The following is a 242,094-nucleotide window of genomic DNA, read 5'->3' as shown; positions in this document are numbered from 1 at the left end:
AATGTGGGATCACACCGGATACAATGTGGGATCACACCATATACAACAGGGTATCGCACAGTATACAATGTGGGATCACACCGGATACAATGTGGGATCACACCATATACAACAGGGTATCGCACAGTATACAATGTGGGATCACACCGGATACAGTGTAGGATCACACTGTATACAATGTGGGATCACACCATATACAATGTGGGATCACACCATATGCAATATGGGGTCACATTGTGTACAATGTGGGGTCACAGCTGCCTCATGTTCACTATACCTACAAATGTTCAGTTGGGTTCAGTGTGTTATTGATTCAATCAAGATCTGACAGTACTGAATCACACCAAATACAATGTGGGATCACACTGTATATAATGATCACACCATATACAATGTGGATCACACCGTATACAATGTGGGATCACACCGGATACAGTGTAGGATCACACTGTATATAATGTGGGATCACTCCATATGCAATATGGGGTCACATTGTGTACAATGTGGGATCACACTGTATATAATGTGGGGTCACATTGTGTACAATGTGGGATCACACTGTATATAATGTAGGATCACACTGTATATAATGTGGGATCATACTGTATATAATGTGGGGTCACATTGTATATAATGTGGGGTCACATTGTATATAATGTGGGGTCACACTATATAATGTGGGATCACACTGTATATAATGTGGGATCACACTGTATATAATGTGGGATCACACTGTATATAATGTGGGGTCACATTGTATATAATGTGGGGTCACATTGTATATAATGTGGGGTCACACTATATAATGTGGGATCACACTGTATATAATGTGGGATCACACTGTATATAATGTGGGATCACACTGTATATAATGTGGGATCACACTGTATATAATGTGGCATCACACTGTATATAATGTGGGATCACACTATATAATGTGGGGTCACACTGTATATAATGTGGGGTCACACTGTATATAATGTGGGATCACACTGTATATAATGTGGGATCACACTGTATATAATGTGGGGTCACACTGTATATAATGTAGGATCGCACTGTATATAATGTGGGATCACACTGTATAATGTGGGGTCACACTATATAATGTGGGATCACACTGTATATAATGTAGGATCACACTGTATATAATGTGGGATCATACTGTATATAATGTGGGATCACACTGTATATAATGTGGGGTCACATTGTATATAATGTGGGGTCACACTATATAATGTGGGATCACACTGTATATAATGTGGGGTCACACTGTATATAATGTGGGATCACACTGTATATAATGTGGGGTCACATTGTATATAATGTGGGGTCACACTGTATATAGTGTGGGGTCACACTGTATATAATGTGGGATCACACTATATAATGTGGGATCACACTGTATATAATGTGGGATCACACTGTATATAATGTGGGATCATACTGTATATAATGTGGGATCACACTGTATATAATGTGGGGTCACATTGTATATAATGTGGGGTCACACTATATAATGTGGGATCACACTGTATATAATGTGAGGTCACACTGTATATAATGTGGGATCACACTGTATATAATGTGGGATCATACTGTATATAATGTGGGATCACACTGTATATAATGTGGGGTCACATTGTATATGATGTAGGATCACACTGTATATAATGTGGGGTCACACTGTATATAATGTGGGATCACACTGTATATAATGTGGGATCACACTGTATATAATGTGGGATCACACTGTATATAATGTAGGATCACACTGTATATAATGTGGGATCACACTGTATATAATGTGGGGTCACACTATATAATGTGGGATCACACTGTATATAATGTGGGATCACACTGTATATAATGTGGGGTCACACTGTATATAATGTGGGGTCACACTGTATATAATGTGGGGTCACACTGTATATAATGTGGGATCACACTGTATATAATGTGGGGTCACACTGTGTATAATGTGGGGTCACACTGTGTATAATGTGGGATCACACTGTATATAATGTGGGGTCACACTGTATATAATGTGGGGTCACACTGTATATAATGTGGGATCACACTGTATATGATGTGGGATCACACTGTATGTAATGTGGGATCACACTGTATATAATGTAGGATCACACTGTATATAATGTGGGGTCACACTGTATATAATGTGGGGTCATACTGTATATAATGTGGGGTCACACTGTATATAATGTAGGATCACACTGTATATAATGTGGGATCACACTGTATATAATGTGGGATCACAATGCCCTGAAGACACTTGATTTATAACCTGTCCAGTGCTTTCCACGTGTAGTCTGCTCCCTCCTCCCAATGACTCTGTAGTGTATTGATCCATTCCATCCTTTGTATCTGACTCTTGTTGTAGTACATTGATCCATCCCATGCTTTGTATCTGACTCTTGTAGTAGTAGATTGATCCATTCCATCCTTTGTATCTGACTCTTGTTGTAGTAGATTGATCCATTCCATCCTTTGTATCTGACTCTTGTTGTAGTACATTGATCCATTCCATGCTTTGTACCTGACTTGTTGTAGTATATTGATCCACTCCATCCTTTGTATCTGATTCTTGATGTAGTATATTGATCCATTCCATGCCTTGTACCACACTCTTGTTGTAGTATATTGATCCATTCCATGCTTTGTATCTGACTCTTGTTGTACTATTTTGAGCTAATCCATTCTTTCTATCCAAAACTTATGTACTGTAGAGATCGAGTCCATGTTTGGATCTGACACTAGAACTATCTGATCATCAGAATAGAAATGAGAGAGTGACCAATAGGTTTCAGTTTGCACAAGCTGGGCTGCAAAGACTATTTGAGCTGTTTTCAATATTATATTTATATTTATATTATATTTGAACTCTTCTGCAGTACACTGGGGATGAGTATCATAGACTGAATGCCTAAAATTACTTTGTGTCAAACTTTGCTGAACAAAAAGGAAATGCCTATTGAAAGATCCCACTCACTCCCTGAACTCAGTTGCCAACTCTGGTTGGACGTATTCCAGGAGGTTTCATCACATGACCCCCCGCTCCAACTGCAACCCCACCCCCACGTTCCCGCCATTGGTCACCCGACATGTCCATCCTCACGCTGCCCCACCTTCCAACGGCCAATTGGAAAGCAAACAGGCTCTTTATTACCCGATTGGATGATGCTCGACTGTCCGTCAAGCCGCCTTTTTAGCCCGTCTCCAATATTTTTATAACTAATAAATGTTCAAGGAAAAGGAAAAAAAAATCACCATTTTTTTAAAGTCCCTATGATTTTTCTCCTGTGTGTTGCTCGCAGCAGTGTCCTGGGATTAATCTTCAATTCCTGGAGACTCCAGGGCAATCCTGGAGGGTTGGCAACCCCTAACTGCTACCCGATAGCAAAGGTATACCCACCAAGTTTGCAAATTTTTGAAGTGCCTTTGGTAAAAGAGACAATGCGGGAAACAGGGTGTGTTTTTACATTAGACAGCGGACGGCGTCCATGAAAATATTTGAAGCACTGCGGGAAATCGAAGAACTCAGTGACTTAGATGTATCTGTACAAAAGCCAATAAATATTTTAATGGGAGCACTGATGTGATCCAGCAAGCAAAAACAAAAAATCTGCTGAGACGTTAACTATATCCCAGATATGTGAGCTTGGCTCAGCTGGTAGCTCTGTTATTGCTGAGTCTTGAATTTGTGGGTTCACAGACCCACTCTGGGAGTTGAGCACACAATCTCAGACAGTGTTATCCACTGCATTAGTCACACGTGGCTCATGAGTAACAGACACTGTCATTGGGCATGTCATCTCAATAATCGTATTTGCATGGCGGGTGCATGTGAACTTTAACCTTCTTGTGCGTTTGTTGGTGAAATGGTAAAATGAAAAGCAGAGAGGGCGTGTGTTTTTTGATCGTTGAGAGTGATTTATTTCCTTTGTTACCGAATGGTGATAAAAAGAAAGACTTGCATTTATAGAGAGCCTTTCACGACCTCAGGATGTCCCAAAGCACTTGACAGCCAATGAAGTGCTTTTTTGAAGTGTAGTCACTGTTGTAATGCAGGAAACGCAGCAGCCAATTTGCGCACAGCAAGCTCCCACAAACAGCAATGTGATAATGACCAGATCATCTGTTTAAGTGAATGTTAGTTGAGGGATAAATATTGGCCAGGACACCGGGGAGAGCTCCCCTGCTCTTCTTCGAAATAGCGCCATGGGATCTTTTACATCCACCTGAGAGGTGCAGACGGGGCCTCGGTTTAACGTCTCAACCAAAAGGCAGCACCTCCGACAGTGCAGCACTCCCTCAGTACTGGCACTGCAGTGTCAGCCCAGATTTTGTGCTCAAGATGTTCGTTAAGTAAATATGAACATGTGACATACATTTCCCCTGTATTGTGTGAATGTACATATGGTGTTTTTAATTGAAATGATTGCACTGTGGCCACAGCTGTGGCTAGTCAGCAATTTCTAGAATGATGATTGAGTGCAGTACCGAGAACATGTTGAAATATCAGCGATTTCTTCCTTTGGATGAGACATTAAACCAATACCTACACTTCTCAAGAGTAACTACACTTCAAAGGTCCTTTATTGGCTGTAAAGTGCTTTGAGATATCTTGAGAATGTGAAAGATGCTATATAAATGCAATGTTTTTTAAAAATGTCTTTAGGAGGAGGAAGGATGATTCAATAACATCAGAAAACAACATTAAACTGAATTCTGATGATGGGTCTTAACGAACTGGCTCCTTTTGTCGGTGCTGATTAACCTATCATGTATTTCAAACACATTCTGTTTCATAAACCTTAAAGCATGCATTGGCCCAGCTAAAATAAAACTGTACCGGAAATAAAGATCATTAGGAACATAGAAAGGAACAGGGACAGGAGTAGGCCATTCAGCCCCTCAAGCCTGTTCCATCATTCAATTAGATCATGGCTGATCTGTGTCTTAACTCCGTCCACCCGTCTTGGTTCCGTAACCCTTAATACCCTTGACTAACAAAAATCCATCAATCTCAGTTTTGAAATTTTCAATTGACCCCCAGCCTCAACAGCTTTTTGTGGGAGAGAGTTCCAGATTTCCACTGCATTTCAGTCTGCAACCATTTAAAAAAACGAAAGGAACAGTGGCAAGAGGCTGAGTTTTGCACTGTAGGATACACCAGGCTGGTCATTTCCAGATGTGTAGTGTAATCCCATTCTTACTATTTTGGATTTCCCTGCTGCTGTTTGTGGCTCTGACACGAATGGTGTAGCTTCTCGCCATGCTTTCACTGCACGCTAACAGCAACCTCTGCCACAACCTGAACACAGTTTTCAGTTTCAAGGAATGTGGCTGAGTGCAGTGACCCACGCGACAGCCAGCATCACTGGGGTACACAGGAGGGCAATCTGAAATATGGGCATCTCAGGGCTATTGAAGTACAAAAACAAAGTAAACCTCAGCCCAACTCACCATCTTGTTTCCAAATCTTGGCAACCCCTTACCTACAATTACAGTGAAGCTCAAATAATAGTTAAAGAATTCACACCCCCTTATCTCAGAAAAGCAGCTGCAACTAGTCTTGAACTAGTCTTCACAGCTGTGCTGTAGCGAGACAATAATAATACCAATCCACGTTGGAGTCATATGCTTCTGCTGGCACCTCTCCCCCCCTGCTGGCCTGGTGGCTGCTGCCTTGGCTCAGTGGGTAGCACTCTCGCCTCTGATACAGAAGGTTGTGGGTCCTACTCCCGCTCCTAGGACTTGAGCTCGTAATCTCGGCTGACCCTCCCAGTGCAGCACAGAGGGACTGCAGCACTGCCGGAGGTGCCGTCTTTCAGATGGGACATTAAACCGAGGCCCCATCTGCCCTCTCAGCTGGATATAAATGATCCCATGGTACTATCCAAAGTAAGTGCATGTGATTTCTCCCCAGTGTCCAGGTGGATATTTATCCTTCAACCAACACCACTAAAAAAACAGATTATCTGTTTGGGACACATGGTTTTGACCGTTATCGACTGGTAGGCATCGCTGGACTTCATTGATGACCAAGATGGAATAAAATTTTAATTATGCCTGCATTTTGGTGATGAGGGATGTCTTGAGAATGTGAAAGGTGCTATATAAATGCAATGTTAGCGTTTCCCCCTTGTAGAAGGGGGTACTTGTCAGGTGCTGATGGTTATTTTGTGGCATTGGGGGAGCCCGATGCCACTTTATTGGTACAAACAAAATTGAACAAATTGGCTGCTGCATTTCCTACATTCCAACAGTGACTACACTTCAAAAGTACTTCATTGGTTGTAAAACACTTTAGGACACCCTGAAGTCATGAAAGACGCGATATAAATGCAAGTCTTTTTTTTCTAATAACCCTCTGCATAAAAAAATTCCTCTAGCCTCTCTCTTCGTAGAATCATACAGCACAGAAGGAGGCCATTCAGCCCATCGTGCCTGTGCTGGCTCTTTGAAAGAGCTGTTCAATTAGTCCCACTCCCCTGCTCTTTCCCCAGAGCCCTGCAAATATCTCCCTTTTAAGCATATATCCAAGTATCGTTCTTAAATTTATGCCCTCTAGTTACTGACTCCTTGACCAGTGAAAATAGGTCTTCCCATTTACTTTATCAAAACCCCTCATAATTTTGAACACATCTATCAGGCCAGATCAGGTTTGTTGATAAATGTAGGCACAGAGTTAAAGGGTCTGTGCCAGCTCTTCGAAAGAGCTTTCAAATTAGTCCCTCACCCCTGTTCTTCACCCATAGCCCTGAAATGTTTTTCCTTTTCAAGTATGTATCGAAATTCCTTTTGAAATTTACTATTGAATCTGCTTCTACCTTTCAGACGGTGCATTCCAGATCATAATAACTCGCTGCGTTAAAAAAAATCTTCTCATCTCCCCTCTGGTTCTTTTGCCAATTATCACTCACCTGACGAAGGAGATAATCTCCGAAAGCTTGTGATTTTAAAATAAAACTGTTGGACTATAACCTGGTGTTATAAGATTCCTTATAATTATCTTAAAGTAGTGAAACCTTAGTACCTGGATTTGAACCAGGGAACCTCCTGATCTGTAGTCAAATGCTCTACCACTGAGCTATACCCCCACACTTACACATCTGCCCTTCTCAACATTTGTAGGACCCTCCAAAACAAACAGCCACTGCTCCCAGCTGGAGTAGCATGACTATCACATGTGGCATGAACGTAGTTTGCACCGCATTTGGCTGCAGAATAGAACTAACAACTAAACAACAATCCTGCAGCTGCAGGGAAAGCAGACTTACTGTATGACGCCCAACAGGAAGCACTTAAAAAAGGAGAGGGGACGCCTCGATTTAGAACCAGAGAGTTTTTGATCTGCATTGAACTGCTCTACACTCAACACAGTCTTAAGACAGTCAGGAGCAACTTTTAGAACCAGAAGCTTAAAGCAACTGTTCTCCTGATGTTTCTGTGCTATCTTATAAATGGGAGCCTGGGGGCCTATGTTCCACACTGCTTACTGAAGCAATTCTGTAATGTTAAATATAACATGAGTGAGACTGTTAATTAGTGTCAAATGATAGCCAGTTTTATTCTCTGTCCTGACCTACTAGGAACAGATTAATGCTGTCCCAGTCTCATTTCATTTAGGACCATTACAGCCAGCAGTGACAGGAGTCATTCATCCCATTATTAAAGGATGGATTCAAATCCCAGGCCCAAAACCCTGCGTTCTATTCACTGCAACATCCTTGTACTGATTCAGTTTTCCCAAATGAATAAAAAAGAAAGAAAGAGCTTGCAGTTATATAGTGCCTTTAACGCCCTCAGGCTTTACAGCCTTTTGAAGTGTAGTCACTGTTATAATGTAGGAAAAGCGGCAGCCAATTTGCGCACAGCAAGATCCCACAAACAGCACACTGTGAGAATGACCAGATAATCTGTTTTAGTGATGTTGGTTGAGGGATAAATATTGGCCAGGACACTGGGGAGAACTCCCCTGCTCTTCTTCGAATAATGCCATGGGATCTTTTACGTCCACCTGAGAGGACAGACAGGGTCTAGGTTTAATGCCTTATCTGAGAAAAGCAGCATCGACAGTGCAGCACTCCCTCAGTACTGCACTGAAGTGACAGCCTAGATTATGCGCTCAAGTCTCTGGACTGGGACTTGAATCCATGACTTTTTGACTCATTAATAACAGAATGCAACCACTGAGGAACAGAGAAAGGCTATTAGGACCAAAAAGTCTGTCCTTTTTTTGACTGATCTCAACTCCACCTACCTGATTTCTAACCATATCCCTCAATCCCTTCTCCCCCTAGAAGTGTACCTAATTGACCCTTGCACCCATTTATGTGGTCTGCTTCTGTGGCTTTATTTGGCAACTTAAAGCACAATCTCTGTCATCCTTTGGGTCCCATTCTTGACGTGCGTGAGCAGAAAATCATTCCTTTTTTCTAAATTACAGTTTTATATTCACAACCAGACATTTCAAATAATTTAGAGATAAGACACTTAACACTGACTACACTCTAGTAATTAGCATAAAATGTGGTGTTAAACTATCCATTTACAGAAACAATTAGCAAATTAGCTCTTGCAGAAGTGGGTCTAGGAGTCATTAAATTGCCTTGTGCGTAAACGTACACTTAATAAAATTCTTGGAAACTTTGCCAAAAAATATTTTGCTTGTATCAGCATTTCCCTCGTCTTCTCCTTATTCTTTTTTTTAAATGCGAAGTTTCTAAAATCTACCTCAGTCCATTTTAATCAGCCGTGCTACAACTAGATTTAAATGAAAATGCTTTCTTGTTCATAGAATCTTGCAGCACGGTAGGAGGCCATTTGGCCCATCGTGCCTGTGCCAGCTCTTTGAAAGAGCTATCCATTTAGTCCCACTCCCCTGCTCTTTCCCTATAGCCCTACATTTTTTTTTCCTTTTCAAGTATAAATCCAATTCCCTTTTGAAAGTTACTATTGAATCTGCTTCCACCGCCCTTTCAGGCAGTGAATTCCAGATCAAAACAACTCGCTGCGTAAAAAAAATTCTCCTCATCTCACCCAACCCCAGTTCTTTTGCCAATTACCTTAAATCTGTGTGCTTTGGTTACCGACCCTCCTGCCAGTAGAAACAGTTTCTCCTTATTAATCTATCAAAATACCTCATGATTGGATTGCTCCAGCGGCAATTAGGTGGCACAAGTTAATTAACTGCCAGAAAGTGGCCAAGCCATTCAATTCAAATACAAATATCTTTTATATATTTTAAAATATACATTTGATTGGCAGCTGTATTACCATTTGAGAGATTTTTTTTTGATTGCCTTTGTATATCTTCAAAGGATTTTGAAACTATATCTGCAGTTGACTTCCTCCAAGTCAGCAGTCATTCTGAAACCATCAGCGCTAGTGGTAGGCCGGAGACTCCATGGAAGGTCAACAGTGAACTTCCAGGTAAGACTGATCAGAGAACATGCTTCAAGGTTCAGTTTTCTAGAAATGAAAGAAAGACTTGCATTTATATAGTGCCTTTCACGACCCCAGGACGTCCCAAAGTGCTTTACAGCCAATGAAATACTTTTTGAAGTGTAGTCACTGTTGTACTGTAGGGAATGCGGCAGCTAATTTGTGCACTGCAAGATCCCACAAACAGCAATGTGATAATGGCCAGATAATCTGTTTTAGAGATGTTGGTTAAGGGATAAATATTGGCCAGGACACCGAGGAGAACTCCCCTGCTCTTTTTCGAAATAGTGCCGTGGGATCTTTTACGTCCACCTGAGAGGGCAGACGGGGCCTCAGTTTAACGTCTCATCCGAAAGACGGCACCTCCAGACGGTGCAGCACTCCCTCAGTACAGCATTGGAGTGTCAGTAGTGCAAGAGGAGTGATTTTGTTGCTTGCTATGTCCCAAAGAAGTCGAAGGAAAAAACAGGACGAACTTCCATTTATCTAGCGCTTGCTTTCATTTTAGATTTCCAGCATTCGTTCTTTCTTTTTATCTCTTTTACAAATTTGGAGCTCATCTCCTCTCAACCTGTTTAATGAGTTCAGTTCTGCAGGCTTCTCCTCAAAAAGTAAAACAGATCTCAGAATCATGCTCATCACTGTTCCCCGAACCCTGCATCAAGATTGCTTTGAAGGTCGGGCTCACCAAACTGCTCACAGTATTCCAACGGTGACCTCTCCAACGATCTATACCATGTACACTTACTGATGCCTTTCCATCATTCCTTATTACATGTGCTTTATGCTTTAAAATTGCTGGCTAGAGGTAGCTTGGGAGCAGATATTATGAAGTTCTGTTCCACTGATAAGAAGTGAGGCTCTGAACAGATTTGAAACATAAAACACAGTAACAAGGAGCGCTGAGGGTTGCTGAGATCAGCAACACGTTTCTCTCTTTATAACATTTTTGGATCATTTGTTTAACTTAGCAGAATTCACTTCCCCTTAAGCAATGCCAACGCAAACTTCAGATTCAGTAGATGATGTTGTAACTTTGAAGTTCTCATTGTGGTTTAGCAGCCCGCGAGGGAGTTTCAAAGCTACAGTCTGGAGAAGCATTCAAATCCCTCAACAACCATTATAAAGATATAATGCACTACAGACTTTATGATGTATTCCTTCATCTGCCGGTGGCACTTATTGAGAAAATACCGTTACCTCTCATGCTAGGCTGCATGAAAGATTATTACCTCAACCAACCTTCTTGCTGCTCAACCACAGTGACAACGTTGACCAGATAGATGTAATCACTGAGGTTATTTGAAATAAAATGAAAAAAAAAATACTTGGAGGTCAAAATAATGGAGGACTAAAAGGGTTTAGCTTAAGTTAAACCAATATTCACAGAGTGGTAGAATATCACTGAGTCCTTCGGCAGATAGTCTGTGCATTTATAGATATTCCCTTCAGCAGGTGTCCTGTTTTGTTCCAAGCCAGTAAGTTGGCATTGGGCAAATCCCATTGCCACCCGCACAACCATAAGTGACTCCCTTGAAGGAGCGCATCGCTAATTAAAAAGGAAACGATGGCCTTTTCAAATTAAAAATGCATGTAATTTAAATGGTAATTTCACAAATTTAAACCAATGAAACTTTCAATGTCCTTTCAATGTCAGTGTTTCCTATCTGTTTCAGTATATCGGTTTCTAGACTCGACTATTCCAATGCTCTCCTGGCCGGCTTCCAACCTTGCACCCTTTGTAAACATAAACTCATCCAAAACTCTGCTGCCCGTATCCTAACTCGCACCAACTCCCGTTCACCCATCACCCCTGTGCTCGCTGACCTACATTGACTCCCGGTCTGGCAACGCCTCGATTTTAAAACTCTCATGCTTGTTTTCAAATCCCTCCAAAGGCCTTGTCCCTCCCTAGCTCTGTAACCTCCTCCAGCCCTACAACCCTCCGAGATCTCGGCACTCCTCCAGTTCTGGCCTCTTGCACATCCGCGATTTTAATCACTCCACTATTGGCGGCCGTGCCTTCAGCTGCCTTGGTCCTAAGCTCTAGAATTCCCCCCCAAACCTTTCCATCTCTCTCTCTTCCTTTAAGAAGCTCCTTAAAACCTACCTCTTTGACCAAGCTTTTGTTTCATCTGTGTTAATATCTCCTTATGTGGCTCGGTATTAAATCTTGTTTCATAATCGCTCCTGTAAATCACCTTGGGATGTTTTATTACATAAAAGGCACTATATAAATGCAAGTTATTGTATGTAATTTAGATATATTTCCTTAGTTAGTATCTAACAATGTATCAAGTAGGCAACTGGTTTAATGCAGTCTACCCTGGGCAGGAGTCTGTAAGATAGAGTTTGTAAGTAGAGGCTGAGCTTCTATGGATAACATTGTTTTAAAGCTTGAATGAATGACTGCTGAAAAAAATTCAAGACAAGAACATTATGGGCAGGCTGCAGGGAAATTCCATCTTTTATTCCTGGACATAGGAGTTGCCACAATTATGCAATGAGGTCAGGATAAGGATGGTCTGCAATTGCAAAATACTGCGGATGCTGGAAATCTGAAATAAAAACAGAAATTGCTGGAAACACTCAGCAGCTCAAGCAGCATCTGTGGAGAGAGAAACGGGGTTAAAACGATTACGGTCGATGACCTTTCATCAGAATCAGAATAAGGATGGTCTACTCTGCACCAGAGTTCACCCTGAGAGAGGCGTGGGCAGGATGTCAGTCTAGTCGTGGAGCAGCAGTATTACCGTAGCTAGCACGTAAGGCAGGCTTCCACTTAAGACAGAGATCTACCATAGATACGTTTCGACATCAATCCAGACAATTCACACTGAATCACTACAGTTAAGCTTCACACGTCACTCCTCCTGACTCCCAGAGACTGTTGTCAACTGGAACGCTGGCCTTTGTACACATCGGGTCAAAGGCAAATCACTGAATCCTAGCTATTTCAGCATAGGAGGCGGCCACTCGGCCTATCATAACTGTGCTGGTGCTAGCTCCCCCCTTGGAGATGTTTACTTGAATCCCATTTCCCTGTGTTTTCCCTGTACCCTTTAATATCTTTCTTCTTCAAGTATTTATCTAATTCCCCTTTATCTGATTATCACTTCCTGAATCTGGGAAGTTGCCTCACATATTAGACCACAAGAAACCTGTAACGATGGCACTATTTTGAAGAAGAGCAGGGAGCTCTCCCCGGTGTCCTGGCCAACATTTATCCCTCAACCAACACCACCAAAACAGATCAACTGGTCATTTGTCTCATTATTGTTTGTGAGACCTTGCAGTGTACAAACAATCACTAATTGGCTTTGAAGCACTTTGGGACATCCCGAAGACGTGAAAGGCACCATATAAATGCAAGGTCTTTCTCCATTAGTCACACAGGCTTCGTAGCTCGAGCTGTAGTCTACCCAACATAGCTTCACAATTGAGAGTGGGGGCAAATGAAAACCTGAAGGGGGAAATCCAAAAATCGAAGGCAAAAGGTTGATGGCACATTTCTCCTCCCCTCAATTCACCCTGGCACTCTTCTTTCCCTCTACCCAGTTCAGGTTGGCACTACTGTACCCCCTCTTCCCTGCACTCTTCCCTCTCCCTCCATTTAAGGCTGGCACTCTTTCTCCTGCACCACAAAGCACTGCTCCCGGTTTCTACCCTCTTCCCTCTCCCCTTCATTTCTCCTCCTTTCCCCCAATCCCTTCATTTTCTCCTTTTCCGTCCCTTCTCCCAACTCTTCTCCTCCCTTTCCTCCCTTACTTCTCCCCCGAGTGCTGCCTCCACTCAGTGATTCAGACACCACGTATCGTCGATAGAAATTCTTGTTCCCGTAGCTCCGATCTTAGCGCGGAGCGGTATTCGTGCGGGACCTCTCCCGCTAGGCTGGCCTGGCGGGGAAAGCCACAGCTGTCCCCGCGCAGCCCTCTGGTTAAAATAGCAGTCGGGCCACAGTGACATCATCAGAGGGCCTTTCTGCAAATTTAACAAAGGACGCCTCTGGTTTCCAGTGGGTGTCCCTCCCGCCTGCTCAGAAGAGCAGGTTAAAATTAGAAACTGCGGGAAGAGACCGGGACCTCGGCGGGTGCATCCCAGGAGCGATTTTAACTGCCTACCTGCCCGCAGGGTTAGAATGGCCCCTCATGAGAATTCTTACCGACAGTAGGGAGTGGCTGGAATCACTTCAAAGAGCAGGAGGTACTCGGGTCGGAAGTGTTGAGGGGAGGGAGACGCAGTACATGCTGATTATTGTCAACAAATAAGGACACGCAAGCAAGTCTCCCAAAACGTTGACTGTCGACGTCTAACGCAGATGGTTGGCACTTACACGTGATCCGTTTTCCCCACGACTGGATTCACTGCTCCAACTTCCAACACTTCCAGCTCAAAGGCAGCACCTTGTGGATCAGTCAGGAACAGCAAGGGCAAAACCATAGAAGGTAAAGAAAGAAATAACTTGCATTCATAGAGCATCTTTCACAACCTCAGGATGTCCCAAAGCGCTTTACAGCCAATGAAACGCTTTTGAAGTGCAGTCACTGTTTTAATGTAGGAAACGCAGCAGCCAATTTGTGCACAGCAAGATCCCACAAACAGCACTGTGATAAAAGGCAGATAATCTGTTTTAGTGATGTTGGTTGAGGGATAAATATTGACCAGGACAACGAGGAGAACTCCCCTGCTCTTCTTCGAAATAATGCCGTGGGATCTTTTACGCCCACCTGAGAGGGCAGACTGGACCTCGGTTTAACATCTCATCTGAAAGACGGCACCTCCAACAGTGCAGCACTCCCTCAGTACTGCACTGAAGTGTCAGCCTAGATTATGTGCTCAAGTATCTGGAGTGGGACGTGAACCCACAATCTTCTAACTCAGAGGCTCAAGACAGTCATTAACTCTTGGGAGCTTGCACCATATGTGATAACATGTAGTCAATAACCCAATGGTTTCCTTGATACCTCCATTGGGACTGATTTGCTTTACAAGGTGCATAGTCTAGATTGCAAAGTCATTCTTTACCTTTCTCAATAACAAACTTGTGTGTTGAGAATTAAAAAGAACTCTTTTGGTTTCCACAGTTTTCTCCCCTCAGAAGGAAGTGGACTCAAGACATATTCCTGAGACTTGAGCACAAAATCTAGGCTGGCACTCTAGTGTAGTACTTGAGGGAGCACTGCACTGCCGGAGGTGCCATCTTTCAGATGAGATGTTAAACCGAGGACCCGCTTGCCCTCTCAGGTGGACATAAAAGATCCCATGGCACTATTCGAAGAAGGGTAATGGGGTTTTCCCCCGTGTCCTGTACAATATTTATCTCTCAACCGACATCACTAAAACAGATTATTTGATATAAGGAGATACTAAGACAGGCTAGGTCAAATATGTAGGTTTTAAGGAGCGTCTTAACGGAGGAGAGAGAGGTAGAGAGGCAGAGAGATTTAGGGAAGGAACTCCAGAGATTAGGGCCTAGGCGTCTGAAGGCACGGCCGCCAATGGTGGGGCGAAGATAATTGGGGGTGCACACGAGGCCAGAATTGGAGGAGCGCGGAGATCTCGGGGGTGGGGGGGGGTTGTAGGACTGGAGGAGCTTACAGAGGTAGGGAGGGGCGAGGCCATGGAGGAATTTGAACACGAGGATGAGACTTTTAGAATCGAGGCATTGTTGGATCGAGAGCCAATCACTGAGCACAAGGGTGATGGGTGAACGGGCCTTGGTGCGAGTGAGGATACGGGCAGCAGAGTTTTTTATGAGTTCCGTAAAGTGTCAATACCTTTGGGAAAGAAGGGGAGAAAGTCGAGGTGGGTGCAGAGGAAGCTTGAAAAATTTAAATGCTAGATTTTTTAAAATTCCTTTCTGAAAACCCCACAAAGGTATCCCCAGACATCTCTAAGTGATGGTTAACCTTTCTTCCATTTCCAGTGGTGTGCCTCAGGGCTCAGTGTTGGGTCCCTTGCTGTTTGTGGTATATATTAATGATTCGGACTTGAATGTAGGGGGCATGATTGGCAAATTTGCAGATGACACAAAAATTGGCCGTGTAGTTGACAGTGAAGAGGATAGCTGTAGACCCCAAGAAGATATCAATGGGTTGGTGGAGTGGGCGGAAAAGTGGCAAATGGAGTTCAACCCAGAGAAGTGTGAGGTAATGCACCTAGGGAGGGTAAACAGTAAAAGGGAATACGCAGTAAACGGGAATATATTGAGAGGGGTAGAGGAAGTGAGAGACCTTGGAGTGCATGTGCACAGATCCCTGAAGGTGGCAGTACAGGTAGATAAGGTTGTGAAGAAGGCATACGGAATGCTCTCCGTTATTAGCCGAGATATAGAATACAAAAGCAGGGATATAATGATGGAACTGTATAAAACGCTGGTAAGGCCACAGCTGGAGTATTGTGCACAGTTCTGGTCACCACATTACAGGAAGGACGTAAATGCTCTGGAGCGAGTGCAGAGAAGATTTACAAGAATGTTGCCAGGGCTTGAAAATTGCAGCTACGAGGAGAGATTGGAGAGGCTGGGGTTGTTTTCCTTGGAGCAGAGGAGGCTGAGGGGGACTTGATTGAGGTGTACAAAATTAGATGGGACTCAGATAGAGTAGACAGGAAGTATCTGTTTCCCCTAGCGGAGAGGTCAAGAACTAGAGGACGTAGATTTAAGCTGATTGGCGGAAGGATTAGAGGGGACTTGTGGAAAAACTTTTTTACCCAGAGGGTGGTGGGTGTATAGAATTCGCTGCCCGAATTGGTGGTAGAGGCAGGGACCCTCAACTCTTTTAAAAAGTACCTGGACCTGCACCTAAAGTGCTGTAAGCTGCAGGGCTACGGACCGGCTGCTGGAAGGTGGGATTAGAATGGGCACCTGGTTGTTCTTCGAGCTGGCGCGGGCATGATGGGCCGAATGGCCCCCTTCTGTGCTGTATCTTTTCTACGGTCCTATGGTGCTATATTAGCCTAGAAATTGCTAGACATTGCTATTGAACGGACGCTTAACGCAATCTTATCAAATCCCTCTGCTAAACGGGCTATTGCGTTTATTAAAATCAGCAATGTGAACGTATGAAGTAATAATATCACAGTCTAATTTCCAGGCCGTGTTTCTTTGATTATCCCGCAGTGTGATGCATTTCACAGTCCGATTCCTTTCAGTGTTCGTGTTAATCAGCAGTGGTAGGGGAGTTGGATATTTCTGATTCCTTCATTAGGATCTCAAGCCACCAGAGTTAATGAAACCATTTAAATAAACTCCGCCACAGGGAACCCAATTAAATGGAATAATTTCAGACTTTGTGTTGTTCCACTTTTATATATTAAAAGAAAAGCAAAGGGTGTTTTCACTCCTAAGAAATTTCAGGTACCAGAAAAGAACATTTATCCCTAATAAGACCCACCCACTAGCCTTCTCTCATGCCTCAATCCCTTCCCTCTCTCTCTCTCTCGAAATTCTAATTATCTTCACACCTCACTCGTGCTGTCCATTTCATTCTCTTTCTCTGGTAACTGACTCAACAGATCCATTGGGTGAAGAAGGTCCTCCTGGTTTCCCTTCTCCTCCTGGGATTTGAATTATATCACATAGAATTACGCGTAATTTACAGCAAAGAAACAGGCCATTGGGTCCAAATGATCCGCGATGGTGTTTATGCTCCAGATGTTGGGATCTTTTACGTCCACCTGAGAGGGCAGATGGGGCCTTGGTTTAACGTCCCATCCGAAAGACGGCACCTCCAACAGTGCAGCACTCCCTCAGTACTGCACTGGGAATGGCCTAGATTTTGTGCTCAAGTCTCGGGAGGCCCCCCCCCCCAGCGAATTACCTGAGCGCCATGGACCGTTCCTTCAGACTCCTGCCGCCCGTTATCCCAGCTGCGCCTCCTTCCGGTTTCGGGAGGGAAGCTGACTGGGCTTATGACGGTGTGGTTGAAATCTCCGCAGGCTTCGCGCAGCTGAGGTCGGGGGGGGGGGGGGCGGGGGGAAGGATTTGTCACTCGCCCTGGCCCCTTGCCCACATGACTGCAACCCCCCACATCCCCCCACCCCACCCCCACCCCCGGCGTTAAAATCAGGGCCTGTTCCTTTTCAAATTTCTTACTGAATAACTCTTGAGCCAGCAAGACATTTTAAAAGGATAGAGTGTGAGGGGAGCCATGCGTCAGTGGCAACAGCTGGAGGGACATGACAGGACACTGGATTAGCAAGGGCATTAAGATAATTGGCAAATAATCCAGCAGGGAAATGAGGAGAAATTGATGTACGCAGCGAGTTGTTATGATCTGGAATGCACTGGGAGCAGATTCAATAGTAACTTTCAAAAGGGAATTGGATAAATACTTGAAAAGGAAAAATTTGCAGGACTATGGGGTAAGAGCAGGGGAGTGGGACTAATTGGATAGCTCTTTCAAAGAGCCTGCACAGGCACGATGGGCCGAATGACCTCCTTCTGTGCTGTATCATTCTATGATTCTAAGAGCAACTGTTCAGAGGAAGCAAAGCAGCTTCTATGTGGCTCTCCTTACATTCTGCTTCCAGTAAGCAAATTGGCTGCTGTGTTTTCTACATTACAACAGTGACTATATTTAATTGGCTGGGGATATCCTGAGGTTGTGAAAAACGTTAAGTAAATGCAAGTCTTTCTTTTCTTTCTCAGCAAAGCCTCACAAATATCAATGAGAAAAGTGACCAGATAATCTTTTTTGGTGATGTTGGTTGAGGGATAAATATTGGCCAGGACACCGGGGAGAACTCCCCTGCTCTTCTTCAAAATAGTGCCATGGGATCTTTTACATCCACTGAGGAGGCGGTTTAACATCTTCTCTGAAAGACGGCACCGCTGACAGTGCAGCACTCCCTCAGTACTGCACTGGAGTGTCAGCCTAGATTATGTGCTTAAGTCTCTGGAGTAGGGCTTAGAACCCACAACCTTCTGACTCAGACACAAGGGCGCCAAGGCTGGCACCCTAATATAATAATTATAATATAATAGTAAGTAACAGATAAAATAATCTAGATAACAATCAATATAAAATTTTGGGTTGTTTATTAGTTATCAACAAAAAAGCAGATATTGATCACAATATGGAAAGTGAAAATCTCGCAGCTTACATTTGTACTATTCTTTTGTACACCAGTACAAAAGAATAGTACAAATTTAGCTCTAACTCTAAAATTAATGCGTAGGGATCTTCCAGTGGGAAATCACAAGTTTGGCTTATCCAAGCCCGATGCGCTGCCTGGTCTTTTAGGTAGTCAAAAAGTTCCTGCTGTGTGAAACGTTGTATCTCTTTTCATACCATTTTCATTCATTGTCTGGCTTCCTGATGGATTCAAACTCTATCGGGTGTTTTATGAGCCTGAGATCAGCCGGTGGTGGACACGTGGCATCTGCTCGCTGGATTAAGTGAGTTGTCTTCTGATGGTTGGTTAGCGGGTGTCTGGCTGTTGTTGATGGTGTGTCAAGCCTTCCTGGTCCAGGCAGCCCAACTCCCCGATGTATAAACTCAGAGTTATCGATTAAGTTCAATTCGAGAACTTTTGTATCTTATTACCACACCATCAATCTTCAAATTAGACATCATTCTAAACAAAAGCAAAATACCGCGGATGCTGGAAAACTGAAATAAAAACAGAAAATGCTGGGAACACTCAGCAGGTCAGGCAGCCTCTGTGGCGAGAGAAACCGAGTTAACATTTCAGTTGGATGATCTTTTATCAGAACATTTCATTATAAACATTCAACCACACATTGGTCTTAAATATCAGCTGCAGTTTTAAAATACTCACTCTGTTACATCCTCCACATTTCAGCAGTCAAACGTCAAACATTTGCACAACAGGAACTGATTTTCTTTTGAGATCGGCACATCGAGAGTTAATATAATGGAATTTTTTTTATTGCTAAAGAAAAGTTTTGTTCGGTTGACGGATCACGATCGGTGCTAGTCTCCATTTATTTCCAAACTGCGTCTTCGATAGTTTCTGCGTTTTTTGTTGATATCGGAAAACACTTCCATTTCGTTGATTTTTTTTTAATATTGATACACTTGCTTTTAATCGCGATTTAAACTATTAGCACAATCAATTATGCAGAAATAAGTATTGTTAGTAACAGGACCATAATAAGTCCCTACATTATTACTATTTAAAATAGTCATATTAGAGCCAATATTACTAATGTTACTAGGCTCTTCCGATATCGGCTTATATCTTTTAAAGAATGAAGATAGATGTTTAAAGAACCAAGTAACTAATGATGTAATATAACTTGCCATTCTTAAGTTGTTTTCAGCCGCTACTGTTCAATTAATGGAATAAGATCCTCTCCTGCGTTCGGACAAGTCACACTACATAAAGTTACTACAGACACTACCTATGGCTACAGATATCCTTAACTGCGCATGCCTAACTTGGATATAACCTTCTGGAAGAGTAACTCATCAGAAGTGTCATTGATAGAAATAAGATACCTGCCTGTAGGTTTTTATTTTGTATATTATTAAGACATACACATACGTTTAAAATATTGCCTTTCTGTAACTGTTGGAACATGAAAGTTGGCATTAAGAATTTGCAATACTGCCGATCAACAAAGATTACTTGTATAAACTTGTATAAACTCGCAATTATGTTAGCGCCTTTCATGTAAAGAAATGTCCCAGGGAACTTTACAAGGAGATCAGAGCATATCGAGCCAGAAATTCGGGAGAACTTAGGCAGGTTTTGCAGACTTGTTATTGTACGCTCATCACTAATAAATAACAAAAACTTCTGAGCTAACTTAATGTGATTTTTCTTACTCTGCAGCCATCCTGCAAAGGGAACAACCAGTCAGAAAGTGACGCGGCACAGGGGAGGCAGCTGATTGGTGAGTAGGTTCAGGTGAGTATTTCTACCATTTTACTGTAAGTAAAGTAATAAGAAAGGGAAGATCTGCAGGTTTTATAGCAGGTTTTATAGCAGATAGTGTTTTTTTTTTTAGTGAACCTAGGTCCCTAGTATAGTTAACATTTTCTAATTTCAACGTAATTTAAAAGGGGTAACTCAGCTAAGGCAAGTCATGGCAGCAGACCTCGCACCCGTGATATGCTCCTCCTGCAAGATGTGGGAAGTCATGGACACTACCAGTGTCCCTGCCGACCATGTGTGCGGGAAGTGTGTCCACCTGCAGCTACTGACCGATCGTATCTCGGAGCTGGAGCTGCGGGTGGACTCACTGTGGAGCATCCGCGATGCAGACAAACTCGTGGATAGCACGTTTAGCGAGTTGGTCACACCGCAGGTAAAGGGTATACAGGCAGGAAGTGAATGGGTGACCACCAGGAAGAGTAAGAGATGCAGGCAGGTAGTGCAGGGGTCCCCTGTGTCCATCCCCCTCTCAAACAGATATGCCACTTTGGATGCTGTTGGGGGGGATGACTTATCAGGGGAAGGCAGCAGCAGCCAACTTCCTGGCACCACGGGTAGCTCTGCTGCACAGGCTGGGAGGAAAAAGAGTGGCAGAGCTATAGTGATAGGGGACTCAATTGTAAGGGGAATAGACAGGCGTTTCTGCGGCCGCAACCGAGACTCCAGGATGGTGTGTTGCCTCCCTGGTGCAAGGATCAAGGATGTCTCGGAGCGGCTACATAACATTTTGGAGGGGGAGGGCGAACAGCCAGCTGTCGTGGTGCACATAGGCACCAACGATATAGGTAAAAAAGGGGATGAGGTCCTAAAAGCAGAATATAGGGAGTTAGGAGGTAAATTAAAAAATAGGACCTCAAAGGTAGTAATCTCAGGATTGCTGCCAGTGCCACGTGCTAGTCAGAGTAGAAATAGGAGGATATTTCAAATGAATACGTGGCTAGAGGAATGGTGCAAGGGGGAGGGATTCAAATTCCTGGGACACTGGAAACGGTTCTGGGGGAGGTGGGACCAGTACAAACCGGACGGTCTGCACCTGGGCAGGGCCGGGACCGCTGTCCTAGGAGGAGTGTTTGCTAGTGCTGTTGGGGAGGGTTTAAACTAAAGTGGCAGGGGGTTGGGAACCTGAGCAGGGAGAGAGAGGAAAGCGTAACAGGAAGGGACAGAAGGTATGGAGTAATAGGTAAAGTGTTAAAAAAGGAAAAAGCAGGAACTAAGCGTCACAAAACAGATTTGAAAGTTCTTTATCTGAATGCACGTAGCATTCGTAATAAAATGGACGAGTTAACGGCACAAATAACTACGTATGGGTATGATCTTGTGGCCATTACAGAAACATGGCTGCAGGGTGACAACGACTGGGAATTAAATATGCCAGGGTATTTAACAATCAGGAAGGACAGGCAGGAAGGAAGGGGAGGTGGGGTGGCTATGTTAATAAAGGAAGGAATCACTGTAATACAGAGAAATGATATTGGGACAAAGCATCAAGATAATGAAACAGTTTGGGTGGAGATAAGGAATAATAAGGGAAAAAAAACATTAGTGGGCGTAGTATATAGGCCTCCTAATAGTTGCAACTCTGCTGGAAGAAGTATTAATCAGGAGATAGTCGGGGCATGTAATAAGGGAACAGCCATAATTATGGGGGATTTTAATTATCATATTAACTGGACAAATCAAATTGGGCAGAGCAGCCTTGAGGACGAGTTCATTGAGTGCATCAGGGATGGATTTCTTGAGCAGTATGTAACTGATCCTACAAGGGGGCAGGCAACCTTGGACCTGGTCCTGTGTAATGAGTCAGGATTAATTAATAATGTCCTAGTTAAGGATCCCCTTGGAACGAGCGACCACAACATGGTTGAATTCCATATCCAATTAGAGGGTGAAAAGGTTGATTCTCAAACAAGCGTACTGAGCTTGAATAAAGGAGACTATGATGGTATGAGAGCGGAATTGATCAAAGTGGACTGGGAAAATAGATTAAAGGGTAAGACGGTACATGAGCAGTGGTGTTCATTTAGGGAGTTATTTTACAACTTTCAAAATAAATATATTCCACTGAGGAAAAAAGGGTGTAAAAGAAATGACAGCCACCCGTGGCTAAGTAAAGAAATCAAGGATAGTATCCGACTAAAAACAAGGACATATAAGGTAGCCAAACTTAGTGGGAGGATAGAAGATTGGGAATTCTTCAAAAGACAGCAAAAAGTAACTAAAGGATTGATTAAGAAAGGGAAGTTAGATTATGAAAAGAAATTAGCAAAAAATATAAAAACAGATAGCAAGAGTTTCTATAGTTATATAAAAAGAAAAAGGGTGGCTAAGGCAAACATAGGTCCCTTAGAGGATGAGACCGGGAAATTAATGGTGGGAAACATGGAGATGGCAAAAATGCTGAACAAATATTTTGTTTCAGTCTTTACAGTAGAGGACACTAAGAATATCCCAACACTGGACAAACAGGGGACTCTCGGGGGGGAGGAGCTAAATACGATTAAAATCACTCAAGAGATGGTACTCAGTAAAATAATGGGACTCAAGGCGGATAAATCCCCTGGACCTGATGGCTTCCATCCTAGGGTCTTGAGGGAAGTGGCAGTAGGGATTGTGGATGCTTTGGTGATAGTTTTCCAAAATTCCCTGGACTCAGGAGAGGTCCCGGCAGATTGGAAAACTGCTAATGTAACACCGTTATTTAAAAAGGGTAGTAGGCAGAAGGCTGGAAATTATAGGCCAGTTAGCTTAACATCTGTGGTGGGTAAAATTTTGGAGTCTATTATTAAGGAGACAGTAACGGAACATTTAGATAAGCATAATTTAATAGGACAAAGTCAGCATGGCTTTATGAAGGGGAAGTCATGTCTGACAAATTTGCTTGAGTTCTTCGAGGATATAACGTATAGGGTGGATAAAGGGGAACCAGTGGACGTAGTGTATTTAGACTTCCAGAAGGCATTCGACAAGGTGCCACATAAAAGATTATTACTTAAGATAAAAAATCACGGGATTGGGGGTAATATTCTGGCATGGGTGGAGGATTGGTTATCGAACAGGAAGCAGAGAGTTGGGATAAATGGTTCATTTTCGGACTGGCAACCAGTAACCAGTGGTGTTCCACAGGGGTCGGTGCTGGGTCCCCAACTCTTTACAATCTATATTAACGATTTGGAGGAGGGGACCGAGTGCAACATATCAAAATTTGCAGATGATACAAAGATGGGAGGGAAAGTAGAGAGTGAGGAGGACATAAAAAACCTGCAAGGGGATATAGACAGGCTGGGTGAGTGGGCGGAGATTTGGCAGATGCAATATAATATTGGAAAATGTGAGGTTATGCACTTTGGCAGGAAAAATCAGAGAGCAAGTTATTTTCTTAATGGCGAGAGACTGGAAAGTACTGCAGTACAAAGGGATCTGGGGGTCCTAGTGCAAGAAAATCAAAAAGTTGGTATGCAGGTGCAGCAGGTGATCAAGAAAGCCAACGGAATGTTGGCTTTTATTGCTAGGGGGATAGAATATAAAAACAAGGAGGTATTGCTGCAGTTATATAAGGTATTGGTGAGACCGCACCTGGAATACTGCATACAGTTTTGGTCTCCATACTTAAGAAAAGACATACTTGCTCTCGAGGCAGTACAAAGAAGGTGCACTCGGTTAATCCCGGGGATGAGGGGGCGGACATATGAGGAGAGGTTGAGTAGATTGGGACTCTACTCATTGGAGTTCAGAAGAATGAGAGGCGATCTTATTGAAACATATAAGATTGTGAAGGGTCTTGATCGGGTGGATGCAGTAAGGATGTTCCCAAAGATGGGTGAAACTAGAACTAGGGGGCATAATCTTAGAATAAGGGGCTGCTCTTTCAAAACTGAGATGAGGAGAAACTTCTTCACTCAGAGGGTGGTAGGTCTGTGGAATTTGCTGCCCCAGGAAGCTGTGGAAGCTACATCATTAGATAAATTTAAAACAGAAATAGACAGTTTCCTAGAAGTAAAGGGAATTAGGGGTTATGGGGAGCGGGCAGGAAATTGGACATGAAGCTGAGTTCGGATCGGTCAATGCCCTGTGGGTGGCGGAGAGGGCCCAGGGGCTATGTGGCCGGGTCCTGCTCCGACTTCTTGTGTTCTTTAGATTTGTGGTTGGGATCAGATCAGCCATGATCTTATTGAATGGCGGAGCAGGCTCGAGGGGCCGATTGGCCTACTCCTGCTCCAATTTCTTATGTTCTTATGTTCTTATGTTCTTATGTGGTTTCGAATGCAGGAAAACGCAGCAGCCAATTTACATAGAACAAGGTCTCACAAACAGCAATGAGATAAATGACTAGTTAAACTTTTTATAAGTGAGGGAGTCTTTCGGATGAGACAGCAAGACCCCATCTGCCCTCTCAGATCCCATAGCACTATTTCGAAGAAGACCTGGGGAGTTCTCCCAGTGTCCTGGCCAATATTTAGAACTAAAAAACAGATTATCTGGCCATTATCACGTTGCTGTTTGTGGGACCTTACTGTGCGCAAAATTGGCTGCCGTGTCTCCTACATTACAACAGTAACTACACTTTGACACCAGGCCACATAAAGAGATATTTGGACAGGTGACCAAAAGCTTGGTCAAAGAGGTAGGTTTTAATGAGCTACTTAAAGGAGGAGAGAGAAGTTGAGAGGCGGAGAGGTTTAGGGAAGGAATTCCAGCGCTTAGGGTCTAGGCAGCTGAAGGCACGGCCGCCAATGGTGGAGCGATGAAAATCGGGGGTGCGCAAGAGGCCAGAATTGGAGGAGCGCAGAGATCTCGGAGGTTGTAGGGCTGGAGGAGGTTACAGAGATAGGGAGGGGCGAGGCCATTGAAAACAGGGGATTTTAAAACAAGGATGAGAATTTTAAAGTCGAGGTGTTGCTGGAAAGAGAGCCAATGTGGGTCAGCGAGCACAGTGGGTGATGGGTGAATGGGTCTTGGATATGGACAGCAGAGTTTTGGATGAGCTCAAATTTACAGAGGGTGGAAGGTGGGAGGCCAGCCAGGTGACCATTGGAATAGTCGAGTCTGGAGATAACAAAGGCATGGATGAGGGTTTCAGCTAGTCAGGGAAAGTCGGAATGTATCCTAGTTTTTAGTATCCCTGACAATCTGGAGAGCCACAGGGTGGAAATAGGATCCTCATTATCTTTGGTGTCCTCATTTCTTGCAGAGCCCAGAACTGTTAGTACTAAAATATGGCAATTTCTGCCAATAGATTCACTAGAGACCAGTAATTGCATTGAAGGACTCCGTACCTTGTTCTCACTGCGGGATTCTCTGACAGCTTCCCAAACAAACGTGAAAAGACATTTATCTAAATTTGTTATAAAAACAGAAAATGCTGGAAACACTCAGCGGGTCAGGCAGCATCTGTAGCAAGAGGCAGAGCTATCTCATTAATCCCACTCACCCTGCTCTTTCCCCATAGCCCTGCAAATTTTCTCCCCTTCAAGTATTTATCCAATTCACTTTTGAAAGTTACTACTGAATCTGCTTCCGCCACCCTTTCAGGCAGTGCATTCCAGATCATAATATATGCCCTTGACATCAAGGCAGCATTTGACCGAGTGTGGCATCAAGGAGCCCTAGTAAAATTGAAGTCAGTGGGAATCGGGGAAAACTCTCCAGTGGCTGGAGTCATCCCTAGCACAAAGGAAGATGGTAGCGGTTGTTGAAGGCCAATCATCTCAGCCCCAGGACTTCGCTGCAGGAGTTCCTCAGGGCAGTGTCCTAGGCCCAACCATCTTCAGCTGCTTCATCAATGTCCTTCCCTCCATCATAAGGTCAGAAGTGGGGATGTTTGCTGATGATTACACAGTGTTCAGTTCCATTCACAACCCCTCAGATAATGAAACAGTCCGTGCCTGCATGCAGCAAGACCTGGACAACATCCAGACTTGGGCTGATAAGCGGCAAGTAACATTCGTGCCAGACAAGTGCCAGGCAATGACCATCCCTAACAAGAGAAAGTCTAACCACCACATTCAACGGCATTTCCATTGCCAAATCCCCCACCATCAACATCCTGGGGGTCACCATTGACTAGAAACTAAACTGGACCAGCCATATAAATACAGTGGCTACAAGAGCAGGTCAGAGGCTGGGTATTCTGCGACAAGTGACTCACCTCCTGACTCCCCAAAGCCTTTCCACCATCTACAAGGCACAAGTCAGGAGTGTGATGGAATACTCTCCACTTGCCTGGATGAGTGCAGCTCCAATAACACTCAAGAAGCTCGACACCATCCAAGAAAAAGCAGCCCGCTTGACTGGCACCCCATCCACCACCCTAAACATTCACTCCCTTCACCACCGGTGCACTGTGGCTGCAGTGTGTACCATCCTCAGCAACTTGCCAAGGCTTCTTCGACAGCACCTCCCAAACCCATGACCTCTACCACCTAGAAGGACAAGGGCAGCAGGGACATGGGAACAACGCCATCTGCATGTTCCCCTCCGAGTCACACACCATCCCGACTTGGAAATATATCGCTGTTCCTTTATCGTCACTGGGTCAAAATCCTGGAACTCCCTTCCTAACAGCACTGTGGGAGAACCTTCACCACAGTTCAAGACTGCAGCAGTTCAAGAAGGCGGCTCACCAACACCTTCTCAAGGGCAATTAGGGATGGGCAATAAATGCTGGCCTCGCCATGAATGAATAAAAAAAAACAATAACTCCCTGTGTAAAACAATTTCTCCTCATCTCACCTCTGGCTCTTATGCCAATTATCTTGAATCTGTGTCCTCTACCAAATACAATTTATCTCTTTCCCTCTCCACACACAAAAAAAAACCTTTTCCTTCAGGGTTACTTTACCCAATTAGGACGGGGAAATCATTCTCCCTTCGAGACTGAGGTAGATGTTTATAAACCTGGATCGTTGTCCCCAAGACGTCATTGGCCAGCGTTCCTGTAGTTATAAAACAAACTGCTGATGGGAGAAATCTGAAATTTAAAAAAAATACAGAAAATGCAGGAAACACTTCCAGTTCTGACAAAAGGCCATTGACCTGAAATGCTAGCTCTGTTTCTCTCTCCACAGATGCCACCTGAACTGCTGAGCGTTTCCAGCATTTTCTGTTTTTATTTCAGACTTCCAGCGTCTGTAGTATTTTTTGTTTTATCTAAATTCTCTGAAATCTAGGCGGTTTGCAACATAGGCTCCTTGTACTTCTAATGAGAAAGTGTAATTTAGTTGTACTGAGCTTTTGTTACTGATTTAGCAGGTTCAGAAGCCGTTTGCAGTATTCTGCAGTGATTTATTTTCAATCACCCAAATGCCGAAAAGAATGCTTATACTTTTATACCTTTCCGTGGAGATTCATTTCTATTCACTCAGGCATTGCATCTTGAACAGTGCAAGGTCAGATTGTGTTAAACAACAAAATGGCTAGGGGTGTAGCTCCAGGGGAGTGACTGATTTACAACATTGTGTCCCAAACTCCCTCAGCCTCACTGGAACACCACCGACCTTCTTACACTCTCTGTCTCGTGTACTTTCTCCAACAAAACTAAGTGACTGACCGCAGCAAGATATTAGAAAACGTTCATTCAAATTGCCTTAAACAACTGATATAGGACTAAGTGATGCAAGTCTAAACACACCCCACGTCTGACAGCCTACATTACAACAGTGACTACACTTCAAAAGTACTTAATTGGCTGTAAAGCGCTTGGGGGCGTCCTGAGGTCATGCAGGTCTTTCTTTCTTTACTAGTCTCTGCTGAGGAACACAGGAACAGGAGCAGGCCATTCAGCCCCTCGAGTCTGTTCTGCCATTCAATTTGATCATGGCTGATCTGTACCTCAATTCCATTTACTTGCCTTTGCTCAATATCCCTTGATACCCTTCCTTAACAAAAATCTATCGATCTCAGTTCTGAAAATTTCAATTGTCCCCCCACAGTCTTTTGGGGGAGAGATTTCCACTAACCTGTGTGTGAAGAAGTGCTTCCTGATTTCACTTCTAAATGGCTTAGCTGTAATTTTAAGATTGTGCTCATTTTAAGTTGGTTGATCTTATAGTGTGGCCACTGGGCCATGACACTGGGGCTCAGCACCCGCTGAACTAGGGAGAGTAAGAAATGAGCCTGGTAGCCCCTCCTGATCATCATCCCATCACCCCCACTCAAAAGTGTTTGTGTATAGCCAGCATGCAAGGGAAAATGCGATGGCTTCCATGGTTAAATAGCTCATTGATGCCCACTGACTGGGTGAAGTAGAGGAGAGCTGCCATAGGCTGAGGAACGGCAATGCAGCCCGAGTCACCTTCAGGAGAGGTGGGGGGAGATCATTTTTAAAAATAAAAGGAGTCCTGGTGGAAAAACCACCTCTTGAAATGAAAGTGATAGAAACAATATGTCTCTGAGCATATACCCGCTACTCCACAGTGTCAGAACAACAGGTGCCCTGATGATACGCGTGTACAAACATACGAACATACGAATTAAGAGCAGGAGTAGGCCATTCGGCCCCTCGAGCCTGCTCTGCCATTTGATAAGGTCATGGCTGATCTGATTGTGACCTCAACCCTACTTTCCCATCTACCTACTATAACCTTTGACTCCTTTGTTAATCAGGAATCTATCTAACTCAGCCTTAAAAATATTCAATGACCCTGCCTCCACCGCTCTCTGGGAAAGGGAGTTTCACATGAGAGACCCCTTATTTTTAAACTGTGGCCCCTAGTTCTAGTCTTTCCCACAAGGGGAAACACCCTCTCAGCATTTACCCCTTCTAGTCCCCTCAGGATCTTATATGTTTCAATAAGATCACCTCTCATTCTTCTAAACCCCAATGTATACAGGCCCAACTTGTCCAACCTTTCCTCATAAGATAATCCGCTCATCCCAGGAATCAGGCGAGTGAACCTTCTCTGAACTGCCTCTAAAACAATTATGTCCTTTCTTAAATAAGGAGACCAAAACTGCACACAGTATTCTAGATGTGGTCCCACCAATGCCCTGTACAACTGTAGCAAAACATCTCTACTTTTATATTCCATTCCCCTTGCAATAAATTACAACATTCCATTTGCCTTCCTAATCACTTGCTGTACCTGCATACTTTTTGTGATCCATGTACTAGGACACCCAGATCTCTCTGTACCTCAGAGTTCTGCAATCTCTCTCCATTTAAATAATATACTGCTTTTCTATTCCTCCTGCCAAAGTGGACAAGTTCACATTTTCCCACATTATACTCCATCTGCCAAATTTTTGCCCATTCACTTAGCCTATCTAAATCCCTTTGCAGACTCCTTATGTCCTCTTCACAACTTACTTTCCTACCTACCTTTGTGTCATCAGCAAATTTAGCAACCAGACATTCGGTCCCTTCATCCAAGTCATTGTTATAAATTGTAAATAGTTGAGGCCCAAGCACTGATCCCTGTGGCACTCCACTCATTACATCTTGCCAACCTGAAAATGACCCATTTATGCCTACTCTCTGTTTCCTGTTAGCTAACCAATCCTTTATCCATCTAATATGTTACCCCCTACACCATGAGCTCTTATTTTGTATAGTTGCCTTTGACGTGGCACCTTGTCAAAAGCCTTCTGGAAATCCAAGCACACCACATCCACAGGATCCCCTTTATCCACCTCCTCGCATTGCAAGGTTTTCTGGAACAGTCTGGAGGGCATTACTCTACTTGTCAAGAGGAGTTAAGAAATTAAATTGATTTTCAGACAAAGCATCTTTGGAGAGTCATTATCTTAATTATCCTTAATTAGACTAGTGTACGAGCCCAGGCCCCCAAGGACTGCTTTTAGTTCTCAATTAGCCTTTCTGTTGAACTTTGTCATCCTTATTAATGCGTGTAAAATTAGAACAAGAAGATAGATTTAAAGGCAAAAACAAATGACAGTGATCCTTTAATATAATGATTGTTTTAGGAATGTGCAGTAAAACAATGTGATATTGGGAGCACATTCTGGGTATGTGGGTGTTGCAAGCAAGGCCAGAATTTATTGCCCATTCCTAGTTGCCCCTTGAGAAGGTGGTGATGAGCCTTCTTCTTGAACCATTCAGTCCGTCTGGTGAAGGTTCTCCCACTGTGCTGTTAGGTACAGAGTGCCAGGATTTTAACCCAGCGACGATGAAGGAACGGGCGACATATGTCCAAGTCGGGATGGTGTGTGATTTGGAGGGGAACTTGGAAGTGATGGTGTTCCCATGCGCTAGCCCTTGTCCTTCTAGGTCACAGGTTTAGGAGGTGCTGTCGAAGAAGTCTTGGCGAGTTGCCTCAGTGCTTCCTGCAGATAGTATTCATTGAGAATCATGGATAGCGGTATTCATTGCAACACAGCTGCAGTATTCTTGTTCATGGTAGCATAGTATCATGGTAGGTACAGCACAGGAGGAGGCTATTTGGCCCATCGTGCCTGTGCTGGCCCTTCGAAAGAGCTCTCCAATTAGTCCCATTCCCCCGTTCTTTCCCCATAGCCCTGTAATTTTTTTCCCTTCAAGTATTTATCTAATTCCTTTGTGAAAGTTACTATTGAATCTGCTTCTACCAACCTTTCAGGCAGCAAATTCCAGATCATAATAACTCGCTGCGTAAAAAAATGTTTCCTCATATCGCCTCTGGCTCTTTTGCCGATCACCTTAAATCTGTATCCTCTGGTTACCAACCCTTCTGCCATTGGAAATAGTTTCTCCTTATTTACTCTATCAAAACCGTTCATGATTTTGAACACCTCTATCAAATCTCCCCTTAACCTTCTCTGCTCTAAGGAGAACAACCTCAGCTTCTCCAGTCTCTCCACGTAACTGAAGTCCCTCATCCCTGGAACCATTCTAGTAAATCTCCTCTGCACCCTCTCCAAGGCCTTGACATCCTTCCTAAAGTGTGGTGCCCAGAATTGAACACTATTCTCCAGCTGAGGCCTAACCATTGATATATAAAGGTTTAGCATAACTTCCTTGCTTTTGTACTCTATGCCTCTATTAATAAATGTAAACAATTTTACAACACCAAGTTATAGTCCAGCAATTTTATTTTAAATTCACAAGCTTTCGGAGGCTTCCCCCTTCGTCAGGTGAACGATGTGAGGAATTAGATAAATACTTGAAGGGAAAAAAATTACAGGGCTATGGGGAAAGAACGGGGGAATGGGACTAATTGGAGAGCTCTTTCGAAGGGCCAGCACAGGCACGATGGGCCAAATAGCCTCCTCCTGTGCTGTACCTACCATGATACTATGCTACCATGAACAAGAATACTGCAGCTGTGTTGCAATGAATACCGCTATCCATGATTCTCATCGTTCACCTGACGAAGGGGGAAGCCTCCGAAAGCTTGTGAATTTAAAATAAAATTGCTGGACTATAACTTGGTGTTGTAAAATTGTTTACAATTGTCAACCCCAGTCCATCACCGGCATCTCCACATCATGTCTATTAATAAAGCCCAGGAACCCATATGCTTTTTTAACAGCCTTCTCAACATGTCCTACCACCTTCAAGGATTTGTGTATGTGTACCCCCAGGTCTCTCTGTTCTTGCACCCCCTTCAAAATTGTACCATTTTGTCTATATTGCCTCTCCTCATTCTTCCTACCAAAATGTATCACTGTGTCAATGAAATGTACTGAGAGTATTTCACGATACTATGGACATGAGAGTGAAGGTCAGGCAGATAATGAACCTCTTGACTGTGTTTTTGACCCATTCTCTTAATCTTCTGGAGGAAAGTTCTGAAAGGTAATCAGGTGAAACTCCAGAATATTCTATCATCCTCAGATCTCCATCCACAGGATGCACTGCAGCTACTCGCCAAGGCTTCTTCGACAGCACCTCCCAAACCCGCGACCTCTACCACCTAGAAGGACAAGGGCAGCAGGCACATGGGAACAACACCACCTGCACGTTCCCCTCCAAGTCACACACCATCCCGACTTGGAAATATATCGCCGTTCCTTCATCGTCGCTGGGTCAAAATCCTGGAACTCCCTACCTAACAGCATCGTGGGAGAACCATCACCACATGGACTGCAGCGGTTCAAGAAGAAGGCTCACCACCACCTTCTCAAGGGCAATTGGGAACGGGCAATAAATGCCGGCCTCGCCAGCGACGCCCTCATCCCATGAACGAATAAAAAATACAATACCACCCTGATCTGTTGCCCCAATGGGCAACAGTCTCTCCCACAGCACAGAAGCCATTGTGCCAAGTGAAGTATTGATCATCTCCCTCTGAACGTAACCTTATAACCTCCATCCCATTCCCAATCAGATATTTATCCAGCTACTTTTTGAAGGAGTTAATGTTTCAGAGTCTACACTGCTGGCTCCTCTACACAGGTGTAAGTGAGACAGATAAACATTTCTCCACTGTAGAACCCACCACTCGATCTACCGAAGTATTTACGTACAGGGTATAGCTCCCGGAATGACACAAAATAACACTTCCAGTCGTTAGAAAGGATAGGTGCGTTCTTACTTAGAATTTACTGCTCGAATCAATAGGGTTCATACACATTGAATGTCAGATGTCACAGATTTTTTTTTTTATTCGTTCACGGGATGTGGGCGTCGCTGGCGAGGCCGGCATTTATTCTCCATCCCTAATTGCCCTCGAGAAGGTGGTGGTGAGCCGCCTTCTTGAACCGCTGCAGTCCGTGTGGTGACGGTTCTCCCACAGTGCTGTTAGGAAGGGAGTTCCAGGATATTGACCCAGCGACAATGAAGGAACGGCGATATATTTCCAAGTCGGGATGGTTATGACTCTGAGGGGAACATGCAGGTGGTGTTGTTCCCATGTGCCTGCTGCTCTTGTCCTTCTAGGTGGTAGAGGTCGCGGGTTTGGGAGGTGCTGTCGAAGAAGCCTTGGCGAGTTGCTGCAGTGCATCCTGTGGATGGTACACACTGCAGCCACAGTGCACCGGTGGTGAAGGGAGTGAATGTTTAGGGTGGTGGATGGGGTGCCAATCAAGTGGGCTGCTTTATCTTGGATGGTGTCGAGCTTCTTGAGTGTTGTTGGAGCTGCACTCATCCAAGCAAGTGGAGAGTGTTCCATCACACTCCTGACTTGTGCCTTGTAGATGGTGGAAAGGCTTTGGGGAGTCAGGAGGTGAGTCACTCGCCGCAGAATACCCAGCCTCTGACCTGCTCTCGTAGCCACAGTATTTATATGGCTGGTCCAGTTAAGTTTCTGGTCAATGGTGACCCCCAGGATGTTGATGGTGGGGGATTCAGCGATGGTAATGCCGTTGAATATCAAGGGGAGGTGGTTACACGCTCTCTTGCTGGAGATGGTCATTGCCTGGCACTTATCTGGCGCGAATGTTACTTGCCACTTATGAGCCCAAGCCTGGATGTTGTCCAGGTCTTGCTGCATGCGGGCTCGGACTGCTTCATTATTTGAGGGGTTGCGAATGGAGCTGAACACTGTGCAGTCATCAGCGAACATCCCCATTTCTGACCTTATGATGGAGGGAAGGTCATTGATGAAGCAGCTGAAGATGGTTGGGCCTAGGACACTGCCCTGAGGAATTCCTGCAGCAATGCCCTGGGGCTGAGATGATTGGCCTCCAACAACCACTACCATCTTCCTTTGTGCTAGGTATGACTCCAGCCACTGGAGAGTTTTCCCCCTGATTCCCATTGACTTCAATTTTACTAGGGCTCCTTGGTGCCACACTCGGTCAAATGCTGCCTTGATGTCAAGGGCAGTCACTCTCACCTCACCTCTGGAATTCAGCTCTTTTCTCCATGTTTGGACCAAGGCTGTAATGAGGTCTGGAGCCGAGTGGTCTTGGCGGAACTGAGCATCGGTGAGCAGGTTATTGCTGAGTAAGTGCCGCTTGATCGCACTGTCGACGACACCTTCCATCACTTTACTGATGATTGAGAGTAGACTGATGGGGCGGTAATTGGCCGGATTGGATTTGTCCTGCTTTTTGTGGACAGGACATACCTGGGCAATTTTCCACATTGTCGGGTAGATGCCAGTGTTGTAGCTCTACTGGAACAGTCTTGGCTAGAGGCACAGCTAGTTCTGGAGCACAAGTCTTCAGCACTACAGTTGGGATGTTGTCAGGGCCCATAGCCTTTGCTGTATCCAGTGCACTTAGCCGTTTCTTGATATCACGTGGAGTGAATCGAATTGGCCGAAGACTGGCTTCCATGATGGTGGGGATATCGGGAGGAGGCCGAGATGGATCATCCACTCGGCACTTCTGGCTGCGAACGCTTCAGCCTTGTCTTTTGCACTCACGTGCTGGACTCCACCATCATTGAGGATGGGGATGTTTGCAGAGCCTCCTCCTCCAGTTAGTTGTTTAATTGTCCACCACCATTCACGACTGGTTGTGGAATCGCTTAGCTCTGTCTATAGCATGTTGCTTCTGCTGTTTAGCATGCATGTAGTCCTGAGTTGTAGCTTCACCAGGTTGGCACCTCATTTTTAGGTACGCCTGGTATGCTCTTACTACACTCCTCATTGAACCAGGGTTGATCCCCTGGCTTGTTGGTAATGGTAGAGTGAGGAATATGCCAGGCCATGAGGTTACAGATTGTGCTGGAATACAATTCTGCTGCTGATGGCCCACAGTGCCTTGTGGATGCCCAGTTTTGAGCTGCTCGATCTGTTCTGAATCTATCCCATTTAGCACTGTGGTGGTGCCACACAACACGTTGGATGGTGTCCTCAGTGCGAAGACGGGACTTCATCTCCACGAGGACTGTGCGGTGGTCACTCCTACCAATACTGTCATGGACAGATGCATTTGCGACAGGTAGATTGGTGAGGACGAGGTCAAGTAAGTTTTTCCCTCATGTTGGTTCGCTCACCACCTGCCGCAGGCCCAGTCTAGCAGCTATGTCCTTCAGGACTCGGCCAGACGTGGTGCTACCGAGCCACCCTTGGTGATGGACATTGAAGTCCCCCACCCAGAGTACATTTTGTGCCCTTGCTACCCTCAGTGCTTCTCAACATGGAGGAGGACTGATTCATCAGCTGAGGGAGGACGGTAGGTGGTAATCAGCAGGAGGTTTCCTTGCCCGTGTTTGACCTGATGCCAAGGGGTCCAGAATCAATGTTGAGGACTCCCAGGGCCACTCCCTCCTGACTGTATATCACTGTACCGCCACTTCTGGTGGGTCTGTCCTGCCGGTGGGACAGGACATACCCAGGGATGGTGATGGAAGAGTCTGGGACGTTGGCTGAAAGGTATGATTCTGTGAGTATGGCTATGTCAGGCTGTTGCTTGACTGGTCTGTGGGACAGCTCTCCCAATTTTGGCACAAGTCCCCAGATGTTCGTAAGGAGGACCTTGCAGGGTCGACTGGGCTTGGTTTGCCGTTGTCGTGTCCAGTTTTATTCTTATGACTTTTCGTAGTGAGATTTTACAACTGAGTGGCTTGCTCAGCCATTTCAGAGGGCAATTAAGAATAAACCACATTGCTGTCGGTCTGGAGTCACATATAGGGTAAGGACGGCAGGTTTCCTTCCCTAAAGGGCATTAGTGAACCAGATGGGTTTTTACGACAATCCGGTAGTTTCATGGCCATCATTACTGATACTGGTATTTTAATTCCAGATTTTTATTTAATTAATTGAATTTAAATTCGCCAGCTGCCATGGCGGGATTTGAACTCATGCCTCTGGATTTTAGTCCAGGCCTCTAGATTACTAGTCCAGTAACATAACCACTATGCTACCGTACCCGATATTTATTAAGTACACCATAATTAAATATACACTTAAAAAGCAGGACTTAAGATAAAATCTTATGGGTTTAGTCAGAGAACTCAAACGTATTACAGTTCTGAGCTCAGTATCTCAGGCCTTTACAAATCCTAAGTATCTGTTCCAATACCCACCTTTAAAACCTTTTCCTCACCATTTTCTATGTGACAATCCACACGTTTCTGCATTACATAATACAACTCCTTATAAGGTGAATTCTAATGACCTTGTCCCTTATCGATAACTTTAGTTTTAACAAGTTCTTTTTCCCTAGACCGGTATAACTTCCCAACTTTGTTATCTTATCGCTCTTGTTTTACTCTACCAAGTGCAACTTCTAATTATAAGTCTGTACCATTCCATACCAATCAACTGCTTCTAAAAAGGATGATGTATTTACAGATGTTTCCTTCTGTAGAACTTATCAACTAATGAAAGTTTTCTGAAATATATGCATCAGTATGCACTGAAATGCCTTTTAATTAGGTACTAAATTGACCATTGCTTCAAGATCAATCTTAATTCAGTGATCACTGCAACTAAATTGACTTCTATGTCCTCACTTAACAGGAAAAAGCTAAAGGTTTACTATTACTACAATATAAAGGGAAATCAATAGCAGTATAACATTAGCAGACTTCAGGACAGTCTGATTAACCCTTTCCTTACACCGTCACAGGCTCAAAGAGATCAACATCTTTTACATTAGTACATGGAAACAAAAGAAGCTAGTCAGGGAGTGGGTTACTGCGTTGCCATTTCGACCCTTGGATTTGAATTAGGATGTCCACCCAACTGGTTTTGTACTGGACAGTCCTGCTTTTGATCATGGTTCCTATTCATGATTATGCCTGGTGGAAAATGTTTGTGTGTGTGTGCAGATATTGGGTGAGTACAGGACCTGGCTCGGGTTAGATGTCCCTACATCCTGTCTGGGCTTACAGAATGAGGAATAGTCACTTGAGCCGAGTATTGGAGGGCGGGCTACTCCTGTGGAATGACCAGGTTCAGGAAAGGAAAAAAATCAGGGGGAGGGAACAGTGAGATGTCAGCCTTGGCTCAGTGGTGGAACTCTCGCCTCTGAGTCAGAAGGTCAGGGGTTGAAGCTCCACTGGAGGACTTGAACTGATCCACCAGTGCATGCCATGTCCTTCGGATGAGATTTAAACCAAGGCCCCATCCGCCTCCTCAGGTGGATATAAAAGATGCCATCGCATTATTTGAAGAAGAGCAGTGATGTACTCCCAGTGTCCTGCCCAATATTTATTGCTCAACCAACACCACTAGAAAGTACGGTTTAATTGGTCATCTATCTCATTGCTACTTATGGGATCTTGCTGTGCGCAAATTGTCATTTCACTACATTGCAACAGTGACTATATTTCAAAAGTAACCCATTGACTGTGAAGTGCTTTGGGGCGTTGTGTAAGGCACTATATAAATGCAAGCTTTTTCTTTTCCTGTTATAGTTTGATAATCGTGAAGGACTGTTCAGCCAATATTGTATTTAAGGAAAATAAAAAAAAAATTTGTAACGTAACACAGCTGTTAAAACTTGCAATCCTGTGAACATTCAGCATCTGCCCTCCCAAAGGATTAACTCCAAAGCACTTCAAAGCTGATATTTATCCTGTTCTTAATAAAATTCTGGCAAATGAGCTACTGCAGTGCCAACATATAACGTTTTGAAATGATTTATAACACCATTCTCAGTAAAATACAGTACATCCATTAATCATTCAAACATTAATATCTTGCAGCAATTGGATCAGCTGTTCAGTCCATCAGAAGTCACTGCACTGTCCTCCGTGTTAATTATTGACACAATGGGTAGGTGCGATGCCCAGTGTGGTATTGAGCCATACAGGACAGGAAGATCCCAGGTTGCATCCCTGGTCTGCGCTAAGTTAGCTGATCTCAACTGAGTTGCTAGTGGTAGGGGTGCCACAATTGACCTCAGTGCCCTTGGGTCAGGGAAGGGTTGGGGGGGGGGTGGTGTTGAAGTGGTAAGTGTCAAATTGGGCTCCTCATCTAATCACTATTCAGGGACCACTGCTGGGAAATGAGTGAGAGTGGACGCCAGATGAGGCCAGAGATGGTGCTATACCGTGATGGCCCTCTCCCCTCATTGTCTGGACTCACACATGAGTGAGATACTGGAGGGTCATTGGGAGCCCCTCGACTATACGAACCAATATTGATAGGCTGCAGTGTGTACTTTCTACAAGATGCACTGCAGCAACTCGCCAAGGCTTCTTCAACAGCACCTCCCAAACCCACGACCTCTACCACCTAGAAGGACAAGGACAGCAGGCGCATGGGAACAACACCACCTGCACGTTCCCCTCCAAGTCATACACCATCTTCACTTGGAAATATATCGCCGTTCCTTCATCGTCGCTGGGTCAAAATCCTGGAACTCCCTTCCTAACAGCACTGAGGGAGAACCTTCACCACATGGACTGCAGCGGTTCAAGGAGGCGGCTCACCACCACCTTCTCAAGGCCAATTATGGATGGGCAATAAATGCTGGCCTTGCCGGCGACGCCCACATCCCATGAATGAATAAAAAAAAACAAGTTTATGCAACCTGTCCTCATAATTTAACCCTTTAAGGACCACTCGACCATAAAGGTAGAAAAGTTGAGGGATTGAGATGAGAGAGGGATCTCCAAACAAGTGACAAGCATTTTGTTGCATCTTGTCCGGGAGTGTGCGCAAGGTATTGAAAGATCCTGACCAGATATGGGAACAATATTTACATTTGCCCAGTCCCACAACTCTCGATTTGTTTTAAACAAGACTACAAAAACACACAAGGGGAAGAATCTTTCACTGTGGGGTCTTTTCCCACATTAAAGTTCCAATTTGAATGATGACCTTATGTTTTCCCTCAGTGATCTTGGTTTTCAGTGTGAGGTCTATTTTCCCTTGGCCGACTGTCAGCTGAATCATATCTGAGTGCAATCAGGTTTTTTTTTGAGTCAAGTTAACTTGGGCTCGGTGCCAGATTGGAGTAGGTCTGGGTGAGATTAAAAACAAAAACAAAATATTGGAAACCGGGAATAAAAACAGAAACTGCTGGAAATGCACAGCAGGTTGGTGAGCACCTGTAAAGAGGAAAAGACGGGTGATCGTTTCAGGTGTTGACTCTTCGTTGGACTAAAAGCGGGAAGGTGGGACCAATTATAGCAAAGAGGGGGAAACAAGAGGTAAGAGGCAGGAGTCAGGCATGCTATCTCCAGTCACAGCGAGGCAGTTAATCAGCGTAAGACCCTGTAAGCTTTGTGGTCGGCCTGTGCCTGCTCCTCTGATCATATGAACGTACAAACAATGACCCTCGAGTCCGTCCAGCCCATCCCACACGATGGTGACATCTTGTGCATCACAATACATACACTCCCCACCCCACCCGAATCCAAGTGATCTCCTGGGAAAAGCAAAAAAAAATTAAAAACCCAGGCCAATTTGGGAAAAATAAAATCTGGGAAATTCCTCACTGAAACCCCCCACCCCTCCCTCCCTTAGGCAATTAAAAGTAGTCCAGCAGATCACTCTGGCCCTGATAATTCTATGCAGCACCTACATTTTGTACGAGGTGAGCTCCGCCCCAGCCAGAAACAGGTCCGGCTCTCGCTTGAAGGAATTCAGTGAATCGGCGTCCACCGCACGAGCCGGCAGCCTGTTCCAGACTCTGGGAAAAGAACCGCCTCCTGACATCTAACCCGGATCTGGCCTTACACAACTTAAAATTGTGACCCCTGGCCCTCCCTGAACTATTCAATTGGAACAAACTGTCAGCTCGAACACAATCTATTCCCTTCATCGTCTTATAAACCTCGATCACATCACCCCTAAGTCTACGTTTCCTTAAAGTGTAGAGTCCCAGCTCTTTTAGACTATCTTGATAACTAAGATGCTTCAAACTGGGAATTGGTCTAGTGGCCCTCCTCTGCACCTTTTCCAAATATCACCCACCATGTGAGGAGATCAAAACTGGACACAATATTCTAACTGAGGTCTAACCAAAGCCTTGTACAATGAAAAATAGTGTGCTTTGTCTTATAATCATTTGTCCTATAAATGCACTCCATCTGAGATACGGGGACAGATTTTCGCTTCAAAAAGGCCGGCCATTTTTGCAGGTTGGTCCTCTTTTGGTTACGGCCAAGCCAGAAGTTATGTCTCAAAGTTGGGGGGTGGGGGGGTGGGTGGGAAGAAGAGGGGGTGCAGATTAGCCAGAAGGTTTGTGTGGGGCCAGAAGCGTACATGGCCACATAAAAATATTTTTAATAAAAACTTACCTGCGCTGTTTTCTGAGCGACCTGGAGTGGTCCCTTTAAGACTGTCGGTTAAGCCACTCAGCTCCTGGTACCAATAGGCGGAGCACGCTCTTCCCATTGGTCCCACAAAATTACGTCGAGGTCCTACGTAGCTCCTTACATATCTCTCTATAAGATACATTCTGGGATGTCTCTTTGCACTTGGCTCCAATTGTCTTTAATAGGAGAGACGTTAACGGATTTGTAACAAATCCCAATCGACGACAAGGATTTGCTTTCAAGCAAAAAGCAAGCATACTTCTTGTGGTCCTGCGCTCTATGGACCAGGAGGCTCCCAGGTCCGACTCCTGCTCGGGGCAGCAGATGAGGTGCTACATGCGTAAATTCAGCGATGAGAAAAAGTTATCTGCCAAAATCAAAGCTCATCCCTCTAGTACCCGAACCCTCTCGTAACAGCATCAGTTGTATTTACAACCCCCATGTCTTGCTCCCTGTTATTCTGCCTTGGTAGATTATTTCAAACAATTCTCACTCTTTGCATAAATCAGTGTTTCCTGATATCTGGTCTACATTGGTCACCTGGACTGGTTTTGATCGCCTGAGAGGGTCAGAGAGGAATTTTCCAGATTTTCTTTTTCCCTTTTTGGCCATGGATTTCTTTTTATGTGTTTTTTTTTGCCTCTCCCAGGAGATTACATGTCTGCGGGGAGGGGGTAGGAAGTGTCTGGCCATGACACCCTTGGCATTATGTGTGGGGCAGGCTTGATGGACCATCTGGTCTTTTCCTGCCCGTCATTTTCGTGTGGTCATAATTGACTTCTAACTAATTTCCATTTCTGTCTCCTGGTCTACTTTCCTGGTTTACTTTAAAGTAACTTTTGACCTTAGTGACACTGTTTAATGCTTTATACACTGCGGTGAGGCATCCCTTTATCTTTCTCTATAAACTAGGGCCTCCAATCTTTCCTCACAGCTCATCCTCCCTATACTCAAGATCAATCTTGTTGCTCTCTGTACTTTTAAAGTGAAGTATATATACTAAAGCCATGCCCAGATGCGCACTGTGTAGCCTGTTGTAAAACCATAGCATACCTTCTGTAGACCCTCACTCAACTCTTAAGACCATGTTTCTCAACATTGTAGTAGCGTTTTTCTAATTATTTTGCTCCCTTGTGTACATCTTGAAAGCAATTTGCCTAATATTACTTCTGGGTCCCTTGTTAGGTCTCCCCGTGTGTTCATTCAGTTCCATCTACTACATATTCATCATTTGAACTTTGTGTAGTTCATCAGGGTGCAATTTAATTTGCTATTTGTTGGTCTAATTACAAGACTGACTAAACACTTTGCAAATATTAAGTAGCATTCTTTGTCTCTACTGCTCTCCATTCCGCTCAACATCTCCCCCAGTCTGACAGTGTAGCTCTCATGAGTAATTTCTGTATCCTGGTTTTCAACCAGCTTCTTATTCAGTCGCATGTTCTACCCTAGATTCCTGCGGCACTTAGTTTTATTACAACAACAACGCGATATTTATACAGTGCCTTTAACGTAGTAAAACGTCCCAAGGTGCTTCACAGGAGCGTAATCAAACAAAACACGGACACCGAGCCAAAGAAGGAGATATTAGAACAAGTGACCAAAAGCTTGGTCAAAGACATAGGTTTTAAGGAGGGTCTTAGAAACATAGAAACATAGAAAATAGGAGCAGGAGTAGGCCATTCGGCCCTTCGAGCATGTTCCGCCATTCAATATGATCATGGCTGATCCTCTATCTCAATACCATATTCCCGCTCTCTCCCCACACCCCTTGATGCCTTGAAGGAGGACAAAGAGAGGTGGGGAGGAGGAGAGGTTTAGGGAGGGAATTCCAGAGCCTAGGGCCTAGATTGCTGAAGGCATGGCCATCAATGGTGGAGCGAAGGAAATCGGGGATGTGCAAGAGGCCAGAGTTGGAGGAGCGCAGAGATCTCGGAGGGTTGTAGGGCTGGAGGAGGTTACAGAGATAGGGAGGGGCCGAGGCCATGGAGGGATCTGAATACAAGAATGAGAATTTTAAAATCGAGGCGTTGCCAGACCAGGAGCCAATGTAGGACAGCGAGCACAGGGGTGATGGGGGAACGGGATTTGGTGCGAGTTAGGATACAGGCACATGACAGATGAGGAAAGCACGTAGGTCCATCATTGCTCGTCCATGCAGTAAATCCCTCCAGACCCCCTGTCAATGCATCCAAGTGTTTCTCAATGATTCCAAGATCTTTGACTCTTGTTACAATTTAAGCCATTTCCTGACACTTTCTACTCATGCTGTTTACAAAATCCTGCAAACACGAGCACCGTCTGAACCAAAGCTTGACCTTATGTGCAAAGTATATCGGATATAGCAAACACAGGGTAAACAATGAAGACTTTTTTTTACCATTGATGTGTACACTGGGCCCACTGTAGCTCTTGATCTCTCGAAAATCAGCAGAAAGTTAACATACTTACAGACCACGAGATTCAGGCTGAGAAACCACTAAATAAATTTTCAAAGTTTAAAAATAACATAGAAGCAGAATCAAACGGTCAGCTGGACTACGGTAATAAAATAAAAACAGAAAATGCTGGAAATGCTCAGCAAGTCGGGCAGCATCTGTGGAGAAAGAAACAGAGTTAACATTCCAGGTCGAAGACCTTTCATCAGAACTGGAAGAAGTTGAAGATTAAACAGTTTTTAAGCAAGAACAGAGCCAGGGAAAGAGGTAATTCTATAGTAACAGAATGCTTGATTTCTCACCAGTACTTTAAAACAGTTTCAAAACTATAAAATTCCCAAGATTTAGCAGTTCTCTGCAATAACTTTTGTCCTTTGGACCACACATCCGTGAGGAAAAGATTTTACATGAGAAATACAGTAAATATGGTGTAGCCTTCAGTCTGCACAGCACTACAGCAAGAGGTGAATTGAACATAAGCTACCACTCCCAGTTATATCTCTCCTTCCTTTTGATCCAAGCCGGTACAACAGAAGATAGATAGATAGATAGATAGATTGATAGATAGATAGATAGATAGATAGACAGATAGATTGATAGATAGATTGATAGATAGACAGATAGATAGACAGATAGATTGATAGATAGACAGATAGATAGACAGATAGATTGATAGACAGATAGATAGACAGATAGATATATAGACAGATAGATAGACAGATAGATTGATAGATAGACAGATAGATAGACAGATAGATTGATAGATAGATTGATAGATAGACAGACAGATAGATAGACAGATAGATTGATAGATAGATTGATAGATAGACAGACAGATAGATAGACAGATAGATTGATAGATAGATTGATAGATAGACAGACAGATAGATAGACAGATAGGCAGACAGACAGATAGACAGACAGATAGATAGACAGATAGACAGACAGATAGATAGACAGATAGACAGACAGATAGATAGACAGATAGACAGACAGATAGATAGATAGACAGATCGATAGATAGATAGATAGATTGATAGATAGACAGATAGATAGACAGATAGTTAGATAGACAGATAGTTAGATAGATAGATAGACAGACAGATAGATAGATAGACAGACAGACAGATAGATAGATAGACAGACAGACAGATAGATAAACAGATAGTTAGATAGATAGATAGATAGATAGACAGATAGTTAGATAGATAGATAGAAAGATAGACAGATAGTTAGATAGATAGATAGACAGTTAGATAGACAGATAGATAGACAGATAGACAGGTTGATAGACAGATAGACAGGTTGATAGACAGATAGACAGATAGATAGATAGATAGATAGATAGATAGATAGACAGTTAGATAGACAGATAGATAGATAGACAGATAGATAGATAGTTAGATAGATAGATAGACAGACGGACGGACGGACAGCTGGCTAATTGGCCAAAGCTCTTAATCAAAATAGATTTCAATGTCTGGAAGACCTATACTGTAAGAATAGGCCATTAACTGCCCAGCATCATCATTCTGGAGAGAAAGAGCACAAACAGCTCAATGTTTGTCCGCTATCCCTTCTTATTTATTACCAGATCAAACAACCTGCCTGCTTGATGTCTCTGCCACCTTCTCGTAAACAGTAGGTTGGAAAAAAGCTTCCATTTCCCATCGTTGGTCCACAGATACACCTTTCCCCAGTTGTAATCAGATACTGGAGGAGAAGCCCAAAGTTGTACAATTTAAGCCATGATGCTCACACGCAGGTTAACATAATGTTATTGTTTAAATCCTCATTACTACAGGGATCCAGGGTAGAACACGGGGCTGCGTAAAAAGCTGGTTGAAAAATAGGATACAGAAATTTCTCATAAGAGGTGCAGTGTCAAAGTGGTGGAGATGTTGAGTCTGCATATATACACACACACATGCAAACACACACACGCACCAGCAAACACACGCACACGCAAAGCACACGCACACGCAAAGCACACACACATGCAAACACACACCAGCAAACACACGCACACGCAAAGCACACACACATGCAAACACACACACACCAGCAAACACACGCACACGCAAAGCACACACACATGCAAACACACGCACCCGCAAACACGTGCACACATGCACACGCAAACACGCACATGCTCATGCCGCACGTATGCACACTCACAAGCAAACGCAAACACATGCGCGCATGCACATGCATACATGCACAGATGCACAAACGCACACACACATAGATACACACAAGTGCACATACTTAGACGCACAGACACAAATATACATATATACATGCACATACATGCATGCACAACACACAACACACTACACAGATTGCAGTAATGCTTTTAACTTCACAGAAGCAGCTGTGTAGTGAGTGGCTTTGAGGCTGTACGGCGTGGTGGGGGCAGCTTTCTTCTGTTTATTATTTGTTGTGAGCGTGTTCTTTATATTCAACTTTATGATATTCACTGTAAATACAGGCGGCTGTTCAGTCTTCGTCCCATGTTTCTTGGGGTTTTAACAGAAGCTCTCATTCAGTCAGAAAACCTCTTTACCTCCATACTCAATTTTAAATGAAGGACTTTTTTTCTTCAATCATGGGATGTGGGCGTCACTGGCGAGGCCGGCATTTATTGCCCATCCCTAATTGCCCTTGAGAAGGTGGTGGTGAGCCGCCTTCTTGAACCGCTGCAGTCTGTGTGGTGAAGGTTCCCCCACAGTGCTGTTAATAAGGGAGTTCCAGGATTTTGACCCAGTGACAAGAATATCAAAAGCCGTTTGTATCTTGGCACCGTTTTAACTCAGATTCCAGTAAACTGGTGTTTCTGACTGACATCCAGCACTTGTGCTGCTAAATCCAGCTCAAATTATTAAGCCAAGGCCCCATTTGCCAGTTAAAGATCCCCAGGCACCATTTCAAAGAGCAACAAGGAGTTCTCTCAGTGACCTGGTCAACATTTATTCCTCAACCAACTCAACTAAAAACAGACCAATTGGTCCTTTGTCTCATTGCTGTTTGTGGGACCTTGTTTGCAAATTGGCTGCCACGTTTCCTTACATTACAACAGTGACTGCACTTCAAAAGCAACTCATTGGCTGCAAAGTGTCTGAGAGCGATGGAAGTTGCTGTATAAATATGTCGCCTCTTACTTTCAATACAAAAAAAAAACAGCTGGAGAGAATTGAGCAAATCCCACATTTCCGCAGTGGGGGTTTCCCCTGAGGGAAAAGGAGAATTCACAGCATGGAAAGGGAAACATTGGAACAAAACAAACCACGGTGGACAATTCCTCCGGTTTTATTTCTATAGAAATGATCAAAGCATTCTAAAGAGAGCACATGGTTCCAATTTTATTGGAAAAAGCAATCAACAGATGTCTTTCCCCGTGTTAGTAAACATCTGTGAAAGAACGTTATCAGCTTTGAAGCTTTTGTGCTTGGATCTGTTGTCGAACCTGCAATGTGAAATGTACTGTCGGTATACAAAGTTCATCGTGTCTTGAGTTGGAGCATTCGCCTTGCAGGCGTGGAAGTCAATACATCAATAAAATGTCATCAGTGGGGTTCAAATGGGTAGCACTGTGTGGCGATACACTGATAGGCCATACCGGGGTGTTAAGGGTTAAATTATGAGGCTAGGTTGCAGAAACCTGGCTTGTATTCCCTTGAGTTTAGGGAGACTGAGGGGTGATCTGATCGAGGTGGTATAAAATGTTAAAGGGATTCTATAGAGTACATACAAAGAAACTATTTCCTCTGCTGAGGGAATCAAGAACAAGAAGAAAGAACTTGCATTTATATAGAACATTTCACAACCTCAAGACCTCCCAAAGCATTTTACAGCCAATTAAGTACTTTCTTTGAAGTGCAGTCACTGTTGTGATGTAGGAAACGTGGCAACCAATTTGCACACAGCAAGATCCCACAAACAGCAAATGCCCAGATAATCTATTTTTTTTAAGCAATGTTGGTTGAGGGATAAATATTGTCCAGCACATCAATGAGAACTGACCTGCTCATCTTCAAATAGTGCCATGGGATCTTTTATATCCACCTAAGAGGACAGGGCCTCGGTTTAACTGTCTCATCCACGAGACGGCACCTCTGACAGTGCAGCACTCCCTCGGTACTGCACTGGGAGTGTCAACCTAGAGTACGTACTACAAGTGGGACTTGAACTCACAACCTTCTAACTCAGAGGCAAGAGTGCTACCACTGAGCCACAGCTGACGAGGACAAGTTGCATAAACTTGGCTTGTATTCCCCTACGTTTAGGAGAGTGCAGCGTGATCTGATTGAGGTGTTTAAAATGTTAAAGGGTTTTGAAAGGGTAGATACGGAGAAACTATTTCCCCTGGTGGGGGAATCAAGAACAAGTGGACATGATCTTAAAATTCGTGCTAGTCCATTTTGGAGCGAATTCAGGAGGCACTTCTTCACACAAAAGGGTAGTGGAAATCTGGAACTCTCTCCTCCAAATGGCTGTTGACACTGGGGATTAACGGGCACTCCCAAGACTGAGATCGATAAATTCTTGTTAGGTATCAGGGGATGTGGAGCGAAGGCGGGTAGATAGAGTTCAGGGTCAGATCTAATCGAATGGTGGTACAGGCTCGAGGGGCTGAATGGCCTGCTCCTATAGGGACTAGGCCTTTCCTCGTAGGGAGAGAGGGAGAGAAAATTGGAGGGAGAGTCAAGCTAGGACAAGTCGCCACACACAGCCCAGCAGCAGCGTAAAGAGTGGTACATGCAGGGGCTTAGGCGTTTACCGCCTGCCCTGTAGTCCAGGGGATGGTGGGTGACATAGAATCATACAGCACAGAAGGAGGCCATTCAGCCCATCGTGCCTGTGCCGGCTCTTTGAAAGAGCTATCCAATTAGTCCCACTCTCCTGCTCTTTCCCCATAGCCCTGCAAATTTTTCCTTTTCAAGTATATATCAAATTCGCTTTTGAAAGTTCTTATTGAATCTGCTTCCACCATCCAGGCAGTGCATTCCAGACCATAACAACTCGCTGTGTAAAAAACTTCCTCATCGCCCCTCTGGTTCTTTTGCCAATGACCTTGAATCTGTGTCCTCTGGTTACTGACCCACCTGCCAGTGGAAACAGTTTCTCCCCATCTACACTATCAAAACCCTTCATAATTTTGAACGCCTCTATTAAATCTCCCCTTAACCTTTTCTGTTCCAAGGAGAACAACCCCAGCTTCTCCAGTCTCTTCACATAACTGAAGTCCCTCATCCCTGGCACAATTCTAGTAAATCTCCTCCGCACCCTCTCCAAGGCCTTGACGTCCTTCCTAAAGTGCGGTGCCCAGAAATGGACGCAATACTCCAGCTGAGGCCCAACCAGTGATTTATAAAGGTTTAGCATAACGTCCTTGCTTTTATACTCTATGCTTCTGTTTATAAAGCCAAGGATCTCATATGCTTTTTTAACAGACTTCTCAACTTGTCCTGCCACCTTCAAAGATTTGTGTACGACATGAAGAGATCTTAGTAAAAAAGTGGGATAAATATTTCAGATAACTTTTAAGTATAAAAACGTACCACAGGGGAGAAGAAACATGGGATCTGATGCCCTCTTGTGATCAAACAAGGCAAAGCCCCAGTTTGTACTGAATGTTAAAAGAAAATCCAAAAAGCACAATTAGACTTTTCCAAAAACACCTGGAGGTTTCATCTATGGGTTTTCCTAGGACAGAAGTAAATTGTCTTTGAAGCCTGCTCACTCGATCTGCAAACTCTTATCCTCACATCAGGCCCCTGGTAACTTTCATAAGAACATAAGAAATTGGAGCAGGAGTAGGCCATAAGGCCCCTCGAGCCTGCTCCGCCATTCAGTGAGATCATAGCTTTCACTGGGCAAATCACTTTACCAAACATGCTGCCACCCCCCCCCACCGAAAAAAAAACCCCGGAAATTCCTGGGCCTGGGGAAGGCAGAGAGCCCAAATTCCAACGGGGTGGGAGGACCTGGGGCAGAATCTGGTTGTCCCAGGATTCCAGCTCTAAGTCAGGGTCGTCTGGGAATTCCATCCTCTAAGCCCCCTGCAGATCTCCATGGAACTCAAGCCACCTGAGAGCAGGCGTGAGTCCAATGGAGGCCTGTAAAAAGGCACCAAAACCTTTACCAAAGGAGAGGTAACTGATTCCGAAGGAAGCCTGTTTGCTCCATTGGCGATCCCAGATGGAGAATGTTGTTCAGACCTTTGCTGGGGCTGCTCTCTGCCACTCTGACATGCCAGCTGGATGCCGGAGGCAGGCATCACTGGTGTAGCCGCACCAGCCATGAAATCACCGCATGCCAGGGATTTAGAACAGGGTCTCCACGGTCACGGATCAGCCGCCCGTTATACACCTCACCCGAAAATCAGGCGAGGCATATAATAGGTGGCCGATGGACTACCTACCGCCCGATTCCCGCCAACGCCAAACATTAAAGTCCGCCCTTTAGTCTCAATATATTAAAATGTTTCTATCTGTATTAACGCAGTATTTCAACCTGGTTTCGGATTAATTTGTGATGTCTGCCTCTGTATCAGACCCTGACGTAGCGTTGCCAACTCTGGTTGGAAGTATTCCTGGAGGTGTCATCACATGACCTCCTGCCTCCAACCACCCCGCCCCCACAATCCCGCCATTGGTTGCCCAACATGTCCATCCTCGCGGTGCCCCGCCCTCCCACATCCAATCGGAAAGTGAACAGAGTCCTCATTACCTGATTGGATGATTCTCGACTGTCAGTCAAACAGCCCTTTTTCCCATCTCCAATATTTTTATAACGAGTGAACAAAAGTGTTCAAAGAATTTTTTTTTTAAAAACACAATTTTTTTAATGCCCCTATAATTTTGCTCCCTGGTGTTGCACGCAGCAATGTCCTGGAGATTAGTCTTTAATTCGTGGAGACTCCAAGGTAACCCTGGCGGATTGGTAACCCCTTAGCTCAGTGGTCGCACTCTTATCTCTGTGAATCATGAAAGTTGTGGTTTCAAGTCCCACTCACAGAGACACTGAGTACATATTGCCAGGCAATGACCATCTCCAACAAGAGAGAGTTTAACCACCTCCCCTTGACATTCAACTGCATTACCATCACTGAATCCCCCACCATCAACATCCTGGGGGTCACCATTGACCAGAATCTTAACCGGATCAGCCATATAAATACTGTGGCTACAAGAGCAGGTCAGAGGCTGGGTATTCTGCGGTGAGTGACTCACCTCCTGACGCCCCAAAGCCTTTCCACCATCTACAAGGCACAAGTCAGGAGTGTGATGGAATACTCTCCACTTGCCTGGATGAGTGCAGCTCCAACAACACTCAAAGAAGCTCGACACCATCCAGGACAAAGCAGCCCGCTTGATTGGCACCCCATCCACCACCCTAAACATTCACTCCCTTCACCACTGGCGCACTGTGGCTGCAGTGTGTACCATCCACAGGATGCACTGCAGCAACTCGCCAAGGCTTCTTCGACAGCACCTCCCAAACCTGCGACCTCTACCACCTAGAAGGACAAGAGCAGCAGGCACATGGGAACAACACCACCTGCGCGTTCCCCTCCAAGTCACACGCCATCCCGACTTGGAAATATATCGCTGTTCCTTCATCGTCGCTGGGTCAAAATCCTGGAACTCCCTTCCTAACAGCACTGTGGGAGAACCTTCACCACACGGACTGCAGCGGTTCAAGGCGGCGGCTCACCACCACCTTCTCAAGGGCAATTAGGGATGGGCAATAAATGCCGGCCTCGCCAGCGACGCCCACATCCCATGAACGAATTTTTTTAAATCTAGGATGACACTGCCGTTAAATACTGAGGGAGTGCTGCACTGTCGGAAGTGCTGTCTTTTGGATGAGACATTAAACCGAGGACCCGTCTGTCCTCTCAGGTGGACGTAAAAGATCCCACAGCACTATTTTGAAGAAGAGCAGGGAAGTTCTCCCCAGTCTCCTGGGGCCAATATTTATCCCTCCCTCCACCAACAACGCTAAAGAACAGATTATCTGGTCATTATCACATTGCTGTTTGTGGGATCTTGCTGTGCTCAAATTAGCTGCCGCGTTTCCTACATTACAACAGTGACTACGCTTCAAAAAAAAGTTCTTCACTCTCTCTGAAGCACTTTGGGATGTCCTGAGGCTGTGAAAGGTGCTTTAAAAATGCAAGTTCTCTCTTTGCTACCCACATGGAGTTTTGTGACAAATGCTTAGCGAGGACCAGTGAGATCCACGAGTCTCATTTCACAACAAACTCAGAAGGCAGCCATTACACTTCCGCACCGACTGAGTAACAGGACAGTTGAAATAATTATAAACGTTTACAAATTCAAACTGAAGTTTTAATTAAGTTAAGGCCTGGATAACCATGGGGCCCAATTTACGAGCAAGCCCAATCAAAGGTGTCAGAGGCCAACTAGTCACGGGAGGTCAGCTACTATAGAGATAGGCAGATATTTTCACCTTGCCCTCCTGTTGGTCTCCACTGTGCCCAATCCCACCGGAAAGGGAAGAGTGAGATAGTGATTAATTCCTGTTCCTCTGCCAATGAGATGGTTGGTTTTACCAAACCGCCAATCAAAACAATACAATTTGTACAAAAATCACTTTTTAAAGAAAACAAAGTAGAATTGATGTTGAAGAATTCCCATTATCCCACCAGACGTGCCATTTTCCTTTCGCCCTCCTCTCCCGAAGGTGCCGATTCTCGTTGATGTGCAGTTCCACGGCTCTTTGTTCCTCCAATGTGGTCCTATTCCATGAGCCTGGACGGTGAGCGCTTTAAATATCAGGGCCCAGAGGCGTCCTTCTCAGAGTGCCCATGAGCAGCCCATGTAACACGTTCCATGAGACTCACAGACACAGACCAGAAACGGCTGGGATTTTCCAGTCCTTTATTAATAATAATTGGCAGAAACACCTCAGAGATACATCACACTGCCACAGAGCAAGACTCGTGTCATTTTTAGTCAGCAATTTGGAGACTCAGAACGGCCAGAACAGCTCAGCGACATGACGACGTCATCTTGACGTCATCTTGACGTACTCAAATGTTGACGATGCGTTATGTCATGGTACCCGTCCGAAACTCCAGTGGGTAAGGGCACTGCCACTGTAGCCCTGAATTAGCTGATCCATATAGCTACGCCTCAATTTTAAAATTCTCATCCTTGTCTTCGAATCCTTTCATGGCCTCGCCCCCCCCTCCCTATCTCTGCAACCTCCTCCAGCCCTACAACCCTCCGAGATCTCTGCGCTCCTCCGATTCTGGCCTCTTGAGCATCCCCAAATTTCATCGCTCCACCATTGGCGGCCGTGCCTTCAGCTGCCTAGGCTCTAAGCTCTGGAATTCCCTCCCTAAACCTCTCCGCCTCTCTCTCCTGTCAAATTTTGTTCGCTAACACTCCTGTGAAGCACCTTGGGACATTTTACTATGTTAAAGGCGCTATATAAATGCAAGTTGTTGTTGTTGTTGTTGTTGTTTGCCTACACGGCAACAGTGGCTGCACTTCAGACGTAATCTATTGGATGTGAAGCACAATGGGACGCCCTGAGAAATGTGATCGGGGCTCTGTATAAATGCCAGGGCATCAGCTGTGGAACTATAATTGGTCTCAGTAGCTTAGAGAGGTTAAAACAAAAATCCAGTCAGGTCCTTAACACTGATCGCCACTTAGTGACTCCTGCAGAAAGTGTAACTGGGCCAGTCCCAGGTAAGGACAGCATCGAGATTGGCCAAGATGCATTCCAAGGTAAAACCTCCAGCTGCTTTCTAGGCTCGCCTGTGAAGAGTGGTCACAGGAGCATTAGGAACAGGAGTGGGCCATTCAGCCCCTCGAGCCTGCTCCGCCATTCCATTAAGATCATGGCTGAACGGCACCTCAACTCCATTTACCAGCCTTAGCCCCGTATCCCTTGGTGCCCTTACCCGACAGAGCGGGCACGGTGCACAGACAGCCCCCCTACCCGTACCACAGAAAGGAGTCAGGACTTTGGTGAGGAAATTGGGGGAAAGAATGATATCATGTTGTGCTTTTAAAATGCTCTAAACAGAGGTTAGCCACAAGCTCACCTCCTTATTGGGTTGTGTCTCCAATTTGCCTGTCCCTTTTATATTAAATGTTACATTTATAAAGACTGAGATTCTGATTATTGTTAATGATTATAAATCAATGACGGAATGGTTCAGATCTGGACTACGGTTCTCATCAAACAACTGGCCAAAAACGCAGAACCCTCACTTCCAATAACCTACCGGCTTTTAAAACCAAACCTTGATCTCACCTCACCACTTCGCCATCTACCTCGCTAGGAGTTCCCTTCTCAACCCTGGCTACTCTCTGCGCTGTGGACACCTGACCCTCCACTGAGGGGATGGAGGTTGTGCGGGTAAATATTCTGAATGCAAAGTGCCCTCCCGTTCCATTTTAGCAGCAACTTCTTTGAGTCAACTGCCTTCAAAGGGATCTTGGTCAAAAGCCATTAGACTTCCACTTACTGTACATGGACAACTGAGGTTCCTTGGAGGCGCACTGTGTTACCTGAGGCATGGCGGGATGGGACTTCCAGTCTGCCCCGGCCGTGGCCCTGTCCCAAATCCCGGGGATGGGGCATTTGCACAAAGTGGGTGAGCACCCTCACCATTTATGGTGGTCCCCTAGGCGTCCACTCTTTTGGGGTTTGGGAAGGGGGGAGGTGGTGTCAGGTGTCAGCCGCGGCTCAGTGGGTAGCACTCTCGCCCCTGAAATCAGAAGGATGTGGGCTCGAGCCCCACTCCAGAGACTCGAGCACAAAAGCTAGGCTGGCACTCCCAGTGCCAGTACTGAGGGAGCGCTGCACTGATGGAGGTGCCGTCTTTCAGATGAGACGTTAAACCGAGGCCCCGTCTGCCCTCTCAGGTGGACGTAAACGGACCCATGGCGCTATTTTGAAGAAGAGCAGGGGAGTTCTCCCCGGTGTCCTGGGTCAATATTTATCCCTCAACCAACATGGGATCCAAGAGCATGTGGTCTGGAAATGTCAGCTCCCGGGGTCCTTGCGGAGCGTGGGGCTATTACACTGGATTCCCCTCAGAGCCTTCGTTCTGTCTTCAGCCCAGCCCGTTAAATTGTTCCTGAGCTCCTTTTCCAATTTCTTTGACTCTTCTCCGCTCCCGAAGGAGCTGATTCGTGGCAGAGATTGGTCCCATGCCACCGATACCCAAGAGACTGCCTACGGGATTCTAAATCTCAGTCTCCCCTGACTGCCACTTGACTTACTGCATCTCTTTTTGAACCTTGATGGTGTCCTGCACCATGAGCCATGGACCATCTCCTGGGTCAGTGGTTTTCTGTATTAGGTGTCCCCACCAATACTAACACTTCCAGGGACCGTTTACAGATCCTGACACACTCTGGAGACCCCTGCAAATACACACTCCTAGGGACCCAACACCCCCCCCCCAATTCCCACTCCTACCCCCCCCCCCCCATTCCCACCCCTACCCCCCTCCCACCCCCATCCCACCTTTCGAAAGACCCAGTCAACTACCAAAAAGAAAACAATGTACAGTAACAGAAATAGAATGATACTGTACAGTAAAGAGGCCATTCGGTCCATCTTGCCCGTGCCGGCTCTCTGAAAGAGCTGACCAATTAGCGCCACGTCCCTGCTCCCTCTCCAAAGCCCTGAAAATGTTTCCTTTTCAAGCATATACTCAATTCGCTTTGGAAAGTTACAATTGAATCTGCTTCCACCGCCCTTTCAGGCAGTGCATTCATCATAACTCGCTGTGTAAAAAAATTCTCCTCATCTCCCCTCTGTTTTTTTGCCAATTATTTTAAATCTGCGTCCTCTGGTTCCCGACCCCCTGCCGGAGGAAACGGTTTCTCTTTATTTACCGTATCAAAATACTGTGCTAGCAGGATCATAATGCAGAAAAGTACAGAGATCTGATTCCTTAGAAGCCCAGTTTGAAAACCTACGACACAGGCCTCCCAGTGATTTGTAAAACAGTTCTACAACATTCATTTATCGGGGAATCAAAATCAGGGTCTGTGGGGTGGGTGAGGTGGTTCATGTTTAATGTACCGTGACCTATTATTTTACAGCAGTTCCGATACAAAACAGTTGCTCCTTTACAATATTACTTGTGAAGAATGGTTTCAAAAACATTTACATTCACTCAGTCCCAAAAACATACAAGGGGGTACAGTGTGGTGCAGAGAGTTAGCTACGAGCCTTTCACTATCGGGAGCAGGGTTCAAATATCGTCAGGCAGGTGGGGTGAGAAACAATGGGGCAGAAATTGCTCCTCGCGGTCCCATAGATTCACACTAACCCACTAACTTTCCGTCGGGCCCTTCCTCGAACAGGAAGCGGGGAAAGAGCCCGGCGTCAGCTCAGGTGAAGCTAGGACCCATGGGAGAAGCGAGAGGTGCGATCTCTCCCCTCGACCAATCAGATCACAGCATTTTTGACACGCTGCGTTCACTGTCTCTGCAGGCTTGGAGCGTTAAACCAGGAAGTGAAAGGTACAACATTAAAATCAATGTAAAAACAGTTATAGACAGCAAAAAAAAGAGAGGGTAAGAAATAATCAAATTAAATAAAAGAGACAGAAGGGAAAAGCTACCAAAAAAAATTAATTTTAAATTTTTTTTTTAAATGACCAGAAACCATTAAAATAACAAGACACCACATATTTAAAAGTTAATTTTTAATTGTTTGGCAGTCATTAAGACTTTTCGCGCTGTTGAAACTTAGTTTAGACCTGGTATTTTTAAGCGTACCTGTTTTGTTGCGTAATTAATTACTTGCCAGCTGGGCAGATAAGCAAGTTTGCACTTTTTCAATGATTCCTCTGACTGCAGCGGGCGATATTCCTTCAATTCGAAGCTGTCATATCGCCGGCAAACCAGTAGGAGCAAGTTCCGGATTTCCGCGTTTCACTGCGCGTGTGCGAACACCGGAACTTGCTCCTCCATTTCACCACTAACAACGGAAAGCGCTGTTGAGCTCCCCGTTACTTAGCGAGGGATTTCTGCCCCAATATGTCGGGAGAAGGGCCCTACATAAAATGTGTCTTACACCTCATCTGGACCCATCTTTTGCTTCCTGTTCCCATTACCACCCCACTTTGCCTTTGCACCATCATCCCTTTTTGTCATTTAATCACTCCTGCCCTCCGCCCTATCACAGGCCTCTCCCTTTGTTCTTTCCTCCCCCCTCCCTTTCCTTGGCTCTGTACTTGCTTATAAACTGTCAAATCTCTAACTTCTTCCAGTTCTGATGAAAAGTCATTGCCCTGAAACAGTAACCCTGTTTCTCTCTCTCCGCAGATGCTGCCTGACCTGCTGAGTGTTTCCAGCATTTTCTGGGGGGTTTTCCAGCATCCACTGTATTTTGCTTTTTGATAAAACTGTGGCTCGTCGGTCTTGATTCTGAACCATTGGGTAAGTAGATATAGAGACTGATAGAAGCTCTGTGGTTCTGGTGGATTTTTAATCGAATTTCCCTTTCACTAATATTCAGACCACTGCAATATGTCTACCTTACAATACTTGTGTGATTTGTCATTGATTTTTTAAAGTGGGGCCATCGCGACAGCTGTGTTGATGGGAGGAGTAGTTAAGACACATCAAGGGCAGCAATGTGGAAGCCACGACAACTTGAATGGGATGAGACGCCACTTTTTGATCGACTGACCGAGTTCACGGTGGACCAATCCAGGAGATGAGCAGGTGTTTCCGTAACCTAACAGCTTAGACGTCTCCTCCGAAGACACAGTCTATCCCAGCGGCCAGGAGTTCTCGTGCCAACATCTCAGGATCTTCTGGGAAACTTGGGAGGATATGAGAATTATTATTTTTTTGGAAGACTCTGGGTGTCCGTTGATCTTCTTGACAATCGGAGTTCAACAGCTGCCAACGCTCAAGACAAATTTCTGCTCAACTCCACTGAGGAGACAAGAGTCCCAGAAGGATGTTCTCAATAGTCCAACATGGAGGCCTTCCATCTATGTCAGAAGCCAGCTGCAGAAAAAGTACAGTTTAACTTTAGTGACAAAGGATACAAAGGTCATTGTATACGGAATATGAAACCGTTCCTGGAAATATTCCATTAAAGTCCTCAAAGAAACAGCCGGCAGATGAATTTTTACAGTTCAACAATCAGATTTGCCTTGAGGATAAGCAACATTCAGTTACACGGGAGCTAAGTAATCCATAATCTTAAGCAAAATACTGCGGATGCTGCTGGAAATCTGAAATGGGTTTTTATAATCCATTATCTTAGATCTCTTAAAGCGAAATACCCAACCAAGCAGCAACTACTTGCATTTATATAGCGCCTTTAACGTAGTAAAACATCCCAAGGCGCTTCACAGAAGCGATATCAAACAAAATTTGACACCAAGCTACAAAGCAGATATTAGGACAGGTGACCAAAAGCTTGGTTAAAGAGGTCGGTTTTACGGACCGTCTTAAAGGAGGAACGAGAGGCGGAGAGGTTTAGGGAGGGAATTCCAGAGCTTAGGACCAATGCAGCTGAAGGCACGGCCGCCAATGGTGGAGCGATTAAAAATCAGGGATGCGCAAGAGGCCAGAATTGGAGGAGCGCAGAGATCGCAAAGGGTTGTAGAGCTGGAGGAGGTTACAGAGATAGGGAGGGGCGAGGCCACGGAGGGATTTGAAAACAAGGATGAGAATATTAATATAGAGCGCTCGGGGACTCGATTTAATGTTTCAGCTGAAAGACGGCACTTCTGACAGTGCAGCACTCCCTCAGTGCTGCACTCGGAATGTCAGCCTAGATTAGGGGCCTCAGTTTAACGTCTCATCTGAAAGACAGCTCCTCTTGACAGAGCAGCACTCCCTCAGTACTGCACCGAAGTGTTGGCCTAGATTATGTACTCAAGTCTCTGGAGTGGGACTTGAAACCACAACCTTCTGACTCAGAACCGTTCCCCTCCCCTCTTATGATTTCTCTGCTCTCCTAAAGGAGCTGACAGCTGCTGATTCCATCACTCTCAGGCCCCTCACCCAATTGGTGATTCCCCACCTGTGAGCCCAAACACTGACTGTTGACTATTTGACCATGAAGGACACCATGGACAGACCTCATCTGTCTTCACCAGATATCTGCATGCACAGATTTTCCATCACTACTTTGGTAGCGACCAGGAGCCAGAATCTTGGCTGATTTCCCCTCTCATGCTCTTCATGGCTTCGCCCCCTCCCTAGCTCTGTAACCTCCTGCAGCCCGACGACCCTCCCTGAACCTCTTGTTGCGCGGGGTCTTAGCTCTTGTGCATCCTCCCATCCCTTCGCCCATTGGCAGCTGCGCCGTCATCCGCCTAGGCCCCACACTCTGGAATCCCCTCCTTAAACCCCTTTCCACCTCCTTTAAGGCCCACCTCTTTGATCAAGCTTTAGATCACCCCTCCTAATATTCCTTACACTGGCTAAAAGTCCATTTCCTTGGTTGCACCTCTGGGACTTTTTTTCTGTGTTAAAGGCACTATATAAATACAAGCTGATGTTGAGTTTGGACTCCAAATTTTGGCACCAAAAGCATTTCATAGGGAACATAGGAAGAGGAACATGCCATTCAGCCCCTCGAACCTGTTCCGCCATTCAATTAGATCATGGCTGATCTGTATCTTAACCCCATTTACCTGCTTTGGTTCTGTAACCCTTGCCTAATAAAATTCTATCGACCTCAGTTTCCTTGGCTGATGTTCAGCTAACCATCATAGAGTGGGCAAAGAGGAATTTTAACCAGTTAGGCATTAGTCTATCTATTCAAGGGAGCGTGCCTACACCTTTAAGACCCAGTCACAAGATCTCATCCGCCAGATTGACTGGAGGTCTCGCTTCTGCTGACAGCTTATTGGATCTGACGGCACCCAGCGTCTTTTTAATTGGCTCTCCCAACTGTCAATCACCGTTTCCCGGGCCAAATCCTATTCACCTCCCAATGAAATAAACAAAGTCGACTATTCAACCCGGTGACATCACTGTTTCTAATGAAACCTTTAAGGCAAAATCCGTCGTTGCACCAAAAATAAAACCCAACTGAAAAGGGACAAAAATCCCAAGGATATTGCAATCTGCATTTAAAGCGTAGTCTTTTTTTTGTGCAATTAGACGAGATTTTGCAGATGGGAATGCAATTTGCAATTGCAGGATGTTCATTTACACTGAGGTAAGCAGTTTAAAAATCTGCAAAAATGATTTGTTATTAAATAATATTTTATACCGACCTATCGGAAAGGCAATGACAACCATCTCTCATGGATCCAGCAGGCACCGCCTTCCAGCTGGCTGAGATCCCCCCTGGCTCTTGCTGTTCCTCCTTCTCTTACAGGACATAGATGATGTAGGAGAGAATCACCAGGCTCACAATGGCAAAAAACATCAGCAGGAAAATGTCCAGCATTGCGAAAAGATTGAAAAAGACCATAGAGTGAGAGGAACTGATACACTGACCCGTACTTAGGTAACAGCAAAGTCAGAGGAGGGAGGGAGAGGGAGAGTGAGACACCAAGAGCATATTGAGAGAAGTGCATATTAAGACAGAGCTTGGTGACAAATCTCAAATAGAGAGAGAGAAACGGTCTCAATGAGGAAATCAGCCAGGGTTCCTACTCTTGATCACTGTCCAGGATCCCTACTAGAGTGTGCGAGTATGGATGTAATGGGGTGGGGTGGGAACAGGACTGGACAGGGCTGTGGTCTGCGTTCCTCCAACCCTGCCCTTTTGTGCATCCCCCACTCTCTTCGCCCCACCGGTGGCGGCCGTGCCTTCAGCCGCCTAGGCCCTAAGCTCTGGAATTCCCTCCCTAAACCTCTCCTCCTTTAAGACGTTCCTGAAAACCTACCTCTTTGAGCAATCTTTCGGTCACCTGTCTTAACGTCTCCTTCCTTGGCTCAGTGTCAGTTTTTGTCTGATTACGCTCCTGTGAAGCGCCTTGGGACATTTTACTACGGTAACGGCACTATATAAATGCAAACTGTCGTACTTGGTGGTGGCCCCACCATCAATCAGCCTCTGATACTCTGTCTGGGCACTCAAATCAATAAGGCTGCAGTACTGGAGGGGTGCTGGCACCTGAGGGACCGAACCTCAGAGGGAGTCAGAAGTTTCAGGAGAGACCGGGAGAAGGTTTAGATAAAAAAGGGAAGAAGTCATAGACATACAAAAACAGAAAGAAGCAAATGATACACAGTCACCCAATATGGTCATTTATTCAGTGTGATTACTTTCCAAAGAAATTGTATTTTATTTGTATAAGTCCCATAAAATCACAGGATAATTACAGGTGGGGAAGACCATTTGGCCCATCTTAATTCATCCATCCAGAAAGATCCTAATCCTGTCCACCCTCATTTCAGCATTCAGTTGGTTCCTAAAACATTCCAGTGATTTCCCCTCTACTGTTCTATCTGGGATGTTCCCTATATCAGTCGCTCTTTGTCTGAAGGTGAATTTCCTGATATCAGTCCTCAACTTACCTTTTATTAGTTTCAATCTGTGACCCTTGTCCGACTTGTCAATGTAATTTAGGCCGCATTTGCCGACCACGATGTTTCACCTTTTGACGAAATATACTGACATGCCGAGAAGTGGGGAGTGTAATCGGACAGATAACGCACAGCACCAACACTCCCGTGTTCAGATAACACACAGCGCAAACACTCCCGTGTTCAGATAACACACAGCACCAACACTCCCGTGTTCAGATAACACACAGCACCAACACTCCCGTGTTCAGATAACGCACAGCACCAACACTCCCGTGTTCAGATAACACACAGCACCAACACTCCCGTGTTCAGATAACACACAGCACCAACACTCCCGTGTTCAGATAACGCACACCGCTAACAACTTGCATTTATATAGTGCCTTTAACATAGTAAAACATCCCAAAGCGCTTTACACGAGGGTTAGCAAACAGAATTTGACATTGAGCCGCATAAGGCGATATTGGGACAGTTCAGACAAAGCACAGCGCTAACACTCCCAACTTCAGATAACGCACAGCACTATCACTCGTGACTTCAGACGAAGCACAATGCTAACACTCGTGACTTCAGACAAAGCACAGCGCTAACACTCGTGACTTCAGACAAAGCACAGCGCTAACACTCGTGACTTCAGACAAAGCACAGCGCTAACACTCGTGACTTCAGACAAAGCACAGCGCTATCACTCGTGACTTCAGTCAAAGCACAGCGCTAACACTCGTGACTTCAGTCGAAGTACAGCGCTAACACTCGTGACTTCAGACGAAGCACAGCGCTATCACTCGTGACTTCAGTCGAAGCACAGCGCTAACACTCATGACTTCAGTCGAAGTACAGCGCTAACACTCGTGACTTCAGTCGAAGCACAGCGCTAACACTCGTGACTTCAGACGAAGTACAGCGCTGACACTCGTGACAGACGGACGGATGGATTCCAGAGGGCGCACAATTATTCCACTAAAGTCTGCAAGTTCTACTGGAGCTTAAATAAGTGTTAGTTTCATTCCATTCCATTGCTTACCATAAGATGGCATCGGAAGCTCACCTGATGGATCCTCGCCGTACATCCACTCAAGCCACTTTCCAACAGGTATCACTGAATCGTGACCAGGACCAAGAGCTGAGGATGATTCCTCCCCGCCACCCCCCCACTTCTATAACCTGGGGTACTGAGCCCAACAGTAACTTCCCACCACCCCAGTGACCTCACTTACAGAGGACGGTGCCACAATGTCATCGCATTGACTGATCTACTGTTGAATTAAGCTTGTGCTGTAGCACATACATTACCCAGTTACCAACATGGCAATTTTTGGAACAGATCATTTCAGCACCCAGGCCCACTGAACAGCTCCCTCTCCCGACCGTATTGATGCCTGTCTGAATGTAGTGAATTGATTCATGGAGAATTGTGGATTTTGTTTAATTACATCAATTACCTGCTTCATTTCAGGGGTTTTTGCTGACACAGAAAATGTTTCACACACAGACTCGCAGCAACACATTCATAGAAAAGGAGTTGCCGAATCTTTCTTTACGTTATGAGCGCACGCGAGCACAAAATCCAGGCTGACACTCCCAGTGCAGTACTGAGGGGGTGCTGCACTGCCGGAGGTGCAATCTTTCAGATGTTAAACCGACGCCCCATCTGCCCTCTCAGGTGGGTGTAAAAGATCCCATGGCACTATTCGAAGAAGAGCAGGGGCGTTCACCCCAGTGTCCTGGCCAGTATTTATCCCTCAACCAACATGACTTAAAAAAAATTATCACATTGCTGTTTGTGGGATCTTGCTGTGCGCAATTTGGCTGTCACGTTTTTTACATTACAACAGTGACTACACCTCAAAAGCACTTTGGGACCTCCTGAGGTCGTGAAAGGCGCTATATAAATGCAAGTTCTTTATTTTCTTTTTAAACCAGTGCTGCACTAGGAATATTTAATGAATGGGCACCAATAAATAAAAAGGTTAAAAAACTGGAAAGGACTTTTCAGCCTTAAAAGGTGACAATGGGAAGACCTCATAGGTGCGTCTATACCTTGTTAAATGATCCATGACAGGGAAATTTGGGTCAGTTCAAGTTGACTCATAATGTAGGACACTCTGGGCACAGGTTCAAATTGGCAAAAGGCAAGTTTGGATGGATATCGGCAAGTTCTTCACATAAAAAAGTGCTCAACGTGTAGAATTGGGCTGTGAAAAATCCTGGAACCAGTTAAGGGGCAATCGGATGTTGTGATCCAGGTGTGTAGGATGGATCTGATGGATGAGATAAGCTGGAGGTCAAAAGACCTTCCTCGTGTGTCTTGTGAAGACAATAAACGTCCTGTGTGATATTCTTAATTCATCACTTCAAATTGTCCCCAGTTCTACTATCATCACCAGTGACAGATCGTAGGGCAGTGTTACACAATTTAGAATACTCTCCTTTCAGACGCAGCCTAAGTTTGGAAAAACTAAAATCTATAATTGTACTGCTGGGTGTTTTCTACAGTTCAAGGGGATACAGTTCAATCATTTCACGGGTTCACCATTATCCTATTGAAATCCTTCAAACCACATAAATTGTATATAAACTCATCCTGATTCATCAATTGTAACATTTCTCCGTCTTTCGGATGTGACGTTAACCGATGTGACGTCCGCCCTCTCAGGTGGATGTAAAAGATCCCACGACACAATTCCAAGAGAAAGGAAACTTTCCCCGGTGTCCTGGCCAATATTTATCCCTCAACCTACATCACAAATAATCTAAAACAGATTATCTGGTCATTTATCTCATTGCTGTTCGTGGGAACTTGCTGTGCGCAAATTGGCTGCCGTGTTTCGTACATTACAACAGTGAGTACACTTCAAAAAAAGTCATTCATTGACTGTAAAGTGCTTTGGAACGGCCCAAGGTTGTGAAAGGCACGATATAAATCAAGTTCATTCTTTCTTGCTTGCTGAGGAAAATAGGTTTGTCAGACATTTTTGCATAAGCACATGTTATTCGATCCTGCTCCAGATTTTTTTTCCCCCAACGAAACATGAACCCTTTAGAAATAAATAAATTCCACACTCTTCTCCCACATTATTTCCCATCATTTAGTTTATTGATAATCTGTCATGTAAGAATCATGCCAAAAATACATTTTTTCCTAAAAATTGCAAGCATGGTAATGAAGAATTCAGAAACGCCAAGACATGCTCCATCGGATTCACAGATATCCAGTATTTTATGCAATTACATACATATATATATATAACTTTAATACCCCCCCTTTTAATATTTTTCCGCCTCTTAAATTTCCATACTAACCAAATTCTTGCAACTCCATTTTAAACGTACTGGAAGTTGTGTGGTCGTTAATTCAGAATGTCACACCAATCAAAGGCGGTTTCTGAGCCCAAGTGATTTAAGACAGGGTAGAGGTCATTTATTCCCTTTGCTGAGGGAATCCCACTGGCTGCAAGCTGCTATGTGGGGGAGGGTGGGGGGCGGGGGAGGGGTTGACATAGAAGCCCATCCCTGCTGCTGGGGAAGGTCCAGAGTACTTCCCAGGAAAATCACTATTTTTTTCTCCCCACCTCCTCAAGACTCATTTGCCCGACAAAGCAGCCTGTGTTGTTGGAAATGCGGCTTAAGCATTATTGCTCCCGTTACACTTAGCCTCATCTTGAATAAACCACCCAGAGACCAAAGCTAAGTTCAGGTGCTTCTTTTTTGCAGGTAACTCAATATCGTCTTTAGCAAAAGCTCTAAGCGGAACATGATAAGCATGACATAAAAAAAAACAATTTTTCTACCAATTAATTAGCGATAATAACTGCAGATTTCAAATTAATAGCGATAAGACTAAACAGTTAATGTATTGTTTCCATGGAATGTTGAAAGTCATTAATATTGGCACGCAGTGTCTACATGTGTGTTTATGTACATATCTTCTGTGGTCCTCTAGCTTAGGTTTTTGATCTTCACCAGTATCATATCAGTTAACCATTTATGTAAAGCCTAGGCCATTTCACATGGGAAGTCAATTGTTTTTCCCTTTTCTAGAGAATTGGAAATACGAGGTCCCCCTCCAGTGACCCAATCCCTACAAAGTATGTCTGTACTCGGACCAGATTAGAGGCTGGTACTTAACAGAAGGCTGTTCCGATTTTAGTGAATGCAATATTCTAATGAGTAAAGCACAGCCTTTTCACATTTATTCCATTGTAAACTGTCATAATGCACCAGTTGCCACCTTAATTTGCTACGGGCATTTGCAATACTTTCAAAATAATGTGGGCAGTTTTATGTAGACTAGAATAGCTGAAAGCTGCTAAACCCAGCCTTGGATGTTACAATACAGGGTCTGAGGGATTCAATCAATTCCATCAACACCATGTCAACTACCAATTAATTTGTACAACTCCAGTTACAACAGCCAACTTTCAAATCTTGACTTGTCAGCTCCTTTTAAGAAATATATTGCTGTAGCACAGAGGGAAGCTGGTACATTTCTGGTACCTGAACTTCTAAATGGGCATTTACACAGGCTGGGAACAACTCTTTTCACCGTCGTTCAATGAGAGAGAGAAAAAAAAAGAGATCCCAGACTAGTTCCCAGTGGGCACTCGTTACCCGGGCAGTGGAGAGAGTTAATTGGAGAGGGCTCTCCATTTGTCGTCATGACGTGACTTTAGAGAAGTGGCCAAAAATTGTTTATGAATCTCTTCCCTCGTCATGCTGGTTCAAAGTGGATTCAGTCTCAACAAAGCCCTATTGGAAGTAAGCGTAGTAACGACACTGAAAAACGTGCTTTAATCCCAGTAAAAGTCCCTTTTCTCATCCTATTTCCCCTCAAATTGAACATTTGTTACCATCTTGACCATCTCTCAGCTTCAATGGCACAAAATGCTTCAAAATCTGCCCCTCAAAATAAGACCGAAACACAACAGTCAAGTCGCGTTTGCAGATGTCACTGACGGGAATCTCTGGCGTAGCTTTGAAATGAACGGCAGATGCTGACTGCACAGGCACCAGTTGGGTAACTGTACTTGCCAATGCATTGACTGGGTTAAATATCCTTCTTCCTGCACAGATTTGATTGGAACACCAATGTTGTAAATACTAAATGTTAAGTCAATTGAGTGTAATGTTGATTAAAAAAAGGGGGCATTTTTTCCCCCATCGTAACAATTTTTCAAACTGAAATTAATTCTCAGTCTGCCTCCCTTCAATTTTAAAACTCACCACATATGACCAACATGTCTACCCGTGTAGCAAAGCCTCACCATCGGGGCATGACGGGTGTATTGGCTCTTATCACCAAGACTGATATTCTAGTTCATATGGGGGCAGGAGAAGAATTGGTAGCGGGCAGGATTCAACCACTGCTTCAATTCCAGTGAGCGACTTAATTTCTGACGCCACTCTCTGAGTCTATCGTCCCCACTGCCTTTTATAAGGAAAAGGAAGGTTACGGGAACTTTTTATCTCTGACCCCCCCCCCCATTCGCCCTTCCCCCTAAAAAAAATTACAAGACAGCAAAACGATCCACTATCTTTATTGGGGACAATGCATTGAGATTCCTGGTTTTACGAGAATTATGTACCAGTTTTATTGGATTATTTGGCCGTGAATCACCCCCACTTGCCTGCACTCACGAGGCTAACCAATTAAGAATGGTCACTGGAATGAGGTAATTAAAAATGGCATTTAGAACACTAGAAATCCAGTCTTCCACATGTGTGTATTGAAGAACGGAGCAGCATTTTGCCAAACTGCGTTCAAACTCTCCCTCCAGCTGATAGAACGATCCTGTATTTTGGTCTTGCTGTGCTTTTAATAAACGAGTTATTGCAACAATTTACAGAGGGGAAAAAAAAAATTCACCAGCATAACTGGTGTCCGTCTCTCTTGACTAAAAGAGGCTTAACCTGAGATTGTCCAGCACAATAATCAGGTGCAGTAACCCAGAGACAAGAATTTCAATTAAGGATCTACAAGGGGAAGGGTCATTTAAAAAAGGGGTCGGGGGGGGTGAGGGGGGGGGGGGAAACAATGCAGAGAAGTGAGTGGCTTTGAAGAAAGACTACCGTTCCTTCTCCAAGGTAGTTAAGCCAAAGAAAACTTTGCCTGTATTCCAGTAGATCACAGAAATGGAAACAGCTATGTTATGTAATTGGAACCACAATTTTTAATACATTATTTTTTAATCTAATTTGTTTTTTGTCAAATTACTGTTGGGATTCATACTGTAATTTCTTTTATTTATAATATATATATATAATCAAAGCATAAGCAGGCGTCGATCTGGGCTCAGTTACACTGCTTCCACGTAGTTAGCTGGGAGCATGCCCGTATCCCCCGTTCTCTCCACAGTGCCATACATCCATCCCTCGTCGATCTGTTGTACATCAACGATTAAGTCGCCATCTTGGAATGAGACCTCATCATCGTCAGCTGCTGCATAGTCGTACACAGCTCTAAATCGCTTCTACAAAAACAACGAAACAGAGCAAGAGAGAAAAAAAGAGAGATTACCAAGATGCCTTAGTTAGAGGATCAGCCATGATCGTACTGAATGGCGGAGCAGGCTCGAAGGGCTGAATGGCCTACTCCTGCTCCAATTTTCTATGTTTCTACGTTTCCCCCGTTTCCCACCCTGGTTCCACGAACACAGTCAACCTTCTGGCACCTCACTAATTAACCATTTTTCATGTGGCGGCCGTGGCTCAGCGGGTAGCAATCTCGCCTGTGAGTCAGAAGGTTGTGGGTTCAAGTCCCACTCCAGAGACCTGAGCACATAATCCAGGTTAACACTCCAGTGCCAGTACTGAAGGAGCACTGCACTGTTGAAGGTGCCCGTCTTTCGGATGAGACATTAAACCGTCTGCCCTCTCAGGTGGACGTAAAAGATCCCATGGCACGATCATGGAGAAGAGCGGAGGAATTCTCCCTGGTGTCCTAGCCAACTAAAATCAGGTTATCTAGTCAATTATTTCATTGCTGTTTGTGGGATCTTGCTGTGCGCAAATTGGCCGCGACATTACAACAGTGACTACACTTCAGAAACTTCTTCATTGGCTGTGAAGAGCTTTTGGACGTCCTATGGTCATGAAAGGCGCTATATAAATGCAAGTCCCTTCTTTCTTTCATCAGTCTTCCCACAGCAGGACAGAGAGAACATTTAGAACATGAAGTAACAACTTACCCCGGATGAGGGAGGTGGGGCAGACGGTGTAGAGGGAGGCGGAGTGTAGACTTGAGGTTGTGGCTCCTGCTGAGAAGGTGCCTGAGGCTGGAAGCCTGAAGAAGGGTGAAGAGAATTAAAAGGCAAGTTGGGAACGATTCCCATCATTGTAGCAAAAGCTTCAAATCGAAATATTTAAAACATGCATTGTGTCTAAATTTTAACGGGAACACTCATCATGAAAAAGTGTTCCAGAAACCTTTTTTTCTCCTCCCTGTTTGGAAGAAGTTTTCTTGCATTACGGATAAGTGACCAGATGAATCACTTTTAGGTCATGGGATTTTATGTTTGCAAGAGGGAAAAAAAATTGTCACAAACACTTTTTCATGAAGATTCCTTTTAACATGCAGCCCCTGGTCGATGCATGTTCTGCTGATATGGCTTTGTCTTGTTTTCCCTTGAATGGAAGTGGAGACACACACACTCACTCCCACACTCACTCCCAGTGGCCAATGCTGGAAATGAGAAGATTGGAGAAAACCAACAATATTCACACTCAGAACACTGGACAATTACAACGGGAAAAACAGTTTGGGAATGGTGGAGAATTGGGGGAGCTGTGCAAGTTCAGCAGTTTGGGGTGAAGAAAAATTGTGTTATGAATCCTAGTTGTTTTCAATAGATCAGGGTGCACGCGTTGGAGCTGCACATGAACGGACCTGTAGAGCCAACAAGTCATAGTCAAGCAGTCAGGGGTTGTAGGGTGGGGGGGAAAGAGAGATTACAAGAAAGTAGAAGAGCTAGAATTTCATTCTGAAAAGTCAGCAATCTGTTTGCGTACATTTTTAAACTACGAAACTATGGCTGACCACCGTTGTACAGTGTCAGTTCTCAGGACCTACCGAGATATAATAATCAGCCAGTGGCCCTGCTTGGAGAGGCACAAGAAAATTGTTGTTCCATCCCTGTCAGTTAGTTCGTTCATTATTTATTTTTAAGAACTTTAGGAACAGATGTCAAGGCCTTGAAGAGGGCACAGAGGAGATTAACCAGAATGATACCAAGGATGAGTTACGTGGAGAGACTGGAGAAGCTGGGATTGTTCTTACAGCAGAGAAGGTTAAGGGGAGATTTAATAGGCGTTCAAAATCATGAAGGGTTTCGCTAGAGTAAATAAGGAGAAACTATTTCCACTGGCAGAAGGGTCGGTAACCAGAGGACACAGATTTTAAGGTAATTGGCAGAGGGGAGATGAGGAGAAATGTTTTTACGCAGCGAGCTATTATGATCTGGAATGCACTGCCTGAAAGGGTGGTGGAAGTAGATTCAGTAATAATTTTCAAAAGGGAATTGGATAAATTCCCTTGAAGGGGAGAAAATTTGCAGAGCTATGGGGAAAGAGCAGGGGAGTGGGATTAATTGGATGGCTCTTTCAAAGAGCCAGCACAGGCATGATGGGCCAAATGGTCTCCTTCTGTGCTGTAAGATTCTACGATTCTATGAAAAGTGAATGTCCTCTAAGCCACATTGAGACATGTGCCTGGCGATGTCCTAAATCCACATTCTTGGTCTCCATCTTCTTCTACCAGCTCTCTCCCCTCCCCTCCACACATTGACCCATTGGATGCAGAGTCAAAAACGAGTACAGGCATCACCACCCACCTCGATAGCCATTTTCAAGCGTGAGCCTAGACAGCAAGTATCAGCTGGCTATTGGTGGGGGGCCAAAGTCCACCCTCCTGGACCCTCGTCAACAGGTGCGCACTTCCAGCGGGAATCGCTCAATGGCGACCATCAGTGGGAACGCCGACCGATTTTCCCCATCTCAAGTAAGTGGTGCCGAGACCAACTGTAGCATCGCCCACCATCGCCCGGCTAACTCAGCACGGACCAGGGATCGAGCCGGGACCTTCCTGATCTGTGTGGCTCACTGCCGGTAAACACATTAGGGCAGCCCATGTTCATCTAACTTTGCCTGAGGTTCGGTAGGTGTTGCTCAATTTTCAGGGCAGGTTGGTGTCTCAGCATTCGCCAGGGTCAGTGAACGACACCTGCATCGCAAGGTAGCACTGATTTAAGTCAGCTTCAGCTACTCATACCGTTTAAAGGCAGCAGTCCGCCCTTATTGCAGCCTGCACCAGTAAAACAAACAGAAAACAAATCACGTCACTGGACTTGGACATCTAGAGCAGCAGTATGCAAACTTTTTGTCTGCACTGGCTGTTATGTGTGTTATGGAGCTGTGGGGACCATGTATAAAGGTTATGCCTGTTCCCATTCATTTTCAGCTCTTAAGTTGCTGACACTAACTGATCTTAGTTTCCAAAGACTGAACAGGCTGGGGTTCTTTTCTCTAGAAGAGAGAAGGCTGAGGGACGACCTAGTGGAGGTCTTTAAAATTATGAAGGGGTTCGATAGGGTGGAGGTAGAGAAGATGTTTCCACTTGTGGGGGAGACCAAAACTAGGGGTCATAAATATAAGATAGTCACTAATAAATCCAATAAGGAACGCAGGAGAAATTTCTTTACTCAGAGAGTGTTAGAATGTGGAACTCGCTACCACAAGGTGTAGTTGAGGCAAATAGCAGAGATGCATTTAAGGAGAAACTAGATAACTACATGAGAGAGAAAGGAATAGAAGGGTAGGCTGATAGGGTGAGATGAAATAGGATGGGAGGAGGCTCGTGTGGAGTATAAAGATTGGCCTAGGCCAGTTGAGCCAAATGGCCTGATTCTGTGCTGTAATTCTATGCAACAGCATTAAAAATAATAATTTACAAACTTCCAGACCCATGAAATTCAAACATGACTAGGCAGCAAGAAATAGAAACACAAATAGGACCGAGGAAAGAGTGAAAAAACTTGAGGTATTCAGACCTGGTGACTTAAGCGGGGACCCCAGTGAGGTATATAATGTTGTAAAGAGAAGGGAAAAGGTACATTTGGAGCACTATTTCAAGTCATACTATAACAATCGGACAAGGGAACATGGTTACAAACTAGTGAAAGGCAAATATAGGACTGACGTCGGGAAGTTCTTCAAACAAGGAGTGGTCCAGGCATGGACATCTGGGGAGGGTAGTGGAGGAAAATATCCAGGAATAATTTAAGAAGCAGTTGGATGTTTTAATGACTGGAGGGGGGAGGTGGGCTGGTGTTTGGTACTTGGAAGTGAAGATTCACCCGGAGCGAGTTGGCAATTGTGTGACATTTGCCTCTCACCACGATGCATCTCTGGCTCCGGCCTGTACTTCGGGGTATCGTGCGAGTTCCTTCGCTCACCACCCGCCGCAGAAGTTCCTTTGCTTTTCTCAAACTCTTCATGATATTTAATCTATTGAAAGATCGCAAAAAAAAAATACACACACATTAATTGTGATTGCAATTCATCTGACCAGCACAGTGGATCTTCAAACAGTCACTTCATCAACCCTGCTTTAAATACCATGCCTTTCCCGATTTCCCCCAGTGGTGGCCTCTACTTAGTGTCATGGGAACCAAATGTCCATTAATGGCTACAAATGGGTGCCATGTAACTATCAGGAAAGACTGAACAGGCTGGGGCTCTTTTCTCTAGAAGAGAGAAGGCTGAGGGGCAGTTCTTTAAAATTTTGAAGGGGTTTGATAGGGTAGACATAGTGAAAATGTTTCTGCTTGTGGGGGAGACCAAAACTAGGGGCCATAAATATTGGATTTATTAGGGATTGTGTTATAAGGAATTCAGGAGAAACTTCTTTACCCAGAGAGTGGTTAGAATGTGGGACTTGCTACTATAAGGAGTAGTTGAGGCGAATAGCAGAGATGCATTTAAGGGGATGCTAGATAAGTACATGAGGGAGAAAGGATATGCCGATAAGGCTAGATGAAGAGGGTTGGGAGGAGGCTCGTGTGCAGCATAAACACCAGCACAGACCAATTGGGCCGAATGGCCTGTCTCTGTGCTGTACATTCTATGTAATACAATGTAAACCTACCTTTCTACTTCCATTAGTCATTGTAAATGTAGGACTCGGGAAAGGCTGAAGATAGAAACCTCACTTTTTTTTTCTTTTAAAGTGCTTTGTTCCCCCGTTCCACAAGGTGGTGCCCTCACATGGAATAAATTAATGGTGCATCTCTGCTGGGCCAAACTCTCAGGACATCAACGGTTTCCACAAAAACACTTCAAAAGCACATGCACATCCCTACAATTAACTGCAGTGTGTGTATAACCAGGTTTTAACACGCATGCTCAGACAACACACACTGTGCGGTACTGCACACAGGTTGACCTTTCATTCTCTCAAAGACACACACAGTGAGTGTGCATAACCGACACACCTTGCTACATGCATTTGTAGATGGGCTGGCTGGGGAGGTATGCAGTTCCGACTGTATCCCTACCGGGTTTTTAGGTTAGGTTAGGCAACAAAGACCAAGTATTTGTAGAGCTGTATTGTGATCCGTCTTGTGATGTTATCAGTTAACATAGGAACAGGAGGAGGCCATTCAGCCCCTCGAGCCTGTTCCGCCATTCAATTAGAACATGGCTGATCTGTATCTTAACTCCATCTCCCCGCTTTGTTTCCATAACCCTTAATACCCCTGGCCTAACAAAAGTCCAACAATCTCAGTTTTGAAATTTTCAATTGACCCCCCAGCCTCAACAGCTTTTTGGGGGGAGAGTTTTCCAGATTTCCACTACCCTTTGTGTGAAGAAGTGCTTTCTGCCATCACCCCTGAACGGCCTAGCTCTAATTTTACAGTCATACCCTCTTGTTTGGGACTTCCCCATCAGAGGAAATAGTTTCTCTCTATCGACCCTATCAAATCCCTTAATCATCTTAAACAAACACCCCTTAATCTTCTATATTCAAGGGAATACAAGCCCAATCTATACAACTTGTCTTCATAATTTAACCCTTTTAGCCCCAGTATCATTCTAGTGAATCTGCACTGCACCCCGTCCAAGGCCAATACATCCTTCCTGAGGTGCGCTGCCCAGTACTGAATGCAGTACTCCAGATAAGGTCTAACCAGAGCTCTGTACAGCTGTAACATAACTTCCAACCTTTTGTATTCCAGCCCTCTTGAGACAAAGGCCAACATTCTGCTGAAATAAGTGATCGAGAAGTGACTACTCCATCCATTTCTGAGTTGGATTCACATCACAGCAGGAAGTTACAGTGGCACTCAGGGGTCAAAGTTCAAGAGGAAATGAGGAGTTCAAACCTATGAAACCTTTAAGCCAGACAAGCCAAATGCCATAATGGATGAAAGAATTAATAGTGGTAATCTTGATTGTATCTCTCCAACACAGGTGTTGGGAGAACTGACCTCTTAGCCAGGCGGTCACCAGTGGTCAAGAATGGAATACACCCAATGTAGCACGTAGTCAGTGGGTTTCTAGGTGAAGCACTTTGTGAAAGTCTATTTATTACACACACGCTGATGAGTACAACACTGGAGAGTCATCATTAGTCTCCCTCCCTCTCCCAACTTATCCAGTGTAAATGCAAGAAGCATTTTAAAAGTGAGCCACTCTGCATTTTGCCAATAAAAAGCTAAGCTGAAACGAGGTGAAGTGGCCATTTAACTTTTCAGCGCATGTTATTTCCAACATTCCATGCGTGGATTTTAGTACAAAGTGCTTCCTCAAAACACACGTGCACACCACACTCCATCGCACCCTTGAAAGGTCATAGGTCAATCGCGAACGGCAAAATCTTTGGCCGAGACTTTATTTCTGCCGCGCGGAAATTGAAATTGCAGAGTTGCATCCAAAATGCTGCCACTTCAACCTAGAGAAAAAAAAAAACAAGGAGAAAGCATTTCAGTCTTAAAAGGAGGGGAGAGAAGTAGAGAGGCGGACAGGTCAAGGGAGGGAATTCCAGAGCTTAGGGCCCGGGCAGCTGACGGCACGGCCGCCAACGGTGGAGCGATTAGAATCGGAGACGCGCAAGAGGCCAGAATTGGAGGAGCGCAGAGATCTGATGGCTGTAGGAGGTTACAGAGATAGGGAGGGGACGAGGCCATGGAGGGATTTGAAAATAAAAGATGTGAATTTTAAAATAAAACAATACAAATAACCTCAATTTATAGACTGCAACTTGCTCCCAGTGTCTTCTCCCTCACCACCATACAGTTGAATGGAACCTGCAGACCTGCCAGTCTTGCTGTGCCCCTCAGTTCCATTCCATCATTTAACCAGCAGGTGGGGCCAGCGCATCAATACCATATAAGGAAAACCCACAGAACGCTACATTTTCTCTGGTCAGGTGTGAGAGTGATAAATCACATGACTTCCCTTTTCCTGCTTCCTGCCGCCACCCCCAGGCAAGCAACGGCCCACGTATGAGGAATTCAAATCATTCCTAACAAGCCCAGACTGTGTGTCATAGCCCGAGTTACAGACTAGGCCTTGTAAGAAGACAAATTTAGATAGAAACAAAACCATACTAAGCCGTTACTGCTTCACGTACATTCCAGACACTCTTTTTAAAAAAAAAACGCAATTCCTCCCTTTTTTTTCCATCTGTGTCACTTCACAAAGAGAGCTCGAGTACAGCGGCTGCTCTCCAGAATCTCAGACAGCCATTCTTCACCCATGAGCCTAGGCAATGTCGGCAAGCTATTTGCCCTGGATGGCATCACAATAAGTGGGACTGGGGCAATCAGTATTGGCTCCTATCCGTCTGTGATTGCACGAGTCTGGTCATATCGTATCCCCACTCAGCATCAGGGACTTGTGGGAAACATATCTGATCTTTTCTCCCCCTCCTTAGCACCACAGCATTGAGTTCCGTTTTACCAACCCCTCCCTCCCCTCCACAAAGACCCCTCAACCTGCATATCCCACTCTCCCCCACCCCCTCTCACTCCCCCACCCACTCTTCCTCCCCTCTTCATATCCCCCTTGCCGCCCCTCCAAATCAGTCCCTTCCAACCATTGTCGGAGATTAAGCAACTCAGCACAGACTGGGAATTGAACCCGGGTCCTTCCTCGCCTGTATGACTCAGGAACACACTAGGTGTGGCGTTTACCCATTAAGGTGGAAAATGCCAGGTATTCTCCATAATTAACAACTTGCTAACAAAATCATGGAATGCGAGGCTTTGAAACACATGATTGGAGAATGCGATTTTGCTAGCAGATCACGAAAAACTAGCAACCTCCCTTCTTTTCATTGGAAGAGGGATTGTCACCGAGTGACCGGGGAGAGCTGGTGGTGCAGATTTAAAGATTCAAGTCATAATTCAGCACAAAATATTTCCATTTTTAGTTCAGCACACATTCCCCGCCCCCCCCCATTATAGACATATACATTCTAGACTGCAAACTCAACATGACTCAAGAATTTTTTTTTTAAAAAACACACCACAAACGGCGTGGGCTAACAGACAACATACACTGAAAGCTGTTAGAATTGTATTCTTCCATTTTTAGAAATTAGTCACTGCGTCAACAAAAAAAACCCATAAAAGGTAGTCGAATGTGCACCACTTTTTATTTTTGAATCACAGGAAGCCACATGATAGCAAAGGTTCTCTTGGCTTCAATGCACTGTCCATGATTCAGAGAAGGTCCATTTAACCACTGGCCATGTCCTGTACTCAACAACTGTTCAAAAAATTTAAAAAAGAGTCACTTTCCACAGGATAACTTGCACTTTAACACCACAATAACCCAGGGGTGGGGGTTTGGGACCACGACTAAGAGGGGACAGAGAGAGAGCGCACGAGATGAATATATATCAGGGGAGATGGCCCAAAGCTCGGTCAACAAGGTAGGTTCTCAGGACACTGATAGATTTGTATTAGGCAAGGGTATTAAGGGTTACGGAACCAAGGCAGGTCGATGGAGTTGAAACACAGATCAGCCGCGTTCTAATTGAATGGCGGAACAAGTTCGAGGGGCTGAATGGCCAACACCTGTTCCAATGCTCCTATGTCGAGGGTGGGGGGACTGGGGAGGTCGTGTCCTTACGTTCTTTACTGAAGGTGCTGACCCAGTTTCAGGCAACTGCTGCTCAGCGAGTGGCCATTCTTCACATGTGAGCTTAGAGAGTGAGCAAAGACTATTTTACCATCAAGGGCACTTCTGTTTTCATTTGACAGCAACACAAAAGCGCTGGGCTGCGATCACGGTTCAGGCTGAAATGTGAGTAATTGGGCATGGTTCTTGGAGCCTGCTGGCATATAAGAGAGCAGTCGCCCACCGTGAATCAGCAAACCTCTTGGCGGAGGAGGGGAAAGCAAATCCTGTAAGAGACTTCACAGTTTTGTCTTTTCTTGATTAAAGATCACAGCTTCTAAAACATAAACTGTATATCCTGAAGGCAGAAACAGATGGGAGAACGATCCTGTGCCAGATATCTGTTTGGGTCCGAGGTGAAATTAACTGGAGCAATCTCCATGTGTCTTTCCCAGAGGACACTGGGAGGTTCTGGAAGCATCTCCTGGAAGCAGCTGGCAACCAAAGGTATTAAGGGATATGGGCCAAAGGCAGGTATATGGAGTTAGATCACAGATCAGCCATGATCTTATCAAATGGCGGAGCAGGCACAAGGGGCTGAATGGCCTACTCCTGTTCCTATGTTCTATGCAGTTCTTCCATCACAGCACCGTCATTTACAAATTATTAACAAGGTGTTTTTGGATATTGTCAAACACCAAATGACTCAACAATAGGGCAAGAGACTATTCTAAACACATCATTTTAAAAAAAAAATCTATCCTTGTATAAATGGAATGAGTTATTTGGGAAATTAAAACACTTCAAAATCTCCCAGCCTGTGTCCCCAGCACTGAAGCTGCTTCCTTAATCCATAGCTGGAAAATCATTTTGAAAATATACCTGTGTAAATGGTAACACACTGTCAGCCGTCGCTCAGTGGGCAGCACTCCCGCCTCGGAGTCAGAAAGTTGTGGGTTCAAGCCTCACTCCAGAGACTTCCGCACGTAATCTAGGTGACACTCCAGTGAACAAAAGATCCCACGGCCAATATTTATCCCTCAACCCAACATCTAAAACAGATGATCTGGTCATTTATTCCATTGTTGTTTGTGGGACCTTGCCGTGCACAAATTGGCTGCCATGTTTCCCACATTACAATAGTGTCTACACTTCAAAAGCGTTGATTATGAAGCACTGAGGTTGTGAAAGGCACAAGTCTTTCATATTGCTGTGCACTGCTCGGCTCACCAATTGCTCGTGTAGATTCTATTTGAGAATTTACACAGGGAGGGACTTCCAGAGAGCTGCGATGGGCTGAAAGAGTGGCCACCAATGGTGGAGCGGAGAACAAAGGGACATATGGCTAGAGAACGTTGCCGAGGTAAGGCGCGAGCGAGAGACCTGGAGAACTCTTTCAGCTTCAGCATTTACAAACCTCCACACAAAAAAAAAAACTATGCTACAACAGTAAAAGAATTTAAAATCCTAGAGAGCTGGCAACCGAGTGGGGCTGAGTGCATAGTCGTGGAGAGGATTGAGAGGTGGTTTCCGAAAGCGGGGGTGGAAGTGGCAAAGTGAAGGCATCTCGGGAGGGAGTTCCTGACGACAGCAGCATAGTGGCTAAAAAGAGCGGCCAACAGTGGTGGAGCGCAGAGCAAGGAGTGACTGAGAGGAGATTGCAACGGTAGGGTGGGGCTTGGCCATGGAGGGGTTTAAAAGTGAGGACACGGATCTTCGCTGGGGCAAAGCGAGCTGGTGAAACTTGGAAAAGGACAGGAGTGATGGGAGGTGGGACTTTCATTGTAATTTGTGAAGGATTGAAAGCATTTGAGAGGGGAAAAAAAATAGCTTTGAGGTGATTAATGCATGGAGATATAAACATGTACAGAACAAGAAAGCAAGATTCCACAAGTACTGTGGAGCTCAGTATTGTGACAAGCATCTTACAATTCATGATTTCCTTAGATTAGGATACTCTGGAAAAGGTCCACATAAAACAAATCTGCCACAATTGTGGGTGATCTTTCTTTGTGTCCTCGCTCTCAGGTCTCAAGAGCTTTGGAAATCCTTTAAACCAGCCGTTAACCTTCGCAGCCGACTTGCCCAGAGACCAATCCCGACAACATAGAAAACACAAGTCAATCCTTTCATTAGCTAAGCTGAAATTTCCAATCTGCAAAGTGGCCCCTCTCTGAAGGAATAAATCAGAGAAAGAAATGTAACTGGATTTGGCATTCACTGGATAAGCATTTCCCAGGATCTGTGCACCAGCAAAATTGTTGAGGGAGGGGAGAGAAAAAAAACAGCAATGTTGTTGGCAATCCCAAGTCAGTTTAAACCATTAAAAGTTCAGCTGGAGAATCTGATCAGATCTGCCAAAAAGATGTAGGCTCCATCCTCCCCATCTAGTGCAGCACATATGGTACTATTGTCACATTTGGGCCAATCTGTGCACAACAGAACGTGGGAATGGTGAATTGCTTTGTAATTTGCCATTCAAGAGAATCTAATATTCTCCAATCTGGTCTCTTTTTATGTCCCCTAACTGAATACCCCAATGCTGTACTTTTTTAATGCTCTCCTGGCCGGCCTCCCACCTTTCACCCTCTGTAAACTCATCCTAAACCCTGCTGCCCGTATCCTAACTCGCACCAAGTCCCGTTCACCCATCACCCCTGTGCTCGCTGACCGACATCGGCTCCCAGTCTGACAAGGCCTTGATTTTAAAACTCTCATGCTTGTTTGCAAATCCCTCCCAAGGCCTTGTCCCTCCCTATATCTCTGTAACCTCCTCCAGCCCTACAACTCTCTGCGATCTTGGCACTCCTCCAATTCTGGCCTCTTGCACATCCCCGATTTTAATCACTCCACCACTGGCGGCCGTCAGCTGGCTAGGACCTAAGTTCTGGAATTCCCTCCCTATGCCTCTCTCTCCTCCCTTAAGACGCTCCTTAAAACCTACCTCTTTGACCAAGCTTTTGGTCACCTGCTCCAATATCTCCTAATGTGGCTTGGTATCAAATTTTGTTTGATAATCGCTCCTGTGAAGCACCTTGGGACGTTTTGCTACAGTAGTTGTGAGAGATAAATGCAAGTTGTTGTACATCACTACCCAACAATGGAAGCAACAAAACCCATACAATAACTCAATAGATAAATGCTGTGCTGTGGTCCTGAATCATTAATACAAGGAAGGCCCCAGTTTTGGATTCCTGGGCTGTGTTGCGCTGATATCAGCGGGTGTGATGGTGGCTTCAGCCAGTCTCCGTATCCGAGGGCTAAGGTGTGCATGTGCGTGTGCGTGTGTCACATTGGCCGGGAGACAGAATTGGGCGTGATGGTAATGTCCCTTCTTCCTTTTCCCACCAGCACCGCCGCCTCCCCCCACCCCCAAAAAAATTGAACAGCCCATCGACACTCACTGTTGAGACTCGCGCAAAGAATTGGACAAGCCGCCAGGGGTGGGTGTGTTATGACCCTGGGAGCCGTACCCCAGCTGACGCACACCCTCTAGTCGAGAAGCAGTGCGAGGGAGGAGAAATGAACGCACACTGGATTGTGGTGGAGCATTACTGCTTTGTGCCAGTGTTACAGCCATCGATTATCCTCAGTGTAATCCTCTACATGTATTATAGAAACCCCATCAGCTTCTAAATCTCAAGAGCATCAAATTATTACAGCATAGCAAATGTTCAGGTTGTGAATGACACAGGATGATATTTATTTATCATTCTTAAAAGGCTTACTGACGAGCAGAGCAGAAAGGTTTCAAAGCTGATGTGGAAACTCCATTACAAGCAGCTCAATTACAGGGAGAGAGAAAAAATATCCTTTTAATTTATTCTCCCCCCACCCCCACCTCCCTCTTTTGGTCTTGGCTAAAGGAAACAGCTGCTAACAACAGACTAGCAAATCTTGTGGCACCAGTTGTAATGGACTTTTAATTCGCTTCATAACAAAGTACGCAGCTGTCATTGTGCTGAGGTGCCTTGTGACATCAACATTTCCTAGATGCAAATCCCACGCATACACACAACGTTAAAAAAAAAACAACAGGCAGCTGTTCTTGTTAAATCAACCTATGGTGCACTTTGTGAGTCAATTGGGAAGATCGTGGATCGTCTGAGGGAGCTCCCAACGCTCAGACGAGACGTTAAATAGAGGCCCCGTCTGCCCCCTCAGAGAGACGTAAAAGATCCCACCGGCACTGTTTCGGAGGAGCAGGGGAGTTCTCCCCGGTGACCTCACCCATACTTACCCCTCAACCGACATCAATAAAAAACAGATTATCTGGTCATTTATCTCACTGCGGTTTGTGGGACCTTGCTGTGCGCAAATTAGCTGCCTCATTTCCCTACATTACAACAGTGACCACACATCAAAAAGTATCATAACCATTGCTCCCATTTTTTTTTTTGGACAAAAGGTGCTGGTAATGGTTCTGCTGTTGCTACAGCAAGTCAGGCAGCATCTGTGAAGAAAGAGAGTTGACGAATCAGGTCGAAGACCTTTCATCAGAACGGACCTGAAACGTTAACTCTGTTTCTCGCTCCACAGATTCTGCCTGACCCACTCAGTGTTTCCAACATTTTCTGTTTTCATATCAAAAAGTACTTTGTTGGCTGTAAAGCACTTTGAGACGACCTGAGGTGGTGAAAGGCGCTATATAAATGCAAGTCTTTCTTTCTTTAAAACCTACCGACTGTCAAGCCACACGCAGAAAATAAACCTGATTGATGACTCGCTCGGGGATTTTCCCCTCCAGTGTCTCCCAAGTGACAGACAGGGTTCCTCGGTGGCCAGCACAGTACCTGAAACTAGCAGGCCATTCAGGAGTCAAAGGCACAAAGTTAGCGCAGTGCAATGGGCCAGTGGGTAAATTGAGCCATAGGTACCAGGAAGGTCCTCAATTCTCCACCCTGGTGAGTTACCGGATCTCAGCCAGACCTGCAGCTGGTGCGCTGTAATTGGCAGCGGAGACCAAGGGAGTGGATTTTTTTTTTTTTTAAGCTAGAAAGTGGTTCTGGTCCTAATTGGTACACAGCGACCTCTGCCAAAAATTCTGAGTGTGCACACATTGCAAGGGGACAGGATCAGGCTCAGCGCCGATGCCTCACGTGGTTCAATTGCCTGCCAATACTCACTGTATAAAGAATGGTCACTCAGACCAGGTACCGGTATGGGCTTCTACCATCCATGTAACAGGAGAACAGGAAGGGAAAAGAATAAATTTGAAACACCTTCAGGATTTTGGCTTCCAGGAACAGGAATAGGCCATTCAGCCCCTCGAGCCTGCTCCACCATTCATTGAGATCATGGCTGATCTGTGACCTAACTCCATATACCTGCTTAGCCCCATATCCCTTAATAGATTTGGTTAACAAAAATCTAGGAATCTCAGATTTAAAATTGACAATTGAGCTAGCATCAACAGCCGTTTGCGGAAGAGAGTTCCAAACTTCTACCATCCTTTGTGTGTAGAAGTGTTTCCTAACTTCACTCCTGAAAGTCCTGGCTCTAATTTTTAGACTATGTCCCCTAGTCCTAGACTCCCCAATCAACAGGCCCAGGAGACCGGAGGAATCCTCAACTCCTCCAGCTTCGAGTGGAAACGAGACATTAGAAACCACCCCCCCCCAAATATGAATATCTTGAAATACAATATTAATAAATAAAGATTACATGTAAGAATCAAAGCCTGGTCACACTGCAGCTCAAGAGATAAATCCCCAAATAATAATTAAACGCCTGGCCCATGTTATGTCAAGATGGTCGATTCGGTTGTACAAGACTAGTCATTAATCTCAACAGTTCGCGATTGCCAAAATCCCCAGCAAGTTTGCCAGTTCCACAAAAAGACAGATGCAGAGACGTGCTGCTGAGTGAGCCAGCAGGGAGCTCAGAGCGGACATGAATTCAGCATTTACCGCACATCATTTTCCAATCTGGACTCCTCTCGAGGGCACCAGCAGTAATTACACACCGTGCCAAATGAAAAATATTACTTCTCTTTCTCAGAATGTCTCTCTCTCTCTCTCTCTCTGAAAACAGCTAATAAAATGAAAATTTAAAATAAGAGAAATGAAGAGTATCATCAGGTGGATGAAATCGAGTCCACACAACACTTAATCTCATCATTTTTCCAAAGCTGATGTAATCAGAGATACACTGTGCCAAGAGAATTGTTAAAACCGAAAACTTTGGAGTGTGTGTCATCTAACGGGAAACTGCAGCAAGTTTAATCAAGATCTTATGTGGTTGCAGTTTTCTAGATCAGTTCTGTACTTCCAGTGGTGTGGGACTGTCTCTCTCTGAAGATTATACCTCTCATTACAAGGGGGGTTACCCTCATTAATCAGTGTCACGGGTCCATTGCTTTTGGCCGTATAGACCAGACGAGCATTAATGACAGAGGTAGGTTTCCCCTGAAGCCAGTGAGCAAATGCTCTGCAGGGTGTGGCGTCCAGACCAGGAAGGTCCCGAGTCTGACCCCATGTCAATGCAATTAGTTTATCTCAATTGGACACACTGCCACTAAAGGGTTGTTTGTTAGGTAAAAGAAAGACAGAAAGACTTGCAATTGTGTAGCATCTTTCACAACCTCAGGAGGTCCCAAACCACTTTACAATCCAATGAAATACTTTCTTTTGAAGTGTAGTCACTGTTGTAAGCCAATTTGCGCACAGCAAGATCCCACAAACAGCAATGAGATAAATGACCAGATAATCTGTTTTAGGTGTTGGTTGAGGGATAAATATTGGCCAGGACACCAGGAGAAAGTCCCCTGCTCTTCTTCAAATTGTGCCATGGGATCTTTTACGTCCACCCGAGAGGGCGGACAGGGCTTCGGTTTTAATGTCTTATCCGAAAGAGGGCACCTCAGACAGTGCAGCGCTCCCTCGGTGCTGCACTGGGAGTGTCAGCCTTGAATTATGCGCTCAAGTCCGTGGAGTGGGAACCCACAACCTGACTCAGAGGCGAGAGTGCGCTACCCACTGAGCCACAGCTGACACTAAGGGGGGAGGGGGAGGTGCAGAGGAGAGGAAATCCCTGTTCCCAATCCCTATTGACGGAGCCCTGTTCCCAATCCCTATTGACGGAGCCCTGCTGGAAAGTGTACGTGCCTGGATGCCAGTGAGGATAGCTTTGGGCACGACCGTTCGGTCCTTCACAGTTCTCCTTGCCAGCCTCCCATTCTCTACACGCCATAAGCTCCAAATGTGTCCAAAATGCAGCAGTCCACATCTTAATCCATACCAAGTCTCGTTCGCCCGCCCTCACTATCCTGTGCTTTACCTTGATACATTAGATTTAAAACTCATGTTCTCATTTTCAAATCCCTCCATGATCTCGCTCCGTCCTATCTCCTGCACTCTTAAGTCCTCTAACTCTGAGTATTACTCCCCACCCCTCCCCCTCCTCCCATTTGTGACAGAACCTTCAATCACCTAAGCCCTAATCTCTGGAAATGCCTTCCCTAAAAGCCCTTCAGCTCTCTTTCCTCTAATTTCAAAATCCTACATTACAAGTGACTTCTCTTCAAAAGTACATTATTGGCTGTAAAGTGCTTTGAGACATCCCGAGATTGTGAAAGGTGCTATTTAACTGCACTTTTACTCTCAACCCATCTTTTCGAACAAACTTTCAGTCAACCTTCTTAATGTCTCATTCCATAGCTCAATGTCCATTCCCTAACGATCTCTATTGTCAAGACATTTTTTTAAAATCATAGATGCTATACAAATGTAAGCTGCCGTTACCTCGATAACCTGCGAACTCGCCCTCAAAGTTCACATCTGACTAATGGCCGGTTGTGTTCGGAACTGCAATGTGAACGCAGTCCTTGAAACCACACCACAGTCAGCAAGCACCGTGGGAGCACCTTCATCACATGGACTGGCGCGGGCTCGATGGGCCGAATGGCCTCCTTCCGTGCTGTAACCTTTCTATGATTCTATGACTGCAGCGGTTCAAGAAGGCGGCCCACCATCACCTTCTCAAGGGGCAACTAGGGATGGGCAATAAATGCCAGCCTTGCCAGTGATGCCCACATTCACAAGAATGAATTTTTTTTTTAAAAGCCAGGAGAGGCAAGGGGAGAAGAATTTAAATAAAGTGACACCAATTTAGGAATCATTTCATATCAACAGTTCTTGTTTGCACCAAAACCTAATTTTTTTTTTAAAAACTGAAAATTTTCAATGCTGAAAATTTTCTGAAAATGAGGAACTAATTAAGGAAGCTCACAAGGGTGAGTGTGCCTGGATACATCCAGGGTCAGGCACTCCGAGCCCATGGCCTTTTAAGAATGCAAGCACGTCATAGGAATTCCTGTTGCCTTCACTTCAGTGAACAGAGCAGTTTAGTGCGTGTGGGGAGACCGCGTTCATTTAAATCCTTTTGACTGCTGAAGGATTTCGATACTAAATATGAAACATTACAAGATCACAGCTTCTCAAGAGCTTTTTTTTTACCCCTGCTATCTCGCAGAGAACTGAGAATGGAACAGAACAGTCAGTTCCTTCAGTGGAGGCTGTCACTGTGTGTCCATGTAACTACTGGTAATGTTGACTGTGCTTGAGGAGAGCTTTGGCCACAGAGATCGGACAGGTTCTCAGTGCCATTCCCTCTACCGCAAGTACTTTCCGTGGAATCGGCAGCTTGGATTCACAGGTGTCGCTTGTTTACAGGCTGCTCGACCTCTCGTAGATCCAACGTAAAAGGCCAATATTTAAAGGGCTTTCCCCAAGTGTGGCTTGTGGCCTATAGCGTTCACAAGATAGTTGAGAATGAGGAAGCCCACACGATCCATCTTAGTTCATCCATCCTTTGACTTCAAGAAACTTATTGATTGTCGCTAGTTGTAACAAATGGTCTCTATTCTCCCCTATCTGCCGCAAGTGCTTTCCGTGGAATCGGCAGCTTGGATTAACGGGTTTTGCTTGCTCGCTCATTTTTCCCGTCCCTCCTCCCTTGGAGGCATTGATCCCTTGCTGGGGTTTGGTTCCCGAGCGGGACAGGCAACCACCATTACCTCAACCGAGTGGCCACTGTCCATTTTTGAGTCTTCGCGGTGGGTGTTTACAGGCTGCTCCACCGCTCATGGATCCAAGGTGAAAGGCCAATATTAAAGGGTTTTCCCCAAGTGTGGCTTGTGGCCTAAAGCAGTCACAAGACAGTGGAGAATGATGGAGGTCATGCAGTCCATCTTAGTTCATCCATCCAGAAATATCCTAAAGCACCTCCCAACCTCCACTGGAGCATCCAGTTAGTTCTTAAATATCAAGGTTTTCATCTTCATTGCTATCCGGGTATTTATCCCATTTATTGATCACTGTGTGCGTGAAATACTTCTTTGTATCAGTCCAAAATTTGCCTTCCATTAGCTTGAACCCTTGTTCCCTTGTCCTACTCTCACAGTTTACTTCGAAGTAGTTGTCCACATTTACATTTTCTATACCACTAACTATAGTGTATCTCTCCATTACTCCTTTTCAGTCTGAAAGCCTTCGGTCATTACAGAGACCCCATGACACTGGGGCTCTCCTCTGCACTGCCTCAGGCATTTGAATGTCTCCCTTATGTCTCAGTGACGAGAACTGGACATAGTAAACAAGGTGATACATACTGAGAGTTTTCACTGAATTGTTGCTAGTTAGTGAGGGTTTTTTTTGGGGGGGGCGGGGGGAGGAAAGTCTTGTTTCTGGAGAATTATTAAGAAAACAAAATTATTCCAACACATCCACATACAAATCATCAGTCCAAACCAGAAGGCAGCAAATGATTTGTATTTTTAACGATCTCTACCGCAATCTCAGATATCGAGATGCCAAGTGCAAAAAAGGAGTAGAAAACAGCCCGTTACATCTGGACTAGCAGGGCTGATGTGGGCACATGTATCTCCTCCCCTCCTTCCTCACCCCATCACCATCATGTTGTGCTGCTAATATTTACTTTATTTCGGCTGGTGTCTCTCTGCACCGCACATCTTCAAAGTCAAGAGGGCAGGCTCAGGCCGGCATCTAGGCCTCTGCCAATGCTGATCTATTCCTGGCAGTCAGGAGTTGCTAAGGAGTATTCTGGTGTGACTGACTCTACATTTCCCCCTCGCTGTGGTGAAGTGAACCTTGCCATGATTGCAGAATCGCAGGCACTAAGTATCACGCCATTGTTTAGTAGCGCCTCGCACACTGGAATAATTATTGAAGAGCTGCCCAGCGACATACCCAAACATCACTTCCTTTAACAATTTCCGCTGCCGGCAAATTATTAGCGAATCTTACTTGTTTAAACTACTGTCAATTGGAGCACAGGCAGGGATACATCCTTAACTGAGAAACAGGGCAGCCCTGGAGGTTAGCCAAACTCCAAGCAATAAGCCCAGATAAATGATTAATCCAAGCATAAAGTTTCACTGTACTCCAAATCACACCCACTACCTGCGGGACAATACTGGATTTCCTGCCAAATACACTGTGTGTGTTTACTGGGACTCGGGTGCGCCAGTTCCAGTTATCACAATCGTTCCAGCCCATTCTCGTTCCTTTCCATTTTAAATCGCTACTGCTATGGCCATTTCTCCCACACTTGCTGCTCCTAAGTTCCAAAATACATTGTCCTACACACGTCCTTCTGGCATTCTCACTGCAATTCGTTCTATCCCAAGATTGCGAAACGATCGAATTCCTTGCATACCTCAGCCTCTCCCTCCCTCCCACAAACTCGAGCTCCATCTAATCCCGTGTTTCTGGATTTGCCTTGTTGTCTCATTTCAACCTTGGCGCTGTCTCCTGTGGGCCTCGGCCCTTCACCTAGTTTTCTCAGTAACAAAAACAACCGTCAGATTTTACTTTAGCCGTCTCACAGATGCTCCAGTGTTAAACTAACGAGCGTTAGATGAGGAAATGGCCGCTGGGACGTGCATTGATCGACTGGTAAATTGCAAAGTGGGTTTTCAAGGAGGTCACCGAATATTTCAAACTGCATGTGTGAAGCATATCACTGCACATTCCGTCTAAAACAGCAATTCCGTAAATAAGAACAATTTCAGGGCTGAATTCTTCAAGGACTAACGCCATTACTTCAAAACAAGCTTTTAAAAACACCGGGGGCAATTCTTCCCCCGCAATCCTTGGCGAGGGTGCAGAGGAGATTTACCAGAACGGTACCAGGGATGAGGGATTTCAGTTATGTGGAGAGACTGGAGAAGCTGGGATTGTTCTCCTTAGAACAGAGAAGGTTAAGGGGAGATTTAATAGAGGTGTTCAAAATCATTAAAGGTTTTGATAGGGTAAATAAGGAGAAACTATCTCCATTGGCAGAAGGGTCGGTAACCAGAAGACACAGATTTAAGATAATTGTCAAAAAAAGATCCAGAGTGGAAGATGAGAACTTTTTTTTTCGCTGCCGCTGCAAGTTGTAACAATCTGGAACGCGCTGCCTGAAAGGGCGGTGGAAACAGATTCAATAGTAACTTTCAAAAGGGAATTGGATAAATACTTGAAGGGAAAAAAAATGCAGGGCTATGGGGAAAGGGCGGGGGAGTGGGACTAATTGGATAGCTCTCTCAAAGAGCCGGCACAGGCAGGATGGGCCAATTGGCCTCCTTCTGTGCTTTATCATTCTATGATTCTACGAATAGCTTAAGGGACTTAAAAGAATATAGTTTTTAAATTAACTTTGATAAATTGCGCTCCGTGCTCTTTAACTCTTGTTCGATCATCACCCTGCAGCTACAATACAGAGAACGTCAAAGCTCAGTCTCCGAAAAATGGCAGCATCTTGAACAGCTGCCATCAGGCCAGTGGAAACCTGCTGGAGAAAGCAAGAGGGGAATTCCGCTGTTGAAGTTGTAGAGGACGAGGCTCCAATCATCAGCAGGATGCTTTGTGTGTAATTCTATGTGCTACCAGTACATGACTGGGCAGTTCCCAACAATGCCTCAGCCTTGCTTTCAGACTTAGGAAATGAGACAATACCACAGCTTAACATCAAGAACGCACAATAGCCATCTCTTTCGAGCAAAGCCTGCAGGCCCACATCATGGCCCCAGTAATGATACCTACATTGCTGACCAATTCCTGGTTCTTCTTGATCCTCTCAAGTTCAGGAGTGTTGGCCACGGCGCTGAATCCTTTCCCTTTGTTCTTTTCAAAATCTTCTTTGTATTGGACCTAAGAGGATGGAGCGGAAAATAAAGACAGTTAGCCAATCTCTTTCACAAAAAACCAGGCCGGTACCGAAATAGTTGAACCTAGGCTTGGTGGAACACAATCACTGGTCTTGGCGCCTCCAAGCTGGGGGATGGGAGGGAAACTGCGGCTCCTGCTTCAGATACGGCACCTCCGACAGTGCAGCACTCCCTCGGTACTGCACTGGGAGCGTCAGCCTAGATTTTGTGCACAAGTCTCTGGAGTGGGATTTGAACCCGCGACCTCCTGACTCAGAGGCGAGAGAGTTACCCACTGAGCCGCGGCTGATGCTCCAAAGACCGTCAGAACCCTAGTATTCTAAAAGCGGGCCTTGGTGTGCCCAACACTACATTTCCTGAGCACACTGTTTTGAAGAGAAGCAGTGGAGTTCTCCTTGGTGTCCTGGGCCAATATTTATCCTTCAACTAACATCACTGAATCAGATTGTCTGGTCATTGTCTCATTGCTCTTTGTGGGAGCTTGCTGTGTCCAAATTGGCTGTTGCGTTTCCTGCATTGTAACAGTGACTACACTTAGAGAGTACTTCACTGGCTGTGAAGCGCTTTGGGACGTCCTGAGGCTATATAAATGCAAGTTCTTTCTATTTTCTTCATTGCTTTGGAAATTCCCACTTCAAATGGTTGTGGAAAGTGCTTGCTTCAGGTTTGATTGCTGCACACACAGAGTGTGGAAATGCTGCAGAGGGTAAATCAGTCACTCAGCATGGTTCTGTGATCACAGGTCATTTATCTGTTGCCCAGACCCATTAAACAGTTCCATCGCGCAAGGAAGACTTGAGGCCAAGCTCTGGCACGGACTTGCAAAAGCAATTTAAAAAAGGAGGAAAAATAATCTTGCCGGGTAAAAATTGCTCACAGCCAATCCGGGGCTGCGTACACCGCCAATCCGGGGCTGCGTACACCGCCAATCCGGGGCTGCGTACACCGCCAATCCGGGGCTGCGTACACCGCCAATCCGGGGCTGCGTACACCGCCAATCCGGGGCTGCGTACACCGCCAATCCGGGGCTGCGTACACCGCCAATCCGGGGCTGCGTACACCGCCAGGTCAGTAGTGCAATCCTGTTTTTTTTAATATATAAAAAAAGAACTTTACTGTATTTCCTATCTCCCTACAACAAGCCCCCAGTAGGGTTGCCAACCCTCCAGGATTGCCCTGGAGTCTCCAGGACACTGCTGCGAGCAACACCCGGGAGAAAAATCACAGGGGCATAAAAATAAATTGTGTTTTTTTTTCATTTTCTTTGAACACTTTCATTTATTAGTTATAAAAATATTGGCGATGGGAAAAAAAGGCTGTTTCACGAACAGTCAAGATTAATCCAATTGGGCAACAAAGAGTCTGTTCCCTTTCCAATTGGCCGTGGGAAGGCAGTGTGCCTGGAGGGTGGACCAATGAAGGGAATGTGGGGGCAGGGCAGTTCGAGGCGGGAGGTCATGTGATGAAACCTCCAGGAATACACCCGACCAGAGTTGGCGACCCTAGTTCTCTGGCTTAAATGGAGAGCAGGCGATCGGGGGAAAAGAGTTTCTCCTGTTGCTACTCTAACTGGACATCAGGAACCACGCAAGAGCGAGCGCTAAAGCAAGTCCTTTCCCCGCCTGCCAGGAAAGTCCAGGCCCCTGCTCGGTACATTCTCGCAAAGCACACCCAACACTTGGATCTCGCAGAGTCAGGACGGTTAAACACAGCTGCCCTGAGCAGCACATGGCCAATTACATGGTGGAATACTCCTTGTCATTATAAAACATGTAATTTTAAATTGTTACACTGTAGTTTGTAGGGCACCAGAATGACTGAAACTGTTGAAAAGAATCAAGGAGGCACAAAATGAAAGCTTGTCCATATATGGGTAAAATTGGCTACAGTGGCACTGATTGGCTGAGGGCAGATTATGTCATGGTCATGTGGATACCTGATGGAGCTGGGGGTATATAAGAGCCGCCTTTCGAGGGATGGGCAAGGCAGGAGCAGTCAGTCAGGTGGAACAGGCTCGAGGGGCTGAATGGCCTACTCCTGTTCCTATATTCTTAGCACAAAGGATCAGACAGCTTAGCGAATTGTGGTCCCTTGCTCTCCAAAGAATTGGGGCGATACCCATCTTGTGTACTCACTGCCTCGTTTGCTGTGTGTGATTAGCAATACTCGACTATTAAATTTGCTGATTGCTACCGTACTGGTTGCCGCTTCGACTGTGTTTACAAATGATGCACCTTCCGACTCACCGCGGGCATCACCACAGGACATCTGCTAGTAAATTTGAACAGCTCTGATGAACGTAAATGAATGTTGAAGTTGATTTGTTTGATCAGCTTGTTGGAACACCACAGGGTGAGAAATACAACCTCTCCCTGAGTGATTAGCACCGGGCAGAGAGTCATCCTGTTTGCATAATATGACAATCATTTTGTTATTTCTATATTTACTACTAGGCATTGCCAACCAGGACCAACTAGGGTTACCAACCCTCCAGGTTTGTTCTGGAGTCTCCAGGAATTAAAAATTGATCTCCGGAGAAAAATCATAGGGGTGGTAAATTTTTTTCCCCATTTACTTTGAACACTTTTGTTTAATAGGTGATCAGAGATTGGGGGAGGTGGGGGGGGGAAGGCTGTTTGACCCACAGTCAAGAATCATCCAGTTGGGTAACAAAGAGTCTGTTCGCTTTCCAACTGGCCGTGGGAAGGCGAGGCGCTGAGATAATGGATGTGTTGGGTGACCAATGGCAGGGGCGTGGGGTGGGGTGGGGCTGGACTGGAAGTGGGAGGTTCTGTGATGATACCTCCAGGAATACGTCCAACCAGAGTTAGCAACCCTAACCAGGCCGCAGACTGAAAATTTCCACCCAGCCATACTGAATAGGATATTGGAAGAATTAATTCAATATCCAGACAGGTCAGAACTTTAGCAGAACTGGTCTATTGCTTAATATTCAGTATCTCTCAAGGACAGTTTTTTTTTTATTATTAAAAGAGTCACTTTTCCCCCTCCACTCACTGTGATTAGCTTTTTGACAGCCAATACATTGCACAGGGTCAAGAACACATTTAACGAACCTGTGCCAGAAGCCCACGGAGAACAAGACCTGAATACTGGATTGAGCAGTGCACAAGTCTGGAGACCTGCCTTCCTAACCACATTCATTGACGAGAATAATTAAACCTGCACATCACATACTAATTTTGTTATGATTAAAAATTGTTTGCATTTAGATGTGCTTTTCCTAAAAGAAACAAAGTTATTTTTAAATTAAAAACAAATTCATTTCTTTCATTCTGTTTTACAAAATTCAAAGGGGGATGTTATGCCCAAACAGCCTCTAGCACAGATCAGCAGCATGGGGCACTAATAGAAGCCTCGTTACAGATGTCAGGAAAAAGAGAGGATAAATATTAAATGGGGGGACTTTACCCAAGTAAAGTCTCTTGCACATCGCTGATTTTAATCGCTCCACCATTGGCGGCCGTGCCTTCAGCCGCCCAGACCCTAAGCTCTGGAATTCCCTCCCTAAACCTCTCCACTCCTTTAAGACGTTCCTTAAAATCTAACTCTTTAACCAAGCTTTCGGTCACCTGTCCTAAATATCTCTGAGGCTCAGTGTCAAATTTTGTCTGATTACGCTCCTGTGAAGCACCTTGGGATGTTTTACTACGTAAAAAAAGGTGCTATATAAATGCAAGTTGTTGTTGGATTCAGTCTAGTTCATTTTGCTGATTGAAAACAATCTCACTCATAACATTAATGCGTCGTTCACTTCAAGGCTCACAGTGACCATGGCACTTCCTCAGTGCTGCACGTCTTCAGTTCAAATTTAAAGGGCGTCAGTAACAACTCAATAACTCAAGCAGTCAGATGCTTAGGGCCCAGCCAAAATGTCAACTTTAATACTCTATTAATAGCACAGTACTGCCTGTGGAGGAAGCATCGCGTTGCGAGTGAGATGGTGCATAGGCCTCCAGGGATGCTTTGATTCTCTGGAGGCAAAGTACCAGCGGTAATGACGTCTGGCTGCCCCCACAACAACCACCACCACTTGCAGTTGCATCTCCCATATTACTATGGCCCCCTCCCTCAGCAATAGCCTTGATATTCCTTCCCTTCATACAGTGTCAGCCGTGGCTCAGTGGGTAGCATTCTCGCCTCGAGTCATGAAAGTTGTGGGTTCAAGTCCCGCTCCAGAGAGTTGAGCGCATAATCTAGGCAGACGCTCCCAGTACAGTGCTGAGGGAGTGCTGCACCATCTTTCGGATGAGACGTTAAACCAAAACACCCGTCTGCCCTCTCAGGTGGATGTAAAAGATCCCATGACAGTATTTCGAAAAAGAGCAGGGGAGTTCTCCCCAGTGTCGTGGCCAATATTTATCCCTCTACCAACATCACTAAAAAAAAGAGATTATCTGGTCATTATCACATTGCTGTTTGTGGGACCTTGCTGTGTGCAAATTGGCTGCCACATTTCCTACCTTACAATAGGTACTACACTTCAAATGAACTTCATTGGCTGTAAAGTGCTTGAGGATGCCCTGAGGGCGTGAAAGGTGCTATATAAATGCAAGTCTTTCTTTCATACATCCTTCCCAGACAATGGTGACTTTGCCCAAAACACAACCCGGTCTTATGGCATCAGTTGGTAGGGTTGCAAACTCTGGTTGGACATATCCCTGGAGGTGTGATCACATGACCACCTGCCCCCACAAACCTGCCATTGGTCGCCCAACACGCCCATCCTCATGGTGCACAGCCTTCCCACGGCCAATTGGAAAGTGAACAGACTCTTCGCAACCCGATTGGATGAGTCAAACAGCCCTTTGAACACTTTTGTTCACTAGCTATAAAAGACAATTTTTAAAAATACGCAATGTTTTAATGCCCAAAAGGCTCGCAGCAGTGTTCCGGAGAATAGTCCTTAATTCCTGGAGACTCCAGGTTGGCAACCCTATCAGTTGGGCAAGTTTAGTTGAAATGTTGTGCAGACCTCAACATGACACCGAGGTATCCTTGGTTACTACAACTGGGCGGGGAGGGGAGAAGAACCAATGCAGTCCAAATCGGCCCACTTGAAGCAGATGGTTTAAATCAGTAGCACTACAGAGTACAGCAACGCTACTGGAATCTCCAGACTGGGACAACCTCCTTTCTCACCCGGAAGGTATTATGTGGCAGTCAGGTACGGTGACAAAATTAGCAGAAAACAAGTCATACTCTTCAATAACACCTTTATATAGCAACTGGTGAGAAAGGGCAGGCAACGGAAACGCAACATATTTTTAGGTCGTTTCCAATCTTGAGCGTGCCCATTCATCAACTCACACAAATTTACACGAGGGACAATCATGCCCATACAAGGTAAGGCTACAGCTCTCAGAGTGCCTGAACAAGATTGTCTGAAGCAGCATTGGAGGCCCCAGGTGAATGGGCTGAATTGCTCACTGACCCAGCGAGAGTTCAGTGTCGACAATCCTCCAGGGAAGCCGGCCCTGGGTCTTTGACCGTTCAATCATTTCAACAAACCCAGCAATGTCAAAATAACGGAACTTTAGATGTTATCCAAACAGATGTCACGCCAGTAACGCAGCATAAATGAAAATAATTTTTTTAAAAAAAATATTTCAAACCAAAAAGACTTCTCATTTTGACAGATGGAAAAAGTGAAAGTGTAGCACCAGAAAGCTGATAGCGCAGTACTCTCCTGAAACCAGTGCTACAGAGGGTTGCCAACCCTCCAGGATTGTCTTGGGGTCTCCAGAAATTAAAGATTAATCTCCTGGACACTAAGGCAGAGAAAAATCATAGGAGCATCAAAGAGAGTGTTTGTTTTCCCCATTTCCTTTGAATACTTTTGTTTATCAGTTATAAAAATATCGGAGATGGGGGGAGAAAAAAGACTGTTTGACTGGACGGGGCGGTTAGAGGTGGGAGGGACATGGTGTCAACGAGCCCAGCTCCATTGTTTCAAGAGCATCAGCGACCCATGTCAAAACGTGGGCCGATGAGAAGAGTTGGTTTTTGTCATGTGAACCTGGTGCAGCATCCAGACAGAAAGCTCGGCCCGCACGTCTGCTTTCTGTGGGGCTCAATTTTGCAAGTGAAGCCCAGCGAAGCTACGGAGAGGAGAGCGGAGCAGAAACATCGCGCCTGTGAAGCTGAGCAAATGGTATGTGAAGATAATCCTTTTTACTGACGTTTGTTGAAGTGTGTTCTTTTTTTTGGTGTCCAACCTCAAGTATTCCAGGAAACACCTGAAATATTAACCCTACAAGAAGGACGGAAGGACAGACAGACTTGAATTTATATAGCGTCTCTCATGACCTCACGATGTCCCAAAGCACTTTACAACCAATGGAGTACTTTTGAAAGTGTAGTCACTGTTGAAATGTAGGAAATGTGGCGGCCAATTTGGGCACAGCAAGATCCCACAAACAGCAAGTTTATAAATGAGCAGATCTTCTGTTTTAGGCGTTAGTTGAGGAATAAATATTGGCCAGGACACCAGGGAGAACTCCCCCTGCTCTTCCTTGAATAGCGCCGTGGGGTCTTTTACGTCCATCTGAGAGGGCAGACAGGTCCTTGGTTTAACGTCTCATTCGAAAGACGGCACCTCAGACAGTGCAGCGCTCCCTCAAGCACTGCACTGGGAGTGTCAGTCTAGATTTTGTGCTCAAGTCTCTGGAGTGGGACTTGAACCCACGACCTTCTGACTCAGAGGCGAGGCAACATAGCCTAAATGAGGCGTCACAGTTTCAATTCTCAATGGGCGTCCAGCACATGAAAGCAGCAGCCAATTAATGAGGTAAAGAAAACATCCTGCTTATCCATAGCCTGTTTATGCAAAATAGTGGGATGCCATTTACTGTCGACAACAACACAGACCCTGTTTCCTGCTTTCTTTTATTCAAAATAATTCAGGTTTCAAGTGCAATTTGCATAAACACTGAGGCAAAACACGTAAACTGGATAACATCCTACGTGAACTGTGCTTCTAACAGTCTCGAACTGTAAACCAGCACAAAAGCGTCTAGGTTTCTGAATAAAAGGTTAAGCTCCCCAATGCTCTGTGGGTAAAAAGGACTGTAGCACAGGATGAAAACACACTTCCCACTGGGTATGAATGGCAGCGGATTAAAAATTCCATTGATACAAGAGCTCAAAGCATGTCATGAACTGAATTACAAACATTCACTCCCTTCACCACCGGCGCACCGTGGCTGCAGTGTGTACCATCTACAGGATGCACTGCAGCAACTCGCCAAGGCTTCTTCGACAGCACCTCCCAAACCCGCGACCTCTACCACCTAGAAGGACAAGGGCAGTAGGCACATGGGAACAACACCACCTACACGTTCCCCTCCAAGTCACATACCATCCCGACTTGGAAACATATCACCGTTCCTTCATTGTTGCTGGGTCAAAATCCTGGAACTCCCTTCCTAACAGCACTGTGAGAGAACCTTCACCACACGGACTGCAGCGGTTCAAGGCGGCGGCTCACCACCACCTTCTCAAGGGCAATTAGGGATGGGCAATAAATGCTGGCCTCGCCAGCGATGCCCACATCCCATGAACGAATAATTTAAAAAAAACTTTGAGGTGCAGTGACCGTTGCATTGGCAAATCTGATGGCCATTATGTGCACAGCAAGATCCCACAAAGTTCAGAGAATCATACAGCACAGAAGGCCATTCAGCCCATCATGCCTGTGCCGGCTCTTTGAAAGAGCTATCCAATTAGTTCCACTCTCCCTGCTCTTTTCCCCCACAGCCCTGTAAACTTTCTCTCCTTCAAGTTAATCTTGTTTTTTTTTGGTCGAGGCTGATTGAAGCACGAGTGTTGACCAGGAGGCTGGGAACTTTCCCTGCTCTTCCTCAAATAGTGACTGGAGATTTTTTAATCCATCTGATCCATAGGAACAAGCAGAAGGGCTTCAGTTTAATGTCACACCTGAAGGACAGCAACGCAGGCCTCCCTCAGTACTGCACTGGAGCATCAGCCTGGTCTACGTGCAAAGTACTGGCGTAGAGTGAGAATCTGACAGACTTCTGACTCCGAGGCGCGAGTGCTGCTATCTAGCGAGTTTTACAGAATGCTCTGTTAAATAGTTAAAATCGCCCTTACGCAGGGTAAAATCGGCAAAATTCCTTCTGCTCAATTACATGTTTATTCTGCCAATTTTCATCCATGTGAACATCCCAACAGTTCTCCAGGGCACTCACCTAGGCACTGCAGACTTTCTTTTGGAACATCGCACGAAAAGAAAATATTGGCACAGGTAAATGTGCCATGTGACCGAGCCAACCTTTCAAATCTGGATTCTCAATCAGCCGGAAACTGGCCTTTGAAGCCAACTAAACAGGTTTAAAAAAAAGACTTGCTCCCCATCGCCAAGGTAGACGGTTATTGTTTTTTTTTAAAAATCAACATCCTTGTTTGCAAATCCCTCCATGGCCTCGCCCCTCCGTATCTCTGTAACCTCCTCCAGCCCTACAACCCTCCAATTCTGGCCTCTTGCGCATCCCCGATTTTCATCACCCCCACCATTGGCGGATGTGCTCCTTCTCTCTCCTTAAAACCTACCTCACCTGTCCTAATATCTCCTTATGTGACTCAGTGTCAGGTTTTGTTTGGTAACGCTCCCGTGAAGCAACTTGGGACGTTCTACTATGTTAAAGGCGCGATATAAATGCAGGTTTGTGTTGTTATACGCTGGAATCCCCCATTGCCAGGAATTTGGCTCGTTCGCGCTGCAGGACGAAATTCAAGAGTATGAACAGTTACTAAGGAGTCACCGAGCATGTGTGGCAACTTTGCATTTGCCACTTGGACCTCCTCCGGTTTTGGCCAAAGCCCCACCACACTCACGGCACTGCAAACGCAGAGGACTATGCCGGTTATTTCACATTTCCTCCCAGCAGAGCTTGGCTTTGAGGGGCAGGGAATTAAATGGCTTCTTTTACAACGCGGAAAGTGCTGCCGACGGGATAAAAGGAACACCCAACAGACTGTGGAGTAAAAATGCTTGCATTTACCAGAATGGTACCGTGGTTGAGGGAATTCAGTTATTTGCAGACACTTGAGAAGCTGGTATTGTTCTCCTATGAGCAGAGAAGGTTAAGGGGAGATTTAACAATGGTGTTCAAAATTATGAGGGGTTTCGATGAGAGTCGATGGGGTAAATCTGTTTCCACTGGCAGGAGAGTCAGTAACTAGAGGACACAGATTTAAGATAATTGGCAACAAAGCCAGGGGGGGAGATAGAATCATAGAAGTTTACAACATGGAAACAGGCCCTTCGGCCCAACATGTCCATGTCGCCCAGTTTATACCAGGACAATTTTTTTTAAAAACTCAGCAAGTTGTTATGATCTGGAATGCGCTGCCTGAAAGGGCGGTGGAAGCAGATTCAATAGTAACTTTCAAAAGGGAATTGGATAAATACTTAAAAAGGAAAAATTTTGCAGGGCTATGGGGAAAGGGCAGGGGAGTGGGACTAATTGGATAGCTCTTTCAAAGAGCCGACACAGGCACAATGGCCCGAATGGCCGCCTTCTGTGCTGTAAGATTCTATGATTTAATATCACCTCAGCACCTTGAAATATCTCAAATGTTTCACACAATGATGTACTTTTTATTTTGAAGTGCATTGACTGTTTTGTCAACGGAAATGTTCTATCAACGGTGGTGTCGGTTGAGAGAGTCTTGTTGGCTGGGAGAACTTTCTGCTCTCCTTCAAATAGTGGCATGGGATCTTTACTGTCCTCCTGAACCATCAGAACAGGCGGAATGGGACTCGGTTTAACATCTTGTCCAAAAGGTGCCAACTCCAGTAATGTATCACTCCCTCAATACTGCACTGCAATCTCAGCCTAGATTATAGGTTGAGAACCAGGTCTGCAGCTTGTATTCGCAATCCTTGGTCAAAGAGGTAGGTTTTAAGGAGCGTCTTAAAAGGAGGAGAGCGAGGTGAAGAGGTTTAGGGAGGGAATTCCAGAGCTTAGGGCCCAGGCAGCTGAAGGCACGGCCGCCAATGGTGGAGCGATGAAAATCGGAGATGCGCAAGAGGCCAGAATTGGAGGAGTGCTGAGATCTCGGAGGGTTGTAAGGCTGGAGGAGGTTACAGAGATAGGGAGGGGCGAGGCCATGGTGGGATTTGAAAACAAGGACGAGAATTTTCAAAAATCAAGGCGTTGTCAGACCGGGAGCCAATGCAGGTCAGTGAGCACAGGGGTGATGGGTGAATGGGACATGGGGCGAGTTAAGATACGGGCAGCAAAGTTTTGGATGTGCTCAGGTTTATGGAGGGTTCAAGATGGGAGGCCAGCTAGGAGAGTATTGGAATAGTCAAGTCTAGGAGGTAACAAAGGCATGGATGAGGGTTTCAGCAGCAGATGAGCTGAGGTAGGGGCAGAGACGAGCCATGTTACAGCAGTGGAAGTAGGTGGTCTATAACTGCTTTTATGTGGGTCTATTAATTCAGATCCTGGAACCCTGGCCTCTGGTTTGAATGTGGTTAAATCATTTTTTCCTTGCCTGGTGAAAGACTATAGGACCCGAGCAAAACTGGGTCTGTCATCAGGCTAAATCGGATTAAATCACACAAAAGCTAGGAGTCGAACACCAGGCTTGAGATCTAAATAAAAAGACCAGTATAAAAAGCAGCTCATGGAGATCTTTTGCCTGCAAGAAACAGATTGATTCAATGGGTGGCAACTGTATTTACATTTTTCCAATTATTTAAATTGCCACAGTAATTTTTCTGGATAGATAATAAGCTCACACACACACACAAACAAACAAACAAGTCCAAGCATCGAACAGCCCTTCATGCCTCATCCACGCAGACTGCACTTGCACAAAAAGGTTATTCTTACAGCCCATTTAAACAACAGTGTCTGCTACAGACCGTTAAATCGTCAGCTTGTTGCCTATTTACATGTTAACTGGCTGCCCAGAAGGCTCACAATCAATGAGCCAGTTGTTCCTGCATTTTAATAAAGCATGCTTAACACTGCACATACTGGCAGGTATTCTCCGCACAGAATGCACCTCACTGCTCACCTTATTAGCAATTCTTTACATTCAGAAGAGCCCCATTTTGCAGAGCGTATCATAAAAACATAAGAAATAGGAGCAGGAGTAGGCCATACGGCCCCTCGAGCCTGCTCCGCCATTCAATCAGATCGTGGCTGATCTTCGACCTCAACTCCACTTTCCTGCCCGATCCCCATATCCCTTGATTCCCCTAGAGTCCAAAAATCTATCTATCTCAGCCTTGAATATAATCATTGATTCAGCATCTACAGCCCTCTGGGGTAGAGAATTCCAAAAATTCTCAGCCCTCTGTGTGAAGAAATTCCTCCTCATCTCAGTCTTGAATGGCCGACCCTTTATCCTACGACAATGCCCCTAGTTCTAGACTCTCTAGCCATGGGAAACAATCTCTCAGCATCTACCCTGTCAAGCCCCCTAATAATCTTAAATGTTTCAATGAGATCACCTCTCATTCTTCTCGAGTAGAATAAGCCCATTCTACTCAACCTCTCCTCAGTGGAGAGCCCTCTCATCCCAGGAATTAATCTAGTGAACCTCCTCCAAAGCAAGTATATCTTTCCTTAGATGAGGAGACCAAAACTGTATGCAGTACTCCAGGTGAGGTCTCACTAAAGCCCTGCACAACTGTAGTAAGACTTCCTTACTCTTGCACTCCAACCCCCTTGCAATAAAGGCCAATATGCTATTTGCTTTCCTATTTGCCTGCTGTACCTGCATACTAACCTTTTGTGTTTCTTGTACGAGGCCACCCAAGTCTCTCTGAACATCAACATTTAATAGTTTCTCACCATTGTATCCACCCACCTTCTCTACAAATGGGCTCCTTCCAAAGCCACCATCGGCATCCATTTGCAGGGTCTACTTAACAATTTTACTCCAAGCCACTGATTGTGCGATGACATCACTGTGCCCGTTTCCAGACCCTAGTCCAGGGAGCCTCAAGACTAATTGCAACACGACCACTGCTTGTCCTGGTTCAGGTCAGCTAATGCCATGCAGATCAAGGATCTAACCTTTGGCCGTGCTGCTCTGCGTGCTTTGTGTCACACCACTTCAGGAGATGCGCAATTTGGGGAGACCAAATTGGGTAGATGGGGTAATTGCAGGAATTCGAGGGGAAAAAAAAAATCGGATGGCAGGTTGTCAAAGTCCATTGACTGGGTAAAGGCATTGCCCACCACAGCCCTGAACCTCATGGACCCAAAGGTCCTAGGTTCCTTTGCCGTTCTGTGCTGGCATAGCTGACTTCAGCTAGGGCAGCCATTGTCCTCAACCTCTCTGGACAAATGTGGAGATGCCGGTGATGGACTGGGGTTGACAATTGTAAACAATTTTACAACACCAAGTTATAGTCCAGCAATTTTATTTTAAATTCACAAGCTTTCGGAGGCTTCCCCCTTCGTCAGGTGAACGATGTGAAATGAAATCCTCGAAATGAAATCGCATTTATAATTCACAGAACAATGCTTGGTGAGTACAGACAGTTTGTTGCCTTGGCAATGGGCAGTTGAAAAAACTGTCTGTACTCACCAAGCATTGTTCTGTGAATTATAAATGCGATTTCATTTCGAGGATTTCATTTCACATCGTTCACCTGACGAAGGGGGAAGGCCTCCGAAAGCTTGTGAATTTAAAATAAAATTGCTGGACTATAACTTGGTGTTGTAAAATTGTTTACAATTCTCTGGACAAAAAAAAGGGAAGTGTTTGAGAGTTTTGTCCCCAGCCTCCTTGACCGCTATCCAGTTAAATCATCAGCTTGTTACCCATTTTTACATGTTAACTGCCTGGAACTTGAGTGCAGGCATCTACTCTCACACGTGGAGAATGGCCGCTGGGCCTGGGTATCAGAGGACTGCCAGCATCCACGAAACTAGACCCCAACACGCGTCAGCATCTTCATGAGAGGTGGGGGGGGGGAAAAAAAAAAACTGAAAAATGATTTACAAAACAATCCTCCCGTTTTGTACCACCATTGAAGCAAGCTGCCTCTATTCGACCGATCAGACCCAAATCCCTTTGGTATGAACCTAAATACAGTAGCAATGTCAGGATAGCAAAAGATGACTTTGACAAAAAATATTCCTATCAGTGGCTGTCAACTCTAAAGAACAATCTTGCGTTTATATAGCTCCTTTCACGAATTCAGGCCGTCCTAAAGTGCTTCATGGCCAATGAAGTATTTTTGAAGGTGTAGTCACTGTTGCATTGTCGGAAACTGTACTGCAGACGTCATTTCTCCTCCAACTGAGCTGGACTTTGAGAAGGACAAGATACACTGAAAGGCTTATACACCAACTCTTCCCCATCAGACAGGAAGAGTGCACAGTGTTAGAATGGAATCACACTCAACGAGCAGCCACCAATGCTAAGAGGCCTTCTGCGCCTGTGAACTGTGCCCCAGGACAAGTCAGCAACTTTGGGAGGAACAGGAATAAAACCAGGCTGGGGGAGAAAAGACTGACTGTTCAGATAGGCCTGTCCAAGCATTTCCACCAGCTTCTCCCTCTCCCCCTCCCAACACCAGTTCAAAACCATTTCAGTCCTCGCTAGAAATCAATCAGTCACAATAATTTCTCACCTTCTGTGAGCGGAGCGCCCCGTGGCAAGAAAGATTAAAGCAAACACCTCCAGCCCCAGCAGCTCAGTTGACTTGTACAAATTGATTTTCGTTTTTTAAATTGCCGACTAACTTGGTCTTAAAGCTCTTTGCAGCCAAAATCAATGAGCAAGTCATTTCATTTCATACAAACCCATCACTGTAACTTTATCCTCCTATGGGAAAAAAACAACTAACCAGTTTAGTCAAGTGTAGATAAACCAATTTTGGATCAGAGCGTACAATCCCTACATGCCATTCCCATTGCACACATACCCTGATCTATCAATCACATTCAAATCCCAATCCAACCATGACCACTCAGTGCATCATTCCCATACACAGAACTAGAGGGGAAATTAGGAGAATTTTTTTTTTAAACGGAGGGTTGTTAAGATCTGGAACGTGCTCCCTGAAAGGGTGGTGGGAGCAGATTCCATAGGGACTTTCAATAGGCAACTGGACATGTACTTGAAGAGGATTAATTTGCAGGGAAAAACCTGGGGTGTCGGACTAAATTGGACAGCTCTTTCAAAGAGCCGGCACAGGCACGACGGGCCGAGTGGGCTCCTTCTGTGCTGTAAGATTCTTTAATTCTACACACCAACAATAAGAAAACCGCAATCTCAACATCGTTCTAATCCGTGGATAAAGACGCCCCACTGAACTTGTCCTCCAAGCATGGTTTAACATTGAATGCTAATTCCTTCAGGGTTTTTAATCCTGGCAAAGAATGGCTATTTATAAATATTTCCACTTTTTGTTGAAGTTATTGAAAGGGTTGGACAACTAAATCTCTTCACGCATCCTGCAGACTTGTAAAATCATTAGTGATCACTGAAGACTGAAGTGCGAACTGATTAAGATGCGACACAGGCTGGTGCTAACAGGTTTACTCACACCTCGGGGCCTCGTGTCAACTTAAATCTGAATCTGTGCCGACAGGCTGTATCACAGCTTGAGATGGGTTCGTGTCCACGTCACGCCACAGACTTGATGAGCAACTGAGAAAGAGGATGCAGACGCCCTGATATCACAGGACATCAGGCTCATCATAGTGGATTACCACAGGACTGAGTGGAGGTCATTTCCCTTGACTGGCGAGTCATATTAAATGGAAATGGAAGTCTTTTGTTAAAGAACTCAATTCAACGTTTACTCACTGAATGGACTAAGGGCCATTTGCTCTGAGGAGACAGCCTTTAAGAACGAACGAACTTGCATTTATATAGTGCCTTTCACAACCTCAGGATGACTCAAACCTCTTTACAGCCAGCCAATCAACTATTTTTTGAAGCGTAGTCACTGTTGTAATGTAGGTAAGGCGGCAGCTAAATTGCACACAGCAAGATTCCACAAACAGCAATGTGACAATGAAGGATAATCTGTTCTAGTGATATTGGTTGAGGGATAAATATTGGCCGGACACCGGGGAGAACTCCCCTGCACTTCTTCAAAGTAGTGCCATGGGATCTTTTACGTCCCCCGAGGGGGCAGACGGGGTCTCGGTTTAACGTCTCATCCCAAAGACGGCACCTCCGACAGTGCGGCGCTCACTCGGTATTGCACTGAAGTGTCAGCCTGGATTATGGGTTCAAGTCTCTGGAGTGGGGACTTGAACGCACGGGCCTTCTGACTCACAGGCGAGAGTGCCAACCTCTGAGCCACAGCTGACACCATGTTCACATTTAGTTCAAGGAAATATAGAGATAGAGAATGAAAAACGAGCACGCCAATGACTCAATTGCAGAGTGTCGTACTGAACACAGAGCTGAGTTTTATACAGACCAGGAAAATCCCAGGCTCAATCCCCAGTCCATATATTGATATTCTTGAACAGAGAGCATTGGTAGAGGTTCTGTATTTGACCTCAGCGACTCTGGGCTAGAAAGGGAGGAAAAGTCACCCAGAGTTCCGCTCCTGACCGCTATCCAGGAGTGCACCTGGTTGGATGCTACATGGAGGCAGGATTAGAGCTGCAATGCTCTCCGTGGTTGAATAGCACGCACTGAAGGTTTGTCAGCTGGACGAGGCACCGTGACTTATCGTCACAGGTCACTGCGTTCAAGAGAGCAGAAAGTTGGAAAAACAGAAATCAAAAGGATGCAAGAGAAATCTAGGCCTTAGTGGATTGAAGCAGGCAGATAGTGGGCCAAGAGCAGGTCCTTGCACTGTGGGCCTTGACCTTTCACCGACATCTCTCAATTTAACAAAAAGAGCCGGAATGAATCAGGGTTGTGGCATCTCCACAAACCAGATGGTGAAGGACTTGCGATTAAGATCAGTGCAGATTTTACATATAAATCCCGCTGACCCACATTGTGACTAGAAAACCCACAACCAAGTGACTAATGGGGACAAAATGTTTATGTGGCTCTCTGATGGTGTAATGATATTGAAGCAGTAAGAGGAAATTAAGCGTCAGCTTGGCTCAGTGGTAGCACTCTTGCGTACTGAGTCAGAAGGTTGTGGGTTCAAGCCCCAATCCAGGATTTCAGCACATAATCTAGGCTGACACTTCAGTGCAGGATCGAAGAAATGCTACACTCTTGGAGGCGCCTTCTCTTGGACGAAACATTAAATCGAGGCCCTGTTTGAAAGATCGAACTTGTAAGATCCCATAGCACTATTTGAAGAGCAAGGATTCCTCCGAGTAACCTGGCCAACATTTATACTTCACCAACACCACCAAAACAGATTGACTGGTCATTTATCTCATTTGCTGTTTGTGGGACTACTGTTCTGTGCAAATTAACTGCTGTGTTTGCCAAGATATAAGAGTGACTGCAGTTCATTGGCTGTGAAGCTTTTTGAGACCTCCTGGGGACGTGAAAGGCGCTATATAGATGGAAGTCGTTGTTCTTTCTTTGAAATGTCTTAATATCAAAGAGTTTAGCCACTAACACAGCAGCCAATTCCTGATCTGCCACAGAAAAGCAAGAAAGGAGCTTGCATTAATATAGCTCCTTTCATGTCCTGAAGATGTCCCAAAACGCTTCATAGCCAGTGAATTATTTTTTTTTTGAAGTGCAGTCATCATGGCAACATGGCAGTCAGGTTTGCGCACAGCAAGATCCCACAAACGGCAAATGAGAAAAATGACCAGATAAAATCGGTCTTAGCCTGTTGAGCGGGGGGGGAGAATGTCGGCCAGGGCACGAGATCTTTACCCTCTGCAGAGAATGAATCTGCTGCATGTACCCAGAAGAATTTCTGTCATGATTTTCAGATAACAGCATCATTGATAAATTCTTAAATCGGTGCTGTAGATGAGCAGACATTTTCTGAAGTACATTTTAGTTCTTTCTAAATGAAGTAGGTGTTAAAAACACACTATACAGCACCTTATCAATCAAGTCTCTCAAACATGGCAAAGTGCTTCACCTACAATTAATTATTTTGATGCGTTATTATGTAGACAAACACAGCAGGCACTTTGCACACAGCAAGATCCCACAAACAGCAGTTAAGATGAATGAACAATGAATCTGCTTTTGGTAGGGTTGGTTAAGGACAAAGTTCTTGCTCTTCTAATAAAATAGAAGCCCACTCTTCAAATCCGTCTCATCTGAGCAGCCCACCTACTCAAAACATGACCCTCCTTTCAGTTCCTGTTCCAGCAGCTCATTGAATAAATCTTGGCAAATATTTCGACAGGAAGAAACACGAAGATGTACAGAATTTGTCAAGATTGGCAAAAATCCTGCATCTTCTTTGCCCTCCACATTTCAAAAAGAAAATGCCATTATTTCCAGTTGGAACGGATCAGAGTTCTTGGCTGCTGTGGGCGCTAAAGGGTTAAATCTCGAGCAAGACTTCGAACACAAAATTCTAGCCAGAGGTCACAATGCAGTAGGAAAGAGGAGATAGGGGAGGGTCACGACCCTGCTCTGCAACCAGAATTTAAACGCACTTCACTACTCACTAAGTCACCAAGCAAGGATTAATGCTCTCTTTATATTGCAGAGTTGTTTCAAGAAGTGGTTCTGCAATACAGCCCGAGGCGCCGACTGCTTTGGAACCCACCCTGTTTATGTCGCAGACCTGTTCCCACAGCACCAGAAAAACTGGGCGACGCACAGTGGTGCAAACCCACAGCTGGCAAGTTTAAAGCCTTTTATGTACCAGGTTTGGCCCATTAGAACCACTCTCCTATTCGTACCAGGGTCTCCCGGGGAACCAGCGACACAAGGAGGCGTATGTGAAGCAACGCCATTACAAATTGGCCACCGCACCAGTACGATCAAATTGCACCATGGTGTCATCGACCAGTGACGCTACGATGCACAAAATGTATCCAGGGCTGAGGCATAGACATGATGACATCATCAAAGGGCAATTCCCGGAATGCACTGCCGCCAACAACTTACATTAATGCAGCGCCATTAACGTAGTAAAATGTCCCAAGGCGCTTCGGAACATTATCTGACACCATTTTACACCGAGCCACACAAGGAGATATTAGGGCAGATGAGGTAGGTTTTAAGGAGCGCCTTAAAAGGAGAAAAGGCCTGAGAGGTTCAGGGAGGGAACTCCAGAGCTTAGGGCCTAGGGCGGCTGAAGGCACGGCCGCCAATGGTTGAGCGATGAAAATCGGGGGTGCGCTAAAGGCAAGAATTGGAGGAGTGCAGAGTTCTCAGAGGGTTGTAGGGCTGGAGGAGGTTACAGAGATAGGGAGGGGGCGAGGCCACGGAGGGATTTGAACACAAGGATGAGAATTTTTTTTTTAAAACTTCGAGGCATTGTCGAACCAGGAGTCAATGTAGGTCAACGAGCACAGGGGCGACGGGGTTTGGTGCGAGTCAGGATATGGGTGGCACCAGCGCAGCACAGACAGACAGGTGGCAGGACCCAAGACCCCAGGGGGTTGGGGGTGGCGGGGGGGGGGAAGGAAAGGGGCTTCCTAGCGGCTGGTTTAACAAAATGCAGCATCTTCCATATGGCCATTGCTGCAGGAAACCAAGGCTTTGGGAGATGGTGTCTGAAAAATACATAAAGTAGCCTTTTGTTTCTAACCAATGTACGTTAGAAATGTCCAGGACCAGAATGGACTATTGCAATCCATCTGGCTAGTCCTAAAGATCGAACAATACCAACACACTACTTTGTCTCTCCTACGCCTCAATCATATCCTTTGCCAAATACCTGTCTAGTTCACTTGAATTTGTCAACATTATCCACCTCCACTGTCTCCCGGGCAGTCTGTTCTGTACCTGCACCACCCTGTGCAGGCGTTAGCCGTGGCTCAGTGGGTAGCATGCTCGCCTCTGAGTCAGAGGGTTGTGGGTTCAAGCTCCATTCCAGAGACTTGAGCACCAAGTCTAGACTGACACTCCAGTGGAGTACTGAGGCACTGTCGGAGGTGCCGTCTTTCAGATGAGTCGCTAAACCAAGGCCCCGTCAGGTGGATGTGAACGATTCGCCCCCCCCCTCCACCCCCAGGGGCCCCCAGCGAGGTTTGGATTGCTGCCAGCGATGGCGGTGCTTCTGGTGGCTCTCAGTGCCTCCAGAGTCAGCGGTGTGGCCTGGTTGACGTTACCTCTCCGTTATGGATGCCGGTGCTGCCGACGGTATCAGGCTAAAGTCAATGGGACACGAGAGCATGAGACAGAAATATAAGCCTTCAGTACTGAAGACAATAGATCTTCAGAGTGTACTTCACTGGAACCAAAAGTTAAATGCAACAGGATTTGTCGGGTTCCATAATTGAATCAGATTCTCACACTAAGTGCGGCAAGTCAACATTATGTAAATATGTTGCCTAGAAGGCAAGTGTATTTATTAAAGGTAAGTTTCTTTACAGATAATGCGTGGTCCACGTGTTATCCTGGGCTGGTTTCAATCGCCTGAGGAGGTTGGAGAGGAATTTTCCAGTGTAATTTTTTCCTTTACTAGCCCTAAGTTTTTCCTCTTTTTTTTGCCTCTCCCTGGAGATTACATGGTGGGGGGGATTGGGGGGGGGGGGGGGTGGTGGGAAAGGGAGGGAGGAAGTGTTTAGTTATGAAGCTTCAGCCATCATGGTGTGTGGGTCAGACTCGATGGATTAGCTGATCTTCTCCTGCCCGTCAATTTCGTAAGAAGTCAACCAATAACTGCGGCCATGGCCTACATTTCTCTAGAGACCACAAATTCCTGACCCTCTAACAATGAAGGCAATGGTTTTGCAGCCACCGGGATTATTACATAACCCCTGGTACACCATCCAGCTCCTCAGAGCAGCAGTCAGTGCACGGCGGTGTAATGGTGTGGTGGGAGAGCAACATCCTACCAGGCACCCACAACCTTTTGAGTGGTGATCTCCCAGTTTTTTTCTTTGCGATGCACCACAACATACTTTATTGGGTTTACCGAGAGTGTCAATAATATGTGGGGGGTGGGGGGATGGGGGGAGGGGCAGTATTTTCTGCCATCTCTGGCAGCAGGTCTCAAGAATTGTGTCACAGACTTCGAGGGACAGGGTTCGGCTCCGACAAATCGGAAGGTGCCATCACCGGCAGAAGTACCAACGTAAAAGGAATAGGTCACAGATCAAAATTGGGCCCCATTCTCTCAGGTCAATTCCTGTTCTGATAAACTCCAAAATGCATTATCAAGATATCCTAGTAATTCAAAGGTGAATTCTACGAACCTATTGCTGCATTTTATTAGAAAGGCAGTGATAGAATTACATAGAATTTACTGCTCAGAAACAGGCCATTCGGCCCAACTCGTCTATGCCAGTGTTAAGCTCCACACAAGCCTCCTCCCACCCTATCAGCATAGCCTTCTATTCCTTTCTCCCTCATGTACTTATCCAGCTATTCGCTTCAAATACTCCTTGTGGTAGCGAGTTCCACATTCTCACCACTCTCTGGGTAAAGAAGTTCCTCCTGAATTCCCTATTGGATTTATTAGTGACTATCTTATATTTATGGACCCTGGTTTTGGTCTCCCCCCACAAGTGGAAACATCTTCTCTACGTCTACCCTATCAAACCCTTTCATAATTTTGAAGACCTCTATTAGGTCACCCCTCAGTCTTTTCTAGACAAAAGAGCCCCAGTCTAGTCTTTCCTGATGGTAACAGATATTGATAGATAACACTCAGCACTACAGAGTGAACATGAAGCAAGTTCGAGTGGCCGTATTGAGCACAGTATGTCGACCAGCAGAGTAAAGATGGGAGAGAAAGAGAGACAGACAGACAGAAGCTGGAGTCCAGCAGCCCTGGTGCCCCCCCCCCCGGTGACCAGTTACAACGATTGGCGGGATTGTGGGTGCAGGACACGGGTCTGGCCTGTCGCTCTCCAAAGAGTGCAACCACAACTAGAAATAGTAGACAATCTTAACCAGAAAATAACCCTAAAAGGAAAAACAAAAAGATTTTTAAAAAAGTTTTAGAAAGGTGACAGATTTAGGGCAGTTCTTGAAACAAAAAGGAACTGGTCTTTGTAAAAATATCCCATCTCAGAGCCCCTGGGCCCAAGTTACTTATTTTTAAAAGCAGCTATTTCTTCTACTCAGCAAGTGTTGAGCACAGGTACACATTACATTTCCTCAGCTCAACACTGGGTAATAAAGTCACTACGACAGTGCAGAAGAACCAATGATGCTATGCTGCATTTAACGGGAAGCTAGATAAGTACATGAGGGAGAAAGGAATAGAAGGATATCTTGATAGGGTGAGATGAAGAAAGCTGGGAGGAGGCTCGTGTGGAGCATAAACACCGGCATAGGTCAGTTGGGCCGAGTGGCCTGATTCTGTGCTGTACATTCTATGTGTGCAGTTCTCTATCACTAGAGCCCATTTTGCAAACGGCCAGACCTTTGGGGAGCCAGCAGCATAACAGACCCACGAAAATGTGGCCCCAATTCAATGTACCACCAGGCTCAATGAAGCAAGCATGGAGGGCAGATCCTATGCATTTATGCTCTTGTCCCCGTTGCACAAAAGAGCTCAGCTGTCAGAGTGCAAGAGGGAAGGAACCACTTTAAAAGACTTCGAATTAGAAAATATAGCCTTCCCTTCACTCAAAAGTGCCTGCATTTGCATAGCATCCTACCACATCTCTCACGAACAGCTCCAAACGCCTCATATGCAAAGAGGTTTCTTGTGAAATCATGGCTACTTAGGGAAATTTGGCAGCTATTTTGCACACATGCAGCAATGAGATAAGCGACCAGTTAATCTGCTTGTAGAGGTGCTGGTTGAGGGAGACATGTTGCCAAGGCATTGAGAGAAAGAAAGAATGAACTTGCATTTATATAGCACTTTTCATGACCTCAGGACATCCCAAAGCACCATACAGCCAATTAAGTACTTTTTGGAAGTGTAGTCACTGTTGTAACGCAGAAAATGTGGCAGCCAATTTACGCACAGCAAGATCCCACAACGGCAATGTGATAATGACCAGATAATCTGGGTTTTTTTTTTGAAGAGCTCAATGATTTTCTTCCAATAGTGTCATCCAGCTGGATCTCTGACTAGGCAGACGGGGGCTCAGCTTGGCATCTTATCTGAAGGAAGGCACCTCAGACAATGTAGCACTCCTGCAGTACAATGGCACTGTGTCAGCCTAGAATCCACAACCATTTTTCAGGGGGTGGCAACAGAGTGAACAAACAGCCCTGCAGAATTGCGAGAATTTATTTCCATTTTATAAAGTCCTTTATATTTGGGGGGAAAAGTCCCAGAAAAGCATGCGTTCAACAGGGCAAGTGATCCCAAAAGTGTCAGGAGATATTTGGTCACACCCTTACAGACCCAAAGAAAATTGAGGGTAACTATTGACACCACTGTGTCAGCCAATGAGTTGGAGGAGAGGCGGGACTTACGGCAGGTCTCACAGCAAACAGTCTATTTAAAAAGAGTCTCTACGAACTACAGCAAAGTCTCCCGATAAAAGCAGGGTTATTTCACCAGCAAAATGCAGTGAGTGGAGGATAGTTACATAATACAAATTATGTGCGTAAAATCAATCACAGTCATTTACAGCAGTGCAGTGTCCGGGCATGATTGATGGGTTAATTACCCAATCAACTCCATTCTGGCTGGGAATAGTGGTGTCACTATAATGCAGCCAAGAAAATTTCATGAGGGTAAAGAGTCCATACCCAAGTACCAAAGGTGCATGGCGAAGCCAGACTGACCATGATTCGTGAGCTGCTGTAGGCCTCCAGGAGCTTTGAGTCGTCAAAAACTCTTCCTTTGTGTTCGATACAAATGATGTACCAGGCATCTCAACAGTGAGAGACACGCCTATCAAACAAACGGTTTCAGCCATTGAGATCCTACCTCCCCTGGAGTTCCCTCCCTGAACAGCTCCTTCCTACTTCCCTTCCAGCTTTTAAAAAAAAAATCTCTCCAAACCTATTCTTTTTGGGTCGTGCTTTTGATGGGCTCTCCCAATTCTGCTGCTTCTCGGTCTGTCTCTCTCCTGTGTGAAGCACCTTGGGGTGTTTAAGGCTCGAGAAAAGCCATCGTGCTGGAGGGCGATTGCTTAGAAACCTTAGCCACTCTTCAAATAAGGGGAAATTGGAAGGTAAAATATTTTGAAAGATTCTACCGGGGTTGGGCGGGGGAGAGAAATACACATTCAACAATTAAGAAGTAAAACATTTCAATCCCTTCAGATGAATGGCTGGCTTCCCATCACCTCTGAGGAATTCTCAGCACGGAATTCTTCAGGAACAGAGAAATTATTTCTGCATTCCTGACGGGATTCCTGATGCATTAAATGCTACATTCCAGCCAACCCCAAATTCCTTGCCTTTTCAGTATGTGTTGTTTGACTTCCATAACAAAGCAAGAAGTTCAGATTATAGGTTAAACCAAGAGCGTAACTCAAAATGTGTTCCTGCTGTTAGACACACTCCACCTTACGCGGTACCATAACTTATGACAGTTTCGAGCTTTTTTATTCCACTTGGGCACTCGATTCATGCAATCATTCTCCTCGCATCACCCCCCACTCCTCACCCACAGTTCCACAGGAGCAGGCCAGCCACCCTCTGGTGCCTCACCCAATGCCCATTCTTCGTGGCAAAAAAATAAAGTGAGCACTAATTGGTCACGGACGGGGCATCAAAGCCTGAACCTCACCCAACTGCCACACGCGTGCGCGCGCACACACACGCAGGCAGGGCATAGCAATCAAAAGCGGTAACGATGGCTGATTTTCCAAACCCCCACCCACCAAGGGCATGTGGAGCACACTTTCTGATCACTGTGATCGAGACCAGCTAACTCAGCACTTGGGAATCTTCTGGGTTTGCGTGTGGTTCCAGTTTCACTTCAGGCTGCAAATCTGTCCACTGAATCACATTTTTTTTCCCCTCCAAATTAACAAGCAGTTGATGTCTCTGGGTGGGTGGGTGAGGAGGGGGATTTCCTATCTTTTGCCCAGTGAAGCATCGTACGGGAGGGTGGGGTGTAGCATTTTGGAACACATTGTTCTCCTGTGCAAAACAAGTCCACTTGCTCATACGCGAAGCAAGTCTACTGGTACGTGTGCACAGCACCCTTTGTCTACTCTCTCTGAGATACCCACACATTTTACAACGCAACTATATCTGGCTTTCTGCATTGTACACTGAAGTGGAATTATTTTGGTTACCATAAGTGATCCCTCCCGTAGGCTGATATTTTATAAATAGACATCAGTGCGTTGCTTATTTTACTGGCCTGGTTTTTTTTTTCCCCCAGAGGGAAGAAAATCAATGCATTTGCTTTATGGTCCATCAGGTGATGTGTTTTCATTACATCCACTGGCAGTTTCCTCCAGGCTCCCTCAATTTTCCCCTCCCCATCAATGGCCCTTTGCCCAAATGCCACTACCTCACTATCGAAACAACGGACTTTACTGCCACAATTAGCCTTGCCAAACTCAATACTCTGGTGGGAGAGTGGGGGGGGGGGGGGGGTGGTCATTTCCAAGTTTGCACTGCCCAGGGGGGTGGGGGGGGGGGGGGGGGCAATTTTGGGCTTCAGGGAGTCGTGGCTTACCGGCAACATTGGCTCCTGGAAAATCCTGGGAGAACCTTCGCCACATGGACTGCAGCGGTTCAAGAAGGAGGCTCACCACCACCTTTTCAAGGGCAATTAGGGATGGGCAATAAATGCCGGCCTCGCCAGCGACGCCCACATCCCATGAACGAATAAAAAAAAAATCCCAATCCACAGAGCTCCGGGATCCTGACCAATAGTCATCCCTCAACCATCACCAAAAACAGGTCAACTGGTCATTCATTTCACTGCTCGTTATGGGATCTTGCTGTCCATAGATTGGCCATAGTGTTTGTCTACATAACAAAGGTAACTACACTTCAACAGTAATCCAGAGGCTGGGAAGCCCGTTGAACATTCCGAGGACGTGAAAGTCTCCATACAAATTCAAGTCACTTTCTCTTTCTTCAATGTAGCAACGAGTGTATCCAAGTTCAAAGCTATAACATGTGGAGCTGATCAACCACCAGCACATCACTTGCATAGAATTACATAGAATGTACAGCACAGAAACAGGTCATTTGGCCCAACTGGTCCACGCCAGAGTTTATGCTCCACACGAGCCTCCTCCCACCCTACTTCATCTAACCCTATCTGCATATCCTTCTATTCCTCATGTACTTATCCAGATTCCCCTCAAATGCATCTATGGCTATTCACCTCAACTACTCCTTGTGGTAGCGAGTTCCACATTCTAACCACTCTCTAGGTAGAGAAGTTTCTCCTGAATTGCCTATTGGATTTATTGGTGACTATCCTATAATTAATGGCCCTTAGGTTTGGTCTCCCTCCACAAGTGGAAACATCTTCTCCACGTCTACCCTAAGTGGCACCAAATGGGCAAAGAAATCACAAGGCTTGCTCCATAATTCTTCTCAATGTATCTGATTGTAAGAGAACTTCACATCTGGTACAGAGTTTCCGCTCGTGCTTCGTACTATGGTTTCCTTGGTCACAGTGACATTGTTGTGTCTCTCGGATCAACTTTAGAGAGAAAGCACGTGTGTAAACGATCAAATATATCTGGAGCAGGAATACAGTCACTGTACAATGCAAAGTATCTTCAGTTGTGAGGGGAACCTTGATCAACACTGAACTGAGGGTTTGTCTCTGCAACATACTCCAGCTCTACAATACTCCATGATCTCTGCGATCCTCCAATTTTAGCCTCTCGTGCATCCCAGATTTCCTTCGCTCCACCACAGACAGCCGTGCCTTCGGCCATCTACGCGCTAAACTCTGGAAATCCCTCCCTTGACCTCTCCACATCTCTACCTCTCTCTCCTCCTTTAATACACTCAAGACCTATCTCTTGGACCAAATTTTTGGTCACCTGTCCCAATGTCTCCTTCTTTAGCTCGGTGTCAATTTTTGTCTTGTTACGATCCCGAGACGTGCCTTGGGACTTTTACTACGCTAAAGGAGCTAGATAAATGCAAGTTGTTGTTACAGCATCCTTCATGTCCTCAGGACATCCCAAAGCTTTTCACAGTCAATGAATTACTTCTGAATTGCAGTGACTGTTTTGTAGGCAAGTGGAATGGCCAATTTACACACAGCAAGATCCCACAAACAACAATGAGATAAATGACTAGTTAATCTGTTTTGGGTGGTGTTGGTCGAGGGGTAAATGTGGTCAGAACCCTAGGAGAAAAAGCACAAGGACAGATGAAAGCAAAGCCTATCCCCAGGTGTGGTAAAGGGAACGGTCAGTAGATTTTAATATGGTGTTAATGATTAATTATCAACAGAGGTACAGGAACGTGCTGCTCATTTCTAATCTGCTGTTTTGCCAAACTGTTTTAAGAGTCCACCAGTAAATGGAGTTGAGATACAGATCAGCCATGATCTAATTAAATGGTGGAACAGGCTGGAGGCAGAATAAAACTCATGTTCCTATGATTCAACTGTAGCAGTTACTGGGCTGATATAAACACAACAGATATCTATCCATCCACTTTTTGTCTGCACAGCTTATATTTTTCAGCTGCTGTCTGCCAATTTTTTTAAAAATGTAAACCTGGGCAACTAATGCTTGGTCGTGCTTTCGAAAGGCAGAACCAGCGCCTTTCACAACCTCAGGATGTCCCACAACACTTGAAGGGTAGTCACCGTTGTAATGTAGGGAAATGCGGCAGCCAATTAGCGCACAGAAAGATCCCACAAATAGCAACAAGATATAAAAAAAAAAGAATCATCGGCACCTTAAGTGAGGTTGTGGTGAGTTTGAATCTAACATTTCCTTCCTCGTTCTCTGTTGAAATGTTCTAGCTGCTCAGTTTTACTGTCGTTTGGTTAAGTTTCAGCCTCAAAAATTGCCCAAACTTCAACCAGTGGATGACGATACTGTCACATGTGTAATTTATTCCTTGACTGCGCCTCCTTACAACCACCAACTAGTTACCTCTCTTTCTCGACCCCACCCCCCCCTCTATTAATAATCGAGCAGCATGACAGGAGAGAGCTGCATCAGCAAGGAAACCATTAGAATTGAAAAAGCCCAACAGCTCACTGAGATTTTCAGAACAATAAATATCAGCAACTGGAAGGAAAACAGCATCACTGGGGCACAGTTGAGCCACCATTTGAGAGATTGTTTTATATTTTAAGTCCACAATAAAATGACTAGGCCACAAGTACACAGAATCAATTACAACCCCAACCTTGGTCTTTTGAAACTGTGAGAAAAACAGTTGGTCTCCATGGGCTATCTAGGTTTGTACCATGGAACTTCCGTTAATTTAAATGCACCACAAATTTTACTGATACTAATAGAGAGAGGGAGGGAGGGAAGGAGAAAAAGAGAAAAAAAGAGAAAGAGAGGGCAGGAGAGAGAGAAAGAGAGGAAAGGAGGGCAGGAGAGAGAGAGTGAGAGAGAAAAGGAGGGCAGGAGAGAGAGAGAGAGAGAAAAGGTGGGCAGGAGAGAGAGAAGGAGTGAGAGAAGGAGGGAGGGCGGCAGAGAGAAAAAGAGGGAGGGCGGGAGAAAGAAAGAGAAAAACAAGTGAGCACAACATGAAGGAGCATGAGAAAGTTGACAAATTAACTTCATGTCTAAGTACCACCCCCTACCTACAGCTTCACCCATATCTTGGACAGTAATGAAACACCAGAGAACGCCTTCATTTAACAATTAGCGTTACCAAGTATAAACCCTATCAGATTCAATCCAGTAGAGGCATAGAACGTGCACTGATGCTGGTCGAGTCACACATAACCAGAGGAAGTGGATATCAAGGATTATGGAAGGCAGTTTCTATCTGGGGAATGGAAGGGATGGGGGGAAGTGATGCTAAGAAGGCATCTACATCAATCATGTACCACTGTCACGCATTTGACAAGCCAGCCATGAAGAGCTTTGCAAAGTAATACATGTTACACTATCACATCTCTCTAATCATGTCCCCTTACCCCCTCCGATCCTAAAGACTGTGGCTCATGCCAGGATGGGGTTACACACAACATTCGACCTCCAGTGCCTCGCTCGGGAAAGCGAGTGTCAGCACACTGTCTGACCATGGAGAATACAAGAGCCAAACCTGCTCCTGCGCTCAACCAGTTGGGTTACCATCTCTGGTTGGACATATTCCTGGAGGTTTCATCACATGACCTCCCACTTCCCCCAGTCAAACAGTCTTTGTTTTCCCCTCCAATCTATAATACTTTTATAACTAATAAACAAAAGTGTTCAAAGAAAATGTAAAAAAAACACATTTTTTAAAATTCCCACTTTGATTTTTCTCCCAGGGCTGCATGCAGCAGTGTCCTGGAGATTAATCATTAATTCCTAGAAATTCCAGGGCAATCCTGGAGGATTGACAACCCTATCAATCAGTGAGAATGCACCACACTCTCTCCCTCTCCCCCTCCCAAACGACAAACCTGGGCTGCTGGCTACTAGTGAGAATAACCAATTCTGTCTCTTTTTTTAATCCCCCCCATCCCTCAGCCTTGATACAGAAGCCATTTCAGGTAACTCAGCACAGATCAGGGACCAAATCAGAGACATCCCTGGTCTGCAGTGTTCCAAACTGCGCAGCACACGGATAACCAACAAAGGCATTCTGAAATATTTGTGCCCATGTTGTTGACTACGACAGGGTCGGAGATATTTTCTGCGAGACGCAGACTCCATAACGATGCATCAAAGCAACAGGGCTCTCCGAAATAGCCTCACCCCCACTCAAGACAAAAACAATGCTGCAGACTACTCACAAGGCTGAATAAATGTTACGAGGTGGAAGCTGACAGACCTTAGCTGAAGCAGAAGTTTTGAAACCGAGCATTATAGTATTTTTAGGAGTGTGAAAGGCACACAAAATTATAAAGAAACTGTGGTTTTTTTGCACTGATAGAATTGTTCAGTGTATGCGGCAGACTCAAGTCACACCACTCTTGCATGCCTGGACAGGATACAAGAGGAAGCCAGCCAATCTCCCCAACCCAACAGAAGCCTCTCTGTATGGGTACAAGCTCCACCAATTAAAAAGCTTCATACTGCGAGCACCAGTTTGGCCTCACTTGGCAGCACAGCCGTGCCTCTGGCTCAGAGGTTGTGGGTTCGAGTTCTACACCAGGATTTGAGCGTACAATTTGCATGGTCAGGACTATAGCAGCGATGGATTGGTGTGTTGTTGAAGGTGCATTTCAATGAGTCTGAAGTTCGGTCTGCCTCTTTGGGTGGACTTTGAAAAGCCAAAACAGGGAAATGGCAAGGTTGGTACTAGCTGAAAGAGCATAGGGAGATCTGTCAGCCAGTTGGAAAGAGCATTGTCGGCCAATGCAGGATGGCTGAAGACTCAGCTCTCTCGCAGCCAGGGAAGAAAATGCCAGTTGGTGCTACAAAAGGTGGCTGTTTATGCTGCTCAAGGCCTACGGCCTCCAGAGCAACTATGAAACAGCCAAAGCAAGATTGCTCCTGAGGCAGCAGAACCAGCACTGAAACTGGAGCTGTTGGCAGAGAGAGAGCCCCATAAGACAAATAGGCTTTCCTTATGCCTCAGCAAGTTTATCAACTGAGTGAGGAGATCAGGAAAGCCCTTGGTTCAAACTTGGGCTACTTAGGCACAAGGTGCATGTGAAACCCCAGCAAGGGTTTAATGCCCCAGGAGAGGAGGAAAGAAAACTATTTTTTTTTTTAAATTGCACAGTGGGAGCTCAATTTTACTGCACAAACAAAGGATTCTCTGCGACTGAAAGGTGCTCTATTCGAAGAGCTGGCACATACAAAATCCAGAAATAGCCACGGTCATGCTTTGAGCTCAGGGCATCAGCGACCTGCTCCACCACAGCCTCCAGCATCCAATCCAGACAGCCTGCGGAACTGCCTCACCCGGGGCTGGCACTTCAGAATCAATAAGCCTGGATATCACTCAACAAATGCAAAGGGAGATCAACTTCAAACCATCCTGAAACGAGATATCGAACAGACCTTCCAGTCCGCCCTCTTAAACAAGAAAGAGAGGGGGAAAAAAGAAAGCTCCCCACACCAGCATTTGCGAAGATTGGATTAGGGGGAGGAGATGGTAATTTCTCCCAAAGGCCTATTTGATATTACTTCCCACTCCAAAAAATTCTCGCAGTGCTCGGATTCCCCAGGGTCCCGATGCCCTGCCATATATACACACTGCATTACTCAAAGACAGCTCTCCCTTGATGGAATGGCATTCTTGGGAACCAAGGGAGAATAGACTGCACTAAGGCAAGCGTTACATAATTAGCCCGTTTTAAATACGGTTCTAGGCTGCGATTAAGCATTAAATCCACTTCTGTGGTTGGTAAGTTAGCAGAGCCAGGATTCTGCTATATTCTATCCTTGTACACTTATATAATTCACTGAAATTCATCAATAGCAGACTGACTAGGAGACACGACAAGCTTGCAAGGATTGCACCACTTATTGATTCAATTAAGTTAATCAATAACAGAGCTTCCCCTGCCGATGGATTAACAAACCCAATGAAGTGCGAAATGTGCCATTAGTCTGTTTAACCTCTCAACTGCAAAATACTTTTCAGGCGATAGTTTTAAAGCAGAATAATAGTGGAAATACTCTTGAAGAAAGTCATGTGTATGAGAATGCACTTTAAAAGGAGCACGCCATCTCAAAAGGACAACAGCTTGCTTTTATATAGCGCCTTTCACGTATTAAAATGTCCCAAGGGCAGCTGCACCTTGTTTCGAGAGAAAGGCATCCTTTGCAGTTCATTCAATGAGCCTGGTTTTCGTTCAGTAGCAGAGCTGTCCTACGCGCTCTCATTTTTTGCGTTTAGAATAGTAACACTGTTTTGCCGCGCCTCGTGCTGAAGGTACTTGTACATCCAAGAGTGCCACTCGTGGCAAACCCGCCGTTGTCGCCAGTGCTGGCTGCGCGATCGGGCCTTGGCAATGGACCCGCCGTTTCGAGTGGCTGCCCGATTCATTGGCACCGCTTCTGGTCTGGTGAACCACGTGGAACCCTACATCACGGCAGGACTGGCCATCGAAGGACGCCCAGGTGAAACGGAGAGCCGTATTGCGGTCACCGCGTGGCGCTCACGCACACAGCGCCGAGGTAACGAAAACAAACAAGGTGATTGCAGTACTCTCCTAGAACCCAAGCTGCATGTGCCAGCCGTGGCTCAATGGGCAGCACTCTCGCCTCTGAGTCAGAAGGTTGTAGGTTCGAGTCCCACTCCAGGGACTTGAGGACAAATCCAGGCTGACACTCCCAGTGCAGCTACTGAGGGAGTGCTGCACTGTCGGAGGTGCCGTCTTTCAGAGAAGACGTTAAACCGAGGCCCTGTCTGCCCTCTCAGGTGGGCGTAAAAGGTCCCACGGCACCATTTCGAAGAAGAGCAGAGCAGTTCTTCCCAGTGCCCTGGCCAATATTTATCCCTCAACCAACAGCGTGTTACTGCTCCGTTGAATGCTGCCAGGCTCCTGTGCAGTGCTGGTGCTTCCCTCAACCGGCAGAGGATTACGTAAGGAGGGCCGCCAGTACCTGTGTGATCATACCCCAGTCTACAGGAGAGCAATGGAGAACTGCTGGGAATGGGCTGCCCAGTGACAAGGGGATAGCGAGCGAGTGGTTTCAGACGAGATGGCACAGTACTTACTTGGCTCTGCAACTTGCTCTGTTTTTTCAGGCGCAGGTTCTCAGGGGTATCTGCCACAGCGGTGAACGTGGATTTCGGGTAGTGCCTGGGAAAATCAACACAAAAAGAAAACACCCTTCAGTTTCCACGGTTACATACTTGTTCCAACAAGATAAGCAATGGACCTGGGGAGATTTGGCAAACCAGTGAAGTGCTTTTCCACTCGAGTAGAAGTAAATACTATATCAGTATGACCTGGGGTTGCCAACTCTGATTGGACACATTCCTGGAGGTGTCATCACATGACCTCCTGCCTCCTACCACCCCGCCCCCCCCACACTCCTGCCATTGGTCGTCCAACATGTCCCTCCTCACGATGCCCCGCCTTCCCATGGCCAATTGGAAAGCGAAAAGACTTTTCATTACCCAATTGGATGATTCTTGACTGTCAGTCAAACAGTCTTTTTCGCTCATGTCCAATATTTTTTATAACTAGAGAACAAAAGCATTCAAGGAAAATTTTAAAAATAACAATTCTTTATCGCCCCTATGATTTTTCTCCTCGATTGCTCGCAGTAGTGTCCTGGAGACTCCAGGGCAATCCTGGAGGGTTGGCAACCCTAGTATGTTCCCGATAAATAAACCAACAATACCTCAGCCATACATTACGATCCACACCAAATACAAGACAGCTGGAAAGCTCCAACACAACCGAACGCAAGAAAAGGCCCTACGGCCCATCTCATCTGGATTTCATGTATGATTGTTCCATATTGAACTCCACCATCCCTCCAATTACACATTGAGCCCTACATTAAGGGAAAATAAATCCCCCTCCCCGAGATTCGGCAAGGTGAAGACTCTCACAACAGGCACCTTCTCAGGACCCAAAGAAAGCCTTCAGGTATTTGGTGACGTGTACTTTTGGCAATTTCTGGAGATTTACCTACATAAGTACAGATGGCGCAGAAATTTACAAGGGGGTATTTTTTTCAGCCGTGGCTCAGTGGGCAGCACTCTCCCCTCTCAGTCAGAACATTGTGAGTTCAAGCCCCACTCCAGAGCCTCGAGCACATAATCCAGGCTGACATTTCAGTGCCGTACTGAGGGAGTGCTGCACTGTTGGGAGGTGCCGTCCTTCCGGATGAGATGTTAAACCGAGGCACCGTCTGCCCTCTCAGCTGGACAATTTTGAAAAAGAACAGGGGAGTTCTGCCCAATGTCCTGGACAATATTTATCCCACACCAAATACAAGACTGGAAAAAAAAATTATCTGGAAATTATCACATTGCTGTTTGTGGGATCTTGCTGTGCACAAATTGGCTGCCACGTTTCCTACATTACAACAGTGACTGCACTTCAAAATGTACTTCATTGGCTGTAAAGAGCTTTGGGATGTCCTGAGGTTGTGAAAGGCGCTATATAAATGCAAGTTCTTTCTTTTCTGATCTAAATGTAAATTTCACCACAACGAAACAAAAATACTAAAGTAAGACGAACCATACCCACAGACACGGACCCACACACTGCTTTCCATCATCAAAACAGGCCATAAATATCCTGCTTCGAAGAATGTTGTACTGTCAAAGTTCTCAAACTGAGGTTCCCAGAGTGCATTTTTTGCACGATTTTCCTTTGGGCAACTAACTACCTAAGGGTTCCCAATGGCACATTCATATTTGGAAGGGGACCCCCACGTAGAAAAGTTTGAAAACAAGTGGTCTAAGGAGAGGGGCGGGTGTACTCTGAGAAAGCGTTTGGTTTTCGAATACAAAGTGATGGAGAGTTTTGGTGGGTTAGAACCAGTGGGAACAGCACCAGCCTATCGGAGAATCACCAGATCACTGAGGTTTGACAACAGGCATCTTTACACTAAAAATATTCCAGGGATAAGAGAGGACAAAAAAAAATTAATTCATAGAAAAAAAAACATCAGAACTTCCCTTGCCCCACCAATAATCTCAGTACAAACATATGTCTTGTGGTTTTGCAAGTCAGGAATATTGCCCAACAGTTCTAAGCTTAAAAAAGATTAAATTAATCTTCATTTTCCCCTTCCTCTCTCAGTTAAAAGTGTGGAACACAAAAGAAAGCTGTTTGATGTCAGATTCAGCATTATTATTGATAAGCTTCAAGACTCACTGAGCAACTTCAGGACTTGGGGTTGCTGTTAACTACAGACCAGCCGGCTTGGCTGATTGACAGAGCCTGGAGGGGTCAGACTGCTCCCCATGGACTGAGGCTCTTCCCACTCGGCCTCTTAAAACCCTGACAAGTCGATATTCCAACAGGTATGGAGGTCCCAGCTGGACGGGCAGTGGGAAATTTGACAGTGCTCTGTGCTGGTAAGCTACGCAGTTTTTGCTGGTTAAACCCCAGGGGTATTCCCACGTACAATGAGGAATCTCCAAATCTCAGCTGTTATCAACCTACATCCAACATTTAGCAGGTTAAAGAAAAAGACTTGCATTTATATAACACCTTTCATGACCTCAGGACACCCCAAAGTGCTTTACAGCCAATTAAATACTTTTGAAGTGTAGTCACTGTTGTAATGTAAGAAATGCGGCAGCCAATTTGCACCCAGCAAGATCCCACAAACAGCAATGTGATAATGACCAGATAATCTGTTTTTAGTGATGTTGGTTTAGAGATAAATATTGGCCCAGGACCAAGAATCAGGGAAAAACTCCCCTGCTCTTCTTCGAAATAGTGCCATGGGATCGTTTACATCCACCTGAGGGGGCAAACGGGGCCAGGTTTAACGTCTCATCCGAAAGACGGCACCTCCGACAGTGCAGCACTCCCTCAGTGAACTTTGTGCTCAAGTCTCTGGGTGTGGGACTCAAACCATAACTTTTTGATTCAGAGAGTGCTACCAACTGAGCCACAGCTGACATCTAAGTGGGGTATCTCTCTGCAAGGGGAGGGGGGTGGGAGAGGGTGTGCAATTTGTAGAAGACAAATTGTAATTCTACTGATGTAACAGCAGGGGAGTTCTCTCCGGTGTCCAGGACAATATTTATCCCTCAACCAACAGCACTAAAAAAAAATTCCCTCCCGAAACCCTCTCCGCTTCTCTACATTTCTCTCCTCCTTCAAGAGGTTCCTTAAAACCTCTCTCTTTGACCAAGTTTTTGATCACCTGTCCTAATAGCTTATGTGGCTCAGTATCAAAATTTGTTTGCTAACGCTCCTGTGAAGCACCTTGGGATGTTTACGTTAAAGGCGCTATTTAAATACGTGTTGTTGTTGGACAAAGGTCAGTCTGTGTTCCAATGACAGGTCAGGTTTTCTTTTGTACAAAAGCCAAAATTAACAATAGAGTGTCTTTGAAAGGCATCACTGATGAAAAGGTGTTCATAAGCATCTGTAAGAAAGGATTGCCAGATATGACAAATTAAGGGAAAATGCATCATTTAAATTGGGTTGAGTGAGGGGAGGCGGGGGGAAGAGGAATTAATCAAATTGAGAAGCAAATAACATTTCTCAGGTGAAAAGATGTGAAGTGAAACTAGCATTAGCCAAAACCCACAGCTAGGACAGGAAATTCCAAAACTAAACTTAGATGCTTGATTTAGCGGCCCCTTGCCTTTCAGTTACTGTCCATCGAGTCAGGCATCAAAGAGCCAATCTCGGGCCTTGTGGTCTACCACACCTGTTCTGTGCATTGATAGTTATCTTGGTGTGTGATCCACAGATCTAAGGACACAGGGACAAGTGGCAGAGGGATTTCATCTGCGATACTCGGCATGAGTAAAATCATCAATAAATAATTGCGTTGCTGCTTTATTAAACACCCTACTAAAACATTCATGAATTTACAAGTCCAGTGGAACCGCTCGTAAAAGTAAATACATTTACAACAAGTGCTGAAATACATCCCTGTGTGAAAAATAAAACCAGCCAGGGCTCCTGCTCCCGACTGTTAGCCAATGACTCCTGCAGGGGAATGCAGCGTATATGCGGTGGGTGTTGGGTGAATACAGGGGCAGGCGCAGTTGCGATGCTCTTTGTAGTTGAATAGCCTGCTGATATTCTCCCTCTGACCTCACACGTGAAAAATGGCCGCTTGGTGAGGCGCTGGAGGGGCAGTTGGTCGGCACGCGGAGCCGGACTCCGGCACGAGAAACGGACAAGAGAAAAAAAATGGGGTAGGGCAAAAATCAAATTGCAAGAAAAAGTCATAGAAATTCCCAAAGCAAAGCTCAGTAGTTCCAACTCCAAAAAGAATGAGTGCAACAGGAGGAAGGGGAAAGAAGGAGGGGAAAAGAGGAACCAGGAATCAATACACTACGTAAACCTCGTGGCAACACTGGTGTTGAGTGCTGTATGAGCTTTTTTTTTGTTATTCATTCTCAGGATGTGGGCGTTGCTGGCAAGGCCGGCATTTATTGTCCATCCCCATTTGGCGATACAACTGAGTGGCTTCCTAAAGAGTCAACTACGCTGGGGTTAGACTGGAGTCACATAGAGGCAAGTTTCCTTTCCTGAAGGACGTTCGTGAACCAGTTGGGTTTTTACGACGATCCGATAGCTTCATGGTCACTTTTACCGACACCGGCTGAATTCAAATTCTCAAACTGGGATTTGATCTCGTGTCCTCAAGTCAGGACACTTCATTAATGTGCAGTACACTTGTTGCATGATGCTCTTTATTCATCACTTCAAATGCTCCAAGCACCACCCATCACCAGGCGACAGGTCGGGAATCACCAATACTCCATACAGCTCAAAGTTCTCTCTCAGACACAAGTCGAGTTTTGATGGCCAAAATCTAGAATTGAACCGAGTGTTTTTATACACTGCAAGTGGACATCATATGAAAACTTCACATCCTCACCATTAATAACAATTTACTGAGATCAGAGTGAAGATACTCGAATAAAGTGTTGGTTCAAGATGGCGGTCACTCAACGGACGAGGTGCTTTCCCTGGGCTGGCATTAAATCGTTCATTCAACTGCAGTGACGTCACGCCTCTCTTTACTGACACAATGCTGTGGCGATGTGGAGAACTACTGATGATAAAGAAATTTCTACCAGGACAAAATTACAATCCTGGTTGCTGCTGTCCCAGAGACAATGGGGTAGATTTTCCTCCGGGTGTAAAGTTAAGAAAAATCAGTTGGCTAAACAATGATTGGTAATTAACTCATCGTCTTCAAACCTACAGTTAAATGAGCAAGAGTGGCCATTTTCCTAACAAAACTTATTTGGAGATACCACCGAGTCCAGAGCCCCAATTTTCAATGATTACAATGGTGCGTAAAATCAAGTGGGGTGTAAAACAGGCACCTGACCCATCCTGTTCCCACCGGCCAGGTTAAGTTAAAATCGGGGATCACTTATTGGGAAAGAGCATCTGTAGATGATGCCCGACTCCCAATGGCTCCGCTGGTAAATGGATCGCCCGGTGTGGAACTGAACCACACAGACCAGGTTGTTCCCGGGTTCAGTTCCCAATCAGCGCTGTTAGCTGTTCTCAGCCAGGGTGATGGTTGCAGGTCTGTTAGGGCTCAGTTTTATGTCCCCTCCCCCACCTCAGACTCGCCCTCCCCCCCCACACCAGCTCAGACTGCCCCTCCCCCCCACACCAGCTCAGACTGCCCCTCCCCCCCACACCAGCTCAGACTGCCCCTCCCCCCCACACCAGCTCAGACTGCCCCTCCCCCCCACACCAGCTCAGACTGCCCCTCCCCCCCACACCAGCTCAGACTGCCCCTCCCCCCCACCAGATCAGACTGCCCCTCCCCCCCCACCAGCTCAGACTGCCCCTCCCCCCCCACCAGCTCAGACTGCCCCTCCCCCCCACCAGCTCAGACTGCCCCTCCCCCCCACCAGCTCAGACTGCCCCTCCCCCCCCCACCAGCTCAGACTGCCCCTCCCCCCCCACCAGCTCAGACTGCCCCTCCCCCCACCAGCTCAGACTGCCCCTCCCCCCCACCAGCTCAGACTGCCCCTCCCCCCCACCAGCTCAGACTGCCCCTCCCCCCCCACCAGCTCAGACTGCCCCTCCCCCCCCACCAGCTCAGACTGCCCCTCCCCCCCCACCAGCTCAGACTGCCCCTCCCCCCCCACCAGCTCAGACTGCCCCTCCCCCCCCCACCAGCTCAGACTGCCCCTCCCCACCCCACCAGCTCAGACTGCCCCTCCCCCCCCCACCAGCTCAGACTGCCCCTCCCCCCCACCAGCTCAGACTGCCCCTCCCCCCCCCACCAGCTCAGACTGCCCCTCCCCCCCCCCACCAGCTCAGACTGCCCCTCCCCCCACCACCAGCTCCGACTCCCCCTCCCCCCACCCCCATCAGCGAGTAGCCTGCTGATGCTCGCTGCCTAGGCTTGCATTCAAAGAATGGCCATTTGGGGAGAGACACTGGAAAACAGCTCATGCTTGTAGAACATTATCTCTGTAATGAGTCAGCATCTTCCAGGATGGGGGAGTGGGGAGTGGAGGAGGGGCGTCATTTGTGCAGAAATATTCTGGGATAAGTAAAAGAGAGCCCCATCCCTTGTGTGAGGATGGCAGGGAGGCTGTTGCCTCACTCCTCCAAAAAATATTTCCTAAGCAGGGAATAAGAGCTACATTAAAGTTATTCCTTTCATTAAGAGAGGACTGGGCCGTGTCATTACGCCGAGTGCATTTCAGTCATTTCTTGTTCCTCCCCACACCCCCAGCCTCAGTTATCTAAGCTTACGTTGCTAAAGGCTCTCCCTGCCCACTACGCACTGTGGGCAAAGTGATACAATCACAAGATGGAGAGCTCCTGGGGTTAAGTCCAGGTCCTGTGACGTTAGTTTTCATGGGAAAGGGGGTCTTGGGCCTGGGCTTTCAGGCAGCGACTTGCAGGATTACTCACCCGCGATTCTCAGCAAAAAAAATAAATGGAAGTAATTCGACTCCAGTGGGTTACGCAAGTAAGTGGAGAACTCCAATTGAGAGAGGGGAGGAGGCGGATGAAAGAGGAGGGGGGGGGCGGAATAAAGGCCAGGAAACAGATTCACAGTAATTAAAAGGAGAAAGGAGCAGAGTAATCTTGTAAAAGGGATAACCTTCCTCCTCTGGAGATTAGTCCCTCTTCCATCTCCCCTCCCCCCGACCTCAAAAAAAAAACAGCCATATATTAAAATAACAAAAGACCCAGTTCATCATCGGGACAAAGTTGAGCAGAGAGCATTCCGGAGCCTGATGGCAAACTGAAAAGCACCAGGAAAGCAGTGAAATTCAATCCTTTGGAATGTATATTAGCTCCCACTGGGAACCGTCAAACATGCGAGTAAATTCTACCCCGTGTCACATAATCACGTGACTGAACGCTGAATAAGGCAAAGCTGATCAATAATCACAACGTTTCCAACTATCGATGGAAATCACCAAATTAAATTCAGCTGTTAAAATAAAAACACCTCCTGTGCCTCGATTTTGGCCAGTTGGAAATAGGCCATCACAACACACAAAATATCTGCAGCATCTCAACTATTGCATTGTAGATAACTATGAGGTTTTTTTTTAAATGTTCACAGAATGGGGAAAGTAGGGGAGTTGGACTAATTGGATAGCTCTTTCAGAGAGCCAGCACAGGCACGATGGGCCGAATGGCCTCCGTCTGTGCTGTACGGTTCTGTGATTCTATGAATTTACATTTCAGGAGAAGTCGAGGGTCAGGCTATGGGGAACTGAGCAAGTCAGAATTCCTATCGTCGCAAGGGATTCCTAGATTATTCCTGGTTTCGAATCCGCATTTCCAACAATTTGCATTTATATAGCACCTTTAACGTAGTGAAAAGTCCTGAGGCGCTTAACGGGAGCACCTGAGCCGCAAATAGAGAAAATAAAATTTTACCAATCGCAGGTGACTGGTGAGTGCCAAGGCTGCAGTATTGTGAAAAAAAAAGACTTGCATTAATATAGCGCCTTTAACCACTTCAGGGTGTATCACAGCCAATTAAGTACTTTTGACGTGTAGTCACTGTTGTAATGTAGGAAACGCAGCAGCCAATTTGCGCACATTGCAAACAACAATGAGACAATGACCAGATCATCTGTTTTAGTTTTTTTTTATTCGTTCACGGGATGTGGGCGTCGCTGGCAAGGCCGGCATTTATTGCCCATCCCTAATTGCCCTCGAGAAGGTGATGTTGGTTGAGGGATAAATATTGGCCAGGACACCAGGGCGAACTCACCTGCTCTTCTTCGAAATAGTGCCATGGGATCTTTTACGTCCACCCGAGGGAGCAGACATCGGTTTAACATCTCATCCGAAAGACGGCACCTCCGACATTGCAGCGCTCCCTCAGCGCTGAGCTCAACTGTCAGCCTGGATTACGTGCTCAAGTCTCTAGAGTGGGACTTGAACCCATAACCTTCTGACTGAGAGGCTACCAACTAAGCCAAAGCTGACGCAACCCAATGAGCTGCAGTGGAGCAGGGGAGAAGGAGGAGGAGGAGGAAGAGGAAGAGAAGAAGAGGGAAGACAGGCTTTTCTCAGCACTGCAGACATCTTGCAAACTGTGGGCATCTTTTTCCTACACATGATTTACAGAGGTCCCAGAGGTCAGTATCCATTTATATAGTGTTGGAAGATGACTGGAAGCAAGAATATTCACAAAGCTCACCAGAAGGAAGCAAACTCGCTCTCTTCTTACGCGCCCTCCCTTCCCTAAACATAAACACCAACCCTGCCCTCCCAAGTTCCGTGAGCGAGCCCTACAACTTGACCGTGCACACGCTGAAAACCGGCGACAGGCGCTGGTTTCATCACGGAAACAGCCAAAAATGAAGAACAGGCAACAATACAGGGAAAGTTACACACCTACAAGCTCCAGTTGCACAGGATTTTGGTATACAGCCAGAGGCACACCTCAAGGGCTTGGAGAATTCAGACAGTACGAGCATCTGGTGCATCGCAGCATCCTACTGGGCAGTGCTTAGGACGTGTGGGAGGGGGGAAAAAAATGTAAGAGAAAGAAAGGCAGACCGACAGCCAGCACCACATACACTGTGAGGACCATAACAGCAGCAGCAGTGCTACCAAAAGAATTTGAGGTGCTCAAAGCTCAAATCTATAAATAGCTGTAGAGAGGAGTGCGTCACAGACACTGCTACGTACATCTGAATGTCTGCTCGGAGAAACGTGATAAAAAATACCAGAAAGACAAGCTCAAACCAGCCTATTTGGTCAATGCCAAAAACTCAGTCATTTTTTGAAAATGCAAAGGAACTAACTAGAGAGAACCAACTTAACAACAATTTGCATTTATATAGCGTCTTTAATGTAGTAAAACATCCCAAGGCGCTTCACAGGATCGTTATCATACTAAATTTAACACCAAGCGTCATAAGGAGATATTAGGACAGGTGACCAAAAGTTTGGTCAAAGAGGTAGGTTTTAAAGGAGCGTCTTAAAGAAGGAGAGAGGCGTAGAGAGGTGGAGAGGTTTAGGGAGGGAATTCCAGAGCTTAGGGCCTAGGTAGCTGAAGGCACGGCCGCCAATGGTGGAATGTTGAAAATAGAGGATGGGCAAGAAGCCAGAATTGGAGGAGCGCAGAGAGCTCGGAGGGTCGTAGGGCTGGAGGAGGTTATAGAGATAGGGAGGGGCGAGGCCATGGAGGGATTTAAAAACAAGAATGAGAATTTTAAAAATCGAGGCGTTGCTGGACCGGGAGCCAACGTAGGTCAGCGAGCACAGGGGTGATGGGTGAATGGGACTTGGTGCGAGTTAGGATATGGGCAGAGTTTTTGATGCACTCAAGTTTATGGAGGGTGGAAGATGGGAGGCCAGCCAGGAGATCATTGGAATAGTCAAGTCTAGAGGTAACAAAGGCATGGATGACGGTTTCAGCAGCAGAGGAGCTGAGGCAGGGCGGAGATGGGCAATGTTATGGAGGTGGGTGTAGGCGGTCTTGCTGATGGAGTGGATATGGGGTCGGAAGCTCATCTCAGGGTCAAACAAGACTCCAAGGTTGCCAATGGTTCAGCCTCAGTCAACGACCGACACTTCTATAGAGATGGTAAAGAATCACAAGCTTCCGTCTTCATTCGGGCTGACAAGAAACTAAGTTCACTAGATTGATTCTTGGGATGACAGGCTTGCCCTATGAGGAGAGATTGAGTAGAATGGGCCGATACTCTCTGAAGTTTAGAAGAATGAGAGGTGATCTCATTGAAACATAAAAGATTCTGAGGGGGCTTGATAAGGTAGATGCTGAGAGGTTGTTTCCCCTGGCTGGAGAGTCTAAAACTAGGGGGCATAGTCTCAGGATAAGGGGTCAGCCATTTAAGACTGAGATGTGGAGGAATTTCTTCACTCAGAGGGTGGTGAATCTTTGGAATTCTCTACACCAAAGGGCTGTGGATGCTCAGGTCGCTGAGTATATCCAAGGTTGAGATCGATAGATTTTTGGACTCTAAGGAAATCAAGGGATTGGGCGGGAAAGTGGAGTTGAGGTCGAAGATCAGCCATGATCTTAATGAATGACGGAGCAGGCTCGAGGGGCCGTATGGCCTACTCCTGCTCCTATTTCTTATGTTCTTATGTGATCAAATCTATATTTTTTTTTAAATGAGAAATTACGCCACGATTGACAAAATGTGATGAGCTCCCCCGATGGTTCAATGAATTCAGATTCGAGCCATGGTCTGTGCTGAATCAGCTAACCTCAGCTAGAGAATCAATGGTGAATGAAGGTCAATTGAGATAAATATTACACAATTGGAACAAAGGGAACATACTTAATGTGTGGCATTGAACTGGCTGGGAGGGAGACAAAGTGATGAGAGCAGTAGCAGATCCAACATTTCACCACATCTGCCTTTCTTCCAACACTTTCCCAGGCCCTGGGAGCCTTCTGCTCTTTGCCAGATTTTCTATGCTTCCCTCTCCCCCTGCTATTCTGCTACACCTCCTCTGCACCCATCTTTTGTTTCTAGATTTGTCTCATTATCACCTCCTTTTGCCTTGTACCATCATCCCTTTTTGTCATTTAATCACTCCTGCCCTCTACCTCACAGACCTCTCCCTTTCGTTCGTTCCCTGTCCCCCCCACTTTTCTCCGCCTCTACACTTGCTCAAAAAAAAGCTGTTCGTCTCTTGACGTCTTCCAGTTCTGATGAAAAGTCATCGACCTGAAACGTTAACTCCATTTCTCTCTCCACAGATGCTGCCTGAACCGGAGTGTTTTCCAGCATTTTCTGTTTCTATTTCAACATTTACCATACTCGGTCACTAAAGAGTAGCAAAATACAACGTTCGACTAGAACGTCAGATCAGCGGGGTACGGGTCCAAGTCCAAGGGCATCGGGATGAAGTTGTGCAGCATTCTGGCTAGGCAGTACCTTGAGGACTACATAGCCTTTAAAATTATGACATAGGGAAGATGTTTCCACTAGTTGGTGGGGGGAGTCCAAAACTACAGGACACAAATATAAGACAGTCACTAATAAATCCAATAAGGAATTCAGGAGAAATTCAGGCGTCTCCAGGAGTAAAAGATTACTCTCCTAGACACTGCTGAAAGCAAGCCAGGAGAAAAAGCACAGTGGCATTAAAAAAAGTGTGTTTTTTCCAATTTCTTTTGTTCCCTAGTTATTGGCGATTTGGGGGTGGGCGGGCGGAGGCTGTTTGACTGACAAGTCTAGAATCACCCAATCCCATCCAATCATCCATCTAATGTAGCGCGTTGGCTGGCATGGATGTGTTGAGCAACCAACCAATGGGAAGAGCACGGAGGTGGGACATCAGTGATAAAACCTCCAGAAATACGTTGGCGTCCCTATCCTCCAGTTCAAAAAAGGCAGCTCTAATCTACGTGAGAAACCTTGTTCTTGTACGAGCACAGATAGGAAATCAACATTAATTGATTCAGTTTAGACCGTCAACAACCCAGTCGGGAAACACAACAAGTAAATAGTCACCACGATGGAACAAATCCATTTGGAGTTATTCTCCCATTTGGCTGCTTTTCAGAATACTAGGCCGCCCCCTTCCCTTTCCAGCACTGACATTCTTTCTGCAAAAGAATATTAAATAAAGCCCTCCGGATAACAGGCAAATTGTTAGCAGCTGACCAGTTAACACTTGGGAGTTGAGAATATTTGTTGCAGCTTTCAAAACTGGCACTGGTTTCTCCTGCAACCAACTTTAAAGAATTTGAAGGTTTTGGCTGGGTGGCTCTTCTCTCCTTTCCTGTGGTAGACAGCAACAGGATTTAGATCAGTGGCTTCTCAACTTCTGTCAAGGCATGAGGGAAAATTAACTACAGACTGGGGGGGTGGAGACAGACAGACACGAGAGCGCGGCACACAGACAGACAGACACGAGAGCGAGGCACACAGACAGACAGACACGAGAGCGCGGCACACAGACAGACAGACACGAGAGCGCGGCACACAGACAGACAGACACGAGAGCGCGGCACACAGACAGACAGACACGAGAGCGAGGCACACAGACAGACAGACAGAGACAGTCATGAGAGAGAGAGACAGAGAGAGAGAGAGGCAGAGAGAGAGAGAGGCAGAGAGTCTGAAAATTTCTAAAATGTAAATTGTGCACCAGGACAAAGATATCCTCTATGAGCAAGGTGTATTGAAATCATAAACCTGTTCTTTTTAGATCCATTTACCATTGCAGCAAGTACACAAAAGAGATCTCCTTTCTCTTGCGCCTCAACCCCCACATCTCTTCACAACATGAAAGTCGACTTTTCTACTTTGTTTTATAATAGAGGCATTAGTTATTAAAGGTTTAACAGTTTCAATGAATTTTGAGCAGCAACAAACCTCAGAACTCAAAGCCACAATAATAACCCCCACCCCTTCCAACCCCACCCACATTTGAAGTTGACAGAAGGATGGCAACTCCCACGGGGCCAGGGTCAAGGGGCAAGGGTCAGGATGGCGCTGCCTCTCAGCAGGGTGGGGAATGGGACCTTTGAGGAAAACAAGTAAGAACAAGCAGCTCGACAGTCATCATCATCACAGCTTCCTCTGTAACAATTACTAATTACAGTTTTGTTTTAATTCAAAGCCAGTTATTTTGAATCCAACCCCATATCATCTCCATCACCAAGACGGCCTACTCTCTCCTCTACTGTCGCCCGTCTCCGCCCTGCCTTAGCCCCTCTGCTGCTGAAACACTCATCCATGCTTTTGTTACCTGCAGACTTGACTATTCCAATGCTCTCCTGGCCGACCTCCATTCTTCCACCCTCCGTAAACTTGAGCTCATCCAAAACTCTGCTGCCCGTATCTCAACTCGCACCAAGTCCCGTTCACCCATCACCCCTGTGCTCGCTGACCTACATTGGCTCCCGGTCCGGCAATGCCTCGATTTTAAAATTTTCATCCTTGTTTTCAAATCCCTCCGTGGCCTCGCGCCCCTCTCTATCTCTGTAACCTCCTCCAGCTCTACAACCCTCCGAGATCTCTGCGCTCCTCCAATTCTGGCCTCTTGCGCATCCCCGATTTTCATCGCTTCACCATTGGCGGCCATGCCTTCAGCTGCCTAGGCCCTAAGCTCTGGAATTTACACCATAAACCTCTCCACCTCTTTCTCCTCCTTTGTCGCTCCTTAAAACCGACCTCTTTGACCACGCTTTTTGGTCACCTGTCCTATTAGCTCCTTATGTATCTCGGTATCAAATTTTGTCTGATCACGCCCGTGAAGCACCTTGGGACGTTTTACTACGTTAAAGGCGCTATATAAATGCAAGTTGTTGTTGAATTACTGGATTGAACCGGCTGATAATTCAATTAAGTCAAGTCAGGAGCTAAAAACAAAAAACGAATTATCCAATAATTTTGAGTTAATGAACACAGCAAAGTGGGCGTTTAGCGTGGTCAAAAGAATTGAATAATCACAGCCAAGGCCAATCCAGCAATCAGGAGTGCAAACCCTCCCAGGAGGTCCGAAACCGAATATCGTTCCCCTTATCGGCACCCTGCTCAAATCAGCTTGCTCAACGTGAACCATAAATCAAGTGTGGAGGCTCAGCTACGTGATTAGAGTAATGGATAAATGCACTGATATCAGGAACTATGCATGAATTTTTTTTAAATCAGTATGGTTTAAAAAAAGCTATTTTCTAAATTTAAAAAGTTTTTTTTAAAAAAAAGCTGGGGAATTGCCCCCCGCCCCTCAAAAAAAAAAGTAATTCTACAGGAAGTCTGGGCTACAAACCAATCACCAGTACAACTTACATAGTATTAACAGCACAGAAACAGGCCATTCGGCCCAACTGGTCTATGCTGGTGTTTATGCTCCACACGAGCCTCCTCCCACCTTACTTCATCTCACCCGATCAGCATATCCTTCTATTCCTTTCTCCCTCATGTGTTTATCTAGCTTCCCCTTAAATGCCTCTGTGCTAATCGCCTCGACTACTCCACATGGTAGCAAGTTCCACATTCTAACCGCTCTAACTAGTATAAAAGGAGTAAACCACAGCCTTTAGGAATGAGATTGTTCCACTAGGATGTGAATGAGGGCTAGCAGTGAAGGAGCATGCAATCATAACCCTCTTCATGGTCCTATCAACAACCCAAGATAACGAGACACATGCAAATTGACGGCGTTCGTAAATGCAAAAATGAAAAAAAAAGTGCCGATAATGGTAATCGTGTGACCTTCATGATTTGCCCAAGATATCAGAACAGCAGAGCCAAGGATGCTCGCGATCCCGGGGTAAGTGTCAGGATCGGCCTGCCGGGTAGCTCCATCGGCGACCCTTCCAGATATTCCAGGGTCGGGGCAGGGTTCCCTCATTTAAATAAGACTGGTGGGTGCCCACACCATTGGCGGTACATCTCGGGAACCCCCTAGTCCAGGGAGGCTGCAAAAAGCAGGGGATTTAGCCCCCCAACTCCATCCCCCGAAAATATAACGGAGCAGGGGTGGGGGTTGGGGGGTTGTCAGTAACGTAGGAATTGCTGGATGAGAAAAGACCACGGTCCATCTAGTTCGTCTTCTACTATCCTGGTAATCGCCTGGTACAACGATAATGGAGTTGACTAATTGTAGCAGTCAATCTCCATTAGTTAACCTACAAAAGATCCAGACAGGAGGCGAGGAAAACCCTCCAGTGGTGGAGAGCTTTGGAAACCATTGGTCCAAAGACACCTTTTTCCTGCCAAGCCTTGCTGCACTTACCACATGCCCTGTCTCAAATTACAAATATACTGTACCCCAAAATATTATATTCTGAAAGAAATCTAATTTGCATTTAAATGAATGGATCCCGAGGGAGCCTGTTCCATAGATTGACTACTCACTCACTGAACTATTGTTTCCACAGATTAGTTTGAATTTTTTTAAAAATCTGCTGTGGTTTCCAGGTCAAGAGTCAGGCCCGGACCCACAGGTGGGTCACACTTGTACCCCTACAATAGCCAATACGCCACCTTTCACTGTGTAACCAGTCGCTGCCGTTCAGTGAGGGCTGGAGCGGAGGAAACCCCCAAGCTGAAGACCGTCGTTTGTTAGGAGGTTTCATTTCGTGTGGCAACACGATACTGAGCATCCACCCCGACATCACCTTGTCCGTCAAGAGGGGCGCATGGGGAGGCATGTTCCAAGGAAGGCAGAAGAAGGATAGCCCAGTTTTCACATCGGCCTTCGAGAGGTGCTTGTGCCCCCTGGTTTCTTGACCACAGGTTGCACTAACTGGTGGTTTCCCCAATGTAAACGTGCCAGATTCACCAAGGTCAATCAGTGCAAAGACATGGGGAAAAATATATAGGTTGTCCTGGTGGTGTGAACATGGTGAGTTTGCATTTGGTTTGCTGCCAGGTGCAATTGAAGGCCAAACTAAAGACGGTCCTAGTAGATGTGGCTCCCAGAGGCCAAAGTAAAGACAGGAGTCAGCTGTGGCTCAGTTGGTAGCACATTTTGCCTCTGAGTCAGAAGGTTGTGGATTCAAGTCCCACCACAGACACTTGAGCACATAATCCAGGCCAACACTCCCAGTGCAGTACTAAGGGAATCCTGCCCTGTCGGAGGTGCCGTCTTTCAGGTGAGAAGTTAAAACGAGGCCCCCGTCTGCCCTTTCACAGCACTATTTCGAAGAAAATCAAGGGAACTCTCTCCAGTGTCCTGGCCAATATTTATCCCTCAACCAACATCACTAAAACAGATTATCTGGTCATTGTGGTATCTTGCTGTCCACAAAATTAACTGCCATGTTTCCTACATTACAACAGTGACTACACTTTAAAAGTACTGGATGTAAAACGCTTTGGGTCAGCCTGCGGTCATGAAAGGCGCTATATAAATGCAAGTCTTTCTTTCTGGTGTTTTGCAGCTCCTAGAGGCCATTGTACAGACCGCTCTGGTGTATGCTGCTTTCTTAATTTATCTGTAAGGGATGCAACCAATTTACAGGATCCAGAGTCCACATTTCAGGCACCGAAACAGCATTGAGAACTTGGGCCACAGGGAGTTTTTCAACCACTGAAAGTTGGGGAAAACCAGAAGCCCTGTCCATGAACTGCAACAGAGGGAAGTTTCTAAACAAAATTACAAGAGGGATCAGCAAACCCAGGCTGCACATGGCTCCTTCCATTTCTCCACTTGTGTCAGCGCCCAATATTTAAGGATGTTCTTTTGCTGGATTCAATTTAATTTTGAAACGAGAAAGCACATCACGTGTTTGGAGTTAACCGCATGCAGCCTGGCACTCACTCAGATCAAAAGGCTAAAAATAAACTGCACTGCACAGTTCTTATCAAGTACAAAGGTCATTAAACAGGAGACAATAGTTCACTTGCTGAACAAATTGATTTTCCACACAGCACGCAATCAACACCTGAAGAGAGGCAGGTGGGGTTTCAAGTGGAGCTGACGAATGAATGAATGAATGGTCTCCAAATATTAAGCTGTCATCTCTCCTCAGATGCTACTTTTATTCCTATTACTCCCTCCGTCCCAAGGTGAGGGATGTCAGTCCTGGGTAATGGAACACTTTCCATTTCAGGCTCATCACTAAGCACTCCCAGGTCAGGTAAAGCACAACCAGATGCTCAGTAAACCTCCCTCTTTCTGCCCCAACTTGCTTTAACCACCCACCCCAACCACCTCAGAAACGTGCCCCCTACAACAATGTGTTTTCTTTCCCCCCATTTTCCACACCAACCACCTTTAGAGCTATCTGGGTGACACTGGCAATTAATGGTATGCCCACTAATAGCGGGATTGAAACTGCCCAAACTCATTACACATTTGGACCTCAACAGCCTGCAGACAGACAAGACTTTCACCCCTACTGGTCCTTCTTTCTCATGCTGTGTTCATGATCTCTCCCAAGGGAGTATTCACCGACCATTCCTATGGTGGCCCAATGGAAATCAATCCCCCGCCCCAATTTTCTCTTGTTCTCTTCCCCGTACTACCCCCCCCCTCAACCCATCCCCCCCCCTCAACCCATCCCCCCCCCCCTCAACCCATCCCCCCCCCCTCAACCCATCCCCCCCCCCTCAACCCATCCCCCCCCCCCCTCAACCCATCCCCCCCCCCCCCTCAACCCATCCCCCCCCCCCCTCAACCCATCCCCCCCCCCCCTCAACCCATCCCCCCCCCATCAACCCATCCCCCCCCCCCCCCCAGGTGACGACTGTTGCCGGGATAGAGTTCAATGGGTACTGGCACGGCTCCTGTACCTCCCTCAACTGGCCATTCTTCAAGGACGAGCCTAAACAGAGGCACCCCGGTTGAGACCCGCCAAGTCTTGAGGATTGAACCTGGGGCCTTCTGATTTGTTTGAAGTGGTCACTGTTGTGTGGGTGACTTGGCAGCCATTTTGCGCAAAGCAAGATCCCAAACATAGCAACGAGATGGCCAGTTTATCTATTTTTAAGTGCTGTTGGTTGAGGGAGGACACTGGAAGAACTCTATACTTTGAACAGTACATCCACCCAAGCTTACCTGCAAATAAGTTCAGGAGCATAAAGATTGAATGGACTACAAACTTCTGGAAATACATAGAATTGGATTTAGTTTCAAGATGTGGGACGGAAGGAAGAACATAGCTTTTGATAAAATCTTGGTGCATTTTACTCATTAAAAAGAAATCTAGCAAATGTACAAACTGCATAATAATTGACTTGCTCATTGGGATGGGTTTTTTTTTCAGTGCCTGCAAATAGACCTCCTTGTAAAAATTAACGTCAGTTTGAGGTATGAATAAGCAAAGGAAGTGAAATCTTCATGCCGGCATGGAAATTGACCGTCTCACTTCCTGTTCTGAAAGCAGAAACAAAATAGAACTATTGTTGAAAGTAGCTTTGACTTCTAATGCCAAATAAGGCAGCAATCCAGAATTCCCACCCCAGTACAAAAACCTCTCTCCCAGTGTTTTACACCATAATTAAATATGCAGATTACCATCGCTTGATCTTTCCCAGAAGCTACCAGACACTGGGAAAGTCTGGCGAGCGAGGAGAGCAGTCACACAACAAGGTCAAAGGGACACAACTTCCCTGTCCTTTCGCAAATAACTTTGCCCAGATCAGATTGTCCTGAGGTCGTGAAAGGCGCCATATAAATGTAAGTCTTGCTTTCTTCTTTCTTTATTGGAAGCAGTACACAAGGCAGTACATCACTGTACCGTGCCACTGAATGCTCAGGCAGAGTTTCCACATGACGAGTCCTCAGTCTGACCCAGGTCACCAGGACTAAGTACAGCAACGGTCAGTGCTCAGGGACGCACTGAAGCTAGGTGCGGCCGCCACAAAGGCTCTGTGGGGAAAGGCAACCATTTAGAGCCTTCCCGCCATTGTATACCGAGGGGCCGCAATCAGGGGAAAAAAACCCTCCAGGGCAGAATGTAAAATTCAAATTGCTGTAATGTACCTGTAATGAATCTATAATGTACCTGTAATGAATCTGCAATCAATAATCTGTATTGAGTATAATGCAATGAGACACCCCAGAGTGTCATGAATTGTAATTATGTACAATGTGTTCATTGAACTGTACTTGATGTAACCTGCAAATTGTATAATCTGTATTGTGTACATTTGGAATGTGATATGACAACTGTATTGTATGTTTTGCTGCAAATTTTATGAATAAAGTATATTTTTTGAAAAAAAGTCAGTACAGAGTTGAAACTCCAACTTCATATCTCTGGGCCGTGCTTGGTGGTAGGTTTCACTTTCCAGGTGTCAGCCGTGGCTCAGTTGTAACACGCTCGCCTGAGTTACAAGGTCATGGGTTCAAGTCCCACTCCAGAGACTTGAGCACATAATCCAGGCTGACACTCCTAGTGCATTACTGAGGGAGAGCTGCACTGTCGGAGATGCCGTCTTTCAGATGAGGCGTTAAACAGAGGCCCCCGTCTGCCCCCTCAGGTGGACAAAAAGATCCCACGGCACTATTTCGAAGAGCAGGGGAGTTCTCCCCGGTGTTCCGGCCAATATTTATCCCTCAACCAACATTACTAAAAAAAAAAATTATCTGGTCATTATCTCATTGCTGTTTGTGGGATCTTGCTGTGGGCAAATTGGCTGCTGTATTTTCTACATTACAACAGCAACTACACTTCAAAAGTACTTCATTGGCTGCAAAGGGCTTTGGGATGTCCGGAGGTCGTGCAAGGCACTATATAAATGCACGTTCTTTCTCTCATGTTGCAGGAGAGTTCTACAGAAATGAGCATCCCTCTAGCACCTCGGCCGAATTGTAATTTTTTCATGATATCAAGACATTGGATTCTTCGACCAATTAGGTAGCATTCTAGTATATCTTTAGCCTATCCTCGCTTGATGTCCAAGGGGAAGGGGCCAGTTGTGCAGGGTGGGGGGGTTGTCAATGAAGGAGGCCAATCGCTGGCTGATTATTCATCTCCCGAGCCCAGCAGTACTGAGCCGCTTATTTTTAAATTATATCTGCACAACTGTTTAAAGCCTTCTCTGTGTGTTGTGGGGAAAAAAAATTATTTCGCTCTTTAGAGAATTAAAAGGAAATGGTAGCATTTACGAATCAGTTGCAAAACAATATGGTTGTTTTTTGTTTAAAAAAAACAAAAGAGCGTCCAAATTTATTTTAGCCCCAATCTGCCATTTCCTGCTCAATCCAAGTTATGCTTCTATTAGATGCTCAATCTACACCAAATCACCTTCTACACCATAACAGGGGTTATTCCAGCCAGTGGTCCACACTGTAAACTGATGGCTGGCTCTATTTAAATTGACAGCCTTGTTGAATCATCTCCTTTGTAGGTCTGGAGGTTTGGAATGGGCTGTCCTTAGTGCTGCTGCCTCATTGCTGGATCAATCCTAAATGAGAACTCCAATATGTGTATTAGTATCATTAACTTGAGAAATCTGCACTCTGTGCCAAGCAATGGCAAAATGCCAGCTTGTGCCAGTAAGGCCCTACAAGGAAAGTCCCTCACCTTAGCCATGCAACTGTGAGGAGGCAATAAGCAGTGGCTGAGATCTTCACAGCTGGGATAGGATGAAGAGAAGATCCATTAGATGGGCATCATCCCAGGTGGCCCTTGACCATCTCCTTGCACCTAGCTACAGATCAAAATTGGTGGGGGCAGGTCTCCAATGTGACATCCCTGCTGGGCTAGGTGGAAGAAAAAATACTGGGCTCTTCTTAACAAAAAAAAAGTGAGTCCAAGATGCTTTAAGTGGCTCTCAGGTATTTACAAGAGAATATAAAAATGAGTATCCAACTTCTAATATGGAAATAGAGGGAGGCAAACACTTCTCTGAAGAGCTTTTATATTAGAATAAAATAATCTCCAAGAAGGGGAGGTCAGAAAAAATTTCTTTACAAAGGGTGAATGTGGAATTCTCTACCACAAAGTATTGTTGCAGAACCCATAACGTCTATTAAAAGGGAATTTGATCTTTGTTTGAAAAAGAAGAATATTAAAGGGTATGGGGAGCGAGCAGGAGTGTGCAATTAGACTAGGTGTGGGGCAAAACACTGTCACAGGCTCAATGGGCCAAATGGCCTGTTTCTGTGCCATAACATTCGAAGATGCTAAGGAGCCAATGTAGGGTTGCCAACTCTCCAGGATTGTTCTGACGTCTCCAGGAATTGATGATTCATCTCCAGGACACTGCTGGGAGCAACACCCGGGGTAAAGTCACAGAGGCATTAAAAAAAAAATTCTTTCAACACTTTTGTTTATTGGTCATAAAAACGTTGGGTTTGGGAAAGAAAAGGATGTTTGACTGACAGTTAAGAATCACCCAATCGGGTAATGAAGTCTGTTTGCTTTCCGATTGGCCTGGGGAAGGCAGGGCTTTGTGAGAATGGATATATTGGGTGACCAATGGGGAGAGCACAGGGGCGGGGCAGTTGGAGGGAGGTGGTCATGTGATGAAACCTCCAGGAAAACATCAGCCAGAGTTGGCAACCTTAAGTTGATGGCAGATGCACAGTTCTCCTGCGGTCAGCAAAATGAGGAAGTATAAAAGGATCCAACTTTCGTCATTCCAACAACAGAGAAGGAATCCCTCACTTGTAGCGATGCAATTCGGGGATCTTCTACTTGCAATAAAACTGACGGTACTAGCTAAAGCAAACATGGTACAGAAACACACAAGGATTGAGGGTCTCCACTTCAGAACCATTGAACCCCTTTGGCAAATTAATAAAAACACTTTAGGCTTCTCCCAGGTCAGCTATAAATAGAAGCAGACGCCTCAGGCCAATCCTTAGACGCCTTTATTGTTCTCCATTCCACATCACAGGAAGGCCCCCTCTACAGCAATGTGGCATTTCCATTTTCCCACACTATCCAGCCATATGGCGTAGTCGCTACAACTGAGGAAGCTGAACCAGAGCCAAATACAAAAGCATTCTTGAGCTGTCCACTGGGATCTTCAACTCAGTCAATCTGTTGCACTAATAGCCATCCCCTTTCACAGAAAACTGATAAGGACAAAAGTCATTACATTTACCGGATTAGCAGTCATGGAACTCACAGCAAAATTAACCTCACTTCAGAAAACAAAACAAAAAATCAGCCCCATAGAGATAGAGAACAGATCCAGATACAGAAATCCAATAAATTTGGATTGTTCATTGGACCTATGTTCGTTTTCACTACTGTTAAAGAAAGACAGACTTGCATTTATATAGCGCCTTTCACAACCTCAGGATGTCCCAAAGTACTTTATAGCTAATGAAGTACTTTGGAAATATAGTCATTGTTGTAATGTAGGAAACGTGGCTGCCAATTTGCACACAGCAAGCTCCCACAAACAGTAGATAATCTGTTTTAGGGATGTAGGTTGAGGGATAAATGTTGGCCAGGACACCGTGGAGAACTCCCCTGCTCTTCTTTGAAATAGTGCCACGAGATTGTCCACCTGAGGGGGCTCTTTTCTCTTTAAAGAAAACTGAGCAGTGACCTGATAGAGGTCTTTAAAATTATGTAAGGGTTCAATAGGGTAGATGTAGAGAAGATGTTTCCAATTGTGGGGGAGTCCAAAACTAGGGGTCATAAATATAAGATAGTCACTAATGAATCCAATAGAAAATTCAGGAGAAACTTCTTTACTCAGAGTGGTTAGAATGTGGAACTTGCTACCAAAAGGAGTAGTTGTGGTGATTAGCACAGATGCATTTAAGGGGAAGCTAGATAAACACAAGGGAGAAAGAAACAAAAGGGTGAGCTGATTGTGCTCTGCACAAGCCTCGTCTTGCCCTAACAGCGGCATAGACCAATTGGGCCGAATGACCTGTTTCTGTATTGTAAAATTATATACACACACACACACACACACACACACACATATATATATATTACATCACTAGATAAGCATGCTGACAGTAAATGCACTCAGCACGTTTAGCAGTCCAATTGAAGGAGGGATGGGGGCACTTATGTTGCACCTTCTAACACTTTCAGGACATCCCAATGCTTTATTTTTGAAATGCAGTCACGATTGTCATACAGGCAAACGCAACAATCAATTCACACACAGCAAGGCCCCACAAACTCGAGATGAATGGCCACGATGTGTTTTGATGGTGTCAGCTAAAGAAACGATGCTTGCCAGGACAACCAGACTGAAAAACTAGAGATTTTCATTAGTGTTTTACACTTAGTGCTCTGGAGTTTAGATTATGGGAAAGCGAAGCCTGTACATCGAATCTCTCCACTGCGCCCCCCCCCCCCCACTTCAGCCCCCCATCCTGTTTACGTTGAATTATGGACACAACAGTAACAGCGCTTCAAAATGATTCAGTGTGTGTTAGGGCATTTGGGACACTTCTGAAGCATAAGGCACTCCAAAAATGGAACTTCTGTCTTTCTATAAAGGAGACGGATTTAGCAAAACAAGCGTGGAGCCATTCCTCGATTGTCAAATATATTATCATAACCATCAGGGAAGACTGAACAGGCTGGGGCTCTTTTCTCTAGAAAAACGAAGGCTGAGGGGTGACCTGATAGAGGTCTTTAAAATTATGTAAGGGTTCGATAGGGTAGATGTAGAGAAGGTGTTTCCACTTGTGGGGGGAGACCAAAACTAAGGCTCATAAATATAAAGATAGTCACTCATAAATCCAATAGGGAATTCAGGAAAAACTTCTTTACCCAAAGAGTGGTGAGAATGTGGAACCTGCTACCACACGGAGTAGTTAAGGTGAATAGCATCGATGAATTTAAGGGGAAGCTGGATAAGTACATGAAGGAGAAAGGAATAGAAGGATATACAGTTAGGGTTGGATGAAGTAGGGAGGGAGGAGGCTCGTGTGGAGCATAAACACCAGCAATTGGGCCGCATGACCTGTTTGTGTGCTGTACATTCTATGTAGTTCTTGTAAATACAGAAACTTCAAAAGTTGGAGCCTATAGAATATTTGATCCCTTATAAACTGAAAACTCTTCCACAACCAAACACTGAGCCAGTTTATTTTCAAAAGAGTTAATGGAGATCCTATTAATAAGTCTTGATGGAAGTTTATGCATCCACTATTCTGCACAGGAGGGAGAATAATTTCTTGCCTACTCAACCGTGAAGCTTACCTCTCGGCCAGTGTTGCCCCACAGATATTGCTGACTAGCCACAGGTGTGGCTATGGCGACACTGTTTTAGCCACATGCACTAATTTTGGTAGAAAACACTTTCCATACACTCATACAATACAGATAAGTAAATATGCACATGTGGTTCATCTAACATCTTCTACCATTCAAAAACAATAACTTGCGTTTATGTAGCGCCTTTAACGTAGTAAAACATCCCAAGGCACTTAAAACCCAAAGAACCAAAGCAGTCAACGATTAAAAAACAATGACGCTGCTTTTGGTCTTCCCATTTTACCAACAAACTCGCATGTATACACCATGTGAACAGAAGTATTGAAATGACATCCCAGAGGACAGCGTCTATTACTCATTTTTATTTACCAATCTGAAATGCAATTAGCCACATCTGGATTCCCAATTAAAGAACAAGAAAGACTTGCATTTATTTTGCACCTTCCATGACCCTAGCACATCCCAAAGGGCTCTACAGCCAATTAAGTACTTTTGAAGTGTAGTCACTGTTGCAATGTAGGAAATGGGGCAGCCAATTTGCGCACAGCAAGATCCCACAAATAACAATGTCATAGTGCCCAGATAATCTGTTTTAATGAGGTTGGTGGTTGCTGTTGTTGGTGGTTGCGGGGTAAATATTGGCCAGGACACTCAGGAGAACTCCCCTGCTCGTCTTCGAAACAGAGCCATGGAATCTTCTACGTCCACCTGAGAGGGCAGAGGGAGCTCAGTTTAACATCTCATCCGAGAGATGGCACCTCCGACAGTGCAGCACCCTATCAGTGCTGCACTGGGGTGTCAGCCTAGAGTTTGTGCTCAAGTCTCTGGAGTGGGACTTGTATTCACAACCTTCTGACTCAGAGGCGAGAGTGCTACCCACTAAGCCACGGCTAACACATGTGGCTAGTGGCTGATGTACATCAGCGTTAGTCTCGGCCAAGGTGTTCAACTCTTTCTTCCTTTGTCTTCGACAGCCACGTAGATGCATACCTTGGAGCCTCGGGTCTGAAGTTCAAATGCACGTTCCTATTAACTTAAATATACCTCAAGTGGCCAACATCTGCTTTTACATTGTAAATGGGTCTACCCATTGACCAGTCTCAGCAAATCTGGCAAGTTTACTTCGTGGTTGCCGCCAGATGTGCAAGACCCAGATGTCAGGAACTAGTGCCACAAGCTTTTCTCAAAGGGCAATGTAGAATGAAGGTCCCGGGTGCTCTGATTTAGCATTTAATCACCAATAAGGGAAAAACTCCAAACAGAGGCATCTCCAAATCTTAAGGCCCATAAAATTCGAACAGAACAAACCTGCAAGTGAAGGACATAAATACAAACAGGTGTCAAGATTTGGGCCACACATGTCCCATCGGCTGCAGAGTGACAATCCTTATTCTGAGCATACATCACAAGCATACATCACATTCTCCACTGCTCTCAGCAGTTTGACAGCAAGAAATTCTGTCTGGGATTTACTCTATTGTTCTCATCCAGCTCAAGCTCATTAAAAATGCATTCGATTTGTTTGCAGCAGCTGCACCTACTACATCATTCGAGAGATACCGTAGGCCTTAGTGTTGAGGGGGGGGGGGGGGGGGGAGAAAAGAGGAGGGGACGAGAAGAGAAGAACAGCCAGGGCTTCGACTTCTGACGGCTTTCCAGTGATCCTTGCTGGACGCGTGCAGGAATAGAGGTCAAGTGTGGATCGGGACAGGGTCAGACGGGCTATCATATGGAGTTGAGCAGTCTACCACCATTCACCGTCTGGGATCACTTGAACACGCTAGCAGTGGCTGAACTATATCTCAGCACATGTCCCTTCTTCCCTGAAGATGGCAAAGGGGAGAAGATTGGATGTGGGGGAGAAAAAAAGGACAATTATACGAGCTAGCCCCAAGGTCCCAGTACATAAATGGGCCATGTCTATGGAACTAAGACAAATACAACAATTGCATTTATATAGCGCCTTTAACGTAATAAACCAAGGCGCTTCACGGGAGCATAATCAGACAATTGACACCAAGCTGAAGGAGGGGATATTAGGACAGGTAACCAAAAACTTGGTCAAAAGATGTAGGTTTTAAGGAACATCTTAAAAGAAGAGAGAAGCAGAAGGTCCCAGTATGATGTCTAGCCTGAGCTGAGTCAGTTAATCTCAGCTCGGGTGGTGGTGAATATAATTGGACTCAGTACCAGCAATCTAACCAGGAGGGAGGGAGAAAGAAGAGGAGCAGTTAGAAACAAAAGCCAGCTCGGGTTTTGAAATTGCTATCCAATGATTCATAGTATCATTCAGCATAGACCACCACCATTCAGCCCATCGTGCCTGTGCCGGCTCTTTGAAAGAGCTATCCAATTAGTCCCACTCCCCTGCTCTTTCCCCATAGCCCTGTAAATTTTTTCCCTTCAAGTATTTATCCAATTCCCTTTTGAAAGTTATTATTGAATCTGCTTCCACCACCCTTTCAGGCAGCGCATTCCAGATCGTAACAACTCGCTTTTGTAAAAAAATGTTTCCTCTGGCTCTTTTGCCAATCACCTTAAATCTGTGTCCTCTGGTTACCGACCCTCCTGCCACTGGAAATGGTTTCTCCTTATTTACTCTATCAAAACCCTTCATGATTTTGAACACCTCTATCAAATCTTCTCTGCTCTAAGGAGAACAACCCCAGCTTCTCCAGTCTCTCCACATAACTGAAGTCCCTCATCCCTGGTACCATTTTAGTAAATCTCCTCTGTACCCTCTCCAAGGCCTTGTCATCCTTCCTAAAGTGTAGTGCCCAGAATTGAGCACAATACTCCAGCTGAGGCCTAACCAGTTTTTGTAAAGGTTTAGCATAACTTCCTTGCTTTTGTACTCTCTGCCTCGATTAATAAAGCCCAGGATCCCTTATGCATTTTTAAAAAAACAGCCTTTTAACAGAATCCTGTTGAAAAGACCACCGAGTGGATGTTGGGCACGATGAGATCAGTCTTGGGCGGGCATGGACTGACTTGAGGAATATCACAGAGTTTCATAGCAGATGCTAACAGCTGGAGTACTCCATGTTGACACATACTGAAGGATTAGCAACTGCTATGCCATCAGAAGTTTGAAATTTAATATATAATCAGTTTGCAGGAAACCACACACACTAAGTATCTCTAATATCTCACTAAACCCACCGTGTTGACCATTAACATAAGCATATTGACAGTCTCAAGTGTGTGTAAGTGATCTGGAACACATCGATTTCCACAAAGAAAACCAAACGCATTGTAAAAGAATCGATAACTGGGAGTGTAGCAATGCTTGTGACATAATCTCAGGATGGTTGTTATCAAACCACTCCTGACTTATTCACAGTTTGTAAAGTCATCAGAACCCCTAAATTAGATTACGGCCTTATTGCATACACCAACAGCCTGATGAAATACACACCAAGAGCCTTATTTTGCAGTTGTCAGCCACCAATTGCAATTGTTTATTTAATTGGAGAAACCCAAGTGAGGAGCCAAAGGTCACAGCATAGGACAAAGTTGAACTGAGCAGGAGGGAAAGTGAGGTTAATGAAAAAGTACTGGTTATGTTATGCCAAATGGTAGCACTCTCGCCTCCAAGTCAGGAGGTTGTGGGTTCATATCCCACTCCAGAGACTTGAGCACATAATCTAGGCTGAACTTCAGTGCAGTACTGAGGGAGTGCTGCACTGTTGGAGGTGCCGTCTTTCAGATGAGTCATTAAACCAAGGCCCCATCCGCCCTCTCAGGTGGGCATAAAAAGGTCCCACAGCGCTATTCAAAGAAGAATAGGGGAGTTCTCCCCAGTGTCCCGGCCAATATTTACCCCCAACCATCACTAAAAACAGATTATCTGGTCATTTATCTCATTGCTGTTTGTGGGATCTTGCTGTGCGCAAGTCAACTGCCGCGTTTCCTACATTACAACAGCGACAACACTTCAGAAAAATACTTCACTGATTGTAAAGCACTATGGGACGTCCTGAGGTCATGTGAAAGGCGCTATATAAATGCAAGTCTTTATTTTTAGATTTGCCAAGTTGGCAGCTGCACAAGCAGCCCAGCATCAAAAGCCTGTGGCGCTGAACACAATATAAAAGCTGCAAGGAACTCCGTTCAATGTATTTCACAGAGCCTGGTAAATGGGACAATATCATGCAGCACTCATTAAATTGTTCCATACCCAGGGGAAGGAATGCTCATTTTAAAGAATTTCAATGCGCCATTTAAAAAAAAGTCAGACATTATAACTGAACCACAACTGAATGATTAGCATTTTCAAAAGGAGAGAACTGGAAATGTTAATCGGCTTCTAAATGCGCATATGGCATGCAAAACTGCAATTATCCTCCACACATATCTGATCGCTGTTCTACAGAGATGTAGATTGATTGGTTTCTCTTTCCCCCACCCCCAAACTCTCTCTTCCAGGAGAAGTCAGGGTTTTTTAAAAAAAACCTTCCTCTCATTCCTTCGGAGTTTTGGGTTCACTTTGCGTACAGATAAAGCTACTTAGAGTTACTTTAATCAAGTTCCTTTTGTTGGCATTGGTTGCGCTGTGGGTTAGGTACAGTTAGGGTTGCCAAATCTGATTGGACGTATTCCCGGAGATTTCATCACATGACCTCCAGCCTCCAACCACCCAGCCATTGGTCGCCTGACACGTCCATCCTTGTGGAGCCCCGCCTACCCGCACTGATTGGAAAGCGAACAGACTCTTCGTCACCCGATTGGATGATTCTTGACTGTCAGTCAAACAGCCTTCCCACCCCCCCCCCATTTCCAATATTTTTGTTTATCACTAATCAACAAAAGGGTTCAAAGAAAATGAAATGAAGAGAACACACAATTTTTTTTAATTCCCCTTCGGTTTTTCTCCCGGGTTTGCTCGCAGCAGTGTCCTGGAAATTAATCTTTAATTCCTGGAGACTCCAGGACAAAAGCCAGCAAATCTAGATAACTGTTCGCAAGGCCCATTAAAAAAAAAAGTGGGCCTCAAACCACCACATAACAAGTTGAATGGCATTATAATTCAAACTGAAGTCAACTGAGAGAGAAGGACATGTTTGCATTTTTAGAACACAGGAGGACCCAAACCTGTTTGGCGGGAGTGAAAAGGAGAATTTCCTAAGAGTTCCCTAGGAAAGTTACCTATTAACTCCGTCTGTACACAGACAAACCCTCCCCTGGCCTCCTGTGTGACTGGCAGTTATTCGAGGTTGAAGCTCAAGGGCAGGAGGCATCTGAATACAAATTGAATATTAACAGGCAGGTCACAGTTGGGGGTAGCGAAAAGGGAAATAAATCACAAGGAGGGTTGAATGACTGATCTCCTTCCAGTGTACCAACCCTACTTTCTCTCCACTACAGCTTTAAGATCCAGCAGAACAGACTTCAGTTTCACATCTGACTTGAAGGACAGAAATATTTAAGATCGGAAAGATATCCTTAAAGTCCCTTCAGCTCATTTTAAAAACTAAAATGATATCACGAAGGGTTTTGATAAGAGTAAATAAGGAGAAACTGTTTCCACTGGCTGAAGGGTCGGTAAACAGAGGACTCAGATTTAAGGTAATCGGCAAAAGAGCCAGAGGTGAGGGAGGAGTTTTTTTTTTAATGCAGCAAGTTATTATGATCTGCAACGCACTGGGTGGTGGAAGCAGATTCAATAGTAACTTTCAAAAGGAAATTGGATAAATGCTTGAAAAGGGAGAAAATTGCAGGGCTGTAGGGAAAGAGCAGGGGAGTGGGACTAATTGGATAGCTCTTTCAAAGAGCCGGCACAGGCAAGATGGGCCGAATGGCCTCCTTCTGTGCTGTAAGATTCAACATTAACTTAACGGTGAAATTGTTCAAGACGGGGCAAGCCTCCAGGTTATGTCACAAGTAGGGTGACAACGCTCCAGGATTGTCCTGGAGTCTTCAGGAATTAAAGATTAATCTCCAGGACACTGGTGCAAGCAACATCCAGGAGAAAAATCACAGGGGGCATTAAAAAGTGTGTGTATTTTTCATTTGCGTTTATTAGTTACAAAAAGTATTGGAGAAGGATTAAAAAGGCTGATTGACAGGGTGGTTGGAGTTGGGCGGTCAGATGATCAAACCTCCAGGAATACGTCCAGAGTTCGGCAACCCTAGTCACAGGTGAAAGGTCAAGTGCTGCAGCAGCGACAAGGCCACTGATTTTCAGCACGTGTAGAAAAACACAATGTAATGTGAGAAAACAGGTTAAGGACACCAGATGTAATAAAAACAGAGTGCGTCTTTGTCGCTAGGAAACACTAAACCGGAAGGGGAAAGAAAATTACCGAGGGAAACAAAAACCCCTTCAGAAAAGGCACACAAAAAAATCCTGAGAGGAACGTGAAGTAAAAGACTTATTGAAACCAAATAAGACAAGCTAAGTTTTTTTTTTAAAAAGAAACAAGAGGAAAAACAGCTCCACGCTCTCATTTAATGCTGGACAAGAGCCACCTCACTTGTTTGTGGGGTCAATCTATTCAAAAAAGCAAACAAAACAACAAGGAGTTTTCTTTCAGAGCTGTATCCCGGTTTAACCCAGCATTCTCAGAGAGATTAGAGGGCACTCTCTCTCCATTACCGCCCCCTCGCAAGAAAACGATTAGCCAAAAGCGGTTGAATTTCTATTGGACGAGAGTTGTTTTTTTACGTGACCCAGTCCAGGCTGCGATTTTTCAAGCAGACAAAAAAAGCATCCCTCCCTGGCAGGCATATTTTTGCAGGAAAAAGACTTGCCTAGAAAACTGCAGGGCTCTGGGGAAAGAGCGGGGGGAGTGGGATTAATTGGATTGCTCTTTCACAGAGCCAGGCACAGGCACGATGGGCCGAATGGCCTCCTTCTGTGCTGTATGATCGAGTGTCTCGTTGCATCTCTCAGAAATGCCCCACAGTGCATCGCATACAATGAATTGCTGTCCCCGTGTTACGCAGACAAACGCAGCAGCTATTTTCCGCACAGTGACATCCCAGAAGCAGCAATGAGTTGAGCGACCAGTTAATCTACTTTCTTTGGTGCTCGTTGAGGGAAGAATGTTGGTCAGGACACCAGGGCTTTGCCCCTACTCTTTTTTTAAAAAAAAACTTACCTGAGCAAATGGAACAACAGAGTCATCGGTTTATCATCATCTTCAAAGGATCGCACTTGTGACAATGCAGCACTGAAATGTCAGCCCAGATTTTGTGCTGGAGTGGGCCTTCAAACCCCAACCTTCTGACTCAGATTGACAGTGCAATCAACGGAGAAAGAAAAGAAATAAAAGGCTTGCATTTATACGACCTCAGGATATCCCAAAGCGCTTTACAGCCAATTAAGTACTTCTTTGTTTGGAAGTGTAGTCACTGTTGTAATGTTGGAAATGTGGGCAGCCAATTTGCACACAAAGTCCCACAAACAGCAACATGGTAACGACCAGATCATCTGTTTCTTTAGTGATGTTGGTCAAGGGATAAATATTGTCCAGGACACCGCTCTTCTTCAAAATTGTGCCATGGGATCTTTTACGTCCACCTTAGAGGGCAGACGTGGCCTCGGTTTAACGTCTCACTCAACCGTACAGGCCAAAAGGTCCTAGATTCAATCTTTGCTAGGTTAGCTGATCTCAGCTGGGATGGATGGCGCTCAATTAGTCTTCGATTGGGGTGGGGGGGGGGGGACAAACAAATGGACTTGTCTAAGTCTTCGGTGAGAATAGGATCAGCTCTGACATTGAGGATGGGAGGGGATTTGTATTTATAAAGCACCCTTCATGCCTTCGAAGCATCCCAAAGTACTTCACAGCTGATGCATTATTTTTGAAGTGTAGTTACTGTTGTTATGTACAGCCAACCTAGCAACAGCAAGGTCCCATAAACAGGAAATGAAATGAATGTCCAGTTCGTTTGTTTTGGTTGTGATGTGACCCAGAACATCAGGAGAACTCCCCTGCTCTTAGAATAGTGCCATGCAATCCTTCACATCCACCTGAACAGGCAGACGGGGCCTTGCTTTAACGTCTCATTCGAAAGACGGCACCTCCGACAGTGCAGCACTCCCTCAGTACTGCAGTGAAGGGTCAGCCTGGATTGTGTGCTCCAATCTCTGGTGTGGGACTTGAACCTACGACCTTCTCACTCAGAGGCGGGAGTGCTACCCATTGAGTCACGGCTGACACTCTGGGTGAGCCAAGCAGATACTTTGCACAACCTCCTAACGCAGAAACAAGTGCTACCGACAGAGCCAAACTGACACAATAATGCCAAGTGTCACAGTTTCCAGAGATCCTGCCACTCCCAAGTGTTTGTACCACTTTCTTAAATAATTATCATCTTGATTTCAGTAAGAGAAGAATTGTGCAGAATCACCATTATGTATCATCATGAAGCAACTCACTGGGTAATCAAGTGTTAGCAATAAGAATGTAGAAGTGTGACAAATACTTACGCATTGCAGTAAGGCTTCTTATCATAGCCTTTGTAATTCTTCATGTTTAAAGTCATTTTGCAGATTTCACATTGGAAACATGCTTTATGCCAGAACTGTAACAAGAACAGAAAATAGGGACATTAAGTTAATCATTTTTAAGAAAAATGCTTGGTATTCAGATATCCATCTCCCAAATCTGAGAATATAAACAACTTGGCATTGATCGGATGAATCAGGAGACTCACGCAAGCAATCATTATCCTTCATTGGATGGTTTGTCGTCAACACAGATTACGGGGAGATAATGTTAGATGTGTTTAAAATTATGAAAGGATGGGATGGTGCAGATTGAATCAGACTGTTTCCAGTAGTTGAGAAGTCTAGAATCGGGGAGGGGGGGGAAAAAAAAAAAAAGAGGGGTTGGTGGAATCATAGATACAAGATTAAATGCAAGAGATTTAGAAGAGGAGAACAAGCAAAACTTCTTTACAGTGTGTGTCGGGAGGCTGTGGAAATCACTTCCAGGGTTAGTGGTTGGGGCAGAAACTGTGTCAATACTCAAGATTAAATTGGATAGGTGTATGAAGAGGAGAGATGAAGGAATATGGGAATAGGGCAGGTAGGTGGGATTAGGACTATTTGCTCGAGTGGAGTGTTCACACCAACATGGACTAGTTGGGACAAAATGCCCGTTTCCGCGTTTTACCGTCCATGTATTTTTATGTAAGATTACCTGCTTTCTAGCTGTGCTCATCTCACTGCATCTCAGATTACTTCCAATCACCAAGTCTTTGGGTTTGGGTTTGGTCCTTTCAAAAATCTTCTCTCTTACCAAGTTTTCCCTCCCACCCCCTCCAAAAGGCATCGACTTCCCCCACTAGGGGGTGCAATTCCAGTACCCTACCCCAAGTGGCATTTTCTGATCCCAGCGGTGAATGACGGCAGGTTATTCAACTGCAGGGAGGGCACCGCCTAGGATTGCCAACTCTGGTTGGACGTATTCCTAGACTTTTCATCACATGACCTTCCACTTCCAACCGCTCCGCCCTCAACCCCCGCCATTGGTCGCCCGACACAACCATCCTTACGGAGCACCGCCTTCCCCAGCCAATTGGAAAATGAACACTCTTGGTTATCCGATTGGATAATTTTTGACTGTCCTCGGGCCAGTGTCCAGCAGATTAATCTTTAATTCCAAGAGTCTCCAGGGCGGTCCTGGAGGGTTGGCAACCCCAGCACCACCACTGCCAAGCCCAAACCTGTCCTTGCTCGACACGTTACTTCCAGCAGGGGTCACTCCATCCGGAGTCATGGCCCAAGCCAATTTTCCTCTTCCTAACCCAGGTACACACGAGGTCTACTGTGGCATCCCTACCAATTACCTGGCTGAGGCTAGTTAACTCAACACAGGCCGGGGAAATCAAGTCTGCATATATCCCCTTCTAAATTAGAGCTGCTTCAAACAGAATTTCAAGAGAAATTCACTGGAAATACACTGCAGGTCTGTCAGCATCTGACAAGAGCTCTTCACAAAATGAACAAAGCTGAACAAAATGATGGCTGGGGGACAGAGAAAGGGAGGAGAGAAAAGAGAATGAACAGAAATTAGGAGAATTGACTTCCACCTTTCTATTGCTCCCTCCCCTGTTGTTTTGCTCAGTCTAATTATGGGGGCTAGTTTATTTTTCAAATCTGGGGTTGTTCTGTTTAGAGCAGAGAAGGTTAAGGGGAAATTTAATCGAGGTGTTCAAAATCATAAAGCGTTTTGATAGAGTAAATAAGGAGAAACTGTTTCCAGTGGCAGAAGGGTACTAATTTACGCTAATTGGCAAAAGAATGCACTGCCTGAAAGGGCGGTGGAAGCAGATTCAATAATAACTTTCAAAAGGGAATTAGATAAATACTTGGAAGGGGGAAAATTTGCAGGGCTAATGGGAGATGAAGGGCAGGGGAGTGGGACTAATTGGATAGCTCTTTCAAAGAGCCGGCGCAGGCATGATGGGCTGAATGGCCTCTTTCTACACTGTATCAGTCTATGAATCATCGTTACATCAAGTTACATTGAGTCTACAGCACAGAAACAGGTCGTTCGGCCTAACTGGTCTATGCATCACACGAGCCTCCTCCTTCCCTACTTCATCTAACTCTATCAGCATATCCTTCTATTCCTTTCTCCCTCACGTGTTTATCGAGCTTCCCCTTAAATGCATCTATGCTATTCGCCTCAACTACTCCATGTGGTAGCAAGTTCTACGTTCTACCACTCCCTAGGTAAAGAAGTTTCTCCTGAATTCCCTATTGGATTTTTTTGTGACTATTTTATATTTATGATCTCTAGTTTTGGACTCCCCAACAACTGGAAACATTTTCTTTATGTCTTCCCTATCAAACCCGATCATTATCTTAAAGGCCTCTATCGACAACCCCTCAGCCTTCTGTTTTCTAAAGATTCTACGACTCTATGATTCTAACAAAGGAACTATACCCAGACCTGGAGGTGGGCGGGCGAGTGGGCGGGCGGGCTGGATTTCACAGCCTCAGTCGCATCAAAATAACAAACGGGCAGTGTTTTATATATATATAAAAAAAAATTGCAACCACCATTTCCAGCTGTGGGCCTTCGCCTGCGGCCTGAAGAAGCAGCAACAACCCAGCGAGGCAAAAACCATATGGCTGTAGGCAGTGGCGGGGTGGGTGCCTGAGATCCGCTTGGCCCGAAAAAGTAGCCTATGCTGTACATAGAATTTACAGAACAGAAACAGGCGTCTCGGACCAACTGATCCATGCCAGTGGTTTATGCTCCACGTGAGCCTCCGCTCACCCTACTTCATCTCATCCTATCAGCATATCACGCAACAGCAATTTGCATTTATATAGCGCCTTTAACCCAGTAAAACATACCAAAGCGCTTCACAGGAGCGTCACCTTATTTACATCCATGGGTTTTTTTTAAAAAAGAGGTGGCGGGGTTATAATATGAAGGAGTATGAGTATGTCACACTGTAAGCAAGAATTGCACCACTTTTGCACTTAAGCGTAAACACAGGAATCTGGATTTACCTTCAGGGAAAACAGTTATGCAAAATCATTTTTTGTTCATTTGCAAATATGCAGTCAACCGCATGAAAACATATCCCACATCACTAGTGCAGGAATTCAGCTTGAGAAGACAACACATGTTAGAAATTTCAGCATCACCCCTAGTCGTCTCTATCCTGTAAGCTGATCTCATGTCCCTTATGATCAGGAGTTTGCCTCTACGGCCCAATATTTAGCCATATGATAGCATGACTCAGGGCGGCTACCACAATGATACCCCTTATTGTAGGAACTGAGTGCTGTAATCTCGCACACATTGCCTCATGTCCTTCACCAATCTTCTGACAGGTGGACGGATTAACATTATAGTGACACAAGGTCAAATGTAAATTGATGAGTTGGTTTATTTTGCAAACAATAAAAAGGATGGACAGGGTAACTATTACAATGAATTACAGCTTATTTTGGACTATTCCTCATAACATAGAAAATAACAAAGCATGCCATACTGTCCTTGTTAGTCAACTAACTAGGACTTTTTCCGATCAGGAATTTCTCTGGATCTAGTCAGTACTTAATGGGGAAACGCTCACTCTCCGTGTTTGTCCCTCATGCCGGATCACATGTTCCTTTGTATGCAGCATCTGGATGGACAGCAAAGCAGGAGCTTGACCTCTCACCCCTCTCCATGTCTAGGGATTGGTCAGAGCAGCTGTCAATCAAACCAGCTACCACCCCCTTAAGCAACAGCCACAAGAAGCTTTATAACCACCTCACACACATCACATTTTCTCCAAGTCTGCAGAGTTCTTTGGACTGAACTTATGAGGTGCAATACTTCAACGGTATTCTGACTCAGACAACAGCAAGCTCGGCTGTAGGCCCAGAGGTCTGGGAATTCTATCGAACTGACAACTGTAGGAAATGGGAGGTCTGAAGAGGAAAAATTCAACGAGAAAAACTGGTTAAGCAGCAGAAAAATGCGGCGAAGAAAGTTTGATCATCAGAGGAATTGGGGAGGTGGGAGCCACAAGATAATACTGGGGATGTTGAAGAGTGGGCAATGGGGACACTGAACAATGGCAGGTTAACCAAACTTCTACCAGGCACAAGGGTTTTTAAATTGTGGCAGCACTGCCAGACGGTTTATGATGGAACCATTTCTTCCTGGACTGGATCCAGACAGCTCGCATTAAAGAAGCCCCATACCCACGAGACTAAGTTCAGTTCTCTGCCAAGGGTTCACAGTCTATTTTCCTATTGGATAACAGCCAAGCTGCTGTAATCTGTCCCATCCCATTAACCTTTCCAATCACACGTGAAACATGGCATGTACGTCTCGAATTTGAGAAGGTGCACATATCGGGTTTGTACAGACTCAAGTCCAGTTTTCCAGTCGGCAGAAATTGCTTCTAATTTAGGCCATTTCATTCACAGAGGGCACAAGATGACTGGTGCAAGAAACAGGAAGCAGCACGTTGGTGCAGTAATTCTTCCGAGGTTGGTGAGGCACGTTATTGGGGCGGAGTACACTGCTACTAGTCACACTGTGCTTGACCTTAAAGAGCGTTTGACTTTGACTGTGGGTGTCTGAGATATGAAAGTCTTTCATTTCCCCCCGTACTAAAGACCCCTCACTTTGCTAACCATGAAAGAAAGGAGTAGCCTGGATGGTGGGGAGAAAGGCCGTCCCAGTGCGGTCCTTCCAACACGCACGGAGCCTCAGCGCCGCCGCGAGCTGCCCTCGAGGCAGTGGCGGGGAGGAGACGGTCTTCCATTTCCTGATGAGCTGCCGCTTTGCGAAGAGGCCACCGTGTAAGGCCACCCCACCTTGTATTGTACATCATACGTCATAAGAAATACTGTGTTTGAATTGTAATAATGAGACCGCTTTGTGTACGATCTGTAGTATTCTCGGTTTGAAACGTACTGGTTTGGAATTATGACGTTCACTTAGAATTTAAAGGTGCACAAAGTTCAATGAAATAAAGTATATTTTGAAATTAAAAAATGAAAAAAAAGGTGCACGGTGGGGATCAGGACCCAACTGAATGACTGGTAGCCTCAAATCCAAAGCCAAGACCAAAACGTGAAATAAACACCAACTTGCATTTATATAGCACCTTTAGTGTAGTAAAACGTCCCAAGGCCCTTCACAGGAGAGTCATCAAAAAAAAATTGATGCCAAGTCACATAAAGGAGATATTAGGACAGGTGACTGGTCAAAGAGGCAGGTTTTAAAGAGTGTCTTAAAAGGAGAGAGAGATAAAGGCGGAGAGCATTAGGAAGGGAATTCCAGAGTTTAGATCAAAGTGTGCACACATAACAAACTGCGATATACAATGTTCAGACAAATGCATTAATTCAATAGAGAAGTGTAAATTAATTTATTCTATCCACAATTCACATGGAGCCAGGTATTGACCTCTCCATAATGCAAATTGTTACAGTATCTCTCTCTCTTTAAAGCCATTAGAAAGTCCAGCTCAACATTTGGTTATATATCTATTTTTATAGGTGACGATGATGCAAATTGCTATAAAGTCTGTATTACCACAACAACGGACTCTGGACTGTGGTGGCATAAAGCTAGCCAGATGTGTGTGAACCCATTCACCCGCAGATAATTGGAAGTAGCACAGGAAGGGAAATGTCAAATAAAAATAATTTGCATAAACAAGTGCAGTCACTGGGCTTATTTACCATATGGAAACTAATGCACTAACAGCACTTCTATATTTGGGGCTTCAGCAGTTTGGTTCATGGAATAACTACTAACTGTTTTAACTACCGCCCTTTGAGTTTACATTGCTAAAACCGGCATCCTTGTCCTCAGGTGTCAGCTGTGGCTCAGTGGGTAGCACAATCACATCATAGTCACACATACGAATTAAGAGCAGGAGTAGGCCATTCGGCCCCTCGAGCCTGCTCTGCCATTTGATAAGATCATGGCTGATCTGATTATGACCTCAACCCTACTTTCCTTTCTACCTACTACAACCTTTGACTCCCTTGTTAATCAGGAATCTGTCTAACTCAGCCTTAAAAATATTCAATGACCCTGCCTCCACCGCTCTCTGGGGAAGGGAGTTCCACAGACTCGCGATCCTCTGAGAGAAAACATTTCTCCTCATCTCCGACTTAAATGGAAGACGACTCATTTTTAAGCTGTGGCCCCCAGTTCTAGTCTCTCCCACAAGGGGAAACATCCCCTCAGCATCTATCCCTTCTCGTCCCCTCTGGTCAAGAAGGTTGCGGGCTCAACTCCCATTCCAGAGACTTGATCACATAATCCAGGCCGACATGCCAGTGACGGAGGTGCCATCTTTTGGGTGAGACGTTAAACCGAGGCCCTGTCTGCTCTCAGGTGGATGTAAAAGATCCCATGGCACTATTTCAAAGAGCAGGGGAGTTCTCCCCGGTGTCCTGGCCAACATTTATCCCCCAACCAACATCACTAAAACAGATTTTTTTTATTCGTTCATGGGATGTGGGCGTCGCTGGCAAGGCCAGCATTTATTGCCCATCCCTTATTGCCCTTGAGAAGGTGGTGGTGAGCCGCCGCCTTGAACCGCTGCAGTCCATCTGGTGAAGGTTCTCCCACAGTGCTGTTAGGAAGGGAGTTCCAGGATTTTGACGCAGCGACGATGAAGGAACGGCGATATATTTCCAAGTCGGGATGGTGTGTGACTTGGAGGGGAACGTGCAGGTGGTGTTGTTCCCACAGACCTGCTGCTCTTGTCCTTCTAGGTGGTAGAGGTCGTGGGTTTGGGAGGTGCTGTCGAAGCCGCCTTGGTGAGTTGCTGCAGTGCATCCTGTGGATGGTACACACTGCAGCCACTGTGCGCCGGTGGTGAAGGGAGTGAATGTTTAGGATGGTGGATGGGGTGCCAGTCAAGCGGGCTGCTTTGTCCTGGATGGTGTCGAGCTTCTTGAGTGTTGTTGGAGCTGCACTCATCCAGGCAAGTGGAGAGTATTCCATCACACTCCTGACTTGTGCCTTGTAGATGTTGGAAAGTCTTTGGGGAGTCAGGAGGCGAGTCACTCGCCACAGAATACCCAGCCTCTGACCTGCTCTTGTAGCCACAGTATTTATATGGCTAGTCATTATCATTGCTGTTTGTGGGATCTTGCTGTACACAAAATTGGTTGCCGCATTTCCTACATTACAACAGTGACTACACTTCAAAAGTGCTACAATGGCTGTAAAGCACTTTGGGACGTCCTGAGGTCGTGAAACGTGATATATAAATGTAAGTACTTCTTTATGACAGGATCATAGACTCACTGTGATTCTGTGCTGGTGGTCACAGACCTGCCACTAGTAGTGGATGCAACTTAAGCTGATGAATTGGAATATATTGGTCTAGGAGCAGATGCCTTCTCAACTACAGGAGATTAAAAAAAAACATCTATCTGCAGGATCCTGGAAGTTTCCAAGATGCCTGTTGCAATTAAATTGGCTGCTTTAGTACCAGGGACGAGGGACTCCAGTTATACGGGGAGACTGGAGAAGCTGGGATTGTTCTCCTTACAGCAGAGAAGGTTAAGGTTCAATAGTAACTTTCAAAAGGGAATTAGATGAATATGTGGAAGAGGAAAAAAATTGCAGGGGCCAAGGGGAAAGAGCAGGAGAGTGGGACTAATTCGATAGCTCTTTCAAAGAGCCGGCACAGGCACGTTGGGCCGAATGGCCTCCTCCTATGCCGTATGATTCTATGATTAGGCTTTCTAACGGAAACATCTAGTAATCCAGGGACTCATTTGCTTACAACAATAATTTGCATTTAAATAGCACCTTTAATGTAGTAAAATGTCCCAAAGTGCGTCACAGGAGCGATTATCAAACAAAATTTGACACCAAGCCACATAACGAGATATTAGGACAGGTGACCAAAAGGTTGGTCAAAGAGGTAGGTTTTAAGGAGTGTCTTAAAGGAGGAGAGGTAGAGAGGCAGAGGGGTTTAGGGAGGGAACTCCATAGTTTAGGTCCTAGACGGCTGAAGGCATAGCGGCCAATGGTGCAGCGATTAAAAATGCGCAAGAGGCCAGAATTGGAGGAGCGCAGAGATCTCGGAGATTGTAGGACTGGAGAAGGTTACAAAGATAGGGAGAGGTGAGGCCATGGAGGGATTTGAACACAAGGATGAGAATTTTAAAAATCGAGGCACTCCCGGACCGGGAGCCAATGTAGGTCAGCGAGCACAGGGGTGATGGATGAAAGGGATTTGGTGCGAGTTAGGAAAGGGACAGCAGAGTTTTGGATGAGTTCAAGTTTATGGAGGGTGGAGGATATGCAGCAGTGGTATGCAGAATGTGGCCCACCATCCCTCCACCTCTGGCCATTAACAGACAATACTACACCTCGCATCTCTGAGCCTGTATTCAGGGATTGCCAGATCCGTGGCATCTCCAAAACTGGGATCCAAGTGTGGGCATGCTTTTAGAAGTGTTTTTTAAAAATATGCGGAGCACTATAGAGGGTGTTGGATCAAGAGCAAGGCAAGAGAGACTAAAAAATGGACACAACCATTATTATAATCCTGTGGGAATGGCTCTCGATCAACTCACAGCTCAGCAAGTTATGAAAGAACCTGTCTAAGCATTCAACCACATAGATAACTTGCACATATATGGTGCCTTAATACATCTTAGTCACCTCTCGGCACTTCACATACAGTGACGTTTTTAGGGAAATGTGCAGCCAATTTGCACACAGGATTCCACAAACACCGCAAACAGCAATCTGGTTTTGATGCTGTTGGTTAAGGGAAGAACAATGGCTTGGCTAGGACTCCAGGAGAGCTCCATGCCCTTCAAATACTGCCATGGGATCTTTTAATCTTCACAGGCCCGAACAGGTAGGCAACGCCTCAGTTTGGGGTACTTCCTCGGGGTAACGTTACAGCATCACCCTTATTTAAGTGGGGCATGAGCCCATAAACTTCGGAGTCCGAGATAGGAGTTCTAACAAGGGATATTAGCTACATGTGTCACCAGACTCAAAACATTCCTTCAGTAAAGTTGGCTTTGGGAAGAGGGGTTGAAAAAACGAGTTTAAGTACAGATCGTGAACTAAGAAGGGGCTAACACTAAAGAGACAAGCCAACTTTTTTTTTAAATGGTGATTTCACTTTATTTTCTCCAAGAGACACCAGCCAAACCCATCATATCCTGAACAAAGTGAATATTGTTGGCATCAGAGCAGAGAATGTCCCAGTTGGCTGCAGCAACAAATATCCAGAGCATCCAACAGGGCCAATTGTATGAGCCCTGCGGATAGAGGTCTGTGTTAATACAAGTGAGTATCGCAAGACTGCCAAAAACAATACTGCAACACGACAGAAAGATTCCATCCCCGTTTACTCTTTTGGCAATTGAAGCAACATTCAAGTTCCACGTGGAGTAGTTGAGACGACGAGCATGGATGCATTTAAGAGGAAGCTAGATAATTACAGGAGGGAGAAAGGAATAGAAGGATATGTTGATGAGGTTAGATGAAATAGAGTGGGAGGAGGTTCGTGTGGAGCATAAACACCGGCAAAGACCAATTGGGCCAAATGACTTGTTTTTGTGCTGTAAATTCAATATAATGGATTTCTATGCAAGTTCGATTTTAAAAGTTTTGTAGGCTTCCAAATCACAACCTTCAAGTCAGACCTCGGCACAAACACAACAGGCTACAAATCGTTATACATTGCCAGTGGTCATGGGTTCCACAAGTAGTGAGTCAGTATCATTGAGAGAAAATGAAAGACAAAAGACACTCAGGGAAAGTAAGCCATGAAGTGAAAGACAACACTGCACAAAGGCATAATATTCGCAACATAACGAAACAAACACAGAGTACAACGTCTAAAGGAACTCAAAGGTCAATACTTATTTGTCAATATGTTCAATACAGTGTTAATCACTCCCAAGGAATTGCCAGCGGGAGGGCATTTTCATGTTCTGGGATTTGGAGCAGCAACCACAAAATTATTTCCCCGAAATACCATCCTCACCCAACCCGCTGTGGTCAGGTGCTAAGTGGAAATCAGCTGCTTTCCCAAGACTGTGTTGGGGAGGACGGAGGAGAGATGAGCTGCTTTTATGTTGTGTTTTAGTGGCACAACCACCTCTGACCTGCAGGGCTTGAACAGCCCATTACAGCCCCAAAGTAAACATGCTGGATTCACTATAGCTGCTGGCCAGGAAAACTCGCTGTGGTCAGGTGCTGAGTGTTCCAAGGAAGGTCAAACCTATTTATTTCCCACAATAGAATACAAAGATGAAGAGCTAGCTCCCAATAAACAAACATCCCCTTTTTTCCCCCCCCAACTCCATCAATCCCGCATCTCCCATTTTTGTTACCAGGAGAAGCCTAATATAATACATTCATGTGGAGGTACTCTGTTGCCAGCAACTCGTTGGATATTCCATCAAACTATCAAAACCCTTCATAATTTTGAACACCTCTAATAAATCTCCCCATAACCCTCACTGCTGTAAGGAGAACAATCCCAGGTTTACTAGTCTCTCCACATAACTGAAGTCCCTCATCCCTGGTACCATTCTAGTAAATCTCCTCTGCACCCTCTCCAAGACTTTGACATCCTCCCAGAATTGGACAAATATTCCAACTGAGGCCTAGTGATTTATAAAAAGGTTTAGTATAACTTCCTTGCTTTTGTACTCTTATGCCTCTATTTATAAAGCCCAGGATCCTGTATGCTTTTTAACAGTCTTGTCAAGATTTGTGCATGTGAACCCCCAGGTTTCTCTGTTCCTGCACCCCCTTTAAAATTGTACCTCCACCTCTCATTCAGTCACAGAGAAGACAGTCACAGTCTGGTAAAGGATGAGCCTTTCACAGGAAAGGGAAGTCATTGTTATTTCCTTTTACGGTCAACATTGATTACTTAGACCAGTGTTTAGAAAGGAAACCTCAATAGGTCAGAACTAATGCATTTAAGAAATTACCAAAATTTCCATTTAAACTGGTTAGGCTGTTTTCTTCTAGGGTTCTTACAAGATGTGATCGCTGTGGGAACACTAAGGACTGAAGAGGATAAGCAACAAGCACAAGAAATTAGCAGATCTCAAATTTATTCACGCACATGGTTATTTTAGTTTAATCGAGAATTCCAATTACTGCATTCAAACTGCTCCAATCAACAAACTAGTCTGGATTATGCCAGAGGGAGCTTGTGAAAGTGGCAATTAATTGAGGGGGGGGGGGGGAAGGGGGTGGAGGAAGATTGTGTGGGAGGAATACATGAAAATGGTTCAAAAATCTTTTAAGTCCGATTTAAGCCGACTCTTATATTCCCAAACTTGAAGTTAAATTTGAATTCTTAGGAAAGCATAAAAGAGATGATACTGCCAGGATCTAGTGGCAGATAGATCTTATTGAATGGCGGAGCAGGCTCGAGGGGCCGATTGGCCTACTCCTGCTCCTATTTCTTACGTTCTTATGTTCTTAAATCATAGAAAATTTATAGCACAGAAGGAGGCCATTTGGCCCATCGTGTCCGCGCCGGCCAAAAATGAGCCACCCAGATATTCCAGTGAACGCAGTGTACTACAGAGATGGGTAATAAAAAAATTTTTTAAATCACAGATCCTGTAATCATACTTGAACATAGAAACATAGAAAATAGGAGCAGGAGTAGGCCATTCGGCCCTTCGAGCCTGCTCCGCCATTCAATATGATCATGGCTGATCCTCTATCTCAATACCATGTTCCCGCTCTCTCCCCATACCCCTTGATGCCTTTTGTGTCCAGAAATCGATCTAGCTGCTTCTTAAATATATTCAGTGGTAGAGAATTCCACAGGTTCACCACCCTCTGAGTGAAGAAATTTCTCCTCATTTCAGTCCTAAATGTCCTACCCCGTATCCTGAGACTGTGACCCCTCGTTCTGGACACCCCCCAGCCAGGGGAAACATCGTCCCTGCATCCAGTCCGTCTAGCCCTGTCAGAATTTTGTATGTTTCAATGAGATCCCCTCTCATTCTTCTAAACTCGAGTGAATACAGGCCGAGTCGACCCAATCTCTCCTCATACGACAGTCCTGCTATCCCAGGGATCAGTCTGGTGAACCTTCGCTGCACTCCCTCTATAGCAAGTATATCCTTTCTTAGAACAGACAGAAATCTGGGCAAACAGTGTTAGACACCGGCTTGTGAAGTTACAGAAGACACGTTCCAGCCCCTAGCAGGACTTTTAATATTGAAGCAATAGCAAGCGTAATGGTTGCCCATCTGGCCTGACCGGCTAACCTTCTGAAGCCCTCCTCTCCTGAAGGCGCCAACTCTTTCTAGAATATAGTCTACGGGCACCAGGTACTTGCCTGTACCTCACCCACTTGGCCATTTTTCATCTGCAAGCCTAAACGACGCACGAGGGCAGACTATTTGACGAAAAGGTCATCAATAGTCAAATGTGAGCCTGCCCTCATCAGATATTTACTACTACTACTACTACTAATACTACTACAACATGCATTTATATAGCGTCTTTAACATAGTAAAACACCCCACAGCGCTTCACAGGAGAGTTATCAAACAAAATTTGACACCGAGCCACGTAAGGAGATATTTGGACAGGTGACCAAAAGCTGAGTTGAAGAGGTAGGTTTTAAGGAGCGTCTTAAAAAGAGGAGAGAGAGGCGGAGAGGTTTAGGGGGGGAATTCCAGAGCTTAGGGCCTAGGCAGCTGAAGGCACGGCCGCCCGATGGTGGATGTACGAAAATCGGGGATATGCAAGAGGCCAGAATTGGAGGAGCGCAGAGATCTCGAACCGTTGCAGGGCTGGAGGAGGTTACAGAGATCGGAAGGGGCGAGGTAATGAAGGGATTTGAAAACAAGGATAAAAAGAAAATCAAACAAAAATTCTGAAAAGGGTGTAGCCCTTCATCAGACCTTAGAAACTAATCGTTTCTGACCAACAGTCTGTATCCGAAACATTAATCCATCTTTTCTCCTCTTGGGATGACAGGCCTGCTATATTATTCTTGCTGCTGTCTAAACACCACTGGGATGTGTCCAAAATTCAATACACACAGAATTTTTTTTTTTTAAACTTCACAAAGAGTTGGCTTCACGATTGGAAGAGGAATGTCCCAGCTCAGGGTAAACTGACAGTGTGTCACTGTTCAAACAAAATTTAGTTTGCGGTTACTAATTCCCATCAGACTGTGTACTTGCATAGTTAAAGAAGTATTCCAGCCCTATCGTGGCCTTATTGAATCATAGACTGATACAGCACAGAAGGCGGCCATTTGGCCCATCATACCTGTGCCAGCTCTTTGAAAGAGCTATCCAATTAGTCCCACTCCCCTGCTCTTTCCCCATTGCCCTGCAAATCTTTTCCCCTTCAAGTATTTATCCAATTTCCTTTTGAAAGTTATTATTGAATCTGCTTCCACCGCCCTTTCAGGCAGTGCATTCCAGATCGTAACAACTTACGGTGTAAATTCTTTTTTCCCTCATGTCACCTCTGGTTCTTTTGCCAGTTACCTTAAACCCATGAATATTGAAGGAAAAAATTGACCATTACGGAGCATTCTGCTGGTGCAATTTGCTTTGAGCTGTAGGTGTTCAAGATTTGTGTCTTTCTGGGCCATGTAGGTTTGTACGATGGAGCCTCCTGGGCCTACATATAAAGTATAAATCCACAGTTCCATTAATTTGCACGTATCTCAAGCGTCTGATACTAACCAATCTTAGTGTTATGATTCGGATTTACCCACCAATGAGGCAGCTAGCCTAAAAAAAACTGCCCTTTCCAAACCTCCAGGCCCTAAAACTCAAACAGGACAAATGAGCACATAAGCACAAATTTGACTGATTTGCCTGGGCTTCAAGGGCCAGATTGCCAGGATTAAGGGCCACAGATTGGGTCACCTTGGTTTAGGCTCTGAGGACGCAGATTCCTAAGAATGCTCTAATCCCATAAACCAAGTGAAATCCAAACAACATCCGATGGCTACTCCCTGAACAATCGCACACAAAATCTCACACTCTCACTGTGTTGAAGTCTATTGATTGTATGCTCAGATCATGCAATAGCCTGCTTCTGAGTCTCTGCCAACTCTCTCCCTTCTTCATGGGGCACCCGGTCTCAGCTTGGCATTTCCCCACGACGCTACGACAGCGCAACAGGTCCCCAAGCCAATATTCCTCCCTCAACCTACACCACGAGGAAACAGATAAATTGACCAGTTAATCTAACAACACTTAACTGCTCTCAAGGAGGGTTTTACACCAACACCACCGTTGTATATTATGCCTTCACTGCAGGGATTAGTCATAGTACCAGCCTGCGTCTCAGGTATCAGGCGCTGCATGTGAACTCTGCCTTCAGTGATAGGGTTGCCAACTCTGGTTGGACATATTCCTGGAGGTATCATCACATAACCTCCTGCCTCCAGCTCCACCACCCACCCCCACACTCTTCTACTAATGGTCACCCAACACGTCCGTCCCCCTCGCGGTGCACCGCCTTCCCAGGCCAATTGGAAAGTGAACAGACTCTTCGTTACCTAATTGGATGATTCTTGACTGTCAGTCCAATGTTTGTTCCCCCCTGTCCAATATTTTTTTTTATAACTAGTGAACAAAAAAGTGTTCAAAGAATTAAGTTTTTTTTTTAAAAGAACAAATTTTTAATGCTCCTATAATTTTTCTCCTGGGCTACTCGTAGCAGTATCCTGGAGATTAATCTTTAATTCCTGGAGACTCCAGGACAATCCTGGATGGTTGGCAACCATATTCAGTAAAAGACAGTCAGTCTATGTCTGTATAGAAACTGACCTCAAGCGTATTAATGGTGTCACCCATGGCAACATCATCCATAGGCATGGGATCAATTTCCGTACGTAAGCTGATGACAGCCCCACCCTTCCACCACCACCCTGGACTCCACTACTATTAATTGTATGATTTGTATCAGTTGGGGTTAATTGTATTCAGGTGGTGGGTACCGATTGGGGACTCTCTTGGATCCTTTTTTATCGGAAAGCTTATCTAGGGTGGTGTGTGCGCAAGAGGAAACTCTGTGATTAAAGGCTTGGAAGCAACTAAAGACCAGGCTCTAGTATTCTTTCCTTCACCACATGGCTATCCAGTTTTAACAATTACCACCTGTACATCAAGCCATGGATGAGCCAGAAATTGCTCCAATTCAACAGTGGGATCACCAAAGCCATCTTATTTGGCTCCCGTTAAAGACTCTGTACCCTTGCCCCTGACCTTCCACAACTGGCATCAGCCTTGGCTTTAGTGGTAGCACTCGCACTCAAATCAAAATGTTGTGGATTGAAGCACTACTCCAGAGACTTGAGCACATAGTCGGGACTGACACTTCGGTGCAGTGCTGAGGGGGTGCCGCGCTGTCGGAGGTGCCATCTTTTGGATGAGATGTTAAACCTTCTCAGCTGGACATCAAATAGTGACGTGGGATTTTTTTAAGAAGAATAGGGGAGCTCTCACGGTGTCTCGGCCAACATTTATCCCTCAGCCAAGATCACTAAAACCGATTATGTAGTCATTTATCTCATTGCTGTTTATGGGACCTTGCTGTGTGCAAGTCAGTCGCTGAATTTCCCTATATTGCAACTGAGACTACACTTCAAAAGTAGTTCACTGGCTGTGAAACGTCTTGGGACACCCGGAGATTGTGAGGGGCACTGTATAAATGCAAGTTCTTTATTACTCAGGCTGTTGTGTAATTCTCCTGAAGGTGCTGATTCCTTGTTGGAGTGTGGTTCCACCTTGCCAGTCGCCCTCCATTACCTTGCCCTGGTGGCCATCCATTATTACGAGAACCCAGAAAGTAAGTGTCAGCAGTCCATAAAGTGGGTTTCGCAGCCATCCACGATCCTGTCCTCACTTGACGACCACCCCCGCCCCACCCCACCACCCAGCAGGGCTCTCTGGACATTGATTGCAAATGGCTGATCTCCCTCCCCATAGCCCAGTGGCGCAGAGGATATCGTAGTGCCTTCCGCTGCCAGAGACCGGGTAACACAGCAAAGATTAAGGATCAAACCCAAGATCTCACTGGATAAACTTGCTGAGTCAAACTCTCCCCAGTTTATTTCAGCTTCTAAAAGGAGGTGAGTAAACACAAAGGGGGGAAAAACGCCTCCCATTCCTCTCCTGACCCCAGTTGAATAAAAAAAAAACGTTCTACAATATCTGCCTAATATTATTCAGTCCTGACAAGTTACATTCCTATGGTCAGTGCAGGTCTGGAATCACAGTTCCCTGAAATACAGTAGAGTTTGAAAGAAACAGTGCTTGTGCATTACTGAATATGGAGACTATGCAGGACTACATTGCTCTGTAAATACTGTATGGCAGAATGTTAACTCCATCAGTGCCAACTTTTCATTTTTAAACTATGCATCTTTCATAGAAGACCTAAAGAATTGATGGCCTTTAGTTTTTGGCCACTTTCCCCTGCTCTCTTCTCCTGAAAGTGATGGTATGCTGCTCCATGAGCAGTAGCACCCCTCCAGGTACTTCATCACAGGTAAGCTTCAAATTTGCATTTATACAGCATCTTTGATTACTGTAGGACATCCCAAAATGATTCAACAGCCAACAAAGTACTTTGTGAGGTGCAGTCAATGTTGTAACGTAGGCAAACATGGCAGCTAATTTGCATGCAGCAAGGTCCCACAAACAGCAGCGAGAAAAATGACCAGATAATCTGTTTTAATGCTGTTGCTTGAGGAATAAATATTGGCCAGGACTACTGGGAGGACTCCTCTGCTCTTCTTCGAAATAGTGCCATGGCATCTTGTACGTCCACCTGAGGGGGCAGATGGGGCCCCGGTTTAACGTCTCATTTGAAAGACGGCACCTCTTGACAGCGCAGCACTCCCTCAGTACTGCACCCAAGTGTTGGCCCAGAGTCTCTGGAGTGAGGCTTGAACCCACGACCTTCTGACTCAGTGACACCAACTGAGCCAAGGCTGACACCCGGAAACGTTTGATAATGAACGCTGATAAGCTGCTCAGAAGCAGGAGTCGTCAACACTGAATCTGACACAAAGCAATGTAATCCCGCACGGTCTCCATATTCAGTAATGCGCTAGCGCTGTTTCTTTCAAACACTACTGCATTTCAGGGAACTGTGATTCCAGACTTGCACTGACACTGCACTCAGCCACACACTCACACTCACACGGAGGGGTCACTAGATACGGATCGGGAGTAGCGATCCCTCTTCACTTCCCCGCCACCCTTTATCCAGGGATGCCTAAATCGTAGCACATCCACTACCACCCCAGGCAAGCACAGCTAATTCAGCATAGACCATGGATCAAACCTGGGATCTTCCTGTTTCAGTTCCACTCCAACTAAATGCATCCGGGGAGTCGAATAAGAATTTCAAAACTGAAGCAGAAGAATGAGGTGAGGCCTTGGACTGTCCATCAATTTTCCTGCCTCTTCCAGTACCATTTCTCCTCCCCTCCTTTCCCCCCCCCCCCCAAATTCCCAGCAGGGCTCCAAGACAGACTACTACATTAAAGTAGAAGCATTACACATTGGGAGAAGAAAAAGCAAACTTGACCAGTTACTGCCTGGTCACTAGATCCAGCCTCCAGCCAAACCGTTACAGAGAGCACCACTAGTGACCGTTTACAAGATGTCCCAAATCATTCCCATCATCCAAATTGGAAGCAGATGTGGGAGCAAAATTGCAGGGGGAGGGGGTAGAGCAAAAATACATTTGACCAACAGCTGGAAATGAAAGAACAGGGAGAACCAAGAGTTTCAGAACATGATCAGGGAAGGAAGGATGCCTTTATCTGAACTCAACAGCTGTTTCATGATGTGTACTTTTCTCTCTGCTCCTATTGCGGCCAGGATATCAATCAAGTTCACGGCAAGAATGGAGAAAAAAGCCAATTAAATGAGCACCATTTTTAATCTTGAAAACATTTAACGATTCTGTTTGGGCAGATTACAGAGCTATGCGGCATTTTTGTCATATTGTCATCACTGGAAATTGATCCAATCATCCTAATTCCCCCCCTCCCCCATCTCTTCCTTCCCCAGCCCCTCCAAAGGGGTAGAATCCTGCTGGGGTAGAGTTCCACATTCCCAAGGAGCCATTCGTCATGTATGAGCACAGGCTGTGAGTGGCAATTTGACTGTGTAAGGCAGCATAGCCAATCCCAATCTAACCTGGCCGATTCTCCAACCATTCCTCCGCCCCATCCCAAGGTTATGGGAGCTCCTCGAGAGATCAGTTAACTCAGCACAGACTGACAATTGAACCTGTACGGGTCAGTTCTACAAGGGGCACTGCAGTTACCGATCGAGCCATCGAAAAGCAAATACAATTTTATTATTTACATTCTCACACACGTGTTCGTACACAAGTGGGGAGAAAATTTTGCCAAAGTTATTTTCATGACTGAATGAAACCAGTGGTGAGGGATTTGAGTTACATGGAGAGACTGGAGAAACTGGGTTTGTTCTCTTTGGAGCAGAGAGGGTTAAGGGAAGATTTAGTAGACGTGTTCAAAATTATGAATGGTTTTGATAGAGTAGATAGGGAAAAATTGTTGTCATTGGCAGGAGGGTTGGTAAACAGAGGACACAGATTTAAGATAATTGGCAAAAGAATCGGAGGGGGGGGGCAGCGGGGGGGAGGAATTGTTTTTACGCAGCGAGTTATTGTGATCTGGAATGCATGGCCTGAAAGGGCGGTGGAAGCAGATTCAATTGTAACTTTCAAAAAGGGAATCAGATATATACTTGAAAAGGAAATATTTGCAGGGCTATGGGGAAAGAGCAGGTGAGTGGAACTAACTGAATAGCTCTTTCAAAGAGCTGGCAGAGGCACAATGGGCCGAATGGCCTCCTTCTCTGCTGTATGATTCGATAACAATGTCCCTTTAAATCAGGAGGCAACATTGGAGTGTTTCATTCATCCCAAAATTCCTTATTACAGAGGAGAACATGAATGTTAGTCAGTCATTACTACAAATGATCACTTGTGGGTTGACCAACAAGTTCAAAATCAGTAGTTGAGGTGCCCCCAGGGTCCTACTGCTAGTACACATCAAGCAAAAACTTCTGCACTGTGCCAGTCTCTGGGTCAATTGGCTTCTAGACAAAAAAAAACTACTTTCAGTTTACATGACTCTGAAACAAATTAGTTTATTGGATCTCACACCACCTGTATTAGCAGTCAGTAGCAATTCAACTGAATATCAGTGCAACATGTTAAGGTTAAAGACTAAAGTACATTGAAACCTGCAGAGTTGGTTGTTCCCTGGGCAGTCATTATAAAAATCACATAAGATCTCTCACATCAACACTGGGTATCGTCCCGGAGTTAGACAGGTTAGAGATCGGGGAAAATCTCAACACTCAAGAACATTTACTCATGAGATTGCTATGGCTGAGATGTTCTGCTCCTTACTGAGCTACCGAGGTCTGGGATAGAATTAGGGTTATCCATTCCTCCTGGAATTCCCCAGAGTCCCCAGGAATTAAAGATTAATCTCCTGGACGCTGCTGCAAGCAACCCAGGAGAAAAATCACAAGGGCATTAAAAAAATATTGTGCGCTAATGCATTCGAGGAATATTTAATGCGAGGCAGAAGACAAGAGCTGATGTTGGCAACTTGTCTAACTCCAGTGCTGTTGGACGATGGAATGTGATAATGGTTGACGGTACTCTGCCATTTCAAGTGCTTTAATGGATTCAGTAATCCAGGCACTGAAATAAACACTTGTGCGGTCAGCCAAATTAAACTTCCTGTAACTGACGAGGGAAGACAGATTTCTATGGGAACTTAGCAGCTCAGCGAGATAAACCCTGAGGTGGAGTGGTTTGGCCTGCAGACTGATAGTTTCTCATTGTAACTGAATCATGCTTTACATAGAGAGCTGCTGGGGCAATGATGTGGCTTCGTTGGTCAGTGTGCTGCCTAGTGTGACATCGAGCCATACAAACCATTCTACTTTGAATAAAGGAAGGTTGGGTGATGTGGATGAGCAGAGGGATTTGGGTTCACAAGACATTAAAAGCAGCACCGCAAGTGGATAAGACTACAAAAAAAAAGTTAACTGCAAATATTGGGTTTTATGGCAAAAGGTAGAGATGATAAAAGTTGAGATAAAGCAGCAAATCCAAATAAAACCTTAGTAAGACCACAGCTGGAGGATTGGGCGCAGTTTTGGGCTCTACATGGTAGGAAGGATGTTGAGACAATATGGAGAGGGTACAGCGCAGTTTCAATAGGACGCTGTCATTTCTATGTCATTTTCGCTCCCTTCTCGCTCTTTCTTTCTCCCCCACTCCCCGTTACGTAGGCTGCTGACACTCACTGGATTCACAAAGAATGGGTGACTTGGCTGAGATAATGAGTCACCACCTTCAAGAAAGGGGATAAAAGAGAGAGAGAGAGAGAACGAACATAACCTGCTCAAGCCTTCCAGTCATGAGTTCGGAAACAAGCACAAGACCGTGACTGTATTAAAGCCTTGTAATACACTCCAAGCAATCTTGCTCTGCAAGTTGGGAGTCCATTCCGTGAGGCATCTCAGGCACTAGTTAATTCTCACTGCACAGAATTAAACAATTGGTTTGGGAATCACTCAGGGGTCGTGGCTACAGAACAAACAACCCTGAAGAGGAAAGAAAATCCAGAGTTTTCTCTTAGTAACATTTTCCCACATAAGTGCACAGCTCACCCCAGCTCAATCATATTACTTTGACAGTAAGTTTGACATGAACAAACTTTTTCACATACCTAATACCACAATTTTTGGTTTTTCAACCTCCACACTCTTAGCTAACTCTAAAAAAACTATCAAGAGCACACAGGAACACAAAAGATTAGAAATCATGTCCCAGCCCGCTGCTGAAGCATTTACTAACTCTCATCGCACGTGCCCAGGGTTTCACCAACAAACCCAAGAGTTACTTTTAACATTTTCTCATCAGCTGGTTTCTCCTGAAGGCAGTGACTCACATTGAGGTACAGCCCCATTGGGCCAGTGCCGCTCCCAAGCGTTCGTTCTTCATGTGTGAACCTAGATATATTATGTTGGCCCACGATTCAACTGTGGGGTATCACAGCTGGGCTCCATTTGGTCCTCATCCAGCAGGGTCATTGGTTAACAGGAGCATGCGGTCCTGAAAGACTTTTTCCCTCCCCCTTCCTTCCTAGCCCAGTAACACTTGAGGACAATTCCAGCACCCCCACCACTGCTCTGCCTAAAATTAACCAACTCACCACAGACCAGGAATCAAACTTTGGATACTGGCTGATATGTATGGCTCGGTACCACTCTGTGCAGTACATTTACTCGCCATGATTTACTACATGAAATGCTACTTTAACCCCAGTTGTAAAGATCCCAGATGGCCATACCCAGTTCCTGCAACGAATGGGTCCACAGCACAAAATAGATCACTATTTAGCACAAATTGACCACCTCACTCCAGACAGACCATAAACGACAAACGATGTAGGTAGTAGAACCATCACTAATGCAGTACAGTGTCAGCCGTGGCTCAGTGATAGAACTTTTGCCCGAGTCAGAAGATTGTGGGTTCGAGTCCTACTCCAGAGACTTGATCACGTAATCCAGGCCGACACTCCAGTGCAGTACTGAGGGAGTGCTGCACTGTCGGAGGTGCCGTCTTTCGGATGAGACGTTAAACTCTCTCAGGTGGATGTAAAAGATCCCACGGCATTATTTTGAAAAGGAGCAGGGGACTGCCCCCAGATGTCCCGGCCAATATTTATCCCTCAATTAAACCACAAAAAAAAAAGATTATCTGGTCATTATCACATTGTTGTTTGTGGGACCTTGCTGTGCGCAAATTGGCTGCTGCGTTTCCTACATTACAACAGTGACTACACTTCAAAAAGTACTTCATTGGCTGTAAAGCGCTTTGGGGCGTCCTGAGGTCATGAAAGGCGCTATATAAATGCAAGTCTTTCTTTTTCTTTTTTTACACAGCGCTCTTCTGAGTTTGGGATGAAGGCACAGGACTAGACGATGAGTAGATAGAGCTTCACTGTGCATCTAACCAGTGCTGTACCTGACCTGGGAGTACTTGACGTTAGCATTAAGATGGAAACCGGGAACTGGGGGATCTCAACTCCAAATACAAAACATGTTTTTTTTTAAAACATGCAATTGAAAAGCTTTTGCATCTACCCCGATAGTTTGATGGGTAAATGCCCAACAGGTCCACATTCGATTCCAATCTGCACCGAGTGAGCTGAGCTCCATCAGGACAGTAATTGGGACACTACATGAGGGCAAAGTCATGAGTCAGGGCTGCCGATCAGTGTCCAGTGGCTCCCTGCTGGAAAGTGTGCGTGGGGTCGATAGGCTGGGGCATGATCAAGTTCTCCTGTGACGCCCATTGCGGTTGAATAGCCTGCCGGCGGCACTCATTGCCCAGACACACTTGGAAGGAGGAGTTCTACTTGAGCGAGGTAATTGAACCATACCCCAGGAGGAATCACAGAAGGGAGGGGAGTAGTGGGAGGAAGAAGCCGGGGGTGTGGGGGAAGGAGAGGTGGGGGGGGGGTGGGTGCTGAAAAAAAGTTTTGCCAAACGCATTTTCAATGGATGGCGATTGCCCTCAAGCGTGCTTGCAGCCAGCAGGGACAGGAGCAGGTCTCCATCCATCGGCTGCAAGCTATAGTATAATCGCCAAGACATTCAGAGAACAAACTATATCACAGTCTCATTGCATGCGTTGTCTGGATAAGGGGCCTATTTTTCAATGAACACTGCCTTAAGCAATTGGTTCGCCACACTGCACAGCATGTCCAGCACCCAAAGAGTAAAACAACTCATGGTGTGTGGAGATTGCTCTCCCTAGACAGACAGGAAACAGGCAGGGCAAAAGCCACTTCAATAAGGAACAGAGTCTTATTCAGATGCACAGAGACTAACTGTTCCCCGGCAGACAATAGTTAATTATGTCCCTGGCTGGCCCAGTACTTTATTGGTCCTTTGGTTTAACGTTTGCTGAAGAATGGTGAGAATAAAATTCAGTCATCAGAAGGACACTAACTGTGACAGAGATGATGTAAAATATTAATTTCAAAACTAGAAAGAAAACGCATAAGAAAGTCACTGAAAAATCCAATAAGGAATTCAGGAGATACTTCTTTACTCAAGAGAGTTGTTAGAATGTAGAACTTGCTACCACATGGAGTGATTGAGTAGCATAGATACATTTAAGGGAAACCTAGATAAACATTTGAGGGAGAAAGGAATAGAAGGATATGTCGATAAGGTGAGTGGTGGGAGGAGGCTCGTGTGGAGCATAAACACCTGCATGGACCTGTTGGGCCGAATGGCCTGTTTCTGTGCTGTAAAAATACTATGTAATCAACGTGACATTTGACAACTTATTGAAACAACCGTCCATCGAGCTGACCTTCTAACTGCAGTGAAGGAGCTATTACTCTGGGGTTGAACGTGGCACGCTGTTTCAGGGCAGTGCCTTCTGTTTGCCAGTTTTCAGAGACCAGCTAGGCCATGTAATGCGGAGAGCAAATTCACCCAGCTGGCCTCCCACGTTGCTTTGTTCCAGAATTCACTTTGGCACCACTTCAGTTCAAAGTTGGTCAGCCAGCTCCCATCATTTACACAACTTAATCAGTCTCCCTTGTCCCAGTGCCAGGCTTGTAACGTCACACAAAAATTTTTTAAAGGGGGGGGGGTCTTGATAAGGGAGCCAGATTTAGCAGCGTGAACATTGTAAGCCAGCTCATCGACTCCAAATTAAATATTTCAGGGTGCCACAACTGGCCTCTGGGTCAGGCAGTAAGGAAAAATAAACCAGGCCAATTAGAATCCCCACTGTTGAACTCTCTCGAGGACCCTTGCTGGACGTGCGTTTGTGGAGAACATTTCGGGCACAACTGTGACAACCCCATTGTTGAATAGCCCCTCAAAACTCAATTTCTAGATTCACACGCGAAGAATAGCCACTTGGGCGCGATATCAGTAGGCAGCTGGAGCCCAACGGCCCGTACCCCCCAAGCACGAGCCCAACGGCCCGTACCCCCCAAGCACGAGCACGAGCCCAACGGCCCGTACCCCCCCCCCAAGCACGAGCCCAACGGCCCGTACCCCCCCCCCCCCAAGCACGAGCCCAACGGCCCATACCCCCCCCCCAAGCACGAGCCCAACGGCCCGTACCCCCCCCCCAAGCACGAGCCCAACGGCCCATACCCCCCCCCCAAGCACGAGCCCAACGGCCCGTACCCCCCCCCCAAGCACGAGCCCAACGGCCCGTACCCCCCCCCCCCAAGCACGAGCCCAACGGCCCATACCCCCCCCCCAAGCACGAGCCCAACGGCCCGTACCCCTCCCCAAGCACGAGCCCAACGGCCCGTACCCCCCCCCCAAGCACGAGCCCAACGGCCCGTACCCCCCCCCCCCAAGCACGAGCCCAACGGCCCGTACCCCCCCCCCCCCAAGCACGAGTCAACGGCCCGTACCCCCCCCCCAAGCACGAGCCCAACGGCCCGTACCCCCCCCCCCCCAAGCACGAGCCCAACGGCCCATACCCCCCCCCCAAGCACGAGCCCAACGGCCCGTACCCCCCCCCCAAGCACGAGCCCAACGGCCCGTACCCCCCCCCCCCAAGCACGAGCCCAACGGCCCATACCCCCCCCCCAAGCACGAGCCCAACGGCCCGTACCCCTCCCCAAGCACGAGCCCAACGGCCCGTACCCCCCCCCCAAGCACGAGCCCAACGGCCCGTACCCCCCCCCCAAGCACGAGCCCAACGGCCCGTACCCCCCCCCCAAGCACGAGCCCAACGGCCCGTACCCCCCCCCCCCAAGCACGAGTCAACGGCCCGTACCCCCCCCCCAAGCACGAGCCCAACGGCCCGTACCCCCCCCCCCAAGCACGAGCCTGGAGCTTTGGGGTGGGATGTGGAGTGGAAAAGAGGAAAGAAAATAATTTTTTCATATATAAAAAGACACGGGGACCTTGGTGTTGAAATGGTTTTCTATAAAAACAACCACCTCAGTTAATTAACCAGTCATAATTTTATTAAAGCAGCTGCAATGAACAATTCAACATCTGGACTTGTTTTTGTAAACGATGTTTTCTGGCTTCTGAACCATTGTATGAGAAAGGCCAATGCAATGCAACATCATTTGTCCAGATGTAGCAATATGCCCACGACAATGTCCTCATATTATTTTGTATGCACGATTAGATAATGCTTTTTTTCTTTTAAAAAGAAATTCACAAGTGTTAAAACTGGGAGGGGGAGGTCTTGCTGCATCAGTATCTGCTAAAGCTCATCAACTGCGGTCATCAAGGCAACACCTGCACTGCACCACACCCAATTCAAAGAACATCTGTCTCAGTCTCCCCAACCAGATCCAGTGTTTGCTTTGCTGACACCTCCATTAAAATTAAACCCCAATACAGGAGGTCAGCAAACTTATGAATGAATACTCCTGCTCTCCCAAAATAACAAACGCCTTGGAGTTTGGCTCCAAGGGTATCAGTAGCCCGCTGTACTTTCCCTGAGCAACCATAAGTCCAGACAAATGTTGGCGGACAAAATCATGGTCAACCCTGATTCCGAGCTTCATCTAACTTCCACAACCCCCACAGATTCTGGCGTGAATCACCGGGTAGTGATTAGAACAGGAACTCTGGCTGACCTTGCTTTTTTTTCAAGCTGAGGGACGCCTAAGTCCGATTGGAAACGCTTCCAAATTTACTCAGGAGGCGCCAGGTGAGACAATTGGATAAACTAGTCACAGAGGAACAAAAGCAACTGTCTGAATGGGCCTTGGCTCAGTCGGTAGCACTCTCGCTTCAGAGTCAGTGCATAAATCCAAGTCCTTTCTTTTCTTTAAATGAAACAGCAATACGAGAACAGAGTGTGCTAACGCCAACAACTGCCAGATATGACAGTGTAAAAGCACAACTCAGGATAACAGCCTGATAGGATAAAATATTAATTCCTGGGATGGCAGGACTGACGTATGAGGAGAGATTGGGTCGACTCGGCCTATATTCACTAGAGTTTAGAAGAATGAGAGGTGATCTCATTGAAACATATAAAATTCTAACAGGACTAGATGTTCCTGACGGCTGGGGAGTCCAGAACCAGGGGTCACAGTCTCAGGATACGGGGCATGCCATTTAGAACCGAGATGAGGGGAAATTTCTTCACTCAGAGGGTGGTGAACCTGTGGAATTCTCCACCACAGAAGACAGTGGAGGCCAAGTCATTAGATGTATTCAAGAAGGAGATAGATATATTTCTTAATGCCAAAGCGATCAAGGGATATGGGGAAAAAGCGGGAACAGGGTACTGAGTTAGACGATCAGCCATGATCATTTTGAATGGCGGAGCAGGCCCGAAGGGCCGAATGGCCTACTCTTGCTCCTATTTTCTATGTTTCTATGTAATTTCAATCAAAACCAAAATGCATCATTGAATGTCAAAATCCAGCTTCAGCTTATTAAAATTATACAGTAATGAAGCCCTCTCTCTGAATTTCAATGTTATTTCCTACGCAAAAGCTACTTAATTTCATGATTCCTGTAATATATCTGCATAATTAAAAATTTATGAACTCCCAAAGGCTCAGTTAGGAGGTGCACAGCTCAGGAAGGTCCTACAGGATGGGTCGTGCTGCTTGTGGAAGGGAATAAGAGTCATAGGAGCCAAGCTTGAGATTGTGTTAGAAAGAACACATTTGCTTTGAAATAGTGCCTTTCACAACCTCAGGATGTCCCAAAATGCTTTACAGCCAATTAAGTGCTTTTGAAGTGTAGTCACTGTTGTAATGTAGAAAACGTGGCAGCCAATTTGTGCACAGCAAGGCCCCACAAACAGCAGAGAGATAAATGAGCAGATATTGAAATGTTGGATGAGGGACAAATATTTCCCAGGACACCAGGAGAACTCCCCTGCTCTTCAAATAGTGCCATGGGATCTTCTACATCCACTTGAGAGGGCAGGTGGGACCTCGGTGCGAAGCCTCATCCGAAAGACGGCACCTCCGACAGTGCAGCACTCCCTCAGCACTGCACTGAAGTGTCAGCCTCTATCATGTGTTCAGGTCTCTGCGGCTTGAACCCACGACCTTCTGACTCAGAGGTAAGAGTACAGCCGCTGAGGGGTTTATAGTTTATGCTTTGGTGAAGAACACTCATGGTCCATGTATCTCAAGCTCTTTTCCTGGAATGCGATTGGATAGCAAATTGAAATAGTTGAGGAAGATTTTATGTTTATATATGATTGATAAATAAAAAGGAAAATAACCAATTGGAAGGAAGGAAAACAGACTTAACCAATGAAGGAGAAAATTAACAGACTTGACAATTAAACAGCAGATGCAAGAAATGTCATCATAAATTGCTGTGTTCTAAATTCCCCAAGGATTTCCACATATAGATATAAAGACAAATCTGTTTATCTACAGTATATAGTTTTCCACAGAAGGTAAATGGCAGCAGGGAGTCAACTAAAGGGGAGAGGCATCAATGTGACAAACTTTTAATAGAATTCACAGCACCTGAACACAACTAACATGTTGCAATAGCTGTAGCTTTAAGGGCTGTGTTACTGCTCCTCCACAGAGCAACCTCCAATTAATCACACATTCAGGTATCATTCTCCGTCTATTTCTCCGCCCTCTAGCATTTCGTTTTTTGAAAAAAAAATCACAGCTGGATTGCCCAATGATTCAGTGATAAGCTGAACAATAGAGCAGGAAAGACCCACATTCAATGCCCTGACGCATGCTGAAGTCATGGGTTGCCATCTCTGGTTGGACATATTCCTGGAGGTTTCGTCACATGACCTCCAACTGCACCCCGCTGCCACCACCATTGGTCGATCCTCACGGATCACCACCTTCCCAGGCCAATTGGAAAGCAAACAGATTCTTCGTTACCCGATTGGATGATTCTTGACTGTCTGTCAAACAGCAGCACCCACCCCCCCCCCAATGTTTTTTTATATATAATTAATAAACAAAAGTATTCAAAGAAAATGGGGAAAAAAACAAGTGTTTTAATGCCCCTGTGATTTTCCTCTTGGATCCTCGCAGCAGTGACCTGGAGACTCCAGGGCAATTCTGGAGGTTTGGCAACCCCAGTTTGGACGGTAGGGATTGTACAACTGGTCTCAATGTACCTGGGATAAAGGAATGGGCAAGAAGTTATGGATCCTACTCCTAATTGCTATCTAGGGATCATTTCTGGAGGTGCACATTTCATGACTGTTCTGGGACGAGATGCTTTCAGCCTGTCAACACTCAAAGTCAAGAGTGGTGACTCGGGCTAGTGGGGGAGGGCAGGAGTTAGTACCCGCTGGTGGGAGAAAACCGGCAGGTAAAAAAAGGTTAGCGTCTCCCTCCTTTCAGCAACCCCCACCTCACCCGCCCAAATAAGACCTGCTCAAGGACCTCTGCCACACTAACAGGTTATCGAGTCATGTACAAGAGAAACAGGCTTTAACTTGTCCTCCAACTGTGTCTTACCACAGAGAAGAATCTACCCTTCACGTAGCACTGCCCTGGTGATTAGACTGTCTCGTCTCTTTTGTGGTCATTACACCTAAGCTATCTTCTACTCCCTGAAATTCCTTCCCTAAACACCTCCACATCTCTCTCCACCTTTAAAAACCCTCCAAACCTACATTTCTGACTAACCTCAATCTCTCTTAACTTTCACACTCTCTTAACTTTCACACCATAGCTCTGCATTGGCTCCTTCATTCCTTTTATCTAATTTTCTTTCTTTTTTTTCTCCCCTGCGCACCCCATAAAGTGCCTCAGGAAATTTCCGATCCTTAAGATGTGATATAAATTCTCCATCCCACACGCTCTCCCTCCTCTCCGTATCCACACTGCATTGAAATCAATACCCATCACACAATCTCTGAATCTTCCCAGGATCCCAAGACTGTGGAACTCCTCACCTCCCCCAATCTTTCCTCCCATAATCTGCAAACTTTTAAAACCCACACAGTTACTGTCAGCCAGCTCACCATGACTTATCTTTTAGGTGTCAGCCTGGACTCAGTGGCATCATTCTCACCTCTAAGCCACCATCTATCCCTCAGCCAATGCTGCTAACAACACTTTAATTAGTCATTTATCAGGTTGCTCTGTGTGGGACCTTGCTGTGCAGAAATTGGCTGCAGTGTCTCCCTACATTACAACAGTGACAACACTTCAAAAGTAACTCGTCGGCTGTGAAGTGCGTAGGGACATCCTGAGGTTGTGAAAGATGCTATATAAATGCAAGCTCGTTCTTTCTTCCTCTCAGTTTCGGTCGTGTCCCACACTCCGGGCCGTAGCTATTCGCCGAGGGTGATCAATTTTCCGACGTGGGAAGAACTCGCATCGTAACCCGATCCTTGGCGCTGCAGCTGACTTGAACAGTCAATGCATTTCACGCGATGCAATTCGGACAACAGGTCTACACCCAAAACGTTAAGAGATCCCAATGGATCTGCTGTGCATTTCCAGCATCTTCAGCCATTAATGCATTAGATAAAGTCGACTGTGCTGCTATCACTTTCGAGAGGGGGAGGGATTTTTTTTGCAGTGATCTCACCATTTTCAGCCGATCACTATTCAAACACAACTAGTGGAACTTTGTACTCGAATAACAACTACCAGGTCGGAAGTGCCTGAATAACCAGGATTTAGCCCCGTCTGGTTTAGCACAAAGCAAAGCACAATGCTGGAGTGACTGCTGCTGAGTTTTAATCAGCCCACTCCCCAACCCCCCAATTTGTGCATGTCTTCATGTTAATTACCATCCACGCAAGCTCTGAATTGCAATTACAACAGCATGTGGTTATTGCAGCATGTGGTAGGTCCTCACTTGGATAATAATCTTAACTACTCAAGAGCTGAGGGTACACTTTTGCATCAGAAATATATCAAATTCACAACTGATTCAAAGACTACTGAAAGTAAATTCTGACTGCAACACATCTATTTAATTAATTCCTAAAGATCAGAAATGTACAGCAAGTTTAAGAAATAGTTTGATGTTACATTGCTTTATTTTACCTGACAAGGAGTGACTATGACAGAAGATGTGGTAAAATTCCACAATATAGTATTAGTATCGTCTTTTATGACATCCTTTAACTGCTTTCTTATAACCCCTTATTACATCTCAAGTATCACAATGTGCTTCATATACATACAGCGTTTTCTACATTACAACAGTGACTACACTGTAAAAACGTACTGCATCGGCTGTAAAGCACTATGAGAGGTCCCAAGGTCGTGAAAGGCGCTATATAAATGCAGGTCTTTCTTTCTACTCTCCTTAAGATGCTATCTTGCACTAGGGTATAATTCCAGGAGACCCAAGACATTATTCTTAACATGCAAGTCTAGACAGTGAGTGGTGGTGGGCTATTAGATTGAGGTAGAGCATCACAAACCAAGCCTGGTCACCCACATGTGCACTTTTCAAGGATTGTTCCTCGATAGTGATCAGAAGGAAGAAGCCTAACTGATTCTCTCCTTCCCTCCCCTCTGTAAGCACAGGGGCACTCAGACCAACTGCATGACACAACAACTACCCTGATTGAGTTCAGCCAACTCAGCCCAGGCCGGGGATCTGCACTGTGCATTTACCATCACAATTAGATTTAATCAAAGACAAAACTAAACTTGTCTTGGGAAACACAGGGACAATCCTGGAAGCTCTGACGGTTGGGACACATCCTGACTGAGCTGCACTGCTGTCGCTCTGGATGTGTGGATTATCGCACCCTGGTTATGGAAAAGAAGCATCTTCAGCATATGCATTCGAACAAGCAATGCAGTTGTCATGAACTCAGCAACGCTGTGGGCCAGTGGTTTCTGTCTGGTTGACGTGAATCTGGGCCGTCCATCAACACTACAGCTGCCAGTTTGAGATGCCCACTAAATAACAAAAGCTTAGATGCCAAAGCTTCAAGACAGTGCATCTTAGATATTATAAACAGAAAGCACAAGACTACCTACAATGGTGCAGCAAGTAAATACAGTATGTGGTGCTGCAATGAGCCATGCAGACAGGAAGGTACCAGGTTAATTCTTAGTACAGAATGGATGAATTAGCCGAGTTCAGTGAGGGTAACAGCGGATGTTCTGCACCTGGCCACATGGTCCCCAGACTTTCAGGGAAGAGAAGAGAAAGGAAATTCAGCTATGGGGATTTACTCCCCAATTGTTTTCCACTGATCTCTGCTGGATCACATTCAAATGTAATTATCTTCATATAAAAGCAGAAAATGCTGGAAACACTTAGCAGGTCAGGCAGCATGAGAGAGAAACAGAGTTAACATTTCAGATTGACGACCTTCACCTGAAATGTTAACTGTTTCTCTCTCTCTATGGATACCGTCTGACCCGCTATGTGTTACCAGCATTTTCTGCTTTTATTTCAGATTTCCAGCATCCGCAGAATTTTGCTTTTGTAACCATCTCCGTGGTTTTTTAGTCCACTGACACTCACTGTGCAGACATACACGTGCATGAGGAATGGTTGCTTGGGTTGAGTATTGCAGTGCTCCTGGCATCTACCATCAATGGTGCTCCTGGCACCGGAAAGCACCATTGATGGGGGAGAAAAAGTTATTTTTTGTAAAAAAAAACCACGAATTTTCCAAAGGTTTTTATGGGAGATTCAGGTTATACACTCAGCATCAGTCCAGAAAACACAATTTAGTTTCTTAATCAACACTGCTTCTCCCGCCTTCCTACTTAAAAAAATGGAATATCAATTGAAAATATTAAAATAAGCTTTTCTTAAAAAAAAGAAAACAGTGCCACAAGGAAACTACCAGTACCACTGGAACCTTAATCGACCCCAGCAAAAACCTCGGGCAGGAGGAGATACAGTTGTAAACTCAGTTTTGGTCATGACCTCACGGTTTTTTTTTGTGGGGGGCGGAAGAGAAGCCTACTGGTTAGTGATAAGGTTTTGATATCATGTTTCTACACTGACTCGCAAAAGCAGCCCATATTTTATAATGAAACAACTCCAGATCCAGTTTTAAAGTGCAACACATAATCAATCGATCCACGCCCTTCAAAACAGCCTTATCTCCAATAAAACACACAATTTTCCAAAGCCTTACTAATCTATATCGATGGGTTTTTTTTTCTTGAGGTTTAAATCCAACACAAGCACTAAATGATTTATTTCCAATCTGGCAATTTAAATTTCGAAACAATTTCGTTTTAAGAGGGGGCACAATTAAAAATTTAAAATCAGTAATTGCGAGCTCCATTTAATAACTTTTTTAAAAATTCTCTCAAGTTTTTTTTTTAAATCTCGTTCTTCAAAAAAAAAATGTTCTTCAAAACCTAACATCTGGATAAGTGTTTGGTTTTTCTGGGTCCATTTGGAGAGAGAAAAAATATATAGATTCAAAAGAGGTGGGGGGGGTTGATAATACTTCCGCCTCCTTGGCGCCTTCAACGGTGAATGTTACAAAATGTAGCGAGAGAGAAAAAGAAGCGGAAATTGAGACGAGGGTTCGCAACAGTGTAACTGACGAGCTACAATTCGCAACAGTGTAACTGACGAGCTACAATTCGCTACAATGTAACTGACGAGCTACAATGTAACTGATCAGCGAGAAGAACCCCGGAGCGCACACAAGCATCGTGTCGGTTTCAGCTCACCTTATCCAGGCAGTTGACTTTTTCGGTCGGGTAGACAATTTTTTTACATCTGGCACACGGTGGATTCATTTTGAAAGCTGATTTTCTTTTTCTTTTAGCTCTCGGTCTCTAACCGCTCACTATTCGCTCTTTTCAATCTTCTTTTGAATATTATCCACCCTGCCTGATTTTCTTTCTTTCTTTCTTTCCTTCCCTCCCTCTGCTTCTGTGAAGCTCTTTTCTCTCTGATCTGACCAGGGAATAAACAGGAGGGGCCCCTGAGAGCGCGCTCTGAGGAACTTACACGTCCGACAAGGGGTTGGGTTGTGATGTGTGAGCGCGCACGCTGTGCGTTCAAAAAGCGAAAAGGCGGAATTTGAAATAGGGCAGCTGTTCAGCAGAGAAGAATGTAATCATTAATCGAAATGACGGGTTTATTATTCGCCGAAAACATCCGAGAGGTTTGCGTATCGCGTCTGCTTGAAGATCATAGTGAATTAATATAATTTTTATTTATTTAACTACATCAAAGAATATTATGATGTTTGCAAATACAGATGTGAGCAATGATATATGCTGGTCTGTACTGTATTATTTTAAAGGAAAATTGACGCCTTCCCTTGGGAATGAGTAGGGTCGTAGGTAGGGCAAGTTAAATCGGTGGCGGACAAGCCCAAAGTTACCAGGACATTCACAAGCATCTCCCATAGGGTTACTTAACCTCAAGGATTGCCCTGAAGCTTCCAAGAATTAAAGATTAATCTCCAGGGCATTGGCTTCAAGCAACCGAGGAGAAAAATCAAAGGGGCATTAAAAAATTGCTTTTTTTAAATTTTCTTTTAACACTTGTTATAAGAATATTGGAGTTGGGGGAGGCTATTTGACTGAGACCTCCAGGAATAGGCCCAACCAGAGTTGGCAACTCTAACCTCAAATTTAGGAGACCACCACTAATAAAGTAGCACCAACTATCTGTTCAAACTAGAACAAGTTACATCGAATCTACAGTAAGGAAACGGAGCATTCTGCTCAATTTGTTTAAGCTAGTGTTAATACTCCACTAGAGCCACCCTCCTCCCACTCTAATTACCTCAAAGTTTGTGGGATCAAGTCCAACTCCAGAGACTTGAGCACATGATCCAGGCTGACACTGGAGTGCTGCGCTGTCAGAGGTGCCATCTTTTGGATGAGACCCAAAACCGAGGCCCCATCTGCCCTCTCAGGTGGACATGAAAGATCCCATGACAGTATTCGAAAAAGAGCAGGGGAGTTCTCCCCGGTGTCCTGGCCAATATTTATCCCTCAACCAACAGCACTAAAACAGAATTTCTGGTCATTATCACATTGCTGTGTGCAAATTCAGTAGTGTGTTTCCTACAGCACAACAGTGACTACACTTCAAAAGTACTTTGTTGGTTGTAAAGCACTTTGGGACATCCTGAGGACGTGAACAGTGCTGTACTTCCCCAGTACTGCACTGATTACGTGCCTAGATTACATGCTCAGGTCTCTGGCTTGAACCCACAACCTTCTGTCTCAGAGGCGAGAGTGTTACCACAGCTGACACTGGGTGCAGTTTTAAGCAACCATTAAGCCATTTAAAATAAACAGGCTGAACCCTAGGTAAAATTAGCACACAAGGGTGTGCAGAAAAAGCCCGTGAAGTATTCGAACATGAATCTCGCCGATTGGATTTCCACCTTTAAACTCAAGCTCCCTTTTTCCATTAATTTGCAGAACCTTAAGTTACTGGTACTAACAGATCTTGATCTTCTGATTTAGGATTGATTCACTAATGAGGCAACAGTGCTAAAAATTTCCCTAGGAAGCTTCCAGCCCTGTCTTTAATGAAATGAAAAGTATAAATGTAACTAGGACTGAGTTGCCTGGGCTTTGAGCACAAGATTGCCAGTGCACTGAGGGTCACATTGTCTTCAGGTTGCAGTTTGCACACCCTGCCCTAGTCCTGTATCAACCTGTGAAGCTGCAAGTTGGAAATGTTGCAATGGTATTTTTGCAATACGACTGACACTTTTGCAAAAATAAAAGTTATGACTCAGATTATATTTTAGGCAAATTATTTTTGCTCATCGAGGTTGAGGGCTATTAATAAGTTGGTACATCTCACCTTGAATGTTACTGGTGCACTCCAATTGTCTCAGGGCCAAGAAGGGAAAAGTCCGAAAGAAAGAGCTTGCATTTATATAGCGCCTTTCACAACCTCAGGACATCCCAACAGTGCTTCACAATTAATGACATACTTTTGAAGCGTAGTCATCGTTGTAATGTAGGACAACATGGCAGCCATATTATGCACAGCAAGGTTCCACATACAACAAGGAGATAAATGACCAGATACTCTCTTTGTGGAACTGTTGTTTGAGGGATAAATGGTCGCCAGGAAAACTCCCTTGCTCTTCAAATAATGGGAATTGGATAAATACTTGAAAAGGAAAAATTTGCAGAGCTACGGGGAAAGAGCAGGGGAGTGGGAATAATCGGATAGCTCGGATAGCTCTTTCAAAGAGCCAGCACAGGCATGATGGGCCAAATGGCCTCCTTCTGTGCTGTAAGATTCTATGATTCTCTTTTCCTCCCCTGAGCTCATCCAAAACTCTGCTGCCCGTATCCTAACTCGTACCAAGTCCTGTTCACCCATCACCCCCGTGTCTTTTTATGTCCACCTGAGAGTTTATTTAACATCTGAAAGGCAGGACCTCCGACAGTGCAGCACTGAGGTGTCAGCACAGATTATGAGCTCAAGTCTCTGGTCATGGGTTCAATCCCCATCCTGTTGACTCAGAGGCGAGAGTGCTGCCACTAAGCCAAGGTGCTGCCGCTTCATCTAAAGTTGCTGCTCTGGTTAGCTACTTAGTGACCCTTTGAAAGGGCATATGTGGACAGCTGGTGAGGACAAAATCAACCTTAACTGCGAAGCCCCCATGTTTGAATAACCTTCTGAATCTCACTCACGTACTGTGGAAAACCATAAAGAAATGCCTGACCAAATTAACTTTCTAATACACCTAAACCATAAAGCTGAAAAGCATGATGGATAAGTTGACCATGTTAGCTGACCAGCTGAATATAATAGAAAGCTTATGTTCTAGTTCCCAGCAAAGACACACAGAAGAGCTATTGTCTGCTTATGAGATAACTGTCTGACTAACAGAAATGAAAGACCATATAGCCTTCAGACTAGGTACAGAACCACTGATAAGAAAAAGTATTACTAAGGAAACGTGTTTTCCCAGACTTTGTTTAAGAATCACGAGGCAGTCATGAGAATAGGTTCCATATTTTTGATTGACTAACCACTTGAACCAATAAGAATGTACATGTACGCCCATATTCTATGATAGACAGACATTACTAATTTAACTGTATAAATATGAACTGTCTTCCTATGTACAACGAAGAGGTCGTTCTAACCATTGTCTTAGAACCCCCTTCCCTTGAGCTCAAGTTTCTTTTAATTAAAATTCTTACTTGTCTGAAAATAAGTGTTTGGAGTTAATGCATTGTGTATAATAGGTAATTAAGTTTTCGACAGTACAAAGAACGGCCACTTGACCAAGGTCCTGCAGCCTGTCTGCTTTTGTAGAATGTACTCTAACAACAACAACAAGAAGAAGAAGAAGAAGAAGAAGAAGAAGAAGCGCCTCTAACGTAGTGAAATGTCACAAGGTGCTTCACAGGAGCGGTTATCAAACAAAATTTGACACCGAGCCACACAAGGAGATATTAGGGGTCAGAGAGGCAGGTTTTAAGGAGCATCTTAAAGGAGGAGAGAGAGGCGGTGAGGTTTCGGGGGAGAATTCCAGAGCTTAGGGTCGAGGCAGCTGAAGGCACGGCCGCCAATGGTGGGTCGATTGAAATTGGGGATGCGCAAGAGGCCAGAATTGGAGGAGCGCAGAGATCTCGGAGGGTCATAGGGGCTGGAGGAGGTTACAGAGATAGGGAGAGAGCAAGGCCATGGAGGGATTTGTAAAACAAGGAGGGGAATTTTAAAATCGAGGCGTTGCTGGACCAAGAGCCAATTTAGGTCAGCGGGCACAGGGGTGATGGGTGAACGGGACTTGGTACGAGTTAGGATACAGGCAGCAGAGTTTTGGATGAGCTCAGGGGAGGAAAGGAGAATCATAGAACCTTACAGCACAGAAGGAGGCCATTTGGCCCATCATGCCTGTGCCGGCTCTTTGAAAGAGCTATCCGATTATTCCCACTCCCCTGCTCTTTCCATGTAGCTCTGCAAGTTTTTCCTTTTCAAGTATTTATCCAATTCCCTTTAAAAAGTTACTATTGAATCTGCTTCCACCTCCCCCTCAGGCTGTGCATTCCAGATCATAATTTGCTGCATAAAAAATATTCTTCTCACCTCCCCTCTGATTCTTTTGCCAATTATCTTAAATCTGTGTCCTCTGGTTACTGACCCTCCTACCAGTGGAAACAGCTTCTCCTTATTTACTCTATATAACAAAAACCTTCAGAATTTTGAACACCTCCATTAAATCTCCCCTTAACCCTCTCTGCTGTAAGGAGGAAATGGTATACAAGCCCAGTGTTCACTCACCCACGAGGTTTTTATTTCAGTAACACTAACAACTTGCATTTACACTGCACTTTTAACGTAGATAAAACGTCCCAAGGGGAGTAAGGAAAAATTTGAGGCCAAGCCAAAGAAGGAGGATATTAGGAGCGGTGAGCAAAGAGACGGGTTTTAAGGAGGGTCTTAAAGGGGGGAGAGTTGGAGAGGTGGCAGGGTTGCCAACTCTGGATTGACACATTCCTGGAGGATTCATCACATGACCTCCCACCTCCAACCGCCCCGTCTAGTCAAACGGTCTTTTGTACCCATCTCCAATATTCTTATAACTAATAAACGAAAGTATTTAAAGAAAAGAAACATGCAATATTCTTTAATTCCCCTCTGATTTTTCTCCTGGGTAGCTCGCAGCAGTGTCCTGGAGATTAATCTTTAATTCGTGGAGACTCCAATCCTGGAGGAATTTCCAGAATTTGAGGCCTAATTGGCTGAAGGCATGGCCACTAATGGTGCGGCAAAGTGGGGGAGGGGAATGCGCAAGAAGCTGGACTCAGAGGAAGGGAGAGAGCGGCAGATAGTGACCAAATTTGGGAAACCTGGCTTTTTTTTCCATCACTAGCCCAGGGGTAAGTCCAGTTGTAGCATCTGAGCTTCAGCGCTAGTTGAGATGATCTGGGGTCAAACCAGGAGCTTTCCTGTTCGGCTCTGGAATTCCCTCCCTAAACCGCTCCGCCTTCTTCACTCGGAGGGTTGTGAATTGTTGGAATTCTCTACCCCAGAGGGCTGTGGATGCTCAGTCGTTGAGTATATTCAAGGCTGAGATGGATAGATTTTTGGACTCTAGGGGAATAAAGGGACATGGGGATCGGGCGGGAAAGTGGAGTTGAGGCCGAAGATCAGCCATGATCTGATTGAATGGCGGAGCAGGCTCGAGGGGCCGGATGGCCTACTCCTGCTCCTATTTCTTATGCCTCTCCACCTCTCTCTTTCTTTAAGACGCTCCTTAAAACCGATCTCTTTGACCAAGCTTTTGGTCACCTGTCCTAATATCTCCTTAAGAGGCTCGCTGTCACATTTTATTTGATAATCGCTCCTGTGAAGCACCTTGGGACGTTTTACTATGTTAAAGATGCTATATAAATGAAAGTTGTTGTTGATGTGAGTTGGGTGTGTTCATTACAGGAATTCTGGATACAATAAATTAGCATGGAAATCCAACGTCTATTTGGCATTCTAAACGCAGCGTGAATGTGATGTAATTCTGTAATTACATCACCTGTAATTCTGATTATTATCAACCCTTTTTTCCTAAAAGAGTTCTGACTGCTGCGTGTGTTTAATTACACCCTCTCCCACGTTCTGCATGAGTGTGCTCAGAATTGCAATCACCGATTGCTACATGGAGCTCTAGGCTGCCCTCTGCTGATCTGAACGTTACTTATTTAAAGAAAAAAAAGGCTTGCATTTATGTAGCCCCTCAAGACGTCCCAAAGCACTTTACAGCCAATGAAGTACTGTTGTGACGTAGGAAACACGGCAGCCAATTTAGGCACAGGAAGGTCCCACAAACAGCAATGTGATAAATGACCAGATAATCTGTTTTAGTGATGTTGGTTGAGGGATAAATATTGGCCAGGACACCTGGAGAACTGCCCTGCTCTTCTTCGAATCGTGCCATGGGATCTTTTATGTCCACCTGAGGCCTCGGTTTGATGTCTCCTTGGAAAAACGGCACCTCCGACAGTGCAGCACTCCCTCTGTAAAGAAGAACTTGCATTTATATAGCGCCTTTCATGACCTCAGGACATCCCAAAGTGCTTTACTGCCAATGAAGTACTTTTTCAGTGTAGTCACTGTTGTAACGTAGGAAACTGGGAATGTCAGCCTAGATCTTGTGCTCAACTCTCTGGAGTGGGGCTTGAACTCATAGCTTGCTGATAGGGCTGAGTGCTACCACTGAGCCATGGCTAATTTCCTCCAAGATGAGTCCTTAGGAAGTCCATGCAAAGTTTGCGTTGGTTAAATCATTAACACAAGTCCTACTTTATTGTTTTGTTCTTTTAATGGGTACAGAGGACCCTGTATTAAATCTCCCTGATGTAGAATTGAGAATCCCCAAATCCCATTTCAGCAGTTATTTTAAATAAACTGCATGATACTCTCTCTTTTATTGAAAGATGTAAGGTTTTATTTTTCTTATTTTAGGGACATGGTGGCCTAGTGGTTATGGTACTGGACTAGCAATCTAGAGGTCACAAGTTCAAATCCCACCACGGTAAGTTCTGAAATTGAATTCAATAAATTTGGAGCTTTGTGAGCTGGGACATTAATCAGGGAGAACCTTTTTTTTAAATTCGTTCACGGGATGTGGGCGTCGTTGCGAGGCCAGCATTTATTGCCCATCCCTAATTGCCCTCGAGAAGGTGGTGGTGAGCCGCCTTCTTGAACCGCTGCAGTCCGTGTGGTGACGGTTCTCCCACAGTGCTGTTAGGAAGGGAGTTCCAGGATTTTGACCCAGCGACGATGAAGGAACGGTGATGTATTTCCAAGTCGGGATGGTGTGTGACTTGGAGGGGAACGTGCAGGTGGTGTTGTTCCCATGTGCCTGCTGCTCTTGTCCTTCTAGGTGGGAGAGGTCGCGGGTTTGGGAGGTGCTGTCGAAGAAGCCTTGGCGAGTTGCTGCAGTGCATCCTGTGAATGGTACACACTGCAGCCACAGTGCGCCGGTGGTGAAGGGAGTGAATGTTTAGGGTGGTGGATGGGGTGCCAATCAAGCGGGCTGCTTTATCTTGGATGGTGTCGAGCTTCTTGAGTGTTGTTGGAGCTGCACTCATCCAGGCAAGTGGAGAGTATTCCATCACACTCCTGACTTGTGCCTTGTAGATGGTGGAAAGGCTTTGGGGAGTCAGGAGGTGAGTCACTCGCCTCAGAACACCCAGCCTCTGACCTGCTCTCGTAGCCACAGTATTTATATGGCTGGTCCAGTTCAGTTTCTGGTCAATGGTGACCCCCAGGATGTTGATGGTGGGGGATTCGGCGATGGTAATGCCGTTGAATGTCAAGGGGAGGTGGTTAGACTTTCTCTTGTTGGAGATGGTCATTGCCTGGCACTTATCTGGCGCGAATGTTACTTGCCACTTATGAGCCCAAGCCTGGATGTTGTCCAGGTCTTGCTGCATGCGGGCTCGGACTGCTTCATTATCTGAGGGGTTGCGAATGGAACTGAACACTGTGCAGTCATCAGCGAACATCCCCATTTCTGACCTTATGATGGAGGGAAGGTCATTGATGAAGCAGCTGAAGATGGTTGGGCCTAGGACACTGCCCTGAGGAATTCCTGCAGCAATGCCCTGGGGCTGAGATGATTGGCCTCCAACAACCACTACCATCTTCCTTTGTGCTAGGTATGACTCCAGCCACTGGAGAGTTTTCCCCCTGATTCCCATTGACTTCAATTTTACTAGGGCTCCTTGGTGCCACACTCGGTCAAATGCTGCCTTGATGTCAAGGGCAGTCACTCTCACCTCACCTCTGGAATTCAGCTCTTTTGTCCATGTTTGGACCAAGGCTGTAATGAGGTCTGGAGCCGAGTGGTCCTGGCGGAACCCAAACTGAGCATCGGTGAGCAGGTTATTGGTGAGTAAGTGCCGCTTGATCGCACTGTCGACGACACCTTCCATCACTTTACTGATGATTGAGAGTAGACTGAAGGGGCGGTAATTGGCCGGATTGGATTTGTCCTGCTTTTTGTGGACAGGACATACCTGGGCAATTTTCCACATTGTCGGGTGGATGCCAGTGTTGTAGCTGTACTGGAACAGCTTGGCTAGAGGCGCAGCTAGTTCTGGAGCACAAGTCTTCAGCACTACAGCTGGGATGTTGTCGGGGATCATAGCCTTTGCTGTATCCAGTGCACTCAGCCGTTTCTTGATATCACGTGGAGTGAATCGAATTGGCCGAAGACTGGCTTCCGTGATGGTGGGGATATCGGGAGGAGGCTGAGATGGATCATCCACTCGGCACTTCTGGCTGAAGATGGTTGCAAACGCTTCAGCCTTGTCTTTTTCACTCACGTGCTGGACTCCGCCATCATTGAGAATGGGGATGTTTGCAGAGCCTCCTCCTCCCGTTAGTTGTTTAATTGTCCACCACCATTCACGACTGCAGAACTTTGATCTGATCCGTTGGTTGTGGAATCGCTTAGCTCTGTCTATAGCATGTTGCTTCCGCTGTTTAGCATGCATGTAGTCCTGAGTTGTAGCTTCACCAGGTTGGTACCTCATTTTTAGGTACGCCTGGTGCTGCTCCTGGCATGCTCTTCTACACTCCTCATTGAACCAGGGTTGATCCCCTGGCTTGTTGGTAATGGTAGAGTGAGGAATATGCCGGGCCATGAGGTTGCAGATTGTGGTGGAATACAATTCTGCTGCTGCTGATGGCCCACAGCGCCTCATGGATGCCCAATTTTGAGCTGCTAGATCCGTTCTGAATCTATCCCATTTAGCACGGTGGTAGTGCCACACAACACGTTGGATGGTGTCCTCAGTGCGAAGACGGGACTTCATCTCCACGAGGACTGTGCGGTGGTCACTCCTACCAATACTGTCATGGACAGATGCATTTGCGACAGGGAGATTGGTGAGGACAAGGTCAAGTAAGTTTTTCCCTCGTGTTGGTTCGCTCACCACCTGCCGCAGGCCCAGTCTAGCAGCTATGTCCTTCAGGACTCGGCCAGCTCGGTCAGTAGTGGTGCTACCGAGCCACTCTTGGTGATGGACATTGAAGTCCCCCACCCAGAGTACATTTTGTGCCCTTGCTACCCTCAGTGCTTCCTCCAAGTGGTGCTCAACATGGAGGAGGACTGATTCATCAGCTGAGGGAGGACGGTAGGTGGTAATCAGCAGGAGGTTGCCTTGCCCATGTTTGACCTGATGCCATGAGATTTCATGGGGTCCAGAGTCAATGTTGAGGACTCCCAGGGCCACTCCCTCCTGACTGTCTATCACTGTACCGCCACCTCTGGTGGGTCTGTCCTGCCGGTGGGACAGGACATACCCAGGGATGGTGATGGAAGAGTCTGGGACGTTGGCTGAAAGATATGATTCTGTAAGTATGGCTATGTCAGGCTGTTGCTTGACTAGTCTGTGGGACAGCTCTCCCAATTTTGGCACAAGTCCCCAGATGTTAGTCAGGAGGACCTTGCAGGGTCGACTGGGCTTGGTGTTTTGCCGTTGTTGTGTCCGATGCCGGGTGGTCCGTCCGGTTTTATTCTTATTATGACTTTTCGTAGCGAGATTTTACAACTGAGTGGCTTGCTCGGCCATTTCAGAGGGCAATTAAGAATCAACCACATTGCTGTGGGTCTGAAGTCACATATAGGCCAGACCGGGTAAGGACGGCAGGTTTCCTTCCCTAAAGGGCATTAGTGAACCAGATGGGTTTGTACGACAATCCGGTAGCTTCATCACTGGTACTAGTATTTTAATTCCAGATTTTTATTTAATTAATTGAATTTAATTAATTAATTGAATTTAAATTCGCCAGCTGCCGTGGTGGGATTTGAACTCATGACTCTGGATTTTTTTAGTCCAGGCCTCTGGATTACTAGCCCAGTAACATAACCACTATGCTACCGTACCTCACCACACGGGCTGCAGCGGTTCAAGAAGGCGGCTCAGCACCACCTTCTCGAGGGCAATTAGGGATGGGCAATAAATGCCGGCCTTGCCAGCGACGCCCACATCCCGTGAACGAATAAAAAAAAAAGATAGCAGATTTCAAACTGTGATCTGATCCCTGAATTGATTGCTGCCCTTTTTGGTGAGGCACCAACAGGAATTGGAAGTTTAACTGCAGGCAAATACTCCGCGTATTTGTTTTAGTTGCAATAAACAATGTAACCCGCAGGGCGCGCTACTGATGAAATCCTTCAGCTGCTGCTCCTTCGTACTTGCCCCTAATTCAATCCTTGATCCTTGCCACGTGATACGGGCGAGAGTACCTCCCCGGCTTCACGCAAGGTGCGCGATTGCGTCATTCCACGTAACGTGCGACGCCGATATATCCCATAATTCAATGCGCTCGGCCTCTTTCCTTGAACCACAATGTCTAAGAGAGGTAAGGGGCCGTCGGCAACGGGAAAGATAATCCACCGCCATCGGCGTTTTAAGTCACAGATAACCATATTTCAAAACACTGATTATTAATATAACTATCTTAACCATCATTCGATGTGGATATTAGTAATAATTGGCTAGCTTTAGTATTATATAATAAATACTGAAATTGTACCTGTGGCGGCCGCCATGTTGAAATCACCCCCGTTGCCAGGGGTGAAGGAGAATCTGTGTTTGTAGCCACACTGAAACCGGTTTAATATTCGCTCAAACTCTTTGCAACGGGATTAAAACTTTGTGTGAATTGACGAGGCGCCGGTTCCCTTCTGGGCCCAGGCTGTGCTCAATGCAGCTGGGACAGGACAGGCCCTTGTTCAGGGCTTTGCGACGCCTCTGAAGCCAGTAATTCTGGTCTTAGGGGTTTTTTTTTTATACAAGGGAAGGTCTCTGATTGTTGGATGCTAGCCTGGTTTGTGGGGCATTCATCAGCTCAGAGGGAGCAGACTAATAGTAAATGTGATCAGTTTCTATAGCTTTGTGTGACAGCTCCAAATTATATCTTTCTGCTTAGATTGCAACATAAAGCATTGCTAGACTAGTTAAACTGCTCAGATGGACTAGTTAAACTGCTCAGATGGACTAGATAAACTGCTCAGATGGACTAGATAAACTGCCCATTATGCACTTCCCTCTAATAATTTGAATTGCACTTTGGAAAACTTTTTTAAAGTGCTTTGATTATGTTTTTAGCGTAATGTATGTCTGCTTCTAGTGCTGTCTCTCAGAAGCTTGGGGTTGAACAGCCTGTGGGAAGTAACTAGCAGCAGTTGAGAGTTCCAGGTTGTACATGTTCCACCCAGCATTCGTGTGCTGATTAAATGTGTAATTTCCATTTGCTACAGGACGTGGTGGTTCGTCTGGAGCGAAATTTCGCATCTCCCTCGGCCTCCCTGTGGGGGCCGTGATCAACTGTGCTGATAACACAGGTAAGAAATGTTATGCTGAGTCCCTTTGGACCCCATAGGAAAAGATATGCAGTAGCAGTATATGTTGGGAGACTTGTAGGTCATTTTATGTCTGGTACCTAATGAAGTGAAGATTAGTCTACAATGTACATTTCATACCATCATATCAGTAAAATTGTGTAACTGTTTGTTTCCTTATTTAGAGTTGATTGTCTTTTCTGGGTGTTACGTTTTGTTTGATAACGCTCCCGTGATGTACCTTGGGACGTTTTACTACATTAAAGAACCAGAAACAAGATGAGGGAAAAAAATTTTACACAGTGAATTCTGATCTGGAATGCACTGCCTGAAAGGGCGGTGGAAGCAGATTCAGGAATAACTTTCAAAAGGGAATTGGATAAATACTTGAAGGGGAAAAATTTGCAGGGGAGTGGGACTGATCGGATAGCTCTTTCGAAGAGCAGGCCCGATGGGCTGAATGGTCACTTTCTGTGCTGAAATGTGCGATATATGTAAGTTGTTACTGTAGTGAGCGTTCATTACTTTGTCCTATTAGGGCATTGATTTTTAAAATTATCTTATTTCCAATATGAACTGCATTTTCTTGAGATTGTTTCTGACTATTGATTCCTGAGTATCTGGCCCACTGTGACTGTTTAAGTACCTACACAGAGTGCACCTGATTCTCTATAAGATGCCCAGACTCAGATACTATGGCAGAAGTTTGATTTATGATGGTGGGTGTGATGAGATGTTTCACCCGTTTACTGACCGTATGCTTTCAGGTGCCAAGAACCTGTACATCATCTCTGTCAAAGGGATCAAGGGACGCTTGAACAGACTGCCAGCTGCTGGTGTTGGCGACATGGTCATGGCAACTGTAAAGAAAGGCAAACCAGAGCTCAGGAAAAAGGGTGAGTGAGCTCTTTGAAACTGGTGAATTGGAATGGTGAGGATGTTGCAGTGTGTCAGCGCGATTTTGAATCTATTTTAAATGATCCTATTCCGCTGTCACAATAATCTATTCAATCAACAGAAAGGGAGAGGTAACTCTGGAATACAGAATTTGTTGAATGAAGCAGTATTGTATTCATCAAGTTCCGTTTAGCTCTCCCTTATGGTTTTCCATCCAGTGAGTAATCCTGGGTGTGACTTTTATTGAAATATGTGCATTCTGGATCTCTCCTTTTTTCCATCTCATGTACATCTTCAATCTACTAAATCAAGCTGGATGAAGAGTAATGGGGGAGGCAAGTGATTTTATAGTTGGTTTATGAATGCAGAAGGGAGATGGGGTTGGCACCAAAGAGGCAAAAGGGGCAGTGTTGGATTTGGAGTGAAAACAGCAACATCATAAAGGGCGGCATCAGTCTTAAGTAGCCAGTGAGGGTATAGCAGGTTATGTGAGTAGCTGGAATGTAGCTTATGTTGAGATTCTTACCATTCCTTAAATAGCCCAAAACTGAGCCTGGTTTCATATAAATTCGGGTTTATAATTTTAAGCTGGTAACCGGCCTGTGATAACCTAAAAATTGGAGTAGGCCATACGGCCCCTCGAGCTTGCTCTGCCATTCACGTCATGGCTGATCTTCGACCTCAACTCTTCTTTCCTGCCCGATCCCCATGTCCCTTCATTCCCCTGGAGTCTAAAAATCTATCTATCTCAGCCTTGAATATTCAATGACTGAGCATCCACAGCCCTCTGGGGTAGAGAATTCCAACGATTCACAACCCTCTGAGTGAAGAAATTCCTTCTCATCTCAGTCCTAAATGGCCGACCCCTTATCCTGCGACTTTGCCCCCCCCCCCCCCCCCCCCAAGTTCTAGACTCTCCAGTCAGGGGAAACAACCTGTCAGAATCTTATATATTTCAGTGAGATCACCTCTCATTCTTCTAAACGCTAGAGAGTATAGGCCCATTCTACTCGATCTCTCCTCATAGGACAACCCCCTCATCCCAGGAATCAGTCTAGTGAACCTTCTTTGCATATTGCTTTCTCATTACTAATGGGACGCCGAGCTGTGGAATCACTTGGGAAATCGGTGCATATACTGCAGTTATTTTTCTTTTTGTTCTTGATAGTCTCTTCGGCAGTGAAATTAACGTGGCACGGCCTTTAAATGTTATTCAGTGACAATTCTGTTGCACGTGGTAGGCCTGGTTTACTTTGGTGTGTTTTGTGGTGATGTACAGTGTGTAAATGGTTACAGGCTGCAATTATTTAGGGGCTTCTGTTGTATCCCATGATGGTCATACGTTGTATTTAGATCTAGGCCCCATCTCTTCAAGGAGCATAACGTGAAGGATTAGGGAGCTTTTCTGTAGAAACCACTTGCAGCTTATTCGATGACCCCGTGTATTATATTTTGGGGCGATCCTGGTCCCTCTGTTTGTCCCAGACTGCATGTGCCTTGAGCTTGTGTGTGGATATGATCAGTGTTCCTGCCTCCTGTCCCTGCTGATTAAAACCTTGTTTCATTGGCATCCATGTTGACAAAATACTGCTTTGAGAGCTCATATTTTCAGTGATTCAATTATCTATATATTTTAGGGATGCATATTTTAGAAAGGACATTTTATGTAGAGTTTTCCTCACTTCTGTTCTCCTGTGTCTTCTGTTTCAAGCTGTGCAGCAGCTTGTTCATGTTTAATTTGTTTTCGTCTTGAGAATCATTACAGTTGAGGTGGTAGCAGTTTGGAAAATCGATGTTGAAGATTTGCAAGGTTTCTAAGGAGCAGTTCTATCAAAGTGGTGACAGTTTACACCATCAGTTTCATAATGAGGTGTGTTAGTGAGTAACTTGGGATATATGGTGGGGAAATCATGGGTATGATGTTTGAATTGCGGGTGGAGGAGACCCAAAAATATTGAGACACACTGCAACCCCGGTCCTAACTTCTGAAAGTGTTAGCTACTCAAAAGGAAACAGTGCTGTGATTGTAGAAACTGTAAAGTGCGCAGCAACAGATGTAATGTGCTAGTAAATCAACAAATACAGAACCGAGCCTTGTAGATCGAATCAGAGCACCCCAGTTTGAAATCTCAAGTCTGATAACTTTGTTCTTGTATGTGTGTTAAATTTATTAATTGGCCTAGCGCCTCATAAACTTCAAATGGTGCTTGAGATTAACCTTTCCCGTTATTAATCGTGTGTGTGTCTCTATAAGGTCGCCTATTATTTACCTTTCAAGGCTGAAGAGTGTTTCCTGAATTTTCCTAATAATTCTGTTCTACTGATTGTTAGTGGTTCACCCTCCTAAAAGCACTTGCTTTGTCTATTCTCTGTGGCTTGGTGAGTTGTCACGGACGGGGAGAGTACCTCATTGCTTATGGGTGAGATTGCAGCTGCATTGTGCTGTAGAATCTCAATCCGTGATGGAACAGTTCAACTAGGTGATCTGATGATCCTTGGAGGAGAGGGGGCCCTGAATTTAATTGGTTTTATGAGACTATTTTGCTGTATACTCACTGTTCAACCATGAAGTTCACTGTTTAAAAGGTTTGACTATACGTATATATGCGTCACAGTGGATGAATCGACGACCAAAATAAGTATGCTGGCTAACAGTGGAGTTCAGATTGAACCTGAGGTCTTCTGGTTTGGGTGCCTCGCTCACTATAAACTTGCTGAACCGGATTGGGGAGGGGGCTGCAGCAAAAATGTTAATTTTTGTAAACTGATATCGTATGAAGCAGCGTAAAATTGGAAGCCTCGTGTGGGCGAGTGACTTGTACAATGCTGCTGCTGAACATTGTTACGCTTCGTTTGTGCAAAGCATTCAGAATAAGAATGTGAAGTTTGTCCACTCGCTTTGTTGAAGTGTGCTTTTGGCTCGTGTTAGAAAAGCTGGGATCCACCCCTGTGGGTTAAGGAAGGAAAAAGTTAATCCAAATTCGCGCTGCTGATTGCTGTCCAGTGGCCCTTATGGAAGTGTCCATAACATGGGCATCGGTTTTGACTTGAGTTCCCTCCCCCGGGTGAATATCTTTCCAGACTCTCGTGAATAATGGGCATTTGGACAAGTTAGTGGGCAGCAGCTGTGAATGATGAGGCAGCATGGGATCAACATCTTCAGGGACAAAATTGGCCGGGCTGGGGGAAGAAACATTGCTGCTTGTTGGGGCCGCAACGCCAGTTGACTATCTTGAGCTGTGCACTTTGATAATTTTTAGATAGGACTACATGTTGATATTTATCTCCTTGTGCTCATGTTACAGTGCATCCGGCAGTAGTGATACGACAGCGGAAAGCATACCGGAGAAAAGACGGCGTGTTCCTCTACTTCGAAGACAATGCGGGGGTAATAGTAAATAATAAAGGAGAAATGAAAGGTGCGGATGTTGGTGCAATTCATTATCTGGATTGAAATTTTACTATTAATGGTCAATTGCCACAAATTTGAAGCTGGTTTTAAAGCAAAGTAACATGGTGCCTCCCATCAGTTTTGACCTCACCAGTAGCAGTGAGGGCACTCTGAAGAGGTATCTCATCTCTGTACAATGAGAAGAGCAAAGCGGATTATTCTTTTCGACGCAGTGTTTCCTGTGTGGGTTCCGTTTTCTTTTGCTGTTGATCGGAATGCCCAGCTGTTCTATTGTACGTTAAGTGCTCCACAGTTCCCTTACTAAAAGCACTTGCTTTGCCTGTTCTCAGTGGCTCAGTGAGTTGTCGAGGAAGGGCAGAGGAACACATTGCTTTTGGGTGAGGTGGCAGCAATCACGTGCTGTTCAATCTCAATCAGTGATGTGACATGTCACTCTGACACAAACCTCCGCAGCTTGGGTCGAGTCGCTCCCCCTGCCCCGGGCGATGCGCTGAAGACACATTTTGGTTGGGGGGAATGTAAATGGCTGTGTTGCAAGACTGGATTTTGGAAAAGTTATTTACCTGCCCCTGCTGACTTGAGGCAGGGATCAAGCTTGGGACTCTCCTGCTTTGTTTGTTTAGCTCAGCTACTTACAGGGTCAGCTGATTAGGCAGAGGGTTAGCTTCATTATGAATTTAAAAATGACTGACCAAATAAAAATCAAAAACTCCCTTGGATAATTCATGTCTCATCTGTTAATCATTGGATTCCAATTGCAAATAGTTTGCTCTGAAATATTGAATTTTACAGGCAAATATAATCCAGTCTATGGAACCTTATAAGCTGTGATTCTTGACCATGATCAGACTGATGTACGGCAGAGTATCATCGAACGTGACCTGTACTTGTAAATGAGCTTGATGCTATGACTAGGTGGAGCGAAAAGAAGGATAGTGCGTTGTAACTTTAATCAAGACTTGGACTGTGACATAATCTTCAGTAATGTGTAACTAAAAGTCGAGTGGCAGTTGAACAAATGAGGTTTCCTTTTATTTCTGACTTGCTGATATTTCCGCTTGTTTTGTTTCTAGGTTCTGCTATCACAGGCCCTGTTGCCAAGGAATGTGCAGATTTGTGGCCCAGGATTGCTTCTAACGCCGGGAGCATTGCATAAGAGTTATAAAAATTTCCTGCAAAGAAAACCAATACAATTCAATAAATACTTTTTACTCCCAGAAATACAAGCAGTCGCTGATTTCTTTTGATCATGTCCTGAATTTATCTGTAGCATATTCTGTAATTAAAGATACAGTTTGCCATCCCTGTGTTTGTAAATAAACAATTCATATTTAATGTATTCTTCACTCAGTCTTGCAATTTAATATCAACAGTGTGCCTTTTCTAGATGAAGTGAATGGGTGCGTTCACTAACTTCCCCCTCCCTAATAAATAACACTGGCAAAGCAAGCTGTTGACTGATTAACAATAGCATCAGTCGGGTCAGAACACCATGGCCCGAGTGAAATGTTTTTGTCTCCGAAAAGAATCTTAATGCTACACAAATCTACAATGGGCTGATAGTCCAGCCTCATTAATAAGCCTCTGACAAAATTTGACAGGTTTTTTTACACTGCTCCTCAATTCTGTCCCACCGGGTAAGTCCCTACATCTCTGATGATTTTGATTTTTTTTTTAACCTTCTGTTCCTCACTGCATATCTTCTGCTAGGCTTTGCTTCTGGCTCTTTTTTTTCCCCCACCCCCATGTTTTGCTGTACTTGCTGTCCTTCCTCGTCGCACTGTTCTGCCACCATCCCCCCCATTGTTTTCTGCTCTTTGCTTCAGTGGTATTACTTATGGGTGACCTGGAGATCTGGTAGTATGAATTAAAGAGTGCTTACATCCTGACAATTATGAATGCCAGCTGGGTTTGGTGATGGGGGAAGGAGTTAGATCATGGAATCTTACAGTACAGAAGGAGACCATTTGGCCCATTGTGTCTGTACCGGCTCTTTGAAAGAGTTATCCAAATAGTCCCACCTTTTCGTGATAGCCCTGATTAAGAATGCCTGCCTCGGTGCTCTTCAACTCCACCTCAGTGCTCCAACATCCCAGAGACAAGTCAAAACTGGTAGTATATTTTGGTGGGATAGGGCACAGAAACATGGTATGGTCTTAACCTCGTGGGATGCTTGGCTCTTATTTGTCTACGACCAAGTGAGAGATTTTAAAAATGTGATTTTTCTTTTTATGGTTGCTTTATCATTGATAATTTCACATCGGCTGGGGCAGCAATTGAGTGTTGCAATTTGCCTGGGGTGCCCCTGGGGTTGGAAGAGGGAAAAGAAAGATCAGCCTAGATCTAGCTGCTGGAAATGTGTGAAAGTCAATGAGGGCAGGATCAGGCTCGACTGATCAGTTGAATGATCTGCCAACATCATTAGCCTCACGCATAAAGAATGGCTTCATGGAGTGAGGTGGCAAACTCTTGAGAGCCCTTGTCAAAAAAAATCCCATGTATTGAGGTAATATGTACTTTTAAAGGCACAGGTAACATTAAATCCTTAATTCCCCAAGCTGGTGAGATTTTGACTGCCAGTTATTAAAGCCAATGTTGAATATTCAAAATCCTGAATATTTAAATAGTGCTCCTTGAATTGTAAGATTTGAAAATGCTTAATTTTTATATTATAAATGTAAATTTTAGATATATATATTTAGACATGTGGTTCTTAGTTCTTCATGGTAGTGTTCAGTGACTTGAGATGTGTTTGAGAAGTGCAGTGTTATACACTGAAAGATATTAATTGTAGATCTTTTAAACTTAAATAGATTACCACAGAGCATTTTCCCATTACTTCCAGTTAAGCTAAACCCTTCACTGTAAGATGTAGTTCCTTCATAACAACTTCTGTGAGGAATGGAAAACATCACAACCTAAGTCCAACGTGTGCACTGGGCACTATTTGAATATTTTGATAAAATACTGTTTTGATGGGAGGAGAAACTATTTTTGATGCTAAAAAGTTACAAGATTGATACAGATGAGAGGCCATTTAGTCTGCTCATCCATCCAAACTAAAGACCTACACTTGCTTCATTGCATCCAAATTATTTGAGAGCAAATGAATGTAGAGTTGCTGATACTAAAGTGGGAGGGGTAGCAGATAGCTCAGAAATTAATGAGTTGAGCAAAGTAAGTATGTGGGTAGAAAAATGACAGATAAAATTTAAGTCAGCCAAATGCAATACTGTATGCAGCATTGATAAATAGGCAACACTCACTCTATGAACGGTGTTAAAATGGCTAAGAATGAAGTGGACAGTGAACCAGGAGTCTTAGACTCAAGACTAAAGATCTGAGTTTCCTCTGCATTACCCCTGTAATCTGGGCACAAACAAATTATGTGGCTTAAAAGACCGCCCAAGTCTCCTTGATCATTACATCCGTCCATCAAACTCTCCATCCACAAAACTGGCCGCAGTCATGACTCAAATGTGAGTATCCTCCAATTGTGCTTGTTCAGATGGGTCTCAACGTTGTGACCAGATGTTCAGGTGCAGCAGGCAACAGTAATATTTCTGGCCCTTTAATTGCAATTTTTTTTGAGCTTGTTTATCCTCAATGAGACCTGCTCTGTATTTTCTGTTTCTTTTAATGAATTTGTCTGGCATATTCATTAAAAATTGAATAGCTTCCCTGATTGCAGGTTCTTAATCACGGTGTGCCTGATGTGCATGAATGGTGGTTAAATGAGTTGAACCTTTTATTTCTTCTTTGAGTCTTAGAATGGTGTGGGTTTGGTGTTTCTTTGGGCTCTGATTGTTTGTGCTGATTCACGCTCATTTTTATGTTTGGGTGTATTCTAATGAGATTGAGAGGATACTTGGGTGTAACTTGACATTGGCAAAATGTTCCAGTCTAACTTCGGGGTTGTGGCCACAGAGGAAATTCCTGTCCAACCACTGCAACACGGTGATTAACAAAGCAAATGTAAAATTACTCAACCAAAACCGTTGAATGGAAGTTGGGATCAAACTCGTTCTCTCTGGACAGGCTGTATCTTGAGTACTGAATCCAGTTCCGATCACTGAGACACAAGAGAGACATTCAAGCACTGGAGACAGTACAGAGACGAGCCACAAGGCTGATTCCTGGTGTCGGGTCTGAGTTTTAAGAAAAGCTGGGATAGACTTGGGCTTTTCAACCTTGAAAGGAGGTGTGTGAGAAATTACAGAATTTTACAGCACAGAAAACAGGTCATTTGGACCAATAGGTCTATGCTGGTGTTTATGCTCCACACAAGCCTCCATTCACCATCATCTCACCCTATCCACATATCCTTCTATTCTTTTCTCCCTTCTGTATTTATCTAGCTTTCCCTTAAATGCATCTATGCTATTCCCCCTCAACCACTCCACGTGGTAGCGAGTTCACATTCTCAGCATCATCTTAAAGAGAAACGGCAAAGGTAAATCTGGACCACTATTAAGTCGTAAGAATGGTTCAACCTAGTCAAAAAACGTCATGCCTGATCTCAGGAAGTCCTTCACACAGAGTGATCAACTGATGCAATGACCTTCCCAGTCGAGAAGTGGAGGCAAAACTCCTGGATGCACTTAACAAACAACTGGATGCTACAGTGGGGGAGGACTGTAGGGGGCTTCCAGACTTATGAACTAATTTGAGACAAATGGCTTTCCTTGACCATCATTATCCTGAGAATCAAGGCTTTTGCCTCCATCATTCTAGCAGGGAGACCATTCCAAGTGTTACTCTTTGCCTGAACAAGTTCTTGGTGAGGTCGGTCCTAAATTTTTCCTTTCACCACTTATAACTTAAGTCCCCTTGTTCGAGTATCCTAGCACAGCTTGAAGAATTATGGATAATTAACTTTGTAAACAGTGCAGTACATCCTGTGACTTCGAACAAAATAATGTGCCTTCGGACGGTCGCACATTTTAATCATTCCCCCTCCCTCCCTCCCTCTCCGCATGGACACCAGTTCCTCATTTGGGAGGTACTTGCTAGCCCCTTTCTACTCTGGGCGCTGCTGAACTTTTTGTGCAGCCGTATAATATGCATCTGTGTTGGATTGAAAAGCAAATCACAGTAGAGACCGTGAAACCTAAAAAAATACAAGCTAACGCTAGCTACCCGCTTGCAATAAATGTTAAACTGAGAATTGCGGAGATATTGTTATTTCATCTGCACAGAGATTGTCAGGGTTGAAAAAATGTCGCCTAAGGTAACTTTATATTGTACAATGTAAACGCAACAGTGAGCCCTGTGACACTGTGATAGTTGCTGAGTTGGGTAAATTACACGTGTGTTTAGGTTGGGGCCATAGGTGAACTGGCACTGTAACCATGAACAGTGCTTCCTGTCCTCCTGGGCTTTGCTGCCTGGAATATGACTTACTCAGAAGAGAAAAGGGTTTCATCTTGGACGGTGTGGCCGCCTACTTCACCGCCAAAGGATACCATAAAACCAACCCCAAACGGTGCGATGTAATTCCGCCTTACAACGGCCAGACTGACCCTTACACTATGCAAAACTTCCAAAACAAGGAAATGCAAAAGCTTCTCAAGAAGACCAACCAGGTATCGGGCTTCGGTTTTGTAACAGTAAAGCTCCTGGAGATGATGTCCGCATTGGCCACACGCCATGCGGATAACATCGTTGTATGGTTTAGTTTGACAGTGAAATACTGTACAGTAGCGGCCGTCACACCTCCCACTCGCGGTGTGGAAGTATTTGATTAAGGAGTGCAGGGTCATTTTCTTGACCTTTCACTGGTTTGTCTTATTTGGCTTCATTGCTTATTGTTGAGAGGAGGAATTTTCCTATCAACGGGGAGAGACTTTACATTAGGAGCATCTACAGAATTGTAATGTCTAATGATTTGGGCAAGATTAGAATGTAACCTTTATATTTGAATCTTTTACTTCTATCCCCTTGTTTCTGCTGCTTCTGTTCTCTGCCTGCTGTTTATCTTTGCTTTGTGTTTCAGCTCAATTTCTATTTTCTTCCTCTGTCTTGTCTTATCTTTTTTTTTATTACTGTTTTCTTTTTGCTTCTCTATCTTTTGTTTTCTTTCTCTCTTGGTTAGCCCTGTGCCGAGTTAGAATCCATTGCTCCAAGCCCTATGTATTTTCTCTTTTTTCTTCCATTCTCTCCTAAAGGTGTTGTCAGGTATGATTCCACAGCTATGGGCCTGCTCCACTACTTTGCCCAATCAATGGGGAGGGGGAGGGGGGTATCACAGCCAAGTCCAAACTCATCCTCACACAAAGTCCACACATATACATTTTCAGCTGGGGTTGGTGGACAGAATCCTGACTGGTTTTAATTCATAGGTGCTGAGGCCCATAGTAGCACTCCTTGCCACCAACCTTAGGACAAACCAGGATCAAATCTGGAACTTGCCTGGTTTGTATGACTCAGCTGTTCAGTTTCTGTACCTTCTGAGCCATTGAGAAGACTTGGGTTCGCAATTTCTCATAAAATCTCAGCAGTCATTTTAATAATTTTCCTTCACTTCTATTCATTGCACTTGAAATGTTATTAAAAAGAACAGGTCCAACTCATTGTATATGAGACCCTTCCAGTAAGCAGAGAGAGACCTTCATCCCATGTCTGTAAACTGGATTCAAATGCAGTGTGCTAACCGGCCCCTACTAAATGTGTTCTGTAAACTGGTTTCTAGATTACATATGATTTATGCTGGGATGAAAGCTGTATTGAGCACACAATTGCATATACTTTATGGTGGAATGAAAGCACTATAACTAGCGGGCTCAATGTGCTTTTGACCCCAGCACCAAGTTGTAATTAAACACATTAGGGTAATATTAAAAGCTTCCTTGATGGCTCAATTGCTAAGTGTATTGTCTTGTGTGAAACTGAGTCACGTACACTAGGAAGCTCTCAGGTTTGATTCCTGCCCTGTGCTGCGTTAGTTGATCTGAGTCAGGATGGTAGTAAGGATATTACCATTAGCCTCAGTGACCCTGAGCTGGACGGGCAAAAAAAAATCAATATTGTTTCCCATTCCTGATCACTATCCAGTGGCACCTGCTGGAAAGAATGTATGTGTGGTCTTAGAGTGAAGATAGAATCAGCCTATCTGATTCACCCAAAGGGCATAGCCAGTTAACACTTTTTTTATCTTTCAAAATATACAATTCGAAATCATACAACACAGATCGTACACAATACGATTCCAATATTACAATTTAAACACAGTACATATCTTATAATACATGCTGTACAATACAAGGTGGGATGGCCTTTCCCCATAAAGCCTTTGTGTAGGTCGCACCTCACTTCAGTGAGACCCGCAGCAAGTACTCCTGAACCTTGGACTGTGTCAGTCAACAACACTTGGTCATGGACAGTTCCTTCAGCTGGAAGGCCAGCAGGTTTCGGATGGACCAAAGGGCCTCTTCACCGAGTTGATGGTCTTCCAGCCGCAGTTGATATCTGTCTCGGTGTGCGACCCGGGGAAAATTTAGGCTCATGCATGAAGAGTGGTTACTTGAGCAAGGTGCAGAAGGGAGCCTAGCACCTGTGGGACCATACTCCAGCATCTTTAGGAGAGAATAGGGAAAATTTGAGAGTGGGGATGAAGAAAAAAAGAGTAATATTAAAGTTAAAAGAGATGCAGCATGTTTTTTTAGTTTCCTATTTCAATTCGTTAAGACAATTTGATCAGTAAATAATCTTTGTTAGGATCATGGTGGGACATCGACCAATGGGTGGCTTGTGGACTATTTTTATAAACATGGACCAGCTCAAAGGTACCTTTCCAAGAGAAATGCATATGGAGCAGGTAGGTGGATTTAAATCCTTTCAAACAAGAATAGTTCTATTGTCTTATTTATTGATGTTTTTCAGTATAGGTACGATATTTCAAAAGGGCGAGAACTGGCTGTGGAAGCATAGATCTCAAACTTTGAAATAATAGATTACTCACTGTTTGGGTCTGGAACAAAAGATTTTACAAATAAGGGTTAGACCCAAGGGGTGCCTGCCCCTTTAAAGATTTCAAGCAGCAACATCTGACCTTCATTTAGTTCCTGTCCATGCAGATAGTGCAGGAACTCCAGGTGCAATCCCATTGTGATATTATCCTGATTTATTCGATACTATAGGAGGTTCTTGTATTGAGAACTCTGACTGAAGGGCCATGGACCATAGCGCAGGATACCATAAAGGCTGAAAAAGTAGGACAGAAAAATGAGGTAAATCAGTAAGTAATGAGGAGGTAGTGCCAAGTTTGCTGTGATTAGTCAACAACTCCATTATCGTTGTATCATGGGACTTATAGGATGGCAGAAGGCGAACTAGATGGACCTTAGTCTTTCTTTGTCTAGCAATTCTTATGTAAGTTTATGCTTTAACAGCCCGCAGATTGTAGGAGGAAGTGTGAGGGAGGTGAGGAGCTGCATGGTTTTGAGGTCCCGAGACGGAATAAGTTACATTCACAGACGGTACAATGAGACTTAATTTTACCACAGCGAGAATGGAGGAAAATTGTAGCCGTAAAGGATAAATTTGAGGTTTCCCAAATTAACGAGTTATCTAGTTGGGTGACCTTTAGAGGTACCTCTGTCCCATCGATATGACAAAAAGTCACTTGGCTTAAAAAAACCCTGAAAATAGCAATACCTCAACAACCTTTGTCCAACAGCTGAAAGAGTATTCCTTAATGGTTATGGTGAAAGAGATCCATGGCAGCTAGCTAGTTACTTTAACATAGTGACTTCAGAAACATTTCCCGGTCTGATAAAGGGTCCCACCAAAATGTTATCCTGCAGTATCTCTTTCTTTCAGGTGCCGACTGACCTGCTATGTATTTCCAACATTCTGTGTTTTCATTTCTTTTATACAATGTATGGATGTAGGGCAACCAGTTAAAAAAAAAAAATTTTACTGGGATTTTGCACAGGTTTTTTTGAAGTCCGGGATGTGTTGGGACGGTTACAGCAAAATAACAGGAGTGAAAGTTGTTGCTTTTCCAACAAAGTGAACTTCCTCTGTATCTTGGCATAGACGTACTTTGTCACCTTGTTCACAGACACGTCTACTTAGAAGGGTTAATAAAGAACCTCCAACATGGCAGATGTAATCAAATCCTGAAATTTGGGTACTGATTTTTGTCTGAAATGGAAAGTATTCAATTCTCCAGTGCTAGCAACCCTCATTTGAGCACAAAATGCATAACAAAATTTTGTTTAAATCCTCAAGATAAAGCGTTGTAGATACCGAGGGAATTTTTAATTTCCTTGTGGTTTTCTGTGGTGAAATGAGCACAGCATGAAATGATCTAATTACTGCAACATTGCAGAAAAATAGCCTGTAGTTGATTACAGGGGAATTGTATTCTCAAATTAAGCATAATAGTGGGAAAGATGAAATACCGTTGCTTTCTGCAGACAGATTTCAAATGTACACATTAATGCCATGATGGTAGTTCCCAATGAAGTGACGGATAATGTCCATTGAATGCAATGACACGCGGGGCTATTTGGTGCCTAGCAACGTGTCATAGCAACAGCATGTGTCTGATTGTCATTGTCCTATGATGTGTCTCGTTATCTGCTTCTGTCAGGAGTTGGGTCACCTCTTTGGAAACACGTTGACATACCAAAACATTGAAAGGAACTTTATTTTTGTAAATGGGGTGAGATGGAACAGCTGGAGGTGACAGGCATTTGTTTCATGATTTTGACCCTGGTGATTGTTTGGAGCATAGAACGATTTGGGAAAATTGCTCTTGGAACTAATGAACAACTCACAGGTTGCCATAGACCGGGGCTTACTGCATCAGCAACCCGGAGCATTGCTCAAGTCTTGTCAAAAATTGCTTCCTCTGAAGGTTCAATGGATAAATGCACTGCCCAAAGTAAAACTGAGCCATACAGACCAGGAATCATAGGATCATAGAATGGTTACAGCACAGAAGGAGGCCATTCGGCCCGTCGAGCCCGTGCCGGCTCTCTGCAAGAGCAATTCAGTCGGTCCCACACCCCCGCCCTTTTCCCCGTAGCTGTGCAATTTTTTTCCCAGGAAGATCCCACATTTAAACCCTGGTCTATGCTGAGCTGGCTGACCTCAGTTGGGGTGATATTTGGAGCGTTATAGCGCTCTAAAATGTCGTTGCTTTAAAGGTTTCAGTTTAGAACTCGAGCAAACCCAGTTATAGGTGATTCCAGGAAAAACCTCTTCCCGCAAAGGGTTGTGAGAATGTGGAACACACTGCCCCAGAACGCCATAGATATAAAGTCACCCGAGGTGCTTAAAAAAGAGATAATTATTTGTGAAGTAAAGATATTAAAGGAATTTTTTTTTTAAACTGCAAATGTTGGAAATCTGAAACAAAAGCAGAAAATTATGGAAATAACTGAATAGTACACATCTGGATCACCATAAACCCTAATTTCTCTTTACAGATGCAAACTGACTTGTGTATTTCCAACATTTTCTGTTTTTATTAAGGGATATGGAGGAAAGACAGGAAATTAACTTTAATAAAGTAGAAGTGCCATGGCTAACACAACTGATAGGAGCAAACTCGATGGGTCGAATGGCCTACGCCCGTTCCTATAGGACCATCTTTGGATTTACTTGACGATCTCAATGAGAGGTTTGGTTTTATTCCGAATGTATTGATTTTGCAGGTCACTCACATGATCAAATAATCGGTCACCGGGGATTTTTGTCAGATCTCAAACCAATAGTCGGATACAACGGAAAGTTTGGATTCAGGAGAAACATACCCAGCCTGAGACAAAAGCCTTCCAATTTCGGAGAGGTTACCAATCTCTCATTGTACTAGCACGTACACGGAGACCAACAGTGAAAAGGCGAAGTCTTAAACTCATTGATTTCAACATAGGCAGGATCGTGTATTTTTTTACAAGGAAGGCTGGTGATGGTGGAGAATTCGGACAGTTGAAAAAGCAGGAAAACCTCAATTACTAAATTTTAAACAATTAGCATTTCAAGGAAGTCAACCCTTCTCGAGAAACAAATTGAATTTGATACTTCTGTGATAATGAAGAATAGTCTTTGTAAACGAGATATTGTACGTGGTTGAATATAAAGGACCTCTTGTACTGAAAGTAAGATATAGATCCTAAAATAAAGCATGTGTTTAAGGACACGATTTTGTAAAGATATATTTTAAGCTACTCATTTATCCTGTATTTGATTTATATCTACATTGTAGATTTCTGCATTGAGATATCTTTGAAGAGTTCTATTCCATTTCACGTTGGCTTACTAGCACTGATGGAGAGAGAAGAATGGCTCGTGTGGAGCATAAACGCCGGCGTAGACCAGTTGGGCCGAATGGCCTGTTTCTGTGCTGCAAATTCTATGGTAAAACAGGGTCAGTCTTGGTTGTGATGTACTTCACTGTTGCCACAAGCACTGAATAGCCACTTGGCTGAGCTACCTGAGAGTAGGTGACACCTGTGAAACTGTACCCAGGCATGAGTTAGCACTTCCAGGAAGATGGGGGGAAATTGGAAAAGTGAAAAACTTTACACCACAGCTATTTCATGTCTGCCATTTTTTTTCCAGTTTGACAATAATTTGCCAGAAGAGCTACCACATCTGGATTACGTGTCAGTTTAGCTCATTCAGTAGCACGCTCACTTCTGGGTTATGAAGGTTGTGGGTTCAAGGATCCACACCAGCTCTTGAGTTTATAATCCAGGCCGACTCTCCAGTTTTGGATAAAATGTTAAACTGAGGCTCTTCAGGTAGCTGTTAAGGCTCCATGTGACATTATTCAAAGAAGAGCTGGGAGTTCTCCTGGTTTCCTGGACAACCTTCCTCCCTCAACCTGTACCACCAAAACAATCAACTGTCATTTATCTTATTGCTGTTGGTGGCACAGAATGGTTGTCACATCTGTCTATATAACAAGTCCCTGTACTCCAAAAAGTCTTTAATAATGTGACGTACTTAGAGATGTTTTTGACGATGTGATAAAGCGCTATATAAATGCAAGTATTTCTTTTATGACATGGGAAGGTGACATCATCAGGAAATGGGCCGAGGATCCTAACCTTGGTTTTCTCTTGGTCTTGTACCTTTCTAACAATATTCAGTTTCAGTGAGGTAGATCCAATGAGGTGAGTTCAGTTGCCTGAGTCAGCTGCATTTATGCATCCAGGATGGCAAATATAGAGCTTTAAAAAGAAGGACCCCTCTTGCTGGACATATCACAATACTCCATCATCAACTCATGGAATCATTTTGTTTGAAGTAAGATCATTAGAAATTTGTGACCCAAGCACTATTTTGTTCCAATAAAAACTGCAGGAATGAGAACTGAGCAAAACACATTTTATCAAAAATGTTGGCAACTTAAAGTCTTTTGAAGATTTTACCTTTTTCTTAATCAATTAAAACAAATTAACAGAGTACAGTATCTATTCAGCTGTCCTACGAGGGGAGACCTAAATTTTATTAAAATGTGTTGACAACATATTTAAATACAGAGGAGCAATTAGAAGACAAATGTAGTGTGTTAGACTGGCAATATACAATACATTTTCTTTTTAAAAATTCTCTCTCCTCTGCTGAAGGTATTGAGAATGGGCCCCATCCAGTACTTGCCAAAGTTGTTGTTATTCATATATGAGTGTTGGCAGGCTATTCAACTGTGGAAAGCCCAATCATGTCCTTATCTGAAGTCCTTCACTCAACCATTGGTGGCCGTGCCTTCAGCTGCCTAGGCCCTAAGCTCTGGCATTCCCTCTCTAAACCTCTCTGCCTCTTTATCTCCCTCTCTTCCTTTTAAGTCACTCCTTAAAACCTGTCTCTCTGACTAAGCTTTTGGTCATCTGTCCTAATACCTCCTTATGTGGCTTGGTGTTAATTACAGCACCATCACTGCCTTGGCTAAGATCAGCTAACCCAGCATAGACCGGGAATTAAAACCGGAATCTTCCCAATGGTGTGGTGCTATACTAAGTGGTATACTTACCATTAGGCCATCGAGGAAGTCATTAAGTACATTATCTTAAAACCTCTATGGACTGAGGAGTTGTAAAGAGTTGATTAAATGATGGTTTTGAAGAGGTACGTCTATTGACATTTTTCCTTCCAGTTTTTCTCTCCTCATATTTGCTCGGGTACAGTCCCATGATGCTAGCAGTATTCCAAGACCCAGGTGCGATTCCTCATGTGTGAACTTAGCAAGTTTTGGCTGGCTATTTGAGCACGGCTGGCATTACAGCTAAGCCAGATACAGTGTCTTCACCAGATGTGCACTATCCAGCAGCAGTTAGTGGATAGGAATGGGAAACTATCCCATGTTGCTTCTGTCCTTCCTTAGATGATGCCACTTGTAACCTGAGACCTTCTGGACTGTAATATTACAACACTGGACAAAGCATCAGAGAGTTAAATCTTCTGTCTTTAATCTGTTTCTTCCCCCTCTCAGTTTTCTCCTCTCCTCTCCTGAAGGCACGGATTGCAGGGCAATCTGCTAAGGATTTCACATGGTGTCATAAACCGCAAGAGTGAAGCTTAAGCTATTTCGTTGCTGCCAATAATCAATTGTATATTTCTGTACAAAGACACTTTACATAATTTCATTCCGTTTCATGCCAATGTAGTGCAGATGCAATGAGAGAGAGCATGCCCAGACATTGATGTGATGTCAGCTATTGTTCAATAACCAACTAACAACAACAACAAGGCTGACACTCCAGTGCAGTATTGAGGCAGTGCTGCACTGTCAGAGGAGCCATCTTTTGGATGAGACAACAACAACAACTTGCATTTATATAGCACCTTTAACGTAGTAAAACGTCCCAAGGCGCTTCACAAGAGCGATTTTCAAACAAAATTTGACACCAAGCCACATAAGAAGTTACTAGGACAGGTGACCAAAAGCTTGGTCAAAGAGGTAGGCTTAAGGAGCGACTTAAAGGAGGAGAGATAGAGAGGCGGAGAAGTGTAGGGAGGGAATTCCAGAGCTCAGGGCTGAGGCAACTGAAGGCATAGCCGCCAATGGTGAAGCAATTAAAATCGGGAATGTGCAAGAGACCAGAATTGGAGGAGCACAGAGATCTCGGAGGGTTGTAGGGCTGGAGGAGTTTACAGATATAGGGAGGGGGCGAGGCCATGGAGAGATTTGAAAACAAGGATTAGAATTTTAAAATCGAGGCATTCCCAGACCAGCAGCCAATGTAAGTCAGCGAGCACAGGGCTGATGGGAGAATGGGACTTGGTGCAAGTTAGGATATAGGCAGCAGAGTTTTGGATGAGCTCAAGTTTATGATGGGAGGCCGGACATGAGAGCATTGGAATAGTCAAGTCTAGAGGTAACAAAGACATGGATGAAGGTTTCAGCAGCAGATGAGCTGTGGCGGGGGGGGGGAAACAGACGATGTTACAGAGGTGGAAGTAGGCGGTCTTGGTGATGGAGCGGATATGTGGTTGGAAGCTCATCTCAGGGTCAAATAGGACGCCAAGGTTGCGAACGCTCAGGTTCAGCCTCAGACAGTGGCCAGGAAGAGGGATGGAGTCAGTGGCTAGGGAACAGATTTTGTGGCGGGGACTGAATACAATGGCTTCTGCCTTCCCAATATTTGGTCGGAGGAGATTTTTGCTCATCCAGTACTGGATGTTGGACAAGCAGTGTGACAAATCAGAGACAGTGGAGGGGTGGAGAGAGGTGGTGTTGAGGTAGAGCTGGATGTCGTCAACGTACATGTAGATGAGAATTAGGAGGGGGCCAAGGATAGATCCTAGGGGGACTCCAGAGGTAATGGTGCGGCAGCGGGAAGAGAAGCCATTGCAGGAGATTCTCTGGCTAACAAGTATATAGCGCCTCTAACGTAGTAAAACGTCCCAAGGTGGTTCACAGGAGCATTATCAAACAAAATATGATACCGAGCCACGTAATGAGATATTAGGACAAGTGGACAAAAACTTGGTCAAAGAGGTAGGTTTTAAGGAGTGCCTTAAAGGAGGAGAGAGAGGTAAAGAGGCGGAGAGGTTTAGGGAAGGAATTCCAGAGGTTAGGGCGGACAGCTGAAGGCACCGACGCCAATGAGAATCGGGGATGCGCGAGAAGCCAGGAGCACAGAGATCTCTGAGGACTGTAGAGCTGGAAGAGGTTACTCATTATCTACTCTCCGCGTGAAGAACAGCCACTTGATTGAGGTCATTCATTATCCGAAAGAATCTGATATTACATGAAGTTCTAAATCACTCACCTCAAGTTGATATTCTGGGAAGTACTTCACCGTTTGGCATCGTTACGCAACAATGCTAGTAGCAAGAGACCAGGAACAGCAGCAGAGGTATGAATATATCCATTAAGAGTGGCTGATGCGTGGCAGATTATTGGTATTAATTTAATCTCAGGGTTCAGATGACAAACAAAATAGCTCAGAAAATGTCATCAACTTTGGCTCTAATTTCCACCCCTCTCTCACCTTCACATTGTCTGTCTCCGACTCTTTCCTTCCCTTCCTCGATTTCTCTATAATCTCTAACATCTTCCAGTTCTGAGGAAAGGTCAACGACCTGAAACGTTAACTCTGTTTCTCTCTCCACAGATGCTGTCTGACCTGCTGAGTGCTTTCCAGTGTTTTCTCCATAGGCTGTCCACCAAACTTTAGCTCAAACTTCTCTCTTGTGACACCATCTGAAATCTTTGGCAGATGACTGCTCTGCCACCACTCCCATCCATCCAGTTTTATCTGTGCAGCACATTCCTAGGTACTTGCCCCATCTATGTGCTCCACACGATTAAACATTATCGCTGAATCTCCAATTTGTTTCAAACTACATAATGACAGTGGAATCATTCTTTAAACTCAGGCTGCTGGCTGGGGGAATGGGAAACTGTTGGTAATTGATGATGCAATGGGTTGTACACTGTCCTCTCACCTTGGGGATCTGGGTTCAAATTCAACATGGAAAGGTTCCCAAGGCTGCAAAAGTTGCAGGCATCCGGGGTATCAGTGAAGTGACTTTAAACTACATTGGACACCACTCTCCACCTGAGATCCTCAATGATGCAGGGAAGGATTTCCACATTCAGAGACTTCCACTGTGGGCCCCGTTTCCGTCGGACGGCAAGATGGCTGTCAAGACAAAAGACGAGGTCGAGGAACTGGAGAACTTGCGGGAGCAGCCAGTACAGGGAATCCATTCGCGCAGAATGGAATGGCACGGAGGGAATTTCCAATTTTCAGAGGTGAGGGGGCAGTTCCCGAGGGGGGTTTCGAGGCCTTGTGCCAATGTGAAATTCAGTGCCTGCCTAAATCCATCAACTTCAAATAAAACTGTTTTAAAAAGACACCTTGACTCTCTGTACAGGTAGGGTTGCCATCCCTCCAGAGTTGCCCTGGAGTCTCCAGGAATTGAAGATTAATCTCCTGGACACTGCTGAAAGCAACCCGGGAGAAAAAGCATAGGGGCATTAAAAAAAGTTGTGTTTTTTTTATTTTTCTTTCAACACTTTTATTTATTAGTTATTGGATATAGGGAATAAAAAGACTGACAAGTCAAGAATCATCCAATCGGGTAATGAAATGTCTGTTAACTTTACAATTGGCGTGGGAAGGCGGTGCAGCACTGGGATGGATGTGTTGGGCAAACAATGGAAGGAGCGCAGAGGCGGGACGTCAGTGATAAAATCTCCAGGAATATGTCCAAGAGGATATGGCATCCCTACTGCTGAGTAAATGCAAAAGTGAAGCGACAAGTTGAGCTTTAGAGTGTTTGGCAGCAGCTTAAGGGGGTTTGGCAGATCTGCAACCAACATCACTAAAAAACAGATGATCTGGTCATTATCTCATTGCTGATTGTGGGATCTTGCTTTGCCCAAATTAGCTGCCGTGTTTCCTACATTACAACAGTGACTACACTTCAGAAGTTCTTCATTGGCTGTAAAGCGTTTTGGGACGCCCTGAGGTCGTGAAAGGCGCTATAATAAATGCAAGTTTTTTATATATATTAAAACCAAGTGCCCTCCTTGTTGAAAAATTGATAACCAGTTTCCCAATTTCCAGCAGCAACTGGCTGCAGTTCCTCGCGTTTCGTGTCCTCCAGCCTAGGGGGCAGCGGAGGCGGCAGCCGGTCAAACTCCCCAGAGCTGGAGCCGTCCGTCTGAGGGGAGTGCTTGGCGGAACAGCGTCGCCTGTAACCGGGAGCAGAGTTTGAAGGAGCTTCGGGGGCAGCGATGGGCGGCGGAGACCTTGTAAGTAATTATGAAGGGCGAGAGGACGCGGAGATTACCCCGGGGATAGGGATGGTGTTAGTGTTGCAATGTTAAATTTAGTTGGGAGGTTGAGGCCTACAGCAGCAGCCCAGCCCTTTAAACATGGAGAGGGGGAGGGGGAGGGGGAGAGGAGGAGGGGGAAGGGGGAGAGGAGGAGAAGGAGGGAGCGGTGGAGGAGGAGGAGGAGGAGGAGGAGAGGGAGAAGGAGGGAGCGGTGGAGGGGGAGGGGCGAGGGAGGGGGAGAGGAGGGGGAAGGGGAGAAAGAGGGAGCGGTGGAGGGGGAAGGGGAGAAGGAGGGAGAGGGGAAGGGGAGAAGGAGGGGAAGGGGAGAGCGGAGGAGGGAGACAGAGGAGTGAGAAGAGGAGAAAGGGGGAGAGGGAGGGAGAGAAGGGGAGACAGATGGATGGAGGGAGGGGGAGAGAGAGAGAAGGGAGCTGAGCAGTGATCAGCAAGAGTGGGACGAAGATAATTTTGGCAGTGACTGTCAAAATAAGCTACTATTCTTTTGTATTTTCTTTTCTATTTGTATCATCTCCTCAGGGATAACGATCAGGATTGGGAGTCATAGCTGATTTTACACTTGTAATTCTGGCCCACTGAGGCCGATTACAGCACCCCCACCCACCACTGCCCCGGCTCAGATCAACTAACTTGGCACAAATTTGGAATGAACCAGAGACCCTCCTGGTCTGTATGCCTGATCTACTCTCTGAGTTGTCAGGAGAATATCAGTGACTTTCAATCTTTGTTACTGGTTAAGTGGAGCTGTGTCTTGTGTTGTCTTCAGTGCTGGTGTTTGATTCAGTCAGACCAGCCTGTTGGATAACTTGTCTCGTGGATTTCCAAAGTGTATATTCTCGGTATTGTACATATGGAGATATGAAGTGAAAATAAAGATCAAGTGTACACTCGTGAGGTCACAGTGACCGAGTGATATCACAAGGAGATTTCCACTGGATTTTTTTTGGTGGTGGGGGGGGGGGGGGGTGGTGCTGACTGAGCAATATTTAAATTGCATTTATTTTAGTTGAAGGCCTTTTAATAGAATTAGAAAATGTTCTAACCAGGTTCAATATGTCATTAGGAATTCATTAAATTCTAATGTGAAATTTTCTGAGCTAAATTCAAGTTGCTAGCGCTCTCATCTTTGAGTCAGAAGTTTATGGGATCTTGGGACGTTTCACAACATTAAAGGCGCTATATAAATGCAAATTGTTCTTCTCTTCTCCCTGGACTCAAGCACATTATCTAGATTGCAACTCCAGTGCTACACTGAGGGAGTGTTGCACTTTTCAGAGGTGCTGTCTTTCAGATCAAACATTAAAGTGAGGTCCCCTACACCTGTTTAGGTGGACAACATAAAGGATCCCATGGAACTATTGTAAAAAGAGTATGGAGTTACACAGGGACAGGAGTAGGCCATTCAGCTCCTCAAGCCTGTTCCGGCATTCGATTAGATCATGGCTGATCTGTACCTCAACTCCATTTACCCACCTTTGCTCCATCTCCCTTGATTCCTCCCTCAACCAACACCAAAAAAAACCAGAATCAGGGGTCAATGATCTCGTTTGCTGTTTGTGGGACCTCATGTGCATTGACTAGGCAGCGAAAATGCCAGTTTTTGAGCCTATCTGAACAATAGCAATTCACTTGCAGTGGCCATTGATGCTTTCCTGAGAGCAGGGTGTGAGTCCTGCCTATCAGCTGTGGAGGTATCATGTTATGTGGATGAAGAAAGTGATGAAATTACAACAAAATTAGGGGGAAATTTGCCCTAAAAAGAAATCTAGTTTTTAAAAAAAGTCAAAATTCTTTTAAGCAAAATTAGTTCTTGTCCCAGTTAAACATTCGTCTTTTATTTTCATTTGTGTGAAATCGTGTTGATGCGTAAAACTAAATTAAGTGAAATTTCTTTCACCTGCCCCTTTCAGAATCTAAAGAAAAGCTGGCACCCACAGACATTGAAAAATGTTGAACGGGTGTGGAAAGCAGAACAGAAGCATGAGGCAGAAAAGAAAAAGATCGAGGAGCTTCAACGAGAGCTCCGCGAGGAGCGAGCTCGCGAGGAGATGCAGCGCTACGCGGAGGATACCGGTGCTCTGAAGTAAGTTGGTAGCGTTCTGGACGTGAAGCTTGGGTCCTGACTGCAAAATAGAGGATAAGAAGAGTGCGAAAAGAAAGAGCAATACTGTCATTGCAGTGATTTTACGGTAGTTTAAAATAACCAAACATTGTTGTGCATAATTTGCAACTGTAACACATGTTGAGGATTTAAAAATAATATTTAGCCCTTTGTCACATCCTGCACCCCAGTTTATCTGTGGTTCCTGATGCAACACCTAAAAAAGCCTTTTCTGGCTGTTTTGGGGGAAAAAAAGCTGCAGATGCTGGAAATCTGAAGTAAAAACACAAAAGTGTTGGAAATCTCCTGCAGGTGAGTCCAAGGAAGTTATGCTAAACCTTTAAAAAAAAACACTGGTTAGGCCCCACCTGGAGTATTGTGTCCAATTCTGGGCACCACGTTTTAGGAAGGATGTCAAGGCCTTAGAGAGGGTGCAGAAGAAATTTATTAGAATGGTACCAGAGATGTGGGACTTCAGTTATGTGGAGAGACTAGAGAAGCTGGGGTTGGTCTCCTTAGAGCAAAGAAGGTTAAGGGGAGATTTAATAGAGGCCTTCAAAATCATGAAGGGTTTCGATAGAGTAAATGAGGAGAAACTGTTTCCACTGGCAGAAGGGTCAGTAACCAGAGGACACAGATTTAAGGTAATTGGGAAAAGAAGCAGAGGGGAGATGAGAATTTTTTTTTAACGCAACAAGGTATGATCTGGAATGCGCTGCTTGAAAGGGTAGTGGAAGCAAATTCAATAATAACTTTCAAAAGAGAATTGGATAAATACTTGACTGGGAGAAAATTGCAGGGCTATGGGGAAAGAGCGGAGGGAGTGGGACTAATTGGAAAGCTCTTTCAAAGAGCCGGTACAGGCAAGATGAACCGAATAGTCTCCTGCTGTGCTGTAAGATTCTATGATTTTATGATCTTACATGACATATACTGGACACACAGTTGAATTGAATTGATTTATTTGGACTGCAGTATTATTTGACTGCATGACACAGTGGAACATTCTCTCTACATATAGAAAGCACTTTGAGAGTACCTAGAAGTAGCATAGCTACCTCCTTGGTATTTTTGTGTTGTAAGACTAATGTAGGGTTGACTTTCTTGCCTGTAGGAAGAAGTCAGATAGGCTTGATTGGATGTATCAAGGCCCCTGCAGTATGGTGAACAAGGAGGAATACTTGCTGGGTAGACCCATCGACAAGTATGCTACAGACAAGATGGTGGATGAGGAGTCTGGGCCTTCTTCTGACACTGGACTGCTACCTGGCTCTATTTTCTCAGCAACAGGGGCCAACTCTGCATTGGATATGGCTTCCAAAATACGGGAAGATCCACTGTTTATGATCAGGTAGGAAAACTTGTTCACTGTACTAGATTCATATCAACTAAAACTTGAAGTAAAAGCTAAGGTAGATGGACTGCCCAGTGTGGAACTAAGCTGTACAGACTAGGACGGGCCCAGGTTCAATCTGCTTGGACTGTGTTAATTAAGTCTGTGCTGAATTGGCTGATCTCAGCAGAACCATCATTACAGTCGACTCCTACTTTAAGGAAGAGGGATAAAAAAAAATCCAGGATTTCCTTTCCTGATTGCAGTTCGGTAATCTCTCCTAGACAGTGTTCCTATGTAGATGTCAGGATTGAGGGCTCTGCTGTGATGCTCTCCAGAGTCAAATAGTCTGCCAGAAGTCACTGTCTGGGTGCGCTCATTTAAAAAAAATGATCACTTGAGCTGCTGTCTGAGGGGCTATCTGCCAGCAGGTTGTTGCCTTCTTGAGAAAAAGGAAAGAGTTTTGAGGGGCAGGGTGGAAGAAAAGCCTTTGGTTACTAACATGCTGCACTGCGTGAGCAGGATGCACGTTCATACCTCTAATAATCTTTTGAGTTCTTGATCTCACTTAGCAGAGGCTTGGTACTTCCTCATGGAAGGGGAAGGAAAATTGGAGGGCAAGTCATCCATAGCGGCCAGTTGCAGAGTCTCATGGGCATAGGAGGCGGTCACCCCATTGGCCTCTGTGAAAATGATATAGGGAATGCGAGAGGTACAGGAGACCTCTGTTTCTCCCAGGTTGATCACTGCGGTATCTAATCCTCTTAACATTTTGACTTCATTAACAGAAAGTGTTTGTTGTGTTGATTTTTTTTTTAACTGGTTCTTTCAGGAAGCGTGAGGAGGAGAAAAAGAGAGAAGTTTTAACTAATCCCATGAAAATGAAGATGATCAGAGAAATAGTAAGTGGGTCTTCCTGTTTTACTCTGAGTCTTCAAACTTACAGCTAGCCATTCAGTGTCTTTGATTCAGTCACCTCTTCAATTCAAAGCAGAGATTGTACTTGAGCACTTTAAGGAGTATCCTGGAGTAAATTGGGCCAATCCGCTTCTAAAATTGCAAGAGACAAAAGGGAAAAAAAAACAAGAATGTGGTAAATCTGAAATGAAAATCAGAATTGGTAGCAATGCAAAGCAGGTCCTTGAGCAGCTAAAAGTGAAAGACAGATCAACATTTCAGGGGGGACCTCTTTGTCAGATCTCAGTTCTGATCAAGCGCCCCATCTGGAGCACTAACTTGTCCTTCTCTTTCAGGTGCTGATCGATCCGCTGTGCATTCTTTGACTTCAGTTTTAAAATTGCAATGTCACTGAGTGTTTGGGTGAATGTGAGCATGTCAGAAATTGGGAAAAATCATGAGTGGTTAGTCTCACTAGATTTCCAAAATCTCAACATATTTGCGGTCACATTTTGTGTCGTAAGGAGTGAAAATTGAACTCTCGCCCTGTACTGAGAACAGTTCTATGAATAACTGCAAGATGAGGCATTTTTCTGTATTTAATTTTTACATTTATTTCTTCCTGCCTCCATTTTTTTTTCACTCCTCCCCTCCTGAAGGCACTGACTTGTCCTGGTATATGGTTCCATTGCATTCAGCACTTTCCACAAGTGCTATTCTTCGCATGTGGATTTAGGCAGGGAAAGTGGGCAGGCTATTCAGTCACAGAGAGCATCACAGCCGCACCCAAACCTGTCCTCACCCGACACCCACATAATCCTGTCAGCTTTCAGGAGGGGGAGTCACAGCTGAGATCTGTTAACTCCGCACAGACCAGGGATTGAATCTGGGACATTTCTGATCTGTATGGCTGAGTTCCATACTAGGTTGTGCATTTACTGGCTGAGCAATCAGCGTGATTTCCTTTTGTTTGTTTTTTTAAAAATTGCTCTTTTTCTCAGCATTTTATTTAGCCAATCTACTGGATGGGGGCGCTCTTACAGGCCGTATTTAAAATAGGGTAAAGGGCTTTTATCACACACACATTGTAAATGAGAAATATCGTAACCACCTAATGCTCAAACAAAATACAAGCTCGAGTGTGAACTTTTGAGATCATAGACTGCAACAGTGCAGAAGGCGGCCATTTGGCCCATCGTGCCCGTGCCGGCTTTTTGAAAGATCTATCTGATTAATCCCACTCGTCTGGTCTTTCCCAGTAGCCCTGCAAATGCTCCCTTTCCTTTTTTTTGTTTTGAACATCTTAACCTTATTGCAGAAATTTGTTCTACTGAAACAGAAATAAGTTTATGACTGAACTTTTTTTTTTAAAAGCTGCAAAAGAACCTGGATAAGACTGGTAAAAAGAAAAAAAAGGACAAGAAAAAGAAGCACAAGAAACATCGACACTCCAACTCCAGTGATAATGAGCAGCAAAAAGCAAAGTACAGTATCTTAGTAATAAGTGAATATATCGGCCTCCAACTGAGTTGAAGGAGTATCATGCATTCCATTATTCTAATCACATAACTCTCATTGATAGTGATATGGTACCTTACCACATCTCTCAAACATCTCAGTGCTTCACATACAATGAATTACTTTGAAGTGCTGTGACTCTTGTTACGTAGGCACACGTGGCAGCTGTTTTGTGCACAGCAAGATCCCACATACAATTCGATGGAAGGATCAGTTGATTTGTTTTTGATAGTGTTGGTTGAGGGAGGAATGTTGGAAAGCTACCTGCTCTCTTTGAATAGGGTCATGGAGTCTTTAAGTCCACCTGGAACAGGTAGACAGGACCTTGGTAGACAGGACCTTGGTTTAACATTTCGTCTTAAGGTCAGCACTTCTGTCAATTCAGTACTCCCTCAGTATTATACTGAAGTGTCCACCTAGATCATGAGCACAAGTGGGGCTTGAATCCAAGGCAAGAATGCTATCAACTGAGCGAAGCTGATACAATAACTTGCATATAAGCTGTAGTGACGAGGACAGCCCTCGATACAATCCCTATGTCCTAGGTTAGCTGATCTGAGCCTGGAAGGCAATGGCAGAAGTGCTATAACTGGTCTTGACATTCCTGGAATGAGGAATAAGAAAAATAAACCAGAATCCTTGCCGCTGGAACATACTTGGTGCTGGAACATGCATGTGTTGGACCTCCAGTGAGAACAGGATCAGCTGAGGGTGCGTGCCATGATTGTCATAGTGTCCCACACTCAAGTATGCAAAGCAGATACTTGGTGAGGGGAAGAGGGGGTAGCCAAGAGCTATTCATCCAAATATATCAGAATCTTCAGGAGAGGAAGGGAGAAAATTGAGTGTGGGGGTTAAATATTTATTCTCTTGTAACTCGTTGTTCATTTCAGTAAGCCAGTTAACTGCATACCCTGGTTAATACTTGTGTCCCTAAACCATCACATAGTTTCCCAAAATGGCTACTTGTAGATTTTGAACAGTCACGTGGACTTTTATTTCCTAACTTTTAAAAAATTATTTTTTGCTTTTTCTCTTCCCTGAAAGCATTGATTTCTTGCTGAGGTACAGTCCCACAGGCACTGGCACCCCCCCCCCCCCCCACCTCAGCTACTTTACCCAAAGGTCCCATATTGTAGCATGAGTCTTGACAGTCGATGTTGGCTGGTTGTTCAACATGAGGGACATCACTGCCAAGCCAAATTCTGGCATTCACATAGACGTTGCAATATATTCCCATTTATGACCCATGTTATTGAAAGCTGGCTGTGGGGAAAATAATGACCTGGATGAAGGAACGCCTCAAACAAATGATGTAAAAAGACCCCTTTCCCTCTATTTGATCAGAAGTAAAATTAATCTTTTCTTTACTAGTGGGGCTTAAGTTTGGGCAAGTTTGCATTGAAATAATTTTTTAAAAATTGCATTCTTACTATAAAAAGGGTAAACATTTGCTGTTTTTTTTCTGTATTGCAGGAGGCATGAAAAGGCTACAAGTCCAACATCTACATCCGTTCAAAAGAAAATACCTGGGTATGGTTTAAAGGTTTGTCTTCATAGATCTTGGCTGTTTCTAAGACTATAGGACTTTTTTCTTAAGTGTGCCCAGAATACAGGTATTTGCTATTGAAATGGAAAGCACGCGAGTGCCACAGTGTAGGCTTCTCGTTGTAACAATTTGTGATCTTTGGATTGTTGCTTCTAATTCTCTAACTGAGGTTACTAATCACAGCCATTTTAAATTTTAAGAATGGATCCCCTATTAAAATTGCAGTGCTCAAAGGCTTTGTAATCTTAACTGTGTGTAAATCTGTATTTTACTAAAACTATTTCATGTCGCACAATAGATGTGTTAGGTGGCATATTAAATCTGTCAGTAGCAGAAAACAAATATAAAGCATCATGCTTTTCTGATTGGCTCAAATAAGCAACTTAACCATTCCGATTCACTGAAATACAGATCAGCAAAGATCCTACAGAAAAGCAACTGATTCAAGTGCTGTAATCATCTCAGTCAGTTTACTTTTCCAATGTGGTTCCATCTGCCACTTTAATTTCTGTCCAGCTGACTATATAGCTCTATAAATAATATTTATAACTTGGCAAACAGGTAAAAAGAAAAACTCACTAAAATCATTAAGCTTACCCACGTAGTTGACTGTAGGGTACTCAACATTCCTACGCTGCCATTTCGTTCCAGATGTCTACCTGTATCTCAATTACCTAGGACTTCTTATCCTTTCTTCCCCTGGCCTTTCTTTCCCTTTATTTGCTCTTTTCTCTAGAAAAGGGAAGGCTGAGGGGTGACCTGATAGAGGTTTTTAAGATTATGAAAGGGTTTGATAGGGTAGACGTAGAGAAGATGTTTCCACTTGTGGGGAGAACAAAACTAGGGGCCATAAATATAAGGTAGTCACTAATAATACCTGAGAATGTGGAACTTGCTACTACAAGGAATAGTTGAGGCGATTAGCATAGATGCATTTAAGGGGAAGCTGGATAAACACATGAGGGAGAGGGGAATAGAAGGATATGCTGATAGGGTTAGATGAAGAGGGATGGGAGGAGGTTCGTGTGGAGCATAAAACCAGCATAGACCAGTTGGGCCAAATGGCCTGTTTCTGTGCTGTACATTTGTGTAATGTTTCTCCAGTTCCTTTTTATAAAAAAAAACTTCTGCTTTTCCAATTCTTCTGCACTCCCATTCTTTAAAAATAATACAGACAGTCCTACACACTAACTGTGAGACATTGTATTCTGATGAGTAAAAAGTTTTAAGGGCCAATATCAGGCACTTTGTTGTACCTGCAAACCTCTGTATTGCGCTGCTGCTTGCAGAGAAACTTCTCAGTAACAGAAAATACCCACTAATTCATCTCAGGATGTGCCTATGAAGAATTGTTCTCCAGCTGACCTCAGCTTATGCCTGCTTTAAAGGGACAGACTAGCTTATGCACATCCCCTCCTTAGCAGCAGAATAGTACATTGCTCTCACACCTTACAAAGCACTGCATCCTCCTCCTTACTGTGAGCAATGGCATAGGAGATTTATTGAGGAAAAAGCGAACACAAAGTCTAGATACAAGTTTTTTTTCCCCCCCACCCCACCCTTTCTCTGAGCAAAGGTACCAGAGATCAACAGGTATATATTAAATCTAATTGCTAAGTATATTGCTTCCTCTCTACTATTCTCATCGGACTGTTCCATGAATGTTCTGGGTTAAGCCTCAGCCATGCTCCATGTCTTTAACTCACATTTTTCGTCAGCAGTATGGCTGAAAAGAGTAGGGAAACAATATTTTGATTGCTTTCAGTTCGTGCTGAAAGAGAATAGGTTTGCAGTTCCAGTCAAAGGGAAGTAATTATAGAAGGAAGAGAAACGTAATAATTACACGAGTACTGGGATAAGGGAGAAAAGTCCTTCAATCTTGAGTTTGGAATCAAGGTTTAGTGCAAAGATCTGGGAACTTTGGAGCACTTGTGATTGTTGATTTTACCCTGCTCAGCACGGTTGGGAGGGCTAGGTGATGGGAAGCACTAATCATTGATTTACAAGGCAACATCCTCAGCCTTATCAGAATTTAGTGACCAGGTTTAGGAACCTGCTATTTTGTCCTTGCGTATTATTGATCTTTAGACGTTAGGATGATTCCTTCTGTAATCCTGTTCCCGTTTGCCGTGCAGATGAAAGATTCTCACAGGATTAACCATCGACACAGTTCCCCGTCCTCTGACCAAGCAAAAGCATCTCATAAGAACAGACCCAGGTCACGTTCACGGAGCCGCTCCCGGTCAGTCTTACAGCAGTCTCACAGGGCCATCAGACGCGAAGATTCACGGGATAGAAGATCCAGATCGACATCTCGATCACCTCCAAGACACTCGAAATTGCATTCGCAGTGAGTATATATTTTTTTATTTCACCCACTTTGTTTTTACAAAGATTTTCCTGCCCTTTTTCCTCTTCTGCTCCTGAAATTGCTGACCCGTGCTGCGATACGGTTTCGCGGCCAGCTTGCCTCAATGGCTATTCTTCCAAGTACGAGCCGAGACGGTGAGTGCTGGCAGACTATTCAACTGTGGAAGGCATCAAGGCGGAGCCTGGAGCTGTACTCGCCTTATGGCCACACATGCACAGTTTCCAGCACTGACTAATAATCAGGAGCAGGTTTTCAACCTAGCCCAGGGGTGCTGAGGCAAATTGTAGTGCTCCTGCTGCTGCCCAAGCGACTCACCACAGTCCAGGAATTCAAACTGGGATTTTCCTTCTCTATGAAAGAAAGACTTGCATTTATTTAGCGCCTTTTACGACCGCGGGACATCCGAGGCGCTTTGCAGCCAATTAAGTACTTTTGAAATGTAGTCACTGTTGTAATGTGGAAAACGCAGCAGCCATTTTGCACACAGCAAGGTCCCACAAACAGCATTGTGATAATGACCAGATAATCTGTTTTTAGGTGTTGGGTGAAGGATAAATATTGGCCAGGACATCGCAGAGAACTCCCCTGCTCTTCTTCGAAATAGTACCATGGGGATCTTTTACATCCAATTGAGAGGGCAGACAGGGCCTCAGTTTAACATCTCATCCAAAAGACGGCACCTCCGACAGTGCAGCACTCCCTCAGTACTGCACTGGAGTGTCAGCCGAGATTTTGTGCTCAAGTCCCTGGAGTATGACATTGTGCCCAATACTACCCCAGACCATGAGCCAGTGGAGGAGCTCTTAAAGACCATTTCTAATGACATTTTATTTTTGAAGGTACTCTGATAAAAAGGGAAATGACCAAGCACGAAACTCATCCCCAAAGAGAGAAGGGTACCAGAGGAGACCTCATCCCAATCAGTCAAGGTATTGAAACAGTAGTTCCATAGAAATGGGTGGATGGATTTAACTTCAAAATAATTTGTTAGAGATTCATCAATAAAAGGATTATTCATGATTGTTTATTGAGTATTTGAAATGGAGAAAGAGTAATAAAAAGATAAAAGGTATAACTTGTCTCAGTGACCAAAAAAAGCAAGTAAAGAAACACTGCTGAGGTAAGATGTTAAATAGCAGCAAATGCCAGGCTGCTAAAACAGTAACAGGTATAATGGATTACAAGTTAACACAAGCCCTAAGTCGAGTGAAAAAGCAGTGAAACACCAAGTTTTGCTTTTATTTTTATTCTTTGTTTCTCTGCTTATATTCATTTTTTCTTTCTTTTCAAATGTTCTATAATGTGCTTGATTTTTTTTTGATGTCTCTCCTGACCAATAATCCCCTCTGAGAAGCCTTTAAGATAATTTACTATGATGGAAACTGAAATGCAGTTGTGAGAAAAATGAAATGCAAAACCTTCAGCAAGCAGCATTTTTGTGTTTTTGCATTGAGAAAGAAAGATAAATATTTTAATTTTAAGATTATAACAAGCAAAAATCAAATTTATGCATAAAAGGTGGTAAAATAATCTTGACTACATGTTAATCTTTGGTTTAGTTAAGAGGTTTTAATATAGTTTAGGTGTCAGAATTGTTGTGGTAAAGTAAAACTTTCCAATAGCTAAGGAGAATATAGGTATTTTTACAGGAGTGCAGCTGATAGCAGATGTCCCATTCTCACTTTGCCAGTTAAACCCCCCAGTGCTGTCAGCCCCATCTGTCTGGTACAGTGGGCCTGCAAATCAGCTGATATTATTACGGCTAGCATTTGCGCTAAAGTGCAATTAGACAGTCTACAAGCCGATGTGATCTCGGTTTAACATCTCTTTTGAAGGATGGCGTCTCTGATAATGCAGCACTCCATCAGTTCTGCACTGTGGTGTCAGACTAGCTCATGTGCCCAATTCCCTGAGTGGGGCTTGAACCCACAATCTCACTGAAGTAGTGTAAAAGCACTTTTCAAAAGCCTCAGGAGATGGAAGAAAACGGGTGTAGGTGAAATAAGAAAAGTACTGGAAACACAAATCCGATCAATCAACATCTGAAAGAATGCTTTGGCTGTGACCTTTCATCAAAGCTTTCAGGACTTTAACCCATTCTTCCTTTCATGCTAGCTGACCTGCTGTGTATTTCCACAATTTTTACTTTTTATTTTAGATTCCCAACGTTCACTTTGTTTCCACCTGCAACTGATGTAAGTGTGAAGGTTGTCTTAGCTCGTGGTGGCTGGAGAATCTTGTAATCTGTTTCCTGATAGGATTCATCCTCTCCCTTTTTCCAGCAGTGGCCGAGGTCACTGCCTTGCAGCTTTCTGTTTTCTTAGTTTTCTGTCTTGACGTTTTTAGATATTAAAATATACTCACAGGTGTCTTTCTCTCCAGGAAACCTGTCTTATGGCTGACACCAACTATTTTTGCTAATATTCAAAGAATCACAGAATGATACCGCACAGAAGGAGGCCGTTCAGCCCATCGTGCCTTCTCTTTGGAAGGTCCATCCAATTAGTCCCACACCCCTGCTCTTTCCTCATAGCCCTGCAAATTTTTCCCCTTCATGTATTTATCAAATTCCTTTTTGAAAATTGCTATTGAATCTGCTTCCACCACCCTTTCAGGCAGGACGTTCCAGATCATAACATTAAAAAAAATTTCCTCATGTCACTTCTGGTTCTTTTGGCAATTACCTTAAATCTGTATCTTCTGGTTACCGACCCTTCTGCCGCTGAAAGCAGTTTCTCCTTATTTACTCTATCAAAACTCTTCGTGATTTTAAACACCTCTATCAAATCTCCTCTTAACCTTCTCTGCTCTAAGGAGAACAATTGAGAGAGCTGGATTGATTTCTGTTGACAAGGGATTGAGAGCTGTAGAGACATCAACGGTGCTGCTTCATGTGTTTTCAGGGGACGTAGAGGAAGGAATTTAGTGCCCCTTAAAGTAGGGGATCAACAAATGATGGGAGTCCATAATAGAATAATCAGACATGGGGAGTCTGAAGAGGGTAGGCTTGATTAGTTGAGTGGTTTTTGCTTGCTTTGGACCGGAGGGAAATATGCCCCTTGTGTGTAGCCATTTACATTTGCCAGCAAGCCGTCTGTCAACAGTGAGGTACTTCAGTGCCATGTATGTACTATGATTTTACAGAAAACTTTCGGCAGAGGAGCTGGAACGCAGGCGGCTGGAGATGATGGAGAATGCAAAATGGAGTGACGAGGCTCGCCAGCATAACATCAGACAGTACAAAGAGGAGGAACAAAGGGAGCGAGAACTGGAGAAAAAGGATACTGGAGAAGGCAAATTCCTACAGTAAGTATTAAGCGGATTGTAGCATTGCATTCTGTCCATTAAATTGTACTTGTAAGTGGTTCTTGTCAACCCCTTGATTTTCACTTTTTATGGAGTTGTAACTGTTTTTGATGTGCCCATGCTGGCTGTTTTGGCCCGCATCTCAATTTTCTCCCCTCATCTTCTGAAGCCATGTTGGGATAGGGCTCCTTGTGTACCAGGTGCCCTCTGGTCCGATGGCCCGGTGGTCATTCTTCATGTATCAGGCAGTGAATGTTGGCAAGCTGTTTAATCCTGGAGGGCAGCACAGCCGAGCTTGATCCAGTCTTTGTCCAATACCCATCTGCACACACTCGCCAGCAAGGGGGGCACGAGAAAGCGAGCAGGAAAGTGCAGCATGCTGATTTCCCACTCCGTGCCTCAGGGCCTGAGGCCAATCTCAGCTCCCCTAACTCAGCACAGACCAAAATCAAACCTGGAAGCTTTGTGTGGATCCATTCCAACTGGGCAGTTCATTTACCAACTGCGGACTGTCTGTCATTTTTAAACAAGTGACAGAAAATAGATTGTGCTAAAGGGGCTGCGTTGTACAGGTTTATGTTTTCTGTATATGTGCTTAAATTGTTTGTAGTGATGCTTATGGTAGTATGCAGGTACTGTATATAGTTTCATACAGGAGTCTCTGTGTATCCATGCTCCCCGATTACGAATGGGAATTTGATTTGTTTTTTTTCTGTGAATTCGTTAACAAAGTTCATGTGTAATTTCACGTTTGGAATTATCTCCCCTACTCGCAGGTCGGATCCTGTGAGCGCAAAGGAACAGATTGATTTGGTCGTTTTGCTGCTTCCCTTTCCTTCTCCAACCCAGAATTGTTTTAAGTTACATCTGCACAGCAGAACATTCACAAAAGAGAGCACAGTGAGCACGATTCTCAAGTGCTGCTGATGAAGGTCTCAGCAACTGAATTACATTACCTATACGCTGATAATTAAAGAGTTAAATTACAGGAGTGAAAGGAGACATAAAGCTTAGCAAACACAGCAGTTCTGAAATTTGGGAATTATATTGTGAAACAAATACATGAAAATCACTAATTTTATTTAAACCACATGTAGATAGTCAGGGTATAATTGCTTTGTGTTATATATTTCATTTCAGGTGTAGTTAAAACCTATTAATCGGCGTGCTCCAGTGAAGTGGGATCATCCCACTCTTAGCTTGTGCCCAGTAAATCCAACTATCTTATTAAAAATTTTACACCTGCACGCACATCTCCTCTACAAACCCGTATAATGGAAACTGCCTATGTAAACTTGTCACGCTGTAATTACACCCTTCTGTCAGTAGTAGTGTTGTAGTATCAGTTTTGCATTTCCCAGCTCCTAAGCCTGTACTGCAGAGAAATTCCTATGCTCCAACCAGCTCTAGTTTTCTTCCCAAATCGCCCTATGTTTTACAACAAAAAAAACTGTAAAAATTATATAAAAATGAGAGCAGAATCTCTGACTTTAAAATGGAGTTTGAATCACATCTGTACATCCTGGTCCAGTTATTCCCTGCCCTCAAACCCTGCTTCACCTCACAACTGTGCTCAGTCTTGACTCCCTGTGTGCAACTCCACGAAAGATCGACTAGTACTCATGTAAATACACTGAGCATAATAGCGGTGGGTGATGTGATAGTACAGTGCTCTAGAACAGCAACATATTCCAGCACTGGGGGCCGGGGCGCCCATGCACGGTTGCCTTGGACTAATGTTGCACATCTTCCTAGAGACCAACTAAAGAAACTGCATTGTCCTGGGGAAAAGAATTGGAGGGGGAGGAGGGTGCTTGGAGGGTAATATTTTCAACTTGCCTGTTATCAAGGATCAGGGGTTCTCCACTTGAATCTCAAGGATTGTCTTGTAGTGTCAGCTGTGGCTCAGTTAGTTGCACTCTCGCCACTGAGTCGGAAGATTGAAGGCTCAAGTCCCACTCGAGAGACTTGAGCACAAAATCCAGACTGTCGCTTCACTCCAATACTGAGGGAGAGCTGCACAGTCGGAGGTGCCGTCTTTCGGATGAGATGTTAAATGGAGGACCTGTATGCCCCCTCAGGTGGACGTAAAAGATTCCATGGCACTATTTCAAAGAAGAGCAGGGGAGATCCCCCCCAGTGTCCTGACCAATATTTATCCCTCAACTAACACTTAAAAACAGATTATATGGTCATCATCACATTGCTGTTTGTGGGACCTTGCTGTGCGCAAATTGGCTGCCATGTTTCCTACATTACAACAGCGACTACACTTCAAAAGTACTTCATTGGCTGTGAAGTGCTTTGGGATGTCCTGAGGTCGTGAAAGGCGCTATATAAATGCAAGTCTTTCTTTCAAATAACCACAACTCCTAAACAGCGTTTTAATCCCAGTGTGTGAACACTCGTACCTACAGTGCATTCTCCTGTAAGTGTCCTGTCACAAAGCTGTACAGTGACTTCACAAAATGTATATTTAGATTTGCTTATGGAAATTTTTTTAAAATTCACTTTTTTAAAAAGAAGCTACTTATTTTGTCACTAAAAATATTTGTGGTTTCCAGACTTCACCACACACTGTTTTTAGAACAGGTGTTTATTTTTATAATTTTGTTTCTTGCAGCAAAATGAAGCTAGAAAGCACTGCAATTTCTTCATTAGAAGATCGTGTGAAACGCAACATTCATTCCCTTCAGCGGACATCCGCAGCCCTGGAGAAGAACTTCATGAGGAAGTGAACTGGGCCGTACAATATGAACAAGAAAGGAGACACCCCCCAGGGAGGGAAGAGAGCCTAGAAAAAAATGGCAGCTACCGATTTTGCCTTTTCTTGTACAAAGACTGACAAAAAAAAAGTGTTAGGACCTAGAAATCAATGTTACTCAGGGAAATGACTTGATTCCACAGGGAACCACTCGTTCAAATTGGTTTTGCCCCCCTCCCAAATTCCCTACCTGTGATCAATCGCAACCAAAGATGTTTGGTCCAAATGATAAAGGTGCCAATACAAAAGGGATAAAGGCCAATAGAATTACCCTACTTGTACCCTGGAACTTGTCACAGCTGAATCTCCCGTGGCATAGCCCGTGGTTTATCTGGGGTCAGGAACAGAGTGAGGATGTTTAGATGTTAACCTGGGCTGTCCCTTTAAGGCCATCACTTTTAAACTGCTGAGGTAAATCAGAGGGAAGTTGTAACTGCTTGTAAATTCTAGGCTGTTAGTTCAAAAAAAATTAATTTGCTTATGTGACACCTGGAGTGTGACAGATACCCCCTAGATGCAAGAGTTTTGTATATAGACTAGCAAATTACTGTGGTGTTACCCACTGTCAGTTGATGAATATGTTTCTTTTGTATATACTGTAATGAGATGATGACTGAATTGGGAAAGAGACATCAGAAACTCACTCCAGACAGCTGACCAGAACTGACAACTACATCGTAACAGTTGACAAGGCAAAATTAAATGGAAAATGTTGACATAGCAATTTTACAATAGGAAATGTAGACAAAAAAATGTTACCAAAGGTCTTGACATCAGGAAGTAAGATGTGTGGACAGGAAGTGTGTGTCCTATGCAAGATGGTTAATAATATCTAGATAGATCTAGATATACACTCATTTTGTGATTTTAAAACAAAAATTATTCTCCTTTCCTCAACCAGTAGGTGAATTTCACCCCTCTTTCCCCCCCCCCCCCCCCCGACTGTTTTTGATTCCTGGAACTTAACCCTCCCCCACCTCCAGTAGCCTAGGTTAGATTGAGGAATTGCATGCCAATCTGCCATCATACCACTCGCCACAAGAGTTTAACCTGTTACTTGCCGTACGTCACTGGGTTTAGTGAAGTTATGGGCAACCAGCTGAGCAGAACCTGCCTTGTGTTACGATCACCCAGCATTCTTCTCCCACAGGTGTAAGTACCTTGTCCAGGTAATTATATTTTGGCCGGCTACGTGACCTGAACTTGATACTGCCATCACCTGATGTCCACACATTCCAGCAGGAGTCAATGCAACAGTGGGGAAACCTGGCTTATTGTTTTTTTTCCCCCCTCTCTCCAGCCCAGCAGTGCTGAGGTTGATTGTATCACCCCATCTGCTGCCCTGCCTGAGATCAGCTAAATCAGTGCAGACCAGGTATTGAACTTGGCAGTATTCGTGTTCTGAATGACTACTACACCAATCGGTGCACGTATGCACTGAGCCACTAGGGAGCGAAGGACCGAATTTTACTGAACATTGTTAATGCGATTCTGCTTTCCCAACTTGTATATCGTGTAAATAATTACCAAGAATTGTATTCGGTTACCTGAAGCATATCTTGACTAGTACGACATCTTTGATCTGCACAAATTAATCTGTAAAAAAACCATGTGTGGTTGGTGATTTGTTTGATACTTTTTATTAAGGCTTGTGTATAATGCTGAGCATGTTTAAAAACAAGTGAAATTTTATTAGCAAATAAGTTTCTAATTTCATGGTTATTTTGTACATTTCAAAATATAGTAAAACCATTTTCAGACTGGGTATTAATTTTAAAATCTTTTTATTCAGTTGGTGAGTTAAAATGTGTAGTCTTACAATCATATATTCTAATGGATGGTATAAACGTTCAGTGCACAAAATACAGAGTGAGGGGAGTGAGCCTTATGGATGCTCCAAAGGAACTGGTTCAATTGAGTGGTATTAGCATCTAGATGTCCTGTATCACAAATGTTCCTCAGCTATGGTAAAAGGACTGGTGGTGCTCAATTTGCAACTGTCAAGCAGTCTTTGGCTATGTTAGAGGACAGTTTCCTGAATCTGCAATAGGAAGAGAGGATTCGAATAATACAACATGGAAGGAGGCCATTCAGCCCATCATGCCTATGCCGGCTCTTTGAAAGAGCTATCCAATTAGTCCCACTCCCATGCTCTTTCCCCATAGCCCTGCAAATATTTTTTCAAGTATATATCCAATTCCCTTTTGAAAGTTACTATTGAATCTGCTTCCACCACCCATTCAGGCAGTGCATTCCAGATCATAACTCGTTGCATAAAAAAAAAATTCTCATCTCCCCTCTGGTTCTTTTACCAATTACCATAAATCTGTGTCCTCTGGTTACCGACCCTCCTGCCAGTGGGAACAGTTTCTCCTTATTTACTCTTATCAACACCCCATATAATTTTAAACACCTCCATTAAATCTCCTCTTAACCTTCTCTGCTCAAAGGAGAACAATGCCAGCTTCTCTAGTCTCTTCACGTAACTGAAGTCCCTCGTCCCTCATCCCTGCACCCTCTCCAAGGCCTCGCCATCCTTTCTAAAGTGCCCAGATTATTTACCATAATGCTGTGAATTTCCAAAAACTGCAGCAAAATCAATTGTTTTCAAGCAAAAGAAGGAAAATAGTCATTGGAGTAAAACAGTTTTAATTCCTTGTGAAGGGCTAAAACTCAAATTTAACAAATAAAACTCAAATAATTTCTAGGACTAAAATGCTGATAGTCCCCAGTATTTGGAACAGATGTTTGAATTTTCTTGAGTCCTGTGAGAAGTGAAAAACAATTAAGATTTTTTTTAAGAAAGTAAAATATTGGAAAAAATCCTGGAAAAAAACTAGAATGAAAATATGGAAAGAAAAAAAATGAAATTTTTGACATTTTTATCTCCCAAGATTTCTAAAATTTGGGAACAAAACACTAGACCAAGATTAAATTTCTGTTTAAGACTATAACAGAATTAAATGCTTGCAATTTTTGTGATGTGGACACATCTCAAAACACTTCACATAGTGAATTATTTGTATATTTCAGCGATAAACTGCTTTAAAATAAGACAAAATCCGAGATCCAGGAGCAAGAAAAATTCTAATTATTTCCAAGGCTAAAACACTGATCAATTAGCAGCTAGATGTCGAAACAGCTCCCTTGTCATTACAAGTTTATGTATTGAAACTGGAGAGCCTTTTATTAATCACTGAGGAGAACAGTTCACGTGGCACAAACCTGCTCCGAAATGAAGTAATCATTTATCGTTGGATGGGAGAGGGCCAGTTTTGGGACCATGCATAATTTGGACAATTATCAGATGTGCAAGAAGAAATTATTGTCCCTCTCAATGCATTTAATGAACTGATATTTTCTCCTGTGTATTTTTCTTAAGCTGACTTGATTATATTTACTGAATTCTTGTCACTATTGATTATCTCCCTTGATCTTTGCCCTCAGTGTCTCCACCTGCCTTTTCCCATCCTTGATCTCTGACCTTCAGTGTCTCCCTCTGGCATTTATTTTCCAGTTTCACACTATCTTCCATTATCTGTCTCCGACCTCGTTTGTTCTTTCCTCATGCAGAGCCAACTCTCATCAATGTTGCAGCGCCAGACGACATCAGTCTGGTACAAGTAGCCAGCGTCTCAACCTGCAGAGTCTGCAGTACAGAGAAACTAGTGTTTCAAATATCAGCTGGTGTAGTTTACTTGATGCTGCAAACCTTATTTTAACAGCGCGCAAGCCAAAAATTACATTTTGTTAAGCAAACAGGATGGTGGGGGTGATTTCCTCCACCCTCTCCCGGTGGCTTAGAAATGGTAGCCAGTGAGTTGCTGACCCGTCCAACAACGTTTTGTATTTCTTTAGGGCTTCTCATATACAGAAAGTGTTTATAGAGCAGAAAGGTTCCAGGTTTGATGCTTGGTCAGTGCTGAGTTAGCTCATCTCAGCCACGATGCAATAGGGACAATCCAAATGCTTTTGTCAGACCTGGATTCTGCACTCCTCCAATTCTGGCCTTTTGCACATCCCCGATTTTCATCCGCCGTTGGCGGTCGTGTCTTCAGCTGTTTCGGCCCTAGGCTCTGGAATTCCCGCCCTAAACCTCTCCGCCTCTCTACCTCTGTCTCCTTTAAGCCACTCCTTAAAATCTACCTCTTTGACCAAGCTTTGACCAGTCCTAAAATCTCCTTATGTGGCTCGTGTCAAATTTTGTTTGATAAAGCTCCTGTTGAGTGCCTTGTGACCTTTTACTATGCCAAGAGCTTTATATAAATACAAGTTGTTGGGTTAGGAGGGGAAAATCAGTGGAGATTGCTGCCTCTGATGTGCTATCCTGTGACCCGAGCTAGAGGTACGTTGTAATGGTTAAGGAACCGTGCACTTTATACAGTACAACACTGAGGTCTCTTATGAGCTCTACTTGGAAGTAAACTGAACCACCTAAAGAACTTTATCAAGCCTCTTAAACATCCCAGAGTGCTTCACATTACATTGAATTACTTTGAAGTGCAATGCTTTGTGGGCAAATGCAATAGGCAATATGCAAGGTTGCCTTAGAGGCGGTGGAACGAAGGTTCACTAGATTGATTCCTCGGATGAGAGGGTCGTCCTATGAGGAAAGATTGAGTCGAACGGGCCTATACTCTCTGAAGTTTAGAAGAATGAGAGGTGATCTCATTGAAACATATAAGATTCTGTGAGGGCTTGACAGGGTAGATGCTGAGAGGATGTTTCCCCTGGCTGGAGAGTCTAGAACTAGGGGGGGACATAGTCGCAGGATAAGGGGTCGGACATTTAGGACTGAGATGAGGAGAAATTTCTTCACTCAGAGGTTGTGAATATTTGGAATTCTCTACCCCAGAGGGCTGTGGCTGCTCAGTTGTTGAGTACATCCAAGACAGAGATCGATAGATTTTTGGACTCTAAGGGAATCAAGGGATATGGGGATTGGGCAGGAAAGTGGAGTTGAGGTTGAAGATCGGCCATGATCTTATTGAATGGTGGAGCATGCTCTAGGGGCCGTATAGCCTACTCCTGCTCCTATTTCTTATGTTCTTATCACACAAACAGCAAATAAATGAATGACCAGCCAATCTGTTTTTGGTAGTGTTGGTCGAAAGAGCAATAATGGCCAGGTCTTTAAATAGTATTATGAGACTTTTAACATCCCCGTGAAACATGGAAACGGGCACATGGAACCTCGGTTTAGTGTCTCATCTGAAGGAGAGCCATCTCTAATGACGCAGCACTGCATTGGAATGCCAGTCTATGTGATGAGCTGAACTCCCGGGGTGGAGCTTGAACCCACAATCTTCTGACTCTTGAGATGAGAATATTTCCAACTCAGTCACCCTGGCTCGTTGAACAAGCATGTGTCTTTGGTAGGATTTGTTAGCAGCAGAATTGTTAGTGGTGCAATTTTTACAATGGAAGATTTTTTTTTAAGTGTGCAGGATTCCAAATGAATTTCAATGAACAGTGTGACAACCCTCTTGAAATTTACCGTAGACTGCAAAAGTTTCAAGGACCTGCCGGCTAACCCCACCCCACTCCCCCCATTTCCCAGGCAGCACAATGATAAACTAGGAAAATCCACTATTGCAGCTGTCACTGTATCTGACCCAGAGGCAACTTTGCTGGGTCGAGAATGTGCTGCCTTATCCGTTTTAAAAATTGATAAATTTTTTTTTTTCGAGGGAAGGTGGTAACGAGAGGAAGATGACAGCAGGTAATTCTGTTTGAGTGAGAAATATGATGGGCTCCTCCAATGGCTCATTGGCAAAGCCTGTCTATGACTGAGGCTGCATTTATACCAAAACTGCAATGTCGGTTGTGAAGTGGTTTTGCTTTGCATTGATGTCATCATATTCGGGATTAGAGTCTGACCTGGCAAAATGGAGTGAGACTCCCTTGGAGTTAGCCTATCTCAATAGTAGACAGTACAATTGGCAGTAGAGTTTCCACTTTGGGTGCAATCGGGAAATTGCGCCCAAAATGCGCAGGTTAGGTTACAGTTTAATTTCCGCTAAAATGAATTTGCATAATCACAATCGTAAAATCTTCATGAACCAGCGCAATTGGGCATCGTAATAGAACGTAAGTGTTTCTTTGCATTAAAAAATATTCATTGATGTATTTAAGAGTGGTAACCTGTTGCAGTTTTATTAATACAGCTGAAAATGAGTTTATCACAAAAATAAGCATTTTTAACAAGTGTCTGATCCTCCACCTGTGAGTAATCTGATTTTAAATCACTGAAAATGACTTTTGAACCATTTACTTTCATTGGTGTACACTAATCAGTTTCTTGGTAAATTAAATATTTTTTGATATGTGAAAACTTTTAAAATGTGCCTACTAATGCCTGTGCGCCTAAGGAAATGAGTGCAATTTGAAGGGCCTTCCTGAACCAGCACAATCGGCAGAAACTCACAATGTCGACCCGGGGGCGTGGCCAGCTTTGTAGGTTAGGTGAATTGAATCTTAAACCAGCATAAAAGATCGCGGAAAACCCTAAAGTAAGTGGTTTTGGGCGTGACTTGCTTATGTTTAAAACTTCCCAATCTTTTGCGCTGGTTCGGCTGATTGCGCTGGAATCTGGGCGCAAAACTAGCGGAAACAAACTCTACCCCTTGGTCTCAAGTGCTCCTCGGCTGGATCCTGTTACTGAATGCTATCCAATGACTCCTGCTAGAAAGTGTGGCTGACAGGTGAACTGAGGATTAGACTCAATCCCAAAAGCTGAATAGCATGCTAACACTCGCTGGCTAAATCTCACACGGAAAAATGGCCAGTGTGGTATGGTGGGGAGTACAATTCCACGGCACCATAGCCCAACAACTTCAGGAGTAAAGGACCAAAAATAAACAGAAATACTGCTAAAGCGTGCAGTTCTTTCAAGCGTATAATTGATGACTAGAAACTGTTGCAATCGCACACCTGCTTCATGCTCACCACACACCACAGGCAGCGCTAATGGAAGATACGGGGAGAGTGAATGCACACGGGATGTAAATGTTAATTAAATGCATATTCAGGGCTTCCATTGTATCGTGTGTCACAGTTCCAAGCAAAGAAAATTTATGCTTTTGCAAATGTGGGTTTTGACTATCTGTCTTCTGCATGTGTTTTACCTGTAGGGTCATTTTCAATGTGGTTCTGTAAGATGTAACTGCAGATAAAGCTTGAAGGTAGTGAATTGTTTACTGGAAAAGTCTTCCTCTCATTACCAATAAATAAGTAAATGTCTGTATGTTCATCTCAACCATGGCAACAGCAGAGACTGCTACAACTGGCTTCAGCGTCACTGGTTGAGTCAGGGACTACAGCACGTGGGGTTCCTGATCCGTCTTACTATCCAGCAATCCCTGTTGGAGAGGCATGTGTGTAGACATAGGAAGAGGTGAGGTTCAAGCCCAACTGTGATGCCCGCATAGTTGAATAGCTTGCCAACGCTCATAGCCTGGGCTCATATATTACAAATGGCCCCAAGATAAATACAGATGATTCAGGCCATTCAACCCAAATCAAAGTACTGCTAGACTCTAAGACCCCAGTCCAATAACTATAAGGTCCTGGGCCTCTTCTCAGTGCTCCCAGATCCCAGGGCCACCCCCTGATCAGTTACTACCCCTGGTATTACTACTTGACATAACACCCCTGTTCCTATAAAACTCCCATAAGCAAACAGCATTGAACATCCATTGGTATATATAGTAAATCATTTCTGAATGTCACCAATAGCAACAAATCACTCAAATCTTACTGAGCAGTCTTGAAAAACTTCCATCAAAGCCTAGAATTTTTCCTTTTTCTCTCTGTCTTCATTTCTTTTCATAGTATATCATAATATGGTACAGAAGGAGGCCATTCAGCCCATCGTGCCTGTGCCGGCTCTTTGGTAGAGCTATCCAATTACTCCCACTCCCCTGCTCTTTTCCCTGTAAATTTTATTCCTTTCAAGTATCTATGCAATTCCCTTTTGAAAGTTACTGTTGAATCTGCTTCTACCACCCTTTCAGGCAATGCATTCCAGATCACAACTACTCCATAGGAACAGGAGTAGGCCATTCAGCCCCTCGTGCCTGCTCCGCCATTTGATAAGATCATGGCTGATCTGTGATCTAACTCCATATACCTGCCTTTGGCCCATATCCCTTAATACCTTTGGTTGCCAAAAAGCTATCTATCTCAGATTTAAATTTAGCAACTGAGCTAGTATCAATTGCCGTTTGCGGAAGAGAGTTCCAAACTTCTACCACCCTTTGTGTGTAGAAATGTTTTCTAATCTCGCTCCTGAAAGGTCTGGCTCTAATTTTTAGACTGTGCCCCCGACTCCTAAAATCCCCAACCAGCGGAAATAGTTTCTCTCTATCCACCCTATCTGTTCCCCTTAATATCTTATAAACTTCGATCAGATCACCCCTTAACCTTCGAACTGCATTAAAAAAATGTTTCCTCACCTCACCTCTGGTTCTTTTTTCAATCACCTTAAATCTGTGTCCTCTGGTTATCGACC

At 44.8% G+C, this 242,094-nt stretch overlaps 4 protein-coding genes, 1 long non-coding RNA gene and 2 other non-coding genes across 7 annotated transcripts; 4 read left to right on the top strand and 3 right to left on the bottom strand.

The window, feature by feature from the left end:
• Positions 1–7,046: 7,046 nt before the first annotated feature.
• Positions 7,047–7,122, bottom strand: trnac-aca (transfer RNA cysteine (anticodon ACA)). Its single transcript has one exon. It is a non-coding gene; the product is annotated as a tRNA-Cys (tRNA).
• Positions 7,123–55,492: 48,370 nt separating this feature from the next.
• Positions 55,493–59,365, bottom strand: LOC137300102 (uncharacterized). The gene is made up of 2 exons (XR_010958026.1): positions 59,114–59,365; positions 55,493–56,882 (listed from the first exon to the last, which is right to left on the bottom strand). It is a non-coding gene; the product is annotated as an uncharacterized lncRNA (long non-coding RNA).
• A 4,087-nt stretch (positions 59,366–63,452) lies between these two features.
• On the bottom strand, positions 63,453–184,837 carry lasp1 (LIM and SH3 protein 1). Its single transcript, XM_067968791.1, has 7 exons — positions 184,545–184,837; positions 151,837–151,931; positions 119,413–119,497; positions 87,545–87,652; positions 70,766–70,877; positions 67,565–67,659; positions 63,453–66,847 (listed from the first exon to the last, which is right to left on the bottom strand). Exons 1-7 carry the CDS (start codon positions 184,611–184,613, stop codon positions 66,674–66,676), a joined length of 738 nt encoding a protein of 245 aa, XP_067824892.1. The 5' UTR covers positions 184,614–184,837; the 3' UTR covers positions 63,453–66,673.
• Positions 184,838–195,088: 10,251 nt separating this feature from the next.
• rpl23 (ribosomal protein L23) lies at positions 195,089–201,703 on the top strand. Its single transcript, XM_067968790.1, has 5 exons — positions 195,089–195,186; positions 196,088–196,171; positions 196,936–197,064; positions 200,371–200,484; positions 201,551–201,703. The coding sequence occupies exons 1-5, from the start codon at positions 195,174–195,176 to the stop codon at positions 201,631–201,633; spliced, it is 423 nt and encodes a 140-aa protein (XP_067824891.1). The 5' UTR covers positions 195,089–195,173; the 3' UTR covers positions 201,634–201,703.
• On the top strand, positions 200,772–200,907 carry LOC137300275 (small nucleolar RNA SNORA21). Its single transcript, XR_010958056.1, has one exon. It is a non-coding gene; the product is annotated as a small nucleolar RNA SNORA21 (small nucleolar RNA).
• Positions 201,704–205,828: 4,125 nt separating the features above from the next.
• On the top strand, positions 205,829–211,636 carry LOC137300059 (sperm microtubule associated protein 1-like). The gene is made up of 3 exons (XM_067969156.1): positions 205,829–206,062; positions 208,194–208,293; positions 211,145–211,636. Exons 1-3 carry the CDS (start codon positions 205,829–205,831, stop codon positions 211,300–211,302), a joined length of 492 nt encoding a protein of 163 aa, XP_067825257.1. The 3' UTR covers positions 211,303–211,636.
• Positions 211,637–217,591: 5,955 nt separating this feature from the next.
• Positions 217,592–235,347, top strand: cwc25 (CWC25 spliceosome associated protein homolog). Its single transcript, XM_067968789.1, has 10 exons — positions 217,592–217,701; positions 219,654–219,826; positions 220,959–221,195; positions 222,010–222,079; positions 223,449–223,558; positions 225,069–225,138; positions 227,277–227,491; positions 228,352–228,441; positions 230,657–230,818; positions 233,442–235,347. Exons 1-10 carry the CDS (start codon positions 217,684–217,686, stop codon positions 233,554–233,556), a joined length of 1,260 nt encoding a protein of 419 aa, XP_067824890.1. The 5' UTR covers positions 217,592–217,683; the 3' UTR covers positions 233,557–235,347.
• The last annotated feature ends 6,747 nt before the right edge of the window (positions 235,348–242,094 follow it).

The sequence above is a fragment of the Heptranchias perlo genome, chromosome 30 (assembly GCF_035084215.1).
Source record: "Heptranchias perlo isolate sHepPer1 chromosome 30, sHepPer1.hap1, whole genome shotgun sequence".
NCBI classification, from domain to species: domain Eukaryota; kingdom Metazoa; phylum Chordata; class Chondrichthyes; order Hexanchiformes; family Hexanchidae; genus Heptranchias; species Heptranchias perlo.
This window is presented reverse-complemented; position numbering and strand designations above follow the sequence as displayed.

What these genes read in the sequence shown, in the direction of transcription:
- rpl23 (XM_067968790.1), top strand. An exon ending in CAACTGTGCTGATAACACAG is followed by an intron (nt 196,172 to 196,935) that starts GTAAGAAATGTT and finishes GTATGCTTTCAG; the next exon opens with GTGCCAAGAACCTGTACATC. An exon ending in ACCAGAGCTCAGGAAAAAGG is followed by an intron (nt 197,065 to 200,370) that starts GTGAGTGAGCTC and finishes CTCATGTTACAG; the next exon opens with TGCATCCGGCAGTAGTGATA.
- LOC137300059 (XM_067969156.1), top strand. Translation starts at nt 205,829, where the DNA reads ATGAACAGTGCTTCCTGTCCTCCTGGGCTTTGCTGCCTGGAATATGAC. An exon ending in TTCTCAAGAAGACCAACCAG is followed by an intron (nt 206,063 to 208,193) that starts GTATCGGGCTTC and finishes AATCTTTGTTAG; the next exon opens with GATCATGGTGGGACATCGAC. An exon ending in GAGAAATGCATATGGAGCAG is followed by an intron (nt 208,294 to 211,144) that starts GTAGGTGGATTT and finishes TTGATTTTGCAG; the next exon opens with GTCACTCACATGATCAAATA.
- cwc25 (XM_067968789.1), top strand. An exon ending in GATCCACTGTTTATGATCAG is followed by an intron (nt 221,196 to 222,009) that starts GTAGGAAAACTT and finishes TGGTTCTTTCAG; the next exon opens with GAAGCGTGAGGAGGAGAAAA. An exon ending in CACTCGAAATTGCATTCGCA is followed by an intron (nt 227,492 to 228,351) that starts GTGAGTATATAT and finishes TTATTTTTGAAG; the next exon opens with GTACTCTGATAAAAAGGGAA.
- lasp1 (XM_067968791.1), bottom strand. Translation starts at nt 184,613, where the DNA reads ATGAATCCACCGTGTGCCAGATGTAAAAAAATTGTCTACCCGACCGAA. An exon ending in ACCAGGAATTGGTCAGCAAT is followed by an intron (nt 70,878 to 87,544) that starts GTAGGTATCATT and finishes ATCTTTCAATAG; the next exon opens with ATTAAATATCATGAAGAGTT. An exon ending in GGAGCCAGAGATGCATCGTG is followed by an intron (nt 67,660 to 70,765) that starts GTGAGAGGCAAA and finishes ACCCTTCTTCAG; the next exon opens with GCTTCCAGCCTCAGGCACCT.